Source organism: Callospermophilus lateralis, chromosome 2 (genome assembly GCF_048772815.1).
Source record: "Callospermophilus lateralis isolate mCalLat2 chromosome 2, mCalLat2.hap1, whole genome shotgun sequence".
Lineage (NCBI taxonomy): Eukaryota > Metazoa > Chordata > Mammalia > Rodentia > Sciuridae > Callospermophilus > Callospermophilus lateralis.
The window spans coordinates 66664406-66942071 of record NC_135306.1 but is presented as its reverse complement, the minus strand read 5'-3'; the positions used below and the strand labels follow the sequence as shown (position 1 = coordinate 66942071).

At 41.5% G+C, this 277666-nt stretch overlaps 3 protein-coding genes across 4 annotated transcripts; all 3 read left to right on the top strand.

Annotated features, from left to right (window-relative positions):
* The first annotated feature begins 82223 nt into the window (after positions 1-82223).
* Dmrt1 (doublesex and mab-3 related transcription factor 1) lies at positions 82224-185719 on the top strand. Its single transcript, XM_076846039.2, has 5 exons — positions 82224-82571; positions 85672-85855; positions 123219-123502; positions 142033-142177; positions 185565-185719. Exons 1-5 carry the CDS (start codon positions 82224-82226, stop codon positions 185717-185719), a joined length of 1116 nt encoding a protein of 371 aa, XP_076702154.1.
* Positions 185720-194036: 8317 nt separating this feature from the next.
* Dmrt3 (doublesex and mab-3 related transcription factor 3) lies at positions 194037-207857 on the top strand. Its single transcript, XM_076843446.2, has 2 exons — positions 194037-194505; positions 206724-207857. The coding sequence occupies exons 1-2, from the start codon at positions 194037-194039 to the stop codon at positions 207683-207685; spliced, it is 1431 nt and encodes a 476-aa protein (XP_076699561.2). The 3' UTR covers positions 207686-207857.
* A 54902-nt stretch (positions 207858-262759) lies between these two features.
* Dmrt2 (doublesex and mab-3 related transcription factor 2) lies at positions 262760-269690 on the top strand. 2 transcript variants are annotated; one of them, XM_076843445.2, is made up of 5 exons: positions 262760-263146; positions 263917-264475; positions 266086-266188; positions 267905-267984; positions 268358-268413. In XM_076843445.2, exons 2-4 carry the CDS (start codon positions 263954-263956, stop codon positions 267946-267948), a joined length of 669 nt encoding a protein of 222 aa, XP_076699560.1. In that variant the 5' UTR covers positions 262760-263146; positions 263917-263953; the 3' UTR covers positions 267949-267984; positions 268358-268413. The 2 variants fall into 2 exon arrangements, with proteins under 2 accessions (XP_076699560.1, XP_076699559.1); XM_076843444.2 differs by lacking the exon at positions 267905-267984 and having other exon boundaries at positions 268358-269690.
* The last annotated feature ends 7976 nt before the right edge of the window (positions 269691-277666 follow it).

Here is a 277666-nt window from a genome sequence, read left to right as displayed (position 1 = left end):
TTGGGGTGATGTTACTGCAGCATAATTTAGATTGTCTTTGATAGAGAATTTGGTTCCTGAAAGTGGGGTACCACTGTAACCAAGTGACTGAATAGTTTATCTGTGGACCGCAACAAAACTATCACAGGGGACTCAAACACAGAACACCAAACACTATGTGAATGACTATTTTAATTCACGGAGGACATATACCAGGATCATCTATCACATGCAGTGAATGTCCTTAGCATTAAAGAACAGTTTCTTGGTGAAAGAAACACCATTTGCTATGCACCTTAGGAGGCAGACTGTGTCTTATAAACCTATAGCTCTCAAACTTCCTTGTTCATTGAAATCCCCAGGAGAGGTTGTGAAAACAGATCGCTGGGCCCCATCCCCAGAGCTTCCAGGCCAGTAGGTCTAGGGAAAGCCCCAAGAATTAGCATTTCTAACAATTTTGCAGGCCTGCTGCTGCTGATCTGGGAAGCACACTACTCTGGGGCAAGGGTTATTAGTGCAGACTTTCCTCACCTCAGTTGCCAAGAACTGGCTGATGGCTGGCCCAAGTGTCTCCACTCCTTCCTCTGTGTGGGATTATTTCATTGCAAATGATTTTGTAAAGACACCATTGCTAATGGCAAGTCTTTCTTTCTGCAGCTCTACAATACATCAAGTGTTTCTAAATCCTGTATTTACCCAGAATTGGGTTTTAGAATTTAGCCAGAGGACCTGACTTGAATCACAGCAATCTTCTAAGAAAAAAAATGATCCTCACATTTCACTTAGAAAGGAAGAGATCTTCCTTTATGCCAACCCCACTGAGTCTCTCCTTGTCTTGATTCACTCCCTAGTGAATGCTCGTTTAGAAACCACGGTCTCTTCTCAACCTCAGCGAGGCGCAAGGGGAGAACGTGCTTCATCCCCATCCCTCAGCTGCTGCCTCTGAATTCCGCCCTCTGTTCTTCTTCCACTGGGCAGAAGCACACAATGGCTGTTCTTTACAGAGCCAGCACTGTGGTCATCCTCAATGTTCACGCCAAAGTCTGAGACAGAGTCATCTGTGAGGGAAAGTCACAGGGGACCAGGGAACCAGGAACCAACTGAAGGGATTCCCCCAGCCTAAAGGCACAGAATGTAGGTCACATTTACGCTGCGGGGTCAGAGAAGAGCTGAGCTGAGCAACAAGAAGCAGAAGAAATCTGTTTTACTGGGAAACTAGAACCAACTTGTTTATATCCCCCCTGTCTATAAATTAATCTCCAAAAGACAAGACTCACATTTTAAAAAATTTCTGAGGTTGATTGATGGAAGGCCTTGGATAACCAAAGGAACATAATGAAGTTCCCCACAGGCTTCCATCATTGTCAGGATATATGGCCAAATACATAACCCAATAGCCAGAAGCTTGGTGTGATAACCCTGCTGTAGACTCTTGTCTGTATATTTTAAAAGGTAGAACAGAGCACTTTGATGTACCTTTGTGTGTCAGAGTTTAGAGGAGGTCAATATTCCTACAACCTCCAGAGCAAAGGCTCTTGGACCCAGGAATACAATGACCGATTCTTAGCTGTGCTTCTAATCCATATTAAAGTTAGGAAGGCCAAACCCTGCCTTTACTCATCAGTAATCTAAAAACTGCCTCTTAACCATCCATGCATATTTCAACCTTTGCATGTAGAGGAACCTGATCCAGATGCATGTTAACTGGTGCAAACAACTGCTCCCCTCCTCCCAGGCAGAGAGGGTATCACCCCCATCTATGGAAATACAGGGAGTCACTCATCTGGCTTTTGCTTCCTCCTGCTCACTTGATGCCTAACAAAGACTTTTCAGGTTGTGCCCATTCTCTGGTTTCTCCCAAGATAGTAAATGCATCCACAGAGTCGAAGGCCAGTGAAAGCTTTTCAGCTTGGGGCAGTGCAAGTGGAGTGCACTCTATGGGGAGCCATTTTATTTGAAAGTGAAAGTTACTTCTAATAATTCTTCAAAGAGTGCACCCCTCTTTGATTGCTAAGTAGGCCTGTCAATGACCTGTGACCACAATAATGCTACATAGCAAAGCCCTCAAAGCTGCAGGGACATACAACAATAAGCGTTTCTTGCTCACAAGTCTGGGTGGTCGGTGAAATGTCTCTGCTGACCTTGGCCAGTCTCACTGATGTGGGCTGACGGGTCATGAGATTGAGAGGATTCAACTTGGTTCCACATGACCCTAATCTCCAGCCAGACAGCCCAGCCATGTTCCCACGGCTGTACAAAGATGCAAGAAAACTAGTAGGCAAGGATTATTGGGGCCTAGGTTCAGAACTGGCATCCCATCATTTCCATAGCATTCTGTTGACCCCAGCAAGTCACAAGTCCAGCCCACATTCAAGGAAATTGGGAAACAAATTCTTCAGTGAAAGAAACTATAAAGCCACATGCCAGAGTATTTGGCTATCGAAAGAAATAAAGAATTTGGAGCCATAAAAGGCAATAAATCCATCATAGTGGAATCCACCTTTAATAATAGCCTGGCCAGGATGTTGGGATTGCTCAAGAGACATACTTCTATTGACCTACGTGATACCTGTGGGAAAGGGTGGAGATAGAAAATCGGGTTCGCCCTTGAGATTAACTGATGTTTGTGGAGTGTTCTACCTGGTAGAGACCTGATGTAAGTTCTCAGGCATATCATCGGTCACTACCCTATCACTATACCCCATAACTAGGGTTTTCTGCCACAAAGCACCCGGTGGCTGTGAATGTGGAAGGTAGAAAATTGCAACTGCTTAGAAATTCTGGGGTTGATGACCCAAACTAATTGAAGAGGGTTATCATGGAGTCTTGGGCGCTCAAAGGAGGTGTTTGAGGAGGTCCAAGGTGGGACTGCGTGAGTCATCTCAGAGTTCCCTTTGACTCTGAACTGAACATTATTTTTACCACAAGTATGGCTACTTCCTGGAGCCAATGGGGGGGTGCATTCCACAATCATTTCTGAATTCTTGTCCTTCAAATTGCCCTGAAGCAGTCTTATACTGAGTAAGGGTGGCTCAGTCTCTGGGCACACCCAGATACTAAAAGGCATCACTTGTCACCTTTTGATAGCTGACACTTAGGGTTGGACCTTGGTTAGGCCATGCTGGGGTGTGTGAATGTAAGGTTGGGGTGGTGAAGCTGGCACAGAGGAGAGCTTTACCACTTGCTAAGGAAGTTAAAGGAATTCCTTGCTGCTTAAGGACATCTTAGCCCTTCTGGCTTGTTCCGAATAGATGCTATATACTGAATCTACTCAAGTACTGAGGTGTGTATTCCCTGCTCCTACTGGGAAGATGGAACACATCACAGACATCATTTGTCAAACATGACACATAGGAACAGGGAGAGGTAATAGAACAAGGAGGGCAATTACTTTAACTAGCAAATGCTTTCTGAAGTGAAGATGTGGTTAAATGGTCAGTGATCTGACCACGCCCCTCCTCCCTCCCAACCCTTGCTCACAGAGGAAGGCTGAAACACCTTGTGGCCTGTGGCTTTTCTCTGCAGACTGAGGTGTTCCTGAACTGATGACTTCTGGCATCTGCAGGGGTGATCCCACGGCAGCTGGCTTCACATGCCATAGAGGTCGTCTTGTCTGTGCCCGAATTCCACATCACCAGGCCCAGGCCCTGTGACTTCTCAGACTCTCATCTAGGGGTCTCATTTTCCTAACAACCCAAATCGCAAGCAGAACCAGCCTTATTTGCCGAGTTTGAGAGGAGGATGTCTGGCGCAGAGGAGAGTATAGAATCTGTCCAGGGCAGGGAAGTCTGCAGGCTTGTGGCAAGTCTCAAGGCAGTTGGTAACTTCTGAAGGGTAGTTGTGTCAAGAAGGAAGAGACAAGCTTTACGGTTCCCCAAGAAGAAGAGGGTCTGAGCACTGAGCCAAAGATCCAACTAGCACATAATAAAACATTTAAATGGGCACCCCCAGAGGCCATGAGCCTTAGTTGATTTAGTCAATTAAATTCACTAAGTAGATGCTTGTTCAACTACATAAACTGACTGAGCACCTGTGATCCTTCTGTATGGGGCCTTATCAAGGGGTGTGAGGTTGAATGAGCCTCATGAGGTCCCTGTCAGTGCAGGGATAAGTCCACCTCCAACACCCATCAGGGCCCTAGATTCCAGCCTGACCCATCTGCTCCCCCTAGTGGCCAGTAGTGGACACACCCCAGCAAGAACTATGTTACAATAGTTTGTCACAATAGTTTTATCACTATAGCATTTATAAAAATTGAACAAATACGAAACTCAATGTACTTTAGGTTGTAATAATCAGTATCATTTCATGAAACTTCACAGGCACATATGTTCTGGGTCCCAAAGTTAAATGTATTTGTTAGAAGTAGGGTAGAAGTTTAAAATGTTTGCAAAATCCAGATCTAGAACATGGTGCAAGCAGATCCTGCACGGTACCTCGTGGTGGGGGGAATTGTCTTTAAGCACCCATTTGGACTCTGTGCTTCTCCCCATCCCAAGTCCCTGGGTCAGGGACTGGGGTGGGGAGAAGCACAGAAGCAGGAGATACAATCCCTGCCCATCAAGGGGCTAATGACACAGGTGAACAATGGAAGTTACCACCTGAGGCCGGAGAGGCAGGTAGAGCCCAGGACAGGCAGAAGTGCTGTATAAACAGAGTGGGGATCTGGGATGTCACTTGCCATGTCACTAAGGAACCAACTGCCACACAAGAAGAGGAACAAGTTCATAGGGATAGACAAAGGGGAATGAAGGGAAGGGAGGATGGGGAATACAGGAAGTAGAAAGGGCCAAATTCTCCCCAAAGCTATATTTCCTCTGTTAAGTGACTCAAGTTCCAGACAGGAAGTAGAAAATAAGATTTATTCTCCCCCCAGGGAAAAGACCAAGTTGAGTCATACTAGATTTTTGCATAGAATGAATTAGACATGACTTTTCTATCCTTATATATGAATATAGGACCAGTGTGAAGTCACATCATATATAACCACAAGAATGGGAAGGTTCACTCCATGTATGTATAATATGTCAAAATATACTCTACTGTCAGATCTACAAAGAACAAATATTTTAAAAAGAGGAAAATCCTACATCATGGCAGGTTGGAACTGGAAAGAACATGCAGGCTAATGTCACCACCTCATTTTTTTTTTTTCTGGTTACCAAGAAAAGTAATTCACAGCAAGTGTCTCTCCATTTTAAAGTCAGCCTTTCTTTTTTTGCTAGCCTTTGTGTTAGAATTTTTGTGGCAAAATACATAACATGAAGTTTGTCACTTTATTTAAACATACAATTCAGTGGAATTAAGTTCAGCCATGATCATGTAGCCATCAGTCTCCATTTACAGATCTGTTTCATCACACAAAATAGAAACTCTGCAACTATTAAGAGGTAACTAGGTTTTCCCTGTCCTGGGCCTAGGTGGCCTAAATTCTCGTCACTATACTTTTGTCCACTCTAGATTCCCCACATAGGTGGCATCAGGCAGTAGTTACTCCTTGCAACTGTTTCACTGAGCAGCATGTTTTGTAAGGTTCATTGTGTTCTAACCTGTCAGAACTTAATCTTTTTGTGGCTGAATAACGTTCCGTTGCATGACTAAGCCACATTCCACCCTTCCAGTCATCTGCAGAGGGACATGCAAGTTGCCACTGGCACCCTGTTTTGACAGGATGGGGCTGAGGGCTCAGTGACCCACTACCTCGTGGGAATCCTGACCAGTAAGGCCGGGCTTCCTGCCTTCCAGGCCAAGACTTTGTCACCAATGCCAGCTACTAGAGAGCTGTCTTTCCTTGAGGCCATTCTGTTTCACATTCTGCTCTGGTTTTGATGGTGAAAACTAACGACAAACCCTTCTATCACACTTGGTTCCACCCCAGGCGCCGGCTGCAGGGTTCTGTACACGTCAACTCGCTTTCTCCTCACCATAGCCCCATGAGGTAGCCTTACACCGCCATCATCCCCTTTTCCTAGATGAACAAATAAGCAGAGAGGTGAGGTGACTCATCTACGGTGACACAGCTGTGAAGGACACAGCCAGGCCTGTGTGGCTCCAGAGTTCCCATAGGTTGCCTTCTACCACTCTGCCCTGGTAGAAAGGGCCAAATTCTCCCCAAAGCCATGTTATATTTCTCCTGTTAAGTGATTCAAGTTCCAGACAGGAATTAGAAAATAAGATTTATTCTCCCCCCAGGGAAAGATCGAGTTGAGATATACTAGATTTTTGCATAAACTTTCACAGCCACAAATTTTACAGGAGCTTATGAGACACAGTCTCCCCTGATCATGATCTAGGGACCACAGGGCAAATGAAGTCTGTCATGTACACAGGGATTCTCTGACACAGAGTCGACCCTGCTTTAAGACAGGGAGATCTGATTCTAGGAAGCCTCTACTTCTGTCAGTGCTGCTACCCCAGGTTCCACGCGCCAGAGTCCCACACTCCAACCTATGAGGGTCACTGAGTCAGGGCTCAGCCACTATTACCCAAAGCCCAGAGCCTCACATCGCTTCAAGAACCCTGCCCTACTTATATTTAGGTAAGAGGAACAAGTTCATTGGAATAGACAAAGGGGAATGAAGGGAAGGGAGGGAAGATGGGGAACAGGAAGGACAGTAGAATGAAGTAGACATTAGAAACTCCCAGAATGGAAGCCAAAGAGAATCCACAGCTGCTTTCTCTGAGCCCATTCTGCTTGGGAAATCGAGCAATGAGAAAAATCCCCCCTATCCTAAGTGGGGGAGAGGAGGAGGCAGGCCTGCTGTCTCCAGTAAAACAAACAAGGACACTTAATTTCCAGGCCCTGTGGAGAAAAGATATTATTAGAAAGTCTGAGCTCACAGGGACTCTGTGTCCTTGCAGTGTGACTGTCAAGTTCCCTGGGTCATGGGTTTAGCGGTAAGTCTAAGGACTTTGGTTCATTAGAAAACAAGAGCAGAACTTGTTTACCTACGGCAGTACATGGGGTTGTATCTCCGATAAGACTCCCTCAGTGTGCCTTTCCAAAGCACCCAGTTTGCATTGCTGTCTCCTTTGGGGAAGCCCCAGACTGCAAGAAGTCCCAAAGGCACTGCTATCTTGTGTGTTTACTCATTTTTAATTTTTTTTTCAAACTTGCTCATGCACAAGTATTCCCCAATATCTCCTATATGGGAAATAAGGTCCCATGGAAGTCAGGGTGATACGTAGAACAAGGTTTGCAAGGACAGTCAAGGACAGGGAGTCGTTTTTCCTGTCACAGAATGGAGCCCACAATTCCAATCTGATTCTCTGGTGCCCAATAAAGAACCTTCCCACCCCGGCTCTGTACATATTCCCGATAGCCCTTTGTATTAATTGGGGTTCTCCAGCAAAATGGAATAGGACATAGATACACAGAAAGCAATTTATTATGAAAACCTGGCTTCTGTGATTGTTGCTGCTCTGACACAGCAGGCTGGTGGTGTAGTTCCTGCCCATACTCAAAGGCCCGAAGCCAGGGGAGCCAAGGTCTGAAGGCAGGAAAAGATGAAGATCCCAGTTCAGAGGGCGAATGTGTCCTTACACCTTTTTCGCTCTATTTGGGCCCACCGTGGACTGGATAATGCAGATCTCCCTTACTCAGTCCACTCATTCAAAAGGTAATCTCCTCCAAAAACGCCCTCACAGGCTTACCCAGAAATAATACTTTACCAGCTATGTGGTTATCCTCAGCCAATTTGCCACGTTAACTTAGGCATCACACTCCTCTGACCTAGATGTCTTTGCAGATGGGTACCTTGAAACCCTGTCTTGCCTGGAACTAGAGCAAGAGAGAATACTCACAGGTAGGAAACCAGCAACACCTACAGGCCACAGCACATTGCAGTAGCGTCCAAACCCCGCAAGAGTCACAAAAAATCCTGACAACCCTGTCCTGTTTACATTCAGGTCATGTGATCCATTGACCAAGAAGAAAGAAATGTCCACAATGAAAACCAAAGAGAACCTGCAGCTGCTTTCCCTAGGCCTGCCACATTTGGAGAAAAGAGTGATAAGGAAATCACATGAGCTCATGCTGGTGACAGCACTTCGTAAGCTTATGCAGACACTGTGGAAGGATGAGCAGTTTTGCTGAGGAGAAAGGGGCTTTTTCTAGAGGTCAGGTTGCTTTTCATTCTGAGTTTTACCCACTGGCACACCTCCCCAGAGCAATGAGGCATTTGCACAAAAGCAAGCTTTTTCCAAGCAACCCCGTGAGCATGGACAATGGCTGGGATGGCAGGTACCAAATTCAGCTGCAGATACTGACGCTCTGATGGACTGTCCTTGGCAGGGCCGAGCCCAAGCAGGCTGCTCTGATGGGGAACAAAGAGAAAGACAGGAATCTACTGGACAGATCAGGTCCTGCTGAAGAACCTGTAGGCTCTCTCTGAGAGGAGGAAGGAGGAAAGGAGTCCTCTAAGAAGGACAATGTGCCATGAGGCAGCTCCTGGGGCTCTTGTCATGCCCCTGTCCCTCCCTGCTCGGTGTGCTAAACAGTGGACAAGGTTCATTCCTGTGTATGGCACACACCCCTGTCAATCAGCTCCTGCACCCAGCCTCCCATACAACAGCAGCAGCCATTGACTGGTTCCGTCCAGAGTTTCTGACGCTGTGCTAATGGCTTCACCTGCTCACCTGGTCCCACCAGCTAGGGGTCACGGTCCTCAACAGCTCTCATTTCCATCTCCTTCCTCCACCACTGCTGCCTTAGTTCAGAGCACTATCCCTCTCTCCTATATGCTGCAGCGTCCTCTGGAATCAGAGCTCAAGTGAGCTGGGCCAAACTGCCACAGGAGGTGTTGACCGGAAGCCTGGTGTCACCCACTTTATTACTCAGAACTTTTCTCCAGGCCATTCACTTGAACATCAAGTGCTACCATCTTTTGCCAAGGAAATGAGCATGCATGACTCAGAGGAGCAGGGCCTCCACAAGGGTGACGCCGCCGCCTTCTCCACAGCACTCAGTGCACTCGCAGACAAACAGGGTTGACCAGGACAAGACGCTCCCCATATGCCCATCTCCTGGACAAAGGTGATCCATGTAGATATCAGATTCAGCTTAAAATGGGTCTAAATAGGCAAAACACCAGCCTCCCTGGCAAGGCCCCCAAGTCATAGGGCAGGAAGGCTCTGTCCCAATACAATGGTCCCTCTTTTCCATTCTGTGGCTGATGGTCTCAGTCTCTCTCTTCTCATTGGACCAAGAGCTTGACTTACTCTGTAAAGGTTAAATTTAAGTTTTGCTCTCCTGTTAAGTTTTGCTTTTCTGTAAGTTTAAGTTCTGTTTTCCTGGAACCCGAAACTTATGTTAAAAACAGTTACTTATGTCAAAATGAACCCTGACCCAACACCCGCTGACAAAACGCATGATTATTCTGTAATGGTTATTTTGTAACAATCCCACCCTCGCACCCTAACTGCCATATGAACTTCCCTGTTTAAACACTGCATAAAAACTCTGCTTAAGCTGTGCTCGGGGCTCCAGCTTCTCTTAGGAGAGCTCTGAGCCCCAGCATGCTGGTCCCCCAATAAACCCTTTGCTTTTGCATGAGACAGTCTCTTGGTGGTCTCTTCCTCCGACGTTTGCCAGACCCTAACAACTCCAAGTGTTTCTTTTCACTGAGGAAGCTTAAACGACCAGCCACTGTGGCACACAGAACACTCTGGACTTCATGCAGTTAAAGAGTGAGACAATTCATTGTATTTTACATTTTTTTGCAATGCTGGGGATCAAATACAGGGTCTTGCACACAGTAGACAAGTGCTCTACTGCTGAGCTGTATTCCCAGACCTGGGATGCTTTATTTTAAAAAGCAGGTGCCAGACACCTTGGAAAAGGCAAAAGCCCTTTTCCTTTTTTGGGGGGGGATGAGAAGTGGGGGGCCACCAAGGATTCAACTCAGGGATGCTCTACCACTGAGCTACACCTCCAGCCCCTTTTTAAAAAACACTTGTTTTTGTTTTTTAGTTGGTAGATGAATACAATACTTATATTTATTTTTATGTGTCCCAGAACAACTAACCAGCTCTCTCCTTCACTTCACTCACCCTATGAGCAATATCAAGAGATAAGCCTATTTTTGCCTATGGTTGTAGAAAAAAAATATTTCAAGTCTTGGTACTAACATTTGAAAATACTGTAGCACCAAAATACACTACCATTGAAGTAGATGTCTCTCCAATAAAGTGAGATCGCACATCCCTGTCTAAAACCAGAAGGCAGCTCTCCCCACCCCACCCCAACACTAGGGAAAGGAGAATTTAAAGGGTCCTATTTCTTTCAAAAAATAGGTAGGGATTAAATAAAATACACTCTTAAATATTTCTAAATGAAATATTGGAAGTATTATTTAAATTATTGCTAAAAATATTTTTAAAATTTATTTATTTATTTATTAGTTTTAGGTGGGCACAATATCTTTATTTTATTTTGATATGGTGCTGAGGATTGAATCTAGTGCCTCACTTATGCCAGACGAGTGTGCTACCACTTGAGCCATATCTCCAACCCCTCTAAAAATATTTTTTTAAGAGAAATTTTAATTTAATTGAAGCTTAGCCTTTTACAGCATTGATACTTACCATTGCTCTTTTTTCCTTTCCACATTGTTTTTTTGGGGGGTGTACCCGGGATTGAACTCAGGGGCACTTGACCACTGAGCCACATCCGCAGCCCAATTTGTATTTTATTTAGAGTCAGGGTCTCACTGAGTTGCTTAGGGCCTCACTTATTGTTGAGTCTGGCTTTGAACTTATGATCCTCCTGCCTCAGTCTCCCCAGCCACTGGAATTACAGAGGTGTACCACCGGCCCGACTCTACACTGGCTTTTCATTCTTCTCTCTGTCTTGAAGTATGAAACCTTTACAGTTTGGGGAACTATTTAATGGTTGCACCAACCTTTTTCTTAATATCAAGGAATTCAAGATTTATAGTAGGACAAATCCTTAATGTAAAGGAATGCAAGACGCAAGATCCAGATTCATACTCAGCAGATCCAGGCCAGGGGAGCTGTGTGCCCTGTGACACTCTGCCACCTAGTGTCCAAATCTGGATACTGCAGTCTACCCAGAACACGACGACTGAGGATAAAGTCCTTCCCTTTTACCCTGTGGCCACTGCCATTACCATACAACCAACCTTAGTGTTGTGTAATAAGAACTAGTGTCTCCATGCTGAAGAAGGAAAGGAAGTCTGGAACCAGACAGACCTAACCCAGACACCTAGCTTCCCCTGTTCACCAGCTGAGACTGTGGGCCAGGGACATCAGGGCAAGCTGCAGCTTTTAGCTTCTGCATCTGTAGAAAGTAGGTGAGGACTACACCTACCTCTAGACCCATGCCCACTCAACTGCTAGAGAGCCAAGTGGGTGTCCTGTTGTAAAGACTAAATGAAATAGCACATGTGCCTGCAAGTCATAGATCACTGAGCGCTGCACGGGCAATCAAAGAATGAATGGAATAACTGAGCAGAGACTTGGCAAGAAGCTTGGGGCCACCAGTCCAACCTCCTTTCCAATGCTCCCAGGAGCCCAGTGAGGTGAGAAGCAGGATGGCCGCTGCTTAGGGTGAGGCCATCTTTGGGTTGCTCTTATTGTTCCAAGTCCAAATTCACAAAGATGAGAAACGGACTGACCTCACCAGGTTCAGGGCAGCCCTGGTCCAGACAACTGGGTCAGGGGGACCAAGGAGGGGTTGGTCCTTGTGAATGGGATCAATATTCTGGGATGTTCACTATACCATAGGAGAGTCTGAATGAAGGAGTAGTGACAACAGAGCTCTAGAAGGGAAACCCCCTGAGACCAGGGAGGCCTTCGAAGTGAACCTTGTGAGATCTAGACTCTAGACTTTGAATTTCCAGAAAGCCAATGGGTGTGAACCGATTCATCCATCCCCTCTTAAAAGAATCAACTGGTACAAGTATCATTTTTTATTCCCACTTTAAATATAAGAAACTTATATTTAGATTCAGTGCTGCGTATTTCAGGAATAATTTGCCTGAAGCCAGAACCCACATTCTGGTGAGGTCTCCTTTCCTGACAGCACCGCGACCCCCACACAAGGAGAGCAGCCGGAGGGACACTCTTGAAGGCAACCCTTCAGGAAGGCCTGCCAATCAGGGCAGGAGGCCTGTCTTCTACCTTTTGTAAAAAATTGTGTGTGTGTGTGTACACACTGGCACATGCACATCCCTCCACCAGAGCAGGGGACTGAACCAGGGCCTTCCAGTCCACTACAGAACTACACCAGCCCTGCTTATGGTCATTTATTTTTGTCTTTCCTATTAGCTTTATTGAACACACTTCATCTTTAGGATTCACAATTAGAACACAACCCAACAATAAATTCTTTTAGCAAAGAAATTAACCACTTACAGGATCATTTATAAATAATTTTATTTTTTTAAAATGTTTTTAAAAGTCAACAATATTTTTAAAGTAGTACAATAATGTCAGGCACAGTGGCGCATGCCTGTAATCCCAACTATTTGGGAGGCTGAGGCAGGAGGATTGCAAGTTCAAGCCCAGCCCCCAGGCAACTTAGAGAGATCCCATCTCAGAATATAAAAAAGACTGGGGATATAGCCCAGGGGTAGAATGCCCCTGGTTTTCTATCACTAGTACTGCAAATAAAAGAGTACATTGCTACAGGAGGGATATATACATGTAAATTTTTATCAGAACATCACTGTGGCAGCAGAACCCTGTGGTTGCTCTAGTCATTGAGGCCTCTTAGTATTCCACCACCACACTGTCCCTCAACCTTAGTGTGGGGGTGCCCTGGGACTTGCTTCTACCAACAGAATATGGCAAAGATGTCAGGATGCCATTCTGGGATCATGCTGCATACCACTGAAATGCCTCTTACCAGGAGCCTCCCCTCCAACCTGAGGAAGCAAGCGGTCATGTTGAGAAGACCCATGTGGCAAGGAGCTCAGGGTGATGTCTGACCAACAGCCAAAAGAGACTGAGGCCCTCAGTCTGACAGCCCCCAGGACACTGATTGCTGTTAGCAGCCATGTGAGCAAGGAAGTGGGTCCTTCCCAGCTAACGCCCAGGGAGGGAGACCCAGCCTGGTCATCGCCCCTATTGCAGCCTTCCAGCCAAGCTGAGCCTGGCCCTGAGGAAACTAAATTGCAATGAGTGTTATTTTAAGCCATAAAGTTTGTGGTGATGTTATATAAACAAGATATACATAAAACAATTACATAATACAAATACACACACAATTTATATTCTCACTATCTAGAATTTACCACTATTAACAGTTTTGTGTAAAATTAATTGAGTAAAATTAATGGACTACTATCAAAAAAATAATAAACAGAAGCTAGTAGGTCATAAAAAGAAAGTTCCTTCCTCTCCTCCTTTATCTGATCCTCTCCTATAACCCTGAGAAAACCACTGTTAACAATTTTGTGTGTTTCTCTCTCTCTTTTCCTGGAAATATAGGTCTACTTACATCACCATATATATAAAATAAAACCACCTATATATAACACACATATAGGTCACAAATGGGTAGAAGTATGTTTTATTTATGTTTAATTAGAAGTATGCATGTAGGTATTTTTTAAAATTATGAAGACTGGATTTTTATGTTATTCTGTACCAGTCACTCAAGCCGAAAAACTAGGGTCATCTTTTTCTCTTCCCTATCCCTCATGTCTGAGTCACCGTAGTCCCCATCCTTGAATATGACCCAGACCTGCGGTTGCTGTCATCACTTCTCCAGTCTTTCCACAGACCCAGGCCTCCCCTCAGGCGGTGGTGCCCCAGGCTCTTCTGTCATTAGTGGGCTCCTGCTTGGGCTTCGCCCCCAATAGCCTCTCCTCCCCACAGCAGCCAGAGCAACCCTGTTGGCACCTGTGGCCACCATGTCACTCCCCTGCTCAGAACCTGAGAGACTCCCATGCCACATGGAATAAAAATTACAGCTCTTCCCACCCTTTACCACTCTGGATAATCGAATGGTCACAAATGTACCCAAGTTCAGAATGAACACCACAATCAAAGGACAGAGAAAAACCAGGCAAAAATAATTTTTAAGCAAGTATTTTCAAACACATTGCCCACTACTCTTCCTCTCCTAGTTCCCCATGCCCCAAACAAATACCAGTTTCTGCACAGCAGCTGGGCCTGGCACGCTCCTTATCTATGTAAGGAGGCTGAGGAGGCATATGCCCCAAAGACCTATCTTAGCCACCATATCCAACTCTGGCTTTCAACTCCAGTACCCAAGATGTCATTGTCATCCTCAGAAGACTTTTTAAAATAACAATTTTTCAGACCCTGTTGAGGGCCACAGACAAGTCAAGATGGCGCCTGGCACTTTGCCAGGAGGAGTGGTTTGAGAAGTGACGCCAGCCAGCCATTAAGATGATGGAGATTCCTTAATGACTGACTGCTTTATCTAGATGATGTTAATTAAGTTAAGCTGTGTGTAATTATTAAGATGATGAGGATTCCTTAATGACTAATTGATGTATCTAGATGATGTTAATTGAAACAAGCTGTGTATAATGAGTTAGGTATAAATACCTCTGCTGTCCTACAATAAAGTGGCTCCCGCTGTATCAACCTTCACAAATTGCTTGTCACCCCCGGTTATTTTGCCCAGCCAGACTGCAGCAAGACCCTTACAGAATCTTTTTTTTGTTTGTTTTTTTTATCCAAAAGGCCATTCCTACACTATAGACATTCTTTCTGACTGAGGGTGGAATGTCCCTAGTAAGTCTCGGTTGCCTGGGTTAGGACCCTTTGCAGCTTTCTACAGCTTATACACTCTTCTGACCCCGCCCAACCCTTGTAGCCCTCATTCACTCCCCACTCTCCTGCCCATCACTCTGCAACAGCCTTTGCACAGGTGCTTCTCTCTCGTGTTTGCATATTGAAATCCTACTTGTTCCCTCCAAACCACTCACATCTTAATCTAAGTATTCTCCAATCTGTGAAGATCCAGTTCAGATTTCACTTCATATGTGAGCTCCCAGAAACTGGTCTATCTCAGAGCACTTTCTCTGTGATCAATTTGTCCTTTTACAGTTATGGCTGCAGAACACTTATGGTTGACCACAACACAGTACTGACAGAGTGGAACTCTGAAATAGTTTCATTAAAATAATTATCAATTAGGGAGGAGCTGGAGGTGCAGATCAGTGGTAGAGCGCTTGCCACCCAAGCATGAGGCCCTGAATATACACTTAGCACCACGCAAAGCACAAAATACTCACTATAGATTTTTTTTTCTTTTTAAAAAGCCCATTCTGAGGCACTCCTCCATATTTGTAGTGGACTGTTCTGTTTTGTTGACCAATGAGCAATTATACTGCAAGCACTCTCAGCTGAGAAGAGCTCACACTGCACACAATGAGAGCTTTCCAGTGTGTTTTACCCCATGTCTCTTTCTGCCAATCACTTTGTACTCTGGAAACCAGTTTTGGCTTATGATGGCTGAAAAAAGTGTTTGCAGGTAAAATTCTGGACCTGCTGCAATGACACAGGAAGAGAATCAGGCTGAGTATTAAAATACAAATTAGGCAGTGACTCTAGGTAACTATGTGGAATGGATGAGAAAACAGAGAAAAGAGATCAATAGGAAATTTTAGATGGATGGTCTGATTTTGACATGACTAAGATGACCATAAATTTCCCCACAACACAAGAACCCCATCCAACAACTAGAGGGACAGTAGTTGGAAACAACCATGACCAGACATTTACCATGTATTCAATTGTTTTAGTGAATGGACAAGGCCTTTTTAAGGTGTGGTACTGAGCCTGTGTCTCTTAATGATTAGGCCACGTGGATCACTTAAGGAATGATACAAATGACACTCCCCAATCCAGGAACACATCCTTCACACAGAGGAATGCTTGTGAGTGATGTCAGCAAGATGACAGAATACATCACCCACAGGAGGATCCTGTATCCAGCCACAGAGGAAAGTCTTTGTGGGAGCCTCAGGGTTCAGGTAGATGGTTCTTGAGGGTCATTTGGAGACTACAGACCCACAAACAGGTAGCAGACCTGTTGATCATGCTCCTGAGCACTATCCCAGAAATGATCCTGTTCCCAAGGGGTGTGACTACAGCCCATTTGGTCTGGAGTCTGCAACCAAAACCATCTGCTGTGGGGGTCTAGGAAGAATCCAGCACAGGAGTGCCCCAGTAGAGAGGCTTCCTGCCAATGCTGGTGCTGGCAGGGGACCCGAACATCACCCAGTGCTCAACTCCAGTTTCCCATTGCTCAGCTTCTAGCTTAGTGCTGCTCACACAAGGACCCAGAGGGAGACTTGCCCATATCTCACATCCTAACAGTCAGGCACCTATAAGAGCCTCCAAGACAGGCTTGCTGGCCTCTGCCCCACAGCAGGTCTGGAGAAGGCCTGGTCTCAGCTCTGGCCACTCTTGCTGCAGTTGAGGAATGATCTTCCCTGTGCAGGGAACAGCAGGGAGACAAGTGCTCACTTGGGCACCAGGATGGCTCACAGCCTCTGCGTCACACTTCATCTTGAGGTGCCTAGTCTTGGCTCCTACCCTTCATGCTACAGTCTGGAAACGGCTCCACCTGTGCAGGGAGTGGCTGGCAGATATGTACTTGTCTGGTCTTCAGGGACAGGCTCACAGCCTCTTTCCACAGCCAATCCCAAAGGGGCCACACTGCAGCTCCTCATGCTGCACTTGGGAAACTGTCCTTGCTTGTGCAATGAGCTGTTGGGAGACACACAGTTATCTGGGCAGTTGGGGAAGGCTCACCTTATGAATGACTATATTCCATAGCAGACCCTGAGGAGCCCAATCTCAGCTCCAGCTCACCCACCTGCTTTGGGGGAACTGTCAGATGACAAGTTTCCAGGCTTGGGTCCCTGATGGACTTTCCCACTCAGCCCAGGCACCCTCCTTGCATCTTCCCAATGAGTCTGGGGTACTGAGCCAACCCAGGAGAACTTGCAATTCTCATAGCAAACCTGGGCTAAGGAGACCTTCTAAGGCTGAAGCAATGGCAGTGATCACGTGCTTAAGACATAAATCAGTCCACATAGAAATTCTGGACAGGCCCAATGAAGAAGGATGGGTACAAACAAAGGCAGACTGTAGATCCTGGAATAAACACCTAACTCTAGTGAGCAGACATCCCTGCATACCCATAGCACTGAGAGCAGAGAAACAGGAACTCACCAAACAGAATAAGATGTGAATGAATGACACTGAAAAATTGGAGATGTATGATCTGTCAGAACCTTCTAGACATTTGTTTTAAGGAAACCTAGTAAACCTCAAGAAAAGACAAACAATTCATAAATTTATTATAGATTAAATAGATTCACAGTATACTTGAGAGATGCATGCATAACCACATCCCTCCCAGCACAATTCACAACAGTCATGTTATGGAACCAGCCTAAGTGTCCATCAACAGATGCAGATAAAGAAAGTGTGGCATATATGCAGGAGAGTTTCATTCATCCCTAAAGAAAATTTTGTGGTTTGCAGGAAAATGGAATGTAACTGGAGAACACTGTGTTAAGTGAAATAAACCAAATAAACTCAGATAAGTATCATATGTTTTTTTTCTTTTTTGTGAAAGCTAGTAGGGGAAAAAAGGAGGGGGAACATCATGAAAGTATTAGGGAAACCATTAAGATAGAGGAAGGGGACCAGAGGGAGGGAGGAAGGGAAGGTAAAGGGAGTTATTAGAAGTGAAATCAATCAAATAATGCTATGTGCATATACCAATATGCCACAATGCACTACACCATTCTGTATAATATGCATCAATTAAAAAAGAAAATAAGCAAATTGAAATTTAAATTGAAAAATTTTTTAAAATCCTAGAAGAGAAAAATATAATAGACAAAACAAATGCAACAACAGAATGGAGCAAGCAGAAGGAAGACTATTGAACTCAAATACAGGTTATTTGAAAATATTCAATATAAATAAAAATGAAACAAGCTTATGAGATTTGTGGGATAACAAAAAGGAAAAATTGTATAGTTCATTGAAGTCTAATGGAAAAGGGGTTAGAAAGCTTAAAGAAATAATAGAAAAGTTTATAGACTTGGAGAAAGAAACAATTTTCCAGGGACAAGAAAGTCAAAGGTCACCAATCATATATAATCCAAATAAAACCACTGAAAGACATTATAATCAAAGAGTCCAAAGCCAAAGGTAAGAAAGGATCCTGAAAGCAGGAATAGAAAAGAAGTTAATAACGTAAGAGGCCTTCAATACACCTCGCAGAAGATTTCTCCACAAAGACCATACAGGCCAGGGGAGAGTGGGATGATATTCCCAAAGCTCTGAACAAAAAACTGCCAAGAGTGTTGTACCTACAAAAGTTGTCTTTCAGAAATGAAGGCAAGATAAAGACTCCCAAACAAAAACTAAGGGAATTTATTACCACCAGGCCTGCCTTATAAAAAATGCTAAAGGATCTTCTTCAAGTTGAAAGAAAAGGGTGCTAATGAGAAATCTCTCAAGGTATGGAACCACTGGAGAAAGTAAGGATGCAGTCAAATCCAGAATACAGTGATAATGTAAAGGTGGGTCATGAGCCACCTACATTTCTCAATATCAAATGTATAAGACCAAACTATTAAAAATAATAACTATAACTTAAGGAATATATAATATGAAATTATTTAAATTCAATTCAGAAGGTGGAAAGGGAAATAGAGTTAAAGTGTAGAGGATTTTCTTATTATGCAAACAAATTTGCTATCTGCTTAATATAATTTATTATAAGATTTTTAAAGCCTCATAACCATCCATGAGGATGAATATACTATAATAAAAAGAAATCAAAACACCACTAAAGAAAAATCCCTATCCATAAAGGAAGACAGTAAGGAAAAAATGATATACAAAATAACAGGAAAACAAAAAACAAAATTGGCTGTAAGTCCATACCAATCAATATTTACCCTAAATGCAAATGGATTAATTCTCCAATTAAAGGACACAAAGCATGAGTTAGTCAGATTTACATTGCTACATTGAAAAACCAGAGACAACTTTCTTTATAAGAGAAAGGGTTTATTGTACTCTAGTTTGGGAGGTTCAAATCCAAGGTTAGGTGGTTCCATTGTTTCTGCCTCTGGTGAGAGCATTGCAACATGATGAAAGTACCTGTAGAAGCACATTTTGTACCAAAACATGAACTAGGGAGGTTGAAAACTAGGGCTCCACAATCCCCTTCCAGGATGTACTCCCAGTAACCTAAGAACCTTCCACTAGGCCCCCATCTTTTAAAGTCCATAGCATCTCTCAATAGCCCTACCCTTGGGATTAAGCCTTTAATATATGGACTTTGGTATGTGGCAGGGGAGAAGAGTTACCTATATTTAACTCACTGAAGAGCAGAATAGCTGAAAGGATTTTAAAATCCAAGTATATGCTACCCACAAAAGACTCTCTTCACCTGCAAGGACACAAACAGAATATAAATTTTTAAAAATATATATACATTTTTTTTTAGTTTTTGATGTACCTTAATTTAATTAATTTATTTATATGTGGTGCTAAGAATTGAACCCAGTGCCTCACACAAGCTAGGCAAGCGCTCCACCACTGAGCCACAGTCCCAGCCCCCAGAATGTAAATGTAAAAAAAGATAGAAAAAGATATTTCATGCAAATGGAAACCCAAAGAGGTGTAGCTATACTTATTTTCTGATTTAAAAAAAAGACTGTAAATTTAAAAAACTACAAAGATGATCATTAAGTAAAACAGGGAGTTGATTTAGCAAAAGCATATACTTATTATAAATAGATATGCATTCAACATGAGAATATCTAAACATACAAAGTATTATAGATCTAAAGAGAAATGGACTGCAATAGGGGACTTCAACACCTCCGATTCAGCTATAACCAGATCATCCATTCAGAAGAATCAATAAATATTGTAGCTAAACTACACTCTATATCAAATGGACCCAACAGACTCTTATGCATCCAATGGCATCAGAACACATATTCTCAGCTGCACATGAAATATTCTCCAGGATACAGCATACACTGGATCACGAAACAAGTCTTAGTAGATTTAGGAATACTAAAATAACCTCAAACATCATTTCTGATCATAGTGGTATAAACCAGACATCAATAATAGGAAGAACTTTGGAAACTTCACAAAGACATGGAAAACTTAAAAATTTCTTGAGGCAAATGAAAATGGAAGCGAAACATACCAAAGCCTATGTGATACAAAAAAGGCAGGTAAAGACAAAAGTTGATAGCAATAAGAAGCTACCTTAAAGAGGAAGAAAGATCACCAACAACCTGATGTTGTAGCCAAGGAATTAGAAAAACAAGAACTAAACCCAAAACTAGGAGAAGGAAGGAAGGAAGATCAGACAGAAGTGAATTAAGCCAATCCCCAAAAACCAAAGGCTGAATGATCTCTGTTATGTGGATGGTAACATCTGACAAGGGGGCGGGGTAATAGAAGTTCATTGGATTAGATCAAGGGGAATGAAGGGAAGGGAGGAAGGATGGGAATAGGAAAGACAGTAAAATGAGTCGGACATGACTTTCCTATGTTATGAATACAGATCAGTGAAATTCCACATCATGTACACCCACAAGAATGTGCAGTTATACTCCATGTATGTATAATATGTCAAAATATACTCTGTCACGTATATATAAAAATAATTTTTTAAAAAATTTTTTAAAAGATTAGAGCAGAAATTTTTTTAAATGCAAAAAGTCAAGAGTATGTTTTTGAAAAAAAAACTGATAAACTTTACTAAGAAAAAAAAAGACTTGAATAAGTAAAATCAGAGATGAAAAGGAAGACATTACAACTGACACCACAGAAATACAAAGGATCACCAGAGAAAATTATAAATGACTACACACCAACAAGTTTGATAACCTAGAGGAAATGGACAGATTCCTGAACACACACTACCAAGACTGAATTATGAAGAAATAGAAAACCTGAACAAACCCAGTTAGTAATTAAATCTCCAAACAAAGAAAAGCCTAGGACCAGATTGCTTGCTGGTGAATTTAATCAAAAATTTAGAGAAGAACTAATATCAATTCTTAAAATTATTCCAAAAAAAATTTGAAAGGAACTTCTTCCAAACTTACTCCAAGGCCAGCATTAACCTGATACCAAAATCAGACCCCCCCACACCCACACACAAAGCAAGCCAGACAAATATTCTTGATGAAGATTGAAGTGAAAACCCTCCACAATAGCAAACCAGATTTAACAACACATTGGAAAGATTATGTACCATGACAATTGGGATTTATCCTGGATATAAGTATAGCTCAACATATGCAAATCAATCGCATCAACAGAATAAAAGAAAAAATACATGACCTCAATAGAAGTAGGAAAAGTATAATAAAATTCAACATCCCAAAACAAATAACCCAGTCAATAAATGGACTAAGGAATTGAACAGACACTTCACAGAAGAAGAAATACAACTGATCAACAAATATATAAAAAACTGTTCAACATCTCTAGCAATTAGAGAAATGCAAATCAAAACTACTCTAATATTTCATCTCACTCCTGTCAGAATGGCAATCATCAAGAATACAGGCAACAATAAAGGTTATTGAGGATATGGTATAAAAAGTACACTCATACATTGCTGATGGGACTGCAAATTGGTGCAACCACCATGGAAAGCAGTACGGAGATTCCTCAAAAAAACTGGAATGGAACCACTATTTGACTCAGCTATCCCACTCCTTGGTCTATACCCAAAGGACTTAAAATCAGCATACTATAGTGACACAGCCACATCAATATTTATAGCAGCTCAATTCACAATAGCTAGACTATGGAACCAACCTAGGTGTCCCCCTCAATAGATGAATGGATAAATAAAATGTGGTATATATACTCAATGGAATGTTACTCAGCTTTAAATAGTAAAATTATGGAATTTGCCAGTAAATTGTTGGAGTTGGAGAATATCATGCTAAGCAAAATAAGCCAATTCCACAAAACCAAAGGCCAAATGTTTTCTCTAATATGCGGATGCTAATTCACAATAAGGTGGGGGGCACTAGGGAAGAATAGCGTTACCGTAGATTATATAGAGGGAAGTGATGGGAGGGGAGGAAAGGGATGTGGGGATAAGAGAGATAGTAGAATGAAACAGACATCATCACTGTATGTACATATGTGACTGCATGACCAATATGACTCTGCAACATGTACATTCAAAAAAATGAGAAATTATATCCCATCTATGTATGCTATATCAGAGTACATTATTGCATTCTACTGTCATGTATAACTAATTAAAACAAATAAAAATTTTAAAAAAGAAACAAAAAGCATGATTAAAAAAAATAGATACAGCTAGGCATGGTGGCACACACCGATAATCCCAGCGACTCAGGAGGGTTAGGCAGGAGGATCGCATGTTCAAGGCCAGCCTCACCAACTTAACAAGACTCTACGCAACTTAGTGAGACACTATCTTAAAATAGCAAATAAAAATGGCTGGGGATGCAGCTCAATAGTTAAGGGCCCTGGGTTCAATTCCCATAACTTCCCCTCCCCCCCAAAAAGATATAGAAAGAATATACCTGAATGCAATAAAGTCTATATATGTCAAACCCACAGCTATCATCATGCTGGAGAAAACCTGAAAGTGTTCCCTCTAAGATCTAGAATACGACAAGGATATCCACTTTGACCATTCTTATTCAACATAGAATTAGAAGTCTTAGCTAGAACAATTAGAAGAGAGAAAGAAAGGGCATCCAGATAAGAAAGCAGGAAGTCAAATTATTCCTGTTTACAGTTGACATAATTCTATATACAGAAAAACCTAAAGATACCACCAAATAACTGTTAGAACAAAGGAATTAAGTTGCTGGATACAAAATGAACGTACAAAGTTAGTAGGTGTTCATATTCCAGTATATACTGATAAAGAAATGGAATCAGTTGTGGTAGTGCATACTTGCAGTCCCAGTGACTCAGGAGGCTGAGGCAGGTGGATCACAAGTTTAAGGTTAGCCTCAGCAACTTAATGAGACCATGACTCCAAAAAAAAAAAAAAAAAAAAAAAAAAAGAACTAAGAATGTAGCTCAAAGACCCTGTATTCAATCTGGTACCAAAAAAGAAAATCAATAATCCTACTCAAAATAGTTACTAAAAAATAAGATACTTAGGAATAAATTAAACTAAATTGAATGATCTCTATAATGAGAATTATAAAAAATGAAGAGGACCCATAAAAAGGGAAGATACCCCATGATCATAGATTATAAGAATATTGCTAAAATGTGGACATTGCTCAAACTAACTTACAGATTCACTGCAAAACTCATCAATGGCTGAGGGTGTAGCTCATTGGTGGTGAGCTGGCCTAGACTACCCCAGGCCATGGGTTCATGGGTAGAGCGCTCACCTAGCCTGTGCGAGGCCCCGAGTTCAATCCTCAGCACCACATAAAAATAAATTAAAAAATAAAATAAAGATATTGTGCCCAACTACAACTAAAAAATAAATATTAAAAAAAAAAAAAACATGATGAGGGCAGGGTTGTGGCTCAGTGGTAGAGCGCTAGCCTAGCACGTGTAAGGCCCTGGGTTTGATCCTCAGCACCACATAAAATAAGGATATTGTGTCCATCTACAACTAAAAAATAAATATTTTTTTAAAAAACATGATGAAATATCAACTTACCCTGGTTAGAAGGATATAATCAAGAAGGCTAACTAATGCTGGCTAAGATACAGAAAGGGAGGAACTTTTCATTCACTGGTGGTGAGAATATAAATTAACAGTGGTGGAAAACAGTATGAAAGTTCCTTTAAAACAACGAAAACCTAGAATTACCATATGAGCCAGCCATTGCATTACTGAGTACATATCCAAAGAAGTGCAGTCAGTAGCACTTGTGTGTTAACTGCAGCAATATTCACTGTAACCAAGGTAGCAGGGCTGGGGTTGTGGGTCAGTAGTGAAACACTTGCCTAGCACATGTGAGGCACTGGGTTCAATGCTCAGCACAGATAAAAATAAAAATAAACGTTGTATTTTGTCCATATACAAATAAAAAAATAAAAAACTAAGGTATGGAATCAACCAAGGTATCCATCGCTGGATCGCTGGATAAAGAAACGTGGTATATATACACAATGGGATATTGTTCAACAAGAAAAAAAAAAAAGAAAGAAAATAGAATCCTGTCATTTTTGATAACATGATATCCTCCAGTTCCATTCAAGTTAACTGAAGTAAGTTAGACACAGAGAGCAAGTACTGCATATTCTCACTCATATGGGGAAACTAAATAAGTTGATTCCATAGAAATAGAACAGTAGTGGTCATTAGAGGGCAAGAAAGTAGGACAACCAATACCAAAATAGGTAGGAGGATTAAGAATTGTTCTGCAGAACAGTAGGGTGGACTATAGTTTACAATAACCTATTATATAGTCTATAAAGTGGTAAAAGAGATTCCCAAAACAGTGATAAATGTTTAAGGAAATGGAAATGCTCATCTCCCTCATTTGATCACGGCACATTGTATGCATGCATTGAATTATCACACTATACTCTATAAGTACAACTCAAAATAAATTTGAAAGAATAAAAATAAAACTTAAAAAGAGTACCATATAAATATTTCATTTGTTTTGCTTCATTTTCTTTTATGAAATTGTAAATGACTTAAAATCTGAATTTGTTCTGATCACACACTGCCTTGGGAGTTCCCTGTACAATCAAATTCCTCTAAATTAACTTGATTATGTTCCTCGCTACAAGTATGGAAAATGCTTATGGACAGTTTTCTTTAAGCTTTCTCTTACAACCTCAGTAACTCCACAGCTCCTTGTATTCCAACTACTATCACAACACAGTACGTTTTCTTGTCTATTTGTCTTCTTCACTGGTCTGATATGGCAGAGCTGTGGATCAGTCAGGGCACCATAGGAAAGAGATGCCACATGCAAATTGTGAAAGTCCAGAAGGATTTCAAACATAAAGGCTGACTTTTAACAAATGGTGTTTGAAAAACTGGACATCCATGTATAGATGAATGAAATTAAATTACTTTATCTCACCCTGCACAAGTGTCAAATCAAATGGATCAAACACTTAGAAACGCCACCAGAAACCATGCAACTACTAGAAGAAAATGAAAGGTTAACACTCCAGCATTTTGGTTCAGGCACAGATTTCCTTAATGAGACCCCTAAATCTCAAGAATACCAAGACTCAATAAGTGGGATGCCATCAAATTAAAAAGTTTTTGCACAACAAAAGGAATGAAGAGCATGAAGAGAGAGCCTAAAGAATGAAAGAAAATCTTTGCCAGCTACTCCTCTAACACAAGATTAAAATCCAGAATATATAAAAGAACTTAAAAACTTAACACCAAAGCATATAAATAGGTAAAAGAACAGACATTCTGCAAAAGAAACAAATGGCCAACAAATATATAAAATGTTCAACATTTCTAGCAATCAGGGAAATGCAAAAAAAAAAAAAAAAACCTACACTAAGATTTCATCTCACTCTAGTCAGATTGGCAATTATAAAGAATACAAACAATAAGGCTGGGACTGTAGCCAGTGGCAGAGCACATGTGAGGTACTGGGTTTGATCCTCAGCATCACATAAAATCAAACAAAGGCATGCTGTCCATCTACAACTACTATATATATATACACACACACACACTATATACACACACACACACACACACACACACACACATATACATATATACACACATATATGTGTATATGTATGTGTGAATATGTATATATATGTATACGTATATGTATGAATATAAATAATAAATGCTGGTGAGGATGTGGGGGAAAAGGCACACTCATATCTTGTTGGTGGGACTGCAAATTAGTACAACCACCCTGGAAAGCAGCATGGAGATTCTTAAAAAGACTAGGAATGGAACCACCAGCTGTATCCAAAAGAACCAAAATCAGCATATTACAGCAATACAGCCACTTCAGTGTCTAGAGGAGCATACTTCATGATAGCCAACTCATGGAACCAGCCTAGGTGTCCATCGACAGGTGAATGGGTCAAGAAATGGGGTGTATGTACACGATGGAATTTTACTTAGCCATAAAGATTGAAATTACAGCATTTGCTGGTAAATGGGTGGAAATGGAAAACATTGCGGTAAGTGCAATAAGCCAGACTCAGAAAATCAAGGGTTGAATGTTCTCATATGCAGAAGTTGGAGAAAAATAAGGGAAAACAAGAGACTGGATATCAAAGATATTTGAAAGATCAGTGGAAAGATGGAGGAGATCAAGAGGTAATGAGGAAGAAAGAGGGGGAAAATGTGGAATGAATTTAGCAAAATCACATCATGTGCATAAATAAATATACCACAGGGAATTTCACCTTTGTGTGTGTGTGAAAAGCATTAACCAAGGATGGATAAATGAATGAGCAGGGGGAGGATCAGTGAAACGGAGCATGGAGGGATGAGGGAGGAGAGGGGACTGAAATGGAGTGGACCAGTTTCCATGCATACACGATTTTGTCAGGATGAAACCCAGCTACTGTGTATAACTATAATGCTCTAATAAAAATAACTCAAAACACACACACACACACACCCTGAGTGTTGGGAAGCCCAGAGCTAGTTAAACCAGGGAACCATCATGTTCAAAGAGCCTTTCATCTGAGGGGCACGGGCAGCCGGAGGCAATCATAAATGGTCAGGGGCCTCAGGACTCCAACCTCACTCTCCTCCTATCCTCCAATTTCTGCCTGGGCTCTCTATCAACTGAACCAGGACCAGGGGCCAAGGAGCCTGCGGACATGGCGCACAGAATCATGTTTATAGGCAGAGGGCAGGGTAGAGCGGATCTGGATGGACAAATAAGAGCTATCCAGCACGGTGTGTGTCCCCTCATGCCTACAACCATCCCCATTTAAGATTTACATTCTTAGTGACCAGGGAAATCCTTGATTCTGTAGGGGGGAAATATAATGTTTGACCTTTATTGACGGACAGATAAAAACATAAATGTTGGGCTGGGGTTGTGGCTCAGCAGTAGAGCTCGCCTTGCACGATCCTCAGCACCACATAAAAATATATGAATAAAATAAAGGTATTGTGTCCAACTACAACTAAAAAATAAATATTAAAAATATATATAAATGTTAATCACTTGGCAGGAGAATATGAAAGAGGAATAGAGGGAGAAAAGTTCTGAGACTTGTCTGGTTAACTTAAGATGTTGCATTTGAGGATCTTCAAAACTCCTCTTTGGGGCTGTCAGGCATCTCCAAAGGTTAGGGTTGGTTTAGCTAATTCAGCAAACCTTGAAGTGGGTGCTAAGAGGCTTCCTTTGTAGTCCTCTGTATGCCTCAAACCTCTTGGCTGCTCCTCTGAGACTCTCCATAACCTTAATCCCTACTGGTCAAGTGAAGAGTCTACTCAGTTTCCAGAGATTTTCAAAAAAGTGCTTCCATAATATCCCTTGATAATTAAAAGTTTTACCAATCTCAGACTTATAACTGATTGTCTAAAACCACAGTTCAGTCTGTATATAGTATCCTAAAAGGTTCTTATTAAACCACAAAATATTCCCCATGCCCCTACCTTCAGCGCCTACAGCATCTCCTTTCTATCGGAATCAGAACAACTAAGCCATAGCATTCATTTCCTGGGCTGACCGTAGCAAAGCACACAGAATGAGAGGCCTGAGCAGAAAAGTAAGTGTTGGAAGATTAGTTCTTTCTGAAGGAGAGGAGGAATGCACGTGTCCAGGGCACTTGGTTTGTGGATGGCTGTCTTTCTCCTGGGTCTTCATATCACTTTCCTTAAGTGTATGTTTGCATCCAAATTTCCTCTTTAACATATGGATTTGGGGGTAAGAAAATACAATTCAGTCCATAATAGTCACTCTCCAAAAGGTACCATTTGTGTTTATGAAGATATAGATAGACATGGTTGGTTTGCAGGATACATGTAGTAGAAGAAACATGAAAAACATCAAGCAGATCTTAGACCTTTTCTCCTCTATATGGCCTTAGTTATCCTCTATGTGCCTCTGTAGGGTAAATCCCACTCTTTTGGTAATTTTTACTCAGTACTTAGCACAGAAAGGGTTTCAGGACCTGAGTCCACAAATCTGAGCTGAACACACCCCAGGGACAATGAATATCCACTTGCTACCCATTAACATTCATTGACATGGATTCCATTCAACAAACACTTGTAGCCCTTGGCTCATTCCTTAGGCACGACATCTCTAAAAAGCCAGGAATATTAGAATCCTCATTCAAAATATATTTTTCTTTTCAACTGATGTGTAACAATTACACATTAGTACATGTAATTACACATGTAACAACTACACATTAGTGGGCTATAGTGTGATAATTAAATACATGTATATAATGACCAAATCAAGGTTATTAGCAATTTTTAAAAAATTTTTAGTTGTGGATAAACCCTTATTTATTTATTTATTTATATGTGGTGCTGAGGATTGAACCCAGTGTCTCCCACATGCTAGGCAAGTGCTCTACCATTGAGCCACAACCTCAGCCCAGGCCATTAGCATTTTCATCTCCTATGAATCATTTCTTTGTGTATAGAGCCTTTCAACTCCTCTCTTGTAGTTCTTCATAAAGTAGAAGTTGTTATAAACTGTAGTCGCTCTGCTGTGCAGTGGAACACTGGAACTTACTCTTCCCACTTCTCTTTATTTTGGCATCCATTACCCAAATTCCCTCGGCCTCCTTCCCTGCTGCCCTTCCTAGACTCTGGCAATCACTGCGCTACTCTCCTTCACCCACACTTACAGAAGAGATGAAGGTAGAAATCTTTTAGCCAAGATCAAAGATGTTCTAGGAAGTTTCCAGATTGGCTCCTTGAAGGGAAGGATGGTATCTTATTCACAGACAGGCCACCTGGCTCAAAGGTAGAGTGGAGGCCTCAAATTGGTCTGGCTCAGTGACCTTCTGCAAATAACTCCACTTATTTTCTCATCTGTGAAATGGACATTTTTGTAGTTCCTATTTCCTTGGGTCATTATAAAGATCAGAAGGGATACTATATGCAGATCCCTTTGTAAAGTGCCCAACACAGAGTGAGTGCTGCATCTGCTATTATCACTCCTAGCTTGCAGCATAGCTACACAGAACTTTATGCTAGCACATAAATAAGCTCCATCTCTCTATGCTGAATAATGGAGTCAACAACTGAATGAGGGAGAGTGGTTGCTTAAACGGCAGTAGCTAGAGAGATGAAGGATCAAAGAGGTTTTTGATGTTTCAGCTGATTTTGTTTAATTTAAGAGAGAGACACATGTTTACAGGCGAAAAAGAAAAAGCAGAAAAGGTAGGTGAGACAGTATAAGGAGAGTCATAGAGGCCTGGAGCTGATGGAAGCAGACATTAAAAGAACAGGGGCCAGTGTGAGCACCAAACAGGGAGAGAGCCACCTTGCCCTCCACAGCTACAGACAGGCTGATGGACTGACACACTTCATTTTTCTGTGGTCTTCAACCACCCCTGACTCTACAGTGAAGTCCATGGAGATTATAAAGCAATCACATTAAAGTCAAGATCCCCGTTTCCCTTAACATATTTGGTACTCTAAACTAACCCAGCATGGAATCAGATTTGGCAGTCTTTCCTGGAGGAAAAGGATCATTAAAAGTCATGTTGGGCTGGGGTTGTGGCTCAGTGGTGGAGCGCTTGCCTAGCATGTGTGAGGCCCTGGGTTCGATCCTTAGTACCACATAAAAATAAATAAAGATATTGTGTCCTACTACAACTAAAAAATAATTTTAAAAGTCATGTTACCAGCACGTGGATAAAATAGATTATATCCATCTAAATCTGTGACAAACATACAGTGTTTTATAGGATCTTGTGATTGTAAAGCATTCTGGTAGGGAGAGGAGGACTGGTGGTAACCTCAGACAGTGGCAATTACCAAGGATCCCAAAGAAATTAGGCCAAGTAGATACATGAGTCTCACTACTACCTTGACCCAGAAAGATGGCAATACTCCCTTCATGGTCACTTGGACTCCTCCCTGGGGCAGGAGCTCTAGGATTAAAAGAGAAACAGTCTTTGTCATTAGGAAGCTAGAGACCTTAGCAGAGCCCAGAATGAGGCCCCTGGCTTTCTGGATAGAGGCACTTCCCCTACTCCAGTGAAACTGATCAGCTGAGGCCATAAGGTTGATATGAGTCTTGGAATGAGAGGTGCTTGACTTTTCATCCCTGAGTTACTATTACACTATTGGCAATCTGTCTCCCTTTCCATCTCTGGATTCCTCCAGCCTGGCTCCCGTCTCTGCTCCCCTACCTTGCTTACAGGAGCAAATCTTCCAGATGTGATGTTGCCACTCAGTAGGTATGCTTGAACAAATTCATGCACACACACACCGCAAGGAGTTGGTATCCAGCTAGAATGGTATGGTAGAGGGTGGCACTCCCTGGCCGACTACACAAACCCTGCAGGCCAGGGCACAGGGCTTAAACCTGGAAGGTTGGTGTGTCCACATGGTACTGGCTTCTTACTTTCTATTGATGACCATTTGAAGAATTAAATGGCCTAGGTATATTACCCTACCCACACCCTGATGCCAGTGAAAGCTGCTGCTGCAGCAAGTTTCCAAGTCCAAGAGTAACTGATGCATTTTCTATTGCCCTCCTTGATCTGCTCTCGTGCCCTCTAACCTAAGGAGTTACCAGCTACAGTCCATTTTTTCAAAACTTCAAAGTTCTCCTAATCTCATTCATGCTAAAATTTCCAAGAAACAGAAGGATTTTGCTAAAAGCAGAAAATAAGGCCCTCTCAATGCAGTAGGATCCGCTAAGTAACTGTGTAGGCTTTGCTAGGGCTGATATAAAAAATTGCCATGAATAGGTGGCTTAAAAATGATCTCACAGGTCTGCAAGCTAGAAGTCTGAAATCAAGGCTATGTTTTCTTTGAAGCCTCTCCAGAAGGACCCTTCCTCATCTTTCCATGCGTCTGGTGACTCCATCACTCCAACCTCTGCTTCCATCTTCACATAGCTCTTCTGTGTCTGTTTTCACCTGGGGTCCCCAATGTGTCTGTGTCCACATTTCCCTTTTCTTACAATTATACCAGGCACTAAATTAGACCCCTTTCTAGTTTAGCGTAGCATCACCTTAATTTGACTAATTATATACACAAAGATCCTATTTCCAAATAAGATCACATTCTGAGGTTTCAAGTGAACATGGATTTGGGGGGGGGACACGAGTCAACCTAAGACAGTGACCAAGGTTTTCTATGTGGGAGTGGGGACATGCAGAGTAACTGGGTGATACACTCAATGTCTGATCTACCACTAGGTAGTGGTAATAGTTTAGCGCTAAGTTTGGACCAGGCTTTGGGTAGTTCTATATGCAGAAGCTCGTCACATTGCACAAAAATCCTAAGAGGCATGCTCTCATCCTCTTCATTTGATACCAGGAGACATAAAGGCTGAGAGTTGCAGAGGGCCCCTACAGGTGAACCAGTCACCTATGTGCCCTTGTCCTTGTCCTGGGCACTTTACTGCCTGCAGGGCAGCCTGGCTTCAGAGCATTTAGACCTGGAAAAGATTTGCTTTTGTCTGTGTATTTTGTTCTTTGTATTTTTAAGGAACATAAAACTATGACACACTGAGAAATAAGTCACTGTCCAAATTTTTAAAAATAAAGCAATATATTTTTTAAAATATTTAGATGGGCACAACACAATGCCTTTATTTTTATGTGGTGCTGAGGATCGAACCAAGGTCCCGCCTGTGCGAAGCAAGCTCTCTACCACTGAGCCACAACCTCAGCCCCCAATAAAGCAATATTTGAAAAGCAAATCAACCAACATAATTCAAACCACTATAGAACAATGAGAAAACAAAAGTCAACCTATGAAAAACAGTAAAAATCGCTTTAAGTCAGTCACAATGAAACCAAGTCCCAAGGTCAGATAACTTAGGGTTAGGTTTTAGGTTTTGGTTTTTTTTTTCCAAAGCATGGGCAAATGGAGAGAAGGCACTGGTCCTATCCTAACCCTGATTGTGACAACAGTCAGTCTCTATTTCAGGAGCACCCTGGAGGAAGCCACCATCCCATGTGACTGAACGTCTGCCTCTCTCACCAGGAGCCTCCCTCCCAGCTGCATAGAGGGAGTGGACTATCTCTAGATGGAACACCTGAACACCCGGATGTTTTAAAGGACACCTCCCTCAACATCACCTTTCCCTGCTGCAGGTCAGCAATAGCTTCCCACTGCACTCTAATGACATCAGCACTGTGGCCTCATACCCACTTCCCATTTACTCCACCATATTCAGTGAGTGGCTTCCAGGCAAGGAGGAGGCAAGTATGGCAATACCTTGGAGAATAAGATGGACCAGTGCTTCCCATCAAGGACCTTAGGTGGGGAGATGGACATCAACCAAATGAGCTTATTTTAGAGAGTGAAAAGTACTGAGAACCAGTGACAAGAAGTTGGCACGTGCTAGAGCCCTTGTGCTGGTCAGCTTCCATTACTGGAAACATCTGAGGTAGTCAACTGATAAAGAGGCTGATTTGGGGTTCACAGTCTGGAGGTTCTGCTCCATGACTGGCCCTAGTGCCTTCAGGTCTGTGGTGAGGCAGCACATCATAGGAAGTTTAAGGTAGAGCAAAGCTACTCATTTCATGGCTGGGAAGCAAAGACAAAGAGACCAGGGCCCATTCCCACTGACCTAAAACTTCCCATTAGACCTCAACTTTTTTTTTTTTCTTAGTTGTCGATGGGCCTTTATTTTATTTATTGATGTGTGGTGCTGAGAATTAAACCCAGTGCCTCGCACATGTGAGGCAAGCGCTCTGCCACTGAGCCACAACCCCAGCCCAAGACCTCAACTCTTAAGGGTTCTACCACCTCACAATAGGTCAGGCCAAGAATCAAGCCTTTAATACATGGGCCTTTGGGGGCACTGAAGATTCAAATAATAGCAATAGTCAAGCAGTGCCTCCTTAAAGAGATGAGGTTAGAGCTGAATTAGGAGATGGGCAAGCTTTTGTTCGGCTGGAGCAGGGCCCGAGATACCTTCAACCAAGCTCCCTCAATCTTCCTACCCTGCCTAGACCTAGGGGCAGGCAGATCCTGCTAAGGAAATGAGCTTCAACTGTTGGTAATCAGAACCTTGATTTACCTTACAACCAGTACTGTTAAAACAATGTCACTTAGTAGAACAAATATAAACTAAATGCAAAGATTTATTTACAAAGATCTTGCTCTGATTACAGAACAAACCTATGCAAATAGCTGGATGTGACTTTGACAACTGTTCAGTACTGACAAACGGTATGCTTCATCAAGATAGGGAAGGGATATTCTCCTGGGAACTTCTAACTCACAATCCTAAAAGGCAATTAGGGAGGAAATTATATTTAAAGCACAGGTTATTTCTGTCATTCTTCCAGACTGCATTTAAGAGTTCCTGAAACCTATGGAAAGTCTTTGGATTCCAGGAAGTGGCTGGGGTACAGATCCCAGAGCAGGAGTCCTTGTGGGGTTATCTGTCCCAGGTTGGAAAAGGATTAGGTGACCAGCCCTCTACAGCTTTCACATTGGACCCTACTGTGCTGTACAAGACTGGCTCATATGTCAAGTCTTATGAAATCCCTAAGGGCTCATGCATGTAGGTTGACAGTAGATACGGAAGTGAGCTTTCTCAAAGTCTATTCCAACCACCTCCCAGATTACTTCTGCACTACAATCTGGAAAGCTGAATTCCATTCCTTGGTGTCTTTTGCCAAGTGGAGTACCAGCAGGTGATGTGGTTCCATGTCTACCCAGAGGATGACTTTCAGGAGTCTCTGAGCTAGAAGTGAGTAGCCACGTGCAGGAAAATGAAACCTAGCAAAGTCACTGGCAGACTCTCATGGCAGCTGTGGCAGTTTTAGGTGTTTAGTGCTTGATTTTTCGGGTGTCAGAGTGGGAGGAGGCGGCTGTGGTACACCTCTAAGACTATAGGTGGCGATTTGCAAACCTCACCATACATCAGAATCACTAGAAAAAAAATTAAAACAGATTACTGGGCCCCACTCCAGAGTTTCTCATTCAGAAGGTCTGAGGTAAAGCCTAAGAATGTGCATTTCTACCAAGTTCCCAGGTGATGATGATGCTACTAATCGGGAAACATCCCTTGAAAACCACTCTTTTGGAGTATGATTCATTTCTCCCTGGCTCCACTACCTGTGGCTGCATTGTTCATAGACAACTTCCAAGCCTGTCTGGCCTTCCTGAAGATTTGTGAATCAAGTAATACCCTTGATAAACCCCTACACCTAAACGAGTTTGAATGGAGCTCAGTCTACAACTGAGGCCTGCGGTCTCATTTATTCATGCACTAATCATTCTTGTAATTCTCCACTAAATTCAAATCCTCCTCTTTCCCTCCGTTGGGAAGAATTCCCCATGTCTATACTTGTCCTTGGCCCTATTTCCTATAGGAGTCACATGACCCATGCTGACACAGGCCCCATCTGACCAAGATGTTCCTCCATTTCACAATCACACCCAATTAACTTCCCCTTGTTCCATAATGTTCCAATTTCCTCCCCTTCTCCAAAACTAATCAAACCAGGAATCTTCACAAAAGAGGTTTAGGATCTACTTCCTCAAAGGCAACAGCACCTTGGATTTAGCACTGAAGTAGCACCACTGAAGAAAAAGTAAGTAAAAAAACCAAGAAAATTGCTGGGCGCAGTAGTGCACCCTTATAATCCCAGTGGCTCAGAAGGGTGAGGTGGGAGGATCATGAGTTCAAAGCCAGCTTCAGCAAGACCCTGTCCTTAAATAAAATACAAAAAAGGGATGGGGATGTGGCTCGGTGGATACATGCCCCTGAGTTCAATCCCAGGTACCAAAAAAAAAAAAAAAAAAAGAAAGAAAAGAAAAGAAAAGAAATCTTAATAGTCCAAAGAGAAAAAAGTTAGAGACTGGGAGGTGTAGCCTAGCATGTGGTTCGAGCCCTAACACCACACAAAATAAAATCAGGTGCCAGGGTCTTTTTTCAGACTCATTTATTTTAGGTTGTTTTTTAAAACCCACTTTTGGAAATACCTTGATATGAAATTTAAAATAAAAATGACTTAAAAGAGCCCCCTCTGTAGGGTAAAAGAGTGCATAAGATTGATAAAATGGCATCTTGTGAGACCTATCTATTTAAAAATTGGTTAAATGATATTATTTACCCAATGAGCCACAAGGACTCAAAAAACCCTCACAAACACAATAACAGTCCTTCAGGTAAATGCCCCTTCAGACAGATTTTTAAATGTGTATCATTTATTTGATAAAGCATAGCAGCCTATCGAGAGAGGAGTTATGGTCTGCTGCATAAATAGGCATTTGGACAGCTATAAAAATGCATACTCTTTACACTCAAATGCCGAGTTGAAATCCCGACAGAAAGTGGTTATTATAAGTAAAGAGCAACCACTTTTCAAAACCAAGAGGTGTCTGGCCCAATGGTGTCTTTTTTTTGGGGGGGGTACCATTCTTTTTTATAGACCTTTATTTATTTTTATGTGGTGCTGAGGATTGAAGTCAGTGCCTCATACATGCTAGGTGTCCGGAGCTGCCATGTAGGAGTGAACAAGGACCTTACCCTTGAGTGACAGAGATGTGGGACTGGCTTCCACTGGCCCGCAGTGCAGGAGCAGGTGGACAAAGCTCTGGGAGTGGGTGTCACCCAGTGGGACTGACTGAGCTACACCCCCTGAAACACCCCTCTCAAGTGTCTTCCCCTCAATAAATAGGGCTTCAGGAGTGCTCTTCCTTTTGTCTGCCTCTCTTGCTTCCCTTGTGGGAGCTGGGGCCGAGGAGCCGTTGCTGAGCCCCATGAAAAAGGCATTTTCTGTCTGATTATTCAGTGCCAACCCAATTCACCTGGAGTGACCCTGACTGATTTAGTTGCATGTCGCAGCAGTTAGGCAAGTGTTCTACTACTGAGCCCCAACCCCAGCTCCCCCAATGCTGGACATTTTCTTCTCTAGGAGCTGCACAAACATCTGCTGAATTACCTATTTAAATGACACTAGTCACTGCTGGGCTTGGGCTGAGAGCCGGTCCACTGTCCACAGCCCCACAGTTCAGGCTGGCTTCCTGTTCTCCACCTGGTCTGTTCATCAGACTTATCTGGTGAGACTTTCCGGGCCCTGCCTCAGAGGCACTGGGACACTGTTGCTTTAAAAGCTCTCCAGGTGATCCTAAGTGAGGTCTGGGATGAAAACTCCAGACTGCATTGAGAACCTAAAGTCCAGGAACCACGTGCCTCCCACGCATTCATGCAGTAAGCCTTGGGGTGAACCCAGGTGTGCAGATCTTGGGTTTTCACTCTGGCTACTTTGTAGTCTGTCTTTCAGAGTGGTCTTATTTCCTTTAAACACAATTTCATGCTTTCTTCACTGCATCTAAATTTAAAGCATGTCAATAGTGTGACAGTTAATAATTACATTATCAGAAAACACAAGGGAAATTCCAAAACACATTGCCATCCCAATACCAGTTCAGTTAGTACGTTTTCACGTTCACCAAGATTGTGTTTTCTTCTGTATCATCCCTATCTGTAACTGAGTTTGTATATTTAAATATTTTTATACTCCAAGAATTCTACTTTCCTATAGTCTATTGGTTTTTGTTTTAGTCGGTTTTCTGTTGCCATAACAAAGTACCAGAAGCTGGATGATTATAAAGGAAAGAGTTTAGTTTGACTCACAGTTCTGAAGGCTGGGAAGTTCCAGAGTGAGCCACTGCATCTGTCAAGGTCCTTGACCTGTCTCAGGACACAGTGGTGAGACAGCGGAGGCTAAGGAGTCCAGGGCAAGAGAGGGAGAGAGGAACCAGACCTGCTTTATTATCCCTTCAAGAGGGTGGAGCCCCCAAGATCTAATTACATCTTAAAGGCTCCTCCACCTCTCAAAACCATTATATTGACAATAAAGTTTCAACCTGAGTTTTGGCAGTGAAAAAAACACATTCAAACCATAGCTGGTTTATAGTAACTAAAAAGTAATAGATGTTTGCTGAAAATTTCAAGGAATCCAGACATGCACAGAAGAGAAAATGAAAGGCTCTAAACCCTTACAACTCTAGTTTCTAAAGGAGGAAATCTTTTTTCTATACACCTTCTGAAATGGGATTATATGATGGGACTAGTTCTGCCATTTGTTCTGTCTTCTTTTTTTCTACTTAACAGATTGTTCAGACATCGTTTTATGGTAGTGCAAACTGAGCCATCTCATTCATAGTATTACACTGAATGGATATTCCATAATTCAGTTATTCAACTTCCCCTTAAAACATTTAAAAGCTCTTTCTATCAAAAACAAGCCTATGAACAAACAACTAGCCAAGTAATTGCTAGGCTTCTTAACTCAGTCTATACTGTGGTCCCTGCTGTCCCTCCAAGGTGCATCTCCCAAATGATGTCAGTCTCCAAGTGCTCTGAAGATACAGGGCTGGAGAAGAAGCCTTTCCCAGCCCGTGGAAAAATAAATAAATAAATAAAACAAAACAAAGTGAAAAAACACAAAGAGAAGCACTGATAATTCACCTCCTATGCATGACAACTCAGAACAGTGAGGCCAAGTACAAGATGTGCCTCATCTAAGTACACTTCTAGAAATCGCCAAAGCTGGCGTGATTTAAGGACTTCAGATCTTCTGTGCAGACCCATCTTTCTTTTCCTGGTCCTTCCTCCTACTACCAGCTGGAGAATGGAAGGCAAAATGCAAACAGCTGGTCAGCTCAGCCACACAGGTGTTTTGTTTTAAACATCAAAGGAACAAAGAAAACAGGAAAAGAAACATTTAAAAGCTTTTTCTAGCAAAAACAAGCCTATGAACAAACAACTAACCAAGTAAATCTCTAGGCTTCTTAGCTCAAAGAGTGAAAATTGTAGGAAGGAATTTAGGGATGTCTCAAGAGCCTGAAGTGTGTTTGTGTTCTTGAACCTTAGACATGGACATGTTATATTAGGCAACACACTCTAAGAAAATAATCAAGTCCCAGAGGCAGACTGTCAGGGTTGGATCTCCAATCTATTTTTCACAAGTTGATAGTTCCCTCTCAGTACCTGTCCCCTCTTCTCTAAAATGTAAATAACACTTGTACCTCCTTCTTAGGCTGTTGTGGAGACTGAGTGAATTAACAGACATCAGTCACGTAGGAAAGGACCCAGAAAGCATTGTAAATGTTAGCTAGTATTATTTGAAACAGCAAAAATTGATAGGAAGCTGGTGACGTCAGTAATAGGATATTATGTGGCCATGACAAATCATCATGGGAAAATTATTAAATACCTCTAGACTGTAAGTTTATGAGCATTTTATATTTTCGGGTATTTTATGAGGCTTTCTACAATAGGCATCAATTACTTTTTACAATCAGAGGAATTTTTTAATAAAAAGGCATCATGAGATACGTACGTATTTCAATCTATGGTATTGCTCTTTTCCCAATGTGTCAGTGCTATGGGTTTAAATCTATGGGGTTGATGTGGTTCCTCTACTGTCTGGGTCTCTCTAGTATGTGTGGCTCTTTCCCCAACACTGCTGCCCACCCTCTGCTCACTTTTTTACTTCCAGCCCCTGAATAGGATTGATTCGAGTTTTATCAGGGAACAAAGACAAAGGATGAAATTCCTAAGAGTGGAATTATAGGCAACATCCGGGACAGTGGAGTAAGCTGTTGAATACACAAGAGGCAAAATGGTTTCAGGGAGGAGGACCCTGCAACCAAAGCCTGTTGATTGATTAGGCACATCCATTTCCTCTGGCTCAGTTCAGAAACAATAGTTCAAAGTGAAAAAGTCCTTCTTTCTGGAGAGGTAGAGCCCTGGATAGAGCCAACAGCAATGAATAGATCTACACAGAGGCAGGGTGAAAGAGGGCTGTGGGAAGAGTTCTACTCTGGAATGTAAGTCTGTAAGGAAGCCTTTCGGGTGTCAAGGAGTCTCCCAGGGAAAGAAAAACACCAATGACCTCCAAAAACTAGATAGGCCTGACTTCCTGCCCCCACGGGTAGTAGGAAGAAAAATGGACGCCCTTCTAAGTTCAAAGGGCACTGTCCTGGGAAAAGGAAATGATTAGAATTTACATCTGAGCCCAGGTTTGTAACAAAGAAATTGCTTTATAATTTAAAAATTATTCATTCCCGCCTATGCCCAGTGGCCTCATCCCAGGAAGTAACAAGTCAACTGTATCCAATGTGGGATTAAAGATAATAAATAAAAGAGTAGCAATTAATTGTGCATCCCCATTTAACAGGCTGGGCTGCTAGGTCACGCTCAAGTGGTTTATCAAATTTCGTCCTATTATGACTGCCCTGTATTTCAATTGATGTCTGTGCTCACATCCAAGGGCCCTTGTACCACGAAGTATTCCAGATATTAAAGAATCTGAACATAGAGGTTGTTATAGGATTCTGTCATTCCCATAGCATGAGGCAAAAGTGTTGAAAATGGCAGTTTAATGAGTCAGGTAAAACGGTTCAGTATTCAGTCATGCATTTATTACCATCCCCCTGACTTGCACCAACCCCATTCATCGGAAAGGCCACTGGAAGTAGAAGGACAGGGCTGTTGGCTACATGCCTTGGTTCAGATATGCCTTTTAAAAACTCTTGCCCATTTCCTTGCTCTTTAAAAAGCAGAGCCATCCAGAAGTCAAGGCTGTCTGATAACCAGACTCATTATCAGAGCCACACAAAGAAGAATAAATAACAACAACAATGTGAGGATGAAGGGTCCTTTAAATGCAGAGTTCACGTGTGCCACCCCTTCCTGAACTGGGAGGCAGGGGCAGGTGGGAGGGCCTCTGCTGGATCGAGGTAAACATTTTCTCCTTTCCTGCCCGCCGGTGTCCTTGGTGAAGACCTTTGAAGGTGCCCCAACAGGCAAAGGTTTCTCTGCTTGAACGGCAAATCTAATTTGAACAGTGCACTAATTCTTTCATTTGCTGCCCTACTTGTTCTCGTCTGGGGGCCATCATTTTACCTGTCAACTCAGGTAAATAGTCTTTAATAGGACAAAGGCTCTGAAAGGTTATCCGGGACTTTATTTTGTGCTGAGACTCTGTACTTTCACTGTTGAGTGAAACCAAAAGTCAGTCACCCCTGAGGGTCACCTCCTTGTAGTACTTTTAGGGAGGAAAGTGTGGTCATATCTGCCCAACAAACTTGGCTGACCACTGCTCCTTCAAACAGGTGCTTTCCCACCCACTGTTGTCAATAAGCCAGAGGGGACTGAACAATGTCCCCCTTAATGACCACTTTCGCCTCCCTCAAAAACATCACTGCACACTGTTTTGCAGGGATATCATCTGTTCTAATGGACAGGAGAGAACTCAATGGAGCTCCAGGTTATGGGACGAGAATTTAAAATTGAACAGAAATATGACTTGCCCCAAAATATAAGTGCATAATAGCTCTCAAAAAGAAAAGAAACAGCATTTAAAATAATTCCCATGTATTAGAATACTTATATATCAAGTGAGAAAAGGAAAAATCTCTAAAAGTACAAAGACTTAACCAGGATCCTTCAGTTCCCTCCGTAACTCCCTCGGCTGGTGTCACACAGGGTAGTATAGTCGACAGCACAGCAGGCTGGGACCACACAATTCCAAGGCTTCCAGAAACCCCATAGGCTTATTAACTGGATTTTAGGCAGCCTTTGTAATTTGGAATCTGGCAATTTGTAGCACTCCAGTCCATATCCAGAAATTGGAATCACAGGCATATCATGGGTGAGTGAGCGTAGGGAGGGTTCTCCTCTGTTCTCCAAAGGCACAGCCATGCGTTTCTGGTCTCCCTGACCATGAGATATCCCGTAGGCATGGATATGATATAAGTTTGCTCGGGCTGTGTACACATGGTGTACAAACCACCACTTCTGGTGGTTTTCTGGCAATCTCAGCATTTCTTGGCTTGAAAAACCGTTTCCCTCATCTCTTTGTCTTCACATGGCCTTCTCCCTGTGTGTGGGTCTGTGTGCAGATTTCCTCTTCTTTGTAAGAACACCAGGCATGGTAGGGTCACCCTGCTCCAGTACAACATCATCTCAATTTAACCACACCTGCAAGGGCCTCACATTCAAGGAAGATCACATTCAGAGGCACTGAGGTTAGGACATCAAAACATGAAATCTTGGAGGACCCAATTCAACCCATCCAGCTAAGTTTTCTTTATTTTAGGGGAAAATTATTGGGTGACACATTGAAATTTACCTGTAATAAAGCTTACCTTTGTTAAATACAAAAATGATTGATCATTAGGGAGAAATAATATTGGATTTGTTTTTTTAAACCTCTAAATAATAATTGAGTGACCATGGGTGAGTCACTTTTCTAGATTCTGTTTTCTTATGTGTAAAAATAAAGGAATGGGGCTGCAGGTGAAGCTCAGTGGTAGAGTATTCCACCTCGCATGACGAGGCCCTGGGTTGACTTCCTAGAAACAACCCCCACCCCGACACATACACACACAAAAAATGCCTTTAAACACATGAAGGATTTAGGATAACCTCTGAAATCTTTCCCAGTACTAGAAATCTCAGTCCTCAAAGCACAGAGAATTTATATTACTAACAGAATGCAAAATACAGTTTGACCATGGGCTTCTGGTCAGATAACAAAGGTACATCCAAAAATACAAAAAATAGGTATTGTGCAGCTGCTGAGACAAACAGACCTGCTTCTGCAGGTGTTAGGCACACAGAATCATTCAGTGAGTGATCTAAGTATCCAGGAAATTCTGGATCTCTGATGATCACACTTATACCCCTAAGGCTCTCTGATTTAGCTACTATAGAGGTTAAGCAGTCCTGAGGTGATTATGGTCAGAAAAAACAACTAGAGGACTGCTGTTGTGGCTTAGTGGTACAGCCCTGTTTCACATATATGGGGCAGTGGGTTTGATCCTCAGCACCACATAAATAAATAAAATAAAGGTATTGTGTCCAAGTACAACTAAAAATTTAAAAAAAGAAAGAAAGAACAACTAGATCAGAGTGAACTATAAATGCCCAGTTGAATTCTAAAGACAGTGAGTGAGCTGACAGTAGGGTCAGCTCACTCACAGGGTGATATTTAAGTAAAAAATCACCAATAAAATTGTTCTCTAGAACAATCACATTTACAGGACCACAAAAACAAGTACCTGTTGCCACATAATTTTAACCACCTAATGGGATGAGGATAGACTACAGAAGCCGCTCTACTCTTCTGTTTTTTTTTAAATGTTTTTCTTTTTTTTTTCTATTTCTTTCTTTCTTTCTTTTTTCTTTTTTTTTACTGGTGCATACACCTTATACAGAATAGTGGGTTTACTGTAGCATATTTACACATGCAAACAATTTGAGCAGTTTCACTCCTCAACACCTCCTGTTATGGTATGGATATGAGGTGTCCTCTCCCAAAGCTCCTTTTAATACAGGAATATTCAAAGGTGAAATTATTACATTATGGACAGCTATACTCTAATCAGTCCCTTCCCATTTGAATGGACTGACTGGGTGGTAACTGTAGGTAGGTGGGACATGGCTGGAGAAGGTGGGTCACTGGGGATATACCCTGGAAGGGTGCATCTTCCCTATAGGCCCTCTCCCCCTCTTTCTCTCTATTCCTGACCTGGTGGTGAGATGAGCAGCTTTCCTCTACCACACCTTTCCCCCGTGATGTTCTGCCTCCTTATATGCAAAGCAATGGAGTTGACCGACCATGGGCTGAACTTCTGAAACCATGAGCCAAGGGAAACTTCTCTAAGTTGTTCTTGTCAGGTCCTTTGGTCACAGTGACAAAAAACTGACTAAAACACCTTCCCTTCTTCTTCCTTCCCCTTGATCTTTTCCTCTATCCTAATGTTCTACTTTCTACTCTTGTGATGTTTCCTTCCCCTACATTTATTTGGGTCCTTTTCCCAATAGCTTCCACATAGGAGAGAAAACATACAATACTTGTTTTTCTGAGTCTGACTTATTTCACTTAATGTTATGCTCTCCAGTTGCCTCCATTTTCTTGTAATACTATAATTTTATTATTCTTTATGACTAAATTGTGTATAAGTACCACATATTCTTTATCTAGTCATCTGTTGATGGATACATTGCTAATTCTATAACTTGGCTATGGTGAATTGTACTTTGATAAATACATATATGTATGTAACTCTAAAGTCTGATGACTTGAATTCTTTCAGCTAATAGTGGGGAGTGGTTTAGATAAACATACGGTAATTTTAATTTTAGTTTTTTGAGGAACCTCTATACTGGTGTATTTATGGTGGTTGTACCAATTTACATTCCCACCAATGGTGTATAAGAGTTCCCCTTTCCCCTCATCCTTGCAGCATTTATTTTTTATATTCTTTTTTATTGGGGGCAGGGTACTGGGGATTGAACCCAGGGGCACTTTACCACTGAGTTACATCACCAACTCTTTTATTTTTTCTTTTTGACAGGTTCCTGGTAAGTTACTTAGGGCCTTGCTAAGTTGCTGAGGTTGGCTTTGAACTTGTGATCCTCCTGCCTCAGCCTCTCAGGTTGCTGGGATTATGGGTGCGCACCACTATGACTGACATTATTTATGTGTTTGATAATTGCCATTCTGATTGGGGATGAGATGGAATCTCTGTGTAGTTTTATTTGCATTTCCCTGATGACTAAAGGTGTTGAACGTTTTCATATCATAGTCAGCCATTTGTACTTCTTTTGAGAAGTGTTCAGTTCTGTAGCATATTTACACATGCAGAACCATTTCCCTCATTTCTTTGTCTTCACATGGCCTTGTCCCTGTGTGTGGGTCTGTGTGCAGAATTCCTCTTCTTTGTAAGAACACCAGGCATGGTAGGGTCACCCTGCTCCAGTACAACATCATCTCAATTTAACCACACCTGCAAGGGCCTCACATTCAAGGAGGATCACATTCAGAGGCACTGAATGATTTTTGTTCCTTCTACTTATAAGCAAACCCCTGCTAAAATTTCTTTGGTTTTCAGTGCTGAGTACACATCAAAGCTCACTAGTTTCAGAATGTTATTCTTCCTTCCTGTGTGACAATAGTGTTGCTAATCACAGCTTAATTCACAAAGACTAGGTCACAGTGAACTTCTTGCTTTGCTCCCTCATCACTATGCGTGATCTCACAATGACAGAATCGCCCAACTGTACTTCTCTTTTAGGTCATTAACATATCAATGGGCAAATCCTTCAACTTCATATAGTCTTCAAATGAACTTCTTTAGGGGAACAAAGGAGTCCATCTCAATGCCAATCAAAATTGGAACCCATAACAACCAAATAACCTGTTTTAAAATAGATGGTTTTATAACACAGTAGTCCCCTTTTATTGATGGGGGATAAGACCACCAAAAGCCCAGTGGATGCCTGAAACTACGGATATTATGAACCCTACATTTACTATGGCTTTTCCTATACATACCTATGATAAATTTTAATTTGTTAATTATACACAATAAGAGATTAGCAATAAAGTTGAACAATTATAGCAATACATGGATATTTTCTTGTACTGTATTGGTCCTTCTTGTGAAATAGTACAATGTCCACATAATGAGAGGAAGCAGGGTGAAGGATATAGGCATTATGATGTAGCATTAGGCTGCTGAATAAGGTTTCTTGAACACAAATATTGTGACACTTCAACAGTCGATCTAACAATCAAGATACTAAGTGACTAATGGGTAGGTAGCATATACAGTGTGGATACACTGGACAGAGAGATGACTCACCTCCTGGATGAAACAGATTGAAAAGGCATGAGATTTCATTCACACCCTTCAGAATGGCATACGATTTTAAACTTATAAATTGTTTATATCTGGAATTTTCTATTCAATAATTTTGGATGACCTGTGGTTGACCAAGGGTAACTGAAACTACAGAAACAAAGCTGCAGATAAGGAGAAACTACTGTAAATCCCATACTGCCACTCAGAAATATTTGTTAAGAGGACATGTCATTCACAAGAAACATGGTTAAGTTAATTATTAAAGATCAGTTTGTTGGAATGGTAAGTATTGATTTTAACTGATGGCTCTGAGCTCTATGTAATGACATAGCAAAGTGTATTAACAATGTCAAGGGGAGAAAAGCAGAATGATAAATGTGCTCTTAAAATTTTGTATGTAATGATTAGCGGAACAAAGTTCCACTCTTGCCCAGATATATGTGCTCCAGCCCTATGCCTGGCTCTTTGACCACATCTTCTCCCTTTCTATAGGTCCCACACTCTACTTCCAGCCACCAGGGCCTCTTCTGGTGACTCCTACACACCAGTTTGTTTGCACTGCAGGGCCTTTGTATGAACTCTTCCCTTTACCTGAGGTGCGCTTCTCTCACCCTTCATGTGGTGGCTCCTCCCCAGCAGTTTAAGTCACAGTCAACATTGTGTTCTCAGGAAGGCTTTCCTGAGCACTGATTTAAAGAAGAGCCTCCTGCCTCCTTATCACTTTGTTCAATTTTATCAAATGGCACTGGCAGTGACTGGAAATATCCTTTTTCATTTATTCATTTGTTTGTTTCTTGTTTGCTCCGTGGCATCAGGAGTGTTGATTATTGTTTACTACTAGATCCTTAGGTCCCAGAATAAAAGTTGGTCATTGAATAAGTGTTCTAGGAATGACTAAAATGTGCATAAGAAAAAGGAAGGCAATATATCAAATTGCCAGCACTTTCTACAAAGGTACTAGGGTGAAGAGCAATTTCCCCCTTCTTTTAAAAATAATATAATTCTCTTTTTTAAGGAAAAAAAAGTTGTTAACCTTCCTAAATGCCCACAGGAACATGAAAAGGCCAATTCTATTGTGTACTCAAAACTATGATAAATTTGTAATTTGCTTCATTAAAAAAATTAACTCCATAAACTCCACAGAAAGAACTCTTTCATCTGCTTTTTGAAATTTTAGATCTAATTCAAAGATAAATTGATCAGGGCTGGGGTTGTAGCTCAGTGGTGGAGTGCTTGCCTAGCATGTGTGAAAAGCACTGGGTTTGATTCTCAGCACCACATATAAGTAAATAAAAAATAAAAGTCCTGAGGCTGGGGTTGTGGCTCAGTAGTAGAGTGCTAGCCTAGGATGTGCAAGGCCCTGCGTTCAATCCTCAGCACCATATGGAAATAAATAAATAAATAAAATAAAGGTATTGTGTCCAAATATATATATATATATATATATATATATATATATATATATATATATATATATATATATTTTTTTTTTTTTTTAAAGGTCCATCCATCTCTAAAAAAATTTAAAAATAAAAAAGATAAATTAACCATATTAATTAGTTCAGGTGTGTTCTATTTTTCATTTTTTTGGAAAAGAGTATAACAAAATTTAGGCTTAGATGGTTCACCTCCACTTGAATCAACTTTTCTGAAAATACCATGGTGGGATGGTCTGAATGTTCCCCAAATTCATGTGATAAAATTTAATCATCAGCCAGGTGAAGTAGTGCACACCTGTAATTCCAGCAACTCAGGAGACTGAGGCCTGAGGATCAGCAAGCCAGCCTCAACAGATCAGCAAGCCAGTTCAAAGCCAGCCTCAACAGATCAGCAAGGCACTTGGCAACTCAGTGAGACCCTGTCTCTAAATAAAATACAAAAAAGGCTGGGGACCTGGCTCAATGGCTAAGTGCCCCTGGGTTCAATCCCTCATACCAATGGGAGAAAAAAAAAACAAAAACCAGAATTTAACCACCAATGTGACAGTATGAAGAGACAAGACCTTTGGGAGGTGACTAAGTCATGAAGGCAGAGCCTTCGTAGATGGGATTAGAATCCTTGAAAAAGGGCTGGAGTGAGTGGTGGCAGATTCCAAACCTACCACTGCCTTGGTCTTAGACTTCCCATGCTCTAGGACTGTAAGAAATTTCTGTTGTTTGTACATTGCCCTGTGGTGTTTTGTTATAGCAGCACAAATGCACAAAGACACATGGGCTCATACTTGCAAAGTATCTAGGCTTCTTCCTGGAAAGGTGCTTAGTTATCACACCAATTGTGAATAGTTTTAAATATAACTTCCTTCACGATCAGATAAAATTGATAATCATTGCATTGGTGGGATGATCAGCATATAGTTGGTAAAATGGACAGAAAGAAGATACATATGGAGATGTCTGGAATCCATGAACTTTGAACAGAAAACTCTGGGGAGATAAGGGGTGGGGGTTGAAAAATATTCCAATGTTGAATGGTTTTCCTGGTTTTGTAGTTAAATAAAGGAAGGGAAGGGTTGAAAAGGAAACAAAAGGAAGCAAGGAAGGAAAGAAGAAAACAAAAAAATCACTAAATTGAAAAAAGAAGATGACAGATGAATGCTTTCCAAATTACTGGCCTATTTATGCCACCTACTGGATTCTTGTTGCACTGCTTAGTCAAGCCCTAATTTTCCAGGGTTGATTCTTAACCTTGGACAATCCACAAATCTTCCCCAGAGGAACACAATACCTTTTTTAAAAAAATTTTCTTAGTTGTAGATGAACACAACACCTTTATTTGTTTTTATTTATGCGGTGCCAGGGATCCAATCCAGTGCCTCACACATGCTAGGCAAGCTCTCTACCACTGAGCTACAAGCACAGCCCTTTCCAGTCCTTTGAATCTCACCTGGATTTCCTTCCTTCCTTAAGGGTCTAGAACTATTAACCGATGTTTGCTGAACACAGTCCTTGTTTAACTAATAAAAAAGACCTCTGCTCTGCAATTCAACTCATTCTGGAAGAGCTTGCTCAAGGCTCCTCCTCAGCAAAGCCCTTCCCTGACCCACCCAGGTGCAGGAATAGCCCCTCCTTAAGGATGGGAGTCCTTGGGTCTGAATGCTGGTGTGTCTCCCTGAGCATACAGGTACCTGGAGGCACATTGAATCCTCCCCTCTGCTGCATATCTGGGTTTCATAAGGATGGTGCCAATTCAGCCAGACCTTGTTCAAGGGCAAAGCTCTCATTTCATTCTCCCAACTACTCTGTGGATGGATATTATTATTCCTATTGCATAGGCAAAGAAGCCAAAGTACAGAAGGGTTAATTGTCTTGTCCGAGGTTCCAAGGTAGGAAGCAGTGACCAGTCTCCAAACCCAGGCAGTCTAGCACTACAGCCTGTGTCCTTCAGTGCTATTCTACCAGCCACTCAGTGAAAACAGAGCCATTCTGGGTGCATCACTTAGGAAACTGGCACTGTGCTCTCCTGTCGTGGAGAGTACTGTGCTGGGTTTTAGCACTACACCCCAGTCCCCATCGTCTCCATTCCGTTCAGGGTCCTGGGAGTCTGTGCTCCATGGGCGGCATCAATAAGACCCTGTGCCCTCTGGCTTTAGTTTGGGGGTGGACAGTGGGAGGTGTTACTACAAGTGGGGAGGGCAGGAACCTAAGAGCAAAAAGTGGAATTTCTTTCCACTGAGTGGCCAGAGGTTGGCTGCAGATCTCTACTAGAGTCATGGCTTCCGCCAGGTGGCGCTCACCAAAGCTTCAGTCCCTCTCTTTGGTGACTATTTATTCCTCCCCTTTCCCCTTCAGGTCTAGGGAGATAACTGCTCCCCGTGTTGCCAGCCCCAAGTGTGTCACCATCCCATAGTGGTTTCTCTTAACTCTTCTCCTACCGTTGTTTAAGTTGTCCCTTTATTAAATTTTTCTCCATTTTCCACATGAGGGTGGCATGAACTTTCCATCAGTACCTTGATTCATACAGCCTCCAAATACGCACTCCAAATGTGTGTTTGTGTATGTGAGGGGGTGGGGGAGGGAGAAGGAGAGGGAGAGGGAGAGGGAAGGAGGCAGGGAGAGAGAGAGACTGAGGTCTTAAGGAATTGGCAAAGGCAACTGTGGGTTTAGCAAGTCTGAAAGGAAGTCTGAGTTTTATAGGTCAGGTTGGCTGAAAGTAGAGGCAGAAGCTCTATGTTACAAACTTCATACAGAATTCCTTCTTCTGGAAATCCCTTTCTGCTGTTAAGGCTTTCAAATAACTGGATGAGGCCCAGTCACATTATTGACAGTAATCTACCTAAGGTAAATCAGTTGGAAATACTAATTATATCTACAAAACATCTTCATAGCAACAACTAGACTAGTGTTTGACCAAACTGGGCACCAGAGCTTTGCCAAACTGACACATGAAACTATCACAATCACCACTGGGTTCCATTTAGTGTGACCCTTCAAAGACCTTAAGGTAATGTAGCTCTACGACTCTTAATTGTGTATGTATATAGTTCCCCCCGCCCCTTGGTTTTCCTTTAAGCTATGAATTCTCAACAAGGTGAGAGATAAAAATTAGTTCTTGAAGGGTCAAAAAAATCTTAGAAATTATAATAATGTGGTGCTCCTTCCAAAGTTAAGCCCTACCAGACAAAATCTTATTCTTTGGAATTTAATTTTTTTTCATTAGAAAGAAATTAAATTTAATTATATGCTATACATTTCATATTAAGAATTTATTCAATTAATGTAATTTCTGTTTCCTCCTTAGGGGGTGTGTTATAGACTTAATGTTTGTGTCCCGTCAAAACTCATATGTTAAATTCTGGAGCTGTGGGCATAGCTTAGTGGTAAAGTGCTTACACAGTATTCATGAAGCCCTGGGTTCCATCCCTAGTGCTACATTAAAAAAGAAAGAAAGAAAGAAAGAAAAGAGAAGAAACAAGAGTCCCCCCCCCTTTTTTTTTTTTTTACTATAGCTTTGTAGTATAGTTTAAAATCTGGTATTGTGATGCCTCCTGCTTCACTCTTCTTGCTAAGGATTGTTTTGGCTATTCTGGGTCCCTTATTTTTTCAAATTAATTTTTTATTTCTATAAGGAATAACATTTGAATTTTAATTGGAATCACATTGAATCTATATAGTGATATGAGTAGTATGGCCATTTTGACAATATTAATTTTACCTATCCAAGATCATAGGAGATCTTTCTATCTTCTAATCTGTTCTAAGGTGTTATTCAATTTCTTTTTCTTTTTCTTTTTTGTACTTGTAGATGGACAGAATGCCTTTATTTGTTTATTTTTATGTGGTGCTGAGGATCAAACCCAGTGCCTCACACGCATGCGCTCTGCAACTGAGATACAGCCCTAGCCCCAATTTCTTTCTTTAGTGTTCTGTAGTTTTCAATGTAGAGTTCTTTTCACTTCTTTTGTTGATTCCCAAGTATTTTATTTAATTTTTTTGAGGCTTTTGTGAATGGGATACTTTTCCTAATTTCTCTTTCGGAGGATTCAATACTGATGTATAGAAATGCATTTGATTTATGAGTATTGATTTTATATCCTGCTACTTTGCTGAATTCACTAATTAATTCTAGAAGTTTTCTGTTGGAGTTTTTTGGATCCTCTAAATGTAGAGTCATGTCATCCGCAAATAATAATAGTTTGAGTTCTTCTTTTCCTTTCTGTATCTTTTTAATTTCTTTCTTCTATCTAATTGCTCTGGATAGAGTTTTAAGGACTATGTTGAATAGTAGTGGTGAAAGAAGGCATCCTTGTTCTTATTCCAGTTTTTAGAGGAAATGCTTTCAATTTTTCTCCATTTAGAATGGTGTTAGCCTTGGTTTTAGCACAGCTTTTACAATGTTAAGGGATGTTCCTACTGTCCCTAGTTTTTCTAGTGTTTTGAACATAAAAGGGTGTTATATTTTGTCAAATACTTGGCACCAAAATAGACATGTAGACCAATGGTACAGAATAGAAGACAGAGAGACAAACCCACATAAATACAGTTATCTCATACTAGACAACAGCACCAAGAGCACACATTGGAGAAAAGATAGCCTCTTCGACAAATGGTACTGGGAGAATTGGAAATCGACAACCAGAAAAATGAAAATAAACTCCCATCTCTCACCATGCACAAAACTCAACTCAATGTAGATCAAGGACCTAGGAATTAGTCCAGAGACACTGTGCCTAATAGGAAAAAGTAAGCTGAAATTTTCATCACGTTGGATTAGGCCCCAACTTCCTTAACAATACTCCTAAAGTGCAAGAAATAAAATCAAGAATTAATAAATGGGATGGACTAAAACTAAAAAGCTTCTTCTCACCCAAAGAAACAATCAATGAGGTGAACAGAGAGTCTACATTTTGGGAGCAAATTTTTGCCACATGCATGTCAGATAGAGCACTAATCTCCAGGATATATAAAGAATTCAAATATAAACAAACAACCCAATCAATAAATGGGCTAAGGAGCTGAGCAGACAATTCTCAGAAAAAGATGTACATTTGATCAACAAATACATGAAAAAATGTTCAACATCTCTAGCAATTAGAGAAATGCAAATCAAAACTACTCTAAAAGTTCATCTCATGCGAGTCAGAATGATAGTTATCAATAATACAGACAACAATAAATGTTGGCAGGTGTGTGGGGGGAAAAGGCACACTCATACATTGCTGAAGGGACTACAAATTGGTGCAACCAATCTGGAAAGCAGTTTGGAGATTCCTTAGAAAACTTAGAATGGAACTACCATTTGACCCAGCTATCCCACACCTTGGTCTATAACCAAAGGACTTAAAATCAGCATACTGTAGTAATGCAGCCACATCAATGTTCATAGTAGCTCAATTCACAATAGCTAAACTGTGGAAGAATCTAGATGCCCATCAGTAGATGAATGGTTCATATACACAATGGAATATTACTCAGCATTAAGAGAATAAAATTATGGCATTTGCAGGCAATGGATGGAGTTGGAGAATAACATGCTAAGCTAAGTAAGCCAATTCCAGAAAGCAAAAGGCTGAATGTTCTTTCTGATAAGTGGATGCTGATCCATAACTGGGAGGAGTGAGGCATGGGAAAAATGGAGGAACTTTGATTGGGCAAAGGTGAGAGAGGGTGGGGAGGGTGCATGGGAGCAGAAAAGATGGTGGAATTAGATGGACATCATTACCCTAGGGACATGTATGACTGTACATATGGTGTGCGGCTACATCATGTACAACTAGAGAAATGAAAAGTTGTATTGCAATTGTGTACAATGAATCAAAATGCATTCTGCTGACATATATACCTAATTATAATAAATAAATTAATAATAATAAAAAAAGAAACAGCATAATAGTTATAGGAGGGGAGGCCTTTGGGAGGCAATTAGGTCACAGGAGACAAAAGTCTTCATGAATGGTATCAGTGCTCTTATAAAGCAACTTCAGTCATGGGCTGTGGCTGTGGCTCAGTGGTAGAGCACTTGCCTTGCATGTATGAAGTACTGGGTTCCATCCTCAGCACCACATAAAAATAAATAAATAAAATAAAGATGTGTCCATCTACAACTAAAAATATTTTTAAAAAAAGACTCCAGCTAGGTGCAGAGGTACACACCTATAATTCTAGCTAATCAAGAGGTTAAAGCAGAAGGAATGGATTGCAAGTTCCAGGACAGGCTGGGGATGTAGCTCAGTGTTAGAGCATCCCTGCTGTACCCCTGGGATCAATTCCCAGTACCAAAAAATGGTGTGACCTGGGAGGTGACTTGACAACTCAAAGCCTTGGTATCTTTATCCTGCCAGTGGAACTGGTAGTACCAGCCTGCCAGATTCCAGGAAAACAATGAGTGAACCACCAAATGCCACTGAATGCAGGTGTTATGATAATGAAGCACAGCTTCAGGATCTTGTATAATTCTCTTGGCCTAACTATTATTTTCTTTATCAACTTATTACCAGATCTAAATTATTTCTCAGCTTCTGTGCACTCAAATATTACCTCAAAAAGCATTCAGAGGAGGATGGGGGTGTAGCTCAGTGGTAGAGTGCTTACTTAGCATGTGTGAGGCCCTGGGTTCAATCCTCAGCACCATATAAATATAAATAAATAAAATAAAGGTATTGTGTCCATCTACAACTAAAAAAAAAAAGCTTTCAGAAAGCTAGTTCTAAAACAACATCCAGGCAGACCTAGACGCCGCTACTGCTGCCTCCCAGAGGTCTTTTCTCTGGCCAGGAGGGTCACTGAGGCCTATGCCCAGGTCTTTTCTCCTGGGCACAGCTGCAGCCTACATCACTGCCAACTGATGCCCAGAGGTCTGCTGCCACGGAGACTCCAGGTTTGGTTGCATGTGGCTGCTTCCATCTTAAGACCCAACCAGGGCCTGGGGATTGGGGTGCCAACAGATTTGCTTCCACCGCCATCTTGGGGCACAGTCACTTCTGTGTGGGGACTCTGGCCAGGACCTGGAGGTCCAGTGTCAGGGAGCCTATGGATTTGACTGCACCTGGGGTCTTCCTGCTGGGAGTGCTGGTGGCCACCATCTTGCTGCTACTGCTCAGGGTGAGCATATTCCTGGTGGTCCCTCTGCAAATTGAAGAAGCATAGAGAAAAGTGTAGATAATGACTGAACTCATCATTTCTGTTTATTGCAAGAAAACAGAAGATGCCTCAGTGGGAGCTATTAGGTTTAAGACTATATATTGTTTACACTGGGTGCTATTGATATTGGTCTCCCTTTTAAAGGTGAGGTCCTGAAAATCTTCAGAGACAATATAAGTCTATAGGGGACAATAGGTACTTCCTCAGATCCATACTGCTGTATAAGAAAACACACAAACAACATTAAAAAACAAGGGAACAAAGCACTGCAAACAAACAAAGATGATCCAATAACAAAATCACTGACAACACATTAGAAGAAACGTCCAAGAAGGAGTTTAGAATGCACATGGTTAAACAGATTCGCAAAGTAAAGGATGGTACAAAGAGTGAAAACAAAAAGAAAATACAGGCAGTGAAAGATCATTTCAATAAAGAATTAGAGATTCTAGGGGAGATCCAACATGGCGGCGGGCACGGAGGTATCAAGTCTCTGACCTCTTCAGCTGTGCGGGCACAGGGAGTCTTAAACTGTCTAAATGTAGTTTGTTCAAGATCACTAGGCATTGCTGAGCTATCGTGGATCTGGGGCGAATAGCCTGCTCCTCTCAGAACACACACTGAGCCCGGAGCAGCCGAATTCAGGCTCCCGTTCACCTGCGTCTCGCAGACAAACCGCTCTGACACAGTGCTAAAGGATCCTGCGGAAACTGCTCGTCAGTCCCGGTCCTGCCGAATCCAGTAGAGGTAAATACCAACCGAGCCTTCATAGGCAGTGGCAACAGGATTGAGACTGGGGCTTGGGAGGGCCGATCAGGACCCACCTGTTGCTTCGGTCACCCGGAAAAGGGAACGAAATGCTGCCATTCGCATGGGATACCAACATGGCAGAGAACTGACGTCACCAGAATGAGGCGGAGGAGATAACTTCATTGAAACCAGCGGCAGCAGGTGTGTAACCCCCTAGCCCCCCCCCTCCACACAGTGGGGAAACCTCAAGGGCCCCTCCCAGCTCTCCCGTGAGCGCAATAGACCGAGGGATTCAGGAGTGGCGCGGGACCCGCGGCGCGGACCCCCAGCTACCGCTCCCATCAGCGCAGACAACTGAGGTCTCTTGCATCAGCTCCCCGGAGGCGTGGATACCAGAGGGCAAGCAAAATACGCTGAGGGCTCTCAGCCCCAAGCTCCACAACCTTAGGAGCTGAGGGACTGGCAAGCAGGGAGAGTGTGCCCAGTTGTTCAAGAAAATAGGGCTTCCATGAGCAATGGACCTGGCGCATAACCAGTATTGTGGTGAGCGTCACCTGTGAACGGGGCCAGTGCCGAGGTGACTAGACAGGAGAAACGGCCCGAGGGCCCGAGGCACTCAGGAGTGGAGACCCGCCCAGTCGGGGAGGAGGAGCTGCTGCACAGTGATTGGTTCCCGCCTTTTGAGAGGAGAAGCATGGCCCAGTGGGCACAGCTCCACCTACTGGAAGAGAAGTTAATCAAACTCTAAGACTACATTTTTTAATTATTTTAATTTTAATTTTTTAAAATATTTTTTGTATTATTTTTTTATTTTTTATTTTCACTTTTTTTGATTTTTTTTTAATTTTTAATTTTTATTTTCTATTTTTTTCTTTTGTCTTTTCATCTCTTTTCAATTTCCTTATTCCCCTTTCCTTGAATTCTATCTGTTTACTCTCATTCTCTTTAATGACTTCTTCCCTTCCCTTCTAATACCTTTCCTCCCAAGCAATACGATGCTGTTTATGTGTAATTTACTAAATATGTATAGGTCAATGTTCCGAGACGTAATAAAGTGCTACCAAGACCCTAACTTCCCCCAAGTACTCCAGACCATTCTCCTGTTAATATCCCTCATCAGTAGAGCAACCTTCCAAGGTTGCCAAGAGATACCAACCTCAATATATCACATCATTCAACCTAAATATAAGAACCAAGACCAAACCACAGACCGCTATATGCCATCAGAATCCGTACACAGTTTAGGAAATGAATGAATCTGCACTAAAGTGCAACAAAACTCATCATCACTAGTCATAGTCTCCCATCACAAAAGAGAGACCCCAGAGACACACAAAACCAAATAAATTTATAAGAGTAATCAGTAACTCAGCAGTCAAACAGAGCAAGAAGTAACATAAGCAGCATGAAAAAGCAAGAAAGAAAAGGAGTACAAACAATGCAGGACAACCTAAATATACAGGAGGACCTAGAGGCATCAGAAAAATGGTCAAATAAAGAACTCAAGGAATACCTTAGACAGATGGAATGGAATCTTAAAGAGGATGAGACAGCAAATTCAAACAATGAAAGAACTCATTGAAAATGAAATACACAAGCAAATAAAAGAAGCAAATAAGCATCTTTAACAGGAGATAGAGATTATTAAAAAATCAAACAATAATTTTAGAAATGAAGAAAACTATAAACCAAATTATATCACTAACAGAGTGGAGCAAGCAGAAGCCAGAACGTCAGATAATGAAGACAAAATATATCATCTTGAAAAGAGTCTAGCCAACTCAGGAAGGCTGGTAAAAAATCACGAGAAAAACATCCAAGAGATATGGGATAACATAAAAAAAAACAAACTTAAGAGTCATCGGGATAGAGGAAGGTATAGAGGTTCAAACCAAGGGAGTGAACAACGTGTTGAATGAAATAATTATAGAAAACTTTCCAGATATAAAAAAGGAAATGGATGTACAAATTGTAGATGCATACAGGACACCGAGCATACAAAATCACAGTAGACCAACGCCAAGACACATTGTTATGAAGATATCCAATACACAGAACAAAGAGAAAATATTAAAAGTTACAAGAGAAAGGAGGCAGATTACATTCAGGGGTAAACCAATAAGGTTAACAATGGATTTTTCATCACAGACGCTGAAAGCGAGAAGATCCTGGAACAACGTATTTCAAACCTTGAAAGACAATGGATGCCAACCAAGAATTTTGTATCCAGCAAAATTAAGCTTCAGGTACAACAACGAAATAAAAACCTTTCATGATAAACAAAAGTTAAAAGAATTTGCAGCCAGAAAACCAGCACTGCAAAGCATCTTGAGCAAAGCACTACACGAGGAAGAAATGAAAAACAATAACCAAAACCAACAGTGGGAAGTACGTCAGTAAATCCAGAGAGCGGGGGGAAAGCTAATCATGGAGAAACAAACCAAATTAAAAAAAAAGATAAACAATCAAACATGGATGGAAGTATAAACTATATATCAATAGTAACTCTAAACCTAAATGGCTTAAACTCACCAATAAAGCGACATAGGCTGGTAACATGGATTAAAAAAACAAATCCAACAATATGCTGCCTCCAGGAGACACATCTGATTGGAAAAGACATACACAGGCTGAAGGTGAAAGGCTGGGAAAAAACATACCATGCACACAGTCCTCGTAAGGAAGCAGGGGTGCCCATCCTCATATCGAATAAAATCGACTTCAAGACTAAGTTAATCAAAAGGGATAAGGAAGGACATTATATACTGTTAAAAGGAACCATTCACCAATAAGACATAACAATTATCAATATTTATGCACCAAATAATGGTGCTGTTACGTTCATAAAACAAACTCTCCTCAAGTTCAAGAATCAAATAGACCACAAAACAATAATTATGGGTGACTTCAACACTCCTCTCTCACCATTGGACAGATCTGTCAAACAAAAGTTGAATAAAGAAACTATAGAACTCAATATCACAATCAATAACCTAGACTTAACTGACATATATAGAATATATCAACCATCATCAAGTGGATATACTTTTTTCTCAGTAGCACATGGATCCTTCTCAAAAATAGACCATATATTATGCCATAGGGCAGCCCTCAGTAAATATAAAGGGGTGGAGATAATACCATGCATTTTATCTGATCATAATGCAATGAAACTGGAAATCAACAATAAAAGAAGGAAGGAAAAATCATACATCTCATGGAAAATGAACAATATGTTACTGAATGATCAATGGGTTACAGAAGACATAAAGGAGGAAATCAAAAAATTCTTAGAGACAAATAAAAATACAGACACAACATATCGGAATCTATGGGACACAATGAAAGCAGTTTTAGGAAGGAAATTCTTTGCCTGGAGGTCATTCCTCAAAAAAAAAAAAAAAGAAAAAAACAACAAATAAATGAGCTCACACTTCATCTCAAAGCCCTAGAAAAGGAAGAGCAAAACAACAGCAAATGTAGCAGAAGGCAAGAAATAATTAAAATCAGAGCGGAAATCAATGAAATTGAAACAAAAGAAACTATTGAAAAAATTGACAAAACTAAAAGTTGGTTCCTTGAAAAAATAAATAAGATCGACAGACCCTTAGCCATGCTAATAAAGAGAAGAAGAGAGAGAACTCAAATTACTAACATATGGGATGAAAAAGGAAATATCACAACAGATGCTACAGAAATACCGAAGACAATTAGAAATTATTTCGAAACCCTATATTCCAATAAAATAGAAGATAGTGAAGACATCGATAAATTTCTTAAGTCATATGATTTGCTCAGACTGAATCAAGAGGATACACACAATTTGAACAGACCAATATCAATGTATGAAATAGAAGAAGCAATCAAAGGACTACCAACCCAAGAAAAGCCCAGGGCCGGATGGGTATATAGCGGAGTTTTACAAAACCTTTAAAGAAGAATTAAAACCAATGCTTTTCAAGTTATTTCAGGAAATAGAAAAAGAGGGAGCCCTTCCAAATTCATTCTATGAGGCCAACATCACCCTGATTCTGAAACCAGACAAAGACACCTCAAAGAAAGAAAACTACAGACCAATATCTCTAATGAACCTAATGATGCAAAAATCCTCAATAAAATTCTGGTGAATCGGATACAAAAACACATCAAAAAAATTATGCACCATGATCAAGTGGGATTCATCCCTGGGATGCAAGGATGGTTCAATATACGGAAATCAATAAATGTTATTCACCACATCAATAGACTTAAAGATAAGAACCATATGATCATCTCGATAGACACAGAAAAAGCATTCGACAAAGTACAGCATCCCTTTATGTTCAAAACACTAGAAAAACTAGGGATAACAGGAACTTACCTCAACATTGTAAAAGCTATCTATGCTAAGCCTCAGGCTAGCATCATTCTGAATGGAGAAAAACTAAGGCATTCCCTCTAAAATATGGAACAAGACAGGGATGCCCTCTATCACCACTTCTATTCAATATAGTTCTCGAAACACTGGCCAGAGCAATTAGACAGACGAAAGAAATTAAAGACATAAAAATAGGAAAAGAAGAACTTAAATTATCACTATTTGCAGATGACATGAATCTATACCTAGAAGACTCAAAAGGGTCTACAAAGAAACTAATAGAACTAATAAATGTACTCAGCAAAGTGGCAGGATATAAAATCAACACACATAAATCAAAGGCATTCCTGTATATCAGCGACAAAACTTCTGAAATGGAAATGAGGAAAAACACCCCATTCACAATATCCTCAAAAAAAATAAAATACTTGGGAATCAGTCTAACAAAAGAGGTGAATGATTTATACAATGAAAACTACAGAACCCTAAAGAGAGAAATAGAAGAAGATCTTAGAAAATGGAAAAATATACCCTGTTCATGGATAGGCAGAACTAACATCATCAAAATGGCGATATTACCAAAAGTTCTCTATAGGTTCAATGCAATGCCAATCAAAATCCCAATGACATTTCTTGTAGAAATAGATAAAGCGATCATGAAATTCATATGGAAAAATAAAAGACCCAGAATAGCAAAAGCAATTCTAAGCAGGAAGTGTGAATCAGGCAATATAGCGATACCAGATTTCAAACTGTACTACAGAGCAATAGTAACAAAAACAGCATGGTACTGGTACCAAAACAGGCGGGTGGACCAATGGTACAGAATAGAGGACACAGAGACTAATCCACAAAGTTACAACTATCTTATATTTGATAAAGGGGCTAAAAGCATGCAATGGAGGAAGGATAGCATCTTCAACAAATGGTGTTGGGAAAACTGGAAATCCATATGCAACAAAATGAAACTGAATCCCCTTCTCTCACCATGCACAAAAGTTAACTCAAAATGGATCAAGGAGCTTGATATCAAATCAGAGACTCTGCGTCTGATAGAAGAAAAAGTTGGCTCCGATGTACATATTGTGGGGTCGGGCTCCAAATTCCTTAATAGGACACCCATAGCACAAGAGTTAATAACAAGAATCAACAAATGGGACTTATTTAAGCTAAAAAGTTTTTTTCTCAGCAAGAGATACAATAAGAGAGGTAAATAGGGAGCCTACATCCTGGGAACAAATTTTTACTCCTCACACTTCAGATAGAGCCCTAATATCCAGAGTATACAAGGAACTCAAAAAATTAAACAATAAGATAACAAATAACCCAATCAACAAATGGACCAAGGACCTGAACAGACACTTCTCAGAGGAGGACATACAATCAGTCAACAAGTACATGAAAAAATGCTCACCATCTCTAGCAGTCAGAGAAATGCAAATCAAAACCACCCTAAGATACCATCTCACTCCAGTAAGATTGGCAGCCATTAGGAAGTCAAACAACAACAAGTGCTGGCAAGGAAATGGGGAAAAGGGTACACTTGTACATTGCTGGTGGGACTGCAAATTGGTGCGGCCAATTTGGAAAGCAGTATGGAGATTCCTAGGAAAGCTGGGAATGGAACCACCATTTGACCCAGCTATTGCCCTTCTCGGACTATTCCCTGAAGACCTTAAAAGAGCGTACTATAGGGACACTGATACAACAATGTTCATAGCAGCACAATTCACAATAGCTAGACAGTGGAACCAACCTAGATGCCCTTCAATAGATGAATGGATAAAAAAAAAATGTGGCATTTATACACAATGGAATATTACTCTGCACTAAAAAATGACAAAATCATGGAATTTGCAGGGAAATGGATGGCATTAGAGCAGATTATGCTAAGTGAAGCTAGGTAATCCCTAAAAAAAATGCCAAATGTCTTCTTTGATATAAAGAGAGCAACTAAGAACAGAATTGAGAGGAAGAGCATGAGAAGAAGATCTCCACTAAACAGGATGAGAGGGGGGAGGGAAAGAAAGAGAGAAGGGAAATTGCATGGTAAAGGAAGGAGACCCTCATTGTTATACAAAATTACATATAAGAGGAAGTGAGGGGAAAGGGGAAATAAAACAAGAGAGAGAAATGAATTACAGTAGATGGGGTAGGGAGAGAAGATGGGAGGGGAGGGGAGGGGGGATAGTAGAGGATAGGAAAGGCAGCAGAATACAACATACACTAGTATGGCAGTAGGTAAAAAAGTGGATGTGTAACTGATGTGAATCTGCAATATGTATATAGGGTAAAAATGGGAGTTCATAATGCGCTTGAATCAAATGTATGAAATATGATATGTCAAGAACTTTGTAATGTTTTGAACAACTAATAATAAAAAAATAAAAAGATTTAAAAGAAAAAAAAAGAATTAGAGATTCTTAAAAAAAAAAAAAAGCAGAAACCCTCAAAATGAAGGAATAAATAACCTAAATTATAAATTCAATGGAAAGCATCACCAACCAACTTGACCATGTGGAAGACAGAACCCCAGGCAATGAAGACAAAATAAATAATCTTGAAAATACAGTTGACCATGCAGAGAGAGAAGATGGTAAGAATCAATGAACAGGGCTGGGGATGTGGCTCAAGCAGTAAGTAGCGCATTCCCACCTGGCATGCGAGCGGCCTGGTTCGATCCTCAGTACGACATACAAAGATGTTGTGTCCACCGAAAACTAAAAAATAAAATATTAAAATTCTCTCTCTCTCTCTTTAAAAAAAAAAAAAAAGAATCAATGAACAGAACTTCCGAGAATTATGGAATAACATGAAAAGACCAAACTTAAAGAGTTATCAGGATAGATGAAAGAGCAGCGATACAAACTAAAGATGTGCACAATCTTTTAATGACATAATATCAGAAGATTTCCCAAACCTAAAGAATGAAATAGAAAATCAAATACAAGAGGATTACAGGACCCCAAATGTAAAAAATAGAAACGGGCTGGGGATGTGGCTCAAGCCGTAGCGTGCTCGCCTGGCATGCGTGAGGCCCGGGTTCGATCCTCAGCACCATATACGAACAAAGATGTTGTGTCTACCGAAAAAAATTTTAAAAAATAAACATTAAAAAATTCTCTTTCTCTCTCTCTTTTTTTTAAAGAGACAGTGAGGAGAGAGAGAGAGAGAGAGAGAGAGAGAGAGAGAGAGATAGAGAATTTTTTTAATATTTATTTTTTAGTTCTCGGCAGACACAACATCTTTGTTTGTATGTGGTGCTGAGGATCGAACCCGGGTCGCACGCATGCCAGGCGATTGTGCTACCACTTGAGCCACATCCCCAGCCCTATCTCTCTCTTTAAAAGAAAAAAAAAAGTAGACAAGAAACACAAAGTAAGGATAAGGAAATAAGATTAAAAAAACAAAAGAAACTACTCTAACACATGGAGACTAAATAATACACTACTGAATGATAAATGGATAGTAGAAGAAATCAAGGATGAAATAAAAAAATACTTACAGATAAATGATAATACCTAGACAATATATCAAAATCTCTGGGATACTATAAAGGCAGTACTAAGAGGAAAATTTATTGCATTGAGCTCATTTATTAAAAGAATAAAATGTCAACAAATAAATGACCTAATATAACATCTCAAAGCCCTAGAAAAAGAACAAATTAACACTAAAAATAGTAGAAGACAGGGAATAATTAAAACCAAAGCTAATAAAATAAATGAAATTAAAACAATAGAAACAATTTAAAAAATTGACAAAACACAAGGTTGGTTCTTTGAAAAGAAATAAATAAAACAGATAAAACTCTAGCCATGCTAATGAAGAAAAAAAGAGAGAAAACTCACATTACTAAAATATGTGAAGAAAAAGGAAATATCACAACAGACATGACTGATACAGAAGATAAATAGAAACTATTTTGAAAATTTATATATCAATAAAATAGAAAATATCAGGCTGGGGTTGTGGCTCAGTGGTGGAGTGCTCACCTAACATGTGTGAGGCACTGGGTTTGATCCTCAACACCACATACAAATAAATATATAAAGTAAAGGCATTGTGTTCATCTACAAATATATATTTTTTAATAGAAAATATCAAAGACATTGACAAATTTCTAGAGACATATGACTTACCCAAAATGAATCAGGAAGTTATACATGATTTAAACAGATCAATTTCAAGTAATGAAAGAGAAAATGCCATCAAAAGCCTATTAAACAAGAAAAGCCCAGGACCAGATGGATTCTCAGTTGAGTTTCATAAGACCTTCAAAAAAGAATTAATAACAATATTCCTCAAATTATTCCATAAAATAGAAAATGAGGGACCCTTTCCAAACTCATTCTATGAGGTTAATATGACCCTGATACCAAAACCAGACAAAGACACATCAAGGAAAGAAAACTTCTGAAAATACTGCTTATGAACATAGACACAAAAATTAAAAAATTCTGTCAAATCACATACAAAAACATACTAAACAATAGTGCACCATGATCAAGTGGGGTTCATCCCAGGGATACAGGGTTGGTTCAACATACAGAAATCAATAAATATAATTCATCATATCAATAGGCTTAAAAACAAGAATTACATGATCATCTCAACAGATGCAGAAAAAGTATTTGACAAAATACAACATACCTTTATGTTCAAAACACTAAACTGGGGATAGTAGGAACATACCTCAACATAGTAAAGGCTATCTATGCTAAAACAGCCAGCATAATTCTAAATGAAGAAAAATGGAAAGCATTCTCTCTAGAAGCCGGAAAAAGACATAGGTGCCCTCTTTCACCACTTTTATTCAACATTGTTCATGACATTCTAGCCAGAGAAATTAGATAGAAGAAAGAAATTAAAGGCACACAATAGGTACAGAAGAACTCAAACTATCACTATGTGCTGATGACATGATTCTATATTTAGAAGATCCAAAAAATTCCACCAGAAAACTTCTAGAACTAATAATGAATTCAGCAAAGTATCAGAATATAAAATCAACACCCATAAATCAAACATGTTCCTATACATCAGTGATGAATCTACTGAAAAAGAAATTAGGAAAACCACCCCATTCAAATAGCCTCAAAAAAATAAAAATAAAAACAACTTGAGAATCAACCTAACAAAAGAGGTGAAAGACCTTTACAATAAAAATTACAGAACACTAAAGAAAAAAATTGAAGACCTTCAAAGATGCAAATACCTCCCATGCTCCTGGTTAGGCAGAATTAATATATCAAAACGCCACACTACCAAAAGCATTATACATATTTAAGGCAATTCCTATTAAAATACCAATGACATTCTTCATAGAACTACAAAAATCAATCATGAAATTCATTTGGAAAAATAAGAGAACCAGCATAGCCAAAAAATTGTTATCAAGAAAAGTGAAGCAGGAAGCATCACAGTACCAGACCTTAAACTATACCACAGAGCAATAATAATAAAAACAGCATGGTATTGTTACCAAAGCAGAAATGTGGACCAATATTCTGCTTCAGAATAGAAGACACAGACAAACTCACACAAGTACAGTTATCTCAAGAGAAAGATGCCAAAAACATTCACTGGATAAAAGATACCTTATTCAACAAATGATGCTGGGAAAAATGGAAAACCACATGTAACAAAATGAAATTAAGACCTCTCTCTCTCACCATGCATGAAACTCAACTCAAAGTGGTCAAGGACCTAGGAATTAGTCCAGAGACGCTGCGCCTAATAGAGGAAAAAGTAGGCCAAAATCTTTATCACCTTGGATTAGACCCTAACTTCCTTAAGGAGACTCCAAAAGTGCAAGAAATAAAATCAAGAATCAACAAATGGGATGAACTCAAACTAAAAAGCTTTTTATCAGCAAAAGTTCATAAATAGTGTGAAGAGAGAGTCTACAGATTGTGAGAAAAATCTTTACCACATGCACCTCAGACAAAATATTTATCTCTAGAATAGATAAAGAACTCAAAAAACTTAACACCAAGAAAACCATTCACGAAACCCAATCAATAAATGGGCTAAAGAACTGAACAGACACTTCACAGAAGAAGAAATACAATTAACAAATACATGAAAAAAAAAAAGTTCAACATCTCTAGCAATCAGAGAAATGCAAATCAAAACTACTTTGAGATTTCATCTCACTCCAGTCAGAATGGCAATCATCAAGAATACAGACAACAATAAATGTTGGCAAGGATGTGGGGGAAAAGGTACACTCATACATTGCTGGTGGGACTGTAAATTGGTGCAATCACTATGGAAAGCAGTGTGGCAATTTCTTAGAAAACTTGGAATGGAACCACTATTTGACCCAGCTCTCTCTCGCTCCTTGGTTTATACTGAAAGGACTTAAAATCAGCATACTGTTAAATCAACCACATCAATGTTTACAACAGTTCAATTCACAATAGCTGAACTATGAAACCAGCTAGGTGCCCTTCAATAGATGAATTGATAAAGAAAACGTGTTATATACATTTGATGGAATATTACTCATCTTTAAAGAAGAATGAAATTATGACATTTGCAGTTAAGTGGACAGAGGTGGAGAATATCATGTTAAGTGAAATAAGCCAATACCAAAAAGACAAAGGTCAAATGTTGACTCTGATATGAGGATGCTAATTCACAGTGTTGGGGGTGGGCACTAGGGAAGAATAGAGTTACTTTAGATTAGGTAGAGGGGAGCAAAGGGAGGAAAAAGGATTTGGGGATATGAAGGATAGCAGAATGAAACAGACATTATTACCATGTACATGTATGACTGCATGACTGACGTGATTCTACAATGTGTACAATCAGAAAAATGATAAGTTATACCCAATTTATGTATGATATATCAAAGTTCATAAATGCATTCTATTGTTATGTTTAACTAATTAGAATAAATAAAAAGTATAAAGTTAAAAAAAATCAGGGGACTGGGATGTGGCTCAGTGGTAGAGCACTTTCCTAACACATGTGAGGCACTGGGTTTGATCCTCAGCACCACATAAAAATAAGTAAGTAAGTAAGTAAATAGATAAATGTATTGTGTCCATCTACAACTAAAAAATATTTGAAAAAACAAAACAAAACATCATCCCGTAGAACTGTTGCCTCCTAAAGCAAGCAACTTGTCCAACTGTATATCAGTCAAAATCAGGTCTTCCTTAGGTTAGGCAAACAATTCTTAGCTATAACACCCCCAAACACAATCCATAACAGAAAGAAAATCATAAATTTTCATTTTATTAAATGAGAAATTTAAAAATGGACTTAATCAAAATTCTAAACTTTCACACTTCCAAAAGATACCATTAAGAAAATGAAAAAACAGGCCATAGACAAGAATAAATATTTGCAAATCTCGGGTCTGATGAAGAATTTCATTCAGAATAAAAACTCTCAAAGCTCAATAATACTAAGATAGCCAACCTCACTTAAAAATGAGCAAGTTGGGGCTGCTTTGTATTCAGTGGTAGAACATTTGCCTAGCCTGAGCAGGAGCCTGGGTTAAATCCCTAGTACTTAAAAAAAAAAAAAAGAGCCAATTATGTGAATATAGATTTTACCAAGGAGGGTATAATAATAATTAATAAGTACATAATAGATGTTCATCATCATTAGTCATTAGGGAAATGTAAATTAAAAATTGCAAAGAGATACATTTCATACCTACTAGGATCACTATAATAGAGAATACAGACATGGGGCTTGGGATGTAGCTCAAGAGTAGAGCACATGATTAGAATGTGCAGGCCCTGGGATCACTCCCCAGTGCACACATGTGTACACACACTACAGGCAGTTGTTATTGAAGATGCAGAGACCCCCTTACACAGTGCTGGCAGGAATGTAAAGCAACATAGCCACTTTGGAAAACAATTTTAAAGTTTTTAAAAAATTAAACTTAAAAGTACAACATAGCCTCTCAATTCTACTCCTAGGTATCTACCTAAGAGAAATTAAAATATATGCTTTTATAAAGACTTGTCTATGAATATTCATGGGAACATCATTCATAATATTCAAAAAGTGAAAACAATCCAAATGCTTACCAACTGATTAATAAATAAACAAAATGTTATATTCTACACAGTGGAATACTATTCAGCATCAATGAGCCTCAGAAGTATTAGATCAAAGAAGGCAGGTTAAAGAGACCCCAATTTCAATTTGCATCCTCTCTCTCTTTCTCTCTCTCTCTCTCTCTCCTATCCTTCTTTCTTTTTTTTTTTTTTTTTTTTTTTTTTTGTGCTGAGGATCCAACGCAGAGGCTTATGCATGCTAGGCAAGCACTGGACCACTGAGCCACATCCCCGGCCCATATGATTTCATTTTTATGAAGTGTTCAACAGAGAGAAATCTATAGAAACAGAAAGCAGATCAGTGGCTGCCTTGGGCTGGGGTAAAACTGGCAAGAGGCTGTAAGTGGGCACTAGGGATCTGTCTGGGGTGAAAAAGGTGTTCAGAGGGGATTGTAACAATGGATCCCACTATACACTTGAAACAAGTGAATTTTATGATTTGTAAACCACCTTAATAACATTATTTTAAAAAATTGGTACTGTTGGTCTGTGAGTTTTTAACCTAGGTTTTTAAAACAATTAACACAAATTAAAAAGTTATGAATTTATTTAATGTTCGTTCATTTAAAAATTTACATTGTAAGATAATAATGAAAGAACTGCATGTGGGTGATAAGGAAAACAAAATCAAGTGTAAAAAATATTGATCCAGACAAAATAAAATTCAAGAAAAAAATCATTAAAGTGACAAGGACATTCACTCTCCATAAAGGTACAACCCATGGAGAGAATGTAATAATCATCAGTCTTTATGCCCTCTATAGCTGGCCTTCAGATTATATAAGGCAAAACCCAATTAGAGAAATAGATGAAATTAACAGACGTGTGTTTCTGGGGACACTGAGACACTCATCTCAGAGATGAGAAGATCAGGTAAGCATAAAGTCAGGATGTGAAGTGCTTGGAAAGAAAATATGTGTGTGTATAAATAAAACTTTGAACCTTTTCCAATAGTCATAGAACATGCTCCCAAATTAATCATGTATTAAGTCTTACAAAAAGCTGAATAAATTCTGAATATCAGAATTTATTTTTGGAAAACCACATCACATGTTTTTTTACTGCTGTCAGAAAGTTCATAACATTCACTTTGAAAATCCTCTGCCTTAAGTTTTCATGGTTTGAATTTGTCAGATAACTTCAACACTTGTGTGTATGGTTACATTTACTCTACCATTTCTGCTAAGAAAGTTAAGAATTTAAAATCTCAACACATTTCTTGCTTTCCCTTGTTAAAATTTGCTTAGATTCTATTTTACCTCATTCCTGTTGAGTTGAAGAAATGCTTGGCTCTCACATTCCCTGGGCAATTCTGCCAATTTCAAGCATTCACTTCTTTTCATTTTTTATTAGACTTCCCCTAAGGTCTATTTCCTTCTTTCCCCAGTTACCTACGCTTGGAAGAACCAGCACTAATAAGCTTCACTCTGAATTAAGGTGACAGTTTCCCTAGTGATCTCCTTGCCTCCCATGCTCCCTGCCCTGGCCATTAAGATTCTCCAGTTAGCTTCCAGACCTTCCTAGCAGGTTTGCTGCAAATTTGACTGTTTACTTAGCAAGACCCTGACTCTAAATAAAATGTATACAAAGGTCAAGGAACGTGGCTCAGGGATAAAGTACCCCTGGTTCAATCCCTGTAACCTACCCCACCCCACCTCCTACAATGGACGGTTTATCCCACCAGACACCTGTGTTAAGCTCTAGGGAGACAGTTGTGAATAAAACACACCGGCTTTCCTGAAAATGCAGAGCCCATTTGCAGGTAGAAAAGTTGGGGTTGCAATCCCCAGCACAGGAAGCAAGCAAAAGGGAGGGGACTGGGTGGGTGGAGGGGACAAATAATCTTGAGTTGCAGATTCCCCCACCTGGAGAACTTTTTGTTTGTTTTTGCCTTCTTCTGGGTTTCTTGAATGGAACTGTCATCTCTCCCTCTCTCTGGGATTAATGTGACTCTTCTCCATTTTTTTTTTTTCTTCCTCAAATAAGCTTTGCTATCTATTTTCTATCTAGGTTCCAGTTGGCATCTTACTCAGTCTGATGACTTGTACTTTAACTCCTATACAAACCCCTTCACTTCCAACCAGCGTAGATTTAAATACTGAAAAGAAAAAAAAAAAAAATCACAGGCAAAGGCTAACCATTTTTAGTTTTCTAGTTTTCAGCTTTTGCTACAAAATGATAAAATGGGCTAATGTCATTTCAAATCCAGCCACAAAACCAGCAAACATGTTTAAGTCACTGATGGGGCATAGGTGTGGGTACGTTATCCAACAAATTACCTGGCAGGGTGTAGAAAATGTCTTCTGCATTCTGTTTAGCAGAAGCGCTATCAAGATTGTGCCTTCTGCAGGGAGAATTTCGAGGACATTCCAGTGAGAACTTTTCAATCTGTGAGCCAGCACTGGGATGTGGAACAAGGGAATTCCAGCCAGCTGGAGGAGAACAGCTCTTCTGTGGAGCAACGTGTTCATTGTCCCAGCACAGTGCCTTCCTGTCCAAGTACACCGGGACTTGAACCTTTAGGAATGAAACATTGAGATACTGGCTATGCAGTTTGCAAAAGCACCTAAATTGCTTGCAGAAGAACCATGTTCTGCGGTTTGTGTGGTTCCCCCTGCCAAGCAAAGACTTAAATTTAGCCAAAGCTAGCTTCTAAAGTATAATTGATGAGATGGGACAAGGAGATGTAGGTGGCACTTAACTTTGGTACAGGCAAATGTATAGGGGTACAGTTCATAGAGGTGAACTCAGGATTCTTGCACTTATAAAAATTTATAAAATTTATAAAAATTTAAAAACACAGATGGATGGTGGTACTACTTGCACAACCATGTGAATATACTTAATGCCACTGAACTGTCTACTTTAAGTAGACCATTTTAAAAATGGTCAAAATGGAAAGGTTTATGTATACTTACCACAATAAAAGATTAAAATGCACATAAGGTCATTTGGTACAGCTCACTACCATGTATTAAAGGATGACAATTAACATTAATGATGGAAAAGTCATCCTTATAAATGGATGGAAAAAGACACCTCTCTGATTGGAAAGTTTGCCTCAGTGCCTCTCATTTTCTCAAGTTGCCTCCTTTCCGAAGTCTATAATCTCTACTAGAAAATGGAATAATTGACGGTGTGGCTCCTGTCCAGGCCTCCTCACAACCTTGACCTGGCCCAACCCTCACACTCTTCCCCTGCATGCTTGGACTTCCAGGCTGGGGGGAAGCTGAACAAAGGCCTAGGGTTCAAGGGGAGGGCAGGGTACAGGGTAGGGCAAAGACAGGAGGGAAAAGGCCCTGCAAGTATCTGCTCTCTGCCTATCTCTGGCTTCACCCACCTCTCCTCCCCCAGCCTAGGCAGGAGGCAAATGTAGACTTTTCGTCAGGAAACAGACCTTAGGTCATCAAGATCTACCTCCTTATTTTTAATTCATTTCAATTTTTAATGAGACAAGGAAAGCACAGAGAGGTGAAGGGGCTTTTCCAAGGTCATACAGCTGGAAGCTGAGTTAGGACTAAAAATCAGGCTGTCTCCTGTTTTGTGCTATACAAGACCTGTACTTTCTCTACAGTCTTGCCTCTTCTGCTCTTGGGTCCCTGTATTCCTTTTTCCTGCTCTACCCTGACTTCCTGCCAGAACATTTTTAAGACAACTTTATTGAGGTTTAATTCACATGTCATCAAATTTACCCATTCAAAGTTCACAATTTAATAAGCTTTAGTATACTGAATGTTATGCAACCACATCAATTTTTAAACATTTTCATCGGCCCAGAAAGAACTCGGTACCTGTCAACAGGAACTCCCCAGTTCCAGTATGTATCCTTGTGACTGGATTTTGCCTTTTAACATCATGTTTTCAGGGTTCACCCTGCTCCGCCCTCTGGATCATTAAGTTGTCCTTGTTGAGTAAATAGAATAAAGGGGGCAGAGGGAAGAATAAGAAAGAGAATTCTGAGTGACAAAATAGCAGTACCGTGAGGCAAGGCAAGAATTAACTCCTTCCCATGTACCACCTGCTAAGCAGCCTCTAGGATCTCATTTACTTTCATCTTCATAGTCTAGAAGCATCTATCCCCAATTCAGATATGGAAGAGGAATTCAGTAGTTTCTCTAGGGGAATGCAGGTTACAAAGAGCAGAACAAGTATTGGAATTCAGGTTGCCTGGCCCCAAAGCCCTTCATCTTTCACTGGCCTGGGCCACCTTTGGAGCGCTCAGATTCTGGCAATGATTGTCTCATATCCACAACTGGTGGGGACTTCTGGACAATGTGTAAAAGCAGTGATCACTGTGCCTTGGAGGCATTTACTTCTCTAGCCCAGAGACTCCTCATTTAACACTCAACACCATCTTTTCCTCATTACTACCCTATTTGGGATTTTGTGGTACTGGGGATTGAACCCAGGTAAGCTATATCCACTTAACCACTGAGCTATATCCACAGACCTTTTTATTTTTTGAGATGGGGTCACTGGGTTGCTTAGGGTCTAGCTAAGTTGCTGAGGCTGGCTTTGCTTGAGATCCTCCTGCCTCAGCCTCCTGAATCACTGGGATTACACATGTGCTCCAACATGCCTGGCTTACCACCTTACTTCTAAGAGCAAAGGAAGAACATAGCCTATGGGCCAATGTAGGGACTGGATGAAGTGCAGCACATATGCAGAGGACACAGCTGTAGAATGAATTGAGGAAGATCCTTATGGACCAGTAGGGAAAAATCTTCCTGTACACTGTGAGCAAAAGCCACTGGCAAAACAGCCACCGTTTGTATTAAAAACTGTGCCAGCGGGAGAGTGAAGAGTAGACACACATGTATGTGTTTGCCTGTGTGTGTCTACAATAACCGAAAAAATCTCCAAAAATGTAAAACCCACTTGTTTCTATAGAGAGGAACTCCAAGACTGGGGACAGTGGTGGTGGGAATTTCACTCTTCAGTATTTTGAATCTTTTACCTTTTGAATCATCTGCGTGTTTTACCTATTCAAAAATAAATAAGTATTTCAAAATCTACTCACACATTCAACAAATACCAATAAGCCCCTTGGGCATGATAGGCCCTGATCCAGGTGCCAGGGATACAGTTGGGAACAAGAATAAACCGCAGAGATTTAGAAGACTGTTGTAGCCTCTACACCTCTTTGTTTCTGTGTCCAAGAGACCAACTCCAAGGTCAGTTCTTCTGACAATCACAGTCACTCTGTGAATAGAAATCTTCCTCTTCTCTTCCGATTTGATAGTATTGATAGTCTGTACCACATCAAACACTTCATCACTTGCCCCTTTGTTTAGTTTGGTGTGGATTTAAGCGTATTTTATGACCTTTATTAAGTTGCTGGAACCTTTCACATAATTGTCTGATATGGTCCCAGGATCTATGAAATACCCCACTTCTCCATTTCCACCACCTATTGTTCCCTGTTGCCACTACCTGAAGGGCAAGAGATGGGCAGTGGGAATGGGGTAAAGATTGTGAGTCTGGGTCCAACTCCTGCTGTTCCTCTTTTCTTTAGATTGGGCAAGTCACCTCACCTCCACACACCTCCCATTCCTTATCTGTAAGGTGGGGATAAGGATAGGATCTATGTCAAGGGCTGTTAGTATAATTAAATTAATTAATAGAGAAAGCACTTTAAGTATCAGGCACATGGAAAGTTCTACATGGATTTTGTTAATCATTGCTGTCTTTAATCAGGCCCTCCCACCAGCCATCCTCTGCCTCTCAGATTCAACCAAATACAGCTTTTCCTCATTTCTAGAAATATATTCCATATGCATACACTCATACACAACTGTTCCTTTATCCTCCCACTTGACATCCAGGCTGGCCTAATTAAGTCCGGCCTCTGCATCTCGCTCCTCTCTTCTCCCAGTAGCTTCTTCCTCAGGATGACCCTGTCTTTAACAACTTTTCAGTAGAACATTTTATTTGGACAGCCACCTCCCCTGGTAATCATGAGCTTAAGTCAGCTGGGGTTCGGGGGAATGACAAATTCAGGACAGAACCAACAAGGGCTGTCTGAATGGCAAAGACAGTATGAACATTCTAGATCAAGCCTCCCATTTACCAAAGATTTGGATGTACCTCTCCAAGTGTGTTATCCCATTTTGATACAACTTTATTTGGGACTCTCAAAAAAATGGAAGTCTATAGCAGGGGTTACACATTTTTTAGGTAAAGGACCCAGTAATAAATATTTTAGAATATGTAGGCCTACTGAACCTTATGTTTGTTACCTCTGAAGTAGCTTAACAGTAGGATTAGGTGTGGCTGTGTTCCAAACTTTATTTATGGACATAGAAACTCGAATCTCTTGTTATCTTTTGTGTATATATACACACACATTTTGTACCAGGGATTGAACCCAGGGGCCCTTAACCACTGGGCCATGACCTGGCCCATTTTTTTTTTTTTTTTTTTTTTTTTTTTGATTTTTAGACAGGGTCTCACTAAATTGCTTAAGGCCTCCCTAATTTGCTGAGGCTGGCTTTTAACTCAAGGATCCTCCTGCCTCAGCCTCCCAAATTTCTGGGAGTCGCTGGGATCACAGGCATGTGACACCACACCCAGCAAAAACATTCTATTTTTTATTTTCTTTCAACCACTTAAAATGTAAAACCCATTCTCGGCTTGCAGGCCTTACAAACACACAGGGTAGGCTGGATTTGAAACAGAGAGCTGTAGCTCGCAGATCCCTGGTCTGAAAAGGTCTTTCTATTTCTAGGAGGCCTTGGGGCCAGGATTAGTGGCACATATCTGTAATCCTAGCTACTCAAGAGGCTGAGGCAGGGGGATGGAAAGTTCAGTCAGTATGGGCAATTTAGCACAAAACCCTGTCTCAAAATAAAACAAAGAGGACTGGGGGACATAGCTTAGTGGTAGAGGGCTTGCCTACCATGTGTAAGGTGCTGTTTTCTTCAATCCCCAGCACTGAGCCAGGGGAGCGGGGAAAAAAAGCCCTTCCCAAACCTCAGATTTAGCAAGTAAAATCAGAAAACACCCAGGTAACTGAATTTCATATAAATAAGAAAAAAAATTGATGTAAATAAGTGCATGCAACATATTAATGCATTTTATCGGACATCCCCCGATTTCACAGGTTATAGTACTCTCTAAGCATAAGGGTACCATCACCCTCTTCTCACCCCACCCCCCAACACCTCTGTATCCCCTCCCCCGCCCAGGAGTTAATCCCAAGTGGAGATTCCTCGGACTTCCGCTTCGTGGGCAAGAGAACACACACTACTTGTCAATCACTGGAGAGGGGCGGGTGTTCCGGCAGGAAATAGGGAAAGAGAAAGGGCGGGGAGAGGCCTCGTTGCCACGCACCGGACCCCTTTCCCTCCGCGGAGGAACCGGTGGAGGGTGGCGCCGGTCACGGTCACGTGGGCGCACTTCCTGGCCCGCAGGGGGCGCGCGGTGGAGCTGGAGCGGCCGGCAGGCAAACCTGGCCCCGGCTGGGAGAGCCCCCCCAGAGCCCTTCTGCGGGGGATTCTCAGGAAAAGGAGTCGGGGTTACGCTCTGCCAACCACAGTGTGTGGATTCAGCGCGTTCACTTTGACTGTTTCCTCTATGATTGCCTCCCACTTGTACTAATCAAAGCTAATATTAATAAATTGTAATAGATAAAAATACTCCAGCCTTGTCTCAGTAAGGCTTCTGGAAGGAAAAGAAGGGCTTTGTATTCCTCCTGAGCCTATTTAGGTAGGAGGAGAGCTCTCAGGAAGCACAGTTCAGGCAGCAGAGGGTTGGGGCCTGGGGATCTGGGCACAGCCAGGATGAAAATAGCAAGGACAGAACTGGAAAGGCGTGACTGTCCCCACCCTGAGCGCCCCAGTCCCTTCTTCGATCATCATCATCATCTTCTTCTTCTTCTTCTTCTTCTTTTTTTATTTTTATTTTTGGTGGTTGATGGACCTTTATTTTATTCATTCCTATGTGGTGCTGAGAATCAAACCCAGTGCCTCTCACATGCTAGGCAAGCATTCTACCATTGAGCCACGACCCCAGCCCCTCGATCTATTTCTATTCTAGTTCATACCATTTTACCACCTCTTCTTGATTTGACTCATTAATCCAATTGATTGGTGAGTCAAGCTCCTCTGAAAGCCTGATTCTTTTGGGCAGCCTCTGTCCCTTCTCCAATCCCCTTTAAACTCCTCGGGACACTTCCTGTCACTGTTCAGCTGGCCATGAATCATTCACTAACTTAGGATGCCTCTGGAACTGAAATGTTAATGAGGTTTTTTTTAAACTTTTTTTTTTTTTTTTTTGTAACTAGATTTTTCTGTGGTGAAAATTTCACTTGTTTGTACATTGCCCAAAACTTAGTTTAATATATGTGTGTTTGGGTAAGGTACTTTTGATCCTTCAAGTCAACAGCAGTCAACTTTGACAGTAATCATATAATCCACTCAATAAATATTGTCAATAGGAATAGGGAAATATAAAAGTGAATATAATTTTTTTTGTCACTTTATAATATTAAGTAATTTCAATCAGTAATTACTGTGATGACAATTACCCTAATCCTTGACATCAAATACTGTACCCATCCACATTATTTTGATTCTCACCTCATCATTCTTTCTTATGTTAATTAGGTGAATCTTAGGTTTTATAACATATCCCTAAAATTCATGTAGTTTTCTCCCATTATTTGGTAATGTGGGACTCTGACAGGCCTTCTTTGGAGGGGAGGGGGAGAAGGAAAAAAAAGCTAGATAAAATACATAATAGCTGATATGTATGTGTCTACTTAAGGTTTCAAATTTTAAACTTCAAATTAGTCACAAACTATTCATTTTACTATTACCAATTCTCTACCACATGTAAGTGGCCTATGGAAAAATTACTGGTATACTTACATTGTTATTTATCCTAGCAGTATCAACTCTGCTAATCTATCTGCTTTTCTTGTTTTATTTTGTAAGCCAGAGAAATCAGCAAGATAGTGGCTATTGAACCCAGAGGGGGAATGTATATGGGCACCTTGGCTAAAATACATTTTAACTTCCAATTCAGCTTGAAACTCTAAAATGAAATTTTATTTCAGGATTTGTTTTCAGTGTTTCCTCTGTTCTTTTAAAGTCTCTTACAGCAGAAGGCACAGGAAAATCCTTGAGATAGTTTTGACTTATCAGAGCATCCATTATATAAGAAAGTACATAAATAAATAGATGTTATTTGGTGTATATTTTAAAATTTAAAACAGAATCATCTTTATTTTTAAATAGTTGGTTAAAATAAGGTATGTATAAGTTAAATCTAATGTAGCAATTTGACATTTGCTGTTCACAAATTCAAATAATAATGTATTTTATTTCTTTGATCAAATTCAACTTTGTAAAATTGAATTTTTGAAAAACTGATTTCTTCTTAAAGTTTTAAGCAACTGATTCTATGAGAAAAAATTTATGTTAAGCAATTTTTAAAAAAATTAATGGGTGCCAGTATACTGATAATTTCTGAACAACAGTGGTACTGAAAAGTCATATACAATTATCTACAGAAATGCATTTCTTAATTTAATTTGAATGATGTCCAGTGATTTTTCTAGATGATAAGCTTTTTCTTTTACAGATCAGAAAATTTACATTTTAACAACTTTTACTGAGGAAAATCTAAAATATTTATACTTCTCTTAGATAGTAATGAACTGACCCTGACTTAATCTTTGGATGATGCCTCACAGGGGCATTCCTTGTGAAAATCATTCCTTGTACAGTCTTATGAAAACATGATGGCCCCTACCCTGACTAACAGAAGGACTTCCCTGCATTTATGGTGGTACAGTCTCCTCCCATTAGCTCTCACCTTTGCTAGCCTGCCAGTGTGCTCACGTGATGTGACACTCTAAAAAGAGGGTATTTGTAAGAGCCTCTGACTCCAGATGCTGATATTGTGAGGATGATGTGCTTTGTGACAGGGGTTTCTTACCTAGAGGCTTTATCATGTACTGCCAGGCTCCAAGTGGGCTTCTATTCCTGACTTTTCTGGGGCACCTTATTTGGGAAGAATTAGCAAACTGTAGAGATCCTACAGCCTGCCTCCTAGCTCCCCTTCATCTTGTGCTTCAAAATTATTCTTGCAGACTATGAAAATAATAGCTCATCCTTGGAGAACACTCATTCTCAAGGCACTGTTGAAAGCTTTCCACATTCACCAACCATTGTGTTCTCACAATGATTTTTAGGTTATTTCCAATTTCCAGATGAGGAAAGAGAGGTACGAAGAGGGTGAGTGACTTTCCCACAGGCACATACCTGAGGAATCACCAAGTTGGGCCTCAGACCCAGGCAGTCTGACAGTAATACCTGTATTCCTAACTGTCTTGATAAGCAGAATTATGTTTCCTTCATATTCCTATCACTACTGGGAACTTGAATGCATAGAGAAAGGTGGCTACTGGTAAGCAGGTTTCACTATTGTAACCTCAGGTATAGCCATCTTCCTGAACAACTAGGTCCCTGCCAGCATTATCTGCTTTCAGATTCCTCCTGTTCCTTCAATCCAAGCTACAATCAGCATCAATTACCAATGATGAGGACTGGAGATGCAGCCCAGTGGTAGAAAACTTGCCTAGTGTGCACAAAGCTCTGGCTTCCTTCCCTAGCACCCTAGCCCCAATCTATCAATGATGATGAATCACATAATATACACACACACACACATACACACACATATATATATATACACACACACATACATATATATTAGATGTTAATAGACCTTTATTTTATTCATTTATTTATATGTGGTGCTGAGAATCAAACCCAGTGCCTCATACATGCTAGGCAAGCGCTCTACCACTGAGCCACAACTCCAGCTCAATGAATCACTTTTTATATGATAGACAGCTTCCTGGGCATTTTTTAGAGATATCTAAGTCCTATGATGATGTTGTCCCCACATCAGAATAGAAGGCTCAAAAACACTCCGATAAGTGGCTGGGGTTGTGGCTCAGTGGTAGAACACTTGCCTAGTATTGTGAGGAACTGGGTTCGATTCTCACCACATATAAATAAATAAAGATAAAGGTCCATTAACAACTTAAAAAAAAAAAAAAAGGTTGGGTTGTAGCTCAGTGGTAGAGTGTGTGCTCAGCGTGAGTGAGGCCCTGGGGTTAATCTCCAGCACCAAATAAATAAACAACCACAACAACACCCCTTCAAAAAACCCCAAGCACTAAGTGCTTCAAGTCACAGTGATTGGTTGTTCAAATCACAGAGTGATTGGTAGAACTGATACTTTCATTTCTCAAACACCTCAAGGACAAACATCTCCATCATTTTCTATTTGCCTACAGGATAAAAGCCAAATTCCCCCACTAGTAGGCAAGGTGCCATGCTATCTTCCCAACCTTATCTCCTGCTGGGCTCCAGCTTGACTCCTCTGTTCCAGACTGGCATGTCGGCATCTTCTTCCCCAACCCACAGGCTGGCATCCAATGCTTAGCTTTCAATTTGCTGTTCCCACGATAGAATGTCCTGTTTTCACCTTTATGCCTATGCATATCTCTTGAGACTACAGGGTAGTTCAGTCTTCTTTATGCCTGTTCAGATCCTGTGCAGCTACATGGTAGTTGTGTTCCATGTCAAGTGAAGTCCTTCATTAAGATCTCAGGCCCTACTTGTCCCACTTCTCCCTTGATTCCTACTGCTCATGTCAGTCATGGGACACTGATCACATAACGCTGTATACCAGCTGACTCACAGCTGCATACTATTGGGACATGGAAAGCTGACTATTTCAATTCATAGAGTATCTCACTACATACGTGTGTGTGTGTGTGTGTGTGTGTGTGTGTGTGTAGAGGAAGAGAAACAGAGACAGAGCCAAAATTCCAGAGAATTTTCCATTGACTGTTTCACCAAGATCCGGGGTAAAAACAGCTTTTCTTCAACAAAATGCAAAGCAGATAGAATTTATCACTGGTGCCTTGTAAAATAACTTTCCCTCCCCACGGGTTTTTCAAATCTGTAGATGTGTGTGCATATGTGTCTTGCTTTCTCCTATTTTCTTTCCAATGTGCAAATACCAACAACAGACAGATACCTTTTTAAGCACTTCGTAAGTATTAACTTAGTCTTCCTAAAAACCCTCAGAGGTAGGCATTATTATTACCCTCTTTCCCTTTTACAGATGAAGACACTGAGTCACAGAGTGATTAAATAACTCTCCTAAGGTCTCTTAACTAAGGGTCAAAATTAAGCATTCAGTTAATATGCCATGTACTGCCTCATCAATAAAATGATGCATTTTTTTTCTGATAGTGAAAGTAATGCTTATTGAGTGTTTAAAAAAAATCAGAGGGGCTGGAGGCATAACTCAGTGGTAGAGCACTTGCCTAGCATGTGAGAGGCCCTGAGTTTGATTCCCAGTAGTGCGCGCGCGCATACACACACACACACACACACACACACACGCACGCACAAATCAGATAAAAACCTTTTACTTAGCATAACATTGTCATATTTAATCCATGCTGCAGCATATATCACTACTATACTCCTTTTATGGCTGAATAATATTCCATTATATAGATATACCACATTTTCTTTGTTTATTCATCCATTTATAGACATTTGGATTGTTTCATTTTTCTGGGGGTAAATACAGAGGAGTGGAATTGTTAGGTCATATGGTATGTATTTCAAAATGACTGTATAATTTTATAATCCCATCAATAATCTATGAACATTCAAGTTTCTCTACATTCTAGCCAATATTTGCTATTGTATATTTGAATAATGATATTCCAATGGTTTTTAAATATATATATTTTAAATTCTATATGAACACAATGTCTATTTATTTTTATGTGGTGCTGAGGATAGAACTCAGTGCCTTACGTGCTACGCAAGCACATAACCACTTAGCTACAACTCCAGCCCCATCACAATGGTTTTGATTTGCATTTCTCTAATAACTAATGGTATTGAACATCTTTCTAATTGTTTATTGGCCATTCAAGCCTTTTCTTTGGTGAAATAGGCACTTTTTTGGTTATTTTTGTGTGTGGTGTTGGGGATCCAACCCAGGGCTTTGTCCATGCTGAGTAGATACTCATCACTCAACTATATCCCCAGCTCCTGATTTTAAATTATTGAATTAAAGTAGTTTTTAAAAATATATTCTGGGTACAGTTCTTTATCACATATAACTTCTAAATATTTTCTCACAGACTGTGGCTTTTCACTTTTTAAATTGTGGCTTTTGAAGCATGTTTTAAATTTTGTTGACATTCATTTTTTTTTTTTTTTTGGTATTGTGCTTTTGGTCTCATATCTAAGAATTTTTATTTAAGACATATTTTAAAACTGGCTTCTTCCCCCACTAATCAGTATGTCTTGGGCATATTTCTAAGTCATTGAGTACAGATCTGCATGGTCATATTTGGACTTTGGTTTCTGGAAAGAGGAAAAAGGAGTTAACAGGGTGAGGCTATTAAAAATGTCCAGTAGGAATCTATTTATTTTGGGGGGTCTTCCTACTTCCTTTATAGATCATCTCCTGTCTGGTGCCTCCTCTGTGCCTTGTAAATAAAAACTTCACTTGGCTATTAATTTCATTACTTCATTTTATGTTTTAATACCTTGGTCACATGTTCTTAGCACCACAATTTCTATAGGTTTAAATCCTTCCATCACAGATTCTGTTTATAAGAAACGTATTTTTCCTCATGATCTGGGATGTGACAACTGTTGCTTCCTGCATCTACTTTATTGTCTAAAGCTAGACTGGGCCTTGGGAAAGATTCAACTTCAGCTCAGGTACTAAAGTGTAGATTAAAAAAAAAATGGATAATGGCAATTGGCTTATGTGTTTTAATAGAAGACTTTAAGGGAGAAGGATGTCCCTGAATAAAACGTTGGTTATCATCTAAGAGGTTCCAACATGGGTGTATGGTGGTATCTTGATCCCTGTCAGGAGTAGAGCTTCACTGACTTCATGGTCAGGGTGCCTGGCACTGTGTAAAGCTGGAAGGAAATAATTTTCAGAGAACTGACACTAATGGAGAAAATGCACTCTGAGGATTGTGTAGGAGGCCTCAGAATTAGAATGGGAGAAAGGCAAGTGAAGGGACTTCAGATCTCGGTTGCTGAAGACACCCAACTGTGGACGAAATGGCCACTGAACAACCCTTTCAATTGAGAAGCCAAGTGAGGTGGCTATGCTCCTTTTGAGAACTACTCCCCTGAGGCTGTGGCCCAGAATATTCAAGGCAAGTACTAACTGGTGAAAAGCAAGGAAAGTGGGAGAGGGGTGTAAGTTAGCCCCAAGCACAATTGCCAATACAAGGTTAGAAAAGTGATGATGAACAAAGAGGCTGTACCAGGTCAACAAAGAGCTGTTCCAAGCTGGTAGAATAGGAGGCTAAGAAATGCCGAGCAAGATGAGTCAAAGTGCTTTAAGACTAGCCAAAGGTCTTCAGCTTTTGTTTTTCAGGTGGAAAACAATAGCTACGCCCTGGAGGGGCCCTGGGGCTGTGTACTTAGAATATCTCAGAAGAAAGAGAAATGGAAAGATCTGTTGGAAGCTACTGCAGATTGAGACTCTAGATGAAGGACTGGTCACATGCATGTATGGGAAGAACTGATCAGCAGGCCCAGGGATGGATTAGCTGTGCAAGTGCAGAGGAGACCAATGTGGCAGGAGATAGGGGATGGGGAGTTCACGGTGGGAACTCGGGAAAGATAAGATCACGGAATTTTAAAAAATGTACACTTAAACACATAAAATGCGCAGATCTTAAATGTAGAATGAGTTTTGATAAAGGTCTACATGTGTGTAACCCTCCCACCCCCATTCAGAGTCCAAATGAAGCTGCCTCAAATGCAAAAAGTGAGAAGAAACTAGGGCTGGAACTATGTAGACTGGAAAAGTTATCTGGGGCCAGGAGGTAGAAATCTTGGGAACAGATGAAAACGGGATAAATGGAGAAGAGCTCCAACTTTTAATATTTTGGGCGCACTTCAACCCCAAGTGAGGGTCTTATCTGCTGATATAGATGTAGAGATCTCTTCTCTCAGACTTTCAACCTTATTATCAAGGGAGAAATAAACCACTTTCTGAGTTTGCTGCTGCCAAGGTCTTCCGTATTGAACCTGAAGAATGCTTCTCACTGGGTGGAGGGGAAAGGGGGGAAGGGAGCTAGACGACCCGACAGGTTTCTGCACCTCCTCCAAGTAGCACGCTGGACTCCTCTCCTGACCTGGGAGGCTAGCTTCTTCGGTGCAGCGAGCTCTGTCTGGCAGCCTAGCCCCCGGTACCCCAGAGAGCTATGAGGTCAGTGCTCTGCACCTCAGTGCGATTGCAGCATCCCTGCAGCAGCGCCCTGGTTGCGTGCAGCTGGTGTGCAAGCTTGCACTCAACCGGAGCGCAGTGGCTGGAGTTGGGGGACAATGGGCGTGGCTGAGCTCCCTCGCGCCCTCTCCCGCCTCTGCAATCCCGGGAACATTCTGAAAAGTATCCAAAAGTTCTATGCCGCGCGCCAAAAGAAAAAAAAAAGGGCACAACCCCCCACCACTCCCGGCGCTGCGTGTCCCGACCTCGCCACTCGGGCTGCACCTCCGGCTGCTGCATACACGCCTCCTGCACCTCCTCCTCTAGAGCCTAGCCGTCGGTTGGGTGCTTCCTTGCAGCCGTCTTCGGGCGTGAGAGGCGGTGTGAGTCCTTTGGCCGCTCCTCGGGGCAACATGCCCAACGACGACGCGTTCAACAAGCCCTCGGCACCGTCCGAAACCCCGCACGCCCCCGGGGCACCGCCTCAGGGCAAGTCCGGGGGCTTCGGGAAAGCTTCTGGGGCGCTGATGGGCGCTGGTGGTGGATCAGGCGCCGGGGGCAGCGGTAGCGGCTCCGGCTCTGGGGCGTCGGGCCTGGGCGCCTCGAGCAAGAAGTCCCCCAGACTGCCCAAGTGTGCTCGGTGCAGGAACCACGGCTACGCGTCGCCGCTCAAGGGCCACAAACGCTTCTGCATGTGGCGGGATTGCCAGTGCAAAAAGTGCAATCTGATCGCCGAGAGACAGCGCGTGATGGCCGCGCAGGTGGGTGCGGGCGTCCGGAAAGGGGGGTTCAGTTCTGAGCTTCAGGGATAAAGTCCTTCGACGAGGCCGGAGTTAAGCCGGGCCCGGGATCGGGAATGGTCGGGCTAGTAGCGCCGACATTCGCGGCGCGCCGGGGACGCGGGACTCCCAGCCAGGGCCGAAGCCACTCTGGGTAGGCGGGAACGAGTCCCGGTTCCCGCCTGCGGAGATGCGGGGTTCACCCTGCTGAAGAGATCGCCCCAATCCTGCTCCAGAGTTGCGGGGCTCGCTGCAGCGGCGGGGCCCTCAACTCTCCATCCCTGCCCTCCAAGCAGAGTTGAGTTTGTTCCGCTAGGGATTCTCCACGATCTCCGGGCCCGCGCTTCAGCTCAGTTGCGGGGTTCGCTCCGCGATGTGGGGGCGGCTGGGATCTCCAGGCTCGCTCTCAGAGCCGTCGCCGAGGGGTTCGCTTGGCTGTGCAGTCCCCGCGATCGCCACTGATCACAGAGTTGCGGGGTTCGCGCCCCTCGGGGGGTCCCAGGGACTACTCCCCGCTGAGTTGGGCTTAAATCAAGTAGGGTCCTTTGGAGTGCCGCGAGGGACGCTTTGTAGGGGCCGGGGGAGACCCTTGGGTAGCTGCGGAACGCGACGCCGCGTTTGTTTTTCTGGAAAAGTCCCTGTGATGGACGCCGCGCGGCGTGGTCTCCGGCTCTGGGGGCACTTGGCGTCTTCGCCCCCGGCGGCTCCGGGCCGAGCGCCTCAGCCATTTTGAGCACCGTGGAAAGGCTAGTATTTTAAAATTCGCTGTCTGGCCCCAAGTTATGTAAATGTTTTGAGTACATTTAAGAATAATAAAAAAAAAAACTGCCTGGGTTTGAAGCCAGCCGTTAATTTTTATTTTTAATTTTTAATGGCTTCAGCAGTACGCTAGTAATTTAGCTTGTTAACGAAAGTTCACGTCTTTGGTTTCCTAAAAGGTTTTTAAAAGGTAATAGTACACATTCTTTCCAGCTAAAAGTTGTTTCATCTTTTAAAGATAGATTATTTAAAATGAAATGATACCAAAGAAGTGTTTTCCAGTGGTGTGCTGCTTTTGATTAGAAATGTGTAAAATAGTTTAAAAAAACATAACTGCACAAATGCTTAAAGATCGTGTACTTTCTACGTGCATCAGAGTTTTAAGCACAGGGAAATTAAAACATTTACAATTACAAGGGTTTTGTCTTCAGATATTATTATAAGGGTAGTTAATGAAAATATAGGTAGTTTCTTCATAGAATTTAATTTAATCTGTAGTGAATTGTAATGCTGGATGTAACAATAAGGTGCATCACAATGAGAATAAAAAAACATCCAAATATACTTGTAGGCAGGAAAGTATTCCGGACATTTGGTCATTGGCTTAAATATTTAACGTGGAGCAATCAATACTCGAGGGATTTTTCCTCAAAATGTAATAAAAATATAGGAGTAGGGGCATTAATTTTGAAAACCCTTTTTAGAGGGACTAATTTTGAGGAGACAGCTGAATTAACAACAAAAACGACTCAAGATTACTTTTAGAATATGAAACTTCAGGATTTTTTGTACCAGAGGATTTGTGTTATGCTAGATGAGCCCTTAAAAAATCTATATAGCAATTACTTTCTAGTTATTCTAAAATAGTTTGAAATTGATATTAGATGAATAAAACAACGGCATTTGCAATCCATTGCCAGCCCCTTTCCCGTGTAATAATATTCACTAACAAACCTTGGAGAACTTTGTGAGGGCATCCTTAGTTTGTGGACTAAATAAGCTGTGCCTTTTGGGTATGCATGAGGTTTGTGTAAATCAAGGTACAAGTAATTAATATTTTAGAGGTTTGCAGGGTTTTAAAAAACTTACTTCTGGACAGTTTTTGATAATGCTGTTTCCAAGCCCTTGGTTAATAGCAGAAAATCCAAGATATATGCTTAAATAATTATCCAAGGTTTAGTTTTCTAAGGTGAAGACTCTTTTAGTTATGAGTGAAATTTACTTCCACATGAATCAGCTGACTTTGGACTATATAGTTTTCCTAAGCCAATACATAGATTGTAGCTGGATTTCTGATTTACCATTTTGATTTTACCTTTTCTCTTGTCCTTGAGCCTTTAAAGTGTAGGGTGCTTCATTTTTCTCCTTTCATGACCACCAAGAGCCAAGTTCAATAGAAAGTCTCTTTTTGTTACAGGTAGTAAACAAAAATACAACTTGTTTTAAGCCTCCCCCCAATTTTTAACAATGTTATTAAAAAGATTATAAACATAAGAACCCCCTTGAAGTGTTTCCTAAGTATGTGAGATTCTTACCTGTCTCAATTCTGTCTCTCTTTCCCTGCCTAGACGCCCCCCACCAAAAAAAAAAAACAAAACAAAACAAAACAAAAAAACCCTGTCCTCTCCCTTGCTCCTCACCTCCCACCTCTTCTTCTTCCAGGGACTTCCAACACCAGATTCCAGCCTCCTAGCTCTTCCTTGCTTCTCCACATGCTCCCTCATCCCTGGGGAAGAGGGTTTTGTGGGGTTTCATTTCCTAGCTGCTCTGTTCCATATTATTCTTATCCCTTTTTCCTTCCCTGTGTGCTACTCATTCCATGGTTCAGGTCTCTGCTGCGTTTCTACGCAGGCTGATTCTTACATTTTTGCTGTAGATTGGTGTTTGCTTCTCGTCCTATTTTGTAGTCGATGCTTACTTTCTTCTTGTTTCTCCTTTTAAATGGGGAGGAATCTGTGATCTAATGTAAGCTTACTGGTCACTGTTTCCAGTGCAGTGGTCTTTTACATATTTGCAGGGTGAAGGAGTCCAGGTCTTCCTAATCCATCAGTGTGTTTTCCTACTCTTGAGATTGAACTCCCCTCTTTGGATGTGTTTTTCCTGATCCTTGTTTCCTGATAGTTTGCACACTCATGTGTTTTGGGGGGACATCTACTCTGGGCCAGATAACCTGTCTTTATATCATTTTTCAACTTTGGCTGCACATCCTAGTTACCTGGACAGCCAGGTAAGAGAAATGAGAAACCTCTTTATGTTCAGAGCCTATCCATGGAACTGGTGATTCTAGAGTGCTGGAGAATGATTTACTGTCCTGTGCTTCCAGGTGGCTCTGAGAAGGCAGCAGGCGCAGGAGGAGGAACTGGGTATCAGCCACCCCATCCCGCTGCCCAGTGCAGCTGAGCTGCTTGTCAAGAGAGAGAACAATGGCGGCAACCAATGTCTCATGAATGAGAGCAGCAGCTCTTCTCAGCCACCAGCAGCCAGTACACCCACAACAGCGGCCTCAGGTAACCTGGGAGTGGGGGCTGGGGTTCACACTGGGGTCTGGCATGAGGAAGGAGTGCTGTGCCTATAAAAACAGACTCAAGACCCTCCTGGGTCACCTATAACGTTTACACCTTGTAGGAGTTTCTTAAGGAATTCTCCCTCTGCTTTTGTCTGCCTCACAAGGAGATGGCCATGGCTTCTAGAAGTGAAGGTTCAGCAACTTTATTTTCCTGTGGATAGTTAATAGTCACAATCACATAATGTCAGGGAGGGGTGAGATTGTTCATGTTTCATATTGGTCCACCCCTCTATTTTGGGGTCTAGTTGGGTAGGTGCTAAAGATCCTGGTTTCTTAGAACTGGAAGTTTATTTCGTCAGTAAGGACAGCATCCCTTTGGGAAAAGTGTCTGAAAAGGCCAAAACCTAAGTGTCAGATGTGGATGAACCTGAGAAGGAACAGGGAAAGTGTGTCATGCAGGCTCCCATGTGCTAAGCACCGTGCTAGGGGCTTCATATGTGCCAGTTTGGTCTTCCTTCCTCCCAGAGTCATTCTCTTAAGTAGGAGGTAGTAGTACTTTTTAACTTCATGAAGACAGAGGTGTAGGAGGTTAAGTTCATGGTCAAGATGACTGAACTAGAAAGCATATGAATCAGTCCATCTATCTCCCAAGCTCAGTGTGCTTGGTATACTGGGTCTCCAACTTGCTTCAGGAACCTCAGTGGTCTGGAGTTCACCGTTCACTATGGAAGCCTCCAGCCATAGGTAATTATTTAATAAATAAATTATTAAGAAATAAAAAGAAAACATTTGGTTTCTCCTATGATCCACATTTTGAGTGTTCATTAGCCACATATAGCTAAGAGCTGCCATATTGGATGATGCATTTCTGTTTCTCAGAAAGTTTCATTTGATGGTGCTGGGCTAGAATGCAGAGAAGCTCTAAGAAATCCACAAAGATCTGGAATTTTGGAGTTTCTGGCAGTTAAATACAGTAATCCCCCCTTATCTGTGGGGCATAGGTTTAAAGACTCAAGTGAATTTCTGAAACCTAGGGGAGTACTGAACCCTACATGTATATGTAAATGTGTATATTTGGAATAAACATTTTTGTCCTAGATATTCATACCTGTGGAAAAGTTTAGTTTATAAATTAGGTTCTATACAATTAATAATATCTAATAATAAAATAAGGCAATTATAACAATGAAAATTGTTTAAAACTTGAGAATCATTTGCTTATTCAATTTTCCATTGAATGTTTCTGGATCACAGTTGACCTCAGATAACTGAAATAGCAGAAAGTGAAACTCTGGGTAAGTGGGACTAATGTATATGTGCTGAGATTGTCTTTAGGCTCTACCACAGTTTCATGAAATATGGCCTTGCCATGTGGTACCATCTTTGCTAAGCTCATATGAGTTACTCAGTTTGCTGTGCTTAACCACTAGACTAAATAAAGTTGCTCAGTTGCATATCTAAAATTAGTGAAATTTTGGAACAACTCACTTAAGATCTGTGGGCAGTTTGTTTCTGGTTCTCAAAAATGAGGGAGAGGGTTCTTAAAGATTGCATGAGTCTTTGCCATTGTAGGGAGGAGAAATGCACAACAGGGAAACCAGGTAGGTGTGTCTGTCTCTGTGTTACTAGAGCTACAGGTTCTGTAATGAACAAAGGACAAGGTAAAGATGCTCTTTGACTTATGTCCTGATAAATCCAACGTAAATAGAACAATTCCTAAATCAAATGCATTTAATACACTAAACCTACTAAACATCATAGCTTAGTAACATAGTACTGTGTGCAGTACCAGTTGTTTATTACTCTTGGGTCATATGGCTGTCTGGGAGCTGCTTTTGCTGTGCAAAATTGAGAGGATCATATCCCATATTGCTAGCTTGGGAAAAGATCAAAATATGGTTTCTTCTGTCCCTCCCCCCAGCATTGGGGATTGAGTGCAGGGCCTCATGTATGCTAGGCAAGTTCTCTGGCACTGAGCTATGTCCCAGCCCTTATGGTTTTTACAGAAAGTGTATTACCTTTGCACTGACTTTTGCACCATTGTAATGTCAAAAGATTGTAAAAAATTGAACCAGTATTGTTTTTTTCTTTTTGGACTGGTTGTTCATAGTGTATACTTAGAATAGTTTCCAAACTTTGCTTTCCATAGGGCAAAACAGGTTCCGGCAAGGTATTTCAGAGTGGCAGTAGGAGGAGAAGTAACAGAGAGGAGCCACAGGGTAGAAGGATTTAGGGGTCAGGGTCGAGGAGGATGCACCCAGATCCCTTGCTTGTCTCTGGAGTAACATACCTTGTAGTATCCTGAACTCTTGATCAGTACTCAAAGGCAAGGGGAATGTTGGACCTAATATGTGTTCTGCTCTTTTGCTTGGGCATAGGTGGGTATGCATGGCTCTGGGAGGCTGTGCCTCCCAAAGGAAGGTGGGTGACCCACTAGACAGCTCATCTCTGGGGCACGATGGTCATCCTTTGCAGGATTTCTATCAAACCTTTGAGTTGGAACTAATAATTAATATGGACTGAGGATGTGAGTGAGAGGGAGGTGGAGAAGTTAGTAGAATACCAATTACAGAGAGAAAGAGGGAGAAGGAGGGTGAGATTGTGAAAATGGGAGAGGCAGATAGAAGATGGTCCTACAGCTTTTAGGTTGGCTAATGGAGACAAGTTTCTTAGATAACTTGGCACTAACAAGAATATAGCTTACTTTAAGTTTTTCCAAGATTGCATGTATTTGAAGTAACATTTAACTATTGCAAAGTAAAGGGCAAACATTTGTAGTAGAGTCCAGAACCTATTTAAGGAAAGAACATTGCTTTTCCAGCACCAGTCTTGAGTTTCACCTCTGTCATCCTAGGATTACTTGATACATGTCCAGGCTTTTGTATGTAGTTTTTCTTTCCATATACGTATGTGTATGTATGTACATATACATATATATATGTATGTATGTATGTGTATATACATACATACATTCATATGTGTACAGATAAATAATATTTACCTGTTTATAATGGGAGTGTGTTTGCACCCATTGTCTTAGCTTTGTAACATTTAATGCAGCTTGGAATTTTTTAAAAATATTTTTTTATTTGTCAATGGACCTTTATTTTACTTATTTATGTGTGGTGCTGAGAATCAAACCCAGTGCCTCACATGCTAGGCAAAGCTCTGCGACGGAGCTACAATCCCAGCCCCAGTTGGCATTATTAACGGCCTAGAATTCTTTTATGTAGATGTGGAAGGCCAGGGTTTGAAATGATATAGTGAGAGTTGAAAGTTGTAGGAGTTGTTGTGGAATAGTAAGACCTACTGACCTGGCTCACCTGAGTGCAGTTGGTAACCTCCTTCCTACCCCTGCTCCCTAGGGTCTGTTAGGCCAGTTGCTTGGTGAAATTGAGTAGATTTTTATGTCCTTGAAGTTTCTTAGTTATCTCCTTTTGGCTCCTTAAAGTGCCAAAAATGAGAGTAAAAAATGCTCAAGAATTACTGCAGAGATTATTGGCTGAATTCTAAGGACACTTCAAAGTAAATTGGATTTACCAAGCTGTGATTCATTTTTTGGAGAACTAAACCTTATAAATAGGATAATGCACATTAGAAGACAGTCCTTGGTCAAAGGCTGGCTAACAATGACCAAAGGATTTATTGGATATTCTTGAAGATGGATATAAGAAACTTTTGTTATTGTTTTCTTCTATGATTGTGGATGTAATTGTGGGAAAAAAATAGCCCTTTGAAGAAATTGTTTAGTTTCTGATTCTTATACTAGTAGAATTAGATGTTAACAGGTATAGAAAAGTTTCTTCCTGGTCATTTTTGGGGCACAGAGCAAAAAAAAAAATGAATATTTTTGACTATAAAGGACCAAGAATTAATTAGCAATCTCAGCATTTTCTGTGTGCCTTCATGTTTTTAAATATTAGCATAAAGTATACTTTTTTATTTCAAGTTATCAGCTTTTGAAAAAATTGGGCCTTCTTTCTTTGTAAATTTGGGCTCGTCTGTTTTATTTTACATTTTACTTTTCCTTCAACCTCCTGTGTACACATAGAACACTGTTCTACCCAGTATGTTCCCTGAGGTCTGCATAGTTTTTCATCTCCTTTTCTGTGCAGAAACTGTCAAATGAAGGGCTGTATTGTAGAGAACTTGGTTCTGCATGCATGTCCTTTGGGAGGACCTGAATGTTATCTCTTGGACCCTCCCTTCTGGAGCACCCTGGACTGGCATCCACACGCACATCCACCCTCCCCCAGACCAAGCCACCTCCTACCGTCTGGGGTTTTCCTTGGCAGCTTCAGCCTTTCCTGGAGCCCATGCCCCTATTTCCCTCCCCTTCCCCTGTTGGAAGGGTAGCGCTGGTCTGTGCCTAATAGTGGAGGGGCCCCTCCTCCATCTTCTCCAGCAGGAATTCACTTCAAGAGAGCGCAGGCCAGAAGAGGAGCATATTTCTTTGTAGGTCTTGAGGACTTATATATTTTACAGATATGAAAAGTTTTTCCTAGTCATTTTTGGGGCACAGAGGGAAAAAAAAAAGATGAACATTTTTGGCTATAAAGGACCATGAATTAATAGCAATCTCAGCATTTTCTCTGTGGCTTTATCTTTTAAAATATTAGCATAAAGTATACTTCCTTATTTCAAAATTCCAGTTTGAAAATGGAAGAATGTCCCTGGGGTTTTTGTTTGTTTGTTTTTGGTATTGAGGGTTGAACCCAGGGGTACTTTACCACTGAGCCACATCCCCAGTCCTTTTTATTTTTTATTTTGAAATAGAGCTTTGCTAAGTTCCTGAAGCTGGCCTCAAATTTGTGATCCTCCTGCCTCAGCCTCCTGAGTTGCTGGAATTACAAGTGTGTGCCTTGTGTGGTTTTTATCAGTGAGAGATGGGACTGATGAATAACAACTGAAGATACTGAATTTAAATTTTTAGAAGAATAGACTATTTTTTAGAGCAGTTTTAGGTTGTTTACAGCACAATTGAAGGAAAAGTACAGAGATTTCCCATATATCCCCTTCCTCCACACACATGAGGCCTCCCCCATTACTATCTAAATCCCCCATCAAAATAGTGCCAGTGTTACAAAGAAACCTGCATTGTCATATATCCCCCAGAGTTGGGTGCACAATGGGGTTCACTCTTGGTGTTGTCCTTTCTGTGGGTGTGGACAACATCTTTATGATGCCAGACAGCATATTTCCACTGCCCTAAACCTACTCTTTGGGGTTATTTGAATTTAATATAACATTTAAATTTTTATCTTTATATTTTTTAACATCACAAAGAAGGAAGCATTTCACTCAAATGAATGATAAAAACATTTTACACACAATGGATTAGGAGCTTATTTTTGAAAGATTCTGACCACTTATGTGAGATAGTCTCCCTTTGATTTAAGCCAGCTCTCCATTGCAGGCAGAATAAGAATTGATGCTAGGTTAAAAAAGTCTTCAGATCAAAAGCATCCTTATGCTTTCAGAGTCAAAGAAGTTGCCAGCAGATTGTCTTAACCCAAACGTAAACTGAAGCAACAGTTGGAAGTTTGAAAGAAAGAAAATGCTAGATGGTAGCGATCATTTTGATAGCTTGCTGTTTTAAATACTGTTTTAGACCATTTTGTTTATTTCAAGGGAAGTCTGCTTACACTTGTCAAATACAGTACTTCAGTTGGTCTGATAGAAACTCTGTGTGGATAGTATTTTAGTTTAGCAATTACAACAACAATGTACACAGAAAATAGCCTAACCAGATTATGTGTGGCTAGAAAGGAAATTTAGCTAGAGTCTTAAAAAAAATGAGAGAATTTAAAGTCACAAGTTTTAAAACACCATGTATAAAAAACATAAAACCATTTGATTGGGTTACATCTACATCTCCCTTGTGAAAATAAGCTGGAGAGCATGGATGGCCTTTTACTTATCACTTTGTTCATCTATGATAGAGTAAACTACCGGCTTTATAGTTGATGGTCAGTAAACCTTTGCTGAATGAATGAATACATGATGTTGAATGAATACATGAGTCATTTTAAAACACTTGAGTTTTCACGAACCCACATACAGATGTCAGAGGGAAAAATCTTTGATGTTCAGTGTGCTTTTTGTGTATTTTTAAAATGGTTAAAAATTCAAATTAGTTTCTTAACAGGTTAAGGTATATTTCTTATACTGTATAATTCATTTGTTTAAAAATCTATGATTCAATTTTTGAGTGTGTATGAAGTTTTTGGGTTTGAACTCCAGGGACGATCTATCGCTAAGCTACATCCGCAGCCCTTTTAATTTTGAGATGGGTCTCATGGAGTTGCTCAGGCTGGTCTTGGACTTGGCAGTCCTTCTGCCTCAGCCTCCCGAGTTGCTGAGACGATGCCACCATGTTGGGCTATAATTTATTGTTTTTTTGTAAATTCACAGTGTTGTTCAAAAATCACCAGAATCTAATTTTGGAAAATTTTTGGCTCCTTTTCTAAAAGAAACTGCCCTTTTGTGATCATTTTCCACCTGCACCCTACCCAAGCTCTCAGTGTCCACTAATATATTTCCATCTTTACAGATTTGCATGTTCTGGACATTTCATTGTCATAGTTGAGACATTTCACATAAATAAAATAAGCTGTGTGACCTTTTGTGTCTGGCTTCCTTGACTTAGCCTGATTTTTTCAAGGTTTATCTATGTTGTAGCATGTATTTATTATTTTTTATTATTCCCTTTTATTAGCAATTAATGTTTCATGTATGGGTATACTACATTTTATTTTTCTGTTCATCAGTTGATGGACATGTGGGTTGCTTATAATTTTTGGTCATCATGAGTAATGCTATTGTGAACATTTGTGTACAATTTTTTTTTGTATAAATGTACATTTTTTTTTCTCCTGAGTGTGTATCAGAGGGTGGAATTGCTGATCTTATGGTAACTGTATGTATAATATTTTGAGGAATTACTAGACTGTTTTCCAAAGAGGCTGCACTGTTTAACATCCCCACTAGCAATATATGAAGGATCCAGAAAATTCACACTTAAGCTTTTTTGGTGGTGGGGGCGGGGCGGGTACTGGGAATTGAACCCATGGGTGCTTAACCAGTGGGCCCCATAGTTTTTGTATATTATTTAGAGATGGGATCTCAGTGAGTTGAGAACTATCAGTATGAATCACTGCTCTCTGCTATACTTAAGCTTTTTAAAATTTTTTCAGTTGTAGGTGGACACCATACCCTTATTTATTTTATGTGGTGCTGCAGATCAAACCCAGTGCCTCACATGTGCTAGGCAAGCATCTCACCATTGAGCCATGACTCTAGCCCCCACATTTAAGCTTTTTTAAATTGAAAGGAAAGATCCCTTCATTCTGGCAAGTATCATAGATAGTTCAAAGCAGTGTGAGTCCCTCTGGTGAGAAGATCAGATCATGAAGGAGTCTTCAGGTTTGTATTTTATTATCACTAGAACTATGTTAATGTTCAGTCTCTGTAGAAATTTCCCCCTTTACCTCATTGTCACAGTTTGTAGTGAAAAGGAAAGTGAGGAAGCCAACAATTCATAGAGGAACCAGGGATGGTCTTTCCCTGTGCATGGCTGGCCGATAGAAATACTGGTATCTTTTTAGAAAGGACTGAAGCATCTTTTCAGGTCTTAGGTGATCTGTATTTCCTCAAAATGAGGGTGCAGGAATTCTATTACTTAATCACTTGGCTAGGATAATTTTTATTTTTGATTTTCTGAAAATGGAAGACCATGGTCACCTTTCTGTAGAGTGGAAGAAAACCCTGAGAGTTTGTGAAAATAGACAGTTGTCCTACCTGGCACCCCTGGAAGAGGGTGGTTTACATTAACTCTTAGAACTTCCTGCCAATGGCTGGTTATAGTTTTGGAGTATGTGGTGTTGAACTCAGGGTCTCATAAATGCTCCCAGCACTACCACTGAGCTACATCCCAGCCCACATTGGAGAGTTTTTATGGATGGTAACACTAGGTGCTGTCCTTGTGTGATGCAGTCTTAAATTTGTTGCCCAAGGAACCCTTTGAAATGTCAAAAAGTTCCTGTCATCAGTTTCCCTTGCGTTCCCGAGTGTGTTGCTGAAATCCTTGACCTATATTCCTGGTTTTGCTGGTCTCAGGATCCAGTTCCCCTCCCAGACTTCTACTACTTTTTAGGGTCTTGTGGGTGTCTTTTTGTCCCATCTTTTGTTTTATTCACTTGTTCTTTTTTTTTTTTTTGCTAGTGTGAGAAAATGTACAGCATTTGAAATTTGTCACTTCATACCTTTTTAAATGTGGACTTAAGTGCATTCATGTTGTTGTACAACCATTGCCCCCACCCATTTCTAGAACTTCCCAAACAGAATCTCTGTTGTCCTTCAACTATTACGTCCAATTTCCCTCTCATTAACTAACTTGACTGAGGATAGCATTTAGTCTCAGCTTTACTTTTTTTTTTTTTTTTTTTTTTGTACCCGGAATTGAACTCAGGGGCCTGCAATCAGTGAGCCTCATCCCCATCCCTATTTTGTATTTTATTTAGAGACACGGTCTCACTGAGCTGCTTAGCGCCTCTTTCTTGCTGAGTCTGGCTTTGAACTCGAGATCCTCCTGTCTCAACTTCCTGAGCTGCTGGGTTACAGGCGTGCCCCACTGTGCCTGATCCAGCTTCATTTTTCTTCAAGGCTCCATGGCCTTTGAAATCTTCTGTAGACTCCTGGGTGCTAAGACGGTTTCTTTTATTTCTGCCAGTATCCTTTCTTTCCTCTGCTTCCCCCTCCTTCTCTCAGCCCCAAAGTTTTACTCTATTGCTAACTTTTCATTTTGTTTCATAGATGGATCTACTCTATGCCTCTGGGGTAATGGAGTCTCTGAAGTCTCTCTCTCTAGGGTCGAGGTTTGTAGGGATGAGCCAGGGCAATATGAACTAACACCTTATGCAGGATGAATTCTGTATCTTTGACAGATGATCTGGGCTCATAGCTTCGCAGTGCCCTGAGTGTACCATGAAGAGGAGGAGTTGGGGTTCCTGGCCCCACCGTGGTTCTAGGTGTTATCTCACTGGAACTTGTCAGATCTTTTTTCTTTTTGTGGTTTCATGAACAACTAGGCGAGGGCATGTCTGCATTTCTGTCTCAGCGTGAGGTATCTTACTTTTCAGTTGATAAAAAAATTCAATTCTGGGGACAACCGTTTTGACTCCCTTGTGAAAATTCACATAAATGTTTATCACTGTTGCTGAAAAAATGACATTTCAAACAGAGTTTACTCCAGTCTCTTATGTCTGTGGGCAGACTTCATAATTGCTAATTTGGTCTTATAACACCACTGGACCTGCTTTCCAGAAAAAAACATGTAACAGATTCTTAAAGCAGACCTGGATTATCAAAAGAAAATATTGACTCAGTGTTATAGTAATGGCAAATTTTCTGGTGTTTATTGACAGTAAGAGCTCTTAGATATTGCTTAAGTCATCCAATGTCAATTCATTTCAGTATATGCTAACAGGTGATTTTCATTATTGATTTATGCACCTAAACTCTATTCTCAAGATTTTTGGGGGTTTATCTAAACTATACAGAACATGCTTTAATTCAGTGAAGTTGATTGGATTCATTAGACACCAATACATGTTTGCTGAACAAAATTGAATTCATTTCTGTTGGTGAGTGCACTGTCTGAGCAAGAGTCCCTCCCCACCTTTCCTTTTTTCCTTCTGTTTTTTAAAAATTTGCATATTTAACTATTATTGCTGGGGGTGTAGCTCAGTCGTGAAGGGCTTGCCTAGCACACGAGGCCCTGGGTTCTATCCCAAGCACTGAAAAAATAAAACTAACATTCATTGTGTGACTGCACTGGAGCAGACCCTATTCTAGGCGTGTGACATATAGCAGTGAATAAAACATGCATCTTACATTTCCAGGAGTTGGAGAGAGTTGATAAGCAAGTACATCAATAAGTAAACGAGGTACTTTCAGGAAATAGTGTTATGAAGAAAAAGGAAGTGATATGAAGGATGTGAATTGAGAGGACAGCGATTGTTTTAAATAAAGAGTCAGTGAAGGAAGACTTCTGAGGAGATTAAATTGGAGCTAGTTTTTGAATGATAATGAACCATTGGGGTCAGGGTCTGAGAAAAGAGCATTCCAGGCAGAAGGAGCAGCAAACTGAGACTGCACTTAGAACAGCAGGCAGGTGGTGGGTGTCTGAGTGCTGTGAGCAGGGGTGACATCTGTGGGGGCTGCATCTCCAAGGGCCGTGTAGGCCAGGGAAGGAGTTGGGATTTTATTATGAGTGCCATGGAAAGTCACTGGAGTGTTAAAGCAGTGAATGGCGTGACCTGATTTACTCTCTTAAAAGATCTCTCTGCTGCTGTGTGGAGTGTTGCTTGAAAAAGCCAAGTGGGAGCAGGGATTGATGTCAAGGTTGGGCTGTTGCCCATGCCAAGGGGAGAGCTGCTTTGACAGGGCTGGTGGTAGTAGAGATGGAAAGAAGGGGTGGGACAGAAGGTCTGTTTTGGAGATAAGTTTTGGTGCCATTTTGGTAGGTGCTGTCAGTGTCACTCCCTCTAGAGAGCTGCAGCCACAGCATTTCCAGGCTAGGCTGTTGTTGGGGCTGTGCCAGTCTGGTAGGTGAGGTCTTGTATTCAGTGTGGTCGGAGACTCAAGGCCCCCCAAAGAAGTGCACACCCAGTCCCCAGGACCTCACATGCTAGGAGGGACTTTGCAAATATGATTAAGTCTAGGATCTTGAGATGGAGAGATGACCCTGGATCTTCCAGGATCTCATGGCATGATTCTTAAGAGTAGTGTTTTTTTTTTTTTTTTTTTTTGCTGTGACATATAACTGAGAAAAACAGCTTAGAGGAGGAAAGACTTATTTTGGCTTACTGTTCCAGAGGATTTAGTCCAATCTGTTGGCTCTGTTGCTGTGGGTGTGAGTTGAGGCAGAGCATCATGGCGGAGGGTGTGGTAGAGCAAAGCTGCTCAGCTCATGGTAGTCAGGAAGCAGGGTGCAGTGAGGAGGGCGTGGAGATGAGCCAGGAACAAGAAATACTATTCCAGTACGTGACTCCAAAGGCCTGCTTTCTCCATCTATGCCCCACTGATGACAGTTTCCACTATTTCCCAGTAGTTCGTTCAGCTGTTAGTGGATTAATCCACTGATGAGGTCAAAGCCCTCATGATCCAGTTGCCTCCTGTAAGCTCCACCACAGAAGATTCCTGCACTGGGGACAAAGCCATCAACACATAAACCTTTGGGGGACATTCCAGATCCAAACCATTAGAGTGGAGAACTTTCCCAGCTGCCCCAGAGACACCATAGCAGAAGACAACTAAGAAGAATGTTCAAGTTTGTGGGACTTGACCTATTACTGCTGGATTTGGAGATGGAGGAAGACCTTTCCCTACCCCGCAAGAAGGCAGGAGGCCTTGGAGTAGTTCTCAGCTGACAGTCAGTAAGGAAATGGGGCCTCAGTCTTAAAACCACAAGGAACTGAATTCTGTGTATATGTGTGTGTGTGTGTGTGTGTGTGTGTGTGTATGTGTGTGTATATATATATATATATGTACACACACACACACATACACACACACATACCCTTTGTGATGTGGGTTTCACTTTTAGAGCATAAAGCTTCATGAGACTGTCTGGGGACACACTGCAAGAGACAAGAAGAGCCATAGTACTGAGTCCTAGTCACTGTTCTCAGAAGGTCAGAAGCTCCCAGTAATTCCAGTTCCCATGATGCGCCATTAGCCAGGTCATGTGAAAATGGCCAGAGGACAGCTAAGCCAGTGCATTCTTTACAAAAATACACCTCCTAACTTCTACTCCTCAGTTCAATTTTAGCTATGAGCAGATAGATTTCAAGTTAAGCTAAAGACCTCATTAACCAAACCATTTCACAGATATGGTCTTGAAGTTTCAGTATTACTATTTAGTCTGGTCATACCATGGCTGAGGAATGAGGAAATACATAGAGGTCCCTTGGTGTCCTCGGATTGTTTCTGAACCCTTCTTGGATACCAAAGTCCAGAAAGGCTCAAGTGCCTTATTTTAAATGGTATAGTATTAATCTAATAATCTATGCACACCCTCCAGGTACTTTAAATCATTTCTAGATTTCTTAAAATAATGCCATTTAAATGCTATGTAAATAGTTGTTAAAACAGGTTGATGGTGTAACTTGTGGGAGAGTGCTTATCCAGTATTCATGAGATCCTGGGTTCAGTATCCAGCACTGGAAAACAAAACAGACAAACAAAAAACCCTGTTATTACTGTATTGTTTAGAAAATGACATAAAATGTACACATTCAGTACAGATGATTATCAAAGGCCTTATTACGTAGAACATGAAAGAGTGAGTCAAACAATGCTCATACGAGTGCTGGTGAAAGACAGGATCTGTGAACTGGTGGGGGGCTGCAGCAGGCATGCTTACACATGACCTCATGAATGTGGCTTTAGCATAGTACAAGTTTTACTTTTTGGAACTTTCAACCAACTTTTTGCAGTTGGTTGAATCTTAAGGTGAAAAACCTGAGGATAGGGAAGGGCCGATTGTACTATCTAGTTAGATGTTTTAGTTAATAGACTAATAGACTAATCTTTTTCTTAGCCAGTGTTGCTGGTTTGCATGAAATCAGAATGCATGTTACTTTTCAACTATTTTAAAGTCATTTGACGTTTGTGTTGATATGGAATGAATGTTATCATTGTGAATAACTGAGTGCCAGATTTCCCTCCAAGAGAATGGCACGTGACAGTAGAAGCTTCATCAAAGATCTTGAAGATAAGCCGGGCACCGTGCCATACACCCGTTATCCCAGTGGCTCAGGAGGTAGGAGGATCACTAATTCAAAGCTAGCCTCAGCAAAAGCAAGGTGCTAAGCAACTCATTGAGACCCTGTCTCTAAATGAAATACAAAATAGGGCTGGGGATGTGGCTCAGTGGTCGAGTGCACTGAGTTCAAACCCTGGAATCTCCCCCCCACCCAAAAAAAAAAAAAAAAAAAAGATCTTGAAGATTGAAGACACCTAGAAAAACAATTCTGTTGTTATCTTGATAACCATAGTGGGGAGGAGGCTTCTTCTCAACAAAAGAAGCTAATATTTGGAGTCCAAAGACCTTGCTCAGCTCCTTATCCCTCTGATTTGGGCAGCCCATTTAATTTCTTGTGTGTTCATCTTTTCTTTTTTTGAAATGAATTAATGTTATATATATCTCCCAAAATTGCTATGGGGCTCATCTTTTTTGTGAGATACTCTGATGCACAATTTTTCATTAACTATAAGATGGCTATGAAAAATTATTTGAAACAATAATGAAGTATATAAGTTCTAAAATTCAAATTCCAGATACTAGTATGAGGAACAGAGGAATGAGTTTAGGTCTGGTTTACCTTATGGTCATAAACTGATTTTTGCAAAAACAAAGCTATTCAAACAATAAGAAGTACATCCTTGGAGGAGGATTGTGTAATCCATCACATTTCCCTACAGTACTAGACAGGAATCACAGGAGATCCAGCTTCACACTCAAAACATCGTAAATGTATTAAGCCTTCACATTAAAATACAGGTCAATGCCCCCCTTCTATATAATGTACCTTTTTTTTTCTGTTTTGTTCACTTTGCTGATAGATGTCTTGAGTGTTACCCATCTGTTATCCTTTCTAGAGGGAGTGGGGAGTGTCACAAAAACCACCAGAAACCACCAGAACATTCACATGAGATTAAGAAGCAGGGGACATCCACACACACAGGGGATGAGGGAGTAGCATGGCATGTCACATTTGGACACCACTGCCTTTGAGAGGGAACACAGAGAGGCTGAACTGGGTGTGTCACAGTTGTCCCCTGCAAAAGGGACTCATTTTCTTGGTGGCAGGGATAGATTTTTTTAACTGTTTAGTTTTAGAAGTTTTCTTTTTTAAAACACTCCAAACCTGTATTTATTTGAAAATAAACATTGTTGGATTTTTTTCCTTAGGGACAAACAGAAAGCCACAGGGAGTCTCAAGGACACTATTCAGCTAATACACAGATTCTGAGCGCACTGGACAGGAAAGGAGTTAGCAAGTACAATCAGTGTGTAGTGGGTGTGATTCCTCATTAGCAGGTTGGAGATGGACCTGAGATTGTCCCTGGCATCCTGACCTAGGAGTGGCTACCTTGCAGAGCCCCGGCATCCACTTGATGAAGGTGGTGTTCATATCCCTTATCACTCTGTCCTGAAAATTTTATCTCAGAGATGGAATTATGAGTTATAGAAGAAAAGGAGTAAGAGGCACATCAAAGAATTTTTTTGTGTGTGTGGCTTTGAAAAAGGGGCCTTCTTGGTTTGGGGTTGTTAGCTTTGGGTGTGCTGTCTCCATCATGCAGCACCTGGGTTTGTTTTTCTCTAAAAGATGTAGATAAACTAGAGAGAATCCAGAGGAAGGGCAACAAAAATGATGTATGACTTGGAGAGAAGGAGAATAACAGTCTATAAATATTTGAAAGGTAATATAAAAGAGGGAGAGAGATTATTTACAGCAGAGGAGAGGACTTTGACAGGGAACAAAAGCTTGGATCTAGGAGCAGGAGAAAATTGGGTAGGGCTGGGGGAAAAAAACAGCATAATAAGGGTGATTAAGCAAAGAAATGTAATTCTCACATTAGTTTGTGGCATCAGGAGCCAGAAGGGCAGGAATAAGTGATATTTTTCAAGTGGAGGCCCCACGCATGAATGTGAATCATATTTTCCTAGTATCTCTGTGTGCTTTATTCTTTGTCTCCTAAGGGTGTAGTTTGTTACTTTCCAACTCTTCAGTGTTTTGTTTTTCAGAGGTGTTAGTAATGATTCTAATAAGACTAGCTCTCTTTTACTGACTGTCTCCCTGTGGCAGGTGTTGTCTTTGCTGCTAATTTATTTATACTTTCATTTAATCTTTACAGCTATTTTTTTTTTCTGTAAAATAAGAGCTATTTTTTTTTCCACTTATAAGGAAATTGAAGCTGGATAACTTGCTCAAGATAACATGTATATTGAGTTGTAGGGTTGGGATTCAAATTCAGGTTGGTGACAGCCAACTCATGCTTGAGTCCTACATTAGATTCTATGGCCCTGGTTGGTGAGGTCATGTCAGTAGTAATCTGGTCAGGTAAACACCTGGTATCCAAGTGCAGAGGTAGGTGAAATTGTTGTTGCCTGGGGTTCTCCTTGGTTTGCTCTTCTCTCTCTTCTCTTAGAGATATTTTCTCAATATCAGTAAATGCTGTGTTAGTAATATGATACCTTTTCTCATTCTATTAAGCCAGCTATAATTTAGGCTCTTGCTAATCCTTTTGGTAATAGAGTGATCTGTACCTTCCCATTTAGGAAAAAAGACATATTTCATAAGGCAGGCATTTTCCTGGATCTTACATGCTAGTTGTAATAGGCATACCTTAGGTGTTCTGTGCTTTCCTTGCCTTTCTAACTCTGTTTTATAGTATCTAGTGTTTAGTGTCCAAAAATCAAAACAAAATATTCAGCATTAACTGCTTAGGGTAAAGGTGAAAAGGTGGGGGATTGGTGGTGTAGCTCGTGGTAGAGTGTGTACTTAACATGTGCAAAGTCCTGGGTTCAATCCTAACACCCTCCCCACCCCCGACAATGAAAAGCTGATTATCTAGGGTTCTTGATGTCACTGCAAGAAGTTACCAGAGTTGGAGTTCAAAGGCGTGGATTTTATTCTAGACTCCAGGTACCACCACATTTCCTTACATGCCAACAACCTTTCCAAACTGCAGCCACATCCTCTACCTGGGGAGCCTAATAGTTCCTGTTTTTTCTACCTTTGGGGTTATTGTGGGTAGCCACTGAAGTATGTAAAGTGCTGCTTATAAATTGCAGAGAGTGCCATAAATGCTTTAAAGGCATGATTGAAAGGCACTAAGATGGAAAGTTAGCATCATTTGTATATCAACACATCTTCTCTTGGTAAAAATCATTCAGTAAAGATAGAGACTTTTGAAGTAGATATCATTGCTTAGAAGGGCAATGTCAAGTTTGTTGTTGTTTCACTTGTGTGTTTTGAGGCATGGTCTTGCTGTGTTGCCCAGGCTGGCCTCACACTCATGAGCTCAAGCGATCCTCCTGTCTCAGCTTCCCAGGTGGCTGAGACCATTGACTTGTGCCGTGGTAACCTGGCTCTCGTGTCAGATTTTTGTTAAGGACGGAACAGAACTGCCAGTAAATTACCACAACCTTTGTCTCTTCCTCCCCTTTGACTGTGGTGGTGTGAAGTGAAGACCATGCCAATTCCTAGCCAGAGGCTGGCATGGAAATCCATATGTGAACCCGGACATGGGCATTTTTTATTTATCATTTTCTGGGTGCCAATCTCATTCTTCTCTTTGGAGTTGTGTACCCTTTTTAAAATAAAGAGCTTTTTGTTTTCTGTCCCTGTGCAGTTGCTCACAATAGTGGTCTCTAGTGAATTCCTTGCTAAAATCATTCCTAGATTACTTTCGCTGTAAACTGTAATGATTTGCCTCTGGCCGTATTTCTCCCAAGGTCTCCTATCTCGGTTACTTGTAAGGCTACTCCTCCCCTCTCTTGTTCTCTTTGATCTTTTATAATTGGCTTAAAATTCTCCATATTTAATCTGCAGTGACTTTGTTTCTCCTCCCTAGTTTTGCTTTCTCAGTTCCTGAGAATTTAATAATCTTTTTCTTACTATTTTCTATATTTTTAGGGTGTCCTATTTTCTGTGGACTGTTAATAGCCTTTTCTCTTTGTCTATCCATTTGGTTTATTTCAGCTGTTAATGCAGAGCTGCTTTGTGCCTGTATTTTGGCTTACAATAAACAAAGTCTTACACCTTCTGTGCAGTTGGTGGACTTCTAGTTACAGACTTTGCTGATATTGAGGATACCTCCCTCCATACTTGGTAATGTGATAGAATGAGTGATATAAGGAGCTGGGTAAACAGTTGAGCACCCAGTTTGTATTGAGTAGATGAACTGGAATGCATGAGTATGTTGAGTTTGAGAGCTTTTTCTCACCAGTTGTCCTTTCTGGGACCAGTTGCTTTGGCTGCTCAACATGCTAGAAAGAAGAGCTGCTCCATCTCCTCTGCAGTTGACTTTTTCGTGAATCTTTCTGGCCCGCATGCATTATTATGAGGGCTTCTCTTTCCACTAAGCCCAGCTCTTCAGCTCTGAGATCCTCTCAGCCAGAGCACTGTAATCTCTTCTTAGGAGTTCTGATTTGCTGCCACTTTTCTGATTCGTATCTGGCTTGGGAATAGATCCCAGAGGAGTGCCAAGATTCTGCCTGTTTTGTTGTTGAGTCTTAGGACTTCGCAGTTTGCATCTTCTTGCCTCTTGAAGGCTTTTAAAATTGGAGCCCGTGGTGAGCTTCAGGCAGGTCTCTGCATTTCCCTTGGAAGATGGGTCTGAAATTTTTTTATGTGATTCTTCAAGAGGTCTGTGACCTAACAAAGATTAAGACTCACAGCTTTAAGTTTAAACCACAGCCTTTTATGATACACTAGGAGAAAAGTTTTTAAAATATTTCAATTGATTAACAATTGGAGGATAGCAAAATATTGGCACATATGTATACATACAAAGGATGAATGTCTGTTTACAGTAATATTTCAGTTGTCTAAAAAGTATGTGTATATATTCACATACAAAGAGACACAGAATACTAGACTTTTTCTGATAGGCTTTAATGTTTTATACTTATATGTATTTTCAAAGTTTTGTTCTCATTATGAATAATATACTCCCTTAAAACCTTCAGAGCTGGGGATGTGCATCAATGATAGAGCACTTACTTGCCTAACAAGTATGAGGCTCTGGGTTCTCTTCCCAGCACCATAAAAACTAAAACAGTTTCTCATCTTACCACGTTTCCTTCATCTTTCTGTGACCCTATTTGCCTTCTTTTCTATCAGTTTCTGCATATATAAAAGGCAAGGACTGTATATATGGGTCAGTGGTAGAGCACTTGCCTACCATGTGGTACAAGGCCTTGGGTCCAATCCCCAGCACTGAACCCCCTCTCCCAGAAAAAAGGCAGGGTACTATTTAGGGTACACTTAAAAATCAACAGGTTGCCTGGCACGCTGGGAGGTTGAGGCACGAAGATTGAAGGTTCCAGTCCAGTCTATTCAACTTAGTGAAACCCTGTCTCAAAATAAAAAAATAAAAATAAAAGAGGCTGGGGCCATAGCTCACTTGTAAAGAGCCCTTGGGTTCAATCCCGAGTACAAAAGAAGAAAAAGAAAACAAACAGAAACCCTCCCCAAACAATGTAGCTTTATCGAAGTGTAATGTAAATGTATAAAATTCATCCTCACACAGTTGGGCAGGCATCATTATTCTAAAACATTTGTATACCGACCCCCAAATCCACACTCATCAGATGTTACTCCCCATTGCCTCTTTCCCTCAGCCTCTGGCATCTAACATACTTGCCAGCACTGGAGGTGTTTCTGTCCTGGATATTTCACACGGTGGAATCTCACAGTATGTGATCTTTCGTGTTTGGCTTCTTTGACTAGCATGATGTTTTCAAGGCCCAACCATGAGGCCGCACACATCAACACTTGGTTTCTTTTTATTTCTGATTAAAGAAATAATATCCATTGTATGAATATACTATATTTTGGATATCTGTTCCTTAGTTAATGGAGAGCCTTCACTTGCAATTTTTTTTTTTTTGAGAGAGAGAGGAGAGAGAATTTTAATGTTTATTTATTTATTTTTTTAGTTTTCGGCGGACGCAATATCTTTGTTTGTATGTGGTGCTGAGGATCGAACCCGGGCCGCACGCATGCCAGGCGAGCGCGCTACCGCTTGAGCCACATCCCCAGCCCCACTTGCAAATTTTTGCATGAATGTATGTTCCATGCTCCTGAGCGTAATTATACACTAGGAATGGAATTGCTGCGTCATGATGGTGACTCTGTATAACGCTTCCAGGCCATCTTCTAAAGTAGATGCACCATTTTATGTTCTCGACAGCAGGAACAGTGGAGGATTCCAGTTTCTTCACTCCAGCAACACTTACTATTTGTCTTTTTGGTATAGCCAGTCTAGTGGATGTGAAGTGGTACTACATTGTGGGTATCTTTTTGTCGGTTCTTGTATGGGCCTGGGAATTGAACACAGACACCCTCTACCTCTGAGCTACAGTCCCAGCCCTTTTTATTTTTATTTTGGGACAGGGTCTTACTAAGTTACAGAGGCTGACCTTGAACTTGCCACCCTCATGCCTAAGCCTCCCAAGTCACTGGGATTACAGGTGTGTGCTACTCCCCACCCTCCCCACTAGGCCCACTATAATATCATTTTGATTTGCATTTTTCTGATGGCTGATGATGATGAGTATTTTTTCACATGCTTATTGGCTACTTCTGTATCTTTTCTGGAGAAATGGTTATTCAAATTTCTTGTCCCCGCCTTTTTGGAGTTTGAACCCAGGGGTGCTTTATCACTGAGCTCCATCCCCAGTCCTTTTTCTTTTCTTTCTTTTTTTTGTGGGGGGGGGTAATGAGTACTGAACTAGGGCCCTCGGCCACTGAGCCACATCCCCAGCCCTATTTTGTATTTTACCTAGAGACAGGGTCTCATTGAGTTGCTTAGCACCTTGCTTTTGCTGAGACTGGCTTTGAACTCATGATCCTCTTGCCTAAGCTTTCTGAGCCACTGGGATTACAGGTGTGCACTATTGTGCCCTGCCTTTTTATTTTCTACTTTGAAATAGTCTGGTCTATGCTGACCTGGAACTTGTGACTCTTCTTCCTCAGTCTGCCGAGTTGCCAGGATTACAGAATGTGCACTATTGCATCTGGCTCTTTGCCCATTTTTAAATTGGATTATTTTTGCCTTTTTATTGTAGAGCTTTTCTAGCACAATTCTACATTCCTATTAAGCCCCTCAGTGTAGATAGGTGCTGGGATGGAAGAACGGGAGGAATGGTCACAGGTTCTGTGCTATGTGCTATATGCAAATGTGTTTGCAAACTGAGTAGGTAAAGTAAAGAAGGGAAGCCCATTAGCTTAGCAGTGGAAGAGTCAAGGTGAAAGGTGTGATAAGTAGGGGATGTCCTTCCAATCCTTTTAAAACATTGTCTTTTTATAGAGACTAAGGCTTATGTTGATATACAGGGAGAGGATAGGCAATGCACAGACTTGGAAGTGAGAAAAGGAAAAGATCTAGAGTAAGTTTGTCTTCTAGTACTTCTAGTTATTGGGGGGAAATAAAAATTATAGGAAATGGGCATATTTAGCCTTGAGGTAGAAAATGCCTAGAAGCTTTCAAGGATTGAACTGTGCTTACATAGTATGGTGACGGCTGTTTTCTTTTTGTGTTTAAATGAGGATATGAATTAAAATGCAGTCCTCCTGGTGAGAGTTTGACATTGACATGGTGCCCTCACAGACTGAAAAGGGGACAGAAGCTGTCTCTCCCTGAGTATTAGATCCTGTCTGAAGATAGTGAGGGGGAACACTTGAGGGTTTACCCAGTCTTTTTAAAGAGTTTCTGTTAAGTGATTCTATTTTAGTTTTTGAGATTTTTAAAGTTTTGTTCAGTGTATAGGAACTCCAGAATCATTTGAGTAGTTCTCAGAAAGATTAAAGAAGGTACTTCTAATCTTTACATAGTTAAGATATTAAAGGTGGGTCCATTTTTATATATAGTAAAATCTAGTTCTTGCCTTATTGGCTATTTTGGGTTGTTTTCATTGCCTTGTATTAAAAAAAAATTTTAGTTAAGTCCTTTTATTACACACAAGCTGAATATATAAGGCATGTAGAAACTCATACAAGCTTTGAATACTGTACACACTGAATCAGATGTTTTTGTTGCAACACTAGTATCCATAAACTGTTCTGAACAACCAAAAGGGTCTTCTTTAGAGGAATTTGAACAAAGCTGAGTCCCTTTGTTCAAATCTTGATGTTGATTTTGCAGGTGAAATTTCAACACACATCCTGTGGACACGAAAGGTACTTCTTTCTAGGCTGTCTTTGTCTTGGCTTCTCTTTTCCCCTTTCCTGGGGTTTCTCATTACCCTTTATTTTTCTAATTATTCTCTTCCTCCTCCTCCACCACCACCACCACTACTCAGGGGCACTCCCACTGAGCCACATCCCCACCCTGTTTTGTAGTTTATTTAGAGACAGGGTCTCACTGTTGCTTAGTGCCTTGCGGTTGCTGAGGCTGGCTTTGAACTCAAACTTTGAAGTGGCTTTGATTCTCCTGCATTAACCTCCCAAGCCATTGGGATTATAGGAATGAGCCACCGAACCTGGGTTTATTTTTCTAATTCTTAAAAACAAAACCAAAAGCCAACAGCATATTAAAAACTGTTTGTAGGAGTGTGTAGCTATCCTTGCCTCATTATTAATTAAACAAACAACATTTTATTCTCCTACCCTTTCAACCAATATTGCTTCTCTTTGAAAGAAGCGATTTTTTTTTTTTTTTAAATCCAGGTTGGAATAAGATTCACGGGACAATTGGCAGTTGACACACTTGCAGATGACATCAGGCGCTGCCCCTGTGCTGCAGAGAGGGCTGCCTTCCTCCCTGGGCCTGATAGCCTAGAGTGCATGTCCTCTGACATAGGCTGTAACCCTCCAGCAGAGGCTTTCATAGCTTCTAGATCTACTTTGATTTTCACAAGTAGTTCCTTGAGAACTTTTTGCAAGGTGGAATATCTGAAAGCATGTTAGATGTTTCCAGTGATCCAGATATACAAAACCTGTGTACCACAGATCACTAGATGAAGAAAAGGAAGAGATGTGTTTGGTGAGTGACTGTAGTTGGTGGCTAGTAAGTTATAAAGCTTTAGTCATGTTATTTGTTTCTTGGTTGCATAACAACATTCTAGTAGACAGGCCCAACAGGACTCTTGGTAATCATTTTTTTTTCAGTTAAGATTTGTTATTCTTTTCTGTTAAGACTTTTAATGGGGTTGGGGGTGTAGCTCAGTGGAAGAGCATTTGCCTAGCAAGCATGAGATCCTGGGTTCCATTTCCAGCACCACAAAGAATGAATAAGTAAAAGTAAAAATAAAAGAGATACTAGCCAGCTTCAATGTTCCACGCCTGTAGCTCAAGCTACTTGGGAGGTTGAGGTGGGAGAATTGTTTGAGTCCTAGAGTTCCTGACCAGCCTGGGCAACATAATGAGCCTCTGTCTCAAGAAGATTCTGAGATGTGAGTGTACATATGTATGTACATGCATACATACATACTGCATATATATAAAATGCACATATGTATACCTACATATATACACATATTCCAAGTTGCCAGAGTGTTCAGGATCTTTGAACTGTAGGAAAATAACCACCCCTGCCACTATTTAAAAGCCAAAAGGCTCTGACTCCAGCCCAAAATAAAAAGGATGCTATATCTGATTGCCTGAGCTATGTCACTGGTCTGGCTGGGAATTTGAGTTCCAGCCCTACATTAGGGAGGCAGGAATTGTCACAAGTATGACATTGTTTGCTGTACCTCCTACCCCCTGTGGTTGGCGGGAGATAGATCTATGGGGCATTGAGCTGTAGTGCAGCACTCGAGAGTTGGCGACAGATCATTGTGTACAGTTCAGGGTAGCTTGTGCACCCTCTTTGAGAACAGCTCAGAACAATTACGCTGGCAGCAGTTGGCAGATGAGGCTGTCATTGCCAAGTGCACAGCTAAACAAAAAGCCAGAGTTGGAGGGGGCTGCTTAAAGGACAGGGCAGAGGAGGCACAAATTGGGTTTTGGGCCAGTGGGAAGGCCCAGGACCAAATTACGACTCTGGGCCCTGTCTTACCTAGCATTTCTCAGTGAAGGAGAAAAACCTGACCATTGTAGTCTATGTTGGGAGCGTGAGCGGTCTCCCGGTCTCTTGTGTGACACCTGGGTTCATGCTTTACAGTTGGCAGTTCTTCATCTTCAGGAGACTGAAGTTTTGGGCCACACTTCCATGTTCCCTTCCCCTTTGTGACTCAGGGTGGTGAGGATGGCCACCTCTCACATGGGTCCTCAGCTGTGGACTTACTGCCTGCTACTCATGTAACTTGCCACCTGTACTTCTCAAGGTGTTGAACAAAGGATGAAATTGCTTCTGAGGCCTTTCGTCTTCCTTATGGTTCCATTTTGTGAAAAATTGTTAGGTTTAATTTTCTGGTTTACCTTATATGACATTGGTTAAAAAAAAAAAGGCTGATTATGGTTGAGAGAATGGCTGAACTTTTATTGTCAAATCAACTTTTTTTTTTTTCCTTCTTCATTTGAGAGGAGAATTATTCCAGGGGAAGGGAGAGCAGAAGGAAATGCATTAGGGGGAGCCATAGAAGAACTGGTGACATCAGTCCTAGCAGTGTTGACTCTTGTCAGACTTTTGCTGAACTCTGTAATAACTTAGAGGTTCATCCTCTACCTACTGGGTGTAGTGGGGTTTCTGAAGAGGCGATGGTGGAGGAGAAAATGAAATGCCACCAAATGGCTAAGCACATGACACCCATGCATGCAGCCAAGTCAGCAGCAAAGCCAGTCCCTCTGTCCTTTCCCTGCTAATGTTGAACAGTGAGCTAAATGTAGAAGTTATGCTTTGGGCTGTGACACTAGATGTCAGTTCTAGAATTAATATTTTAAATCTACATGAAATCCCCAAATCTCATTTTAATCACTGATTAGAATATAAGCCCTCCTTCCACTCAACACCCCCCCCCGAAAAAAAAAAAAAAAAACTAAACAAGGGAATGTATACATGAGTTTAAGATTTAAGGTTTTCCTGTCACTGTTCACTATCTCCACCTTTTCCCAGTTGCAGTCTTTAAAAAGCATGATACAACTAAATAGAAAAATCAAAGAAAAGGGAGTATAAAGGGCTCCAGATAATTCCCTGGTTGGGTTATCAGCTCCCACATAATGGAGAGTTGATTATGTTTTATTTTCCCTTTATTTGAGGGGAGGTAAAACTCCACAGAGGTGAGAAAAGTATGTCTGGGAGAGATCTGAAATATCGCAGATTGTGGGGAAGTGTGCCTATAAAATGATCAAATGTTGGCTTTGGAATACACCTTTGTGGTCCTAAAGGTCAGTGAAGCTTCCTTCACAAATTTGGTCAGATGGAGTAGTTCGCTATAACAGTGTGCAAGCCTGGAGGTCGTAGACCAAGCTAGGAGAAATAATTATGCATGGTAATGGGCAATTACAGATAATGGCCTTCCGGGGGTGGTAGAAAATACACAGCCCCTCAGTCTTGGCTAGAATGAACATTGAATAGCACATTAACTTTATAGCAAGCTAAAAGTTCAGCCCTGAAACGGCAGCAGCCACTCATCCCCCCCTCCCAAATAAATAAAAGCTCTGTTTTATTGAAGGGGAAGCTACTGTAGTAGCTGCACTTCTCAAAAGCAGAACTCAAGAGAGGAGTGGGTGGGAAAGGGAAGAAATGTGGAACTCTACCCCACCAGGTTGTATTTTTTTGTCTCATGGTGGGGGTGTTCCTGGCTCCCAGGGGGTGCACAGTAAGTGGTTGTTGCTTTCTTGGCACCAGGCTTGTATTTGACATTTAAAATAGCCCCGTCATGATTGCCTTGTGGGAGAAACACATTGTTCCCGCATTTCCTGATTATGACTTTAGGGAGTGATATCATCCCGGCTGCACTCAAGGCTACTGTCTGACTTCAGCGAAGACCAGGAGCAAAGGATTTTGCTCCTCTCCAAGTTAAGTTCTTCCAGGAGCAACCCAGCTCTCCTGGGGTTCCCTAATGATGAGCGTTTGGAGCAAGCGCTTTGGTTGCAGAACTGTTTGGTGGCTATCTTGCTTGAGGGCAGCAAATGTTGTTACTGTGTCCAGGTGGACCTCATATTTACCTAATATTTACCGTGCACTTTCATGCGCCAGAGCCCAAGTACTTGATGAGTATTCTCTCATACAATCCCAAAGTGGTATTTTCCTCCATGTTAGATTAAAATGTAGGTCCTCCTTGAAATTGGGACATGCAGAAGTCAAGTAACTTGCCTCAAGGTCACACACCAAGATCTGATTAAGCGGTGAGAACTGTGTTTTCACAGTTCTAAGGTTTTGCTGCCTGGCCATACTGTGGTCGTTACAATGACTTAGACTTAAGGAGAAAGTCAGAGATGCCTAGTTGGACTTGTGTAGAGAGCCTGCTCAGAATGAGACACTGGTCTTGCACTTTGAGTGGACTTTCGTACATGCATGACTTCGTAATGTCATGCATTGGTCATTTGGAATATATGATTTCCCTGAGTTAGGCAGGTTTTCCAACATTGACAAATCTCATTACAAGAAAATCCTGTTCACTAATATCACTATTGATCTAGTTAGAGGAGTCTTTGAGAGGCTGTCTATGGAGTAGTGAACATAAAGTTATCCACATACAGTCTGGATATAACATCCTAACAGTTTTAATTTTTATTTGAAAACTCAAATTTTGCCCAATATTGTCAGCTGTTTTCCTTAAATTGACAGGTTCCCTTTGTTCATTTTTAAGAAAACATCTGCGGAATGCCTGTCTCAGTCACCATAATTTGTTGTCCTTCTTTCAAAGAAATAGAAGAAGAGAGAAAAAACAAAAACAAAACCCCCAGTGGCTTTAGTTCCTAACTCCTTTGCACTAGGGCCTTTTCAAGACAGCCACGTCCTCTGCTATGCATTAGAAGTGCTGTGAAGCCCTTCTGTTAAAAGGATGTCCTTGGGGCTGGGGGTGTAGCTCAGTGGTAGATTGTTTGCCTTTCATACATGAGGTTCTAGGTTTGATCCACAGCTCCACCAAAAACAAAAGTGCTGGGTTATGTACTCAAACATACAGAGTTCATCAGTTTACTAGGGTGTCTGCTTTGTTAGAGTATCTTTACAAAATTGACACGGATTTAAAGTTTTTAATGTTTTACTCCATAGCAACAAGGAATAGTGACCACTCGTGCAGTTTGAATGGGCTGCCTCTAGTGGTGTGGAGGTAGCAGCGGTATTCCCCATATTTCCTTCTATGTTGTCAATGCAGTGTCCACCCAGCAAAAGGCAAATGACCTCTTTACCTTGTGTTGACCTTGTGGGGCTCTTGGAAGGGAGTTGTGGGCAGGGACCTCCAGTCCCATTTTGACAGTTGCCACAGTGAGATGTGAAGCTATGATGTCAGCACACTGGCCTCTCTGGGTTTAAAGCAGTTCACCTGCCACCACTCCTGGAGTCACCTGGGCATACTGAGCAGTTTTGACTCCTGGCTGCTGCCCTAGAGCTGCTGGGGTCTGGAGTGTGGCCTGGTCCTGGAGAATTTTGCACCCTCCAGCTCTCTTGTGCAGCCAAGGTTGAGAGCAGCTGGTTTAGAGGCAGATCTCAGAACACTGTTGGGAGGCCCTCCCTTTTCTCAACAATTGGAAAAGTTATTGTTTCTGACAACTTGAAACATTTGACAGGGCAAATTCCTGACTGAAAACAGGAGAAATTAAATTGGGTATGGTCTTTCATTGAGCAAAAGTGACTTGAAACAGCATGAGGTATAATTTGAGTTTTTATCTCTTCACTTTTGTGCGGGGTCTTCTTTACTTCACATCCCTTCTGGGAACCTGAAAGAACAAAGGCAAACATCTATGATCTTATTTTTTTAATACTTAATTTTTTAGTTGTAGCTGGACACAATACCTTTATTTTATTTATTCATATATGGTGCTGAGGATCAAAACCAGGGCCTTGCACGTGCTAGGCGAGTACTTTACCGCTGAGCCACAACTCCACCCCCTAAAAGAAATTATAGACTGAGGATGTAGCTCAGTGGTAGAATTCTTGCCTAGCATACCTAAGGTCCTGGGTTCCCTCTTTTGACATTGCAATAAATAATAAGAGGAAAATTATGCAATCTAAATTCTAAATCTATCTGAGGCTGGCTGTAAGTGAACGTAGATCCTTGACACCTCTGTTTAGCACCCTTCATGGCCCAGACACTGATACATGAAGCCCCTACATTTTAACTTATCTGAACACAGTTCAAAGATATTTTCTGTGGAGATCTAAATATACAAATACAGTAAAAAATGTTCTTAACTTAAAATTTCCTCAGTATAAGAAATATTAAGGTTTGAGAAGGAATTGCCTGTAGGATCCCTCAGAATGTCACTTTTGGTGGAGGGGAACTGAGTGGCAATTCTTCTCTCATCTGCTGGCCTGTTTGTGGTCCTGCCTGCTTCCCCAAGCTGCTGGGAGGTTTGACAGGGTCCCCAAAAAGCCGTGGTATTTTGCAGGTGATGGGATGCACTGAGTTGGCTTAAAGAAAGAAAATATCTTTCATGGCCATGAGTCATTTTCTAGGAGGGTCAGAGAAACGGCGTTTTCTCCAAATCTGACTGTCACTGTGGAATGAATAGTTTGCCTGGGTGATCCAGGGCAACTTCAGGCACAGGCAGAGGGTTGGAAGAAGGACAGTTCTGAGAGAGCAGAGGCAGGAAAGGGAGAGCAGAGTTACACAGGGTGGCCTCAGTGTTAGCATGCTGCGGCCTGTGCCTGGTGCCAGCCTCACCAGGCCCAGTGGGTTTCCTGAGGGGGGAGGGCAGCCTTACATGCCACAGTACTGTGCCAGCAGCCCCTCATTCTCATCTGCCCGGGTCCTGTCCTGGTCTTCCCTGCAGGCTGTTCTCTTGAACTCTCTGTTCCCTGTTTTTCTCATGCTGTCCCTTCCCTTCCCTTCACTTGGAATTCCTTTCTCACGCTTCTCATGCCTAGAACTCTTTTTTTTTTTTTTTTTTTTTTTTTGCTTAAAGGTCTCTGGTACCACAAGACCTTGTCTGACCTCCTCAGCTCTCCTTTGCACTCTGTGACAGGCGTTCTCTTTTGTATCTTTGCATTTCTCTCACATTTTGGAAGTTGCCGCACGCGTAAGATACTACTGTGACTCCTTGGGCTCTTCAGTGGCCTCGGGGACAACTTGTTTCAAATTAGGATAGGCTCACCTTGAAAACCTGTGTTGGCTTTTTGTCCTATATGTATTTTTTTTCTCTCTCCCCCCATATTGTCCTTGCTTGGTTTGTTTGAGCTGGTTGTGCCAAACCTTCCCACCCCCACCCACCAGATCCCTTACGGATAGCCTACCATCAGTCTCACATTGAAATTTATGTTTTGAACAAGGCCTGATCCTGTCTTCAAAAGGCAAGTTCAGGTCCACTTTGTTTTGAAAATCCTTCAACCTAAGAAGGAAAGTGAGTGGATAGATTCCTGCAGGACCAGGTTACAATTAAAAAAACCAACCAAGCAAATAGAAAATCCCCTTTTCATAGGAAAGAGAAGTTCCATGCCTTGTATTATAAGATGATATTAGTGGGCCAACACCAGCAGAATTTGTACTTTGCATAAAACAGAGAATCTGTCTGTTCCCTCCATGGGTGCACATGAGTGTTTCCATAGCCTTGGTCAGTTGTGTGTGTGTGTGTGTGTGTGTGTGTGTGTGTGTGTTTTGGAATCTCCTCCTTACTAAGACATCCTGCAGTGTCATGGACTATATTCTTTGCTTTCCAGGGTTCCCAGTGTGTTCCCCTACACACAGTAGGTACTTATTTCACAAATACATGTTTTTTTTTTTTTTTTTTTGGCTGGGGATTTAACCCAGGGGCACTTAACCACCAAGCCACATCCCCAGGCCTTTTAAATATTTTATTTAGAGACAGGGTTTGCTAAATGGCTTAGGGCCTTGCTAAGTTGCTGAGGCTGGCTTTGAGCTAGCGATCCTCCTGCCTCAGCCTCTTGAGCCACTGGGATTACAGGCATGTGCCACCATGCCCGGCCACAAATGCATAGTCTTTTTAAAGGTTTATTACATTGAAAACGAATTGACTTTCTGACAGCACAGGTGACAGGTTGTGGCACTCCTTTATCTGTCATCACAGTTAGCAGGGAATGATAGGGAATAGTAAGTATGACGTCACCTCACTTAGGTCTTTCTGTGACAGCTCTGGATCTCAGAAAACCAATCCATTCCTTTGGTCATGGTGGTGAGCTTTTCTTCTTGGAACTAGATGTGTGCTTAGATGCCCATATGTCTTCTCGTGGAATGCCTTGTCTCTCTCATGGCTATCTCCCTAGGTCCTCTTTCTTGGAGAGGAAGAGTCCTGAGACAGTACTGTGGATTATTCAATTATTCCTAAGCATGGGAAATCACCAGACACAGGGTTGTCCTGCAGAGAATGCTACAAGCAGGGCATCTGAGTAAGACTTCTTGTTTCAGTGAGGAGCATTCCCATGTTTCACAAATACATGGTCTTTTTTTTTTTTTTTTTTGGTGCTGGGGATTTAACCCAGGGGCACTTAATCACCAAACCACATCCCCAGGCCTTTTTAATATTTTAGAGATAGGGTTTTCTAAGTTGCTTAGGGCCTTGCTAAGTTGCTGAGGTTGGCTTTGAACTAGTGATCCTCCTGCCTCAGCCTCTTGAGCCGCTGGGATTATAGGTGTGTGGCACCATGCCTGGCCACAAATGCATAGTCTTTTTAAAGACATTAATTTTTCCTTAAAGTAAATTGGGCAAATGACTTGTACTTCTGTACCCTCCTGGCACTTGGTACAACCTGTTAATTGATGATGGATAATTTTGAGGTCTCAGACTTAGTGGTGAACCATTTTGCCTAACTAGTAACTCTTAAAACTCAGAAATTGAATAGGACAAGCACCATGAAAGCCTAAGAAACATCCATTATTTATATGAGATAATTGTGAACCATGGAGCCGTATAGTTTGTATTGCCAGTTTTGGTTTCATTTGTGATTTTTTAATTTTATATAGGAAATTTGGGTTGGGTTTGGTCAATGAAGGGGAGTATAATTCCAGATTTGAACATAAAGAACTCAAAATGCAACAACTGTGGGAATCATGACACCAGAGAGGGGAAAGCCTTCACTGACCTTAAAATGAATTACTGGTTAACTACTATTAATATGCCATGGGCCCAAAGACCAGCATATAACACTCCAAGATCAATAAGGGCGTTTATCACGTGTGGGTATCGATCTCTCATGAAGGAGTGAATCATATTTCACACTGCATATGTTAGTGCAAAAAAAAAAAGTAGCAGAAGAATTGTGAAGCCCTATCAAAGAACTAGATGTTCAGAAAGTTCATGTTCAGAGTCACAACTGTGAGCATGAGAATGAGAAGTGATGGTTTTCAAGCAGCATCTCTGCAGACGGGTCTGCAGGGAATCAGAGTGAATGCTATTGGTAATTTTCTGTTCTTAGGTGTTGCTGCCTTTCCTAACTGTTGAATCCAGACTTGCTGATCTTTCTTACTTATCTTGCAAATTAGGACTATGTACCAGTAATGACAGAAAGTAAAACATCTAATTCCCTACTTCCATTTGCTCTTGGTAGAGGACCTACAGACTGATAATTCTGTCAGGGACCTCTGGTTAAGACAGCTACCACATTCTTGGGAACAGTGTTGTCTTGCTTTCTGTTATTGATATCATCATTGAGCAGTCTTAGTCAATTTTTATTCTAGAAAGATAACAGATTGAGAGCTAACTGAAGAATTTACAGTAAGATTGTTAAGATGGGGCTGGGGATGTGGCTCAAGCGGTAGCGCGCTCGCCTGGCGTGCGTGCGGCCCGGGTTCGATCCTCAGCACCACATACAAACAAAGATGTTGTGCCTGCCGATAACTAAAAAATAAATATTAAAATTCTCTCTTTCTCTCTCGCTCTCTCTCTCTACCTCTCTCTCTCTTTAAAAAAAAAAAGACTGTTAAGATGTTTCCTTTCTAGCATACTTCTGTGCTCTTTGTACTTGGTGGTATTGGCTGTGAAAAGGGTTGTATTGGCTATAAAGTTTAAAGGTCTTGTAGTGGCATACTGGGGATCTTTAGGAATTAACGGTCAGACCAAGGGACCTCATAAGCAGTCATATATTCAGCTCAGGTTTAGAGAACCAACTGTCAATTCTTTCTTACATATCATTTTTCCCCCTGAGATTCAGAATAAGTTGTTTGTATGTGGAAATTTACTTGTTGAAATTTATATATGTGTGTGTGTATGTACACATGCATAAATTTTGGTTGGTTGGTTTGTATATTTTGCAGCTTATGAGTTAAATCTTTCAGTTACTTTAAAGTTAAATCTTTCAATTACTAACTAACTTACTAACTTGGATGATACCCCAATGTTGGAGAAAATGTCCTTGGTTACTCTTTGGGAAATTCTGCCCCGATTCCTGCAGTAGCAGAGTTTTGGAGAGGGCATATATTATTACTCCCTGACAGTCTGGGCCCAGAGCTCTAAGTTCCTTTTTAGGCTGGAGAGAGTGTTGCATAATCTTTCAGCACTGAACAAGGGTCAGAACGAAAGCTGATGGCTTTACTGGTGGTCCCTGGACAATGGGTATGAACAATTAACTTAGTGGTTTGAAGAGAATTTACAGAACACCAGACATCTGGTGAGTTTTACAAGATCCTTTCTTTGCCATTACTGCAGCCTCCTGTGCTAGCTCAGAATGACTTCTTGCCTAGAGCACAGCTTAGTGTATTTCCCTGCCTCCTTATCTCCTAGATATCTTTTGTGCTGGGTTCACAGTAGTTTTCTTAAACATTTTTTATGTCACTTGTTTGCTCTTAAACCCTTTATTGATTCCCTGGAGGAGACCACAGAGCTTCTTGGTGGGAACTTCAACACTTAAGGCCTTCTGTGCAATGGATGCTAGAGTAACTTTCCATTCTCCTTCTGCATTGTCCCTTTATGTTCCAGCCAGGCTCACCTGGTCACTGTCCCTGGAGCGCATCTTTTCTTTGTCACTCTGTCCATATTGTTCTCCTTTTTTTTTGAGTGTTTCCCCATCATTTCTAAATCCTTCTACCTTTGCTCACCATGCACAGTTCTTTACTGACACCCTATTGTGTAGAGTTATTTGATGATATCTGCCTGTGCTTCCATTGTGGCATTTAGATGATTGCTTTTTCAGTATGCTTAAGTTTTCCAAATAGATGGTGAGTTTTTAAGAGGAAGCAAAACATTTAAATATATCTTTGTGCTGCTCTGACAACGTCTAAAACAAACATTTGGACATAGTTATTATATGATAACTATTGAGTGAAATAAGCATAAATATATGAAAATAGAACTTAAGAATCTAACAAAGTCAAGAATAAATGATTTTTTAATTACCTGCTCCCCTGGGTTTTACGCAGGATTTATGAGGAATATCAATGCTTGACTTTGCAGGGTTACCCCAGCCAAATACCTGGCAAGAATTAGGTGCTTAATAAATATTTGTCAAATGGAGTAAGTGCTTTAAGAGATGAATTGAGTTTTTGTGGTTAAAGTAAGTTAAGAATAACTGGATATACAACATTGAAACCAAACTTTTGGCAGCAGCATACACATAGCTGTACAGCTTGTGGTCTGAGCTCTGCCATAATTTGGTGACATAGGTAAAAGCCCAACTTTACACAATGGGATTTACTTGTATGCTCTTATTTGATAGTCAGGACTGATAGTAATGTTAGGGCTTGTCACTTATATTTAGGAATAAGACATGGAGCAGTTGCTTTGAGTCTTTAAAGTAGACCAGTGGTTTTCAGATGGATCAGCATCTTCTGAGATCTTGTTTAAGCCTGTGTCACTGGGCCCACTGTCATAGTGTCTGATTCAGTAGATCTGGATGATGCTCTAGAGTTTGCATTTCTAGAATTCCCAGGTGATGCTGTTGCTGCTGATTCAGGGATGACACTTTGCTAATTGGTGAGATGGACACACAGTTGGGATGTTGATTTCAACCACATAATTTTTTTTTTAAAGAGAGAGATAGAAAGAATTTTTTTAATATTTTTTTTTTTAGTTTTCGGCAGACACGACATCTTTGTATGTGGTGCTAAGGATCGAACCTGGGCCACACGCATGCCAGGCAAGTGTGCTAACGCTTGAGCCACATCCCCAGCCCCTCAACCACATAAAATTTCATGTGCCAATAATAACATGCACATAGAAGATGGGAGTCATAAGGCTGTGCTCAATATTGACCCAGAGTTTTAATTTGCAACCTGAAAATACAGAGTTGTAGGTTTGGGAGTGTGGCTGGGTGGTAGAGCACCTGTTTAGCATGAATGAGGTCCTGGGTTTGATCCCCAGTTCCACCAAAAAACAAAACAACAACAAAAGAACAACAGAGTCTATGAATTATAAATATTGCTTAAAAAAACTCACTTGTTGTTAGGAGTGGTGGCATGTGCCTACAATCCCAGCTCCTTGGAAGACTGAGGCAGGAGGATTCCAAGTTCAAGGCCAGTTTTGGAAGGCCTAGTTTGACAAAATAAAATAGAAAGGGGGATGTAGCTCAGTTGTAAAGTGCCTCTGGGTTCAATCCCCAACCTCTAGTCCCTCAAAATAAACCGACTAAAAAATCTGAAAACAACAAATGCCCCACAAAACTCATTGTTATGGTTTAGGTATGAGATATCCCCTAGAAGCTCATGCATGATACAATGCAAGAAAGTTTAGAGGTGAAATGATTGGGTTATGAGAGCCTTAACCAAAATAGTGGATTAATTTCCTGATAGAGGTTAAGTGGGTGGGAACTGTAGGCAGGCAGGTAAGGTTTGGCTGGAGGAAGGGGGTCACTGCGTGTGTGCCTTGGGGTTTTTATTTTGTCCCTGTGATGGAGCAGTCTTTCTCTGCTTCCTGGTGGCCACGTCCTGAGCTGATTTCTTCCACCACAACCTTCTGCCATGATATTATGCCTCACTTGGGCTCAGAGCAATGAAGCTAGCCATCTGTGGACTGAGACCTCTGAAACCATGAGACTAAACAAACTTTCCTCTAAAATTGCCCTTGTCAGGTCTTTTGGTCAGGGTGGCAAAAAACTGACTAAAACAAAAGTGCTTAACCATTTAAAGACTGTAAAATTTTTGTAGGCATCTACTCTTGGAGTAGTTCAAATGATTTTATTATCTAAATAGTGGTATGAAATTGAAATTTCCTCACTATATCTTAGTTTATTCTTAAAGCTTAGTATAACTTGAAAGAGAAGAGAAAGTGGATAAGTGGAGAAGTGATGGGTTTGTTAGTTAATTACAGGCAGCCATAGCAAGACAAATCATTGCTTTGACCTGACATTTTATTTGAGGTTTACTGTGCAGTTTATGGAAGTCATTTTCTTGTTACCTTGAGAGTTATTACTGCCGTCAATTTGTTGCTTGATAAACTGAGGCCTGATGAAAGGTTCTGGTCAGGGTTATGCTGCAGAAATTCAGGAGCCTCTGCTCTTGGAAGATCTCAGGAGGCTGGAGTCCTTGGGTTTCTATTTCATTCTTTGACTGCTGTGTTTTGTTTTCTTTATGAAGAACATTGCTTTTGAAGGGCAGGCCCCAAGGGATAGCTTTTTCTACTGCAGGGACAGGAATAAGTTTCTAGCATGCCCTCCCAAGTGTCTGTAAGGTTGTACAGGAACGAACCACCAATGGTTATGACTGGCAGGGGGAGTAGGACATCCATTCTTCTGATTTAAGATGTATGACATTTATCGTTTTGGGGAAGTTCAGATTGCTTTTGTTGTCAGGTAAATGATAGAAGTTATGACATTGAAAACAAAAGAATTAGATACTGAAAACCACCATTTATGTCACCAAATTTGGTGTTTTAAATAAGAGAAAGATCCAATGAGGAAACTCAGAAAGGAATGGACATGTGCCCTCTCTGGATACAGAGTTGGGGTGTGGAATAATGAAATTAGAATGGCTCACCCCACTAGCAAGGAAGAGAAGAAAGGGAAAGGAAAAAAAATCACGGTTCCTTGGTAATGTAATCATGGAGCCTAATGTGGGATGATTTGTTATTCATTTAGACAAAAGAGACTCTAGTGCTGACTATAAAGTGAGGCCGTATGAGAGCCTGCAAAACATTCCAGAGCCTGCACTTTTTGAGTTACATGCTCCCTTACATCTCTTCTTCCTTCCACACAATCAGGCAGCAGACTCTTTCTGAGTGCTTTCTTTGAGCCACACACAGTGCTGAGGTTTTCTTTCCACAAGCCTCCTCTCCTGCCTAGGGACTCTTAAACCTTATCTGAGTTTAAAAAATGAAACAGATCTTATGACTCCCGGAGCTTCTATTTTTAATTTACATTTGTTTTTCAATGACAAGTTACTTGAAAAACTATTATTCATTGATCCCCTTGGCAAGTGCTTGCCGCTCTGTCTGACAATGTCCTAGGCACATGGACAGTGGGGGAGCATAGAGGTGGGGTGGAGATTGATCCCACTTTCAGATCTTGCTTGATCTTACCTTCTGGTGGCAGAGAAGGCCATTCATTGCCTTCATCTGTTTCTATCTCCTTCACTTGCTGTCAGCTGTCTTGCAGGATACCTTCTGCTCCGTGGCTCTTGGACCACATTAAAATGACCTAGTCATCCTTGGATCTTTTCCAGAGTGGGTTTTGCTTGATCTCATAGCAGCAATTGACACTGCAGTCTACGCCCCTCTGCTCTCCATTTTCACTTTTGCCTTTTGTGACATTGCATCTCCCTCCTCTATGAATTGATTTTGGCTGCCCCCCCCCACCCCATACACAGCCATTGGATCTCAGCATCTCCCAAGAGCACAGGTTTCAGTTCCTCATGCTTGCTCAGCCCTTCTGGGTCTAGGTTAAGCAGAAGATCCCTCCATCCTCTGCTGCCACACCCAGGCTCCAGCTCTCTGTCTCCTGCATCTTCTTGGCATCCATCAGCCTTCCAGTTCTGTTGGACAAGGCCCCCTCTTACATTGCCAGTCCTCTGAGGTCTCTCTCCCTGAATGATGTCGGTGGCTTCTTAGAGGGTATCTCTGCTTTGGGGCTCACTCTCCTTCATTCATCTTGAGAATGTCCACTGGGTAAATTTCCCAGTGCACAGCTCTGCTTGTGTAACCTCCTTGCCGAGGAATCCTTAGTGGTTCCTGCTGCTTCCCAAAGGGAGTTCAGAGCGCTGGGCAGAGGCTCCCCTCGCCTGGCTCCAGCCCATCTTTCAGTGTATCTCTGTCTCCGTTTTCAGCCAGTTCTTCACCTCACTCTTCTGCCCTCTACCGCTTCTATTCCTCCATCCTTGCTTCTCTTTTCTCCTCTCCTCTCCTCTTCTTTCCTCTCCTCTCTTCTCCTCGTTTTCCACCTGTATCCTGCTCCTTTATTTCAATTATATATATTTTTCTTTTATGCTGGGGAACAAACCCTGGGCCTGGTGAATGCCGGACAAGCATAGTGCCCTGAGCCATACCCCAGGCCTCCTTTTTCAGGAACATCTCAGATCCAGTCTTTTCCATGAAAGTCTCCGATTCCTTGCTAGGCTGCGAGTCATTTTTTCTTCTCTGACTTACCTAACCGTTTATGGGCATCCTGTGATACCAGGTTGTGGTGTGTTTTGTAATCCCAATGTCTCTTTCATCTAGATTGTAGGCCTCCTCTGGGCAGGACAGCCAGACACCTTGCAGCACCATTTCAGGCACCTGGCTCATCTCCTAAGAGCATTGTTTGGTAAATGTCCACTGGATGGGTAACTAAAGAGTTCATCAGTCATTTATTTTGACAATAGTTAAAGCCTATGCCAGCACTTGGGAAACCAGCCTTTGACCAAATTGGTCTTCTTCCCATTTGTGAATAAAGTCTTACTGCAACATAAACACTCTGAAACATTGACTGTGGTTGGCAAAGCCTCACATAGTTTCTAACTGACTTTTCTTTCTTTTTTAAACATTTTTTTGTAGTTGTAGATGGACAGAATGCCTTTATTTTATTTTTATGTGGTGATGAGGATCAAACTCAGTGCCTCATGCATGCTAGGCAAGCACTCTACCACTGAGCTACAACCTCAGCCCTCTGACTTTTTTCAGAAGTTTGTCTACCCAGATTCCATATTGTTGTCCAGTCTGCCAAAGCATACAGTGCTAGCTGCAGAAGGAAGATAGGAAACTGTGATTAAACTCTTAGCCTCTTGCTCTGGCTTTCTGACATGTCTATGTGGACACCATAATTAGGGTTCTGGGTGTTTTTGTACTTTATCTAAAGTGAACTGCAATTAATTCTGTGGTAAAAATATCCAGACAGGTTAACTGGATTTGATCTCTGTTTTTTGACATTAGGGTGGGAATTTGGGGATATGTTTTATACTGTCAGGCTTTATGTAATTAAAATAGCCTCTAAAATACTTTGGTGTTCTCAGTAAAAATATTCAGCAATGGTGTTTGAGCTGTGCCACCAAATGTCAGATTAGAAACTCCCTTGGCCACAGATGTGGCAGATGGCTACGTTCCAGCAGATCCATGTTATTTGCTCTACAGAACCTGGCAGAGGGAGGTGATGCATTTCCAGGGTTTAGAGGGAAAATTTCATGTTTCACGAACCCCCACATGAACAGTGTTTCTTTTTCTTTTCAGAGGGACGCATGGTCATCCAGGACATTCCTGCTGTCACCAGCAGAGGGCACGTGGAGAACGCACCTGACCTGGTTTCAGACTCCACCTACTACAGCAGCTTTTACCAGCCTTCTCTGTTCCCTTACTACAACAATCTGTACAACTATCCGCAGTACTCGATGGCCTTGGCTGCTGATGCCTCTTCTGGGGATGTGGGAGGTCCCCTCGGGGGATCCCCTGTGAAGAACAGCCTTCGGAGCCTTCCAGCTCCTTATGTGTCTGGTCAAACAGGAAACCAGTGGCAGGTATGATGTTACCCAGGGAGTCAACTGGGTATGTGAAAAATACACAAGCACAACGTGCACATAACACACAGGGACTTAAATGTATACATGCACACAGAAACGCACCATGTGTCTGTACATGGTTATACCAGTTTAGCACATAGTGTAGGCTGACACGGTATGCAAAACATATACAGAATTTTTCACTCTGCTAATACTGCCATTTAATATTGGAAGGAATTACAAAGAAATATGCATATGTTTGGGTTTATTTTAGAATTTTACTTTGCCCATATTCCTAGTGGGCCCTCATTAGTTGCACACATAGCTTACAGGATGAAGCCCCACTTCCTGCAGCCATGTCCACCATGGTGCATTTTAGAAAATGCGAGGTACAACCTTGTGGGTGGCAGTAATTTTTCTGATGAGTTTGCACCCTGGGAAAGAAGAGTGTTATAATTTGTATGATTACATGGAAGAAAGGTTAAAAAAAGCAATTAGGTAGCTGTTGTGCTGGGCCAACTTGGGTACATTTTTTGCTAGGAATGGAGGTCAGTCTTTCATATTCTTAAGTATGTATTATTAAAATATACTGTGCTATCAAGAACTTTTTAGTATTTAGAGTAAAACACAGCATTTTGTTTTACCATGGAAAGAGCTTATCCAGAGCTGTTCTGCTTCCTCGGGTAACCCTTTCCACCATGCCTGTGTATTAGCAGGTTCACCATGCTGAAAGCACTGAGAGGCTAGAAGACAGTGTATGCATGTGTCCTAGGAACGTAGGCACAGAAGAGGTTAGACTGCACCACCAAGACTCCTCCATCCAAGAGAAGTTAGGATTCTGTGAGGCCTGTTCTTATTTTAGATGCATTTACTGTGCTCGAGCTAAGCTGGGGTTTGACTCTGACAAAATGCTGCAACATACATGTTTGGGAGTTAGTGAAAGTCTTTGACTTTCCTTTCTTTTTTCTTTTTTTGTTTCCCAGATTTATTGAGTGTGTTTGACAAAATTGTTTATATTTAAGTTATATATGTGATGATTTGAGATGTTCTAATTGACTATCACAGTCAGGCTGATTTTTTGTGTGTGTGCGTGGCGGGGGGTAAAAACATTTAACATCTGGTCCTTTGACATTTTTCAAGCACACGGCATTATTGATAGTTACCATGCTATGTATTAGACTTCCAGAACTTTCTCATCTTGTAACTGAAGTGAGCCTTGACCAGCATCTCCCCATTTCTCCCACTCCCAGGCAACCAATGTTTTACTTTTTGCTTCTGTGAGTTCAGCTTTCATAATCTTTCTCAACTCCCTCCAAAATATATGAATTGAAATTTTCCCTTGAACAATTCTATTTCATTTTGCCTCTGCCTTTTTTTGGTGCCTGTGGGGGGCTACAGGGAATTGATCCTAGAGGTGCTTTACCACTGATCCACAATCCCTGATCTTTTTACTTTTTGAGATAGTATCTGCTAAGTTGCTGAGGCTGGTCTGGAACTTGTGATCCTTCTGCCTTGCTGGGATTATCAGTGTGTATTATTATGCTTGGTTTTGCCTTTTTTTTTTTTTAAGGTGTGGGGGAAGTTGTAATATTCAAGTCACCCCACTTGGATTCTCTTGCTACCTTCAGGGATTTAACTTCTTGGGCAATTAAAGTGTTAGCTTTTAAAGTGTTAGCTTTTAAAATGTCAGCTTTAATCCCCCCCCAGCTACAAATTTTCAAAAGTTTTTCATACATTTCACTTTTAGAACCTTCCTTTTTTGAAGGAGACTTAAAGCACATTGCTACTAGAATTGAGAGGTAATATGAGCATAAAGGAAATAAGATGATTTATAGAACTTCAAACTGGACCTCTCCAAGCCTGTCAAAATACAGTTGAAATTTTATGATTTGGGGCAGATTTGGGGTTGATTTCTTTTGGAGACTCTCTTCCCTGAGGGAGAAAGGAGCATATTAAGGATTAAAAAAAACAAAACAAAACCCAGCTCATCCTGCTGATTCCCAGGGATGCGGAGCTGCTATCAGAATATCCTGGCTTTCTGGCTGCTTCCTGGCTTTGAGGATGAAGTAGGTGGGAGGGTCTGTGTGAACCTGTTTGTGAACCTGTTGGCTTGAATGATAAAAGATAATAAAGAAAAAAAAATCTTTTGAAAGAAAAAGCCATCTCAAGATCAACTCTAAAGAAAAGTCAGAAATCTCCTAAACTAAAGGTCTTTTCCTTGTTGTCAAACCTTTCAGATGGCAGAAGTTGCATGACACAGGCATGTATATTCTTAATCTTCCCAGAAAGTCTGAGAAACGTGTGACTGACGTCTTGGATTGTCTTGGAGATCCCTTACACCAAGGTCCACAATCCCGGGACAGTGTGAAGAGACCTGTTCTCTGGAGAGCCAGCCATGCCCGTTGCCATGCCCAGGGAGAGATCCCTGGGGGCATGGTTTGCTGAGAGACAGACTTGACTCAGTGTGTACCTGCTAGCCAGAGTGGGAGGAAGAAGCTCCGCTAAACCTTCTTTGTCCTGTGGGGATGTGCAATTTTGATACTTAGTGCTTCCCATAGAACTTAACAGGGCTGGAGAGAGGCACCGCAGGTTAGAATCCCAGGACAGACACTTAGGCACCATTTAAGGAATAGTTTGTTTTCCCAGAGAACCAGGTTTAAGTTTTCTTAGTTCCCAACCAGTCACAGTCATTGATTGTTTCTCATATAACAAGCTATTTTTCAGCAGTAGATTCTTCTATCCTACTGTGGTTGCTGTCCTACTGTGGTTGTTACATGTTCTTAGTTAATAATAGCATCAGTAATGAGAACCATCGTTTATTGAGCAGGTGAGGACATTGAAACTCAGGACGGACTTAACTGAGTCACACAGGGACTAAGTGGAAGAATCCAGGTTTGAATCTGGGCCTGTCTGGCTCCCAAGTGTGTCAGCACTATCTGGTCATCACTGGGTCTGCCACAAACTCAATTCTACGTGACTTCCTACCAAGTGCCCTCTGGAAACTCAGACCTCCAGGGAACGTGCAGAATGTCTCCTCAGGTGAACCTTAACTGTGGGATGGATTCAGTACGAATATTGAGGCCCTTTCTAGTTCTTTAGGGCTTGGAATTGCTACCTTTTGTTTGTTTATTTTTTATTTATGAGTGTATTTATTTATTTATGTGGTGCCGAGGATTGAACCCAATGCCTCATGCATGCTAGGCAAGCACTCTACCACTGAGCCACACCCCTGGCCCCTGGAATTGCTACCTTTTATTTTCCACTGGAGATATTTTTCTTCACTTGTGGAGGTCGGAAGTATGCAGAAATTTTTAGAATAGGGCTGATGGATGATTACGACACAGAAGTTGAGGATAGAGCCCTTATACTTTTCTAAAATATGCAGTCTTTGATGACAGTATTTAAAATATGCTGAGTTCCTTAACTATTAAAAGTAACTATTTTGAAGTTACTTTTGAGATCTGCATACTAATTTTCAGTGAATGTGATTATAACTAAAGCATATTTGAGTTCACTCACAAGAGTGTGTATAGCATAAAAATGATCCCCACAGTTTGGATGAAGGGACTCTACCATATGACCTGTTCCCTCAAAATTTGACATCTTATGAGTTTGTGGATCAATCTTGTAACCAAATGAAACCCAGACTTGACTTACAGGTTTTTTTAGTCATGCCCACAGAAGTCAGTTCCACTGAAAATAAACTTAAAAATACAAGAGCCAGTGTAGATGTAATCCATTAATTACAAAATGACTTGTAATAATAATAATCAGAGCAGCAGTGAGTAGAGTCGAAAGGGTTGCTAAAGAGTTCTGGTCTAGAGCTGATGGGATCACAGCTATCGATCACCAGGTCTGCTGATTTGGAGGAATGATATTTCGTGCTTTAAGGAACCTGGGGTTTAGCACTGGAAGATCCATGCTTGCTTCTAACTTGTGATTGAGCTATTTCACTTGGAGCAAAATACTTTATCCTCCAAATCTCAGGGTTTTTATCTGTAAAGTGAGTATGGTATCATCTGTGTAGGACTGTTGTATACATAAGGTCATGTGATAGTTGAAGGGAGATGATTAGCTCATGTGAGTTTCTATATAAATCCAGAAGTGCTATGCTGCTGATATTAACTGCAGTGAATCTATTTCACTTATTATTTTCAATTGGCCTTGCTTTCTAAAATTTGCTTATTTTTTCTCCATTTCTTCATATGTATTCTAGTTAGCTGCCTTGTGAGTCCCTCCTAACAAGATAGGGTATAAATAGTGCACATTTCAATTATTATTGAGACTGTGACATGTGAATATGGACCAAGTACAAATGTATATGGAATGATTTTTGTATCTTGGGGAAGATTTGATCCAATTATAAAACAAAACTTGAAAGCATAAAAGTTATTATAAAGTTATCAAATATGTTAAGAAGTATTACATAGTAAAAATCTATAAATAATACTTTTAGCTAATGTTGAAGGGATAGGAATGGGCAGTTCATTTTGTAACTAGAGTTGTCTTTATTCCAGAGAACAGGAATCGAGATGGGTGAGAGTCCCTCACCATGCTGTGTGTTTCCAGAACATGCTGGGACTAGGCTCTTTGGACAGTGCCATGTCCCTCCTGGTGGAATTTTCCCAGGGATGGGCGAGTAGGGTCACCTGTGGCAGCTACCCTGCTTTTCTGTCTCCTTCCGAGGGTGATGCTCTTCAGCTGTGTTTGGGAGCCTTGTGCTCTCTGTTGCCTGATGCCCTTCTCCCACCCAGACTTGGCACAGGGGTCCAAATCAGATGCCAAATCTCTTGCATTTATCTTCTTGACTTTATTGCAAAGACTCAACTTCTCTCCTCTTTGTGGGGTGGACTCTTCCTTTTGTACATTGTCCCCTATCCTTTGCTGCTTCCAGGGCTGGTGTTGCTGGGGGAGCAGTGTGACTGTTTCTCATGCAGGAGCTACTTGGTGATTAATAACCCTGGAGTGGAGATCACCATGAGTTTTGTAATCTAGACTTCACAAATGAGTAGGGAAGATGTGGGATTATTTGCAGGAGGAATCCATTGACTCTTTGTAGAGTTGAGACTTCCTGCAAGACTCCCTATAAAATCAAGCAAGCCACACATAAGGATTCAGCACCTACTACGTGCAAACCCTCTTTAAAAATAAGAAAGAACAGCCTCCGGGAACAGCATTCCAGAATCCCAGAGCGCTATTGTGTGCCCGCCATGCACACTGAGAGCTGCTTTAATCGCTTTTGGTCTGTCTCCAGCTGGTGGAGATTTGTGGCCCAATCACAGATTCCTGTCCTGTTGTGAAACAGGAATAACATTTGTGACACTGGAACAAACTCAGGATGAATGGCTGGTTCCGCTGACCAGCAGCTCAATTTCGCTTCTGCATTTAATTGCCTGCAAAAGCTGTTTATGGCCTTGTGCACTCCTCCACGGCAACATTATCTCTTAAATAAACATGTTGTACCAGGTTGACAAGGGAGAGGTGCATATCAAGTGAGCAGAAATAAATATGGGAGGACTCTGAGCTGTACCTCGGATCTCCTTTCAGTCCCTGCGGCAGGCGCCCTCTTGATTGCTTTTCTAAGGCTTGTGCCACCAGATGTCTAGACTTACATTCCAACCAGTTAGGGTACAGTTTGGCTGCAATAGGATGGCAACATGGGGGATTTCCTTCCTCCTGGTGGTTGCTTTTGCTTTCCTTGGTTGCCCATCTACAAGGATTGAGGGCTTACTGTGCGCTAGGGCTAGGATCCTCCACTGAATAAAACAAGACAAATTGAGAAAATGGCAGTAGGGTGACTATAGTTAACAGTGATTCATTATATATTTCAAATTAGGTAGAGGACAGTTGTCAGATGTTCTTCCTTCAAATAAATGATAAATGTTTGATGATGTGATTGATATTCTGATTACCCTGATGTGATGATTATGCACTGGGTACATGTATTGAAATATCACATTGGACCCCTAAAGATGTACAATTGTTATGTATCTGTTTAAATTTTTAAAAGTAATTTCGTCTTTTGCAGTACTGGAGCTTGAACCCAGGGATGCTCTACCACTGGAGTTATAAACTTTTTTAAAAATGTTTTGTTTATTTTAGTTGTAGTTGGACACAGTACCTTTATTTTATTTTTATGTGGTGCTGAGGATGGAACCCAGGGCCTCACACGCACTAGGTGAGCGCTCTACCACTGAGCCACAACTCCAGCCCCTATCACTGAAGTTATACCTTTTGAGACAGGGTCTCACTAAATTGCCAGACTGACCTCAAACTTACCATCCTCCTGCCTCAGCCTCCTTAGTCATTTGGGTAACAGGCATGAGATTGTGCACCCAACTAAGTTAAAAGATATTTAAAGAAAGAATTGTGCAAAGTGGTTCTTGGGGAAGCCTGTGATTTTCACTTAGAAAGGGAGAAAGGAGGTTAGGATCACCTAAGTAGTCCTATGTTTGAACTGAGATTCAGACAGGAAGGAAAACAGACCCTGGCACCTGACACTTGGGCCACAGAAAAAGATGCTCCTGGGATGGCATTCTAACACCTTCAGCCTGCTGAGGGCCAGAGGGCCAGGCCCCTGCATCTAAAGAAACCATTGCCTTTGAACTACTTGCATGTCCACCAAGGTTCTCAAACCTCTAGACAACGGCCTAACTGCCTTTTTTTTAAAGTATGGTACAGCATTGAGACAATCCGTTAACTAAAAAAATAGTCAAAAGTAGTGACTTTAGGCTTTTTGTTGCTGCTGTTGTGTTTGTTTTTGAGGTACTGATGCTTTACCACTGAGCTACATCCCCAGCCCTTTTTTTTTAAATTTTGAGATAAGGTCTAAGTTGCACAAGCTGGATTTGAACTGCCTCAGCCTCCTGAGTGACTGGTACTCCAGAGGTAGGCCACCATACCTAGTTCTTGGCTTCCCTTTCTTAAGAATAACCTGGTTATTGGCCACTATCTGGTGGTAGACAGACATTGATACACTTCTTCCTCTGGAAAGAAAAACTGATAAAAGTTTGCAGGCAGTCATAGAAAAATTTATAAGGACATATTCAATTTTAAACATTTTTAAAGCAACTTCTTTCCTCAGGAAAGGAGATTTAGAAATAGATAATGTATCTATCTGCCTTGGGCAAGCAGAGCTAATGATTGTAATTTGGTTTCTTAAAAGTGAAGTACAGATGCATAAATTTTTTGTTTATGCCTGAAGGATTTCTTTTATGCATGTTCTCTTTTGCTACAATGTGGTATGCTTTTTTATTTTTATTTATGTATCTAAACACTTTCATGTACTCAGTAATTGCAATAATTTTATTGTTGATTATTTTGGAGTTTCTAGGTAAGTTTTCATTTCATAGAAATATTTTTAAAAATTATTTTTTAGTTGTCAATGGACCTTTATTTGTTTCTTTATATGTGGTGCTGAGAATCAAACCCAGTGCCTCACATATGCTAGGCAAGTGCTCTATCACTGAGCCACTACCCCAGCCCCTCATAGAAACATTTTGATGCTGAGATTTTTCTTTCCTCTGAATTTTCCTGTTTTAATGAATATTTTCAGCACATTATTCAGCTTATGTACCAAGTGTGGTGCAGGTGTCATTGTCTTGTGGCTCTTTGTTGGAACCAAAGCTGTAGGAGAAAGGAGGTGGACTGAACCTGGGTGGAGGGGTGGAGGGGTGCTGGGAACATTCCTTAGTTAAAGTTCACTAGAGACACTTCTGCAGAATATTTTAGTTAAAAATGTGGATTCAAGAAGAAAGGTGACCTGCGTCCTGGACACCTGGGACACTAGGGAACAGATATCTCTGACCTAGAATAGGTGAAGGAACTAGGCCCCTGATCATCCTAAGGAAGTGTTTCTCAGCCTGGCCGAAGTGGTCCAGCAACATCCCAGGAAATCCGTATAGAGTAACTACAGATTTTCTGAAGCCTTTGGGAGACTTCTGCAAGTCCTGGGCTGTCCTATGGAGTCATTTCTCTTATGAGAGATGGGTTTAATCTGGACTGAGTTGGAAACCCTGTTTAAGGGTTGGTGTAAAACCAGCACCTATCCACTACTGAATTGGAGGCAGAAATAAGTGTATTACCAGTCTTCTGCTAGTCTGTAACACTACCAATACTCTTGACACCATAGCATCAGGTTAGTAAATAATATAGTCATTTGGGAATTCTGTAATCTGCTTGAATATTGGATAATTAGATCATAGTGTTTGAAAGCTTTCTGATTTAATTTGGTTGAGCTGCTGGCTAACATCTATTTGTGGTTTCTCTCTCTCTCTCTCTCTCTCTTTGGTGTTAGGTTTGAACCCAGGGCCTTGAGTACCTAATTTATTTTTGCTCTTTTCACTTTTGTCTCCTGTTAAATGATGTGAATATGATATAAAATTAGTTGATTTTCAGAAATGTTTAAGTACATGTAAAAATGGTTCTCCAATTTCTCAGGAGTCCAAATTTCTCTAGTCTGTTAGTTGAATATATACTCACTCATTGATTGAATAAAGATCAAAGTTGAAGGAATGCATAATAGATGGGTTTGCCTTTTTTAAAATACCATGTTAGATATATGAGAGACAAACAAGAATGGGGTTACAAAAACCCTTCATATTATAGAGTATGTATAAAAACCTCCTTTTAGATGTCCTTCTCTGAGTCTGGCACTGTGCTAGCAGAGGAGAGAGAACCAGGACTCATATAATTCTCTGATTGCTCTTTATTTAGAATCTGGAGGTTTTCTGGGGAGAACTCTGAGGCCTGGTGGAAAGATGGGCTCTCTATGAGGCATGCCAAGGGGCAGGATGAGGAGGAACATTTTATCACTGCTGTTGTTTAGAATTGCTAGCACATGGTAACAGAAAACAAGATTGACTTTTAGTGGGGTTTACTATTTCAAAATCCTTTACAGAGAGTGCACCCCTTATTGCCCACACCTTGAGGCGTCATCCTTGCCCTTGATGCGTACAGCTTCCCAGGGGGGTGGTTATAAGGAGGTTGAGAATAGGGGAAAATGATATTATCTACTCCTTTTATTTTTTACACCTTTTAAAAAACCCTTCTAACACTCTTTTTGCACTTCCCAGTTTTTATCAACCCATTCTGGGAGGAAGGAAAGCAGACATCCTCATTGTGTGTCTTGAATATCTGTATAAAACCAAAAAATGGGAAGGCCTGGAACTTCTCTCTCCCTCTCTTCTCTCTCTCTCTCTCTCTCTCTCTCTCTCTCTCTCTCTCTCTGTGTGTGTGTGTGTGTGTGTGTATGTGCGCCCGCAACAAAAACATATTTAATAGTGGCAGTATGGATCCTGAGTTGGTTTTCACTTGTTTTAAAATTTGAAAATCAGTAGAGAGCAAATTTTTATTTTGAATATTAGACAAAATACTTACATACTTAATATTTGAAGTATGTAATAGGAAGGGTATTTATGTCTAAAGAGTCATTTAGTGGCAGGTTCAGAAGAGGGTCCCTGGGTGTGACCACCCCTCAGAGGCAGGGAAGTGCGCAGGACAGTGGTTGGCAGCTATGGTGCCAGGCACACTGTGTGGGTGAGGACACTAAGGCTCAGGGAGGAGAAAGCTCCTGTCAGTACCGCACTGTTGCTCATGGGCAGTTGAGTCTGAGCTGGGGTGTGTTGGCTGCAGGATGACCTTCCTGTCTAGGCCTCTCCAGCCTGCCTTGCAGGACAGATATGTTTGTTGGTCTTACTTGTATGAAACCTGAAAATTTCAAAGAATCACTAAACATTGGCTCTTAGGCATGTTTCTCTGCTTGCACACGTGCACACACACACACACACTCCTCTGTGTGCTTCAGGGAAAGGTGTTTTCGGTCGTTCTTGTGTTGTTTGCATTACCTAGAGGTAGCCTCTTTCTGTGATGATCTTGGAAGCAGAAAGGGCCTTTTCATGCCACCCACGAGTCAGGTTGTGTCCCGCAGTGCTAACCAACCTGTGTTGGAATCTTTAAACTAGTTTGGGGGAAGTATGTGGGAATATGCTTATGCTGCCAGTTGGAAGGTGGTCCCAGCGCCCCCCTTGCCCTCCAGGCAGTCTGTCATGTTCAGTACTCATAAGATACCCGTCACACTGCTGATTTATGCTAAAAGTATCCTAATGTTTCTGACAGCTCATGTGTGACATGAATATAATCCATATTTCTTAGAGCAGCTAATCCAAGTGGCTTATTTCCCGATACTGCTGATAGGGCTATATCTCTTGGTGTCGCTGCCATGGAGATTTTGATGGTAACATATTGTTTCTGGGTCACTAGTTTTGTCTAAAACAGTAGGTTGGAACAGAGTAGCAAAGGTTAATTAAGTTTGTCCATCAAGGTGGGAACAGATATAGATGCTTCTGGTCTCAGAATCAAAGTTCCTGAATGTGTGGTTATGGCCATCTTCTCATTTTCAGGCTATCAAAAAAATAAGTTTCTTGTTTTCTCTAAAAGTAGGAAAAAACACGAGGAGTTGTTAAAAGCCAGAGGCAGCAAGCAGCTCTTTACCATAAGCAGGTGTCTTCATTTAAATTAGCAAGGTGGCTTGATTTTAGTAGAGACCCATCGGGAGCTTCTGTGCAACTTGCTTTGAATCCTGCTTTCTCTGCCTACTGCCTCTGTGAGCAGGACTGTTACCTGATCTCTCTGAGCGACTTCTTATTTGGTGATTACTAAATTATGAGGACTTAGTGAGATAACAGACCATTCAGCATTTCTCAATAAATGCTCATTTTTGTTCTCAGAAATTCCCTACTTCTATGTTCAACAACCAACGTTTTCTCTGGGTAATTGCATCAACAATGTCATCGCTGGGGACCCTTCTGTCAGTCTTAAGAGTTGCTACACAGTGCCTTCTAAGACTCAGCAGGCTATTGAGCCTGGAATGTTCTGTGTCTGGATAATCATTAACTAGATATTTTAAAAACAGACTTTCTCGTGTCCCTTTCCTCTAGGTATTTTACTGAATATGTTTCCTGTTGGTTTTCATCTAAATCCCTCTTGGATTTATGCCTGGCCCTATGTGTGAATTCATTTCAGAAGTCAGGGACTGAATTTTAGATTGTGAAATAGATAAAGGTTAGTGTCTGACCCAGGGCTAGAATGTGCTGCATGAGTAGGTAAAGATGACAAAGATACTAAGCTGGTCCCAGCCCGAGTCTGGTCTGCCCTCTCTCTTTTGAGAACCTCCTGCATGCTGCACAGGACCTTCCAGGTTCCAAGAAGAGGAAACACTTTTTAAAATTGGACTTTTATTTATTGAGATACCTCTTTTTGCTTCCCTCTGCCTGATTGATAGATATATCAGTGTCTTTTTTAAACCTTTTAGGCGGACACACAGAAACCAATTCAGAATGTATTTACATATACATACATGCACAAAACGCAAAGTCCTTTGAAATAGCTTTTATCCATACTATGCATCAGTAGGCTCTCATATATTTTCTGTTTTCTTTATTCAGTTTCATTCCATATTATATCATTAGTTATTTAGGTGGTGTTTCCTTTTCTCCCTGGGTTATCCAGGCTAGTCTCTTGACTTCTGGGCTCAAGTGTTTCTTCCTTCCAAGTGCTGTAACTACAGGTGCAAGCCACTGAACCCACCTGAATTTCATATCGTTCCTTAAAAAAAAAATTGCTTTTTCTTTCTTTTTTTTTCTAACATTTTATTAGTTGTTGTTGGACCTTTATTTATTTTTATGTGGTGCTGAGAATCGAACCCAGTGCCTGAGCCACAACCCCAGTCCCAATTTGTGCTTTTTCTAACCAACTGAATTATTTCAGGGCCCTGTAAGGAGTAGCATTTCTGCCTTTTGGAAAATAGAACCTAAGGGAAATAAACTATTCTATTAGTGCCACAGATGCAGAGGGTAAAAACAACTAAGTAAAGGTTCATAATATTAATTTGGGTTTTTAAAAGCATAGCAGTACTCACATCTTAATTGCTTTTCTGATGAAGACAAGCATAATGAAGCACTAATATGTCCAGGTGGAATCCCAGTGTCCTGTGGGATGTCTTTCCCTTAGAGTGTGGATACCTGCTGCTTACCTCTCCACCTTCTCTGGGAGTTGGCAGGTGGTCCCCTTGTGTGCTCACGGATAGTTTTGGTTCTGTGTTTCCTGATGACTTGTTTATTTTTCTATGGGGCATTTTGTGACTTTTTTAAAAATTATTTTTTTTAGAGAGAGAGAGAGAATTTTAATATTTATTTATTTATTTTTAGTTCTTGCAGACACAACATCCTTTTTTTGCATGTGGTGCTGAAGATCCAACCCGGGCCGCACGCATGCCAGGCGAGCACGCCGCCGCCTGAGCCAGATCCCCAGCCCTATTTTTATTATTTTTAATCTGCTTTGGTATTAATCCAAGCTTGGAATTTAAGTCCTTTCCTTTTATTTCTGCTTGAAAAGCCTCATCCACACAAGTCTCCTTTTGTTTTTGCGTATCTCACAGATTTTCTCATACCTTGAGAAACTGGTGTTTACAACTAAAAACAGCTTAGATGTATCATTTTTTTAAGTACCCCACCTCTTTTCAGTAGCACTAGGTATTAAACCCAGGGGCACTCTATCTCTAAGTGACATCACCATCCCTTTTTTGCAGGGGGGGTGTTTTATTTTAAGACAGGGTCTCACTACTTTGCTCAGGCTGACCTCAAACTTGTGATCCTCCTGCCTCAGCCTCCTGAGTACCTGGGATAACAGGCATGTGCCACCACACCTGGCTAAATTGTTTGCTCTTTCTGCCATTTCACATAGGCATCCAATTTCTCCCCTCTTGTCCCTCCTCTTCTCCCTTCTCACCTACTCTCAGGGGAGGAAGGGCATCCTTCCCTCTTGGGATAAGCAGCTGTTATATTCTTTAGCATCTAAGTGCAGCCCGCACACTAGACATCCTCCCCTCAGGGTGCCCCCAGAACCCTGGGGCTCTTTGGGAGTTCCTCACAAGAGTCTGAGTTCTCCTCACAGGCTTGTCTCCCCATGCATCTCCGTTTTTCCTCCTTTAAGAGCATTCAAAGGAATGGCCACCTAAAAGAAGGAGGGGTCAGCATAGTGGGTGAAGTTAACAAAGCTGATTAGTAGAGAGAAAGCAAATCTTTGGAGGATTGGATGGACAGGGAAGGGAAGTGGGGAGCCATGGATTGTAGCAGTGGGGAATCAGCCTATGGTACATGATTTAGCCTGTTGATGTTTCCTTTATGCCCAAAATATGTGCATAATGGCGATCACGGTTAGCCTACATAGTAAAAATAATTCTTTCTAACTGGGAAGTGTGCAGTGCCCGAGGATGAATGTGCGTTTCAGTAGGTGAATGGGACCTTTGGGGGGAAGCACCTCATAAGGTGCAGTCTGTGATCTAGGACAGCTTAGATTATGTGGTTAGATGAACGTGGGAACAGGTGTCCCATTCAGCCAGTGTGAAAAGAGACTTATATTAAAATCAAAGACACCATTTACTGAAGGCAGAATTCAGCCCTGACCTTTACTCTTGGTTTTACCAGAAGACCTGAAATTCTGCAGCCTGTAAAGTCTTGCCTTCTTTTGTAAAATGTTTCTGATCGGATAATCGAAGTTTCACCCCAAATGATTTAAAAGACCATGAGCCACTTGTCAGTGCCAGAGGACTCTGCAATTAGAACTGTCATCCTACAGAACTCTTCTCAGGAACGCTGTCCCCTACCTAAACTCCAGCAAGATTATTCTGTCTCCGTGAATCCCTTTTAGCCATTCACCTAGGAGGAGTGTTCAGTTCAGTGTGGAACTAGACATTCTTCCTATCTGAAGCAAAGTAGACTCAGTGAATAGTATTCAGGAACTTTTGAGAAAAGAAATGAGGTCCAAACATTTTTTCTTTGTTTATATTATTGTTACTATAAAAGAGAGCAGTTATGATGTATAAAGAGAACCTATGGTTCAGATTTATTGTGATGTATTTTTCTCAGCAATTTGATAAAACAAACCATTAAACTCTTACCTTCCTTTGGGTTAAGACTAACAGCATGTGCGTTCTCTGCCAGCCCAGCTCCTGTCCGTGGGTCCTCTTTGGGCTCAGAGGCTGGGGAGGGTAATAAGATTATAAAACATGCCTCTTGCTTGCCAGCTACCACGTGCTGATAATAATAGTAACCATAATTCAACAGAGTCCTGGGTTTTTAGGTTTTACTTGGTTTATTTGTTTAATTTAAAGGAATTAAAAATCTAAAGAAACAAGGTAGCATTGCAAAAAGGAAAGAATAACATGCCCCTTGAGCAGAACTGAACAATTCTAATTAGTTTATAGCTTCTGTCCCTCAGTAGTGCTTTGCTCTTTTCTTTTCACTGGTGGTGAGGGGCTGAGCCAAGGTTATCAGGTTAGTTTAAAGCTGGGTTTCTCAACCTTGGCACTACCAAGATGTTGGGCTGGATACTTTGTTGTGTGGGGGACTGTCCTGCACATTGAAGGAAGATGTCACCTGGCCTTTGCCACGAGATACCAGGAGCACTCCCCTCCCCCCAGTTGTGACAATCCAAATTATATTGTTGATGTTGTGTACAGTACAAATATGAAATCCAACCATTATGTACAACTGTAGTGCACCAATAGGAAACATGGGGTAGGGGAGCGAGAAAATGTCTCCATAGAGTCAGAAGTTCCCCAGGGACCAGGTTGCCCCCTTATGGAGAATTATGGGTTTAAGGTAAAACAGGTTTCAAAGTCTTCATTATTTACCCATTTTGTCTAAACCAAAAGTAGCAGAATTGTGATTTTTTTTTTCAGTTAAAAGGGAGCAGTTAGCAATTTAAAGTTTTAAATAGTATTATACTGTACCTTTTCCTGAGCTTTCTGGGTGAATTGCAGTTCAGGTATAACTGTGTTTCAGAGATATACACATGCACTTAGAAACATACAGGGCCATGTGGGTGTTGTTTGTGGATTATTCTTTGTGTTGGATGGAGCTGATGATTGATAACCTCAGTAAGTTCACATTTTAGTGACATCAAATGGAGTCTGACCCTTTGTATCTTTTCTTCTTTTGCTGGAAGTTTTCTGTAGCTCAGTGATATTTTGGATTTGTTGGGGAAATTGAATGAATATGAAGAACTCAATTCTTAGTTTCAAATAATTCTTGCAATTTGATGCTTTCTAAAAATATAGAAAGAGAATTATGGGGATATTAGCATATGCATAGGTTTGAAGTTGTTTTTTATTTTCCAGCAAGTTACTTTTTAGAAAAGAACTCTTATCATTTATCTTTCTTCTCAGATAATATACATAGTGGGATTGGCACTGACACACTTGACCTTTTGCATTTTTAAAGTAATACAAGGAATATTGTGATTTCAAACTTCTCAGATGTTTAGAGACATGTTGATAATTTTAGAGTATTGCTTTTCAATCTTCATGACATTTTAGAATTAATTACTTGGGAAGCTTTGGAAAGACCCAGGGTCCAGGCCACACCCCAGACCAATTAAATCAGATTTTCTAGGGTTAGCACCCAGACTCTCAGTACAGGGTGAAGGAGAGCCCTTTTTGTAGTGAGACTCAAGGTTAAGAACTAGTACACATATTTCTGAAGTTTTATTGGAACACAGCCAATTGATTTGCCGGTTGCCTAGAGGGGACTTGCAAAGCCTAAAATATTTACTATTTGATCATTTACAGCAAAAAGTTTGCTGACCCCTGATTTGGGTTTACAGTGAACATTTTTCAAACATTTTAAACAGATTAGTAGAAACTTTCATAGTAAAAGGAAAATATAGAGCATTTTGCAGGGCCTGAAGGCTCAAGATGAGACCTGTAGTTTCCTTGTACAGAGGGAAACTGAAAAACAGCTGGCCTGCTCTGGCACATACCTGTAATCCTCCTGACTCTGGAGGCTGAGGCAGGAGAGACACAAATTTGAGGTCAGCCTGGGCAATTCAGCAAGACTCTGTCTCAAAATCAAAAGGGATGGGCGTGTAACTCAGTGATAGAGTGCCTCTGAGTTTCATCCCCAGTACCTAAAACGACACCCCCCGCCACACACACACACACACACACACATAAAAAACCTGAAAATTATTTTCCTTGAAGGACTGACATGCACTCAGATGAGACTAGCTCCCTAACCAGAGGGGGACGCCCTGTTATTCATACCAGGGTGTTCTGTACTCTTTTGTTAGTCCCTTGTTGCTAACTTGGTGCTCACTGCTCAGACTGCATAACTGACTTGATGGAAGTTTGGAGGCAGAAATGGCTCTTTAAGATGTGCTTGAGTTTCTTATTACCATTGCAACACTTCAGGAAGATGCAAGAGCCCTGAAAAAATTATTGATGCTTTGGGGACTTTTACAGGTAAAAGAAAAATAATAAAAGCAAAAAAATGCCATTTGCCATAATTTTCACCCTATCCCACTTCCATTGGAAACTTGGTGGTTATAAGCAGTTTGCTACAGAATTTTTTAGAACATTTGTTCTGGGCTCCTAAGTAAGAGAATAGTATCATTTTTCAAGCTCTTAGTCATCAGAGTGAATCAGCTTCTCTGGGATTGCTTGTGAGGCAATCAGGCCCTACCCAGACCTAGCACACTGACTCTGCACTTAACAGAGCCCCATGCCGGTTCAGGGAGTGCTGGGGAGCACTGGTCTAATTGGGAACCTAGTTTGTTTGTGTAGTAAACTGCTACCATTGATTGTCCTCCCTCTTGAATGATTTCATAGCTCCCTAATGGGCCCTCCTGACCTGGGCACTCTCGTTAGGGTGGCAGGCAGTTCTTGGCCTTGGGCTATTTTCCAAGTACAGCTTGCTTTGACCTCCTATTTGGTGAAGATTTATATGACAGAAGAAAAGGGAAATGGAATGATTGGCCTAGAAAAGATGCCACTGTATATATTTTGAAAAGCAAAAAGAATAAGAGTAGTTTGCTTATTGAAACTTCACTTGAAAGGAAATAACCACCTGTAATGAAGTCATTTCTGCTTCTCCAAGGGGTGAGAATCCACCCCTCAGAGCATGCATTTGAACTGGGAAAATCAAACATGAATCCTTCAAGCATCTCAAAGTATCATACAGAAATCAGGAGCTTTCCACCAAACATTCCATGGTATTCAAAATGCACTCAGACCGTGGTGACTTGAGAAATTATCAGAATTTAGATTATTCATAGAAAATCTCCAGGAAGCCCAGAAACTAATTTTACCTGCCAGGTGTGTTAAGTTAGCATACAGTTGATTTAAAAACACAATTTTTGAAATTAGTTCTTAATTCTGATCATGATTAGTTTATCCTTAGACATTTCCTTAGAAAGTCTGTTATTTAAAAGTGGCTGTCATCTACAGGCTAGGAATGTACACCAGTGGTAGAGTGCTTGCTTAGGATACACAAGGTCCTGGGGTTGATCCCCAGCATCTAAATAAATAAGTAAATGCAGTACCATCCAAATTTAATTTTTAAGGGCAATATAAATCATCCAGCTCTGCTCTTGTCATGAAGATATGATTATGAGTTGAATGCTTAGTAGCTGTACCAGCTTCCATGCAGGAAACAATTCTAGATTTTGGCATAAGTGCCCCCTCTGCATTCATCAGAAGCACTGGAAAAACTGAAGTTGGGGCCCTGTCTATCATCAGAAGGATTTTTCCAGTCATCAAAAGGACTGAAAAAACTGAAGTTAGGTCACATCTCCTGAGATTTGAATGAAGAGATCAGGAAGCAATGGAGAACTGCTCTTTACATAAGAGGTACCCAGAGTCCCAAAGACAGGATCTGGTTTCCAGAAAAATGTGTGGCTGCCAGGCCTGTGTGTCAGCTGCCAGTGCTCCTGGATGGGTAGCTTGTGCTTCCCTGCTGCCTTCCCATCCCCACTCTTTTGTGGTCATTAGCAAAATCCAGATCCCTTCTGAATCCAGATCCCTTACCTCTCTCCTTTGCTACAGGGAACAGCATAGAAGGAGGTGGGCATGGACGCTGACTGACAGGACCCAGCATGGCATCCCACTGGGGACAGCTTACCCTGTGCTTGGTTTCCATGTTGTTGTTTACAGTCTTTGAAAGGCGTCCTTATATGAATAGTATAAGGTAACCAAGGCCAGGCGCCATTTTTACCCAGAAGGAAACATGAAGAAGGTCAAAGCAGCTCAGAAGCCTTCCAGTAGGTGTGTTGGCTCCTGAGCATGGCTATCCCCTCTCTACCACCCTGTTCTTTTTAGTACTTGTTAACTGAGCATCATATAACCCACATGGAATTTTCGGGGTGCTTTTGAGGGGACCCAAAGATAGTCAAGTCACCTTGAGGGTACGCAGTTCTAGTTTTTTAAAAAAATATTTATTTATTCATTTATTCTAATTAGGTATATATGACAGCAGAATGCATTTTGATTCATTGTACACAACTGCAGCACAACTTTTCATTTCTCTGGCTGTACAAGATGTGGTGTCACACCATATGTGTAGTCATACGCATACTAGGGTAATGATGTTCGTCTCGTTCCACGATCTTTCCTGCCCCCATACCCACTCTCCTCCCCTCTTTTTTTTTTTTTTTTTTAATAATTGTAAAATGCAACTTTGGTCTTACTGTGTTTTTTCTTTTTTCTTAAGCAGATGAAAAACTCGGAGAATCGCCATGCAGTGAGTTCCCAGTACAGGATGCATTCTTATTATGGGCCTCCCTCCTACCTGGGCCAGAGTGTGTCCCAAATCTTCACCTTTGAGGATGGCCCTTCCTACTCGGAAGCCAAATCGAGTGGTAGGTGTCTGCTCTCAGGCTGGCTTTGGGGGTGGGGAGAGGATGTGCAGCCAACATGGGGGGTCCTAACCTCTCTGATGGCCGATATCTGTTAGGAACTGTTGGGAAGTTCCTTGTGTGTGAAGCTTAGATAACTATCCTTTAAAGTATGTAGCAATGGATTGATTTTTGCTTTGCTTGATTTTTTAATATGATAATTTTTTCTGAGTACAACAGTAAGATGTGAAACTTCTATTCAAAAGCTAAAAACGTATTTTCTAGAGGCTCATCGTGCAACAGGGTCACTCTTGGTGGTGGTGGCAGTGCTGGGGATCAAACTCGGGACCTTGTCCCTTCTAGGCAAGTGCTCTACCACTGAGGGTACACAAGGATACTTTAAATGTGGTTCAAGTCTCAGGATTTTTTCCTGAAGTGAATTTCTGAATACTGAATACTTGTTTCCCAAAGATTTTCATTTTAAAAAGTGAAGGTGTATTCATCTTTTGGGGGGAAAATAAAATAACATAATAAAACATTTTTTAATACAGTCAATCTCAGAGTTTATGCAGTAGCAATGCAAATAACTCTGATATAATGGCTTTAAAATAAAAAATGACTGTTTAATGAACCAAAGCACTTTGAAGTACACAATTTCTCAACTTCATTTTTAACCTTCTCCCCAACGTTTATGCTGTGATGATAGGCAGGTCTTTTATGGCTGCTGTTTCCAGATGCTGTTTTTAAGTCCTTTATATTTATGCATCATCTTTTGATTTAGAAAATTGAGAAGCAAACACAGTCGAGGCAGTAAGTGGAAATCAGGGCCTTAGTGAGTGATTGCAAGAGATACTGATTTGTCAACGCTTACTCTATAATAAATAAAAGGAGAAGTTTGGTTTCCAAATAACTTGACTATGGAGATCATATTTGTTTGCAGAGCAGATGTTTTGAGAATCAGAAACATGCCTTGATTTTAAAAGTCAGAACAATAAAATCTTAAAAAGTTGGGCAAGTTATGCTTTATTTGCTATATTAAAATAAAATATTGGCTTCCGAGCCCATCTGCCTACCTTATGTATAAATATTGAAAGTTATGTCAAGCTAAAGATGTTAAATAATAAATAAAATATTTTAAAAATGGTGGCTTCTATTAATATAGAATCCGTAAGTCAGGGGAGCTAATTTGAGCTGTAGAGACTGAAGTATACATTGCCAATTGCAGTTCATTTCTATTAATAATCATTCTTTTGGGAGTGGGCAAGCATACCTCTACTTCATAAACATTCATTTTGTGTGCTCTATGCCCTATGGTCCTTCTTGCATGCTGCCTTGGATTCTGTATAAAATCGGGATCATAAGCTACTTGAGGATAGAGGACTCATCTCAGATGCCTTTTTACTTGCTATGATGACTTGTTTGCTGCTTATTGGTTGAGCAAATGAATGAGTGACTGACACATTTTTGAGTGAGCTTTCTCTGTAAGGAACCCAGACACAAAAAGTTCAGAAGCCTACTGCATTGCTTGTCTGATGGAGCCAGTGAGCAATTTGGGTTTGAAGCAGTTAAAGAAACGTTTGTTCAGATAGAAAATTAAAACTGAAACCCACTTGTAGGAAGAAATTGCTTGAGCTTCTTACTCCAGGAATAATGGAGTATATTTAGAAGCACTGGCATTCTGGAGACAAAGGTGTAAATTCAGAGCAGGGCAGTAAGACAAAAATATAAGAGGCAATTTATTAGAGCAGAGAAGAAGGAACTTGGAGAAGAGCAGTAGGCATGGGAATTTATGGCAGAAAAAGAAGCGACCAGGAGGAAAGAGGTTACAGTCCAGGAAAGTGAGGCCAGCATAGCAGTGCTCAGAGGGGAAAACTACTGGAATTTCTTACGGCTTTTCCAGGGACATATAGAATTGAACACATGGGTGTGAGAAGACCCCAGGTTTGACTGCTTGGGACCCTCTGACTCCATTGCAGTTCATCCGGAGCTCGAGCTGTGGAAATGAGTGGGTTAACCAGGAAGAGCTACAGTGAAATCTCAGTAAATATTTACTTTGGAATTACTATGGATAAAGAGAATATGAATTAATAAGAAATCAAGTCCCAGCTAATTTTTGAAAGAAATGTGGCTTTATAACTTCTAAAAATGTGCTGTCTTTGGGTGCAGTGCATGGCATTTGAACAGAACAGATGGGGATGGAAAGGGAAAATTGTGTTTGGGGACAAGAATTCCCAGTTGACCATCTTTAGGAACATGGGATCCTATTTCATCTTCAGCTTTGACACAGCAGGGAGAACTTTGGGGCAAGTTAGTCCCTTTGTTAAGTGGGGCTGAGGTGGGGAGGGGTGGAGTGGGATGCAGCGGGTGGGATGAAGGACATCATTATACTTACTCATGAGAAATTCAGAAAGGCTGGCTGATTTACCCAGTGCCTTTTAGCAGTCCTACCAATGTTAATTTAAGTTCCTTTGGTTTGCTTTAACAAATAAGTTATAATTTCAAAGAAGTAAATCAATTATTTTAAGGGGGAATTCTAAATGATTTGAAGAACAGTTTTTTAAATAGATAATGTTTTCTTTAAAATCCTATTTGAGTATAAATGTGTCTCTTAAATCCATGTTTCTTCAGTTTTTTTTTAAAGGTAAACGTAAGCTTAGCTTCTCTTCAGCATCTGAATAAATGAATCTGACTACAGTGTTTTCCTCTGATTTTGCTGAAATTGGTAACATGAAAATAGAACGTAAAGGGTGAAAGATTCACAGGAGAAGTTTTCCTTTTCCCTCTTCACATTTTTTTAAATAAAGAAAGTTTGCACCATTCCCTCTCTTTTCCATATCCTGAAAAGTGTCAATGGTTGGATCAGAGAGATGTGGGCTGGGTTCTGTAGAAGCCACGGAAACTAAGTGAGATGAGAAGCAATTATAGGATTTTTAGCAGATGTTGACCTGTCCTGCTTGTGGTTTTTAGAGATGGCCCTGACTACTGTTTAAGAGTGGACCATAGGGATGCAAAGGTAGAAACAGGGAGACCAGTTAGAAGGCTGTTGCAGTCACTCTAGCAAAAGATGATCTTGGCCTAGCGTGGGAGCAAGGTGGTGGTGACAAATGGTTGAATTCTGGATGTGTTCAGAAGACAGAACTGACAAAATTTGCAGATGGGATTGGGATACAATAGAAAGAAAGGAAGTGGAGGACGACTTCATGTTTTTGACCTGATCAAGTAAAAGATTGAAGTCTCCATTTTTTTGAGGTAAAAGACCATGGGAAAAAAGAAGTTGGTGGGAATTAGAAGTTTTTTTTTTTTTTTTTTTTCTGCAGTGTTGTAAATTGAACCCAGGGCCTTACACATGCTAAACGAACACTCTGCTACTGAGCTATGTCCCAGATCCTAGGAGATTAATTTGCACGTTAGATTTGGAATATCCATGAGGCACCCAGGTAGATTGTTAGGTGGGAGCTAGATATTGAGAGGAATATCCTGCTAGAAATGAAAATTTTGAGAATTCGACGATGCATTAATGTTAGTGTGATCCATCACTAGAGAAACAGATGTAGATGGAGAGTAAAGAACCAAGGCTGAATCTGGAGCCCTCCTGTGTTTAGTGTTCTGATGGATGGGGAGCACCAGCAACGGAGAAGGCATTGAGGAGCACCTAATGAGGAAGCAAGAAACTGCAGGGGAGTGGTGTCTGCAAGCCAGGTGAAGACAGTGTTTCAATGAGCAGAGCCAAACAGACAGACAGGTCAAGAGAGACGAGCACTGGAATTGACCATTGGCTGTTGCCAGGTGGAAATGATGGATGACCTCACTGAGTGGCTGCTTTGGTGGGAAGGTGGGGACCAAAGCCTGGTTGTATATTAGTAGTGCATGGGACAGAAGAAAGGGGCAGTGAGTATAGACAGCTCTTCAGGGAGTTTCCCCAAAAGGGAAGTGGTGAGATGGGCAGTCACTAGAGGGGAGAGGAGATTGATAGGTGTGTGTGTGTGTGTGTGTGTGTTGATAAGAGTGATGCAGTTGAGGGAAAACTTGCTGATATAGCTGATGTGTGGGGACACAATTGCTCTAGCAGTGTCCCTGAGTAAGCAAGATAGGATGGGACACAGGGCAGTGGTGGGTCTTGCTGGTGCTTTGTTAATGGTCCAAGAGAAGAGATGAGTAAAGGAATTGAAAATAAATGGAAATTTTATAGAAGTTTGATGAAGCAATATCCAGTGAGCCTAATAAAAAACTGGGGCTTGTATTATTTTGCCTTTCATTTTTTTTTATTGATTTAAAATACACCTAACACAGAATCATCATTAAACATTTTAAAGTACACAGTTCAGTGACATTTGGTACACTCACAGTGTTGGGTAGCCATCACTTCTGTCCAGTTACAAGTCTCTTATCCACCCCAGGAGGAGGCCTTGTACCCACAAGGCAGTTATTCTCCTTTCCTGAAGCCCCTGGGAACCACTAATCTGCTTTCTGGACAATCACTCTACCACTGAGCCACATCCCAACCTCCTCTAAAATGCTTCTGTCTAGATTTAGTTATTCTGGATTTCATGTAAATGGAATCATCTAGTATGTGGCTTTTTTTTTCTTTTATTTGTTCTTTTAAGATATGCATGACAGTAGAATGTATTCTGGCATATTATACATACATGGAGTATAACTTATTCTAATTAGAATCTTACTCTTATGGTAGTACATGATGCAGTGTTAACCCTGGTCATGTATTCAAATACAAGAATAGGAAAGTTATACCTGATTCATTCTGCTATACTTCCTATTCCTTTGCCCTCTTCCTTTTTTTCATTCCCCTTTGTCTAATCCAGTGGACTTCTATTTTTCCCCTCCCCATCCTCCCTTGTTGTGGATTAGGAACCACATACCAGAAAAGTAGTATGTGGCCTTTGTGTCTGACTTCTTTCTCTAAGCCTAATGTTTTCATGGTTCATCTAAATAGATCAATACTATATTCCTTTTTATGGCTAATATTCCATGGTATGGATAGATCTCATTTGTTCATTAGTTGATGAACATTTGCATTCATTCCATCGTTTGGCTGTTGTAAATAGCACGGGTCTGATGCTCCAGGTATGCAGGACACATCTTTGTTTGACTATCTGTATTCTGTTCTTCTAGACGTACACCAAGGAGTGTATGTTAGTCAGCTTTTTATCACTATAACAAAATACCTGAGTTGATTAACCTGTAGAGAAAAGGTTTATACTGGCTCTTGGTTTTGGAGGTTTTAGTCCCAAGAAGTGGCACCATTGCTTTAGGTCTTTGATCTCCATACCAGATGGCAGTGGGGGGAGTGCATGGTGGAGCAAAACCACTCACCTAATTAGCCAGGAAGCAAAAAGAATGGAAAAGGCCAAGATCCCACATTTTCCTTCAAGGGCACTCCCAAGGACCAGACTAAAGTTAAATGGAATTGCTGGATCACATACAAGTTCTTTTTGTTTAATTTTTAGAGGAACTCCAACTCTTTTCCACTGGACTGCACCATTTTATATGCCAACTTAATGTACGAGGGTTTCCATCCCCCATATCCTTGTCAACACCTGTCTCCCATTTATTTTTTTTTTCAATTAATGGCTCTAGTACTTCATTTATGTCAACTATTTTAAAAGTGTCATACCAGGGGGATTAGAAACTGAAAAAATTAATTCAAAACAAACCTTAGGTCCTTCCCTACAGAGGGATGTAAGTGGAGGACTGATTCATGTGATAGTGTGACCAGTTCCTAGTAAAAGACACACACTGTCCAGGGGGCAGTAGTGGGAACATTCTGGAAATGTTGCCTCTTCATCTAGGGATATTGCAGCACCTCTTTTTATAGGTGTGCACATGTCTGCAAGTGGGTAATGGTTCCTATCTGTAAATAGGAAACGCCTTTTTTGGCTCTTGAGTGTAAGTCCTGGGGAACATGGCTGGATGACATTAACACCTGCAACGTAGTTTAGGCTTAACATGGTGAAAGTGGACATCTTAGATCTTGCCTGTCTATTTTGGGATCTCATTTTAAATATGAGCAATGGTGCCTCCTGTTTCTTTTGGGCTTCTCCCACTTCAGACAGAGGTAGGCTCCCACACACTCATCCTTCCTTCATGTTGAGCCTGTGCTCTTTCCAGGAAAAAGAGACACTTGAGGCGGTGCTTGTATCTGGAGGTATTCACGTATTACTTAACAGGCAGAGGGTGTCAGATGAGGTACAGGGCATCTGCGTCTGCCCCAAGGTCAGAAATTCAGGTCAGTGGAAGGGCCTCTCAGATTGAAGACCTCGTGTTCCTTCAGTGACATCAGAGCACCATGCAGAGAGGCCTCTGTGCTTCCAAATGGGGCTTTTTGAATTCATTCAGCGTTAGTGGGGCAGTGCATGTAGGCATGTCTGATTCAGCTAATGTGCTCTTCCCCCATAGTAAGTACACGTAATATGGCTAAGTTGTCACCCCAGCAAATGGACTTGCCTAAAGTTGCACTTTGGAGCTAGACTTTTGGGAAAAGGTCACCTGGCAGAACTTCCCAGTTGCGGTGAGAATCGAGGCCGTGCTGCTAGTTGGAAGCACCCTTAGATCTCCTTGCTTGCCATCCAGGAGGCCAGAGGCACCTTTTATGTGAGGTGAGATGACATTCTGCAGTGAGGGGTGGCACAGTAAGAGATGGCAGATGTGACCATGGCCTTCTACTCCTTCTGGCAACATTGAGTTGGTGCTTCCGGCAGTTCTTCCCGTAAGGGAGAAGAATGTTCTGAAACATTTAGAATCAGACTCAGACTGGAAGGACGGGAGCTAAGGAATCTGAGGTGGCTTCTGTGTGTGTTGTACCCTGAGTTGTGTGGCAAACCTGGAGGAGAAACACTGACCCTTGTCTCCCTGCTTTAAGGAAAGCTGAGTGCGGTTTATGCAACATTTAGAAAATGTTGAGTTTAATTCAAACTTGGCAGTTTAGGAAATGACCTATCATTTGCTAAATTTCAAAGAAAAGAGCACTGGGCTGGTAAACCTATTTTCCTTATGTGACCTTTAGTTTTAGCTTTGCACAGAGGTAAGTGGAGCATTCATTGGCAAGGACCCGTGTAGGCCAGCACAATGGAGGAAATGGATTCTACCCTTGGGGGCAGGAGGGGAGGTCTGGCTCAGATACCCAACTCTTAGCCTGACAGAAAGATGCTCAGTTACTGTATTAGAGCTCCAGTTCCCCTTTCAGAAAGTTGAAAAAATAATAACATTATCTATTTTATATATGGGTCACCTAAAAAGAATTATGTAAAAACATGGCTACAGTTCTGTTCTCATGTGAAGAGTGTCACTTACATACTTTTCTACTTGGCAGGTGCCTGGCAGTGGGCTCTACATATGAAAGTGACTGTAGTCATTAAAGAGGATTTAGTTTTAGCTTATCTGGAGCCATGATATAGAGAGAGAGTGTGTGTGTATGTGTGTTGATTCTAGAACTTACTTAGACATCATGCTGTGCTGAATGAGGAAAATGGAGTGTACTAATTTTAAGCGTATTATCAACATTTAGAAGTGTCACCTTTGAGGATTTGTTTTTACTATATCACACGTTTGCTAAATTTGGAATACAAAGAAAAACCACCAGAGAGGAGGGATATTTGAGGGCACCAGCAGATCCAGGAGAAGCTTGATGACTTGCTGTTTGGGGAACACAAATAGAGTTGTCTTTTTCAAACCTTTTTCTTTTTCCATGAAAAGAGCACCCTATAAGGCAAACAGCAAGATTAAAACCTGATGGGCCCCTGACACGTCCTGTGTGTAAAATTCCATTGACCAGGCCACCACAGGCTGTCATGTAGAGACAGACCCCCACCTCCAAGGGGAGATCAGGCTCACTCACATAAGGAAAGGGCTCAGCCTTGCTGCACGGTAACAAGAATTACCAGGGTGTGTTCTCACGCACACAAGGTTGGCTTGGAATTGTCCAGGAGCCTAGCATTGTGCTGTATTCTCAGAGCTCCTAGGGTGGTTCCTGGCCTCTTGGAAGAATAAGAAACCAACGGTTGGATGCGTTTTGCTCATTCCTTGCTGATCTGGAAGTTATAAATCTCCATAGGGTGTAACTGCCAGACCTCAAAACCCTGGATTTGTATCATATAGAATCTTCCTTTTGGAAAACTCAAATTTTAAGGACTTAGTTCTTTACATGTGACTGGTTTTAGATTAAGAATACAGCCCTGCAAGAAGGTCTGGAGGGTTTAATCAATGTGCACACTTGACAGAGATGCAGGCAGAGTGCTGGGACTCCCTCCAGACCTTGTTGGTAGTGTTTCAGAGGAAGAGTCAGCTCATGGTATGAACTCAGGACTCCCAGTCACTTTTGCTGGGTGTTCTTTCGGCTTTTTTTTTTTCTCTCTGTTCCCTTCCTTTACTCTTCCTTCCCTTACAAACACTTGTGTAGTTCTTCAATAACTAAAAGTCAATGCCCTGGGCACTTTATGGATATGACTTACCTAATCCTTATATTATTATCCCCATTTTACAGATGAGGATACTGAGATATAGAGACGACGGCTGGAAGGTCGGAAAGAGAGGGCAGTCCTTTCCATGTAGAGGAACTGAGGCCTGGTGGTGATGTCATTTGTTAAGCCTCACTGGCCTAAGGTCTGCGGTTTTGGTGTTTGAACTATTTTCAAGGAAATTTGGCTGTGATTGGAGGTCAATAGTGCACTTGGAAATGTCCTGTCTGCTGGGACTAAAAACATGCTGCAGTAGCACTTTTTTCTCGGTAGTGGGAAAATGCCAAAGCCTGGCCCCTTTGCAGAGGCCTCATACAGGGAGGTGTGGGGACATCTTTCTCTAGTGTGCTGGTGTCAGCAAAAAGCTCCAAAGCAGCCAAAACCCACCAACACATCAGGTGTGGCATTTCTCTTTACATCTTTATGATGAGAGCACAGTGAAGTCGCCTTTAGTTTTGTGGTTTTTGTGGTTATATTTGGACTTTGTTTTTATTTAAAAGGAACAAGTCAGGTGCAAGTGTTCATATTTGACAAGGGCGGGTGTAAGATTAAATAATTAGTTATAAGCTTTGAAATTATATGCACAAATGGGAACACCACCAGGTACTTTTGGAATAATTATTCTTTTTCTTCTGGGTTGTTTTTTTGTTTTGTGGTCATAAGCTGATCAATAATCACAAACACTCCTTGTTAATTTATTTTTAAATTAGTGAGAATAAAGGATCTGCCAATTTCCCCCTCATAGTTTTGGAGAAAGATATTAACTTACTGTCCCCCTAGACCATCAGTGACTTATCAGGACTTTGCTCTTCACATCTTTGATTTGTTCTTTGAAGGCTCCCAGTTTGGTGCACAGAGCCAAGCACACATCTTAAGTCTACCTGCATCCTTACTCATTCGATGACCATTGTACTTAAAAATCCTGGCAAGGCAATGTCCACACAGGTGTCCTCATAGGGTATGACTTGGTCACTTGGTTAGAGCCTCCAGCATCATCACCCATAGATTTCTTCCTTTGAATCTGACTTGAGTCCTCTGTGCTTCTTTTCGGGCACAGTGTGGAGCAACTTAGGAGTTTATTTTCCCTGCTTGGCTCTTCAGAGGCACGGCCCAGGCCAAGTACAACTTGAATAACCTTCAGGAAAGCTGTGCTGTCCTTCTGTCGGCCGCTGTCTTTGAAAATTGCCTCCAGAGTTAGTGAGCAGGAACAGTTAAGATTTACAAACAATGATGAAGCTTGTCATGCATCTTTCACCATTCATCATCCAGGTGCCGTGCCTGGGCGGTGAAGTGTTCTTCATAAAAACCAGCTCAGTGTGAAATACACCTCGCTGCAATGTTTACTGCTCTGAAGCTCGTCAGCGGCCCTTTATAGTAAATCCAGATTGCGATGTGACATTACAGTATATCATTGCCCGGCGCGGTGGGGTTTACACTAGGAATGAGTGCAGTGCACACCAGATGAGGTGTCCAAATTGAGTTATGTCAGAATTTGGCTGTTATATGGGGATAGCTTTTGTTTTCTGAACACTGAAAGTTAGCTTTATATGTATTTATATTTATATATAGGCATATACTTCTCATCGAGCACATATACACAGGGTATACAATATATGCTGAGGTCAGATTCCAAATGGGCTTCTGGAATAAAGAGTGGTGACCAGATTTTATGTACCTTCCAAACTGTTGTTCTTCAAAATCAGCGTAAGCGGAATCTTTGGGGGAGAACTAGAGTAGTTGGTTATTTCTTCATAGAAGGGTTTGATCTTGCTGTGTGTAAATGTGTAAAGTGATCATGTTCACTATCCTTTCTCACAAAACAAGGAACCCTTTCCCCTGGGATTGTTGTTGCACACCAGAATGATCCCTTTGATAGGAGGGCAGAGAGAAAAACCCACAGGACGGATTCCATCTGCTGCTGAGTACCTTGCCCGTCCACTTGAGCACAGGCACTGGGGGAGGTCTCTGAAGTCAGTTGCTTATTTACAGTTTTTTAGTGGGTATCAAAATCCAAGTACCGCCTCTGTTATCTTGAAAGATGCTGCTTCCAAGAAGAGATTTATGGTGTTTTAGTCTAAAATCTGCAAAATAAAAGAGCACACTGAATTTATTGCATGATCAGGTTTATTTACATTCATCCTAAAAGCGCCGATATTAAAAATGAGCTCCATAAAAAAATAATATTCAGAGATAACAGCAGGCTCTGCAGTCCCATGATCATCTGCTTAACACACATATTTTAAAACTCTCTGTTAACTGTAGCAGGGTTGTCAGGAGAACCGTTTTGTGGTCTTATCACACCTGGCTCTTCATTGAATCCAGGGTCTTTCCTCCATTTATACTGCATCAAATCTAGGTTAGGGGCCCCCACTTTAGCCACAGAGGTAACATAGCTTTCTTGGCTGTGTTCTCTCTTTTTCTTGGTTGTTCCCTCCTAGTGGCCATGTCTTCTTACTCAAGATTGATTAACAGCGCCATGTCTGAGCTTTCTGAAGCAGCAGCAGGAAGCTGTCAGAATGTATGGTGATGGCCTCTAGGGACCGTAGAGGAGCCAGGAGCCTTCCATTGGCTTTCACTCCTGGGGAGGGAGGGAATGGCCCAGATCAGCCTGGATTCACTTTGCCTAGTTGGTTGGGCCACCTACGCAGGCACTTCATAAGGATTTTGAGATAAACACAGTATACCCATTTAATTTAGTTAAATCTAAATTTCAGATAATGAAAAATATTTAATAGAAGCATGTTCCCCAAATTTTGATTACACTGAGAATTCTTCATTGTTTCTAGAATTTAAACTCAACTAAGCATCCTGTGTTTTTATTTGCTAAATCTGGCCACCCTTCAGGTCCACAAATATCTTCTGGACCATCCCAGGGAAGAGGGCAGGATTGGAAATGGACCCAGGAGAGCAATGCCAGAAGTTTTAAGAGTTGTTTCATTTTTATTTCTATAGGAACAGTCCAAGAGGTGGCGCTGATCATGCTTGAAACAGTTTTCTATTTTGGTTTGAAGTCATTTCATGGATGTCTCAGTAAACTTCTGGATTGTAATCTATCCCTGAACATACTGTTATTTCTTCTTCTGTTTAGCACATTCTCATCAGATGTCTTTTGCCTGGCATATTAATGGCCCTCTACTCTCCTGTGGGGCCAGTTCCTCAGTCTCTCTTTCTTTAATCCCTCCAAGATATAAACTGATCCCTCAGTAAAGAAGAGATAAACTATATGGGTGCCGTCATGTGGGGGGGGAGGGCTAGACCTTATGCTATAGGAGATGACCCAAGACTAAGCATGGCTGCAGTGGTCACCAGAAGTCAGCCAAGCCTTAGGGACACCTCTGTTCCCTTCCTTGTCCCTAAGCTTCTGTAGGGTATGAAATCCAGTAGTCCTGGGCCCAGCTGTCTTGATCTTATTGAAGATTTGTTTGGGGTCTTCTCCATAAACTTCAGGGAGAGTTTCCTGCTTTAGCTAGAAAAAATCAGGATTGCAGCAAAACTCTAGAGGTAAATGCTCCAGATATGCCGCCTTTTCCATGCATGCTTCACCTTTGTTACTTAATGTCCACAGAAGTAGGATGGAGCTGGATTTTTTTTGTTTATTTATATCAGCTTTATTGAGATATAATTCACATACCATAAAATTCACCCTTTAAAATGTACAATCCAGTGGCTTTTAGTATATTGACAGTGTTGTGCAACTGTCACCACTATCTAGTTCCAAGACATTTCCATCATCCCAGAAAGAATACCCATATGCAGAGCAGTAACTCCCCATTTCTCTCTTCCTTGCAGTAGGTACAAAAAGGTAATTTGCTAGTCTACCTTTTTGTACCTACGGGTTTGCCTGATCTGGATGTTTTATATAAATGGAACCAGATGATATGTGGCTTTTTCTGTCTGCTTTAATTTTGCATGTGTTTAAGGTTCATCTGTGTTGTAATGAGTATCAGAGTTTTGTTCCTTTTTATGGCCACATAATGTTCCATTATACGGAAGGAGTTGGTCTATTTTGAGTTCAAAAACTTGTACAGGACCCAACAAAATCTTCAATGATTTTTCAAAATGAAAGGTGTGCTTTATATTATACTGTTTAATCTTCAGCCCTTTCTTTTTTTTCAACTTTTTATTTTTTTATTAGTTGCTCAAGACAATACAATGATCTTGACATATCATCATAGGGTATGAATTCTCATGCCTACTGTATGATGAGAGAGGAATGTGCTGGGCAGGGATCTGCAGCAATGCCTGCTGTGTTATTTCCTGTTTCATGCTGATTCTGTTTTGTCAGTCTGCTTAGGTTGTCATCATAAAGTACCACGGGGGCGGGCGGGGAGGGGGGCCTTAAACAACAGAAACTTGTTTTCTGACAGTTTGGAGGCTAAAAGTCCAAAATCAAGGTGCCCTGAGGGCTGGTTTCTGGCAAGGCCTCTGCCTCTGTGGTGTGGTCTGCCATCTTCTCACGGTGTCCTCCTTACAGGGCTTTTCCTGTGTGCAGTGGGGGAGAGAGATAGATAGATATGGATCTGTTCTCTCTTCCTGAAGAACTGAGTCCTATCAGACCTCGGGTAACCCCAGTTATTTCCTTATTAAATACCCTGTGTCCAAGTTCGGTCACTTTGGGGCCTAGGGCTTCACCAGTCTGGAAGGGAGGGAGGCAGTTCAGTCCATAACACAGATGTCTTTCTTCTCCAGGAGGTTCTTGGGAAACAGGAAACAGTTGCTGAGCTGTGGTGGCCGGTGTGTACAAGAGAATGGATGTGTTTCCTGCTTACTGCCTCCTGTCTCAGGTTGCTGGCCATTCCGCCCTCTCCCACTCTGACACAGTGTGCTGGCCCCTCTCCTGCCTTTGGATCCCAAGCCAGGGGAGTTTCTTGGATGAGAACTCCTGCACACCCCACCACCTGGAGCTCTTTGTTCTAGACTGTTGCTCTTCATTTCCTCACCATCCCCCTGCAGTTTGACCCACTCCTTCATTCCATTCAGTCCTATCCTGTCTTGTCTGAATTTTGAAGGGGAAAAAATGCTGATTCCTTGCCCTTGAAGTGCTCTTTATTAACCTTGAACAGTTTAACTCTGATGTAATACCACAGATGGGAGAGTCTGCCAGTTTCCCCAGCAAATACGGCAGGGAATCTGGGCCTCTGGGCCTTGGGTGTAGGGGCAAGAATGTCAAAGGAGCGCATTGTTTTCCAGATGTTAGGAACCAACACGAAGGTGGCTTCAGTCACCCTTTCATGAATTAACTTTAATGATCAGCCAAACATGAAAACTAATCCCTCATTCTGTGGAACACCTTGACATGGATCATTTTGTTTAATTTTAACAATTGTCTTATTAGGTAGCAAGAGTTCTTTTTTTTTTTTTTTCCTTTTCTTTCTGACACCAACCTGGTTCTAATACCAACTGGGTGTCCTGCAATTCGCTTCAGTGCTGACACTCATTAACTCTCTAGAATTTGCCTGGACCCCACAGCTTAAGAGCTCAGTTATAAAACTTCCCCCATTTCAGACTGCAGTCAGAATTAGAGTGCTCAGCCTTTCCACATTTCTACCAGGCTGACCAATTCTTCCTTTAGGCTCAGTAATTCACTTGGACAACTCCGAGAACTTGGGAAATGCTTTACTATTACGGTTTTTCTATAAAGGATTCAACTTGGGAACAGCCACGTGGAGAGATGCGTGGGGTAGGGTACTGGAAGTGAGCCCGGGTGAGGGGCTCAGAGCCTCCGGGAGCCTCTCAACCTCCCATGCTTCTGGCAGTCAGCCCCCATCCAGAGGTCATCTAGGGGCCCTCCAGGAGTCACCTCATTAGTCACCCTTATCACTCAGGAAATTCCAAGGGTTTTAGGAACTCTGTGTTGTAACTGGCACAAAGACAAAATTCCTTTCTGTTATACCACAGGTAGGCAGAGCAAAATCACTGACCCTGCTGTAGAGAGGAGCGAACTGCTGAACAGAGCACAGATTGCACAGCTGGGAGTGGAGCCGGGCTGTGGACTGAGTGTCCGCTTTAGAACTCAGAAATGAGGTCACCATTGTAGCAGCATGAAGAGGTGGGACTCTTAAGTGACCAGGTCATGAGGGCCCTGCCCTGGTGAATGGATTAAGGCTGTTACCGCGGGCAGGTTGGCTCTCCCAGGGATGCACTCCTAACAAAGGAGGAGCTCTGTCCCACTCCCTGACTTGTGCCCTTGCCCTCTTGCCTCTGCCAGAGGAACGTGGAGAGAAGGCCCTTGCTGGGTGCTGGCCCCATGCTTTTCTACCTCTCAGTCTCCAGAACCGAGAGCCTAATACATTGTTCGTTATAAATTCCCCGGTCTCAGGTATTCTGTTATAGCAGCGTAAATCAGACTAACACAGCTCTGGATGATCTCATCTCTCCTGACTTGTTGCTCAGGGACTCGTTCCCACCTCAGGCTCCAACATTGAAACTCCTGTCTTCAGCCTGATGTTTTAGACCGTTCCGTCCTGGACAGTAGCTACCAAACAGGGCCGTTTAGATTTTAATTAGTTAAGCTAATTTAAAATCCAGTTTCTCTATCATGCCAGTCACATTTTGAGTGCTCAGCATCCATACGTGGCTGGAAACAGTTTGTTCTGCGCAGAAATAGAACATTTCCTCCATCATGGAAAGTTCCATTTGACTGGACTTTCATAGTGACAGAAAGGGGCAGCTCAGTGCAAAAAGCTGAGAACAAAGGCATGATCACAAGTGCCATACATTCAGCAAATACCATTTTAAAAGTCTAACTGTGGTGGGAACCTCAGCCCTATTCAAATAACCTGTCAGGTTGAGGAGGTGTTTCTGACAGACCTGTTGAGTGAATGCTGAGAAACTTGAGCAGGTCCCTGGACTCAACCTGTGAGGTACACGTTTTTTTAATAGATGGAGGTGAGTAACTAAAGCCAGACTTGGTTGATCTCAGTCCAGTACCCCAGGGTGGAAGATTTGCCTATAGCCTGGGGGCCACCTGTGAGCCTTGGGAACTTGGCAGGGACAGCAGACATAAACCAAGGGCTGGAAAAGTGGCACTCACCCTCACAAATACATGACTGGCTTCCATCTTATCCCGTTCTGTGGGTTTCCTCTTGACTGTTGATATTGTCCTTTGATGCATAATATTTTAGAATTTTGTTGAAGTCTGGTTTGCTTACTTTTCGCCGGCTGCCTATGCTTTTGGTGTTATAATCAAGAAATTGTTGCAAAGTCCGGTGTCACAAAACTGTACTCCCTGTGTTGTCTTGTAAGAGTTGTATACTTTATCTCTTTACCTTTTACCCCAGGTCTTTGATTCATTTTGAGTTAGTACTTCTAGGTGGTGTTGGGCAAGGGTCCATCTTTCATTCTTTTGCATGTGGATGTCCAGTTTTCTCAGCACCATTTGTGGGCGGGGTTGTCCTTTCCCCAACTGAAATGGTCTTGACACCCAAATGGGAAGGTGGCAGAAGGGTTAAGGTTTGATACTTGCCTGTGGCCTTTTTCTATAAACTTCAAAGAATGTCAGACAGGAGTGTTGAATTGCAAGCACAGACTTGTGAAGTTGCCAGTTAATGATTCACCCCATCTCTGGTGAATAACTTTCTTGGTTATCTTTTACTTTTATTTACTTGTCTCTGTCAGCCTCCCAACTGTATCTTTTCTTTACTCCCTACAGTTCAGAGGTAGGAGAATAGGATAACAGGGGAAGGGAATCCTTCCAAAATCAGGCTTTATAATAGAGCAACAAGAATAGTAGTGCATATAAGAGATTGATTGATTCTCCATTTTTCTAATTGGAAGTGGCTAGAGTTTTTCTCTTTGAAAGTGGCAAATATTCATCTTTTAAAAACCCAGTTTTTAAGAGTCATTCTTAGGTACTTTTGTGCAAGATAAGATACTCCATTGGCAAAGCCCTGATATCTTTCCTGTCCCATAGGAATATTGCTAAGGAAACATACTACCCGGGCCAAGAGCAAGATAAGCAAAGAGGCACAGATGATAATGGCAGGCTGCTTGCAGCCCCATGTTGTCAATCACCCTTTAATGTTTACAGAAGCAAAAAGTCAATGCGTACTTGTTTTAATTTGACACACTTATGGGTTGAGAGAGTGTAATCGCTGGAGGGGACAGTTAAGTGACTGTGCTCCTTGTCAGCCTGTCTAGGTCTAACACCAGTGCTAAGCACTCTTCTGATGAGCAATAGATTGGGTTAAATACCAGTGTAATTACTTGCTTCCGCATGCCGCTCTTGCCATGCCTTGTACTAACTGCATTTCTATCAGCACTTGCCTGAGGCTGTGAGGGTTTATGTGCAAAGACAGTCGCATGTTCATTTTCATGAATCAATGTCGGTTTTTGAAAAGCACTTGTTACAATGCTAAGTGGACTGTAATAAATTACACCCCCTCCAGACCCATTGGAGTAAATTAGAAATGTTTATATGTGTCCAAGTGGTCTTTTGTGAGTACAAATGACTTTTTGTTTACTTACCAAACCAAATGTTTGTCTTCAGGAAATGGAGGCATATGATATGTTCATTTTTTAATCCTGTGAATAGTACTTGAAACACTATATTTTCTTAGGTGGAAAGGTCATTCCCCCGGACTCTCTACATAAGTGAAGTTACCCAAGGTCATTTCCAAGGCTGGAGATACTGTTATACCAACTGTGGTGTCAACCTGTCTCCAGTCACTGCTTGTATGTGTCAGCGATGCACTGGGCTCTAGAGCACTGGTTCTTGTGCCAATAGTTTCTAAGCAAAGAAACTAAATTTTGACAGTGTGTTTCTCTTTCTTTAGATTACTGGCTCTATGTCATGAAGTATTTGTGCTACCTGATATTTATTTACTCTGTGAGTCTAGAGAAACCTGTTGAAATGGCTGCGATCATTTTGCAGATCAGGCTAACCAGAGATCTGACCCTTCTTGACTGAACACAGTTATGGAAGGGTTTGATTGTGGGAACTCAACACTATCATTATGAAATATCCATTTCATATTTAAAACTAGTTAAAAGAACTATATCATGATTTTCTCCTTTGCTTCTTTCTTTCTTTTTCTTTTGGATGCATCATTGTTGTCTTCCACTGATCTTTTTCTTCAAGATTTGCTTGGCCATATTAATAATGTCTCTTTTAATGTAGCATAATACTTGTTGGTGTTGTTGTTGTTGTTTTGGTGTGTGCTGGGGATGGAATCCAGGGCCTTGCAAGTACCAGGCAAACACTGTACCATTGAGCCATGCCCCAGCCCTATAATAATTATTTTTATTGTACATTTTCTTATTATTCTAAATACACATAATAAAACTTGCCATAAATGTTAGTATATAGTTTATACACAATGCTGTGATACCATCACCACTATCGATTTGCAGAACTTTTTTATCATCCCCCAAAGAAAACTCTTCCCATTAAGCAATATCTTCCCATTTTCTACATCATCCAGACCCTGATATTTTCAGTTGTGCTTTCTGGCTCTATGAGTTTGCCAAATTCTAAATAACCCATGTGAGCGGAATCACACAAAATTTGTCTTTTTGTGTTTGGCTTATTTCGCTTAGCATGTTCATCCATGTTGGAGCGCGTATCAAACTCCGTTCATTTTTATGGTTGAATAATATTCCATTGTATGGATATATCATTTTTTTTTTCTTGGCTCTACTCTTGATGGGCAGTTAGTTTGTTTCTCCCTTTTGGCTACTGTGAAGTAGTGCAGTTTTGAACATTTGTGTAAACAGTCTGTTCAAGTCCCTATCTTCAGTTCCCTTGGAAATACCCATAGGAGATGAATTCCTATGTCATAGGATAATTCCCTGTTTAACTTTCTGAAGAACTGCCCATCTTGACCACAGGAACTGCATGGTTTTACATTCTAGTCAGCAATGCACAAAGTTCCCAATTCTCCCACATTATTCCTGACACTTGTTTTGTTCTATTTGTTTTTTAATTCATAGACTTTCTGGTGGGTGTAATCACCTCCAATATAAATCATTGTGGATTTGGTTTGCATTTCCCTGAGGTCTGATGATGATGAGCATCTTTTCATGTACTTATTGGTCATTTGTATATCCTCTTTGGAGAAATATTTATTCACATCCTTAGCCTGTTCTCTCCTAAGAGTATACATATTAGATAAGATTTTAGGTCTTTAATCCACGTAAAGTTGGTTTTCACTAATGACACCATTTATTCTGCATGTAGACTTTCCTCTCAGAATCCTTTTTGTCTATATAGTTACTGGATCCCACCCTAGCCCCTATTCACCTCCCAATGTCCTGGATAGGTCCTCCTCTTCCTTGTGAGGCTTGCTGACCACAGTGCCCACCCTCTGCTCCTGGGACTGCTCACCCGGTCACCAAGGACCTCCTTTTGACTCTCTGCTCACTTCTGTTGAATTTATTCTTAAGTTGTGCTAAATGCTAGGAATAATCTTGATTCCCTCTTTGCAGTCCTCTCAACTTCTCTCATTCACTAATTCTCTAGTTTAATTAGCCATCACTAACTCTCCAGAATGAATGAAAAGAATTGGGAATTTTTCCTGGTCAGTCTTGTTGTGCAATATTCAACTTCCCTACATGGGCTGAAAATGTGTTCATCAGCTCCCCATGACTGTGACAAAATATCTGAGCATATCAGTTTATAAGGAAGAATAGTTTATTTTGACTCATGGCTTCAGAGGTTTCTCCCATAGTGTCTTGGCAGTGTTGCTTTTTGGCTTGTTCCAGCAGAGGATGTCATGGTGGAAGCAAGTGGCCGTGGAAATCGGGTCACCTGTGGTGCTGGGAAGCAACAAAAGGAGAGAAAGGGTGACGGTCCCAATATTCCCTTCAAGGGCACCAGTGACCTACCTTCTCCTGCTAGGATCTACCTCCAACAGCACCAAAGGCTGGTGACCAAGGTTTTTTTAAAATATCTTTATTTTATTTACTTGTTTCTGTGTGGTGCTGAGGATCGAACCCAGGGCCTTGCATGTGCTAGGTGAGTGCTCTACCACTGAGCCACAACCCCAGCCCTGGTGACCAAGTTTTTAACCAGGAGCTTTGGGGTAGAGTGACATTCCAGATCTAAACCATCCTCTGTTATGTTCTTTCTCTTCATTTGTTCTCCAGACTGTGTTATTTCTTTGTTGCACTTAATGCAGACTACAAATGCTGGAAGAGGACTTTGCATTATCCTCTGTGTAACTCTTATTTCAGTGCTTCATACGTTACCCTTATAGTTTTTATCAAAAGCAATACGAATTCATTGTGAAAAAAATTGTAGAAATATAATAAGTAGAACCAGAAGTTTTATAATTTCTTTCATATAGATATTGCACATTGTTTCCCTTCCCTTCCCTTGTGTGTGCTTTAATAATTCCCATTAATACCTATAAGGAAGGATATTATTCTGGCATAAAGATAGAGACTAATGGAATAGCACACAGAGCCCAGAAATAACTCTCACATGAATGACCAAATGATATGCGGCAAGACTGCTAAAAACATCTGATGGAAGACGGTCAGCAAGGGGCTGTGGGAAAACTGGATATGCACATAGCAGAGTGGGGTAACACTTACCTAACGTTACATATGGAAGTTAACTCAGAATGGATCAAAGACATAAATGTGACACCTAAACCTGTAGAATTCTAGAAGAAAACATAGGGCAAAAGCTTCATGATCTTGGTCTTGGCAGTGATTTCTTGTATATAACAAGAAAGGCAAAGACAACTAAAAAAATAAGACAAAATGGATTTTATGAAAATTTTAAGTATTTGAACATCAAAAGACACTATCAAAAGAATATGGAGAAAATATTTGTAAATTATAATGTGATAAGTTGCTGATATCCAGAATATACTGAGAACTGCTAAACTCAACAACCCAGTTCAAAAATGGGCAAGAAAATTGAATAGACATTTAACCAAAGAGGATTTACAAGTGACTGCTAAGTCTACTAAAATAATCTGCTTGATATCACTAATTATCAGGGAAATATAAACCAAATGAGATATGATCATACACCCATTAGAATAGTTACTATATGCAAACAGTAAAATAGAAAATAATGTGTTGTCAAGGCTGTGTAGTAATTGGAACTCACCTACACTGTTGGTGGGAATATAAAGTGATGTTGCCTCTGTAGGAAACAGCATAGCTGTCCTCAAAAAATGAAATATGGAATCGCCACAAGATTTAACAGTTCCACTTCTGGGTATATACCCCAAAATAATTGAAGACAGGGTATTGAAGAGGTATTTGAATACTCATGTTCACAGCATTGTTATTTATAATAAACTAAAAAAAAAAACCCAAGTGTTCATCTGTAAATGACTGGATCAGCAAAATATGGTATCCATATACAGTGGAATATTATTCAACCCTAAAAAGGAAGGAAATTCTGACTGACACTTGAGAACATGAATGAAGACATTATGCTAAGTAAAGTAAACCAATCACAATAAGACAAATTATGTTTGATTTCATTTATAAATTAGTGATAGAGACATAAAGTGGAATGAGGGAGGAGATAAGGGCAAGTTACTGGTTTATGGGTACAGAGTTTCACGGTAAAAGATGGAAAAGTTTAGAAGGTGGTGATGTTTACACAACAATAAAATATCTACTTACTGACCCTGAACTGCACACTTAAAAATAGTTAAGAGGATAAATTTCATGTTATGTATTTTACCACAGTAAAAAATGTTGGAGAAAAATGGACATTATATTTGTATCAGATATCATTTTCACACCTGTCCGAATGACCATATTTTTTTTATTAATGTTATGAGAAATACATAGAAGCAGAACCAAAGACAAGGACCTGTGTGCAGGAGGTATTAGGAGGAAAGTCAAGGGTGCAGGAGGGAAGGATCAAGGGAAGGAAGAAAAGCCAACATGAAGTTGTGAGGGTAACAGGAGTTAAATCTGGGACCTTCTGCAGGGCTCCTGGAAAGACTGCCAGCTGGCAGACAAAGCAGGAGCTCCAGGTGTTAACCCCTACCCCCTCACTTTCGAGTCACTCACGTGTGCCTGAAGAAAGATGATCAGAGAAGTGCTGAGCCGGGAAGGTGCGCATCCCCGGAACTGACACTTACCCAGAGGTGCTGCCAAGTAGCCTGAGACTTGGGCACCAGTCTATTTAGAGGAACATCCCAGAACTCATACCTGATAGTACATTTACCCAGACGTTTTCCAGGAAAGTTATAGCTGCCCAACACCCAACTTAGGTCCTGGACTTGGTGTGGTGTAGTTCTTCATTTCCTTAAAGTCTGAAGGTTATTGGGCTGGTGAGATGTGGCTCTTTTCCAGATGAATTTCCGTTTCCACTGGGAGCATGACCACCAGTGAGTTTCTTCCCCTCTCTCAACCTCGGTTCACCTGACTGGAGGTCAGAGGTGACAGTATTAGTTTTGTGTGGATCATGTGACACAGAGCATAGAAAGAACTTAGCACTGCACCTGGCACCTGGGCAGGGCATAGTAAATGCTAGTAACTTTAAGCGGTTGCAGGAATTCCATGATCTCCTTAATTGTATATTCCTGATTGGGTTTGAGACTGCCAAAATTCTTGAGAAATTTGCAGTTGAAAGTGTTCCAGTCAAGACTGGTTCCAAAAGGAGACCAAATGATGAATAGGGTCGAACTGTAGCACTTTTCTCCTCCGTGGTCCTCACACAGTTAGCTCCCTATAAACACACAACTTCTTCTGACTTTCAGCAGCTATTCCTCTCTTGCCCCCCCCATCCCTAGAGAAAATACAGTTTGATAAATAACATGGTAAAATAATATTGATTTTATGTCTCGGTCCTCTTGATTATTTGCATTTTAAAAGGCAGGCAGTGTTTATTCTGAAATGCATGTTTAATGATGAAATTGGAGATATTTTGGTTCTTGGGTGGGCTCAAGGTATATCTTGAGGACAGAATCTCTTACTCCCTAATCGCAAGTCACTTGTCCATAAGTAGCAACCTCTTTCGTGTATGTGGAGCTAAACCTGATTTTCAGTTTTTGAAGTGTTTTCAAAGTTGCTGTGTTCCAAATTCTGTATTTGTGGCCCTATTATAATATCACATGGTGGTAACAAAAGTTGTGTTCTGTAAAACACTATATGGTGCTTAATAGATATTACAGTATATTTTTATTCTAGTTGTCAGTTGTTTGCTTTAAAAGTTGCATGACCACTGAAGTTTAACAAGAAAGTTGAGTACATCTAAAGTGTTGCCTAAAGTTCACTACCCAAACAGCTATTGAACCAAAGGAATTTTCCAGGCCTCTATTGAGCTGCGGTGTCAGGACAGATTGGCAGTAATAATGCAGTCCACTCTTAAGTTTTATCAAGTTAGATCTTTTGCAAAGTAGCATTTTCAAAACTCAAAAATAGTTTACAGTAGTTCATCATAACAATATAGTTAGACTCCAGTTAATGGGTTTCTTTTCTGTCATCATAGTTTGCAGTCATCCATTTCATTCTTCATCAAGATGAAACTTGCTACAGCTATCTTTCATACTTTACTCATCTAAAAAGTACCAGAGGTTTAGATAACAGTCAAAAATAACTCTGGAAAACTGGATTTTCAGACCCTGTTTCTGAAAGGTTATGACAGCTTTATTTTTGCTTAAGTGAACAAAGAACGCTGCTGTTTTTATCTTCTCCATATTTCTTAACAACTTGCTTCAAAAAAAAAATACGAATTTTTTTTTCAGTTGTAATCTTTCTTGGCGAAATAGTGTGCTGTGGCCTGTTTTCCCCTCAATTTATTTGTTGCCTTAAGAGCTGAACTCTTCAAGTTATGTCATTATTCCAGACCTTTTGCCATGAAATCACATGCAGACATGTGTTTCTACAGAAATACATGGTTTGCTTGGCTTTTGAAACAAGTGGTGTGGTAATGAACACATTGTTCCTCAGCTTCTTTCTCAGTCAGCAGTTGGTCTTGGAGATCTTTCATGTTAGTACATGTAGGTCTTCTCTATTCTTTTTTTAATTTATTCTAATTAGTTGTACATGACAGTAGAGTGCATTTTGACACATCATACATGAATGGAGTATTACCTCTCATTCTTCTGGTTGTACATGATGTAGAGTTACACAGGTCGTGTAATCATATATACACATAGGGTCCTAATGTCTGATTCATTCTACTATCCTTCCTACCAACAAGCCCCTTCTTCTCCCTTCATTTCCCTCTGCCTAATCTAAAGTATCTCTATTGTTTCTAACTGGCGCATACTGTTCCACAATATGAATGGATCATCCTGTGTTGGTTAATTCCTCATTTATCAACAGTCACATCATTTCCCTCTTTTTTACACACAAACAGTGCTGCCTTCTCCTTGTGCAAATATGCTAGAGTTTTTCTGGGGAGCAAACTAAGAAAGGGCATTTCAAAAAAAGCCTCTATTTTAGGTTGTACTTAATACTGCCAAATTAACCCCAAGACCAGTTTGCATTTCTGGTAGAAGTATATTCCTAGCAATGTGGTATTTTCGAACATCTACATTTCTCTCTGTTTGGTGGGTAGAAAATGAAGTCCAGTAGTTTCATTTCCATTTCCCTCAGGGTCAGAGTAGTCCTAAAGATATCCTCATCTGGTATCTGGCCAGTGCCCAAAGTGTCAGGTAGCTAGACCATTTCCTTCACCACTGCTCCCTGCTCTCCCTGCAAGAAAAGTGTAAAAGTGGGTCACAGATCATAAGACAAGCCCAGCCAGCATAGTCCATCTCTGCCTAACAGCCACCTTGCACTGAATCCCAATCCATCTCCACAATAAAACTCCAGCTCTTGTAGAAGCAGAGGTGTTGGTGAAGAGTGTAGTGATTTTCATCTCTCATAGGTATTTTTTTATTGCTGGATGATCTAGACTAATAGCCAAAAACAACTGATAAAGGAGAAGGTGATTCCACCTGCTCTCTGGTTGACATGGTATGGCAACAGCTGTTTCCACTAGGGCCTCTTCTTCACAGGAAAGATGGGAGACATGTCCTTTCTGTTCTAATGGGAGTGAGCATCCAAGCCTGTGAATTCACACTGGGCAATGATTGAGACTCACACCAAAGAGTGGTGATTGACACTCCTGCCAGGGCTGGACTCTTGAGACAGCCTAGAGAGATTCCGAAGAACCAATAATGTTAAAATTGTGCAGAATTCATGTCCTTCCGTGCTGCTTTCCACACTGGGAGATCTGATTTCGGCCGAGCTGTTACTTGATTGGCAGTTGATGATGTGGCAGAGGCTGTCAGTATGTCACTGGAAGCAGCTCTTACACAGTGGCCTAAGAATGGAGGAATTGAACCTCATCCCATTTAGCAGCCAAATCCCAGTGATTGGAAAGAGCTCAGTCCATTATTGACAGAAGACGTTAATGTCTATTAGGGATGGAAAGGTCTTAATTTCTTGCTTCGGAAGTAATCACTTGATGCTGAATTACTCAACTCTGTTTTGTACTCCATTAATTCTGACTTTGAACAGGCACTTAAACCGCTAGAGCTTAAAAGAAATGGAGATTTGAGAAATCATAACAATGATAGAATTTAAATTCTGAAAGAGGGAGAAGTTACAGGTCATTGAACTCAACCCCTTACTTTATAGATCTGGAAACTGAGGCCCCACAGATGACTGCCCGAGGGCACAATATAATCCTTAAAGACAAATGCCGACAGAATCCCAGATTTTATTGTGCTGCCGTTGGTTTCCTGTCCTTCATGTTGTAGGTTTGCGCGTGAGCTAGTCTCTGTGTTAGCTTCATTGATTGATAGATTTGTCCCAACGGTGGACCTGGCCAGCCACTGCAGCATTTCTGTTAGATGTATCAGGAGCCGTTGATACTGCTGACCGGGAGGTGCTAGAGCTTGCTGGGGTGAATTGGTTCATTTTTCATTGTCTCTATCCTGACTTCATGGAAGGTCACATGAGGTGGAGTTGGGCAATTACTTATCTACTCAGAAAACACACCTGTATGGATTTGCGCAGAACCTGTCCTTCTGTGCTGCTTTCCACACTGGGAGCACGATGGTGGGTAAGGGCCTATGGGGGCAGATCCTGCCCTAGGGGCCAGCCCACCCCCTGCTTGCTTGGTGTCTCCTGTTCTACCCTCTATGGGACATGTGCTTGCTGAATAGTTTTCCTCTATCCATCTTAAGCAGGGTGAAGGGGAAGTGAAGGTTTTTACATTATAGGAAGGTGGGGGTTTATGCGTTTTGATTTTGGTTTTGTCCCTTTCCCTTTATTTTCCTATTGGAACCTCCCAAGAAAAATAAGATTCCTTGACATTAGTGATTCCTCAGTGTCATAAATCCCAATTCTCATCATCCCTGCAGTTCCTTGACAAATGCTCAGGAGTCTCCCTGGAGGTCAGCATCTTCCCCATCACCCCTGGGCTGCCCCCCTGCAGGCCTAGGACAGAACTCCTCTGTGCTCTGTAGTGTCCGGGGCTCAGAAGGTTCTGCAGCAAGAGGTGGTTCTAAAAGAGAATCCAGGGTTCTGTCAAGCAACTTCTAGTGTTTTTTTCTGAAACATGTCAAATCTGAGAGGCAGCACATAGATCAGGGTCCCCTGACCTAACTCCACTGAGTCATGTGATCAGTCCCCAAAGTCTCTCCCAAGTGTGGAGAAAAAAAAATAATCATGAAACCATCTCCACGGTATGTGGCATAAATCTCTCCTCCAAGAGTTTCCTTTCACCTACATTTTTGAAATAAGATTGCTTGACATAAGATCTACTCTCTAAGCAAAATTTTAAGTACATAATGCAATATCATTGCTGACTCTAGGCACAATGATATATAGGTCTCTAGCACTTACTCAGCTTGCATAACTCAAACTTTGAACTCTGAGCACTTCCACAGTTTCCCTCCCTCCAGCACTGGGCAGCCACCACTGTTTGACTATTTTAGGTTCCTCAGTATTGTTTATTCCTGGGTCTGGTGTCTTTTCACAGGGTATAATGTGCTCCATCCAGGTTGTTGGAAGAAGCAAGATGTCCTTCCTCTTAAAGGCTGAATGTATAAAACCATCTTTTCTTAATCCATATGTCTGTCAATGGACATTAAGGTTGCTTCTGTGCCTTGGCTTATTGTGACTAATGCTGCATTGAACATAGGTGTGCAGATACTGCTTCAAGGTCCTGATTCCAGTTCCCTTAGATATCTGCTCAGAAGTGGCATTGGTGGATCTGTGTGGTGGTTGTAGTTTTGAAGAATCTTTCTGCTTGGAAAATGGCTTTGAGAAATGTGGTAATCAAGTTCCTTGGATAGCTGCCTCTTACATTTTGTTTTTAGAAAGCAAACCTGCAACCTGGGATGCTTTCAAAGTGGTCTTTTTGCAGCAAAACTGTGTCTGTTTGGAGAGGTACTCAGGCCAACAACTTCCCAAATGTGAAATAGAAGGTTCTCTGGGTCAGCAGTAGGCAGCCTGCAGAACAAATGAACTATTGAAAAGTACTGTGGTCTCAGATTCAAGTCCTGAGTACAGATTCTGGCTCTGGCACTCATCAGCAGTTGTGTGACCTTGTGCATGTTAATCACCCTCTCTGAGCCTTGGTTTTTTTTAAAACCTGACAAATGAGAATATTAACTCCCACCTCCCCAAAAGGTTTTTGTGAAGATGATAGGTAAAGTCCAATGCCTGCAACATGATAGGGGCTCAATGAATGATAGCAGTTATGACTAATAATTATGCTAATAAATTATGTGGGCTGAACCTCATTTCACAAGCCTGCTTACCTAATCAGCATTTACCAGCTCAGGTTGGAGGCTGGTGGTCCAGCTTTCGAAGCTTCCCATTCCATTTCCCAGATCCCACCAGCCTTCGCTCATTAAAGAAGAAGTTCACTCCTACAGTTCAGCCAAGACTGCAGGGCTCTCAGCAGCGGACTGCTCCTTTGATTTCTTTTTCTTCTTGCTTTCCCATCTTTTTATAAATCATTTTTTATTACTACAAATTATCAACCAACAAAATTTTGTTCTTTGTTATTTGATCATTTGTTTTGACATAGAAGGTTCTAAATACTTTTTAAATAAATTGATAACCTTGGTTTGGCATTATAAAAATTCCCCCCAATTGGCAAGCACATTAGTTAGCTAATATTAATATTTATCTTTTTCTTTTCTCTCAATTTTATCTGATTCAGTATTACAAGTAGTATTATTTCCTAATGGAAATAATTAAAAGTTCATTTTATTCAGTTCTATGACAAATACTTAATTAGAATCCTGAAGCCTCATTAAAGCACTAGCCGACACTAGAGTTACTGTTAGCAGAAAAATAAATTTACTTTAATGTCTATCCTTCTTTGAATACCAGTCATTTTTTTGTTTGGCCATAAGGACTGAATTCTAATTAGCTCCTGGAAAGCAAAATTTTCAACTGACCAGTTTGGATCATCTCACTACTAAGAGGATTTCTCCAATCAGTAGCAGTGCATTGTGTATACAGAGTGGCATAGAGGACATTTCACAAATTTGCCCTGCCCCCAAGGCTGACGTCTCTGTAATGTGCAGAAGCTTCCTCTTTAACATGAAAATGTCATAAAAGGGTTAGCAGCATGAAGCCCGTGTGTACCTCTTGGGTGAATTAGTTTAATTGGATGCTTTTCTTCAAAGAGCTCCAGCTGAATACTCAAAGAATAGAACAGTTTCTGGAGCAGATTGAAGGGAGGAGTAAGGTGTAATTTGGCAGAGGGGAGACACAGGATACCTAAGAACAGGACAGAATTGCAAAGAAGGGAGGGAGCAAAGAAGAAAAAGATCAGGCAGACATAAAAGAGGGAAAACCTCCGTTTTCTCCTGAGTGTGCTCCGGAGTCCCTGGTGTAGGCTGGAAGCACTGACTGATTATCTGCTCTTTTATGCTAGGAGGAGACTATCAGGGGAGTGTCTGTTTTGAGCCAAAGAGCTTGATATGCTTTATTTTTAATTATGACAGCCCTTAATATTGTTGCTTCCTTTAATGGGCGAAGAATTCAGGTTCAGAGCTGTTAAATGATTGCCTGGGGACACATTACTAGTAAGTGACCCCACCAGGCTTTGATCCCACGCGCATCTGATTACAGGTGTTTCCGTATGAGAGGAGAGACTTGTTTTATTCCCAGATACATCCCCTGTATCTAGAACAGTGCTGGATATAGAGTACAAAGCTCAAGAATTGTTCTGTGAATTTTGTAACCAATTAGCACTACCCTGGCTTTTTATTTTTCTTTTTGTAGTGAGTTACCGGGGATTGAGCTCAAGAGCACTCTACCACTGAGCCCCATCCCCAGGTCTATTTTGTATTTTATTTAGAGACAGGCTCTGACTGAGTTGCTTAGTATCTTGCTTTTGCTGAGGCTGGCTTTGAACTCATAATCCTCCTGTCTCAGCCTCCCAAGCCAAAGGGATTACTGAATTATCAATGAATGATAGCAGTCATTCATGCCAAGCCTACTTTGCCTTCTTAAAAAGAGTTTTAGCTAGTTCAAGAGGTGGATTAAGAAATAAAGAGTACAACAGTAGTTATCATGTTCCCAAGAGCACTCAGCTTTCTAGCAGAGTACTTAATTTCCAACACCTTAGATGTGAAATAAAATGAGTCCTAAAATTTATGTTAAAAAATTATGGTATAAGAAGCCAGTTGTGGTGGTGCACTTTTCTAGTCCTAGCTACTTAGGAGGCTGAGGCAGGAGGATCACAAGTTCAAGGCCTGCCTCAGCATCTTAACAAGACCTTGTTTCAAAGTAAAACATGGAAAGAGCTGGGGATTTAGCTCAGCATACAGTGCTTTCTTGGCATGCCCCAGATTCTTGGCATGCTCCAGCACAAACCCACCCATAATAATTATGTTATAATCAGAAGGCCAGGCAGTACATAAATTTGACACTTTCTGCAATTTAAATAGCATTTCTGATTCCCAGGAAAATTGCAGATAACAGCGGAAAGCGTTTCTACAGGTAAATTGGTCACTTTTGAGATGAGCTGGTACTTTCTGAAATTAGCAGATTACTTGAGCTTGAAGGAGCTGAGTCGCCATTTGTTATTTGATTGCTCTTTGCCCTGAGCTTCGAGGGCAGCCAATAATGCAGTGAGTGCTGGACTTTCTCTCTTGTTTTCAAATTAAAGATTTAATTACAGTCTTCACTGGAGATGAACCAAGTGTGAAAATACCTGATCTCTTCGGAATGTGGGATTGGGGAGGAGTGTGTGGGTTGGAGTCTGTGTCCGGGCATTTAAATACTTTCAACAGTAGCATTAAGGGTGAAATTAATTATATTGTGACCAAATGCTGGCCTGTTGGTTAGTCAACGTCATTGGAATTTATATTCTTCTTGTTGAATATTTTTTAAAGCTGGTTTCTTTTCTTAGATATTCTCATAGTTAGACTATAGATTTAAATCTCCAGGACTTTAAAGGTTTTTAAAGACAAACATCTTTGTCATTTGTAGAGAATTAACTTTGTGGACTGATACACGATTATTTTGCATAAATATTTTTTGTGTGCTTGAGATGCATGTGGATTTGCTTATTGTTGGGTATGGAGTTCTAGATATATGTCTGTTGAATCAAGCTCATTTATAAAATTGTTATCCTTAGGGGCTGGGGTTGTGGCTCAGTGGTAGACGCATGCCTAGCACGTGCGAGGCGCTGGGTTCGATCCTCAGCACCACATAACACTAAATAAAATAAAGGCATTGTGTCCAACTACAACTAAAAAAAAAAATGTTATCTTTAGTCAATCAATAGTAATAAAAGCAATCTATCAAAAAACCTAACTTTATGGCCACATTATCTACTTTTTTCAAGGTAGTAACATTCAATGATCTTCTTTTTATCATGGGGTAAAAAATGTTGGTTTATCTCTCAGTCTTCTCATGTCAGTGTTGGGTGGAGGCCTCAGACCCTAGGAAACAGATTCGGGATCCTGGCAGGTGAAGGAAGACATGAAGTCAATTGGGATAGTAGACAGTCTTCATTCAGAGGCAGAACTTCCCCTCCAGCCTCTTGCTCCAGTCCCATTTTGTCCTCTGAGTTCTTCCATAAGCCTTTTTTTATATATGCAGACCAGACAAAGAAGCCATATTTGCCAACGGGTTATATAAGTGGGTGCATGCCCAAAAGCAGATGTTTATGACCTTGAGTACATATACTAATCAGGGTGTTTATGGTCTTGGCTACATACTAAAAACATAGCCTGCAGGAAGCACCTGCAAGGGAGAGTGACTACAGCCATTTTGTACCTGCCAAGCAGCTGCTCATTCTGAGATTTCTGACGGTGTCCAGAGTGTAGTTGCACCCATTTGAAAGCTGAGTTGAAGAGCACATAAAGGATGCTTCATTCACTCCTCATCATTGAGAAATAATGGTTCATAATGGTTCACATAAATGAATTTTCTAAATAACTGAAATTTTTTTTCTGCAATTGCCAAAGGCTTCTACCTGCAACTTTCGGGGACAGGAGCTTGTATCAGATGAGTCCCTTCTTTCCTGCCTTCAGCATGCTGACCTCTTTTTTTGAGGCTTCAGATGCTCACCACGTCGATTACTGTACTCATAGCTCTACTGATTCCCCAGATGCTGCTTTCTTTTCCTCTCCCTTTCTTTGATGGGGTCCTGGGGGTTGCCACTTATCTCTGTCATTGGAGCTGTATTTCCACCATTCTTTTGTGCATATTCATTCAGTGTGATTGAGACTAATCTGGAAACCAGCTAGCTTTGTCCACTAAGAGTTATCTTCCATTTATTCATCAACTACTATTAGTTGAGTGCTGGCCACATGTAAGACTTTTAACTATGGCCGCCAAAGGGCTTAAAAGGCAAGTGTGGCACAGACCCTCCCTGGTCTGTGGGGAGTCATTGGGTCTATAAGAGAAGGGTGAAAGTGATAGTGGCAGTTAAGCTGCAGTCCTCTGACATTGGAGAAGGGTGAGGGTGGTTGTTTCTGCTTACAGAGATTAGGAAAGGGGCTGGGGTTGTGGCTCAATGGTAGAGCACTTACCTAGCACATGGGAGGCACTAGGTTCGATACTCAGCACCACATAAAAATAATAAAATAAAGGTATTTTGTCCATCTACAACTAAAAAAAAATTAAAAAGAAAAAGAGATTATGAAAAGTTGGCATTTGAGTTGGGTGGGGACCTATGGCAATTATGAGAAAGCAGGCCCAACTCAAAGGCAGGAGACGTACAGGTCTTTACTGGAATCCAGAGCACACGCAAACTCAGCTCAGGTTTATGGGAGAAATAGGAAGTCACGTTTCTTCTCAGATGCCAGGTTGGGGAGCCTAATCCCCCTCTACCCATTCAGTGCTGGGGATCAAATCCAGGGCCTTGGCCTTCTAGGCAAGCACTCAGACCACTGAGCTTCATCTCCAGCCCGGCTTGTAGTTTTTCAGAAGCGACCAAAGGAGTATATTTAGGAAAAATGTCAGAGACATGCTTTCAGAAGAGTAACAGCCACTGTGGGGAAGTGGGGCAGAGGGGAAAGACTGGATAGAGCAGCCAGATACTAGCAAATTATGTGTGGGTAACACTGAGGTGTAACAGGGTAAACGGAAAGAGGGGACATGCAGAGATGTAGAGAACAGAACTTAGCAGCTCCTTGGGTGGGAGGGAGGTGGGGTGGCCTGAGATAATGCCGCAGCCTTAGAGCCTGAGAAAGCTGGGACCAGGGAGGTGGGATCCTCCTTAAGGGGGGTGGGAGGTTCAGTTTTAAGCTCAGTGAGTTTGCACTGCCGGAAGCTTATCCAGATGGAAATGTCCAGCAGATTTAAAATACACAAGTAGTTCTCTGGTGGAAATCAGGGCAAGAGATGTTAAGTATGAAGTCATCTGCATGGAAGTGATATTAAAGCCTTATATGACAAGAGGGAACCAGGTCTTGCAGTTTGGAGGTCTGTGCCCAGGGTTGGGCTAGAGATGAAACAGTCTGGGGAGGGAACAAGATGGGGAAAAGTGACAGCTGTGTGGTCTGAGGACCAGGTTAGAGGAACAGTGTCCCGGAGGGAGAAAGAGACCAGAGCAAGCCAACAGCTTTGGTGACCAGCAGGCCATTCTGGGAATTAGTAACCCTTTTGCCAGGCATTATGGCATGACTAGGCAGTGAGGCCGACCCTTAGTTGAATTTGGTAGTAATAAATAGAGGAGGGAAAAGGAAAGGACTAATATAAAAGGACCAAAAACTTGGGCTGGGGATGTGGCTCAAGCGGTAGCGCGCTCCACTGGCATGCGCCAGGCGCTGGGTTCGATCCTCAGCACCACATAAAATAAAGATGTTGTGTCCACCGAAAACTAAAAAATAAATATTAAAAAAGGACCCAAAACTAAATTCTGTGCTTCATAATCATTACAGTGGCTATTTATTTAGAAACAGCAAGTAGAAAATATTAAGTGTTACTGAGGATGTGATTCCTTGTGCCTTACTGCTGGGAGTGCAGAGTACAACACTGCACAGCCTCTGGGTAGTAAAACTATATAGCAGTTCCTCAAAAAATGAAGTGGGATCACAGTATGCTCCACAACTTCTGAGTATGTAAGCAAAATAACTGAAAGCAGGGTCCCAAAGAGATATTTGTACACACCACTATTTACAGTGGTATTACCCACAATAGTCCAGTGGTAATGCAACCCAAATGGCCATTAGCAGCTGACTAGGTAAATGAAATATGCTCTGTACAAAACAAGGGAATATTTAGCTTTTAAAAGGAAGGGAATTCTCTTTTTTCCTTTAAGTTGTAGAAGGACACAGTACGCTTAATTTATTTATTTATTTTTATGTGGTCCTGAGAGTCAAACCCAGTGCCTCGCACATGCTAGGCAATTGCTTTTCCACTGAGCTACAACTGCATCCCCTAAAAGGGAGGAAATTCTACCACATGCTGTGACAATGGATGGAACTTGAGGGCATTATGTTAAGTAAAATAAGCCCCACACAAAAGACAAAGATGATTTCATTTATGTGGGTGCCCAGAGTAGCCAGAATCATAGAGACAAAGTAGAATGGTGGTTGCCAGGGGCAAGAGGGAGGAGAGTACAGTTTCAGGGTCTAAAATTAAACAGTTCTAGAGATGATGGATGGTGATGATGGCTGCACAAAAGAATGGATGTATTTGCTGCCCCTGACTTGTTTACTTAAAAGTGGTTAAGATGGTAAATTTTATGTTATATATTTTATCATGATAAAAAAAAATACTAAACCTGAGCATGAGCGCTCCTCTCCTGGAACAGCTAAGAACATCATAAGCACCTGGAGAGGGGAGGGTGCAATAGCATTCTCTGAATGCCTTATATGGCCCACGGATTAAACCTATTTAGGGTTGAAGTCTTTTCTTGGGAGCTAATTGGACAGAAGGTATTTCAAACAAAATGTTTTAAGAAATGCATATATTAAAATATTTTAGAGATTGGGGTCTTATGCAAAGTATAGAAATATTCTTTTGGAACAATGTACAACCTATGCTATTATTTCCTTATCCCTAGTCATATTTAATGCACTTCAGTCCAAAACGGTGTGCTTGCTCCTATAATCTGAACGACCCTATCCAACCATGAGTCTGTTGTATTCAGATGGTAAAATGACACCTGTGACTTTGATTAGGCATATATTTGCCTTCTTGAAAATGCCTGAAGTTTTCTATCCTGATTTCAAGTAGTATATATTTTCTTTACATGTGTCCTAACATTTGCTTCCTTCTTCTTTACTAGCACAAACTATTAGTAATTACTAGTCTGAAACTTCCTGTAGTACTAGTCAGAAAGAAATAGAAAGCAATAGTGGGCCTAGTATGATAGCCAACACTAAAGTTTTGCATCTTACAGTAACATCCACCAGAAATAGTATTTGCTTTTTGAAAAAGAGAGTCTCCAGGTGGAAAGATAAATTAATTCACCTCATGCAGTCCTCTGCCCTGCTACTAGTATATCACTTGGGCCATAATATTTATTGTCAAATTATAAACTGCAAATTCTATACAAGTTCTGCTTGAGAAGTGGCTTGTAGACTTTCTCATATCCACTTAATTGCAAAATGTCAGAATATTTTTAAATGAAAGATTTCCTAGATTCACAGAGCTAAAGCTTCATATCTTAAATGTTTTGTTAGTGTTTTCTCAAAGATCATTTAAATCCAAAGTGAAAGGCCAACTGCAGGCTGAGGAATAAACAGAAGCCCAGCGCATTGGGGCTGTAGGTTAGAAGTCAGTGCTCAGGTCATTGTGACCAGGTCCCCTGGCAGTGGTGTTGACATTGGAACCTTAATCCTTTTGTTTATCCTTAACAGGCTACCCACCAACGTCAGGATTTCCATCAAATCTTACTCTTCAAGATTGAAGAGTGGGTCTTTCCTCTGCAAGCTACCTTAAAATTTTTTCTGAGTTTGAAAAATATCTGGGTAGAGCCAACCTAGTTTATAGAATGGTAGATGTCACAGCCTGCTCTATGAGCTTGATTCTTCTCATATTTGAGAAAAGACATTTCCCAGAATCAATCGAGTGGCAAATCTCTTCAGGAGGCTTGTAGAGCCATCGTCTTTTCCTGGTCATGGTAACAGTAGTTACCATGAAAATTAAGTATGTTTTTATCTTTTTAATGCCACTGTGTATGTGTGACCAACCACCAATCCAGATGTGGCATCTATATGTATACATGAGCACTCATTTGCATTGCACAGAGTCCCTGAAAAGTGTGAACCCCTGCATGCATTTGGAGCCCCATTCTCCAGGATTTGCAGAGTTATTGCAAAATTAAACAAAACGTTTATATTTTAAATCCTCAAAACGGGTTTAAAATTTGGGACTTTTTGGTTGCCAATGTGTGACTTAGCCCTGTTTTGTAATTGTAATATGTCTTAATGAAAGCTACTATAGTCTATGTTTTTTCTCACTGATCCATTATTAAACACCTACTGTGAGCCCTGCCCTGTGCTGGACAGTGTGTATTAGGAATTTTCAGCTTAATTTCCCATTACTCAGGGATGGTCTTTTATTTTATAAACTTTTTTTCTACTGCTGGCATGAGGTAGGTGGTTCTTACGACTCTTGGCCCTAGCTGGATTCAGCAGTCCTCCTGCTTGTTTGCCCAGCCTCAGGGACTGAGGCTTCAGTAAGTCCTATTCATGATGCTATATAAAGCATAAATAGGCTCAGGTTGCAGTTTGGAATCCATCTTGAAGTCTTTAGGTGTGTAAAGAATGAAGTAAGTAAACTCACTCTTCTCTTGAACACTATTACATTTGAAACTTTTCTGAGAACTTTGGGGAATGTTTTGATCTGTGTTGTCACTAATTTTTTTTTCCTTTCCCAACATATTAATTTCTTGCTCCTGTCTTAGACAGTGGAGTACAAATACGTAACTTAAAAGTTTTTCCCTAGAGAAGTGTGCAGGCTTGTGCCAGAGGAGAGAGGACAGAGAAAATAACAACTGACAGGTGTGCAGAACCTTAAAGTTCACAAACTAACACCTAATATAATGTAAATGCTATTTAAATAGTTGCTTTTATTTAGTGAATGACAAGAAAAATGTGTACATGTTCAGATCATATGCAATTTTTTTGTAACTCTGCTATATTCAGTCTGTTGGTTGAATTTGCAGACACAGAACCCCTAGAGCTGAGTGTGGTGGTGTGCACCTGTAATCCCAGCCATTTGTTGCAGGGGTGGGATTGAAGCAGAAGGATCACAAGTTTGAGGCCAGTCTCAGCAACTTAGCAAGACTGTGTCTCAAAATATAAAATAAGAAGGGCTGGGGATTTGGCTTAGTAGAAAAGCACCCCTGGGTTCAACCCTCTGTACTAAGAAAGAAAAAGAAAAAAAAAAAAAAAGAACAATCCACAGATACGGAGGTTCAACTGCATTATTCTCCTTGTACAACTAAGGAAACTGAAGCCCAAGGTGTTTACTGCAGCAGCAGCCTGGCAGCAGAGTTCATGGTCTTTCCAGGAAGATTCTCAGATGCAGAGGTTCCTGGAGGTGGGGTGGGGTGGGGTGGGGGGTGGGTGTTAGTGGAGGGCTTGGCCCAGCCTAAGAGATCCTCCCAAAAGGGAGGTGACTGGCCTGAGAGCAGGACCTTCTTGATCCTCTGCATGTGATGAGTCTGCCTTTGTGACTGCTGCCCCCTCACATGCTGGAGAAAAATAAAGCAGGGTGGGGAGGGGTGAGTGAACCCCAGAGAAGTAGAGAGGAGGACAAACACTGGCAAGTAATGCCTAGGAATTGGAGCAGACACAGACAGCATTCTGTGTTGAGATGCTGCAGTTGCCACACCACATGTGATGACCAAATGGAAAGTCTGCACTGTTGCAGCATGTGCTTTTCAGCTGTACTGGCTAAATGGGGCCCCCAGCAATTACATAAGCCATCATATGTGCTCTCCTTTGTCCCCCATTTCACAGCAGGGAGACCAAGACAGGGAAAGGTTAAGGAATATGTTCAAGGTCTTCAGATGGTAAGAGACAGATGGTCCACCCCCAAGGCCCACACACCTGACCATTCTGCTTTTGCATTTTGACCGAGGGACAGTTTCTGGCAGCCCCAACAAGCCTCATGCCAGGATTCGAGATACTCAGTAATCAGAGTAGGAACTAATGAGACCCTGACTTCTTGTCGGACATCAAAGCCTGTGCCCAGAGTTTTAAAAATTTAGACAAATTTAAGTTTAGAAACAGGATTCTTCCTGCCTTCAAATAAGGAAGGGATGGTTGCTTAACCATCGGCTAGCAATACTGTTTTGTACGTGATTTATAAAGCATGTCACAGACATTCTGCTGTTTGATTTGACTCGATATCAGCCACCCCCCAACTTTCCTCCTTAAAAATATGAAGGCAAAGTTATGTTAACAAAGGCCCTGTTGTCTAGGGGAGCAGAGGTTGTCTCGTTCCTTGGATATCACACCTGACTGTTATATAAAGTCACCATGAGGTAAACATGTATTCCTGGTTCCTAGCTCTCTCATAGAGGCCGTGTCTGTGTAGCCTGCAGTGAATCAGCCTTGTACAAAATCCTGGTTTGATTCTGGCACTTTCAAAAGTAAGAATATTCTAACAGAAGGTACTGAGATGTGGGAAGCTAATGATGTAAGAAAAATAATATCAACCCAGTAAATATTACTCCATTAGTCTTCACAACCTCTTGCTATTAGCTTTATTTTACAGATGAGGAAACTGATACTCAGGGTAGTTATGTATTTACCAGAGAGGAGAGTGGATCAGAGTTAGCCCAGGTGAAGGTACTACAGGGTAATGTTACCGAAGAGAAGGTAAAGCCACACGCTGTTAGGTTTTGAGACTGAGTATATCTTGGTTAAAACACAAGTTTTTGAGCAACTTTGTTTGGATTGTGTGTGTCATCAAATGCTGCCTCTCTGAATGAGACAAGCAGTTGAATGGTGTGGTAAACCCTCATGTGCACACTTGCTCACTTTTGATAGGGTTTTGGAAGAAATATCAAGTGTTGGAAAAGCTCCCACTACTGATGATAACTGGGGGCAAGGGAGCAGTCAGGAGCACCACCATTGCTGAGGGGCAAGAGGACTTGGGGGAAGTGGGCTTGAGAGTGCTGAGCCTCCATCAGGGTAGAGTGGCTGCAGTGAGCACATTGCTTACTCACAAGCTTTAAGACTCAAGCTGACTATGGTGACCCTTTTATGAAACAAGCAAGATATGTGGGGACCCAGCATCTTTCATGCTGTATCTAAAGGACTCTGTTGTGGGTGGGTGCCATGGAGGTGGGTCCCAAGTGGGCAGAAGATGAAATGACATTCCTTCTATCTCTTCTCTTTTTTGTGTACTATGTTAACATAAACAAAAGGCTTTTTGCGGGGTGCAGTAGTGCACGCCTATAATTCCAGCAGCTTGGGAGGCTGAGGCAGGAGGATCAAAGTTCAAAGCCAGCCTCAGCAAAAGCAAGTTGCTAAGTAACTCAGTGAGACCCTGTCTCTAAATACAATGCAAAATGGAGCTGGGGATGTGGCTCAGTAGACAAGTGCCCCTGAGTTCAACCCCTAGTACCCTTTAAAAAAAAAAAAAAAAAAAAGGTTTCTTCCTTTTGTGTGTCAGTTAAACTCCAGAGGTGGGTAAGGGAACATGTGTGTTATCCCTTAGCTTATGAAGCATCAGAAAAGCTGGTAAGTAGCACAGAGTAGGGCCTGGTTGTGGGCCCATGTCCACAGACTCCCAGGACAGTGCTCTCCTGATGTGCTGCACAAGGGTACTGATAGGCCTCTTTATTTGGAGAATTAAAAAATTGTTCTGCTATTATTTTGTGACTGGTGTATGCATGTTCATTGTAACATGAAATCTAAAGGGAAAGAGGTATGGTCAGTGTTGCATAAATATATATTCCTGAGTTCACCTAGCTTTTAAAATATGGTATTTTCCAGTGCTTGCAAAGCTTATGATATTTTTATCAACAAGGAAGCACTGATGATTTATCCAATTCCATCTGTAGGAACTCATTTACTGTGGCTTGGCTGCTTCACTTTTCAAAATGCCAAGTGCATTTTGAAAAGTGCTGGCCCCTTATGAAACTGATGTTGGATTTTTAACTGACAATTCAGATATGGTTTTAAGGAGAACATTATCCAATAGAGCCTCTCCCTCATCTCTACACTTCAGTTCCACTTAAGATGAAAAACACATTTAATTGTTTCAAAGATGATTACTTTTTTAGTAAATTTATAGTAAATGGGAAAGATTAATAAAGGGCTATTTTTTTCTCAGCTTGTGGTTTCTAATTACATCAGTTACAGCTCAGCCTTCCTCCTAACTAGAGTGCAGGCATGAACTGGAAAAGAATGAGCTAATCCATGATAGATCAGGTGGAATAAAGATCTCCATTCATATCTTTACCTTTTATCCCTTGTTCTGATGCCAAGAATTAATGCTGTTTGAAAGTACAAACTGAACCTGCCAAGCTCCAGCAGCTGGGATAATCCTAATTATTTTAAATGTTAGTGAGAAGGGCAGCAGTTCCTCTGTGGAAAAGTGTTCTATTGTGAAACATTAAATATCTGCTAAGTGGTATTGATTGGGCATGATTTTATTTCCAAACACTATGGTTACGGTGAAGCGGAAGAATTTGTTTAAGAAATTTTGAGCAGCTTTCTATCAGACTTCCTTAAGCCTACAACCTACTAAGCCAAAGAGACCAGCACACTAAGTCTATCTTCCTTGGCAGCCAGCAGCCAGCTGCAGAGTTGCTAACCACTGGAGAATTCCTCTTGGCATTTTATTTTTAAATGGCTTCTTGGTAGGAGTTTAATAGTATTTAACATATAGAAGAACATGGTTTTTTTTCAAGCATGAATATCTATCGTGTTTTCCCACATCACTAGAAGAGAATTATTCGTTCCAGTCCATTGACTTCCAACAGATCATTCAAGTTAAAAGTCAGGGGTCTTTGCAATGTCAAAAGATTGAGCAGTTGGAGTGGTTTTGTTTATTTTTTGAAGGTTTCTTTTTTTTCCCCTTCTTTGGTAATATATAATATTTTCCCCAAATTTCTAAAATGTTCAGACGGCATCACCAAATCATCTTAAGTATCACCCCCACATTAGTAAGAATGATTGGTAAGGAGTTTTCACATTTGTTTTTAAATAATAGAATGGCCCTTTAGCTGCTGTGGAAAAATAGGCTACTTGAGAAAAACAGATGCTAGACTTGCTTGGTTCAAACAAGGGTCAGCCTATTTGGTTTACCCACCTTTTATTGTAACACAAAAAAAGATCAGATGGTTAAGTTTTCCTTTTTACTTTTCCTTTACTTGTCAGTCTCCACTCTGCTCTCCAGAAGTCATTTCTTCCATTTCTGTAAATGCCAGGAGGCTAGCAGTGATTATAGGGTAGCATAATCCTTAATTGGTTATTGCCTGTGAATGCTTCCTGCACCCTCCTTCAATGCAACTGCCCCCTTTTTCCTCCCCCCCAAAGCACAAGAACAACGCACAAACATCTTCATCCATGCAAACAGTGGTGTGTTGAGCATCTCTGGGTTAATTTTTCTTTCTTTATTTCATTGGGGTTATTCCCCAGAGTGGAATTACTAGGTCAGAGGGGCTGAACAGTTTTACAGCTTTTATTACATGTCAGTAGATTGCTGTCCAGAAAGATTGAACTACTGGCAGTATTATCTTTCCCCAACATTGCCACTGACACTAGGAGTTAGTAGCATTTTTACAAAATAATTAAGACAAACCTTTTGAGTTGAAATTAGCCCCCTATATTATCCATTAGTCAACCTTTAAAAAAGCAAAAATAGGATCATTTTTAGTTTTTGAATTTCTGATTGGTATAAAATAATTTACAATGGACAGTTGTTACTCTTGCCCTCAAAATAGTTTAATTTGCATTAAAATGGGCAGGTTACCTTTAGCACTAAATCTTTGTAGGCATTTGGAACTTTTACGAGGTGCTATACAAAATGGGTTAAAACAGATACTATCCCTAACTTCAGCAGCCTATTCAAAGACAATGCTAAGCCTTGAACAAACATAGAAATAACATGGATTAAAATTCTGAGTGGAGAAACACTTTAAAAAATGCAGGTGCTTTTCAAAACAGGTTAAGTTCTTTATTTACATCTTCTCTGGAGTGCAGTCATGCGTTAAGTATGCTGGGAGCCTTCCTGCTCTATGCAGGTGACACATCTGCATGTGTCTCTGTAGCCCCAAGCCACGGGGCACTTTCCAAGAAAATACCCACAAGGCAAGTGAGAGTAAAACTGAACTATCTCCAGATTCCTTTCTTTTGTAAAATGCTCATCCCTCCTCATTTCAGTCCCAAATTGGCTAAATGAGGAGGGTGGGGGTATTTTCTCCATCAGATTCTAACTGAAGGCTTAGCAACCCCAGGACCTAGAACATGTTGGAAGAACACTTACTCCTGTGGAGTCTCCAAATCAGTCTGACAAAGTTCCTTTAAACTCACACAAGGGTTGGGAGGGTTCAGTGGCCAGTCCCCAAAGCATGGTGCCCAAGGGTAGAATGCTGCAGGGACAAGGGCATGCCAGAGAGTCAGGATCCCTATATAAAAATGGGGAGAATAATTCTCTGAGTGCTTCCAGGGTGAAATCCCTCATTAAAGTATGTGGCATGCAGAGAGTAGTCAGTAATGTTCACTTCCTTCCCCATGCATGGCCTGTATGCAGAGAAGACCCTGTCAATGGTTGGATTGGGATGGGAGTCAGCAGCTTAACTCACAGACTCTCCACTGGGCTCTCCAGATATGTATGATCTCAGATATACAAGATCAGATATACAAGATATGCAAGATCTCAGAGCAGAGTCTACCACTTTTGGAAAACATATTTGCTGTGTATTTATTTAACAATCAGGTGCATGTACACACAATTCATAAATCACCTTGAATTTGCAGGGGGGTTAAGATCCATATAACAAATCAGATTTTGTAAGAAGCTGTTCTGCACTGCAATAAAGAGTTCAGGTTCCCAGCTTTTGGTTGCTGTACTATATTTACATATGTAGATGCATTTTTTGACATCTGTAAAAAACTATTTATGATTATTTCCCCCCTTTTAAAGCACCTTTTGCTTTTTATTTAAGTTACTAAAGACTACACAGACCCTCAATACAAAAGAGATTGCTTTTCAGGAAATTGCCCAAGTTACTTTTCAAATTTATTATTGTACTAAGTTTTCAGATCACCCCTTTCCTCATTGGATACTGAGGTAACTATACAAAACTATCATTTGTCTGTAACACTGGAGAGAGGGAGCGTTTGGGAATAATTTGGTCCAAAGGTCCATTTCTTAAATCGTTGCTCTCTTTTATTTCTGTGTGATTCTACTAGCGGCAGCAAACCTTTTCCAAACCCGTAACAAGCATAAATGGTGTTCTCTTGTAAAAAGGTCTCTTTTCAGCCTGGTAATATACCTTATTAAATTCCAAACATAATAAGTATTGATGGCAAACACATCAGGACCCAGTTCAGCTTCTACTATGATTTAGTTCTCTACAAATGACTTCAGCACTCAGCTCCCAATGCATTTTGCTAATTACATCATAGATTTCCCTATTGATGAACACAAGCTGAATTAACACAGGAGCACTAATGTACCCTTTCACCATTATTGTTGTACAAGAAGCCGTGGCAGATGCTGGCAGTTAGTTACACAAACATTAGTATTAACGATTGGCCATTTGGAATTGGTGACAAACTACTGCCCGGCAGAATCCTGAGGCTGAAACCAATCAGGAAGTTAATGAGGAGAGAAATTACCACTGCAGCTTCCCCTTAATTACATTCACACTAGTCAGGAAGGGAGTTCTGGGGGTGGATCTAAACTGGGCTAAGGTTAAGAAGGTCAGAGACCCTTTTGCTTAAATTTTGTATCTACTGTGACTTGTAAGGTTGCAAAATTTTGTTCAACACATTATTACTTTTGCATCCTTCATATTTAATGTCAGTTTCCCACTGGAATTTTTATGTTTATGTGTTTCTCAAAATCCTCTTTTCCTGACTTATACTTTAGTGATATAATTTCATTTTTTTTATTTATAAAATTTACCCCCCATTTACTCCCACTTTTTTTACTTTTTAAAAAAGTTATATATGCTGATGCAACCCTCATATTTATTGTCTGGTTGTAACCAAGAGAAATAATAGGAAAATTGATTTGTTATCCTCACTAGATCTTGCCTGGCCAACAGTGGAAAAACATGGGTGGAGCCTTACTTAGAAATACTTTCTCAGATGGATCACTTGATTGACAAGTTCATTAGCATAAAGGAGAGGGACTCAGTGCGAGGTGGAAATAGTTTCCCAAAGAGAGTAGATCGGACTTAAAAAAAAAAATGTAAAATTGGGATTCTGCTACCTAACCTCCGCTTTTTTTTCCCCCATCCTAAAGCACTGGAAATTTTAATGAGGGTCTGTAAAAACACTTGCAACTCAGAACAGCAATGGAGAGTGCCTCTTTCTTTGTTGAAACCTAATTGAATACTGAATGTAGAAAGACTAGCCACTTTTAACATACTGTTTTCTCCTTTCTCTCTCCCCACTTCCCAGTATTCTCGCCGCCCAGCAGTCAAGATTCTGGCTTGGTTTCCCTCTCCAGCAGCTCTCCTATTAGTAATGAGAGTACAAAGGGGGTTCTCGAATGTGAGTCTGCCTCCGAGCCCAGCAGCTTCACGGTCACTCCGGTCATCGAGGAGGATGAGTGAGCGGCCGCTGGCTGCATTTGGCAGTTCACTTGGAAAAGCAGGCTTATTCCATTATCCACAGGGTTTGTTGTTATTTTGCATTGATTCATGCTGACTTAACAGTTGAGAATGTGTTTGGTTTGTACTCCTTAGAGTTTAGTTGAGAGGTAAAACACACTTGTAATAATTTAGGGTTCATGACTACCATCTGCAAGAATTAAGTGCTTTGCTCATGGAGTTTAAATAGTAGTGCCCCTCAGTTTTTTTTAATGACACTGGTTTACATGTAGTTTTCAGGAAATACAGTCAGTAATTTGCTCAAGTAAAGCCATATATTTGTGTCTAAATTAGTCATAATTAGTGTACTTTTTGTTTTAAAAATGAAATATCTTAGGTGCCTTAGATTTTTTTTAAAAATTAGTATTTTATTAAAACTGCAAGAATATAAATTTAGCCAAGTACATGACCAGTGGGAAGAAAAGAGCAGGCAAAATTATTATTTTAGAAATCTGCAGAAAGTCAGGGTAAATGGAAATACTGTTTTTGTTTGCTGTTGGAAATAGCCATGCCCTACCCCCAATACAAAACGTAACTGAAATATGGTGAGAAAAAGGTACAGCCCTTTAGAATAGCTACTTTTTCTGTAAAGGATAATTTGAAAACAACACCATTTAAAGTAACCCCAATGAGGCAAAGCTTCTAGGTGTTGTTTATAGAATAATGAGTTTAACATACACTCTTTCTAGTACAGAAAAAAAATGGATGCAATCTAGACTATTTTGTAACCTTAAGTTGTAATTTGATTTGGAAGTAGGTACATCTTTAAAAGTTACTTCAAATTTCTGAGTTCATTATTTTGTTAAAAATTGCTTATGGAGTACTTCCTTATGTAACAGAAGCCGTCCTGAAATGAAACTTGTCTAAAAAAAATTCATTGTTCTGTGTAGTTGCAGCTGTACCTGAAAATAAAAATGTTATTGATGACTGAATTTTCTTGTGTGTATATTTGGGTGAGCGGTATTAAACAGGAAAAAAGAAATTACTTGTATTTTCTTCGCTCTGTGCTTTGAAAACATCTATTTGATTTCACCCCCATCTGTTGTAATCAATAACCTGACCATCTTGTTTTTTATTAAATGCACTTACTCTTAATTTCATCCACCAGTGGTTTTAGAGAGAATAATGTGGAGTTACCTATATAGGTTTGACATTATAAATCACTTCTTGGGGCTGAATCGTATAGTGGTATCGATTGATCCTGATATATCACAGAAATTTACTGTCACTTCTGTTTTCAATTAAAGATACAATCAGTCAGATAATGACTTAATTGGATTTTACAGAAGATTGAGTTTTATTGCCCAGTGCTTTACGAGTTTAGTTAAGGAAGATCATTTTATCACACTTGTCAGACTGCTGCTACTGCAGCAGTGTGCCCTTCGGCCGCTGTAGCTGTAGCTATTGTGACGGCGACACTGGGAGGCTGCAGGGACGCAGAAAAGGGAACCGGCCTGCCTACCCGCCACCTCCAGGGGTTGCTGGTGGTGTTCTCAGAGTAGAGGGTCTCTTGCTCACCCGAGCGTTCGGGCTCCAGCCCCTCCCTCCCTTTTTGAGTAATACTGAGGATTCCTGAGTTTGTCAGACCAGCATGCTAATAAGAGGGTTGTTGACGTTCGCTTTGGCCCTTCAATGGGGGAGTGGTCCTCCTAGTACTGTTCCCATCAGTACCTGTGCACTTCTTGAAAAGCTGGACAGAGTCTGGGTAATGTGCCAGCGGTCTCAGACTGAGAACCTTGTAGGTCCTTGGTTCACACTGAAGACCCGACTCTGTGAGCCTGGGCGGGCAGAGCCCTGGAACCCAGGCCTCTCGCTTGGGATGCACCTCTCTTTGCTAAAGAAGCCTTGGGGTACACCTACCTGCCTCACCTGACGCCTAGTGTAGTGCGGCATGGGGGGGGGGGCTTGCAAGGGACACCTTTTGGCGATACATCCCCAGAAGGGCCATTCCCAGCGGGAGGGCTGGGGCTCAAGACTACTGGGCCAGTCTGGGTCACCGGTTGGTAGTTCTCTCTTCCATATACCCCCATAGCAAGAGACCTGGAGCCTTCCTCCAGCGCCAGGTAGAGTGGAGTGACGTTCAGATTTCCTCCTCCAGCATTTGTTCTTGACTGCTAGGGGGAGGGTGCCAGACAGGACCAAGGTTTGGCCCAAGAGAACTGCCTTATGAACTTACCAATTCTAGATGCAAGGTAGCGCATAGACTGTAAATCTTGACCGCTGTATTTTGGCCCTATTTTAATAAACATTCGAGATGTGATCACTTTTTCAAAAGCTCTCCACCTTCGAGATGACCAGCAATTCTACTTAGTCCCACCACTCCCACGGGCGGGATCTACCGAGTAGTATGTGGGATGTACGAGTGCGCAGAACACTTGAGTGCAAGAGTGGGCGTGTCGGGCAAAGTGCCCGCGGGGTTGGCTGTGCTCATCGTCCGCACGTCCCTAGCTGAGCCTTTGCAGATGTGCCACTGCTCTGGCGCTGGGAAATCAAGGCAGGCTTACTTGGCCTTCCTCTGCCGGATGCTTGTCAAGCATCAGATGCCAAGTGTCTTGAGTTCAAAAGCTCTTACCTTTCCCCAAGGAGGCCTCTGACGTGTGCTGTGGCTGGGGTCCTGCGACCCCTGCCGCATTCCAGCGGACGCATCCCTCTGGCCTGCAACCCACCGCGACAAAGAGGCCGCTGGGTTCGCGTCCGCACCCTTGGGAACCCTGAAACTTGCAGACCCCCAGCCTTGGAACCGGGGACCAGAACACCCTTGATGACTCGCCTTTTTGCTGCCACCACCATTGTCATACTTGCAACTGGGGCCAGTTGTGCTATCCACGAACGAAGAGTGTAATCTCGGGCTGTAGCAAAGGCCAGCCCCGGCCAGCATCTCCCTTGGGAAAATAAGACCCCCTCAGCTTCACTGAAACTTCCTTTGGTGAACTGGTTTTCCACGTACTTACTTTGCACCGCATCTTGACGCCGTGCGTCTAGACGCTTTAACAGGTCTCTATGGAAGGCACTGCACCTTTTAAAGAAACCCGGCCTGACAAGGGCGTGGGACAGTTCTTAGCTCCTCTGACTCGGGACGATTGGAGTTGGTCAGGAATACTAGTACAGGAAAGTGATGCGAAGGTCTTACCCTTTCCCTCTCCAACCACAAATGGACCAGGCCTGAGACCCGCTGCCCTCTGGGCCCTGAGCTTTTTGAAGCTTGGCTGCGTCCAAAGACTTGCGATTCATGTCTTAAAATGACAGCCCCTTCCCGGCTCCCTACTGAAGCCCGCTTCGGCCTTTACTTCGCCACTTGTTTAAGTTTATCCCCCTCCCACGCCCCAAACTTTTCCTCAGTTCAAAGCCGGCGGCCCAGACAGTGGAGTGGGCGGTACAAGCAGAACCGTGGGAGTGGCGAGCTCAGGTGGGCGTGGTCTAGGGCGCTCCGGAAGTAGCCCCTCCCAGGAGTCTCTTGAACCGGGGTTCCCGGCCTACACCAGCGGGAAATGGGGTGCCCCGGCGGTCTCCGCACAGCGCCAGGGACTAGCCGCGTATCTCTCCTGCCTCAAGTCCGCCTGCAGGCGTGGAGCTCCCACCCCTCTCCTGGGGCTGATGGCGGGGCAGTGTGGGTGTCTCCGCAGCTCTTGGTTTCCCCTTAATATTCCGGGGCATCTGGAGCCCAGCAGGATTTTTTTTTTCCCTCGGTCGCGTTTGTCCGACTGATTTCCCCGTGGCAGGGCATTATTGAGGAACAGCAGGGAGACTGAGAGGCTGGGGAGAAATTTCTGGAAAAGTGGAGCCTCCTAGAAAATTGCACTCAGTGCCCCCAGAGAATGCTCTGGGAACACAGCTTTCCTTGTTCCCTTGAGTGTTGCTAAAATTACCTAAAATAATTGTCTCCGCCTTTCTAGTTTCAAAGTTCGCAGGAGAAAGACTATCTTCAAAATGTCTTAAAGTTACTGCTGCTCATTTTACCTTGCAGTAGACAAGTTTCTACTCTAACGAGTGTGAGACTCCCTTCCCATCCAAAATAGCATGGGGACTTGGCCCGCTCGGTGCCCGCCCGGAGTGCTGGGTCCGGCCGGCCGGGCGCTCCGAAAGAGCCCGAGGGACTCACTCTGGAGGTGGCACCCGGGAGTGAGTAGTTGCGTTTTCCGTCCATTGGAAGGCACAGGGTTTGAGGTCACCGCTTGGCCGGCGAGAGAGGGGCGGGAGTGTACTTCTCGGATGAAGCGAAGCAGGAGAAACAACACTTTCTCCAAAAAAGTTTGGGACAGGCACTTTCTAGTACCCAGCCAGACAGGGTCTCCGAATCTTCACGGGTTGGAACGCTGCTCCCAGATCTGAGCAGCTGCTGGCTTCAAGGATTCTAGAACACGGAGGACATAAGGGCACCAGCAAGAACCAGCGGGCTCACAGGAAGTTTGTTCACCCTTTTGCTTCAAAAGGCCTTGGCTCCTGAGCATCTGGAGCCGGCTACCCATTACCACCCATCTTCTTCTCTTTCAAAATGATGTGGGCACATGACCGTCCAGGACCTTCCTTCCTTCAGCTCAATGGTATTCCCCCAGGCCTGCCAGAGCTGACCCCCACCCTGGTCGCCTTCCACCCGGTGCTCCAGAGAGCCGCTTCAGGGATCCCGTGGGAATTCACACAAGTGTCTCCTTAACCAGTTGAGGTAGAAGAAGGACATTATTGACACCTCAAGAAATTGTCCATGGCCTGACTGGACATTGCCCCCCTCCCACCTTAAATTTGAAGCTGGCCAGGGAGAGCTGCCAAGAGGCACAGACTGGGTGAGAGCTGAGTAATCATGCTAAAGTTCCTGTGCAGCGAGAGAACCCGTTTTTCTGCCTTTATAAAGGTTTCTGTAAGCCCCGGCCCCTAAAGTCTATCCATATCAACATCACTGTGGTCAGGACATAGACAACAAAATAGGAATGCTAAACTCCCCCCTCATGAAAATCGAGCAAAGCAGAAAATTTCTTGATGTGTCATGCATCCGGGACAATATGAAACTGTCCTTTTGATTAAACATTGCTTAGGAATGAGTAGCCGCCATCAGGTCTCCCAGATTTCGAGTGAGAACATCCCCATTTTCTCCAAAGAGCACCCGGATTCATGGCTTCATATGTACACACACCACATGATTGCATGTACTAAGAACTAGCACATTATTTTTCATCCTTTCACTCTTACACCTGTCACGATTCTACCCTCTTAATTGTGGTTTGAAAACACAAACACACGACTCAGAGGAGAGCATGAGTGGGTCTAGTCTGAGGTTACATTTATTTGTAGTCCCCCGCCCCACTTCCAATTTCTTTGATGATTTTTCCCATAAGTGCATAAGCTGCAGGGACTTAGTAGAAGCAGGCCGCTGCTCCTAAATGTGATTCGGACCATATGCTTTCTACATTCATTCCTGCATCGGCTTTTCTTCTCTGCACTAACTGCTAACACGTTATAGTCACCTTGAAATTTCCTCTGCTATTTTCCAATTAAAAGCTTAATAGCCCTGGAAACGGAGTTCATGTGGTGAAGTTTACCATAGCCCCTTGTTCTGAAAAGCTTTCTGCTGGGATCCCATTATGTGCTTGAATAAACCCTTTCTGCAAACAGAAATGGGACTCGGGGTTGTCAGGTGTTGGGTTACAATAGACTTTGAGGCAGGGGACATTTTACCAACATAAATACAAACCTGTCCCTATAGGGAGATGTTGTCAAATACTGGGATATGGAAAACATTCCCATCAAATATGAGAAAAGGATTACTGCGCTATATCAAATGAGTATTTAGATCTCAGCCCCCGATGTGCACTGGAGTGAAATGGCCCCGGGACCAAATAATGCCAGACTGTTTGAGTGGCATCGGAATTGGGTGGTTAGGTGATGGAGTGAGGAAAGGAGTTTGCCTTGGGAGTGATAATGTCCCCCACAAACCTGGTGCAGAGTTCTGTTGCTTTCCTTAAACATACACACACACACAAAAAAAAAAAAAAAACAAAAAAACAAAAAACCCTTTACTCTCATTTTCTTTGTTTCTGCTGACCATTGAAGAAAATCGGGAGAAATTCGGCTTCGAAAAAAGTTCACGGTTCCTGAATTTCCAAGAGATTTCAGTGTCAAAGTTCCCAGATCCCGTGCTATTCGCGACACTGTGTATCTATAGTCTTGCAAAGCGACTCTCTGTCAGCTCCACACTTCCCTGCCTCAGGCCCATGGGGCGACTGGTGGATCTCTGCCTATGGTTCCCAGAATTTATGAACATTCCTTCCAGTTGTAGTGTTTTAGGGCTTGTTTTCCTAGCAAAAGGTGGGAAGAGAGGAGGGATTAAGGGGATAAGAGAAGGGGCCACGCTTAAGGGTCCCGGCCTGATGCGCTTTGGGGGGAAATGCTTCCAGAGTTAGCACTCAAGAACAAGAGCCTACGCCTGAATCTGAAACCCAGAACGGTTAACAGGGTCCCCTTTTTAATCCCCTCCCCTCTCCGGATCATTCTAGGCAGAGGTTGGCTGTTTAGAACTCCTGGCGGTGCTGTACTTGAATTCTCAGCAGAAAAGAGAGGGACCTTTTCGGGGTTCTTGCTTGCTTCCTGGGCTGTATAACGTGACCTCCTGGAGCCGACAAGGGCCTCTGTGCAGCGGAGGGGTCTGGCTTTGCAGCGGACTCATCTATTCTCTCATCTAGCATTCGGTTCGTCCACACCGCTATAAGATTATCTTCGTGTACGCTTTTAGAACGCGAACAGACGGAGCCAGGACTGCCACTTATCCCTTTGCACAGTCATTACGCTGCCTGGCGCCTACTGTATCCACCAGTAGTCTTTTGTTTGTTTGGGGGTGGGGGCGGTTAGCCGACTCTATGCGTATTTATGGTGGTCTGCATTAGGAGAGATTGGTACTCTTAGGAGATTAGAAACACGCAAAATAATATTCTAAACAAATTTTTATGCTGTCTTGTGCAAGGGCCTTTCTTACCCCACTCAAAGACGTTTATGACTGGGGTCTATGGTTGGGGAGCGGGGTGGCTCCATCCCTATCTTTAACTAAATCCCAGATTCGTGGGGATTTGAATTGGGTAAAGAGATACCTCCATTTGATGAATCGATAGCTACTGGGAAGTGGGAAGATTTTACCCTGTGATTTTTCAGATGCTAACTTGGCTCCTTGGTCCCACTCTCAGGAGAGTTTAGACCCAGCGGTGAGCACTTCCTGGGCCCCTCAAGACACAGACTGGTTTTTATTTAAAAACGGGAAGGGGAAGTAGAAAAATAAAGGTAGACTGCAACATGAGTTGTCAGACTGTCAGTTTTTCAAAAACGCTCATTTTCTTGCAAAAAGAGGGAAAATAATGCTGCAAAAGGAAATCAAGAACCCCAAACTTCCCGAACCAGTACCACCCCCGTCACTCCTAACTCCACTCTCCTGTGGCCACAGGGACCACAACTTGAAACGGATCGGTCCGAGTGAGGTCTGGGGTGCACCCACAAAGCTCCCTCAGGCTCCGTGGAACGGTGTGTCTGTCACTGAGTGTCGGTATCACAGCGACATTAGGCTCAATGTCTCCAGATCAGGCCTAAAAAGAGTAGATGAGAATGTAGGGGAGCGGCCACCTGACTCGCTTACAGGCACCCCCACCCTCACTCCTGCCGATCCTCCCCTTCCCCGCCCTATGTGCACCACTGTGTTCCGAACGCCGCAGTCCCTCCGGCGGCGGGAAGGGGTAACGGAGCCGGCTTGGATCGGGGGCCTTGAGCGCCCCCGCGAGAGTGACCTGGCTGCAGGTGGCAAGGAAGGTGAAGTGCAGGGACCTTAGGGGCGCGAGGAAGGTGTGGGGTGGGGAGTGCAAAGAGACAAGGACCCTGGTGGGGCGGGGGGAAGGAAGGAGGGGTTGAGAGAGGGAGGCGGAGGAGGTGCTGGACCTGGCCAGCAAGCAACCGAGCTTCAGACAGCTGTCTCAGACCTTAATCAGAGCTCTTGCCGGCTCCTTGTAGCCGCCGCAGCGCCTCGTCTTAGGAGGACTTGCGGGCTGGGCTCTGCGCCCAAAGCAGCAACCGGCAGAGACGTCGCTGGCGTGGGGATTGGTGGGGGCACGAACCCGTAAGGCCGAAGCTGTGATCGCCACTGGAGAGTCGGCTGCAGTACCTCCGACCTCCCCAGAACGCACGCGGCCTCCAGGGCTGCCAGGGGTCGCGCCACCCGGAGACCGCACCCTGAGCAGACCCCCCAACTCCGCTGTCCAGTCTCCGCTGGCCTGCCCCCGCCGCCAGCTCGCCAACTCTTCCCCGAGCCCAGGGCATGAACGGCTACGGCTCCCCCTACCTGTACATGGGCGGCCCAGTGTCGCAGCCACCGCGGGCGCCCCTGCAGCGCACGCCAAAATGCGCGCGCTGCCGCAACCACGGCGTGCTGTCCTGGCTCAAGGGCCACAAACGCTACTGTCGCTTCAAGGACTGCACCTGCGAGAAGTGCATCCTTATCATTGAGAGGCAGCGAGTCATGGCGGCGCAGGTGGCGCTGCGCCGGCAGCAGGCCAACGAGAGCTTGGAGAGCCTTATCCCCGACTCGCTGCGCGCTCTGCCCGGGCCCCCGCCGGGGACGCCTGGGGACGCCGCTGCCACCCCTCAGCCGCCTCCAACCTCGCAGCAGTCTCAACCGCCGCCGCCGCCGCCGCCGCGCCCAGCCGCTGACTTGGCCGCGGCCGCCGCGCTACGCTGGGCCGCCGAGCCCCAGCCCGGAGCGCTGCAGGCGCAACTCGCCAAGTCAGGTAAGAGCGTCTGCGGTGTGCGAGCTTGGCCAGGCGTGTGGGAAACTTGAACGTCTGCTGTGGTTCTGCTCGGGAGGCAAGTTTGGGAAGTTTGTCTGGCCAGGCCTACCTCCACTAGGCCGGTTCTTAACTTTCCCTTGATCTGGACCCCGTGCAGTTGGATTCTGGGTCCCTGCGGGAAAGGAAAGCAAATGGCTGGACTGGCTTCCGGATCGCCAGGCATCTTCCGCAGATTAAGGGGAACCGGTCAAATTCAAAGGATAGAGAAGTCAGGACAGGACCAAATTTAAACTCATGTGCACATACTTATTATTTTCCTGGCTGCGCGTTTTAGAGGAGCTCACATTTGAGGGTGGGGAGGTGAAGCTTAGAAGCCAAGGCCCAAAGCTTGGCTTTCTTTCGAACTGGACATGCTTCTGAGCTTGGCCTAGGGTAAGTGGAGCGAGGACGTGTTATCTCCAACTTGGGGGAACCCATAACCTTCTTAACTGCGCCCAGTGCCCTCCAGTCTCCTGCGATTTGTTTAAAGAAGCCCCTTTTAGGAACGATAATTTTAAAGGTCCCGAAAGACTCCTAACCTGATAGTGGACCGAGAATCTTGGGTGTCCAGAGTCATCTTTTGCAGAACCGCCTAGGTCCTTTAACACCCTTTGCCAGGCCACCTGAGCTGTCCTTATGGTTTAAAGAAATAAAAACAAAACTTTATCTACAGGGAGGAAAACTACTCTGTCAAGCCCTTTCCCAGGTTATAGGCTGGATTGGGCCTCAGGCTGCTAAACCCTGGGTCTGGAGCAAAGACTTTCTCCCCTTTCCTCTGCTGTTCTTGCCCGCCTCCTCTGCAATGCTTTATTGGGGGTGGGGGTCTGCCCTAAGCCCTGGAGGTGGGCCTCCTGAGTGGCACTCTCAAGTTGAGTCTCATTCTTTTTCATCCTGGGAAACCTCTAGCTTCTGTCCTGGTCTGGGTAGTCCAAGCTTTCCTTCGATGGCTCTTGGAACTCTGGACATATGTTCAGTGCTCCCCTTTCACTAGGGCAAATGTACAAAGAAAAAAAAAAGTCCATCTCCTCAAGGAAGCAGGTGTGCTGCAATTAAGAACCGGAAGGCTCAGAGTCTTTCCTTAAGTTGAACCCAGGAAGAGCAGTTGCCTTCCCGCACAACTCAAAAGATAGTTTCCCTGAGAGATTTTCAGGAGCACTGGATTGCTGGTTGGAGCTGGGAAAACTGCACACTCACTGGTGAGTTGATGGCAGCCTGGAGGGTCCCTTCTGCTGCCCCATTGCTCAGTTATGCCCTGGAGGCCTGAAGTGCTTAGAGCAGCTTATGTGAAGGGCAGGACTGAGTGTTTTAAGGACAGAAGAGTTTACTGCACATGGGTTTTTCAGATATTTGGTCCAAAGCAGAATATTTCTCAGGATATGCCCTTCAGTTGTCTCTCTTTTGTTCCTGCATCTCCTCATATATACAGATTTGCCACGGAGTAACAAGAGAGGGCAAAAGAGAAATTTTTGGTTTTGCTTTTTGTTCCTTAAGGTTGTTTGCCTTCCTTGTTTGTCTTAAGATTTGAACAAGGGAACTAGGAGAGTTTGGACTCACTCTAGAAGTGATTATAGGCTAACCTATTTTCTTAATTTTTCCTTTTCCAGTTTCCCTGGGTCCGTTGCCACCAGAACTAGAGCAGGTTTCTGAGTTCATGTCAGAGGTAGCATTTTGCAGTGACTGTCCTACAACCCCACTGTAATGTGGCATTGGTTTCTGTGGTTCTTGTCCAAGAAGGGATTCCTTTCACATCCTGTGCTCTTCCGATTGTTCTTTTATTATCTAAAAGTTCGTGGTTTATAAAGAATTACCAAATCCAAAAGAGCTAGGGAAGGAGGAGTAGTAAAGAGGCCAAGAAGGAAGGTGGAGTTGGAGCTGCAAAAGCAGCAGGACAAATCCTTTGGAAGAATAAAAAAAGGAAACAAATTTCAACTGGACAAACCAGACCTGGTGCTCTTTTACTTCTATCAGGTATTCAGGAATAGGCTGAGCCCTCCAAATTGAAAACAAGTAATTGGAAGGCGAGGTCCGAGTGATTATTTTGAGGGATTGAGCCAGCAGACACCAAGGGCTAAGCTTCCAGCCTACCATATACCTTGTATGTTGATTTGCACAACTTTTATTTTCTTCTTTCATTCAGTTTGACCGCATAATCCTATCTTTTTTTTTTTAAATAGCCAGTCACCTATCCAATGAAGTGGGACAGGAAAAAGAGCAGATAATTATTTTTCACTAGGAATTATAAGCACACAGGCAAACCCATTCTATGCAATGCACATAAAGAGAAAGTCTATTTGGGGTTTAAGTTAGAGACAACTGGCTGAGAATGCTTGTTGTTCTATGGGTTACACCTTTTGGGGGGGCAGTTATTTTTAATATATATGATGTAATATATCAGGGATATTTAGAAGCGTATCATACTCCTTTATAAGTAGCTCCCAATATATACAGAATAAGCAAAGCTGTATTCGAAAGGTAGATCCACAAGTACAGTAAATACTCATGCATAGAAATCTCTAAATATCTTCTGGCAAATGATGCAGATCTGTTTCTTTGTGAACTTTGAGTTAATGAACGTGGCTAGCCTTTTTGCAGGGCAAAAGGCCTCTGTAGAACATAGCAGTAGAGAGATTTTCTTTTTTTCTTGGATAGAAATGAAGGTGCCACCAGCTCATAGAATGTTTTTCCTCTCTAGAAATCTTTGAGAAAAGCACATATCTTAAAGAAGAGTGTGTTTGCTGTGCATCCTAGAGAAAAACTTTCAAGTTCAGGGAGCAACATCTTAATACCAAAGCTGAGTTTTGTAACTGGAAGATACCTTTCCCAAATTCTGTTTCAGATTCTTTAAAGGAATCCAACATGTTTTTGAACAACCCTTTCAATGTGGTTCTGAGGAGAATTTCCATATTCTAATGATCTTTACTTCTAGCTATGGATTGTAATATTCTTTTTGTCTTTTTAAGTGTAGATTTCTTCTGCACTATCAATGCTTACTATCAATGACTGACTTGGAATTACTAGATTTTTGATTAAGCCTCAAATTGTAAATTAGAGGAATTCACTTATTCTCCTAAATTCCCTCTACTTTTCCTCATACCCCTCCCCCCATGAAAATATCACAGGAAGCAGGGACATCTTTCAGCTGTTAGTATGTCTGAATCAGCAGTCTCAACCAGCCTCGCCAGCCTTTCAGGACCATGGGCTCCAGAGCTGAGGGAAGTTAAGGGTCACAGCCAAGGTGAGAAGCTGAAGTTACAGTCCTGTGTTATGACTTTTTACCCCCAAACTTTTCCCTACCCCCAACTTTTCCTCCAGTAGAGTGTCCTGGGTGGTCAAAGCCTGTGGTACCTGGACAGGAATGATCTGTGGCTGTAGATTGTTCTTAGGTCTATATCTGACATCAAAATAAATACGTATTCAAAAATCTTTTAAATGTTCTTAAGGGAGAAAGAAATCAAAACATATTTGGTTAGAAATAAGAGAACAGGATCAAATAGGAAAGTAGACCTCCTTTCCAGTCTATTTCTTCTGAAAGAAGAGGACAAGATTAACTACAGGGAGACAAGTTAGAAGATTTGAAGAAACTGCCTTTATTTTATTTTACCTCTTGCCTCTTCTTTGCTCTGGGCATCTTTACATCTTTATGCTTGCTCCGGGTTTTCAGCTTCAGTTTGATTGGGTCTTCCCTGTCTACTTCCTACTTTAAATTTTGGGTGTTTTGTTTTGTTGGCACCAGGGATTGAACTCCAGGGGCATTTAACCACATCCCGAGCCTTTTTAATGATTTTTATTTTGAGATAGGGTCTCACTAAGTTGCTAGGGGCCTTTCTGAGGCTGGCTTTGAACTTGTGATCTTCCTGCCTCAGCCTCTGGAGCTGCTGGGATTACAGGCATGCACCATGGAGCCCGGCTTAATTTTGCTTTTTGAAAAAAAAATTTTTTTCTCCCAAATAGAAGCACCTGCAAATATAATAGCTGTTAGGGGAACATTCAGGCCAGGAACGGAAATTTTCTGTGACTGCAGGCTAGGAGGGAAGAAAGAAGCGGGAAAGAATTAAAAGTCGCTTGTGAACTGTACCTATGAAATGAAAAACTAAGTCTGGAAGTGAGGGCTTAAAAAGCAAAAAGGTAAAGAAAAATGTGACTGCCTCTTCAAACCTGGCTGGACTGGGACTCCGCGGCGTAGGCGGCCAGGGGTGGTTTGGGACGTTCTAGCCCTTGGCCTTGCAGGCGGGTGCACGGACAGCTAAGAGCGCTTGGTGCAGGGCGGTGGGCGTGGATGGGGCAGGGGGAGCAGCTGGCCTGGGACAGGGACCCTGGCTCTCCCTTTCCTCTCCCTGGACCGAATGGCAGGGAGCGATCGTTTGTGGGGTCGCGCGGCTTCTCTGGGCCCCGGTTCTTCCTGACTCTCGGCTACTGGGGGACCGGCTACTGGGGGACCGGGTGCAGTGTCCGCCAAAGAGCAGGCTCTAGCGGTCACCTAGCCATTCCTGCACTCGGCCTCGGGATGCTGCTCCTTCACCCACAGTCTACAGGGCTTCTTACTTTCTCAGTCCAAAGGCCTGAGCCCATGCTAACCTCCCCATTACACATTACACCACCACCAAAAAATAAATAAATAAATAAATAAATAAAAATAAAAAAAAATAAAAAAAATAAAAGGTCAGTTATTACTGGGACTTAACTGGGCATCTGGTTGTTTTAGCCACCCTAGGCTGCAGAACTCAGCGGAGCCAGTTGTCTCGGGGGCCACAGGGAGGCTGGTGTCCATCTTATGGCCTAAGAACTGGGTGGGCAGGGAAACCCAGAGTGTTCCACGTCTGGGAACCAGAGTCCACTGCCCTCCGGGGAAGAGTCTCCCCCCAGCACACTCCCAGTGTTATAAATCTGGCGGATAGCCGTGCTCTCCACTTACACAACCAACTTTTCTTTTCCCTGATGGATGAACTCCCGGGTTTAAAAGATTACAGTAATCACAGGAGGACAGTGTAAATCGAATCTGATAGCAATAACTTTCGGAGAAGGTCAGGCTCAAGTGAAATGTTACCAAGCAACAGGCATTTTGTTTGCAAAATACAATCAAAGAGCATTGATGAGAAATTCTTTGCTGCAGCCAGTCAGCACTTTTTGCTAACAGCCTTACAGAGGGAAAGGGAGTAAATCTTCATAAATCAAAGTCCCTGGAGGACTTGGAGCCCCTTTCTGGAAATGTTGCACTTCTTCCTCACAGGGAGGAAGACAGAGCCTGGTGAAAATCCATTTGCCTGCCTGCCTCCTCTTTTTCTTCTTTACTTCTTCCCCTCTTGCTTTGCTCCCTTGTTTCACCTTTTAACCCCTCAGTCATTAGCCTCTCAAGTTCTGGGACCCCCTTGTCTAGTCCTGTGGGCTCTGATTGTCTGGTGGGCCTCAGTCATCATAGGTCCATCACTCTGTATTTGTGTCAGGTTGTGACCAGACTCCCACATCCCTTCAGTGAGTCATACCCTTGCCCAAGCAACACATACTACTGTCCTCAGAAGGGAAACAAAAACATAAGTAGGCGGGGTTCCCCCTACTTTGTTATGCAGTTAAACAGCTATAAAAACTCAATCGACTACCAAGTAACAATAGCATTATGAAAAACAACAGCCAGGACACCAGTTGTCCATACAGTCTACCATTTCTTGATTGCAATTACTAGGCACACATAGATCTATCTTACAAGCTGATATCAAAGTTCTACTTTTCTCCACTGATGATTATTTTGTTTCATTCAGTGTTCATATCTGTAGCACCCATAGTCTTTAAGTGTGAATGTTTACAACAATATTTCCACCCATGAAGACACTAGTCTGCCGGACTGCTGGCTTCTGAGTTTCTTGCTGTGTTTCATGGTAAAATCTGACCAACTGAGCAGATAACTTGGAATTTTACAGGATTAGTTAGTAAACCATAAATACCTTGGTGGCCTAGAGGTAATGTTTTGATGATCATCTGTGTATAATCTTACCTAGCACAGTGTATAATCTTACCTAGCACAGTGCATAGTAAAGGATTTAAGAGTATTTGTTAAATAGAGGGATAAATGAGTAACCAGCTGTATTTTTGTAAATTAGAAATAAACAGGTAGATTTGTAGGTAATTTCTCCTCTACTTCTTGAAAAGTGCTCCCTTCTGAGTTGAGATAGAGATCAAAACTAAAATTTTGCAAGATATATGAACTCCACAGTCACAAACTATACTCCCTTAAGCCAACCCTGTCCTTGATACCAATGGCCCCTCAAAACATTGATCCCAGGGAACCATCTTGATTCCTTTATATATAAATAAACTAGTGTTGCTAATGATTTTTAGAAGCAAAGCATGACTTGTTACTTTTACAAATCCTGCCCCCAGGAAGAAAAGGAAAGATTTCAGACCAAGATTCATTACCTGTTACACTTCAAATTTCCAATCATTCAGCTTTTTATGAGTCATCACCTCTAGTGTGAGCTAACAACAGTTGCAGAAAGTGTGAAAGCTTGTCCCTGGTTAGAGTACTGACTGGGCAGAGGTCCCTCCAGAGCCTGTGCTCTTCTGCTATTGCTATGAAATGCTATGCTTAGAAATCTACCTGTCAGGGAACTGTTACTTAAAGGTGCATTACCCAAAGCTTAAGTGAACAGAACTTTGATACTGAGCTGGGAAATTGCTCTCTTATTCCAGAGCTTTTGGGTTTTCATTTTGGTCGTCAGATATATTTTGTTTTTGTAGATATAATTGGGTAGAATGTAGAAAATTCATGAAAGTTAAGTCATAAAGATTTTTTAATGTGTTTTGTGCAGAATGTTTGTTTCATATGTGTGGTGGTCTTTCTCAAAATACTCAAAATGAATACATAGATTTTTTTTTTAACAGAACTGTGTTTTTATATGAAAAAAAATCCAGAGAAAGTTAGATTTTGCAAACTGTAATTCTGGATTTTGAAATAACTTTTTATGTAAATCATCATTTTCTCTACTTAGTTAAAAGTTTTGCAGTTAAAAAAAAGTCTCATGACTCTTATGGCATACACATTTTAAAGTTGGTAGCATTATTATCCATAAAAAACTTTTTTTTCATAATTGAATATCTACTTGTTTCAAAAATCATTACATTAGTGAAAAGCTTATTTCAGAGAAGGCTGTATTTTTGCCTCATGAAATATGAAATCTAATCCAAATGTTTAGTAAAAATTTTAGAAATATTTGAATGTTTTACACTAGAAATAGCACATTCTATGACCATCAATTACTGATTTATAATATCAGATAAAATTGATTTCTTTCTATTTTTTGACTAGTAGCTTTAGATTTCTCTACCCATATACTAGAGTTTTAGATATCACTTGAAATATACTCTTACTCCTTATGTTCTAGGAATTGAGGTCTCAGTTTCAAGAAGAAAGACAGGAAAGTGTTTCAGGAGCATTTCCTGTTTCATTTTGTTAGTTGGCAGTTTCACATTTCATCATCTAGAAAGGCCTTTGTGTTTTAAACCAACTTGAACAATTTGTAAAGTCCATTTAGGAAAAAAATTTAGAGATGTAAAGAAACACCTGTTATTAAATTATAATTTATCACAACTCAAAACTTACCCTCTATAATTACTTCTGAAAAATCTGTATTTAAAATAGAATGATTTATAATGCATTTAGTTTCGGTACGGTAATACAACCAAGTCCTAGCCACCATAGTGCCACAAACTTGCAGGCCCTATATATTCTACCTTTCTGAAATTATTGTTGGATGAGGAGTTACCTTGGTGTAAGTTTGGAGGCCAGTCTTTCTTTGCTCAATTTTGAAACCCCAATAACCTTGGATGTGGATGGGGATTCTGTTGGCCCTGGACCTCAGAGCAGGACTTCATGTGCTGCTCAGGTGTATGAACCTTGGTCCTTGTTTCTTTCATTATCTTCTATCTTTCCTTTGAACACAGCATAAGCAGTGCTGAGCTTGGTTGGTTGGGTTGCCCTGAATTTGTAGATTTGATTCTTTTGACATCCTGTCAGCATTTCTCACTTTTTAGCTATAGCCTGGATGCCCAAATGGAGAGTGCTGATCAGCCGAGAAACCTGTGGAGAAGGGTGGATGATTTGGTATCACCTCTCACCCTCCTTAAGAAGTAACCAAAGTACATGGTGCCCTGGCAGGGACCAAAGCTAGCACAACCAACAGAAAGGCACTCCTGTGATCTGGGGACCTCTTGTGACCTACAGAACCTAGGAAACTGGATACAAAAGTGGAATTTTGGACTTACAAAGTGGATTTGGACTTATAATCCTGCCACCGAGTATCTAGGAGTTAGGGAGAATATATCTGTTGTCACCTTTAAAAAATGCTTTATTTTTGTAATGTAGATCTGTAGTCAGAATAACATTCCCCAATTCTCTCACTAACCTTCTGCTCTTTGGGTCACTCCACTCTTTGGGAGACTTAAAGTACGCTATGGAAGAGTGAATTTGGTTGAGACTTAAACTTTTTTTTTTTTCCTGAAATGTTCCCAGTGTTTGAAACACATTCAAGGTGAGTAAAATTTACCTTTTAAAACACAAAGCTAGGGTTGGGGTTGTAGTGCAGTGGTAGAGCACTTGCCTAGCATGTGTGAGGTACTGGGTTCGATTCTCAGTACAGCATACAAATACATAAATAAAGTAAAGGTCCATGAACAACTAAAAAATATTTCTTAAAAACCACAAAGCTATTTTTAGGTTCACACTTTTAAGAAATAGCTGAGTTTTGAGCTTTCTAGCTGTCCTAATACACCCTTTATTCCCAAGAAGAAACGTCATTGCTCTTACTTAAAAAATCCTGGGGCTGGGGCTGTAGCTCAGTGGTAAAGCACTTACCTTGCACCTGTGAGGCACTGGGTTCAATCCTCAGCACCACATAAAAATAAATAAATAAAGATATTGTCCAATTACAACTAAAAAAGTTTTAAAAAATCCTCACCATCTCCTATGTTTCTGATTACTGTGTATTACATTTTTTCTTTTGTGTTGTGATAAAAATTATATAACATAAAGAATTCCATATTAGCCATTTTAGGTATACAATTCAGTGGTTGTTCAGCTATCAACACCAGCCATTTCTAGAACTTCTTCATCATCTAAACTGAAACTCCTCATGCATTAAACGGTAACTCCCCATTCTCTCTTCCTTCACCCCTGATAATTACCATTCTATTTTCTGTCTTTATGTATTTGCCCATTCTAGGTATCTCATAAGAGTAGGGTCATACTATTTTTCTTTTTGTGTCCAACTTATTTCAGATGGCATAATGTTTTCAAGGTTTAACCATGTTGTAGCTTGTATCAGAATTTCATTCTCTTTAGGGGCTGAGTAATATTCCATTATATGTATGTGCTGCCTTTTATTTATTCATTCATCTGTTGATGAACATCTGTGTTGCTTCCACCAGTATCTATTGCATATAGTCCTACTAGAACATTGGTTTACAACGTACATCATGTTGGATGCTTAGAAAGTCTTGCCTGGCTGAATTTGCTTTACCTGCTGCATGTGCATTCTATTCCCCCCACCCCCCAAATAATAAGTTCCACGTGTTAGAGATGAATTTTATACTTCCTGATATTTTCCACTCTTTATTCTATTTCCCTCCATGTCTTGCATATGAAAGGAATATAAATACCTGATGCTGATAAGCTAAAATTAAATAACAAAAGGATTTGGAGACATATAATATTTCAAACATTATCTTATGTCCATATTTACCTGGCTAGAGTATTGGAACTGTTTTCCCAAGCTCCATTAAATAAGGGCCAAAGTCCAATTGTATTCCCATTTCATTGCTGAGTCAACATACTATCACTGTCTACTCATTTTCCAGCGTTTAATAATAGAGAAACAGACAAGAGGTATGTATGGGGTTGTGAGTAAGGAAAATTTGAATAGGTATAGTTGATTATTTAGAATGTGAATCCATAGAAACTTTTGTTGCTGTTTTTGTCTTGTGGATTAGGGAGATGGATTCATATACTACAATAACTGGGAAGAGAACGTTGGGGTCCCTGATCTAGGAAGTTGTAGGAGAGAAGATGTCAAATTTTCTTATAAAGATAGGTTGTGTTCCAGAGTCATCATACAAAGCAAAGCTGGCTTCATGTGTGTGGATTGCAAATGAGCCCCATATTGGATACTCAATGTTTTGTATTGAAAAAGAAACAGTTTAATTAAATTTGCATAAGTATGAATTTGTATTTGATTTATGATCAAAAGTTGCACTCATATAAAAATATTTTAAAACATACTTAATGTTTTGCTCGTATTTATTGTCATGTAAGAAACCAAAGTTTTGTTTTTCATTTATACTTAAAACACAGGCCACATTAGAAAAACGTTCATAAATGGGCCTTTGTTTCAGGTTTTTAAAATAAACAACAATAAATAGGAGAAGATAGTTTCTGGAAGCTGCTTTGATGAAATTTCACCAGCTGGCTATCTGCTTGTGGTCAGGTGTGCCCACAGAGAGGACGACAATGAGGCTATTCAGGAAGGGCAGATGAAAACATAGGCAGGCCAACAGTTGACTGAGTCATTAGGAATTTTTATCTTCGGATCAGTTACCCTGGATTGAGTAGCCACAACTAGTATATATGTATAGCATTTTGTTGTTTGTTATGTTTTTGTTTTTGTGGTGCTGGGGATCAACCAAGGGCCTTGAACATGCTAGGCTAGTGCTCTACTACTGAGCTACAGCCCCAGTCCAAGTATATGCTTTTTTAAAAAAAAATTAATTAAAATTTTTTTTTTAGTTATAGATATATAGAATGCCTTTATTTTGTTTATTTTTATATGGTGCCAAGGATCAAACCCAGTGCCTCATGCATGCTAGGCAAGTGCTCTACCACTGAGCTACAGCCTAGCCCCTCTAAGTATATGTTTTTAAAAAGAGGATAAAACTCTCTCTCTATATTGCTTGTTAGTTTAAAAAATAGGTCCCTTTATTATAGAGGTCTGTTAGAATTTACTACTACAAAACAACCCACTCTTACCCTCTTGTTTCTGCCTGCTTAGCACTGTAATACTGGCCCTTACTGGGGGCAATACCTTAGGTCAAAATGTCAAAAAATGTCAAATTTGCAACTGATGTATTTCATAGCAAGTCTCAGCTTTATTGGGGAAGTTTTTTTCCTTCTTCTTTTAATATAATTCAAAAGCTACTTTGGGAGCTTGGGAGTGTGACTTAGTGGTAGAGTGCTTGCCTAGCAAGCAAGAGGCCCTGGTTCCAGACCCCAGCACTGCAAAAATCAATCAATCAATCTACCTTTAAGTCATTTTTATGAATTTCACTAACAAAACAGACATATCTACCTGTTGCTACCCATGGACGTGGGTCTGTGGATCTGTGGTGTCATTGATGGGTGTCACTCCCTGTACAGTCTCACAAACCCTTTCCAGCCATTTCCTTTTTCCTCTCCAGCAACCTGTCCAGCTGTCCAGAATTCACAACTGGTTTTGTTTGCCCTCTAGTGCAGGTTACAGGCAAATGAGTTTGCCAGGCCCTCTGAGTAGGATTTTTTAAAAAAGATTTCAACTCTATAGTGGTATCTTTCTTTTGCTCTGGAAATCCCATTAACTAGTTGTTGTACATGGCAACCTGGTGAAGCACACTGTCTGGTACACAGAGCCATGTTAACACAAATCAGCTTATGGGAAAACAGATTTTGAAATATTAAAATTCCCTATAGGTATGCGGGTTGTGCAACAGCTGATGATGTCCTGGATTATAAAGGGACCTCCTCCCCTTCATAAGGGGAGCTGGAGGACAAGCCAGGGCTTCTTTTCCTGCTTCCCTGGGTTATACTCTGGTGCTCCCCTTCCCAGCTCGGACTCACAGAGGCTATTACTGCTCCAAAGCCAGGTCTTCCACGTTATATAGGATCACATAGCTGTTCTGTGTTTAAGGCAAGCTTTCATGGACCCAGCATTCTGAGAAACCACTCTGATTTCTAGATTTTATTTACAGTCTCCCCACCATTTGTCAGTGATGTAGTTTGGATTTCTTTTCTTTTTTCTTTTTTTTTTCTAGGATGGTAGTATGTTTTGACCCACTGAGATGCATTTCCTCTTCCAAGAAGCCTGTGTACAGCTCTCTCCTGAACACATCTGTTCCTCTTTACACACATCAGGAAAGGATTAACTCAGCTGTTCTCTGCTTTTCAGATTTGACTGAAGAACGACTTGGAGATGGCAACTCTGCAGACAACGCTGAGGTCTTCAGTGACAAAGACACGGACCAGAGGAGCTCCCCAGATGTGGCCAAGAGTAAGAGCTGCTTCACCCCTGAGAGCCCCGAAATAGTGTCGGTGGATGAAGGGGGCTACGCCGTCCAGAAAAACGGAGGCAACCCAGAGAGCAGGCCTGGCAGCCCCAAGTACCACGCCGAGCAGAATCACCTCCTGATTGAGGGCCCATCAGGGACCGTTTCTCTGCCTTTCAGCTTGAAAGCCAACAGACCCCCGCTTGAAGTGTTGAAAAAGATCTTCCCCAACCAGAAGCCCACGGTGCTGGAGCTCATCCTGAAAGGCTGCGGCGGGGACCTGGTGAGCGCTGTGGAAGTCCTTCTGTCCAGCCGGTCTTCAGTGAGCGGTGCTGAGCGAACTTCTGCGGAAGAGAGCCTCGTGCTGCCGTCTAACGGGCACATCTTTGAACACACCTTGAGCTCCTACCCCATCTCTTCGTCCAAATGGTCCGTGGGCTCCGCCTTTAGAGTCCCAGACACGTTGAGGTTTTCTGCGGACTCTAGTAATGTTGTCCCCAACCCCTTGGCCGTGCCTCTGCAGCACCCTTTCCCCCAGCCACCCCGGTACCCATTGATGCTGAGGAACACACTGGCAAGAAACCAGTCAAGCCCCTTTTTGCCCAACGATGTCACCCTGTGGAACACCATGACGCTGCAGCAGCAGTACCAGCTGAGGTCCCAGTATGTCAGTCCCTTCCCCAGTAACTCCACCAGCGTTTTCAGAAGCTCGCCTGTCCTCCCCACCCGCGCCTCGGAAGACCCTCGGATCTCCATTCCTGAGGATGGGTGTCCAATTGTGACAAAGCAGTCCATTTACACCGAGGATGACTATGATGAGAGGTCTGACTCCTCGGACTCCAGAATACTCAACACATCCTCTTAGAGTGGTAGTGCATGGGCGGTGACTAGGTGACACTTTCTGTGCATTTCAACCCTGGGGTGCCCCAGGAGAGGCTACATCTAGTGTATACCCTTTCCTTCTGTGACTGTGCTTGATATTCTATACATTAGCAATAAAAACATAACTTATTTAATTTCTTGCACTTCACTGGAAAATGCCAAATAGCTCTGCTCTGTGGCTTTAGTGCTGAATGTTTATTGTAAAAGAGAGTTTAATGCAAAGAATAGTGCTGGGAAGGCTGGGGTCCGTGGGAGATTTATTTGGGGATATAAAGCTGAAGGTCAGCCTTGCTCCTAAACTCAACCTGGAATATTAAATAATCTAGTATACTTGAATGCGTTTTTGTAAAAGAGGATTCCTCAGGACATGTGAAACCTAAAGGAAGTGGTTCAGTTGCAAATGGACTATAAACAGGGACATTATACTCTTACATTAAAAATCCTTCTTGCATTTTAAAGAGAGACTGCACTTCAGAATAGAGCGAACTGCTCAGATGCTTATTTAAGCTTGGACAGTTTTCAGAGACAAACTCCATTAAGAATATTCTTTTCACATGGCTGAATCGAAACATGTGTAATGTCAATGTAAAACCAATCACAGCTGTGAACTGCATGAAATGTATTGTGAAATGAACACAAGATTAAGCTTTGTCAGGTTAATGTAGCATGCTAAGGACTCTAGAAAAAAAATAAACTAAGGAGATGATCTTGGTTTATGTCATTTCTACTTGTGGAAAGAGGATCTCTGAAAACAGAAACTTGGTATAAAAGCTACTTAACAATGCATGGGTCAGGAACCAAGTTATCAATTAAATAAGACTTTTTTTTTTTGAGAAATATGAATGACAAAATTTTAGGGCTGTAGTCAGAAAGACTAGAACTTTGGTCAAGAATAGACTTAATTCATTTCTTCCATTCATCCATTCATGTCTCCAAAACTTGTGGAATGCCTGCCTGCTGGGTTAAGAGAATGGACTATCTGTATTATTGTCCAAATTATTCATGAGTCCAAGATAAGCAGGGATTACAATGGAGAATCCCATTAAGAACATTGAAATGAAAAATTCCCAACAATGTACAGTGAAATGTGGGAAGGAAGGAAAGTGCTTAGCACAGCACCTAAAAGAAAGTCCTCAGTACATGAAAGCCATTGCTCCTATTAAGTTCAGCAGTTTTGCACTCAGCATAACAAAATGTGATGCCCTCATTCCCACTTAGAGAAGATGTCATTCTAGTTTGAAGCAAAACATCAAGGACTTTCCCTCTTCATTGCAAAAGCATTTCTCGGGTGCTATATATGGCAATTTCTCACTCATCTCTCTCTCTCTCTCTCTCTCTCAAGAGAATTTTCAAATGGTAACTTTCAGTGATGCCCGCATCAGCCACTTCTTTGACTTACTGTTTCCATTCTTCAAAGTGCTTGAAAAGTATGATTGCTTAGGTCAGACAATAAAGTTATGAATGTGGAAGGGAACGCAAATAAGCAAATGAATTAAGATCTTCTACATAATAAGGATGTGGCAGCTCCCACTGCAAGAATAAGCCTTGAAGGGCCCTTGAGTGGTGGAGGGGGAAGGGCAAGTGTGTGAGCCTGAGAGGCTCCTGGCCTAGAGTGGGCCCAGGGGAAAGGGTCCTATTCAAAATAAAAGAACTTTCTCCCTTTGTTTCCATGGGGGAACTTCTGGAATGAGAAATCTTTGAGGAGGCAAAATTCCTTACATTAGGTAGACTAATATGTATTTAATTGACCTAGTTACATACCAAAGTATTTGAAAGTAAATGCATTTTATTGTTACATTGGTGTTTACATAAAGAATAAAAGTGAAGGAGTGGAGAGGCGAGTAATTTGTACCTGATTCTAAAGACACACGTCCAGGACATTTTGTGATGGCAATGGCCTACTTAGGGCAAATGTACTTTCAAAGGCATTTGCACCCCCATGGTTTATCCATGTTTACTTAACAAGCAACAACAACAACCTCCCAGTAACTAAGTTGCTACAAAGTCTGTTTCTAGATGTTACTTCTTCAGGGTGAATGACCCAGATTGAGCAAAACTTGGCCCTTCCATGTCCTCACAGCATGATTTCACCTGCAGATTGTTGGTGTCACTTCTTTTTAAGATGACCGACAAAATGGAATTATCTGGAAAGCAATTTATTCATGAGCTAATGCAGGTATATTTGATCTTCAACATAATGTTCCAAAGAAAGAAATGTTTTTGCTTTGGTGAGGTAAAGTGGGTCAGGGGTTTGAAGGAAGACATTTGTTGTGAAGTTCCTGTCTTGCCCCGGAATCTGGTTTTTCTCCCTCTGCAGTCCTGATGGCTGAGTCCATTAGATTGTAACTCAGCTCTCAAAGACTATTCTGCCATGGCATGCAGAACTCAAGGGAACTGAGTTCTTCTCTGCCCACAGGCACTCAGCTACTCTTTCACATGAACTGGACATCTGGATGCGGACAAAATAAAATCACCCAACTTCCAATTATATTCCATCACTCAGACAAAACATCTGGGTGCTTGGCTGTACACTTCCAGTTTTCATCAACTGATATTTAACCTGGGAGTCAATCCGGTCTGATAGAAAGTTAATTCACATTCAGTTATAGTGGCTCTCCCTCTCCTCTGGTGAGAATCTGCCAGCTTCTAGTCTCAGTGTAAATGCTTTGTTCCTCTAAGATGCTGTGAGTGTGTGTGTGTGTAGGGGGGTGAGTAGTCACATTCTAAATCATTCTGTCTCAAAATGCCCCATGTACCCAGATACTAACTTTCCACGGCAGATTCCTGGGCCCTGCTTCTTGAGTCAGAATCCCTGAAAGCATTTTTATCATCTTTTTCAGGTAATTTGTAAACTCACTAAGGTTGGAGAATGACGTCTCTCTTTACCTTGTCCTTGGGTTTTCTTCTCAACTCTATACCAAATAAAAGAACCGAGGGATATAAACTCTTACACTGAGATTTCTAAATCTCCCCCCACTCCCATCTACTTTACTGTGGCAAGGCGAACAAGTTAGCACATACCCTAGAACCAGTTCAAATGGCTTCGGCCTCAGTGTTAATAACTATTAGTTTTAATACACATTTGGGATCAGCAATGCTTGTTTCTGGACTTCTGCTTAGTAAAGGACCAGACAACAGCATAAATATGCTATCCTTTCCCCAAAGGTAGGACTGTTTCTTTTTTCTTTTTTTTTCCTGGTGCCTCTAATCATTCTGGTTGATACCAGTTTACTAGTGGCATCTGGGTATATAATAGGTTTCGCCCTGGAGTTTTTTTTTTTTTTTTAATATTTTTAGTTGTAGATGGAAATAATACCTTTATTTATTTATTATTTATCTTTCTGTGGTGCTGTGGATCGAACCCAGTGCCTCACACGTGCAAGGCAAGTGCTCGATCACTGAGTTACAACCCCAGCCCTTGCCCCTGGAGTTTTGAGTTTTAAGAATTAGCAACACCCTTAATGATGGGGCAAGAAAATAGTTTCATAGATGAATTGAAAAGCAAATAGCTGTGGTTAAAATTACTAGCAGGGAAACTGGGGAGGAACAGGTTCTAGGGAAAAGAGGCAGTGATCCTGGACCACTGGTTAAGTTAATCAACAGTTCTCTAAGAGCCAAAGAACATTTAAAACAGCACTAGAGAAGAGGATAGGAGGGGTAGCAGTCAGATATTACAGGACTTGCTCTCAGGAACTGTATTTCCAAGGTCCTCAGTTTGCCCTATGGGTAGATCAGGCCAGAGGTTATGGGAGGGGGGCATCGTGGGAACATTTGTTGGGTGCCCAGAAAACAGGCTCTGACTGAATTTGAACTGACATATTTGAAAAATGAACTTGATTTCCCTGCATACTGTTTCAGTGATTCATTCTTTATATGTGCATTTACTCAGCAGAAGCAAGTCGAAAATAAGATGGATGCTAAATTTATATGTTAATTTTAATATTGAAGCTATCCTATATTTGAAAAATAAGATCAATGCTTCAATTTCATTTCTTATGTGGAACTGAACGTTGTCGCTACTGGAAAAAAATCATTTCCGAATGCATCCTCCCCAAATTCCAATCTCAGAGGGCAGAGGAGTCTCAGAAGAGGCAATCTTGCCTTTTGCTGATGGTCTATCCAGGATATGCTTCAGTGTTCCCACAGTATCACTTACTATTTCAGTGTCAGGGGTAAATAGCAAGGGTAGTGATTTTTCCTTAAATTACAATGGAGTTTATTTGCTAATTGGATTCTGAGAGTTGGCTGGGGTTATTGGACTGTGTCAAGAGTTTCATATATCCCACAGGCAAAGCCACTGGACTTAACCAAAAGTAAACTCAGCAGTTGTTGAGAAAAATTATCCCTCCAGAAAACCTGAGTCAGTGCTTGGTGGTTTCAGACCACGACCTCACACTTACACTGGGATTTAAATGAAAGAGAGTGAACTGGTCTGTGGGAAGTTCTTTGGGAGGAAAGGAAGGAACCTCTATCTCCCCACCAGATATCCAGGACCAGATGTGTGGTGGCTGCTATGGAGGAGGGCAGGAGAAGTTGAGCTCAGGGTTTTCTTTAGCCCCAGGCTGCTGTGGAGATACCAGTGGGCTCTGTCTTTCCCAGCAGCGGGCAGAGTCTCCAAGTAGCTGCCGGCTTCTTTTATTGGTTCTTGCTTTGAGGAAATACTGGGGACCATAGACTGCTGTGGTGGTTGTGGGGTTCATATATCCCACCAAAAGGTCCAGTGAAGGGGGCCACTGGGCTCAGATCTGGAGTGGGTGCCCATTTCAAATTTGTTGGACTAGAAAAGGTGTTGTTTAGGGAGGAGGCTTTATTCTACTTTGTACAAAGGTTCACTGACATATAGCAGAGATTTTAGGGAAAGACAGGGAGAGGGACAAAGAATGAATGATTTGCAAGAGGACAGCTTGAGCATTAAAAGGAAAAGCTATGGAAGCCTGGATCAATCAAGAAAACAGGAAGTAGTTTCAGTTCACTGTTTCAACAAGCCTCACTTAATGGGGTTGAGATTAGAAATGCAGGGAAATATTGGAAAGGGGAAAAATATTGGAAAGGTGGGGAAAAGAGACTTTATTGAGCATGTATTATTTCTACCTTTTCATTACCTCCGCCCCATACACACACCCTTTTTGTGGTGCTGCAGATAGAAATCAGGGCTTTGCTAATGTTAGGCAAAGTTTCTTCCTCTGAGCTACAACCCCAGCCCAGGTTAGCCCTCCCTGCTGACCTTAGTATGTCTCTACGGATTGTCCCAGTTCTAAAACCAGCTCAGGCTACCAATAACCAAGGTGGGCAGAAGTCATTTAGAACTGTCTGAGTAGACAACAGCATACGAAGAACAAAGCAGGTGGATCGATGCAAACCTCTGCAGCAAACACTGATTTATGCAGTTTCTTGTCTGCAAGAGAGCTCTATGAACCAGTCCACTTGCCTATCTCTAGTACAGTAATAGCCACAATTCACTGCAAATCCTGAATCTTCGAGAAACATTCTGTCCAATGTGGCTTAGTACTGAAAAGTTATTATATTTAAAGTTCTGAAAATAAAATTGGAAACACGTTCTGAACCCATTTATACCCACAGAGAAAATCTAATTAACCCAACACCAATGTATTCAAATTAGCAATTCAAAGTACTGCTAGATATCACTTTGAAACATGTAATAATCTAAATTCAATCCAAATGCAAATTAATTCATTAAAATACAATTCTCTTAGAATCTCCTATTTTCAAAACATTGTATAGGGTTATGTGACACAGGAATGAGGATATAGGAAGTACTTTTTCCCTGCTAGCCACTGTTCTAACATTTATTATCTCATTTAACTTTTTAATGGCTACATAAGGTTAGTTAGATTACTCTTCCCATTTAGTAAATGAAGAAGCGAAAACTAATTTGTCCAAGGTCAGCTACCTGGAAGTGGTGAATGTGGGTTTCAGTCTCAGCAGTTTGGATCTTGATTGTGGGCTTAGAGTTCACAGGGCTTTTGGAGCTCTTGGGTCTTTGTCCAAACCACTTGGTTTTCTCCTGGAATGGGAAATGCCTTCACCAGAGCTTTGAATCGCAGCCTGGCTGTTGAGTGAAGTTCCTAGGAGCCTAACAGGGTGTGGCTGCAGAGTTCTGGGCCTCAGACCAGCACCTTTTGTCCATCAGCTAGCCAGTCAAGTCTTGCAGGACAGACCAGAGAGCCTAGGTTGATTGTTTTTCCTGGCTCTGCTGCCCCCTGGAGGTCAGTGGTGGTAAATGGATGGAGCCAGAATTTTCCTTTGGCTTGGTCTCCTCCCACCCACATTTTAAAATCAATGCATGACAGTTGTTATACCTATTGGTGGGGTTTGTTGTTACATATTCATACATGCACACAGTATAACAATGTAATTTGGTCAATACCACTCCCAGGCACTTCTGTGCTCTCTTGCTTCCTCCTACCCTGTGGCCACTTTCCTTTATTCTATTGATCTCCCTTTGATTTTCATGAGACACTCCCCTACTCCCCCCGTCCCCAGTCCCCCCTCTCCCACTCCCCACATCTTTCTTTTTCTTTTTCCTCTGTAGCTTCCACTTATGGGAGGAAAACATATGACCCCTGACCTTCTGAATTTGGCTTATTTTGCTTCACATAATGATCTCATGCTCCATCCTCTTTTCTGCAAACGACATTTCACTTTTCTTTATGGCTGAATAAAACTCCATTGTGTATAAGTACACCGCATTTTCTTTACCCATTCATTTGTTGATGGACACCTAGGCCGATTCCATAGTTTGACTATTGTGAATTGTGCTGCTCTAAACATGGGTGTGTATATATCACTATAGTATGAGGGCTTTAATTCTTTAGGATGAATTTTGAGGAATGGTATAACTGGGTTATACATACAGTTGTTCCATGCCTAGTCTTCATATTGATTTTCATGATGGTTGTACTAATTTACAAATGTTTCTTTTTCTCTACATCCTCTTCATCATTTATTATTATTTTTATTATTGATAATTGCCATTCTGACTGGTGTGAGATAAAATCTCACATAGGTATAGTTAACAACCTTCTAAATAGGATCCTTAAAACTCAGGAAATAATTCCAAAAGTTAACAAATGGGATGATATCAAATTAAAAACTTCTTCACAGCAAAGGAAACAAGAACGTGAAGAAAGAACCCATAGAATGGTAGAAAGCTTTGCTGCTCTTCTGACAGAGGATTAATATTTAGAATATAGGAAGAAATCAAAAACAATAAAACCAATGCCTTCAGATAATCTTTTTAATAAATGGACAATTGAGTTAAACAGACACTTTCAAAAGAAGAAATACAAATGGCCAACAAATACATGAAAAAATGTTCAACATCATTAGCAGGTAGGGAAAAACATATCAAAATTACACTGAAATTTCATCTGCTTGGTCTTAATCCTTTGGTCAAAGAGAAAGATATGAAGCTATTTCAAAGATATCTTTGCTGTATTGTATTTCCTTCAAATTCAAGGATTTCTCCCCAGGACAGCTGTGACCATAGATCATGACATTCACATTCCCCATTTCTACAGGAGTACTCCAGGTGATTCCCAAGAAGCCCGAGCCTATTGACGTGAATAGCCCCATCTAGGAGTTTCTGCCTTGCAGAGGAATATGCATGCTGACACATGGATTCCCAAGAAACTGACAGGAAAATGACTCCTAGATTTAACTCAAAAGTGAATTTTCATATTTGAGAATTCCACCATAGAGGAAATATAATTTTAATTCACAACTTTATTAAATCCACTAGCAAACATTAGAGAGCCAGGAAGACCATTTTAGCCAAAAGTTCTAAAAGTTTTAGTTTACACTCACTTTGATTTGGAATCCCCTGAAGTGTCTGCAAATAAGCTAGATTCCAGATTGCCCCCTAAATCCTCTCAATCACAGTCTCTGGGAGTGGACATATCCCTACCCCCAGGAATTCATAATTGCAACACAAACCACTATAGTCCACTCCTGTCCAGAGAACAGTCTCAGGCAATTCAATCCAGCCCTCCATGAAAAAATGAGTGAGGAAAATACAAACCTACTACTAATATTGCTTGTGAATATATTGTTCATCTTTAAGTTGCCTACCCAGGTGAATAAAATGCTATTTCAGGGCAAAAGCACAGGTGAGTTTGTCCAAATTATTGTAATTCAGTCCTGGGGAGGGAAGGGGTTAACACCAGTGTTCAGAAGCAACTAGTGATGTTAAGTATATCACTTCCACTAGCTTGGGTTGAGAGGACAATTATTTGCCCTTCACAGTTATGGATTGGTTTGATCACTTATAAGAAAAATTACTCAAAGAGAAAAATTGTAGTTTTTTTTTAAAATTTACTTGAAGTGTTTTGAAATGTAGGTGGAGTACTCTGTTGCCATACAGGGGATCCTTGTAAGAAGGGAGAGAGAGAATGGAGGATGGAGGCAATGAGGATGGAGACTATCCAGGGCAGAGCAGGGTTTCCATTCTGTTGATTGTGCATTTCCAATCCTGCCCAACCTAGGGAGTGACCTGTGCCTCAGAACAGGTCTAGGGTGGGATCTGGGCTGGGCTGTTGGGAGAGGTGTAGTATCTGGAGTTTCTGCTTGGCTTCTTGGCCAACAGGAATATCCACTTAGCACTACCCAGGAACAGGGAGGACAATGTGACAGCTGAGTCTATGGGAAGGAGGGAGGATTGTGATTTCTGAGCAGGGCTTCTTCTCTAGGGGTTTTGGGAGGCCTGGAGCCCCACAGTGCCAGCCCCCGTTGGGACTATGGGGGTGATGAATGTTCAGAGGGCAACAGAGGTGAGCACACTGCCGCCCTGTGATTCTGAGCATCACACTGTAGCCACCATGGCAGGGACAGTGAAGGGCACTCTGCCATGGAGGGTCCACCCAGGGGCAAGTGGGCCTGCCCCCAGTGGAGGGGAGGGCTGGGGAGAGTAAGAGGTATTCCTACCATCTGTAGGGAAACCAGCTTGCTCAGTGAGTTCTAGGGGCTATTTGCCCAGGAGAGTGGCCACTGTAGGTGGGATTAAGTCCAGGCAGTAATCCATACTACTGAGCCCACACTACTAAGTGTTGGAACCTTGCTCTGAGTCTCATTTGTCCCAAACACCTTTGTTTTCTAGATTTTCCAGCTAATTGAAGCCAAAGTAAGAGGAACCTGGGTTTCAGACAAGCAATGCATACTTTATATTTATTAATTTTTGGTAATGGAGATTGAACCAAGGGGAACTCTAGCACTGAATTATATCTTAAGCTTTTTAATTTTTTTTTTTAGAGTGTGAGAGACAGAGAGAGAGAGAGAGAGAGAGAGAGAGAGAGAGAGAGAGAGAGAATTTTTTGATATTTATTTTTTAGTTTTCGGCGGGCACAACATCTTTGTTTGTATGTGGTGCTGAGGATCGAACCCGGGCCACACGCATGCCAGGCGAGCACGTTACCGCTTGAGCCACATCCCCAGCCCAGCTTTTTAATTTTTTATTTTGATAAAGGATCTTGTTAAGTTGACAAGGCTGACTTGGAAATTTAGATCTTCCTGCCTCAGCCTCCCAAGTTGCTAGGAATTCAGAGGTGTGCCACGGTGCCCGGTTGGATACTTATTTTTTTTTAGTATGAGTATGTCTCAGGCAATATTTGTACAAATATATATATGATGTGTGTATGTACTCATAGAGCACAAATATGCCCAGGAATTAGTATCTAAGTGCAAAATATAGTGTTATACATGTTTTGTTATATATATTAATACATATGTGATATTGTCTGGACATATGTTTGCTACCAGACGAGGGCTCACTGCCCAACACAGATGGGAGCCAACACTACACAACAGTTTTAAAAAGTGCTTTATTGTCAGTTGCCTGACAAGGAGACAGAAGGCACACTCAGGCCTCCCTAGTTGGCTGGTCCTGAAGGAGTTTGGGTGGCCAGGACAAGGGGAACTTGAGGGCTGATTGATTGGTTGTAATAGTCCACATCTGGTGTGCCAGTCCAGGTGGGGCTTGTTTTGGGGGATTCCCAGTCTGTTATTCTGGTCCATCCTGCCACTGTCCACAGCACCACTGGCTTCTACTCTAGGTCCTTGAGGTTACGTTCTTATTCTTCAGGTTTCGCTTGTCAAAGACTTTTGGTTTCATCAGGCTTTTAAGGTTATTTTAGGCCAAGTCCAAGGTTTCTGTGATCTGTGTCCTGCACAACTGCTTGACTAGTTTCTAGGAACAGAGAGCTTGCTGTTTTATGGCTCGGTTTCACTTTTACTCCACAAGGTAAGTATTCATACATACCTATGCAAAAAAAAAAAAAAATGTTTGCGTGAAGTTTAGCATAACTGAGGTTTCTGTTTGCTCCCTCTGGCAGCCCTTCTAGGGAAGGCCCTGCTCCTGGCCTTGCTGGCTGTGGGCCTGTACTTTAAGGAAACCCAGCAGGCAAGGTTGCACCTATGTGGGCTGCACACCTCATCTAGCCCTCAGATACATTTTGTGTGGCCAGTCCAGAGGTTTTCTTTTCTTTTCTTTTTTTTCTTTTTTTTTTAATTGTTGATGAACCTTTACTTTATTTATTAAATTATTTATATGTGGTGCTGAGAATCGAACCCAGTGCCTCACACATGCTAGGCAGGCACTGTACCATTGCACCACAGCCCAAGGTTTTGTTTTTATTTCAAATGATTGCCAGTATTTACAAATTGGCAAATCTTACACATGCACCAAGTTGTCAGGTTTTTCTGGAAAAAGTGGGAGATTGGAAATATCATGGAAACAAATCAATAGGCACCTGCTATGGCCTCACTCATTTGTGCCTGTTCCTATGGCTGAATTTGGGGCAAATGCATCTAGAGCACTTGACTTCCTGAGTTTTGTCCTAGGATGGTGGATGTGTTTTATTGGTGCCAAAATCCCTGAGTGACTGTTGGCCCTGGTTAGGCTGACCAAAGATGTGACGACTTTTTACTCCTTACCCTCCACTTTCTTTTCTTTTTTTTTTTAAAGAGAGAGAGAAAGAGAGAGAGAGAGAGGGAGAGAGAGAGAGAGAGAGAGAGAGAGAATTTTATTATTTATTTTTTAGTTATCTACGCATGCCAGGCGAGTGCGCCACCGCTTGAGCCACATCCCCAGCCCTTACCCTCCACTTTCAACATGCTCTTCACAAGGGCTTTGATGTGACCTGGGATGAATTCCTGCCCCACCTCCATTTTATCTTCAAGATGAGGGGACAATCATCCATGTGTCCCAACTTTTTGTTATTGTTGTACCAAAAGTTTCATTTTGTCAACCTTAAGCCCCTGCAGGTCCTATAGTTTGAAAGCTCTTGTCTACCCAAGAAGGTGACAGGCAGCCTGTGAATTCTGACCATCCTAAAAGATACATGGTGGCAACATACCACATGGGTCAAATTCCCTCTGAAAAGAAAAAAGCATTTTGTACAACCACAGACCTTTCCTGAAAATACTTTCAGGTCCCCCAATGCTACTGAGATCCACAAAAAGTTGGGGGTCTACAGTAAGCTTGTCTAGGTGATGTGATAACAAACTCTAAAATTTAAGAGACTTTTCACTTGAAAGTTTATTTTAAGTCCATGCAAAATCTGCCCTGTTTGGCAGATATCTATCTCTCTCTCTCTCTCTCTCTCTCTCTCTCTCTTTCTCTCTCTTGTGGTGCTGAGAATTAAACCCAGAGCCTTGTGCGTGCACCTGTTTGGCAGCTCTCTAGGCAGGGGCACAGGGATTCAGTTCCCTCTCTACTGTGGCTGACCATCTCGACCTGTGGCTTTCCAGGCAGGGAAGAGTGCTGGAGGCCTCACCTCTGCTCATGGTCTGTTGCTGGATTAGTCACGTGGTTCCACTTACAGGCAAGGGGCTGGGAAGTACAGGAGAAAAGCACAGAGTGAACACTGAGCCACCACCACAGGGACATGTGATAACCTGCAGGGTCATTTTCAGCTCCCAAATCCTACATTCTGTCATTGTCCAGAGCAGTCCTATGAGTAGATGCAATGCTTCCTACCTTATGATGACCCACAGCCAGGGAACAGAAGAGATGCTACAGACATTCTGATCTTTGAGCATTTCCAAGTCCCATCTTTTCCTTCCTGAAATGGATACTGGACTTTAAGTCTTACCATGAGCAAGTGCCAACTCATTTGTCTTCACAACAGCCTTACAGGGTACAGACTTTTTAAAAAATTTTCTTCCTGTGCTATTCTTTTTCCAGAAACTATTTTATAGATTTGAAAAACAGGCTTTGTTTTTACTTGACCTATTTGCAAACCGAACTTGACCTACCGCACACTGGCTCAGTGACTCATCCTTTTTTATGTGCATTTATCCAGTAGAAGGCCCAGCATCAAGTCACTCCTTCAGGGTCACCGGTGGCTGGTGTCTTGGAGCCAGATGGCCCCGCTGAGAGGTGCATGACACAGCCTGGCTCTTCATGGCTTAGTGGAGGCTGATTCGAGGATCACCAAGCTTAAGGGCTCTGACAGATCCTGCTTCCAGAGGACCCTCCTCAGGATTTCAGAGACCATCATGTCTAGAGAGTTAAGCCCAAGTGAAAGATGAGACAGGCATTAGTTGGACCTACAGCCACAGTGACTTGGTTTTAATTTGATGTAAAATGGATTAGATTTTTCCCCTACAGGGAGCTTTAACTATGTTTGGTCTTTTTGCTGCTTCGCGGTCACATTCCAGCAGGCACATTTTCCAGCTTCCTGTCCCAACCCAGTCCTGAATTGAAAAACAACTGACTTTTGGAAGGAACTTACTTTTATCTTTATTTATTCATGCATTTACAGAGTTTCTAAGGGAATAAAACATAAAAGGTTTCAGTGAAAATTCTCCCTGTTCCTAGTAACCTGAAGGCAGCAGTGTTATTGGCATGTTTGGTTAATATTCCAGAAATATTTTATGATATACAAGCATAAGTATTCTTTTTTTTTCTTGTCTTCAATAACAATTGTGTAATATATTACATGTATTTTTCTTCTCCCCACCCACTTACTATGTCTTGAAGATAGTTTGATATCATTATAGAAATAGTTTCTTCATTAAAAAAAATTTTTCCCCATTATGTGTGGCTGTTTCATAATTTCTTTAGCAGTCCCCATCTGATTATTAAGTATTCAAGTCATCTGTTATAAACAATATAGCAATGATAGATGTGACTTGAGGTGGGAAAGAGTATGAGCCAAATAAATTCATAGAAGAGGAATTTCTGGGCAGGCCATATGCATTTAAGTAGATGCAGTCAACTTGCTCCACTACACCTATTGTTCCAGTTTATACTTCAACCAATGAAGTCTGATGATGTTCGTTTCCCCATATCTCCAACAAATATGTTTTCAGTTCTGATTTTCCACAACATGAGCATTTCAGTAAGGGATGTGTGTGTGTATGTGTGTGTGTGTGTGTGTGTGTGTGTATGTTTTCTGGGGCTGGTGGTGCCAGGTCCAGGGCCTGGTATATGCTAAGCAAGTGCTCTACCACTGGGCTATGCCCCCAGCTCTCTGTGTTTTAATTTGCATTCTCTCACTATGAATGAGGGTAAACATCTTTTGATATATTTTAGAGTTATCTACCTCAACAAGCATTTCTGTCTTGAAGTTCTAGAAAAACACTTGACTTTGAATAAGTCCTTGGCCCAAGTTCAAAGTTGATGGAACCCACTGAAGCTAACCACCTGACTTTGTAGTTGAATGTCTTAAACAAGGCCACTGTTGGTGTCTAGTGTATTCCTGTTAGAAATGCTTGATCACCAAAGCCAATCCTAACCTGGCTGATGGCGCCATCTGTCTTTCTGGACTGAATATGGAATGCATTGCAATTTCACTAGGGGACGCTAGAAACTAACATCGATGTGCTCTGTTGTGGGCTGTGGACACAACAAAAATTATCAAAACCAAAGATAATTTCATTGGATCACTGAATTTCTTTTATTCTACTTAATATCATTGAATTAAGCATATATCTTTGTTATTAAAACACTTTTTATGAAAAATAAAAGGCACATATATAAAGAATGGCAAATTGAATCTTAGTATAGATGTAAGTAGTCATGACAACTGTACCATGGCATACTTATGTACCTTATTTTCTCTTCCTTTTGGTTGTAGGAAACATATCACTAAGGTGTGTGTGTAATTTCATAATTTCTAATTGATTCTTAAACTGTCACTATGTTGCAAAGAATATCATTTCACCCTACATCCGTCAGTGAAAAACTCTAAAAAATAGATATGTTCATATATAACTACAATGTCATTAATTCATCTGGCAAAATTAAAAGTAATTTCTTGGTATCATCAAATAACCAGTCTTGGTAAAAAAAATTCTGCAGTTGTCTCAAGTCTGTCTTCCTTTACTGCTGGTTTGTTTGATCAGGTCCACGTACCTCCTTGGCTCTATGCTTAAGTCTCTATTTCAGAGCAGATTTTTGCCCCCTGTGAAGAAATGCTGTGTAGAATTCCACCTGTTCTGAATCTGTGGAGTCAGTTTGTTCCTGTGTCCCCTGCCTTTCCTTCTGGGAGGAAGCTAGATCTAGAAGCTTGTCTGACGTGGGTTAAAGGTTTAAGTGAGAGTTCTTCCCAGGACATGCTGGCCCCTTCCCACTGCACCACTTCAGAAGGAGCACCAGACATGGTTACTGGGTTCAATAACATCACCAAGATGGCTCCATTGAAAATTTCCCCTTTACCTTTTCCTCTTTAGCTTTTTACATACAGCATTCATCTATGGACTGGGTTGCCTGAATTGGTCATTTCATATATATATATTGCCAATGCCCCTTTATTTTATTTATTGATGCATGGTGTTGAGAATTGAACCCAGTGCCTCACACATGCTAGGCAAGTGCTCTGCCACTGAACTATAACCCCAGCCCTAATTGGTTATTTCTTTAGGGGTTGAAAAATGTGACTTTGCTCATTCTTTCATTCCTTTACATATTTATTTAGCGGGAATTTGTTTTCATTGAAAAAAAAAAAAAAACACTAGGGTTATGATCACCCTGGTAAAGTTTATACCATGATTTTAAAAAACACTTTTGGTACTATACTGAGATGCTTTACCACTGAGCTACATCATCAGTCCCTTTATTTCTATTTTGAGACAGGATCTCACTAAGTTGCTTTGGGCCTCACTAAGTTGCTGAGGCTACCTTTGAACTTGAGATCCTCCTGCCTCAGCCTGCCAAGCTGCTGGGATTACTAGGCCTGTGCCACTGCTCCCAGTTCCTACCATTCTTAAAATAGACAATGATTTCCTTAGTTTTGTTTCTTAACCATATTCTTTTCCAATTGAGAAAATTAAAATAAAACAAATTACAGGGGGCAATTTGTGCTTAGACCATGGAATTAGCCTAGGAAAAAGAGCTTTCACCTGAGTTTTGCTGATTATCATCTCATGTTTAGCAACAGGTGTGTGTGTGTGTGTGTAATTTCATAATCACTAATTGATTCTTAAACTGTTGGTCTTATCCTAGTCTCCTGCCTGTTGTCTTCTCAGGGTCTGTCTCCTTGAGTAAGCAGACTGTTGAAAGACAAGCAAGCAAGAGACTGAAATATCATCACGGAATTCTCCTTTAGATCAAAGCTAACCCCCTCTTATTTAGATAATATGTTGAAGAAACTGGAAATTTAATGAGAATTAGTGCACCTGGCTTGTTTTCCGTTTCAAGGTTTTCCTAAGGAAAAATAACTTTGGAGCAGAGAGAGAGGCCTGGGAAGGAAGCAGCAAACAGAGGGAGTTTAAGCACTGCCTCTAGGACACTTGCCTAAGGAGGCTGAGTCTTGGGTTAGAAGTGACTGAAAACATTTTTGTGCCATAAAGGGGTCCTAGGAAGAAGGGAGAGAGAGAAAGATGTTCTGGGAAACTTGCTGAGCAAGAGGAAGTTAGGTGCCCATAATCCATTCTTCCCAGCCAAGGATCCTTCTGTCAATCCAAACAAGGGCCACCTGGCCAGCCGCCTTGACTGGATTCCCTTCAGACCTTGGCAGGTTGCTCCCCATCCTCCTGATGAAAAGCAGCTTCTAGTAGCCCTGATTTTTTTTTTCTTTTCTTCTTACTCCTGATGTTTATTTTTTCACCAGGCTGAAACAAAATCCACACCAGCCCGCACAGCCTGTGTTCCTTGAGCCAACGCCGCCATCGTGTGGTGATAGCATGTTAACACAGTATGTCGCTGGTCCCAGGTTTTGTATCTAAGCTCAGATGCTCCCAGGGATGGCTGTATCAGTGACATCCTGTTTGTCTGCTTACTAGAGAGAGTACAGTCAACTGCCCTGGCTCCCATCACCTTTTTGGATGATGAAAAGTTACTCACTGTCCCTCTCTGGCTTCACCTTATTCCTGTGTCTTTCACTGGGACAGCTGGTGGAAGATGTCTTTTCTCTGTGTGGCATTTTATTTGTAGGAGAATTGATGACAAATGCCAGGCACCCAGATAAGAATAACTTATGTCTGTTTTGAAGTAGGATTTAAGGTGACAGTCTTTTACTTTTCCTTCCTGGAACCCTTAGTATTTGTGAATTTCCAGTCTCTTAAATTAGAACTGGCCATCGGGATCCAATGTGCAATTTTCTCTTTCTCTGTGATAACCCAAACTCATTCCACACAAATCTCCACATGAGTCCCGAACAAGTTTCAAACAGTAAAGTCTAAATCCATTTCTATATCTGTGTCCGGCATGGCTTTGCCAAACTGAGGGAACGGCAGAGGCCACTCTGTCAATCCATGGACATGAGAGACCAAGAGTATGGGGGAAAGATTATTAATCGAGTGTTATGGTTTGGATTTGGAATGTCCACAAAGTCTCATGTGTCAAAGGCTTGGTCCCCAATATAGCAGTGTCCAGAAGTAGCTTCTAGGAAATGATTATATCATGAGGGTTCTGAACTCATCAGTGGATTAATCCATTTGGTGGATTAACAATTTGAATAAACTACTGGGAGGTGGTGGAAACTGTAGGCAGGTGGAGCACTGTTAGAGGAAGTAGGTCACTGGGATATGACTTTGAGGACCATATTTTGTCCCTGACTGCTTCATCTCTCTCTCTTTCTGTTTCCCTGCAGCATGAGTTTAAAGCTCTCCTCTGCCCTGCCCTTCTGTCATGCCAAGAGGTTTTGCCTTACCTCAGGCTCAGAGCAATGGAGTTGGTTAACCATGAACTGAAACCTCTGAAATTGTGAGCCAAAATAAATTCTTCCTCCTCCAAGTTGTTTGTACCAAGTAGTTTGGTCATAGCAACAAAAAGCTGGCTTTGACACCAAGTTTAATCTATACACTTCTTGCCAAGTGTTATCTCAGGACCAGGAACACCATCACTAGGAGCTGCTTAAGAAATTCAGACTCCCCATACCCTGACCCTATTGATTCATAATCTGGATTTTAGCTAGATCCCAGTGATTAGTATGCACATCAAAATTTGTAAAGCACTATCTGATTGTAGTAGTGCATGCCTGTAATCCCCATGATAGAGGATCACAGCCTCAGCAATTTAGTGAGATACTATTTAAAAAAATTAAAAAGCACTGAGTTACAGTGGTGGTGGTCCTCAGCAATTTAGTGAGATACTATTTAAAAAAATTAAAAAGCACTGAGTTACAGTGGTGGTGGTCCTCAATATTAGTGGCATATTAGAATAATTCAGGGAGCTTTTAGAGATCCAGATACCCAGACCTCACCCCATCCCAAATGATTTCATTGGAATCTTTGGGAATGAAGGTGGGACACATATTTAGAAAGAGACTTTTGAACAGGACTATTCATCTGGGCTTGGTGGCATTTGCCTGCAACCCCAGCTACTCGGAAGGTTCAGGCAGGAATATTGCAAGTTCAAGGCCAGCCTGGGTAACTTAGTAAGACCCTGTCTCAAAACAAAAAAAAATAAAAAGGGCTGAGTGTGTAGCTTAGTGGTACAGCACACCTAGATTCAATTCCCAGCATTGCAAAAACAAACAAACAAAAACAGGTCCATTTACCCAGAGTTACCACAATGATGGTTCAGGGAAATTGGATCTTTCCCAAAGATCTCACAAAAGGAAACCAAAGTGCCAAACCCAGAACAACAATTTTCTAGTAGCAAACAAAGAAAAAGGTATAAATTCTTACTATAAAACTTTAAAACATGAAGGCCAAGAAAATAGACAGAAGATTCTATTGTGAACCAGAGAAGTCCCCACCTACCTTTTTCTGCCCTCCAGGAAGGATTTAAAGGAAACTTCTCATATTTTGGTGACAAAATACAAGAAGATACATTAATATCCACCAATGTAAAGACAAGAAACTCAAAAAGTAAATAGGCAGCCCAAAGGAAAGGCTAATGGTACTGTTAGTTCCTGAGGCTCAGGGGCAAGAAAATCAACAAATGTGGTGTTATTCTGGGATCCGTCCGAACTGGATGGATGTTCCTGGAGATATCCTTTCAGGGGAATGAGATTCCTCTCCATCTATGGGATATGTGCTCCTTGGTATTGACACAAGGAGCCTGGGCCTTCAACAAGGAAGTTACACAGCCCCAGCAGAGCTCTCTGTGCCTTTAGGCTGGGACATGTAGGTAGTATACAGTATGCAGGTCTCAGATAGCAGTGTGGACTGCAGATCACCAGCTCTCTTGTCATCAAGGAAAATTAAGATCAAATAGATCACAGAGGCTGTGAACACAATTACAGAGAGGCAGGTGCTTGGTAAGTGATAACACTGAAGTATGAAACAGGGAGTCGCCAATTGAGAGTAAATGCTTCATCTTGAGCAGTGACTCTTCAAGTGTGGTCCCTCACAGGGCCAGGATGCACACTTGTGATCCCGGCTATTCCCTGGGCTGAGGCAAGAGGATTGTAAGTCTGAGACCAGCCTGTGCAACTTAGTGAGAACCCCATCCAAAATAAAATAAAAAAGGGCTGGGAATGTAGATGAGTGGTAGAGCACTTGCCTATTATTCAAAAGGTACTGGCTTCTATCCCCAGCGGTGGGGCAGGGGGTGGGGGGGGAAGCAAAGGAAATTAAATGTAGCCCCAAGATAAATAGTAGCAGTGCACCTGGGAATTTATTAGAAATGCACATTTCTTAAACTCTGGGGTTGGAACCCAGGAAAAATTGTGTTCAAAAAGCTCTGCAGGTGGTACTGATGCTCACTAAATTTTGAGAACTGCCAAGGTAAAAAGTCTTTGGTTAATAGTTGATATCTGAGAACAGAGATACTGCATTGTCATTATTCCGTTTTTTTCAATAGCAAGTGTATTTCTGAAATTTTATATGGAATTTCCCAATTTTCACACATTGGCAACAAATTGTATTTCGGGGAAAAAAAAATCCAAAACCAGTAGACCAAACAAATGTTTGTTTTACGGGTGCCAGTTTTGTGACCTTTGAGATTGCACAACTAGATGGCATTGCCCACATTAAGCGTGAAAAAGATGAAAAGATGGAAATTGTAAAAAAATACTGCAGGAAAAAGATGAGAGGGACAGAGCATGCAAAAAGAGATGAACAATCTACTAGAAGATAAAAAATAACTGAAAAATGAAATGACAAAATAACAAGACAATGGAACTGCGACATGCTTAAGAGTCTTAAGATGAACCCCTGGTTCATAAAAATAAATTCGTCAATTTATTAACAACTCTGCAATCGAGCGAACCGTGCATTTATGAGACAACCAATCCCTGCCAGCCCTCCCTTCCAAAAATCAGCCAATCAGGGAGGTATTCGCACATGCTTCAAGTGCCCACCAATCCAATCAAGGAGACTCATCGGATGACGTCAGCCTACTCATGCCCTGAAATCTGAGGTATAATCAGCACTTTTCCTCAAACTCTTAATGTGATTGTTTGCTGACCAGTGCAATTATCCCTTATAAAACAATAACTCCAACTTTACCTTTTAATTTTAGCTAGTGGAATAGCGTCTCATCCTTTGACAAACTGAAGAATGAAAAAGTTGAAATAAAATAGAAAGGTGAGTGTTGAGAAGTGACTAATGCAAATAAGAAGAGTAAATTTATGATTAAAGAATAGGATGTAAATGTTATGACAAAGTAATATAACAAAACTAGCCACAACACGCCAAAAACACAATCTTTGGGGAAGGAAGTGGGAGGAACTTTAAATTCCTGATTTTTTATATTTCCTGATTTTTATATCTGATCTCAATCAGTAATATCTAAACTTCAATCAGGGAGTTAAAAGATGATTCTGTCTTAATGTTTTCCTTTTTCATGTCTTCTTAAATCATTTTTCTCAAAATATATTTAAATATATGCTAAGAGAAGCTACATATCTTCACTTACAGATGAGATACAAACAAGACTAATAAAATTTAAATTAGCAACAGTTAAAAATGAATTTTAAATATAACACCTATAGAGAAAGGAATACAAATCACTGTAGTGCAAAACGAGTATAACCATGTGCTTAGCACCTGGATTAAGATTAAAACATCAGTACCTCACAGCCATTTCTCCTTCTTCCTTTTCTCCACTAAAGATCACTCCTTATCTGATTTCTTTTTCTTTTTCTTTTCTTTCTTTCTTTTACAGGGGATGAAACCCAAGGATTCATGCATGCTTCATGCATTCTAGGCAAGCATTCTACAACTGAACTATCTCCCCAACCCCACCCAGCCTTATTTCCAACACTGAAGTTTATCTTTGCCTTTGCTGATTTCATAAAAATGGAATCACATGTTTTGTCCTCCTTAGTGACTAGTATCTTTTACTCAACATTATATCTGCAACATTTTCAGATCATTGTATCTAGTTGGAGTTTATTTTCATTTTTGTATTTTATTAAATGAAATACCATTCTACTGATATTGGACATTTGAGCTATTTCTGGGTTTTGGCCACAAACAAGGGTGCTTCTGCAAACAATCTTACACATGGCTTTTGATGAACCCATGTACCAATATCTGTTATGTATATTTGCAGAAGTAGAATTGCCCAGACAAATGATATATTTGTTCAGGTTAAATAGATGCTGTCAAACAGTTATCCAGAAGTTTGTAGCAATTTCTACTTCCACCAGCAGTGCATCAAAGTTGCAGATGTTCCATATCCGTGCCAACAGTTGGTACTGTCAGTCTTTTCAATTTTATCCATTCTGGTATGTGTTCAGTGATTATCTCAGTGTAATTTTATGTGCATTTCCCTGAAGACTAATAATGTTGGGCACTCTTTCACATGTTTATTAACCATTTAGATGTTCTCTTTATGTAGTAAACCTTCACATCTTTTCCCGTTAAAATTGGTTATCTGTCTTTATCTTATTATTTTCTTTATGTTCTGAGTTCAAGTCTATTGTTGACTATATTAATAATGGAGGTTCTTAATTTTAATGAAGTCCTAGGTTATGAAGATACTCTCCTATGTTTTCATCTAAAAGTTTTCTTGTTTTGTTTTACCTTTAGATTTGCTGTCCATTTGGAATGGTTTGTGTGTGGGGGTGGGGGGGCAGTTAGGGTTCAAGGTTTGTTTCCTTTTATTGTTATCTAGAGACTTCCAGTTCACCTAGCACGACTTATTGAAAAGACCATCTTTCCTCCACTGCATTGCATACTGTCATAAATCAGGTGCCTATATGGAGATTTATTTCTGGGCAGTTTTGGGGTATATTGGTTAATTTGTTTATCTTTTTGCTTGCTATTTTCTTTAATTACTATAGTTTCATAATTGGTCTTGATATATTGCTACATATGTGGTTCTTGAAGATTTTATTGACTTTTCTTGGTCATTTGTTTTTTATATAAGTTTTAGAATTAGGTTATCAATTTCATCAGAAAAACACAAAACCTGCTTTAAAAAAAAAAAAAAAAAGAGCTGGGGATCCAACCCAAGGCCTCAGACACAGTAAGCAAACTCTACAATGGATCTATATGCCAACCACCTACTGAGGTTTTGATTGTGTTGTGAACAAATTGAGTTTATAGATCAATTTAGGGGGAACTAGTATCTTTACAATATTGAGTCTTTCAACTTGAGATGTATCTCTTCCTTTAAGTATTCTCTAGTTGTGCTCAATGATACTTTGTAGTATTATTTAGAAAAAACTTACATATCTTTTGTCAGATGTTTGACTTTTTTGATGCTATTGCAAATAATAGGGCAGTTTTAAAATTTTCATTGAAAAATGTTTTCTTGCAGAAACAAAATTGATTTTTGTACTTTGTCTTTTTATCCAGTGACCTTGCTAAGGTTGCTTATTAATTCTAATAGTTCATCTGTTGGTTCTTCTGGTTTTTTTACTTCCACAATCATGTCATCTGATATTGGCAGCCAGTGGGATGGGGGTGTATTACTTTCTGGGTTTGGATTAATGAGGAGCTGGACTTTTGAATTTGGAGTGCTGTTCCTTGTCTTTAAAGTAGAGGTTTCAGGAATCCCAGCAGAAAACCTGAGATATATCACAGGGCTTCTCCCTTAACCCCAGCTCCAAAAACTCGTATTTTCTCAGCCTTTGTCACCAGTTATATTTTGTAAAATGCTTGAGGAGAAAAATGCTGAATGTCAGGACCACCTCTCCTCACCTCTCTTCTTTTAGAGATCCCTCCTTTCTTATTTATTACTTCTTTTTCCTTCATGGTCACCTTAGTAGGTGTGAAGTGGCATCTCACTGTGACTTTGAGTTTTCATATATGTAATGTCTAATGATGTTGAACATCTTTTCATGTACTTATTGGCAATTTGTTTTTATTATTGAGTTGTAAGTTCTTTATATATGCTGGGTACCAGTCCCTCATCAGGTATATGATCTGCAAATAGTCCTACCCTGATTCTGTGGGTTGTCTTTTAGTTTTATTTGTAGCTCAAACACTTTTTAGTTTTGATGAAGCCCAAATTATTAATTTTAAAATTAATTTTAAAGTACTTTTTAAAAATTCATTTTTTAGTTAGAGGTGGACACACAATATCTTTATTTTATGTTTATGTGGTGCTGAGGATTGAACACAGTGCCTCACGCATAGTATGCGAGTGCTTTATCTCTGAGCCATAACCCCAGCCCCAAATTATTCATTTTTTCCTTTTCTTGCTTGTATTCCCGGTGTTTTTTTCCTGAGGTTTTACCTAATCCAGGGTCACAAAGGTTTACACTTGTGTTTTCTCATAAGAATTTTATAGTTTCAGCACTTACTCTGAAGTCTCTAATCTTGAAGAAGTGGGCCTAGATCATTCACTCGCACACTTGTGCCAGCATCTTCTACATAGCCCTTAGTGCCTTCTCCTCAGTGACCGAAGGACCCTTAATCATACGTGAGCTCAGGCTTGCCCAGGGATGCTTACCCTTGACATCTTTCCCTGATGTTTCAAGTGGTTCTTACCCAGCCATCTTCAGGACTCTGGTCAGGCTATGTGTCCGTGTCTTTGTGACTTACAACAGAATAAGGAATGTCAAAGCTTGGTGTGGAATATACGTAACCTCAGGGAAGGCTGGGAGGTGGAGAGTGGTCTGGAAACTCTACTGCAAAAAGATTCACTCCACAGGCCCCCAGTGCCAGGAGGAAGCACATGGCCTGGCAGCCAGCTCTTCTCTAGTACTAGTTCTGGGTGCTGAAACCTCACTTCCCCATTGGGCTCCATGGGGTCTGATTGGCTCCTTTGGTCATTAGAACAAAGTGACTTTTTCCATCTCAAGAGCCTGAAGATGTCCTAGGTCTGACTCCCACTCCCCAGGAGAAGTCTTCTTTCATACTCTAGAACTTTTCACGTCACTTTGAGCATGTCTCCTTTATTTCTCTTTCTATAAAGTAGAAATTTGTCATCTCTATATTTAAGCATCAGGACAAAATACCACTATATTGATGGCTATGAAGAACGGTGTTCCCCACGTGTCTGTCCTGGACCCATGTTTCCACAGTCACATCTGTAATGGCTTTTCCTCTGGAAAACTCACAGAAATGCTTGCGGATTAGGAAGGACCTTGTCCACGCTCCTATTACACCCTCCTTGCATTAAAAAATCAGGAACTGGCGCTAGGAGGGAGTGTTTAGCCACCAGAGGGAAGCCTTTCTGGGCCCAGGCCTGATATTCTGAGGCTCTGAGCTGCATCTGACATGTGAGCCGAGCAGTGGGCTCTGTATCCCACGTCCTTGTGTTGCTGAAGAGCACAAAAAAGAAAAATAAAAAAAAGTTAGAGAAAGCATGTGTAGCAAGCTGAGAACATGTGGCTGCACTGTACCTTTCAGTGAATTCCTCTGCCTCTGGAACCTTGTCTTGCCAGATATTTATTATACGCCTACTGTGTGCCAGATATGGTGCTTGGAACTTGAAGTAGCAAGGAACAAGAGTTGATGGGTGGTGGAACTTACAATTCAGTGGGATATACATCAACGTAGATATACAGCTGTAAATAAATATGAATAAGGTACAAACTGATAACTACTCTGAAGAGAAAAATAAGAGGTGTAATAAGATAATGATAGCAAAAGGTCTGATTTCCTGAGTGCGACACAGTTGAGCACAGATTCGAAGGGGAAAGAATCGGGGGACGAAGGCCCAGGGAGAGAGAACAGCAGGTGTTCAGGGTCTGGGATCAGGGAGAGATGGGTGCCCTTGAGGAATTGAAGAGGCTGGTGGTGATGTGCAGAAAGCAGTGATTGGGAGTAGAAGACTCAGGCTGAGCTAAATGCTTGGCATTTCTATCCTGTGGAAAACCATTTTAGAGTTTTCAGTGGGGGAATAAGACAATGGTTTTACTTGCATGTTCCAAGTGTCTCAATGAAGGCAATGAACTCTTTAAAGCAGGGCCAGGCCTGTATGTTTCTTTATATGTTTCACAGAGCCAGCAATGTGCTGTGTGTCCTAGGGGCCTGGCAGGGTGTGTTCTGATGGTTATTCATTTAGCAGTTAATTTTTTATTCAACTCTGGTTTGGTTGCACAAGATAAAAATAGCATATCTGTGTTCCCTGTAACACAGTATGGTCTCTTCATCACACGAAATTGCATGTGCATATGTTTATTATACATATATGTATAATGTATGTATGTAGATATTTCTTTCAGTGAGACCCCCATAAATAATTTATTCCTTTTCCTAACCCCTCTGCGTTTGTACTTGAAGTTGATTTTTTTTTTTCAATTTGCCTATAAGGATTGTTCGGCTAATAAATAGGTTCAAAGGCAGACAAAAGGAGCTTCCATAGGTTATGAGAAATACTGGGCTCTTGAAAGACCTCCATGGATACAAAAACATAAATCACAGGAAGCTCTTTTGAAATGTCACTCACCTTCCTTTCTCATAGGAAATCAGGGTCCAGAGAGAAATTAACTAACGTTACAGTTCATCTGGATCTTGTTACTCAAACCAGGATAAGAATGGTCAAGGAGGAGAGACCCAGTAGAAGCAAATCCATTTAGAGTTTTATAGTTTCCCATTAAAGAAAAACTCCTGAGCTTTCCAGTAAGACAGATGTATTTATCCAACATCGGCACCTGGAAAATATTACTCACTGATGACAATCCAAAGAGTTATCTGTTAGCCAGGGTTGGGATGGCAGATGAACAACACAGGAACAGAAGTCATCATTGGGCTCTGAAGCGATGGGGCCTCCAGAAGACATGAAGCCATCAAGGGGTGCCTCAACATCAAGAAGTCTGGGGCCCTGGCAGGCTGGGGAAGCTTCTTCCTGAGTGTCACTGGTTGCTGTTGTTAGTATCTGAAGAAAATATGGATGCATTCATTCCTCCCTGCCTGCCTGCCTTCCTGTCTTCCTTCTCTCTCCTTCCTTCCCTCCCTCCCTCCCCTCCCCTTCCTTTCTTCCACATGCCAAACATTTTCATTAGCTAATATGGTAAATGCTGAGGTGGGGTCTCTATCTTCATGAAGTTTCCATTCTCTTGGGAAATAAAAAAAATATAAAATGTGTGCAAGACAGAATCAGATTATTAAGCAGTTTAGAGCACAGGGCACCACCTCAGTTTGGGAGGAAGGAGCTGTTAATGCAATTGTGATGCAAGGTATTTGGGTGACAGTTCCCAAGAGGTCCTCCTGCTGGTTTGTTTGCTTTGGGAAAGGACTGGTTTGTCCTTGTGCATGGCTTGTCCATGGTCTGGTGATTTCATTGGCTATCTGGAATGAAGCTGGGCACCAACATTAACCTCCTTTGATCCCCACTTCTAAGCATCAGTCAAGGAGAAGCTTTGTGTGCTCTTGAAAAAGTGGGCATTGAGATTTTATTTCTCATCTCCCCAGGGATTCTCTTTCTGCATGAGAGTCACCAGATGTCCCCATTGAGAATGGATCCTTTTCCTTATCCAAGGTACCTGACAAAGTCTTCCTTCCCCACTGTATTTTTCCTAAAATTTCTTCTTTTTGTGCCCTTTCTCAGATTAACAAGGTGAGGACTCAAGATATTGGCCCAGGGATGTGTCTTCTTTACCAGGGACACAATAAACCTTCTTACAAACTCCAGAAGAGACAAGGGATGGGCAAGAACTTTCAGTAGTTATTTCAATCCATTTTCTCCTATCTCTGGGATTAAAACAAACAAACAAACAAACAAACAAAAAACCCCACAAAACAGAGCAAACAATGAAACAAGCAACCCCCCCCCAAAAAAAAAGAAAAGAAAACAAGCAAAATCTGTGCAAAGAATTAAGAATTGCTCATACATTCAAAAGTCTTCTCATCAGGAAAATGTACTCCTCCTCATTGGGAAGTGCCTCTTCTGCCATTTAGAGCAGTTGTGTTAGCTTTTCATTGCTGCAACCCAAAAAATCTGACAAGGGCAGCTTAGAGGAGGAAAAGTTTACTTTGGCCCACAGTTCTAGAGGTTCATTTCATAGTGGCTGACTTCATTGCTCTGGGCAGGAGGTGAGGCAGAACATCATCGAAGGGCGTGGTGGAGGAGCATTGCTCTCTCCATGGCAGCCAGGAAGCAGGAGTTGGGGCGGCCCTGCAGGGAAGATGCACCAGGGTATGACCTCAGTGACCCACCTCCTCCAGCCCATACACCACTGGTCCGCAGTCACCTTCTAAAAAGTTTGTTCACGATGGACTGACGAGGGTAAAGCTCTTGTAATCCAGTAATTTCACCTGTGAATGTTCTTGCATTTCACCTGTTGAAGCCTTGGGGAGAACATCTCATACCCAAACCATAGCAGCTGTTCTTTAGTGTTGCTTCTGCTCCTAGGAGACCTCTTTAGTTCTGGGAACTTAAAGTCTCTGAGAGAGGCAGCATAGCAAAGTAGTTAAGGAAGCTGACATGCTACCTGGGTCCTCCCTCCACCTGCCACTTATCAACCAAGGCACTTGTTATCCAAGTCATCCTTGCTGTACCTTGGCTTCCTCATGGGCTTCAGAGAGAACACAATGCCTGAATCATCTAGAAAGGGTCCTACCACACACTAAGTATCATGTAAGCTTTCTCTATCATTTTACTTTGGATAATAGGAAACATCTATTCTTAGATCAAATTCTCATTAGCAACTTTTTCTATTTATAACTTGGTAGGAACTATTTTTATAAGGAATGCTGATACATGTGTTCTAGACTAAAGAAATATATGCACTGAGAATTATTAAATTTCTTGTGTTCCTTCTCCAGTCTCCCCTGGGTGTTAGCCCCCCTGCAATCACTGTCCCTGTGCATTAGGTTTATTTTCTAGGGAGTCATAAATATGGAAGCATGGGGTATGTAGTTTTACTAAAAATGTCTGGCATATTTTGCTCAGCACAATGTTTTTCAGATGCAACTGTGTTTTATGTACTAGCTTATTTAATTTTTGCTGATTAATATTCAATAGCAGGGACCTATCCATATCACGATTAGTTTATTCACTGCTATGGTTTGGATATGATTTGGCCTTCAAAGATTAAAGTGCTAGAAACTTGGTCCTTAATATAATGAGAGGTGGTGGATTGTCAAGAGGTTAGGCTTAATGAAGGTGATTAGGCATGGGAAGTGCCACTTTTAGAGGGGATTACTATAGTTTTTGCAGGGTTGGATGGGTTCTCTAGAGATTATGTTGTTTTAAAGAAAGGTACTCCATATACTTGGCCCCTTTTGCACATTTCAAGTTCCCTTTCTGATTTCATCATGTTGTGGTGCAATTAGGGGGACCTCTCCAAGACACTAGCACCATGCTGTTTGAACCATCTAACCACCAGTATTGTGAATCAAATAAACTTCATTACTTTAGAGTTTACCAGCTTCAGGTATTTTGCTATAGCAATGCAAAACAGACTAATACATCATTCATCTGTCAATGACAATTTGTTTTATTTCCAGTTTGGGGCTATTATGAATAAAGTTGCTATGAGCATACATGATGAATTCCTTTTGTAGACATAACTTTTATTTCTCTTGAGTAAACTCACACAAGTTGGATTGTTGGTCATATAGTTAGTGTATCTTTTATTTTATAAGCAAATTCTAAAATGTTTTCCAAAGTAGACTTGGCATTTTTCATTCCACCAAATATGTATGAGAGTTTTCTAGTTGCTCCATATCATCACTAACACTTGGTATTTATAGTCTGTTTTTGTTTTCTTTTAATCTTAGCCATTCTACTATGTACATAATACTACTTCATGATGGTTTTAAATAGCATTTCACAGATTATTAATCATCTTTTCATGGGCTAATTAGCATTTTGTGCATCTTCTCTGATAAAGTATCCACAGTAGTTTTTACCCATTTTTTCTTTAAATTGGATTGCTTGCCTTTTTCTTATTGAATTGTAAGAATTATTTATATTTTATGCTTAAAAACCATTTTCCAAATATATGTAGTATGATTATTTTTGTTTAGACAAACCAGTCTGGCTTTTAAATCTTTTGCTCCTTCCAAACTATATGGGGAAATGATCAAGAGGTAACTTAACATCAAGTGGCTTCAAACTAGGGGATCTCTTAAAGAAAAACCATGGAATTATTTGCTCCTATATTCTAGTATTTCTTTCATTTTGGGTGCTAAAGGTTTATATTTGGATGAAAAGACATCCTTTGTGAGCATAGAAATAGCATCCCATGTAATGCCGTCACAAAAAGCAGCTCCCATATCAAGCCTTCTCAAATCTGCAAGATGAAACAAACAGATGTCCCTCACAGGAGGGGGTCCACCATGTTTCTGAAGAGTCATCTCTTTCTTCTGCTGCATCCTGGATTTTATTAGAGAGCAGTTTGTCACTATGGGCCCTTCATGGCCCTTAGAGTCTCTTTCAGCAAAGGCAAAAGTTATGCCAGGCCCACAAGGTAGGTCCAGCTTGTTGCTAGACTAGAGGATGGAGTCACCACATCAATAGAGCCTCACAGGTATTTATCAGACCAGGGAAAACAGACTTCTTAACCAAAAGCAGTGGAAAGAGAAGGTGGTAATTTCAGCAGCCAGAAAATTTCTAATTTCTATTATACTTTAGCAGTAAAATCATGAAGTGCGATTTAATGTTAATTGAGCACTGACTATTTCCCAGGAATTGTGCTAAATAGTTGTCACACATCTTTGCATTGGAACCTCTCAATAACCCTCAGCGAGGGAGGTGCTTTGATTAATGCCCATTTTCAGATAAGGAAACGGGGGCTTAAAGAGATGCAGTAACCGATGATGGTGGGGCTGCGACATGGATGCATGTCTGTCTCTGCACCTGCGCTTTGAGGTACTCAGAAAACTTCCCCACAGACACATGTGGTGCCATTTCTATCCTTGAGTCAAAAGCTTGTCATTCATTGTTAGCTGACACTATTTTTCTTTCTGGTTGCCTTTGCTTTGCTGATGTGATGGGGCCCATTGCATTCCTAATTCTTTTGCTTAAGAATTGCAACCCAATCTCTCCTCTGTATCTGTCCCTTCTGGCCTGCCTCTGGCATGACTGACAGGTTAACCACAAGAAAACCCACATCAGGGGAACCATGGAATCCACTGGACTCTTGGGTAGTTCAGCTTGAGGTTTTCCACACCAAAAACTGTTAACGTATTCCTTTACCAAAATTAAGCAGTAGGTAGAAGGTTAGGTTTGGTTTAGATTAGCCTAATGGTTCTAAGGCTTTCGGGGGGAGAATAAAAGCACAATTATTTCTTTTTAATTAAAAAAGATCAGTAACTAGGTTAGTACCAGTCAGTTTCTGATTTTGGAGACTATGAAGAGGAAGATGTAAGGAGTTTGATTCGGGGAAGGAACAGGGTATCCAGACGGAGTATAGTCAATGCTGTGAAGTCAGCAAAATGTGTTGCCAGAGCCCTGATCCTGATCACTACCTCCCTTTCCCCCATCTTTCAGACATTAGTTTCTCCCACATGCCAAAAGTGCTTACATGAAGGATTGTGTCTTTGTCATTTACTGATAGTAATGGGCAACTTTTGGTAAAAACTATTCTCTTTCTAAAAGGGTGCAGTGGTGATTAAGGGTGCTAGAGCCAGCCTGCCTACTACAAGTCCCACAAATATTGGAATACATTTACTTAGCCATTCTTACTTGTTGCTCTTTTTAGGTTGCTTCCAACTTTTTGTTGTGTTAAATAATGCCTTTCTAAGTACATTTGCATATAGAGATTTTTCACTCATTTAGTTCACTTATTTCCAGAAATGGGATTACTGGGCCAAAAGGTCTCCTGAGAATTGGGACCTTGGCAAGTCACTCAGTATACTTTAGTTTCCTTGTCCTGTAAAATGGGATTGAAAGTAATAGTACTTTCTGCATAAATTTATATAAATTAATTACCCTATGTAAAGCTCTTAGAATAATATTTGACAGAGAGCAAGTATCATACTTAATTTGTTACGATGGATAAAGGATTCTTATCTCTGCCAGGGGAGAATTGACTTTAAACTTTGTTTCTAAGTATGAAATGAAGTGTGATCTTCTGTTTAAAACATATCTTAAAGTTTTTGGGAGAAGTGGAAAGTAGTTTTTCTGAGTGAGGCATCTTATCTGATAGCTCAGTTGATTTCCTGGAGTAGATGTTCGGGTCCAGTGTCACTTTCAGGGGCAGCCTGCTCTTCTCGGGAGAGTGTGCCCTCTGAGAGGCAGGTGGCAAGGTTGCAGCTGGAAGGGGTGTCTTTGGCAAGATCACCCAAGGGGCCACCAGCCCGGCTGGTGCATGTCTGTTGTGCTTCCTGCTAGGCTCAGTTCTCCTGGACTCTCTTCCTAGACAGTCAGTGGGCTATCAGGAGCTGGAGGTACAGGAGCAGGCACAGAGTAAGGGCCAAAGGAAAGCGTTTGAAAGAAGGATCCCCACTGGGGAGCCAGATTGCTTCATCTCCTGCTTCTGACAGTCACCCCCACTGCCCCAGTGACAGGTATCATACAAACACTTACAGGATTCTTTGAAGGCAATTGATCGCTCAGGCTCCAGGAGTCCAATATACTAAGTTCCAGTCTCTTAAAGCAGAGGACTAAGAATTCTGGGCTAATGGGAGTCGTTGGCATAGCTGCCTGCCATGATTTTCTTAAGGTCATATCCTGATTCCTTTAATTGTTATGTGGGGCCTCAAAGACAATTGCCACCAATTTCCTTGATATTTACACTGGGGATTTTGTTCTCTGATATTTGGGAGTGACCTACATATCAGTCAATGATGCACTGCAGGTTGACATTTCTTGATTTGAAGGAAAAATTTAAATGTCTATTTGTCTCACCTGTTACTGATTACTATTGGAAAGAGTGACTGGCACATGGAGGGTGATTAGAAAATGTTGGTGGAATAAGTGAATGGATGAGTGGGTCACAGTTCACTTAGTCTTCTCAAGTGTTGGGCTTTTAGCTCACTTCCATTTTTTAAAAAAATGATAAATTATGTCACCTTGAATGTTTTGGGGTCTACAGATTCTTCTTTCTTTTGGATTATTTCTTCTTCTAGAAGTAGGATTTCTGGGTCAAAAGGGATGAGCAAATTTACAGCATTTGATCTTTCGAACTGCTTTGCCCAGGGGTTGTGCCAGTTGCTAACACTCCTAGCAGTGTTGAGGGCTGGTTTCATGCTATACTTCCTGCCTTGGCTGTTCACAAAAAAATTCTCTTTTGGTACTTTACTAGGTGAATAATGATCTTTTGATATTTTAATTTTGCATTTCTTTGATTTCCAATGGGATTATTTTCCTATATTTGATTACTAGTGATGTTTATTTGTGAATTCTGTTAATTCCTATTTTCTATTATTAGTTGAATTATATTTATCTGATTAAAGTATTGACTCTACCATATTTGCTGCAAATGTTTTCTGTAGTCTGTTCTGTTTTTTCCTTTCCTTTTTCTTTACTCTTCCTCCCATCCTTTTCCCCTGCTATTATTTAATGTTCATGTAGTTCACTGTTTATCTTCTCTTTTAAAACTCTGTTTACAAGTCATAAGATTTTATCTAATTTTATATTGCTGGCTAATTTATACCTCACTCCATGTTTACTGTAGGGATTTTCTAATAATTTAATTAGTTTGTCATGATAGAGTGCCATCACTTCTGGCATTGTGTCTGGTTCTATGAATTAATTGACAGGCAGGCAGGAGGTCGATTGTTCTGCCTCCCTCATGCTTCCTTTGTGGAGATATGAAGAAAGCAGGAGGGAGAGAGAGGGGCAGCTGGTTCTGGTATTGCAGGAAGGAGGGGGATTATCATAGTGAAATGCTTTTGGAGCAACCAGCTACTTTCTGAATGAAAAATGTGGAAAAGTGGAAGGATGGAGCCAGTGTTTCTTGGCTCTGGCATAGCGAGCCTAAAAGGGTTGAGGTTGGGGTCTGCGCACAGTGGGGATGTTTGTGCTGGCACCGGTGTGGAACTGTATTACATGAAAGGGAAGAAGGCCATTAAAGTAAGATGGAAATGTTAGGCCAGTCGTTTTCTGGGTATATCTGAAACTCAGAACATAGAGCATTTAAAAGGCTAAAGTCCATGGAAAATTTGAAGCGCCTGCCTCCCTGGGGTTTCCCATCTGGGTTTTCAATACTCCACTGTTTCCTGTGGTCGGTGTATGCAGGGTAGGGATGGTGCTGGTTGTTACATAATCACACAGAGCATGTGTCTCAGCTTCCCAAGTGCCGGGAACTACTGTCCAGGCAGTTCACGTGGGAATGGGGGCGGGGAGCATAGAAAATTTCTGTTCCTTAGTTGGTGAGCCCTACTTTGCCTTGTGTTATTTTAAGCATTAAGCTACTGTTACCCTCTGGCTTGACCTCAGGATGTGGCTTGAAGTGATGTATTTGAACAAAAAATAATTACTTGATAGAGTAGCATGATTGACCTAAAACGCTGTGAGGATTTAATCATTCCTGGGAGGAGGGATGGAGAGAAGTTGGATAAAGGGTACAAAATACACTTGGATAGAAGGAATTACTTCTAGTGGTCTGTAGCACAGTAGGGTAACTATAATCCACACAATTTATTATATATTTCTAAACAACTAGAGGAGTCTGAAAATACCCAACACAGAGACATGATAAGTGTTTGAGAAGATGAAAATGCTAATTACTCTGATTTGATTACTACATGCTACATATATGTAGTGGATTATCCATACTATGCCCCATAAATCTGTACAAATATTATATTTCAATTGAAAAACAAGAAAAAAAAAAGATTTAACCATTCCTACCTCCCTTCTTGGTTACCCAGTGAATGCAGTGGGCTTGGGGTGATTGGTAATGAGAAGTGACTATGTGAAGTGCTGTGTTCCTGAGCTGTTGTAAGGCAGTGCATGCAAAATACAAAATGGGGGATTTATGGAGGATTAGTGACAAAGAATATGAATTAAGTCCTGGTACTTCTCTCAAGATTGAGTCAGATCAGATGCTAAGAGTAGACTCTATCAGTCCCTGCTGTCACCAGTAAATAGTAGTACCATCTAGGCATATGTATGATCGACTCATGAAAATAGCCAGGCAAACAGGAATGCCTCAGGTGATGACCGCTGCCCTTTGGGGAGTTCTCCTCCTGGCTGGCAGCTTCAGGAACAGATCCCTTTTGTTTTCTGCTCCAATATATGTGCCTTTTTCCCCACCTGATCTTCATCTCCTAGAGCTGATGCACGCCGTGGACACTCGACTGGTATTGGTTTGTTGACTGACTGACTGATGCAGGGAAGGAAGGAAAGCAGGGCAGCTTCTCTGCTCTTCCTTATGCAGGTGCAATGGAGTTTTCTCTAGATGGTCAGGAGAAGTCCTTCTAGGATGATATCTTTATGTAGGGAGGGCCTGGGGTCTTTGTGGATGGTGTTTATTAGGAAGCAATGGCAGGCTCCAGTTGTGGCTCAGTGGTAGAATGCTTGCCTAGCATGTGTGAGGCACTGGGTTCGATTCTCAGCACCACGTATCAATAAATAAAATAAAGGTTCATTGACAACTAAAAAAAAAAAATATATAGAAGCAATGACTCTGATTTTTTTTTTTTTTTAAGAATTGATAATTAAAAAGCCAGTATTTAGTGAATTCATACGGAGACCTTCAGGGTAGTGGTTTTCCAAGTGTGGGCTTTAGACTAGCCATTTCATCATCATCTGGGACTTTGTAAGAAATGCGAATTCAGGTCCTACCTGGAAATGTGATAGCAATGCAGTTTCTCAGGCCCCCACCCAAACCTGCTGCATCAGAAACTTTGGAGGTGGGGTTCGGCAAGCTGTTTTAGCAGGCTTAGGTGATCCTCAGGCACACTGAAGTTTGAGTATCACTGTGTATAGGTTATGCTACATAAGTATTTAATCCTTCCAGCATCCCTATTTAAGAATTTTAGCTTTATTTAGGTATGACAGACACATAAGAATTATATATAAAATATACAATGTGATAATTTTCTATATGTAATACATTATTAATTCAGTTAATCAATATAACCATCAGCTTGTGCATTTACCTTTTTTTGAGGGGGGGTGTGTTGGTGTGAGAATGCTTAAGATCTACTCACCTAGAAAATTCCAAGTTTGCTAAATAGTGCTGTTAACTTTTCTCTCCATGATGTGTGTTAGGTTCCCAGAATGTTTTCATCTCATAATTGAAAATTATTTTTTTTCCTTTGAACCCAGGGGCACTCTGCCATTAAGGTGTATCCCCATCCCTCTTAAATTTTTTAATTTAGAGACAGTAAGTTGCTGAGGCTGGTCTCAAACTTGCACTCCTCCTTCCTCAGCCTCCCAAGTCACTGGAATTACAGGTGAGTGCCACCTTACCTGGCTTATAATTGAAAATTAATACCCTTTGTCCGACATGACTCTGTTCCCCTCATCCCACAGCTCCTGGTAACAGCCCTTATACTCTATGAGTAGAACTTGTTTTTAAAAGTATCAATTTGCAGGTGAGGAAAGAGACAAGGCAATGCCCCCAAAGATTGCACACAAGTAGGGTAAGGATGTGGCCTCAGATATGCTGACTTAGGGCCCCAAATCAGAAAGGAGTGGCAGATGACACACTCTACAGATGAGGAATAGGAATGAAGTTTACTCCAGTTTATTCAGCTTGTACTGGTGTGCTGGGCCTACTTCTACTGGCGTGACCTGGCCGATTGTAAACATCTTCTCTTCCCAACTCTGTGTTCAATGATGTCAGGCCAGGAGCTGGAAACCAGCCATGGTGGAATTTTTACACCACAGAAACTGCCAACACTGCCCTCAGGGCTCTGCCCCCACACACCTCACCCACTCAGCCAGTGTTAGACATTGACCAGCATACCACTGCCTAAGTGTGTGTCTTTAGCTATATACATGAGTGTGTGTGAATATATACATGTGTTATATATTCTTTTTTTAAAAATATTTTTTAGTTGTAGATGAACATAATACCTTTATTTTATTTATTTATTTTTATGTGGTGCCGAGGATTGAACCCAGTGCTTCACGCATGCTAGGCAAGCACCCTACCACCACTGTTATATCTTCTTAGTAGATATAACACAGATTATCTGCTAATTGATAGCCAGTACCATTCACAAATTCATTAATGTTTTCATCACTCCTGTATTTTTCATATCTACAAAAAATTGCTTTGACAATGTTAAAACTCCAGAACCTTAGGGTCAGACAGGAGCTTGGGGTTTATCTTCTCAAAGATCATCTGAATCAATAAAAAATAAGGATGATTTTAAATTTTAATAAAAAACAGGTCAGTAATAGCCCACTGATCTGAGGAGTCTTAGGATTTTGGATTTCCTCTTGTGGATGCTCTTGATACCCTTGCCCTGCCGTTGGGGTAGATCCAGCTGGTCCAGGTCTGAGAGGCAGCAGCTGCAGGAAAGATGAGTGAGAAGGATGGCAGAGTATAGTTGCCTTCTTTGCAGCCTGGCAAGGGTGTGGGAGAGAGGGGCTCTAGGGCGCCCTGCTTCTGGAACAGGGCAATGAATTGAAATGTCAACACAGAGCCTTCTCTGAACTTTAGTCTCCGAGGGATTCACATAGGAACAACTGAGGATTTGAGATTTCAGGGTTCCCAGGCCAAGGGGCCAGGGTTTTCTGTAGTTTCCCGCCAGCCTCTAATTCCATCTCTGTCTTGGATGATGGGTTACGCTACTCAGGAGCAGTGGATGGGGTGTCCCTCTCCCCAGACAGTATCAGGAATGAATTAGCATGTTTCCCTCCTGTAAGTGATCCTCTTTTTGAGTAAACATCCCCTGGGTTTCTGTGATGTGTAACTAATGGAGTGCTAAACTCTCAGGGCTGGTTTAAGACTCAGAGTGCACACGTGTTGCCAATCCATCATGCTCCTAATACTAATTAACATAGCAGGGACACAATAAAGCCACAGATCCTACACACATTACCTGGCTCGGGTTTCACTCTCATAACAATCTCACTATTGACCCAATGAGAGCACACGTTGGGAAAAGGAGCTCCAGCCCCTTCTTCCTGGCTTGACCTGCCCCACCAAATAAAAACTGCTGCAGTGCATCACCAATGGGGTGCCTGCTGTCTGCTGGGCCTCTGTGCTTTGGGCTAGTGCCTGAGTCCACAGGGCGGCAGCTGGGGCAGCCTGGGAGCTTGACTCTCCAGCTGTGCCTGAGTGGGAGTGTGGAGCAATTCTCTGACCCCCTGAGCTGCGGTTCCCATTGGGATTTCAGAGTCTGCCTGGTTCCCAGCTCTTACAGGAGCCTCTGGGAAGGCGTTCTGCACCTATGAGAACCAGCATATCACAACAAGCATTTGTCCCCCATCACAAATTCAGCCAAACAACGAATGCAATCTGCATTGTGATTGGCATGTCCATTATGTGGTTAAATGCACTTGACCAAAATCATTGAATGGTGAACTTAATAGTGTACTTTTCATTGTATATAAATTCTCACTTAATAAATACGTTTGTAAAATAAGCTTTTGTAGCTACCTGTCTAAATGAACCAGGAGTTTCTTAATGCTTATTATCAAAGCAAGATAGAGCAATAGATGCTGAGACTGATATGACACCCATAATTCTGTATGTCAAATCGTGTGGTCATTTTTCTCTAATGGCATTATTTTCATTAAGGTAAATGATTATGAATGTAAACTTGAAATTATTTTTAAAATGAGGAAGTGCATGTGCAAAGTCCCTTTGGGGTGAAGAGTCATGTTCTATCAGTGGCTGTTATATAAAATATTAAAAAGTCCTGCTTTAGACGTCTCCCATGGAGGAGTGATCTGAAGAACATATGATGAAGTGTTCTCAATCTGGTGTTGAAATGTTCAGCAAACAAATGCTGTGTAATATAGTGTCTGACTAAGCCTCACTTTCCCAAATCAATGCCCATGATTTAGGGACCACTGCACTGGGTTGGGCTGGGCTCAGGGAGGGAGGGAAGCTGAGCAACTCCAGATCCTCACTTGTGTTTTGATCAGGGCGTCTCAGAATTTACCCGTGTCTTCTGTGATGTTTTCTTTTGTAGAAAGGGGTTCTTGAGCTAATGTGTTAGAATCGCTTGAGTAAGTGGTCTCTAATGTCCCCCACCTGGTTCTCAATTTTATGTGTCTGTCATTCTGTAGCATGAGTACATGTTATCATGGGAAATGTTCGTTGTTATATTCCCAGAATAACAAACCTTTACATGTTGAAGTATGTCTGACTTTTAATGTGGGAAAAAATCATAGTTATGCATAATGTATTACAGTGATTTTTAAAACCACATACTAAATAGTTACATGAAATAGGAAATAATAGGGCTGGGGATGTAGTTCAATGGCAGTGTGCTGGCTTAGCATGCTCTAGGCCCTGGGTTTGACTCTTAGCACTGCACAGAAAAAAAAAAAAGAGGATATGATAACTATGCATCATTTAAAATATTATAAAATTTAAAACTTATATATGACAAACAGTTCCATAAAAATAGAAGAAAAGTTAAACACAGTTTTGTATAGTGTATTGCCTTGCAAGAGAAAGATGACCGGAGAATGGTTTGTTTGTGTCCTCCCCTGTCTAAATATTTTTAAAGATCAGGATATTGGTAGATGGTGCTTCTTTTTCACATATTCTCAGCCTAAGAATTTGCTTATTTAATTTCTCAAAACTAGGCACTTTAAAAGAATATTAAAGCCAATCCACAACAAGCCTTGGGAACAAAGACAGAAAAGCAAACACTATCACACTTTCAGTTTCTATCAGTGGCTAGTATATAAAATATTAAAAACTCCTGCTTTAGACGTCTCCCATGGGGGAGTGATCAGAGGGATCAGAGCTGCCTGTGATGGTGCACACATGGTGCCTGTGATAGTGCACACCTGTAATCCCAACAACTTGGGAGGCTGAGGCAGGAGGATTGCTAGTTCTAAGCCAGCCTCAGCAACTTAGTGAGGCTCTAAGCAACTTAGTGAGACCCTGTTTAAAAATAAAAAATAAAAAGGGCTGGGGGTGGTTCAGTGGTTAAGTGCCCCTGGGGGAAAAAAGTCAGAGCTAAAAGCCTACAACAGAGAGAGTAGACAGCAGTTAAATAAATAACCCATTAGATTAAGTGTCAGTATATTGACAAGCTGGTAATTAGCTAATCGTTGATGACCTTGATCCAGGTACAGGATTACACTAAAGTAGTTTTATTAACCATGATATGCATTATAAACCAGATGATAATTAAGTTTATCCTTCCTCATAAGTATTAACATTATGTAGACAAGTTAGCAAATAATATTGCAAAGCCTGGGCTTTCGATTGAGATCTTACTCTGAATGCTCCTATGATTCCATGGGGAATAGATACTTACCTGCTAACCATAGTTTCTTACAATTTAATTTCTTTTTAAAACCAGATAGGAAGTCTTTAATATAATATCCTCCCATATAATTCTCCTGTGTCCTTCCATTTGTGCATCCTTGTCCACACTGCCAATCAATCACTGTCTTCCTGCACCAGCCTCAGAATCCTTTTCACAGGACTGTGCTCCTGGGAGCCATGCGCTGTTGATCTCAGTTGGTACTGGCACTGAACCCACTTGCCACCTTGCTTTGGACCACAGCTGCCTTCTGATTCAAGTATCCAGTTGGCCATTGGGTCCTTCTCTCTGCAATGACAGTGCTTCCTACTTAGTTTTTGTTTAGTAGAGTACTTGTCAATGCCTGCTCCTTTGACATATCCAGACCTAGATTCTGAGTCTAGATATTCATCTGACTCATGCAATATTTTCTAATTCTAAAATGAAAAAAAAAACCCAAAGACTTTATTAAATAGATATTCATATAGTGAGCCTTTCAGTTGTTAAGTCAGTTAACAAACGCCCTGGATACTATGGCACTAACAGATTTGTGATTTTTGATCTTTACTGGGCTTTAAAGGTCTGGTTCCCATTTCAGATCTGCTGATTCAGCACCTATGGAGCTTCTGGCCTGAGCATATTTTGAGGAACAGAAGAAGAATCAAAATGTCATAGGTGGTTTCCATGTGTACTAGAAGTCGGGGACATCTCCCGGTATTCGCCCCTTTGGGTATTGATGAGGCCAGGGGAGTCTGTAGTAACAGGATGTGGAAGCTTAGATGCTGAGGTGTTCTAAGTACAGGACTCATTTTTTCATTCTTTCTTTCTTTCTTTGAATATTTTTAGTTGTAGATGGGCACAATACCTTTATTTTATTTGTTTATTTTTATGTGGTGTTGAGGATCAAACACCAGGGCCTCACAAGAGCTAAGCAAGCTCTCTACCACTGAGCCACAACCCCACCCCTCAAGTGTAGGACTCTTGCTCTCAGGACTTCCATTCAACTTATCTAGAGAATTGCTAGAAATAAGTTGATGGCAGTTAACTTACCACTAGTCCATGTAGTGCCACTTCCTGACAATCTGTGTTCAGATCTGCAAATGTTAGCGGGGCTAAAGGGAAGGCTCTTGACTATTTTACATACACGTCATCTGTGCTCAAGTCTGTGTGCTCTGATGGAATGTATGTTGGAGATCTTTATCATTCCATGGATAGAGCTGAGGTGAATGAGCTCTGGAGTATGATCATCCTGGGTTTGAATTCCAGGTTCATCGTTGATTGATTAGTTGTGTGACCTAGGACAAATTTCTAAACCTTAATAAGTCTACTTATTCTTTCATCTGCAAAATGGACACAATGCTTGGCTCAGCATTATTTCTGGACTCCCCCCGCCCCCAACTCCCCATGCTGGGGATAGAACCTGCACAGAGCATTGCTTTCAGAAATGAATTAGATAATTTATTCATGCTTCTGGGCCAGGTGAGTGTTCTATCCATATAGTTGTGTTTTCATTTTACACAAACAACTTAAGTCCTAATTTGATCTTAGACACTGACACTCATGCTAAGTAATACATACTGCTTGAATGCTTTACATTTCTGTTTATGTGGAAAGTAAGTGATATTACATTGCTCTGTGTCAACCCCCAGTGGTTCCTCATCTCTTTCAGAGCAAAAGCTCTAGGCTCTGTATGGTCTGTCCCTACGCATTCCCCCAATACTCGTTTACCTCATGTAACTCATATTTGGGAGATATTCATGTATCTCCCTCACTCCGTCCAATCCATCTGCATTTGCCACATCTTGTTCCCTGTTATTTCCAGGCACATTTCTGCCTCAGGGCCTTTTCACTTGCCCCTTTCTCTGGCTGGAATGTTCTTCTATTTGTTATCAACTCCTCCTTTAGTTTTCTGTTCAAATGTCCCACTTACTAGTGAAGCCACTTATGTTAGCTTATTTTCACTGCAACAAAAATACCTAACAAGAACCATGTAGGGGAGAAAAGATTTATTTGGTTCTCAGTTTCAGTTCATGGTCGGTTGGCTCCATTTCTCTGGATCTGAGGCGAGTCAGAACATCATGATGGGAGGGTAATGGGGCAGTACTGTTCATGGCAGCCAGGAAGGAGGGAAGAAAAGAGGGGGAAAGGGAGGGAGAGAGAAAGAAGAAGGGTGAAGAAGAAGAGGAGGAGGGAAGATAAATCCTTGGAAGGCACAACTCCAGTGATCTTTCTTCAACCAGGTCCCACCCCCCCGGGGTCTATTCAGCCAGTGATGGATTAATTCAGTGATGAGGTCACAGCCCCCAAAAGCCCCATCTCTGAGCACCTGGGACTTTGGGGGATATTCCAGATCTAAACTAATAATCCCACTGAATACAAAAAAAGACCCTGTCTAGTCTCTTCCTGTCTCCCAGATTCAAGTATTTCTTCAGGGCAGTCATTACTGTTTGACATATTTTGTATTTATTTGTTTTTATTGTTTGTCTTCCCTCCACAAGACCTTTGTTTTGTCCCCAGAGCTTAGAACTGGGTTTAACACATAGTAAGTGCTCAAGAAATGTCTCTTGGGGTTAATGAATGAAAGCTCTTTTTTGTTTGCAAATTACTGAAATTCACTTAATCAGAAAATATTCATGGACCATGTATTTTCTTCAGGCATTATTGGGAACATGAAGGGTCTTAAAAGAGTCCCTAGTTCTTAATAAACTTAAAACCTAATTTTGGAAAAATGATTTACCAAAGTGGTAAAAACAAAATAGCAATAAAAATAACTCAACGTAAGATAGTAATACAGTATAAAGAGTACAAACATTAAAACAAACCAGAGGGCAGAAAAAGTTTGGTGGGCAGAAAAGGTGTACAACTTGGCATCTGAGCAAGAGATGCAGATTGTGATGGGTGGCGAACTGCAGGATGGAAGGATTTAGGAGATGGAGGACAGTGAAGACCTGCAGGGACTTTAGAGGACATCCAGCCCACTGTGGGTGGGCTTTCCTAGGCAGAAGTGGTCAGTGAGGTTCTAGATGTCTTTGCAAGCCAGACAGGACTTGGGGCGGGTGACCTTGATTTGGTGGCTTTGGGAGGATGACAGTGTTGGAGGGTGGGCTACAGTGACATTGTTGGTTACTGCAACCTGGCTGATATGTACAGAAAAGCAGGGTATGGAGAGACTCCCTTACAGGGCATCCTATGGAGACAGACCAGGCTGAGGGCCCAGAGACCCAACCATATACCACAGAGGAAACTGGCCTTGAAAATTACCTTGACCACACAGAGGCTGGAACCTCTTCAGTCCTGTTGTTTCTTTATATCTTTCTTCTATTAACATTTAGTCTCTTGGTCATTAGTACTTTTAACCAGGTAGGAAGAATAAAATCTAATCTTTTAAAACCTATTTCAACCTCTATATTAAAATTGGTTTGCAGAGAAGCAGAGACTTGTGTCTAGGGATTTTATAAACACTTAGAAAACAAACATCATAAACATTTATTTTATAATGGTTTATAGATTTAGTTAAAACAGCCTTCTTGTTTTGCAAATCTGGTTCAAATCACCTACCTATCCCAGTCCCAAACCCACAGAGATAGACAAGGGCTCTGTCCCCTGAAGTAGTTTTGCTATAGTGCTCAGAACTATGTTTTGCTTAGAAACTTCCCCTCTGGCAAGGCATAACAATGGTGTTAAACAGATGTTTCTCTGGTCTCTGAGGCCCTATCAGGTCAATGGGCTACTGTTTATGCCTGTAAGGATTCTTCGAGTCTGTTTGGAGACATGGCCTACTCCCAAACCCAAGTGATAGAGGCAGAGCAGCCTGAGTCTCTGAATTACTTAGCTTGTTACCCTAACAGCCTTCTGAAGTGTGTTCTCCTGTTAACAGCCTCTGTGATGAATATGAATTTAGTTTCTCAAACAATTTAGAATGATTTTAGTTACCACTTGGAATCTTGGGATGCCATCACATTGGTCTTAAAATTCTCCTTATAAATTCATCGATAAATGGATTTTAAAAACCACCTCAGTGCATACAAAGAAAGGAAGCTTCTTCACTGTTTTTCACTATTGAGGTGATAAGAACAAAATAAGAGTGAAAAGAAATGCATTCATAGAAATGCCTGCAAAACCCTGTTAGGATCTATTTTCACAGAGGAAATGAGGTTGAGTATTATGTGTAGCTTTTCTTTCCATCCTGATTTTCTGTAAGCAGCTTCCCAGTATTTCAACATGACTCTGCTGAAGTTTAGTAGGACTGACTTGGATTGAGATTAATTACTTCTTGGGTGGATGAGCCTCCAAATGAAGGGGGCGCTGGGACCAGAGTCTGAGGCTGGATATCACATAACACAGTAGCATAAAGCCAGCAGCATCATGAAATATCCCTTCCCTGTCACTCCTGCATAACTCCAGCACACATGATAAATGACTCTTCAAGTTCCTTGTTAGAATATTGTCATTTTGAACATTCTTAAAATAATCTACTTTGGCCATCTTTATTTTAGATTTTGCAAACAATTAATAAGGCATAGAAATACAAAGATTGGGGCTGGGTTGTGGCTCAGCAGTAGAGCACTTACCTAGCATGTGCGAGGCCCTGGGTTCGATCCTCAGCACCACATAAAAATAAATAAATAAAGGTACTGGGTCCAACTACAACTAAAAAATAAATATTAAAAATAAATAAATACAAAGATTGGCTGTACTGAGATATTTCTCCTAAGACCATCTACTCTAGACTTAGTATTTTCCATATAGATTTAATTAGTTTTATACATTTAGGGAAGACTAATTTTATAAGTTAAAGCAAATGGGACTTTTAAAGAACCTTTACATTCTATTTCTGATTTGTAACAAGTAGGAGAAAAAGCTTTTATGCTTTATAAATATACAGACAAAAAGGTGAGGTTAGTCCCATTATGATGTAAATTTATCAAACTTCTAGATGAATTTCCACATTTAAGAATTAACAACTTTCCAGAAAATGCCATGCCTGTATAATGTGAATTTTTTAGTCAATATTCTCAAATTTCTGGATTCTTATTTTATATTTCTGCCTTTTTAAAAAAAAATAGAATTGCCTGAAAAACATTAACAAGATCAACAAAAACTTTTCCTGGAGCTGTGATAATGAAATTATAGTGTTTATTTGAGCTATCAAATATATAGATTCCCATAGCAATGAGTACTTGTTATGATTCTGGCACTTCAAAGAAATGGAAATAAGTCTGTTACCCTAAACATTTAATAAATGTTGAGTCTGTGCTCTAAAATGATTTTTAAGCCACTTTTGCTTTTACTAAGTACTCAGTAACTTCCAAAGGACTTAGGAGTCTTTCTAACTTCAGGCTAAATCCATGGTTCCTTCTCCTCTTTCAATGTTTAATGATCAATGTACACAAACCTAAGTTTAAAAAACCAGTGTATGTGTTCACGCTCTCAAATAACTGGGAATTAGTTTTCTCAAACTTTCTGTAAAACAAGGTCACCAGTTGAACTGAGTTTATGCGTGAAAAATTTCACCCCAGAAGGATAATATTTTTGGAAAGGAGTGCAAACAGGAGCTTTGAATGGAAGCGTGTGTGTGTGTGTGTGTGTGTGTGTGTGTGTGTGTCTGTAAATGGAGGGCAAAAAGGTTGTAATTGACAGGTCCCTTCTGCGGTGCAAAAGATACCATTAGAGTAACATGAAGTTACACTCAATTAGGCTGTTCCTTTACTTGTGTCTTGACAAAAAGGGTTTGAAATTCAGGAACTAGGATCCTGCAGCTTAGTAAGGAAAATTAAAATGTGTAAAGGGAGGAAGTTCATTGACTTTAAAATATTTTATCCTCAATAAGAAACAGATAGGAAGACTTTTGAAGAAAAATGTTTTTAAGCAATCCACAGGGACCTATAAAAATTTAAAGAGTTGGAAAACATTATAATGAAACTCTGCATCTGGTTGACATTTAAATAAAGCTGCCAGTGTACAAACTAATTTCAGGACAACAACTCTAGAGACATATTTTTAAGAGAAAGTGTAGAAAAATTTATTTTTTGGCTGAGTAAATCTTAACACCACATGTGAGGGAATCAATATTTCTTACATTATAGGTTTGCCAGACAACACAGAGCATCTGGGAGTACCACAGAGAATACTGTAACTGGGGACTTGATTATGTGCTTTCATGTATTGGATTGCACACAGAGGCCAGATCTAGTTCTTTTGGAAAAGATAAGCCAAGTCTACTGACTCTGTAATGCTTAAGTAGATGAAAGGTAAGTGCACAGATGTCTGTAGGCATTGTGCAAACTGGGATGAAGAAAAACTATTCTTCATCATTAAAAACCAAAAAGCAACAAAAACAATAAGAACCCTGTGTTTTGACATGCTGGGAGGCTGTCTGTTGACACGAATGTGATGGAGTTGAAGAGGTCTCAGGCTGGGATCTTAAGATGTGTTTACTCCTGGACAAAGAGTCAAAGTCTGTGAGTGGGCAGGAGTCTAACATGTTCCTTGTTATAAGCCTGGCGCTGTGGATCCACTCTCTTCTAAAGAAACTAATCTAGGCTCTTAGTGTAACAATCCTAAACCATTTAAAGGAGGCATTACTGAGTATTTTAGAGGAAATCTTCCCAGTTGGTTAGAAAATCAGGTTGCACAGAATTCAGTTTCTAGTCTCTAGAATCTAGAGCCATGATTCACTCTGTTACTAGTGTCTCTGTTGCTAGTCCACTGGCATCAAGTTTGGTGATCAGTTAATGTGTTTCTGTGTTAGATTTTTGCTGCAGTAATAAAATACCTGAGAAAATCAACTTCAATGAGGAATGATTTATTTTGACTTACGGTTTCAGTTCACGAAAGCCAAGCAGTGGGAAAAGAAAGAAAGAGCAAGTGTGCATGAGTGAGCTACCATGGACAAAATAGTCTCCAAGGGTATGTCCCCAAGGACCCACTCCCTTCAACTAGGTCCTACTTCATGCGGTTTCCCCCACATCCCATTAATAGTCCATTCAACTATGGATCCTTCAGTGGATAAATCCACTGAACCCTGATGATCAATCTGAGTCAGAATCCTTATGATCCAATCATTTCCAAAACTCCCACTTCTGAACATTGCCAAATTTGGGCCCAGGTCTTCAACATATGAACCTTTGGGGCACATTCCACACCCAAACTATAGCAATGATGATCATTCCCAGTTGGTTTATAGCAAGGTTGTAAATTCTAAAAAGTATTATATCTGAAGTCCTAGTAATTACATCTTACTGGTCTAGTTAAATCTTACCAACTCAATCAATGAGACTGCAGGTTTTAATAGAAAGAAATGCAGTGAGCCTTCAGAAGTATACTTTTAAGCAGAGAGGGTGGAAAAGCATTATTGATGTATTGGATTTGTAGATATTGACTATCCATACATTTATATGGGTATATAGATAGCAGCAATATTATTTTATTGGATTCTATTAACACATCATATACTTGGGTCTATTTTTGAACACTGTTAAAATGTCCATAATGAAAAGATAAATAAAAGATAGGAAAAGAAAACAGTCCAGTTTATAGTTCCAGATGGAAACCAGCCTTAGCTAACTGAGACACAGGAGTGGAAGCCCATCCCTTTCTACACAATAACAGTTTCTTTGGAAGAGAAATGAAAAGCACTTGGACCAACCTGTTTATTTGTAAAAGTTTTGTTACCTTGCTGCAGCCCTCCTTCTCTTCAAAGTAACAACATTGCCTTTGCAATGCTTCCACAGGATAAAGAAGTGTACATGGACACTTGAAATCCTGTTCCCTATTGGCCACAGGGAGACAAGGCAGAGGATTTTTGTTTGGCTGATGAAGGAACATAATGGCAACTTCATCTGAGAGACACGAATTGTTTGAACAATCATTAGTCAAACAGCACCTGTATTTCCCTGTGTGGGAGCAAGGAAAAATAATATTTTCATTATACAAATGAGGAAACTGTGGCTTACAGAGGTTAAATGAATTGTGCAGAACTGGTTTTTGGTCTCCCATGTCTTCAGAGCTTAGGCTGGTCTGCACAGCTCTCTGTGAGTTTGTGTCTTATACAGATTGGTCTTTGGATCATTTCCCACCACCAGGCTTCTTCACTGGTTATAAAGTGAAATTCTGAGTCTGTTTCCAACTCTCTGCTTCTCAGGACAGTCTCTGTGTGGACTTACAGAGTTGCAGCAGGAATGGAGGATGCAGGTGGGGAAGGACTGAGGAGCAAGCCAGTGAGGTAATATGGGGCACAGACCATTCTGAGAAGACAGCCTGCTGAATTTGTGTCCAGGGAGATGGAGCTCTTCTGGAAGAAAAACCTGGAGGCTGGGAAGGTCGGGGATAGGTTTCATGCAGAAGCAGCTGGGACCAAAGTTCCTTTTCCTAAGGGTGCTCTAGCTGATTCCTACCGGGAAACACCCTAGAATGATATGGCTTTGAATTTAGATGTGGGTTCGGTTATTCCGAGCCCTGTGCTCTAAACAGATAGCCTCCTGGAAACTGTTTTCTTAACTGCGAAATAAAGAGTTGTGAAGAATCAATAACATCAAGCTGGATGGGTCTGGCACAGAATCTGAGGATTCCAAAATAATTGAGATTCCTTCTTCCTCTTTTCTTCCTTGGCAAAGCCATCGCAAAAATCAATACAAGAAGAGGCCGTCTCCATTCTTCAAAGGGGATGGATGCATCCAGGCTGGAAGAGCAGTGATCAGGACTCGCCCTGAGCCCCCAAAGTAGAAGACTTCACACACTTTTCTCTTCCCTCACCGACGATCCTCCAAACTTCAAAATCTGTCGATCACTGTTCCTCACTGGAAAAGAGGGAGCGCGAGGGCGAGTGCGGTTCGGTTCCTAAGACTGTTGGATCCCGGGCTGCTGGGTCTTCTGTTGGCTTACTGAGCGCGGGTCTAGGCTCCCGCTCCACAGCGCCCCCGCGCGGCCTCCTCCTGCTAGGCGTTGGCCCCTGATTTCGGGGAAGCTTAGCCTTGGAGCCGCGACCCACTGCGGGGGTCCCAGGCGTTGGGCAACGCTATCCGCTGGGGACCACTAGAAACTGGAGGGGGATCAAAGCATTCTTGTGGAGCCCGAAGCGCCTGAGGTTGCAGTTTTGTTAGCCTGGTTTCACCTCGTCCATAAATTTTCTGCAGAAGAAGGGGCAGGAGTTGGAGGGCTCAGGGGCTCTTGGTGGCCTGGAGAAGGAGCCAGGAGTTTCTTGCACCTGCGCCCCCGCGGCGTTAAATCAGTGTGAAGCAAGTGACATCTCCCCCTTTCCCACTCCCTTCCAACGGCTCATCTTCAGAACACCCGCCTGCTTTCTGGGGTCAGCGTTTTCAGAGATTTCCTCCAGCACTTAAAGTTTATGTAGCGCCTCCTTGTAAGGGGCTGGAGCTCGGCTGGCTGGCGTTGGTCTGTGCCTGCACACCCCGCTCCCTACGATCCCCGGGGGGATCTTTTGTATTTTTTTCACCCCACCTAGAAACATTTTAAAAAATACAGGAAAGGACTTTAGAGATAATTCGGTTCCACTTTAATCTCTTCATTTTGCAGAAGCTTAAAGGGAGTGATGGTGAGAAAAGTGGTCCAAGGTCAAGGGTTACTTTAGTTGGAAAAACCAGGGGTTGAACAGGATAGCCCCTAGAGAGCTGTTGTTTTTTGCTAATTTTCTCTCCCCCGCCCCTCCCCCTTGCTTATTTCATGGATGAAATAATCTTTAGGCAGGTCAAGTACTCTTTAAGGAGATTCTTCCCTCCCCTCCCCGCAATTGGCTACAAGATACAGGATCACTCTGCAGATATTCAGATGTCCTGGATAGTCACTTGTTACCCAAAGGCAGAACCAAATACAATTGATCCCTTCTTCTTACATACTCCTTACCAGCCCAGCTCCGCCATGGTAAATGCCATGGAGCATCTGCTCTGTTCAAGTCTTCCCTCAGACTAAGGAGAAAGTTGAGCATAGGGATATTTCTGGCAGAAACTGGGAGGAACACCTCCTCCTGGCAAGAACACTTTTCAGAGAGACTTCCTGAGGTTAATGGCAAAGGAAATACTTTGGGTCTCCCAAGAGCCCAAACATAGACACCACAGAGTGAGTGAGCATCACTCAGGATGGGGCTAGGGAGGTCTGTTTAATTGGCTTGGTCTTTTTTTGTGTGTGTGTGCTTAAAATCCATCAGGACAGAGCTCATCTAGAAGCCACAGGTGCCCATTGTGACTGTGAGAACTCTTTTTGTCACTTGAATGAATTCTCATTGGGTCTAAATTCTAGGGAATTGCATTTTTTTTTTTTTTTTTTGTGAAATTACTCTATAGCTAGGATCAGTAAGAGAAATACGAAGGAGCAGAAAATGTCACCAAAATGTCAAAATCAATGTGAAAGTTTGTTTCTTAGTCTTTTCCCTTTCATATTTTTGTCCTTGGATTTTCTTCATACCCTGGATATTGTGACCTGAGCAAGCAGTCCATGGGACAAGAATTTTAAGATTTGTCATAGCTTCTGATGTTTGTGAGATAAATTAGAAATCATTGAATTTTGTTTTTTAACCTTATAGTCAAGCAATCTGAGGCCCAAGAAGGCGAAAATATTTGCCCAGTGGTCTATACACAAGACAGAAGTTAAAATTTCACCCTTGGACCTGCTCCACCAATACTCTGCTTCTTTCTCCGTCTCTTGACTGCTCTCTACCTGGTGGTTAGACTGTTGGGAAATATGAAGTGTGGATTTGAGAGTGGCTAAAATCTGCCCCTTGAAATGTTAAGCTCCAATATGGGATAGGAGTAGAAGGTGGAAAGTTTTTAAGGGTAAGGGTTTGAGGCCCCCTAGGGAATGCAAGGAAGCTCTGACACTGTCTGTCTGCTGATGTGGCACCAAGCCACATACCCTCTCAGGGCAACCTTCCATAGGAAGGGCAAAAACTGGGGTGAAATCCAAGTCCCAATACAACGCTGAATCTCTACCTCCCCTGAGGACCATTTGGAATGGGTACTGAGAAGTCAAGGAAGTCTACAATTGCCTCATCTCCTGGCTGCTGTAAGATCCCCAAGTGAATTGAGCCACATTCCCCAGCAGGAGGTTGGAAGCTGCCTGGGGGTTGGGGCAGGCAGGCTGGCAGATAGACCCTTCAGATATGCAGAAAGGATTGCTTCACAGTCCATGCATCTGACTCCACATCCCATGCATCTGACTCCACATCCCACTGCAAAGAGCCCATTAAAAAAAAAAAAAAAGTGTATGAAGGCATTGAGCTCCAGGGAAAATAACTGGCCTCCTTGGTCTCTCATAACTATTGTGTAGCTGTGTATCCCTTATTAAATCCTCCATGAACTCCTTTGAGTCCTTCCATTTGAAAATGCAAGGGCATGGACTAAGAGTGTCCCTTCTGTCTTCAGTATCTCTGGTTTAAATACTGCTCCCCATGGAGGAGATGAGAGCCCAGTTGTCTTTACTTTTGGACATGCAGAGAAAGAGAGAATTCTAGCAGCCTAGTGGAGAACAGTTATCTCCCCCAAGTTCCTTTCCCTCACCTCCACCCCCACTGATTGTGACAGGTCGTATATTTGATTACACAAAATAAATTGGGAAATCATATCTCTGCAGTCCCATCTGGGATTATTTATTTCGCTGCATCCACAGCCGGTCAAAGTCGTGAGACTGTACAATGTTAAGAGAAGCTTTCCACGAGAGGAGGTGGATTCGAGGTCATCTTTAGAGAAATTAGAGCCATAACTAGCCACAGAAAGGTCCTTCAACAAGATGCCCAGAAGTTTCTAAACATCAGTCACCACCCCTGGCTCTGCGGCAGGTTAATTTAGCACGCATGGCATCTGAGCTGGTGGTAGAAAAGGGGGTAGGATTCCCACCAGCCGCTTTCTGCATCTTGAGGCCAGAGAGTCTGGGCAGTTGGGCGGAGTCCGGAGGAAATCAGGACTTGAATTTCCCCCAGTCTGGAGCTCTGTAAGGGCCAGTTGGTTGAGATGAAATGATAACAATAATATAAATAACTCTCAAGTACTGAATGCTCAGCATGGGCGAGTCACCCTGTCAGGTTGCCAAGTACTCTAAGGCTAATTCTATCTTGCAGTTGAGGAAGGGGAGGCACAGAGAAAGGTTAAGGATCCTTCTTAGCATCCCCTGGGCCTAGGAGTGGCTCGGACATCTGGGCTCTGGGTTTCCCGCGCGGAGGCGCAGAGCCCTGGCTGGGAATCCGAAGAGCGCAACTCAATTCCTGGCAGCCGGGGCCCCATGAAAGGCATAAGCATGCTGGAGTGGGGCAGAGGGGCCGCGGCTCCATGGCCAGTCCGGAGATGTTGGATGAGTGAGTGGGAGACAATTTGAAACACTCTTCCTCCTTTTATTTAATTTACTATTAGTTTTTATTTTTGGAGAGGTGTTTGGAGAAAAGGAAAAAAAAAAGTCACACCAAGAAAAGAAAAAGAACTCTGCTCTCTCCTGATTTTTTTTTTTTTTTAATTCTGGTTCCCTTGCATGTCTTGCTAAAGGGGTTCTCACCAGATGGGAAGGGGTGCAGATCAAGAGAGATTGCGGGGGGGGGGGGGGGGGGGGGGGGGGGGGGGGGAGAAGAAGAGGGAGGCATGGGGGAAATTCCACCCCTCTCACCGCCTTACAGAGATCCACTCACTGAATCAACTGAGGTGCCTGTGCTTGGTAATTTGGGAGAGGGACTCTGAACTGTATGTTGTAATATAGTGTCAGTTTACAAGCCAAAAGCACTTCACTGAACACATCATTGGTCTCCCCTTGGCCCCTTTTAAGAAAGAGACCTCTATAGCAGAGCCAGAGTCCTTTTGTCTCCTCCTTTCAGTCAAACTCCAGGAAGCATTCAGCCACCTGGCTTTCTGTAGGCTGCAAGTACTGTCACCTCATGAAGAAAGGAATGTCTATAATGGAGCTAGAACTCAAAGACATTCTAGCCTCATTATTACCCAGTCTTCACAAGGAGCCAGGCCAAGAAAGGGCACCCTTCCCATTTTGCAGATGAGGCAACTGAGGAGTGAAAGAATAACTGACTAGGGTTGCACAGACAACAAGCTCGAGCTCAAGCTCTCTGTCTATTTCTTCCGAGAATTTCGTTTATTAGCCAGTTTGCATAACTGTGGATTCCTTTCATAGTCCAATCAAAAGTATTATAATTTTCCCCCAAGAAAAGGCACATAATTTCCAATTCAGTATGGTAGCTTCTCAGACATCCTGAAGTTCTTCCCAGGAAAAACCCTCTCCCACCTCCCCCACAGCATTTCACTTCCCAGAGATTAGTGGGAGAGGGGTTCTCTGGAGGCATTCAGAGAAGGAGGATGGAGTGTAATCCAACAGGATCATGATTACAGCTGCTTGTCCCCAAGTGAAACAGATGGGGGTGTAGGGAAGGAAGGACAGGCTGGGAGGGGGATAGGTGGAGATAGGCAGGATGTTTAGAAAGGGCAGCCGCGCTCTTTTGCAGATTCTTGCTGAGGAGTTGAGGGAGTGCTGGAGAGGAAATATTCTTGGGTCCATTCACCTGGAAGCCACCAGTCTAGCTCCTCCAGGAAGCTCTAGTAATCTGCTTTCCCTACTTCTGGGCCCCATGAAGTAGACACAGGGGGAAAGGCTAGCCCCATCTCAGCCAGAACATTCCCAGGGACTTGTCCTCTTTTTCTGTTCCAAGTCCCAGGTGTCAACTCCACTGTCCTAGGCTTCCCCAACCCCAATCCCATCTCCCCTCTTGAGTTCAATTGTCCCGGTTTTTTGTTTTCTCACTATATAGTTTTTAGAGCTTGAACTAGTTCAAGGGCTGCTCAGCTAGTAGTTTACTTTCAGTTTAGGAAACAGTCTTTCCCTCTTCTGTTCTCTCCCTTCTCGCACTGTCCCACTTCCCCTCAGTGTAGTTACCCAAAGGTAGCAAGTCTTTTTTCTGGACTTTGTTAACATTAATTTTAAATGCGGGTTAATGATTTCATCTTGACCCGCATGCTTGGGCTTAAAAGCAATAAATAAAATAAAAGCTCAGTTTGCCAACCCCTGCACATACAATCTGCTCCGGTGGTGGAAGTATATAGTTTGCTTGCAACAGGTTTGTGGAGCAGAAACACTGAAATGCCTGTTTTTAAAGGTAGAAATGTAGCTAGCACAAGGAGATATGGAAAAAAACGAGAATGATTTGATAAGCAAACAAACAAAAAAAGTTTCATGTTATATTACAAGGGTGCCACTCCTAACTCCAAGTGGTAAAATCAGAAGTGGTGCAGGGAAGTAAACAAAACAAAAACCGAACAAACAAGGATGCACTGGCAAACCCACTGTGAGTCTTGCAACGCCAACTGGGGGCTCCTCAGCAGAAGTTTCTGATACTTCAGAGCAGAGGCCAAAGTAGAACCAAAGTGCTTAAGCCAATCCTTGACTCTCCCCTGGATCTCTGGGTGACTCAGGACTCATTTCTGAACTTAGGTTCATCACTGGAAGAACAGGGATAATAACACATTTTTGCTGTGGTCAAGAATTCACACGCTCCAGCAGAGGTTAAAAAAAAAAAAAAAAGCCCTTTAAAGAGATATACAAAAGGTAAAACTCATTGGTGTTTATTAGGTGGTTCCAAGGAAAGGGCTGGAAGGTTCCTGGAACCTTTTGTCTCCTGTCCTAGCAGGCGTGCACCGCTCCCAAATTAGTCTCAGAGAGACTCCTAGAGAGATTGAAATATCTCAAGGAATAAGTCTCCTTGAGCATCGCCAGCAGCGCTGGGGAAAAGCACCAGCACAAATAGAAATCTAGTGCCTGGTGGCCAGGGAAGAACTTAACATCACCAAAGGCACGGGATACCTGCCTTTCCAACTGCCCGCATTAGTTTCAGTCTTTCCTAAACAGCCTTTGTTCCCACTTCTCTGAGCCTGGTTAACTTCTAACATTCTGATAGAATCATAGAAAAGTAGTTAGAAGCAGTTCAGCAATTTACTTCACCCAACAAATATTTATTGTCAGTCTACTATGTATGTGCTCAGTACAAGGACATCGAATTTCTTAATCTGTTTCCTACACCGATCCTACTTGAGATGGCTTGACTAAAGATGAAATTAGAAAAGCTTCTATGTGATTTTAAATATTTAGCTCAAAAATGAAATACAGCATTGAAATAGTTTATTAATTCTTTCGATTTGTTGGAAATTTAATTTTGTTTTAGACATTTTTAAGAAGGATTTTTTTTGAGGGAGATGAAAGAAAGTTTTTTAATACATTCCTGCATAAAAAGGAATTCTTTTTAAAAAAAGCTTTGTTTAAATGCATTATTAGAGCGACTCTGCTGTACTGTATTTCTTAGAGGCGTGCATTTCCATTCTCTCCAAAATTAATTGTAATAGCTATTGAAAGCAGAAAAAAAAAAAAACTTGTAGTTGAGTTGGCCACCTGCCTAACAAACTCTATGAAAGTTAATGAACTATTTTGCATTCCTGAGGAGGAGCAACGCTATCCACAAAACACCCACAAGTATTTGTACGTTAACTAGGCTCCAAGGTGCAAGATAACCGTTAATTTACTAGTGCAGGAGAGAAAAAGGATGATGCTGTGCTCCCGATTTCAGTGGCCTTATCTCCGCGCCCAACTTTGGTCAGTGATTGAGTCGCAGAAATACTGGAGATGCTGATAATGCAGAGACCAACGCTAGCTTTTTCTATCTCTTATTTTTTACCTTCTGTTGTGGACAACGCGATTCGTAACAGTGTGTCTCTGCCCATTTCCTAGTCGGTGAGATAAATGGCGATTTCTTCCCCGCAGGTGTCCGCACACTTCAGATTTAGCTGCGGGACCAGAGACCCGGCTGCATCGAAGGCCCGGCGGGCCGACTCTGGCTGAGAGTTCGGCAGGGAGGAGCGCCTCTACCGCACCGAGGAGGAGGGCGCCGGGTCGGCGAGCCTTGACCAATCAGCTTGCACACCGCCTGACATCCGGCCAATCAGAGGGCTCGAAGCTCCGGGACCAGAGTGGATAATACAAGGAAGGGGAGCCGAGGCTGGAGACTGAAACGAGTGGCTCCGTGCAGAACGCAGCTGCTGGCGTCCGCTCCCAGATCCGGAGATCTGAGCCGAGCCGGGGCTGTCCGACCTTTCCCCACCCAGCTTGGGTCAGAGGAAGCCGAAAGTGGTCTCAGCGAAGTGAAACGCCCCAGGGTGCAGAGGACCCAACACAAGGTCGCTGAGTTCGGGATGTGCCGGGCGAGGTTGCTGAGGACTTGACTCCCCTCATCCCCTTCTCATCTCTCATCCTTCCCCACTATCCAGTGGGCTCTGGGCCTCCAGCAATCAGCACACTCCCACCCCCGATTTCTTGGCAAGGGGTGCAACCCTGATTTCTCCTTGTATGCACATCCTGCAGCTTGAGAACCAGATCTCCAAGCTGGATATCTTTTGACTCGGCTCCTAGCCCGGGCCTCAAAGTCTCGGTGAGTGCTGTGATGCCGCCTGGGGTGTCAGGGAGGGCTGAGTCATCTTTCCTTATCTTCGCTATTTTACTTGGATGCCTTGTTCTAAAGATATAGACCAAGCCCTATGCACATAGAACCCTGTGCGGTCCAAGTACTATTGATGCTAGAAGGCATCTGCATCTTTATTCTGTTGCTTCTCTGGAGCTCTAATGACAGCATAATGTTGATTTTCAACTGAGTATTTGCGGGGTAGGGGAGTGATGAAAGGATCTCTTCAAGTCCACGGAGGAGTACTTGTGGTGTTGTAGGTTGGTGAAAGACATTTGGGAAGCATGGAGTGGTAGATCTGAAGGGTCCCTTGTAATCAAAAGAAAACTAATTATTCCATCAATGTTCTTATATTCACCATGGCCATGCTTGTTGGGTATGGGAAAGCTTGACAAGTGGCCTAAATTGGCCTAGTTGGACACAATACAGACGTGGTTGGAGTCAGTGAATTATTCAGGGACTTACTTATCCAGAAAGTCATATTAAGCCAAAGAGGGTCACTGTGAAAGGTCAGGTGCTCACAGAGTACTTGGAATTAATAAAATATAATCCTTGTTGGTTGCAGATCCCCGGGACCCCTAGAGATAACAAGACAGACACGTGAGAGACATGTAGAGGACAGGGTACATTAAGGCGATAGGTTGGCAGACAAGAAACTGTAAACCTGAAACTCAGGAAAATCTCAGGGATGGTCCCTGATGGCGGCAGGTGGGTTTTTGGGCTTATTTGTGTCTTCCCAGAGTGTGCGCAGCTGAGCCAAGCGAGGCACGGCGCGCAATGGCCGACCGGCAGGCAGGCCCAGGGGCCGGGGACTGGGAGATTGACGTGGAGAGCTTGGAGATGGAGGAGGACTGCTGCGGGGCACCGCCAACAACGCCGCCGGGGCCCAGCCTGTCACCCGCGGACGGGGATGGCGAGGACGACGAGGAAGATGATGAGGAGGACGACGACGCGGAAGAGGGCGACGGCGAGGAGGCAGGAGCGTCCCCGGGGGTGCCGGGCCAGTCGGAACTGCACCGGGGACTGCTGCCCCGGCCGCCCCCGGCGCCTCAGGCCCTTCCAGTCCCTGCCAGGGCAGTAGAACGCGGCGCGAACGCGGGCGGCAGTGTGGAACCGCGTAAGCTGAGCCGCACGCCCAAGTGCGCGCGCTGCCGAAACCACGGCGTGGTGTCCTGTCTCAAGGGCCACAAGCGATTCTGCCGCTGGCGAGATTGCCAGTGCGCCAACTGCCTGCTGGTGGTGGAGCGCCAGCGCGTCATGGCCGCCCAGGTGGCGCTCCGGAGGCAGCAGGCCACTGAGGTGCGTACCCACCAGACCCGGGGCGCGCTTCCCCTGTGCGTCTCGGGCCATGATAAAAATCTTGTTCGAAAGGGACCCAACACTTGCTCGGTGTTGGCCCAGGGCGTCGGGGCGCCGGGCTCTTCTGCGGAAGGGTGATGGGGACAACTCTGCGCACATTGATCTGTAGGGTTGGGAAGGAGGTAGGGATAGCGCCGGTCATCACTGAGGAACTTGGCGTAAAAGAAAATTTTTGTATTAAGAAGGAAGAAGACTTAAAGATAGACACCTTGAAAATAATTAGGCCCATTTGAATCATTATGAGAAAATTGTTTCATTTTTGTTTTTTACGTTTTAAAGTTAATTTTGGTGATGTTCTGGCGAGGGAGGGGGAAGAGAGTGGTTGTCATGCGGAACAATTCTTCGTGTACTCCTAGTGCGCATAGCCTAGAGGAATAATACACATAGCCAGCCGTGCGGGTAGTGCTTCCACTGTTAATTGGCTTTTGGAGAGAGCTTGCTACCCCGGGTTACAGAAGAGACGAAAAGTGCTTGGGAAGTTAGGTGCCCGCAGCTACTGTTTATGCAAACTGCCAAAGAACCAGAGCGGCCTCCCACCACTGCGGCTCCGGTTGTGAGGACAGCCAGTGTTATCTTCAGGGTCCCTGCATTTGGAATGCTCAGCCTGAGCGAGGCCTTCCCCAGCTTTTTGACACCCTCTCACCCCGCAACCTGTGCAGGAAATCCAACCTACTATCCGCATGCTAGGCAAGCGTGCTACCGCTGTGCTACATCCTCAGCCCATGGGAGAAATTTATTTTACTTTTTTGGTGGAGAGGGACTGGCAAGTGGGACATCATACATACCAAAGCCAGTCATCCCCAAGGAAAGCCTCGGAGAGAGCACTCAGGGCCACCATGGAGTTGGTCATTCCTGTGTTGGGCATGGTTCACCACGGGGGCTCTCCATTCCTGTACTTCTCTGCCGCCCACTGGATTGAATGCGGGCGTCGAAGGGCCCGGAATCTCACTGACTTGATGGTGACCTGAGGGCTGAGTGAGGGGGTATCTTTATTTTATCTCCTCAGCGGCCTCCAAAAGTTTTGGGAGCTTTCAAGTGCACCCCAGTTGCCCAGTGAACAAACTGGCATTTACAACCAGACTCTGGAAATTCTGTCTTTCCCCAGCAATACCCAGCACTCCACCCCTCTCACCCTATTTCTCAGAGAAACTCATCCCGCATTATTGCCCAATCCTGTCCCTGGGCCTACTGGGTGCTCAGAATACTCTTTCAAGCAGGGCTCCTACTGTCTCTTCACCATGGATTTCACCTCCCCTCACTTCTGGTCACAGGTATTCTTTGGGGTGAGTCTGTGAGTGACTGTGGTAGAGAAAGCCTGGAGTCCTGCTCACCAGTTGTCGGTTTCAGAGATAGCCTCCACCTCCTTGCCTAGGGGTGCTGATATTAATTTGTTTGGAATCTTTTTTTTTTTTTTTTTTTAACCATGGGATGACAAAATAAATATATTTAGGCTGGTAAGGGTTTCTAAATGCCTTTCTGATACCCCTTCCCTCTCCCTTCTCTTTCTCACAAAATCTTTCAGGATATTATTTTGTTTCTTGTGTTTACAGGACAAGAAGGGGCTTTCCGGGAAACAGAATAATTTTGAACGCAAAGCAGTGTACCAGAGGCAAGTTAGGGCACCTAGTTTGCTGGCCAAAAGCATTTTAGAAGGTAAAGTAATGCCAAATTATCCTTCAGCTTTTTAAACCAAGTTGAGTGACTCTCGTTGCTCAGGCATATGACATATTTATTAACTCTGCAGGAGCTATCTGAGAAGACACTTTTTATTAGCAAGTTTTCCTCTAGGAAGGAAACTGGGACACAGAAAAATAAATCTAGTGTACCTGCCAAGGTTTTTAATCACCATCAGTTTAATAATCCTAATCATTTTGTCATCTGCTTAATAGTTAATGGTTAAGATAGAAGACATGAAATTGTAACAGTGTGAGAGGGATGTACAAAGACATACCTCCAAGTGATCCTGGGGCAGATGTTTTGCAAAGAAAGAAATTCTCTCTCTCTTTTTCTCTGTGTGCACGTACACACACACACACTCACACACACACACACACACACACATACTTTCTTTAGTTGCAGCAGGAGCTAAATGTACAGAGTGAGTTTAACAGCTATCCATGGACAATAAGGACCTCTAGTCTGGGTCTCAACATCAGATTCCACCACTTTTCAATGTACAATTTTCCTTTCTAGATATATTGGTAATTGTTGTTATTCCACACTTCATTTTCTTGTCTTTGATGGTCAAGATTGTAGAATCTTAAAAAGATTTTGAATCAAACAATTAGAGTAGAAGTTTAAACTGAGTAGAGTGAAATCTGTAACTCTTCTCAGGCTTTCATTTTGTCTAAAGCCTAACGATATGTTAATTTAAAAAATATTACTTGTTTTAAAAAAATTCTTTATTTGGATATGAAATTTATCTTTTGACATGCTAAGCAATACCATGACTATCTTTCGCCATTTTCTTTAAATTTAACTATATATTACCTTATATTTTGCTTCTTCATAAAATTCTCCTTGAAAAGTTGATTTGTTTTTCTTGAGGTAGACATTTGAGTTCTGCATTTTTTGTGTAACTTCTGAATTTGGTTGGTTCTGGATAAATTTTAAAGTTTGTTCCTGTCTCACTCTGTGTTGTGCACTTCTGACCTTAGAGCGGGTTCTCATGAATTAAGTATGAATTTGGTAAACAGATGTATACCAACCATAGGGAGGTGCACATTGGTAAATTGAAATTTTGCCAAAGCAACTTGAGAAGTTTGAGGACTTACATGGAATAGTAAATTTAAGTAAATAACTTCCTGGCAAACACTTGGCATAGAAATGGAAACATTACTTTTCAAATTTTATTTTATTTGCAAATGAGTATGATGGGTTTGTCACTATGTAAACACTAATATCACAATGGATTCTTCAAACAAACTTGATAGTGGTGTCTGAGGATGATGAAATGCTCAAAATGTTTTATGCTCTCAGGAATTCTATTTATATTATATTAATCTAATCTTTGTTTTTGACTTTGTCTCTATTCACGTAATGTGCAATAGCTTAATCTGTGTTCTAATGATAACTTGTTCACCTGTTTTGGTATCTGGCCAACCTTATTGGAGCTTGGGAAAAATGCTTGAAACCTATTATTTTCAGTATAGTAGGGGATATTGCTCCCTCCCCCCTCATTTTGTTTTGTTTTGCTTTATTTATACTCGTAGTCAGGGGAAGGCATGATTAAATTGTTCACTGCAAAGCGTGTTGGGCTAGTTAACAGCTCTTTTCAATTTTCTATGCTTCTCTGTTTCCTTAAGTCTTTTTTTTTCTTTTTCTCCTCACTAATGTCCTTTAACTTTCTTTCTTTCTCTTTTTTCCTAGTTCTCCTTGGATTATTCTACAACTGTATCAATGTGTACATATGAGTCATCTTTAGAAAATAAAAGTGGCATCAGCTCTAGGTATAGCTATCTTTTTTAATAGTGAAAAAAAGATGACATGAAAATAAAATACTGAAGCCAGATGGTCAGCTTTGTCTCTTACTATGCAGGGATCTGGGAAGAATATTAAAATCTCAGTTAATAATGTACACTTTTCAAAGAAAACAAACCTATACCAACAAAACAACAGTAATGAGAAATTGTAATATGAATATCCTTTTCCCAAAGAGACCCATTTAAAATTGAACCTATAGTTTTGCTTTCTGTATAAGAATATTAGTGACATAGAGATAGTTGTTCTGCTGGTTTGTGGGGTTTCTTTTGCCTTCTGGATTTTCAGAATTTTCTTTCCTAGTTGTTAATCTCTACCCTGTGCACTGTTTGCTTATTTTAGGCTATCGTCCCATAACAGCGGAGACCTACCTAGGAGGCACCCTACCTCTACCTCCCCCAGTTAGTGACAGGATGAGGAAAAGAAGGGCCTTTGCTGACAAAGAGCTGGAGAACATTATGCTGGAGAGAGAATATAAAGAGAGGGAGATGCTGGAAACGTCCCAAGCTGCTGCTGCCTTGTTCCTGCCCAACCGCATGGTGCCTGGACCTGAATACAACTCCTACAAAAGTGCCTACAGCCCCACCCCAGGGGAACCGCCCAACAAGGACTTCTGCAATTTTTTGCCCACCTGCCTTGATCTCACCATGCAGTATTCAGGGTCTGGGAATATGGAACTAATTTCTTCTAATGTCAGTGTGGCCACGACATATAGACAGTACCCCCTGTCCTCCCGATTTTTAGTCTGGCCCAAGTGTGGCCCCATTAGTGACACTCTCCTCTACCAGCAATGCCTGCTAAATGCTACCACCTCAGTTCAAGCCCTGAAACCTGGGGCCAGCTGGGACCTGAAGGGAGCACGGGTTCAGGATGGACTCAGTGCAGAACACGACATGATGCCACCCAAACTGGAGGGCTCCCTTGTGCTGCCACACACGCCCGAGGTCCAGACCTCTAGAAGTGACCTTCAGGGTCACCAGGTTGTCCCAGAGAGGTCTGCCTTCTCCCCACCCCAACGGAATTTCTCTCCCATTGTTGATGTGGACTCCCTGGCAGCTCAAGGGCACGTCTTAACCAAGATCAGCAAAGAAAACAGCAGGCACCCTCTGCCACTTAAACATAATCCATTCCATTCACTGTTCCAGCAAACGCTTAATGACAAATCAGGTCCTGAGTTGAAAACACCATTTGTCAAAGAGGCCTTTGAAGAGACCCCAAAGAAACACAGAGAATGTTTGGTCAAGGAGAGCCAGAAGTACACATTGACAATAGATAGGTGCGCAAAGGACCTTTTTGTAGCTAAACAGGTTGGAACAAAACTCTCAGTGAATGAACCGCTGTCATTTTCTGTTGAGTCTATTCTTAAGAGGCCTTCGTCTGCCATCACTCATGTGTCTCAGTGAAAGGCTGCTTAAGTGGAAAGCTGGATTTTCTGCAATCTCAGTCCTTGCCATGTGCTTTTTTTTTTTAAAGTTAAAATGTTTGTGTAAAGAAATTTCTAATGTAAGTGATGATGATTTCTAAAAATTCTATATATTCATATGCATGTACCTTTTCTTACCACATAAATATATTTAAACTTAAAGATGGACATTGCTTAATGTGCAAATTGTAAAGTTCTGTGCTTTACACAGCATTTCATAAAGCAATAAAATTGACACTATCTTTTAAAAGACCCAATGTTTGCTGAAGCAAATAGCTGTTTCTGCCTAAATGAAAAAGCGACTGTTATGAAATGTGTTCTTTATTTTTCTATGTTTCTATGTATTTTTCAGGGCTCTTACTGATCACTGGGCCCCCAGGAAAACTCTTACAATGCTTTAGCTTTGCACTTTTTTTTTTTTTTTTTTTGAGCTGGTGCGGAAGGATCCTTGAGCATGTCAGACTAAAGTTCAGCTCACTGAACTTCATCTCCAAACCTAGCTTTGCATTTTGAAGGGCATATAAGTTTAGCTGTGCAAGACAGGACAAAATAAATTTAAGGAGAATGTTAGGGCTGTTTGCATTTTTTTCATGTTCATAGAATAGTAATTTCATATAGTTGATTAATTTGAAGGAAAATTTGAAGGAAATTAATTTTAAGGAAAATCAAAAGTAATGTCTCATCTCTGTGATGATGTGGGTTCTTGGAATGGATTTCTTTTAACTGGGACTTGGTTTCTCTGCTATGGCCGTGTGTGAGAGCCCTCATCCTCCTTTTCAGGAAAGAAACGTCTCTTTGAACATTTCTGGTTCCTTTGAACAGTCTATGATTGCAGGTCACTAGGGGCCACAAGGCAGATTCTCTTGTTGGGTGCCATCAGTTCAGCCCATGGTGGTGCCAAACCTCTTCTTGGCTCTTGTGATAGTTTGCTGTTTGAGAAAGGTTGGTGATAATGGGCATATAGAGTCAGGCTCAGGCACAACTCTCAGCTGCTCCCTGGGTACCAGCTTTTTGCCTTTGCATTGACACCAGTGTGACACAATGTCACAGGATTTCAGTGTAGTTTTCTTCTGACATACAAACATTGTCTATTTCAGTTGCTTGAGCTGACAGTTGCTGAAGCCTGCAGATGTTTATCACAGCATGAGGGTGGCTTCTGAGTCTTACACTTTTTCTTCCCTGTTTTATGTTCCTTGTTACCCTCTTGTTTTTCTCAACAAAATGTTAACTAATGTTACTCGTTTTATCATGAGTGATGAAAGAAGAAAAGACATTTATAAGAGTATTAAATTCATCCTTTAAGATCTCACCTGCGGATCCTAAATCAAGTTCTAAGATATTTTAGTCATCTCAGTATACAAAGCAAAGAGCCAAATATCTCACCTTTATTGTTGCTACGAGGCGGCCTGGGTAACAAGAACACTGAAGTTGAGGAGGGCTGTGAAGTGTGCCAAGTGCTCAGCAGTTTAAAGATTTTATTTCTTGCTCTTGAAAACACATAAAATTATTTAAATATGATTTTGCTACTGATGAGCTCACGTAAACCTCCAGGGGTTCTCTGACTTGTTGCTTAAAATTAGCATCAATTTCAAAAACAACAAACCAACCGTTAAGTTGATTTTCAGTCTGTACTTGTAAAGTAATATGCAGTTTTGTTGAGTCAAATTTATTTATTTTTACTATTGCAAATGCCAGAATGAAGGGACCGTTGCCAGAGGAAAGAAAATGAAAGCAGACTGAGATTCCAATAACTGTTGAAGATTATCATTAAGTGGAAAAGTGTTTTCCAGCCAAGTATGCTCTGGTGTTAGAAAATCTAACTCCAATTTCCCCTCCTGGTCATCTCTGCTCTATCTATATAGTCCCTCATTTTTTGACAAAAACTAGACATTTATTTTTTGTGTCAAATGTTAAATGTAAGCAGTATTGAATCACACTGATTCAGAGGGAATGAGGAGAAACACATTAGAATAAGACCACATAAGGAGCTGGGGTTGTGGCTCAGTGGTGGAGTGCTTGCCTCACATGTGTGAAGCACTGGGTTCAATTGTCAGCACCGAATATAAATAAATGAATAAAATAAAGGTCCATCAACCCTAAAAAATATTAAAAAAAAGAATAAGACCACATTAAAAAAAATCTCAACAAGAATTCCTTCTTAACCCCAAAATGGATTTTCTCTTTCTTACTCCATATTTATATTTTTGAATATTCATATTTGACATTTTTTTCCTTTTATGTTTGATGAACATAATTGGGGCTTCTTTTCTTCTCTGTTTCCATATCATTTTAATCCCATTAAGTGAATCCAGTTGGCTGTGGGTATTAGTGGTTTCTCTCACATTACTAGTGACCAGAATTGTATTGTTCTTGAATGTTTCTGAGGGTCAGTACTTTTCCTGGCACATTTATTGGCACACATGCATTAGTTCTGCTGTAATGATGAGTTCTTAGAATTTCAAACCTACCAAATCTACCATCAGCTGCTTAGTAAGAGCTTTGTACTTGGCTCTGCTTTTTTAAAATGATTTCTCTTCCATGAGAGTGACTCTAGTCTTCAAAGAACACTGTCATTGACATATTAAATCAAACCTGTGGTTCAGTTTAAGCATTTTCTGTGTTAAAGGCAAAAAGTGGATTCAGCTTTAATCATTTTTGAGAACATAAAAAATAGTAAAACATGCACATTTTCTTCATCTTAACTCACAGTTAATACAGCTTTAATGACTTATTTTCCTTTCATTTCAACCCTCAAGAGTTATTTTCTTTTTGCTCTGTTTGCAGTTATCATAAGTTTACAACAGTGCTTCTCAAACTTTAGAGGACAACTGAATCCCCTGGGAATCTTGATAAGATGCAGATTCAGATTCCATGGGTCTGGGTGGGCCTCAGATTCTGCATTTCTAACAGACTCCCAGATGCTGCTGCTGCTTGTCTTCAGACCATACTCTGAGTAGCGAATGTTTATATTTCTGTTATTTTAATGCACATTTAACAAATCTGCTTAGATTTCAGGTTCTCATATAATAGAATTAGCATGAATAATTTAATATATATTAATACTAAAAACAAAACAAAACAAAACACCACCTCATTTCCCTTTCTCCTAACCCTTTGGTGTCAAGTAGGACAAGACCTAGGCAAAGACATTCAGCACACATGCTTTGCTCCCCTTTTCTCCCCCAGAGAAGTTGTTTTAATTTGGTTAAAAAAATATACTATTTTTACTTGTGAAGTGATAAAAAGATAAATACACATGACACAAAACTTGCCATCTTAACCATGTTTAAGTTCAGCATTATTAAATACATTAACATTGTTGTGCAGCTATCACATCCATCCATCTGCAGAACTCTTTTATCTTATAACCGTAACTCTACCCATTAGCAGTAACTCCCTTCCATCTGGCAACCACTGTTCTACTTTCTCTATGAATTTGATTACTCTAAGTACCTCATCTAAGTGGTTTCATGTAATTGTCTCTTTGATTCTAGCTTATTTTATTTATCACAGTGTTTTCAAGTTTTATTTTATCTTGTAGCATAGGTTAGAATTTCCTTTTTAAGGCTAAATAATATTCCATTACTAGTGTGCGCACACATCCACTACATTTTGTTTGTTTATTTTTCTGTTAAAAGATACTAGGTTTGCTTCCAATTTTTCACTATTGTGAATAATGCTGCTGCGAATATGGTTGTATTGGGCCATTTTCTGTTGCTATAATGAAATATCTAAGGCTGGGTAATGTATAAAGTGAAGAAGTTTAGTTATCTCACAGTTTGGGAGGTTGAAAGTCTAAGATTGGGAAGCCTTAATGCTTCAGCCTCTGGTGAGAGCCTTTTGTCTATTTCACAACATAGGGGATGGCATCCTGATGAGATCCTGAGATAGGGAGAGAAGAGTCACACACCAAGAGGGATTCAGGGTCCAAGCTTATTCTTTTTATAACAACTTAGAATTACACTGATTCTTCTAAAGGTGGTGCCTCCAATGACTCAACCAACTTCTGCTAGGCCCCACCTCTTAAGGTTTCTAACACCTCAGGACCACCACACTGGGGTCCAATTTCCCAGCATATAAACTTTGGGGGACACACTCACACTATGTTTAAACCGCAGCAGCATGCAAAGATCTCTTTCACCCAGTCCTCACTACCTACTTCACTTGCTACTTGTATTTAGGAACTGAGCTTTCTCAAGTATACTCTCTCTCTCTCTCTCCCAATCTGTCCCTCTTCCCCAGCATGTGGGACATGTCTGCTAAACACTGCCATTGCCCAGAGAGGCTCCAATATCAGTTTTGTACCTTTTAATATGAGTTTAAGGGAGTCTGTACTTAACAGTTTAACTCTGATTGTGTATTAAAAGGCTGTGACTTGTATTAAGACATATCCCAGAATTTCTTAAGCAGTCTCAGAAGCACTAAAGAGCAAGACAATGACTGAAGGTCAAGATAAAGAAATAAGGAGAATTCACAATTCCCTGTAGAATAACAAAGATATCACTTCATATCAAAGCCGGGGTTTCAGCAGGGACTAGAGTTATTACAAGCCCACCTGATTTTATTAATTTTAGTTAAATTTTCTTTGTTTCTATTCTAGGTCTTTAGGGGTAGACTCATTTTCATGAGATCCTGTGATAGGGAGAGAAGAGTCACACACCAAGAGGGATTCAGTATACAACTTGTGGGTCTGCTAGTTCTTGAGAAATATAAACTTGGGCCTGTGGCATCCACTTATTTTAATGATTATACTATGCTTTTACCATGCTCTGTGCCTTTAGTTCTTTTGGTTTCTAACCTGTTAGGCATAAATCCATTTAGGGCATGCTGGACAGAGACACGTGGAAGTAGGTCAGCATCTGGTGGAATGATAAATGCTTAATAATAATTAATATGTGTTACAGCCTTCCAATTTACAAGGCACTTTCACATATTCTCCCTTATATTCCCCTCATAAATTCTATAAAAATTTAATAAATGGCCATATTAAGAATTGAATCAGATTGGGGTTGTGGCTCAGTGGTAGAGTGTTTGCCTAGCACGTGTGAGGCACTGGGTTTGATCCTTAGCATCACATAAGAATAAGTAAATAAAATAAAGGTATTGTTCCATCTATAACTAAAGAAATAAAAAAGAATTGAATCTAATGTATAATTATAATGCACCAATAAAAACATTAAAAAGTTGAATCTACATCTGTGTGTTTGTGTGAATGTGTATGAGGATTTTTCCAGTTGCAACATAACTTGATACGGCTTAATCTATCTCTGTACTTTAATGTGTAAATACTAAGTACATGTAATGCTTACATGAAAAACATAAGATACATCACATCTGTATAATTTTACTTGAACAACAAAATATAATTCTATGTAGAAACATGTGCATATTCATTCTACCTCCATTAAGTTACACACTCATACACACAAACATGTACACACATCAGTCTCATGGGATTTAAGACCAATTGGGATAAAGAATAAGAAAGAAGACTCCTAGGGAAGAACCACTGACAGCTCCAGCTGTCACACTGTGGATCCACTGTGGCATTCACACCAGGGCCACACTTTCCTTGGACTGCTTCTAGTCCATGGCTGAGTAGAGCAGGGTTGCTGGAAAGGAATCATTTTTGCCTTGTCCTAGGACTCCTCTAACAGGCATCCTTAGTTGGGGAACTCCCTTTCCAAATAAATTGTTATAAATGTTTGATGGTCCTGAAAACGAACACCTCTGTTCTATGCCTGGGCTTCTGAACAAATCAAGACATAAGACAAAGGGGTTGGCATTTGGAGATTAGATGTTCTTATCTATTTCTTTCTCTACTATTACCATTATATGGGAGAATGGGATGTATCTCCAGAATTAGGAGACTTCCTAATACTAAACTCTCAAATTATACAGACTACCCACCTAGAAACACTGTGAATACTAAAAAAACCCTCATTTCCCTTTCTCCTAACCCTTTGGACAAGACCTGGGCAAAGGGTCTTCTGCTCCCCTTTTCTCTGTCTCTTTTTTCCCCCAGAGAAGTTGTTTTAATTTGGTTAAAAAATATACTATTTTTACTTGTGAAGCAATAAATACACATGACATAAAACTTGCACCTGACCCACCATACCTCCCAACTATTCAGGTTGGCTCTTGAAAGAAAGGGGAAAGGAATGGGAAGAGCTACCATGCCCTGTGCCTTTCCCAAGCTCACCAATCGGGTAAAGTCACTCTCCTTTTACCCTTTACTTTATATGTGCTACCTAAATTAAAGATTGTCTAGTTTTATTTTATTTTATTTTTTTAGAATAAGAAACAAAACTGGAGAAATGACTTCGTTTAACCTAGCTGGAACTAGGACATTCAATATAGCATGCTGGTAAGCTCTGAAGTAGTATTTTACTGATGAGTTTATCGTTCAATATTATTATGTAGTATGATTCAAGGGTATATGCTGCTTCACTGAGTTTTTTTTTGTAATCAAAATGTTTTATTATGGATATTAAGAATTCAAAATAAATAATAAATCCAGGACCCAGGAATCTCATTGCTTCTGATTCCTGCTCAAATTTTTCCCTCTTTCACACTTCACATTTAATATAGTATCGCTTTTCAGAAAACTTTTAAAAAGTTAAGGTTCCTTACATGTGGTGAAGTTCCTACATTTAATGTTGAAAATGAGTGAATGTTTTCCTAATGTACATTTCCAGGGAGAATGACATTCACTGAGTCTTCATCAAGTCATTTTCATGGAATGTTATCACAAAAGATTATCACAGGAAAGTGATTGTGATGTTGTAAAGCTGTGAAGACGAACCAATAACATTTTCCCTTTTAATGGAGTTACTATAGAGGTATCAGGAGGATGTCATCGACAAGTTATGTCCCAGTTTAGCAAGACATTTAGTAGTGTTTCATTGGGGGAAATTTTAATATCCACAACAGTGAAGTCAAGGGGATTTGTAACTATTGACACCTTGCTTCAGAAACACTGAGAAATATATCAACATGAGTTTTGAGAAAGGTTGTTCATCTCATGGTCTCTAGGTCCTCTTGTTCTAGATCATATCCTGGATGGTAAGGGAAGACACATACAGTGTGTTTATCAAATTGTGGATGAAATTAAATTGGGAGATCTAGCTACTATTGTTGATGGTACAACTGGGCTAGACTAAAACTTGTGATCAAAGGGCAAATCTTATTTGGATTTTATAAATGCCTGTCACCCAATTAGAAAACCACTTGTTGTAAGAGAATTAACTTGATGTTCATTGTATATGAAAATAATCTGGGAGTTATAAAGACTACAGAATTCAAAAGGGACCAACAATGAGTCATGATTATAAGAAATTGCTAATATAAACATGGATTCCATTAATAAAGATTCCAGATGAAAGGACATGTTAGCTACAATGCATTTTCTTCCATCAGATCCCATTCGTTCCAGGATATGGGAATTTGTGACCACTTCTGAGGATTGCATTATTAACAGGGTCATTGATGGATTTGATAATGTGGCTGGTAAAAAGACTGCAAGTCTGTTTAATTACACAGTTAAGGGCATTGGGGATGTGGCCTGGAGGAGACATATAAGGGGAAAAGTTTGATTTGTGTTTTCATCTGTTTGAAATATTTTATTTATTTATTTTTTAAATATTTATTTTCTTTAGTTTTCGGTGGACACAACATCTTTGTTTGTATGTGGTGCTGAGGATCGAACCTGGGCCACATGCATGCCAGGCGAGTGTGCTACCGCTTGAGCCACATCCCCAGCCCCTGTTTGAAATATTTTAAAGAGGAAATTTGGTTCCTTGAGAGTTTCTAGAAGAAACAATCAGTGTTAAGAAGAGGATGTACAGGGGTTCAGAGAAGCACAACAAAAGGAAGGCCACCTTTCAGCTGGGCTTGTCCATCCATGGACTGGTCTGCTTTGTGGAACACTGCATTTGGAGGTCTTCATATGGAACAAAGAAGAAAACCTTGCATTGAGCATGAGATTGGATTAGCAAGCAGAGACTGCTCGGTTAATCGCCATATCATACATCTTAGCACACAACTGGTGTGGAGACGCACTTGCTGAATGTCAAGAATCTTCAACTCTGATAAACCCAGATTTCATGACAAATTACTTATAGGAAGGATTAGATGAAGTATTTGTTTTTTTCCAAGCCAAACTCTTTACAAAAATCACACTACCAACTTGTTCTTTTTATTTTCTACTTCTTAAAATAATAGCATAT

Excerpts from the sequence above, each read along its gene's own strand:
- Dmrt1 (XM_076846039.2), top strand. The coding sequence starts at position 82,224 with ATGCCCAACGACGACGCGTTCAACAAGCCCTCGGCACCGTCCGAAACC. Across the intron at positions 82,572-85,671 it reads AGCGCGTGATGGCCGCGCAG|GTGGCTCTGAGAAGGCAGCA; the intron begins GTGGGTGCGGGC and ends CTGTGCTTCCAG. Across the intron at positions 85,856-123,218 it reads ACCCACAACAGCGGCCTCAG|AGGGACGCATGGTCATCCAG; the intron begins GTAACCTGGGAG and ends TTTTCTTTTCAG.
- Dmrt3 (XM_076843446.2), top strand. The coding sequence starts at position 194,037 with ATGAACGGCTACGGCTCCCCCTACCTGTACATGGGCGGCCCAGTGTCG. Across the intron at positions 194,506-206,723 it reads GGCGCAACTCGCCAAGTCAG|ATTTGACTGAAGAACGACTT; the intron begins GTAAGAGCGTCT and ends TCTGCTTTTCAG.
- Dmrt2 (XM_076843444.2), top strand. The coding sequence starts at position 263,954 with ATGGCCGACCGGCAGGCAGGCCCAGGGGCCGGGGACTGGGAGATTGAC. Across the intron at positions 264,476-266,085 it reads GGAGGCAGCAGGCCACTGAG|GACAAGAAGGGGCTTTCCGG; the intron begins GTGCGTACCCAC and ends TTGTGTTTACAG. Across the intron at positions 266,189-268,357 it reads GGCCAAAAGCATTTTAGAAG|GCTATCGTCCCATAACAGCG; the intron begins GTAAAGTAATGC and ends TGCTTATTTTAG.